The sequence below is a fragment of the Pongo pygmaeus genome, chromosome 9, assembly GCF_028885625.2.
Source record: "Pongo pygmaeus isolate AG05252 chromosome 9, NHGRI_mPonPyg2-v2.0_pri, whole genome shotgun sequence".
Taxonomy (NCBI): domain Eukaryota; kingdom Metazoa; phylum Chordata; class Mammalia; order Primates; family Hominidae; genus Pongo; species Pongo pygmaeus.
The window spans coordinates 9454266-9729303 of NC_072382.2; the positions used below are offsets into that span (position 1 = coordinate 9454266).

Consider the following 275038-nt stretch of genomic DNA (forward strand, 5'->3'; position numbering starts at 1 on the left):
TGCTAGAGCTACAAATGTAGGCAAGAATGCCTGCTATGGAGACATTTTCCTATCAAGGAGGTAAGACACACACACACGGGGGAAAGAGCTTTAATCCTATAAGGCAGAAGAGTATTTACTCTTTCCGGGTGAGTGGAATAGAATGAGTTCTCCACGTTTCTCAAGGATAAGTGGGGCTATTACAGGGACAACCCTTTGGCAGAGATATCACCCTAACCCTGCAAAGACACAGCATTCTCAGGTGGAACAAGAATAAACAGTGATATGATTTGGCTCTGTGTCCCCACCCAAATCTCATGTTGAATTGTAATCCCCAGTGTTGGAGGTGGGGCCTAGTGCAAGGTGCTTGGATACTGGGGATGGTTTCTAATGGTTTAGCACCACCACCCTAGTGCTGTCTCGTGATAAAGAGTTCTCACGAGATCTGGCTGTTGTAAAGTGTGCGGCACCTTCCTCTTCACTTTCTCTCTCTCCTGCCAGCCATGTGAAGATGTGCTTCCTTCCCCTTTGCCTTCTGCAATGATTGTAAGTTTCCTGAAGCCTCCCAGCCATGCTTCCTGTACAATCTGCAGATATGTGAGTCAATTAAACCTCTTTTCCTCATAAATGACCCAGTCTCAGGTAGTTCTTTATAGGAGTGCAAGAATGGACTAATACAGAGACATTTTAAGGGGCAGATTGGGGATGGGAAAGGAAAACAGTCTCTCCTTTGGTCCCTGGGACTGGCTTCTCCTGGCTTTCTATGCATTTCTAATGCAGATTGGCTGTTTCTGATGGGGTTTCCCTCCAAGCAGCCCTGGCTTGTGGGTGGCTCTCTATAGGAGCCATGATGTTTTCAGTGACCTTTCCTCCAGTTCAGCACCAGTGTCCCCAAGGGCTCCTGGGAGAAGCCCTCAGGGGGCCGTCTGGACATCAGCTTAGGTGCTGCTAGCAAGCACCAGGCTCCAGGCAGCTTAGATGGTTTCTTTGAGGGGAGATGCTCTCAGCTGCTGAAGAGAAATTTCTTCACTCTTCTCTTCTACATGTTTCTTGGAAGAGCCTTCTTTGACCCTGTAGAAATGAAAAGGCAGAAGGCAGTGGTGAGGGGCAGGCGGTGTGCATGTCATGGGGAGGGTGGTGCCATATGCATGGGGTGTAGCTCCACCCTCCTGAAGCCAGAAGGGAAGTAGATGCTGCAGTGGCCCCTCCTCCAGATTCTCTCGGGCACCCCGGCAGCCACCCTCCTATTGCCCCTCTAGCTTCCTCGTTGCTCTATCCCTGGGGTCTTGCAGCTGGCAGAGGCTGGCCTGTCTGGAAACAGACTTGGAAGAGCTGCAGGGTCAAGTTCAACAAAGAGTCTTACAGATGAGGACCTAGAGGCTGGACATGTGCCCGAGGTCACTTGGCTGGAGAACAGGGGCCAGCAGACACCCCCAGGGACTGGGCACTATTAGCACCCTTCTTCTCCCACCCCAGGAGGCAGGGAGGGACAAAGATTGGGGCTCTGAGCCACTCCCGCCCTGCCCTGGTTGGCTCTTCAAGAAGTCAGGGGCGGTTGAGGGTAGTGGGGGGCTCGCCTGGACTTTGAGGCCCCCTCAGTCCCAAATAGCCCAAGGCTACCCCACTGGCTTTCTATCATTTGACCAGATCAATTTTGCCTTTTTTGAGGGGGGAGGTAGAAATGGGGGTCTTGCTATGTTGCCCAGGCTGGTCTTGAACTCCTGGGCTCAAGCGATCCTCCCGCCTCAACCTCTCAAAGTGCTGGGATTACAGATATGAGCCACCATTCCTGGCCTATCACCTTAAAAAAGAACCCTCTGGTCTTTGAAATGATTTATGTTCTAATTCCTTCCATTTATTTTCATTTTTGTATTGTGGACACTGATAACTGTTTTCCCACTGAATTATCTTAGTTTTTTTAATCCTCTTTTTTTTTTTTTTTTTTCGTCTGAGATGAAGTCTTGCTCTGTCGCCCAAGCTGGAGTGCAGTGGTGCGATCTTGGCTCACTGCAACCTCTGCCTCTTGGGTTTAAGTGGTTCTCCTGCCTCAGCCTCCTGAGTAGCTGGGACTAAAGGCATACCACCATGCCCGGCTAACTTTTGTATTTTTAGAAGAGACAGGGTTTCACTATGTTGGCCAGGTTGGTCTTGAACTCCTGACCTCATGATCCACCTGCCTCTGCCTCCCAAAGTGCTGGGATTACAGGCGTGAGCCACCGCGCCCAGCCTGTTATCCTCTTGTTTTAATAGTTTCATATCTTGCCCATTTCACCTGTCTACTTTTAGCTGGTTCCATTTTTGGATTTTTTTCAGCATTCATACTGTTTTATCAATGTTTCTATCCTTGCTTTTTAACTCTTCTATTTATAATATTTTAGTGGATTGGCTTAATCTTCCCACTCCCCCACCCCAACCCCGCTGAGACGGAGTCTTGCTCTGCCGCCCAGGCTGGAGTGCAGTGGTATGATCTCGGCTCACTGCAACCTCCACCTCCCAGGTTCAAACGATTCTCCTGCCTCAGCCTCCCAAGTAGCTGGGATTACAGGCACCCACCACCACACCTGGCTAATTTTTGTATTTTTAGTGGAGACAGGGTTTCACCATGTTGGCCAGGCTGGTCTCAAACTCCTGACCTTAAGTGATCCACCCACCTTAGTCTCCCGAAGTGCTCGGATTACAGGTGTGAGCCACTGCATCTGGCCCATGCATGCACTTTAACATTCCGCCTCTCATACCCTCATCCTCTCCAAGCCCCGCTCAGCACGCAGATGAAGCCTGTCCTCCCCCACTTGGCCTGCAGGGAATAAAGTGGACGGGGACAGGGGAGGATATGAGGCTCTCGTAGTTGTCCAGACAAGAGACAATGGTGGCTTGATGTAGGGCCATGGACACAGGGCTGGAGAGAGAATGACAGATTTAAGTCTATTCTGGAGGCAGAAATGATAGGACTTGGGCTGGGCGTGGTGGCTCACGCCTGTAATCCCAGCACTTTGGGAGGCCGAGGCGGGTGGATCACGAGGTCAGGAGTTCAAGACCAGCCTGGCCAAGATGGTGAAACCCCGTCTCTACTAAAAATACAAAAATTAGCTGGGCATGGTGGCACGCACCTGTAATCCCTGCTACTCGGGAGGCTGAGGTAGGAGAATCACTTGAACCCGGGAGGCGGAGGTTGCAGTGAGTCACGATCGCACCACCGCACTCCAGCCTGGGTGACAGAGTGAGACTCCGTCTCAAAAAAAAAAAAAAGAAGAAGAAAAGAAATGATAGGACTTGCCAAAGAATATATCCTTGATCTCTTGCAGTGCAGCCTTGGCCCATGGCTCAGGTTAGAGATGGGATGTTTATGGGAGTTATTTCAGGGTTGCAAACACAGCACCTATACAGGCCATTGGGTACAGATGGCTCCACCTTTGGGATCAAGCTCACCTTCAGCGAGGGTTACAGACGGGCCCTGCTACTGTCCCTGTCACCATTCCCGCAAACTAAGGGTCTTCCCTGAGCCCACTGTTGCTGGGAAATGCCGCAAGAAGCAGCCAGATCAAATCCCTTCTTGAGTTTGTTTTAGAAACATTGTCCAGGGCGTTGCTGTCACCTTAATGACTTTTCTAATGAGACCCACACTTGAAGCCAAGATGATCTTAAAAAAAAAAAAAAGGGGGGGGGGCCAAGAAGTGAAGAGAAACCTCTCCTAGTGCTAAATGCTAAGGAAAGCTTCACTCTCCTGAGGGACTGGTATTCGTTTTCCTTTCCAAGAGCAGCCATGAATGGGGTCTCCCTTTCTGTTGTGAGGAAGCCCAGAACCAAATTTGAAGCCTGCACAGCAACCACGGGGGCCTGTCTTTGCTTCAGTTTCCCCCGCTCTCCTCTCCCCACTTCTCTGCCAGGTCTCACTTCCAACCCATGTGTTTCCTGGTTCACAGTTTATTCTTTTTTACCTTCGTGATTGGGTCTGTTCTTGGGGAAAGCTAAGCCAGTGTAGATGGAGGTGGGGGAGGCATCTCACAGCTCTGGTGCGTCCAGCCAGGATGTTTCCAATGCGCAGGAGTGGGGAGGGCACCCCATTTGCCCCCCAGTTATTTCCTGTAACTTTCGGCCTCTTGGTGCTGGAGGCCCCTCACCTGCTCTCCATGGCCGCGATGGTCTCCACCAGGGGCGCGTTGCGGGTCTCGGTCAGGAAGCAGACGGCCAGCCCTGCAAGGATTGCGGTGGTCCCAAAGCTCACGGGTGGCAGGATGGTGCTGTATTCCCCAAGTGTGGTAACCAGGGGCGCCGCCAGGCCTCCGAGGCGGGCATGGACCGAGGCAAAGCCCATCCCCATCTGCCTGTGGGAGGTGTATGGATGGGTCAGTACAGTGACCTGCACCCCTAGGGGCCCAAGAGGGCCACGCCCTGAGTGTCAGAGGACAGGGCAGGAGGGACCAGGGGTCCTTCCTCGGTGAGCCCAGCAGGTCTCAACCTGCAGCGTCTACCCCCATGCACCCACCTGATCTCCGTGGGGTACAGCTCGCCGGTAAACAGGTACACACAGATGAAGGAGCTGGCCAGGCAGCCTTTGCCCAGCGCTGCCTGGGCTGTGCGCAGGATCTGCATGCCTAGACAGGGGAGTAGGGTGCAGCTGAGGAGGAGGGGAGGAGAGGGAGGCCCAGGGTGTAGTGGAGAGGGGTGGAGTCTCAGGAGGGGATAGGGCGAGGCAGGGGGAAGAGGCAGAGCCCACTCAGAACCCAGAGGAGAACCAGGATTTCCACCACCTCCCCTTCCCAACTGTTCCTAGGACCCAGGAGTCCCCTGACTGCCCTTCTCTGACTTCTCCCTCCTTGCTCCTTTATTTGCATCTGTCACCAAGTCCTGCTGGGTAGGCAGGTGCTTTAGAGTCAGGCCTGGGTTCAAATCGCAGCTCTCATCCCACTGGCTGACCTAGGTCAGTGTTTCTTACCCCCTCTGCACCTCCCTGTCCTCATCTGTAAAATGAGGAAAATAGCAGCACCTGCTTCATGGGGTTGGCGTAAGCTGGACATGATGCAAGCGGTGCAAAGTGCCCATTAAATGTTTGCCATTGCCTTCATTTTCTTTTCTTTTTTTTTTTTTTTGAGACAGAGTCTCTCTGTCACTGAGGCTGGAGTGCAGTGGCACAATCTTGGCTCACTGCAACCTCTGCCTCCTGGGTTCAAGCAATTCTCCTGCCTCAGCCTCCTGAGTAGCTGGGATTACAGGTGCACACCACCATGCTCAGCTAATTTTTGTATTTTTAGTAGAACCTGGCCATGTTGGCCAGGCTGGTCTTGAACTCCTGACCTCAGGTGATCCACCCGCCTTGGCTTCCCAAAGTACTGGGATTACAGGCATGAGCCACTACACCCGGCCCATTGCCCTCATTTTCAATATGCTTCTCCTGCTGTTGTTTATAAATAGCTAAACCCCTATTCAAACATCCAACATTAGGACAGTAGTCAAGGAAATGATGGTGCCTTCTCTGGCTGGGTGGTAGCCCTGGCTGCACACTGGAATCAGGTGGGGAGATTTTATAAAACACTCACACCTGGGTCTTACTCAATACCCACTCTAGCAAGACCTATTGGGGATAGGCTCAAATTTGGGTATTTTTTAAAGGTCCCCAAGAGATTCTATTGTGAAGCCAGAGTTAGAAACACCAATCTAGATGAAATATTATCTAGGCTGGGTGCAGTGGCTCTCGTCTATAACCCCAGCACTTTGGGAGACCAAGGCAGGCAGATCACTTGAGCCCAGGAGTTTGAGACCAGCCTAGGCAACATGGCAAAACCCTGTCTCTACACAAAAATACAAAAAATTAGCCAGGTGTGGTGGAATGCACCTGTAGTCCCAGCTACTCAGGAGGCTAAGGTGGGAGGATTGCTTGAGCCTGGGAGGTCGAGGCTGCAGTGAGCCATGATTGTGCCACTGTACTCCAGCCTGAGCCACAGAGTGAGACTCTGTCTTAGAAAAGAAAGAAAAAGAAAGGAAGGAAGAAAAGGAGGGAGGGAGGAAAGGAGGAAGGGAGGAAGGGAAGAAGGGAGGGAGGGAGGAGGGAAGGAGGGAGGGAGGAGGGAAGAAGGGAGGGAGGGAGGAAGGAAGGGAGGGAGGGAGTGAGGGAGGGAAGGAAGGAAGGAAGAAAGGGAGGGAGGGAGAGAGGAAAGGATCATATAGTAATAAAAAATCAGGTCAATGAGGCCAGGCACAGTGGCTCATGCCTGTAATCCCAGCACTTTAGGAGGCCGAGGTGGGCAGATCACTTGAGGTCACGAGTTTGAGACCACCCTGGCCAAAATGATGAAACCCCATCTCTACTAAAAATACAAAAATTAGCCAGGCATGGTGGCACACATCTCTAATCCCAGCTACTCTGCAGGCTAAGGCAGCGGAATCGCTTGATCTCAAAAAAAAAATAATAATCAGGTCCAGGAAACATTTGTGCTAACATGGAAAAGAATGTGTATGTTTCAACATAAAATGAAATAAGGGCATATTATTATATATATATGTACACATGCACATATATACATATATATGTATGTATCCTATTTACATTTTTGTATGTATAAACATATAAAATATCTCAACTATGCTAAATACAAATCTATAAATAGGAAAAAAGATTGGAATGAAATAGGCCAAGACACCAATAATAACATTTATCCATTTTACAGGTGAAGAACTAAGGCACAGAGAAGTTGGACAACTTGCCCACAGCCAAGGCTGCAGTCACAATGGGCACATGGTTTGGCCCATGCTCTCTGTCGCTGCTATTCAACCCTGGCATCTTGCCGGACTCACTGGACAGTTTGTAAAATATTGAGGGTTGAGTCCCACTCCTTGAGATTCCTAGGGCACTGGCATGGAGCACCTCGGCCCTGGGAGTTTTCAAAGCACTCCAGGTGAACGTCATTTTAGCCAGGTTTGCAAACCACTGTTCCAGGGCCAGTCCAGCTGAGGTTTGAATCCTAACTTCTCAACCCTTGGACATGCTGCCTGCTCAGACTTCGGGGAGCCGCACACACTGCTGGCCACAACAAGCCAGCCCCTGTGCTCTCCAGCTGCTTAGCTGCCCCTGTCTAACCTCCCTGGCCACAAAGTAGAAGCTCTGAGGGCCAAGGCTCAAGGCCTCCACCTGCCACTAATTGCCACTGGGCACTAAGTGCTTAATACAAACTCTAGTAATCAACAGTTGCTTTCTTTTTCTTTCTTTTTTTTTTGTGTGTGTGTGTCTCGCTCTGTCTCCCAGGCTGGAGTGCAGTGGCACGATCTTGGCTCACTGCAACCTCCACCTCCCAGGTTCAAGTGATTCTCCTGCCTCAGCCTCCCAAGTAGCTGGGATTACAGGTGCACACCACTACGCCCAGCTAATTTTTTTGTATTTTTAGTAGAGACGGGGTTTCACCATGTTGGCCAGGCTGGTCTCAAACTCCTAACCTCAGGTGATTCGCCTGCCTTGGCCTCCCAAAGTGCTGGGATTACAGGCGTGAGCCACCGTGCCCAGCCTAACAGTTGCTTTCTTTTCAGATCCAGAGACATACCCCTCAGCCTTGCTGCCATGTGAAATTTGTTGTCTACCAGACCCCAGAGGCTCCCAGTTCTTGGTGTGCAGCAAGGGCAGAAGTGGGTGACTCACCTTCTGGCACAAACATGTTGGCGATCACCATGAGCCCGGCCAGGATGAGGAAGGAGGCCACTGTGGCCCGGCGGCCCACGTAAATCATGGTGGCGGTGGCCACCAGCATGGCCGGGATGTCGACGATTCCAAACAGGGCCTGCACCAGGTATAGGCTGAGCCCAAACTTCTGCAGCTCCATGGCCAGGCCATAGTAAGCCACAGAGTTGGAGAACCTGGGAGAGGCAGTGGAATGGTCCTTGTTCACCCCGTAGTTCACTGTTCTGAGCCCAGGGGAGGGGACACAAAGATGCATGACACAGGATTCCTCTCCTCGGGGAGGTAAAATTCCCTGACTTTCCTTAAACACCCCTTCCCGGTCTCCTAAGTCTCTGTCTTTAGCATTAGAGCTCAGACCCCTCCCTCCACATCCCTTTCCACCACCCACTCCTGGATCCAGTGCATGGGTTCTGGAGTGTGTTTGCTTTTCTCTGCAGTACCCACCTCAGCGCCGAAATTAAGGCAGTACTAAAAAATAAAAAGAGAAGGAGATGGAGGAAGGTCAAAGGACACAGGAGCCAATGTGGAAGAGCTCCCAATGGCCAAAGCTGGAGCAATTTGGGAAATAAGGTAAAGAATGTAGTATCTACTAAATAAAGGAAAAACATTGTTGAATTATAACCCAAAGTATAAACTACATGGTTATACATGGGCCTATATAAATAAATGATTTCATAAATAAGTCTTTCTTGAAGAAGAACTCCAAACAATATGTGTAAATACTCCACTCCTAGGCTGGGCGCGGTGACTCATGCCTGTAATCCAAGCACTTTGGGAGGCCAAGGCGGGTGGATCATGAGGTCAGGAGTTCAAGACCAGCCTGACCAAGATGGTGAAACCTCGTCTCTACTAAAAATACAAAAATTAGCCAGGCACCTGTAATCTCAGCTACTCAGGAGGCTGAGGCAGAGAATTGCTTGAACCCGGGAGGTGGAGGTTGCAGTGAGCCGAGATCGCACCATTGCACTCCAGCCTGGGCAATAGAGGGAGAATCCATCTCAAACAAAACAAAACAAAACAAAACAAAACAAACAAACAAAAAAATCCATTCCTTCAGGAGATGAAACTGTTTCCTTCCCCTTGAGTGTGGACTGGACTCACTTTCAAATAATAGTGTATGGAAAGAGGCTGCTCACGGTGGCTCACACTTTCAATCCCAGCACTTTGGGAGGCTGAGGTGGGTGGATTGCTTCAGCCCAGGAGTTCAAGACTAGCCTTGGCAACATGGTGAAACCCCATTTCTACCAAAAGTACAAAAATTCGCCAGTCTCATAACCTGGTCTCAAAATAAATAAATAGATTAAAATTTAAAAGTAAAACAAGAATATGGAAAGAGAACATTATTAACTTTACAGTGGAGAAACCTGGTAGACACTACCTTAACCAAGGGATTAACTTCAAAATCACCAGTAATCAGTCATGTTGACATCACATATGCCCTCATATGATATGATATGATATGATGAGAAGGTCATATCACCTCCATGTTTCTCCTTTCCTAAATCCACAATCCCAGTTTAGTCATGAGAAAACCATCAGTCAATTCCAAATTGAGGCCAGGCGCAGTGGCTCACGCCTGTAATCCCAGAACTTTGGGAGGCCAGGCCGGTGGATCACCTGAGGTCAGGAGTTCAAAACCAGCCTGACCAACATGGTGAAACCCCATCTCTACTAAAAATGCAAAAATTAGCCAGGTGTGGTGGCATATGCCTGTAATCCCAGCTACTTGGGAGGCTGAGGCAGGAGAATCCCTTGAACCCGGGACGCAGAGGTTGCAGTGAGCCAAGATCATGCCATTGCACTCCAACGTGGGCAAAAAAGAAAAAAACATTCAAATTGAGGGACATTCTACAAAATACCTGACCAATACTTTTCAAAACTATCAAGGTCATGACAAATAAGGATAAGACTAAGAAACAGTCACAGATCAAAGGAGACCAAGAAGACATAATAACTAAATGTAATGGGATATACCAGCTGGTGAAATCCAAATAAATCTCTAGTTTAGTTAATAGTAAATTACCAATCTTAAATTATTACTTTTGACAAATGTACTAAGGTAATTTAAGATGATAATATGAGGGGAAACTGGGTGAAGTGGATACAGGAACTCTCTGTACTATCTTTGCAACTTTTCTATAATTATACATTTATAGAAGAATAAATATACATTTATTCCCAAATTTTATGAAGAAAGATAAGCTAACAGAATATATTTAAGAAAACCAATATCCAGAAAATAAATTTTATCCAGAAAAAAATATATACGTGTTTGTGTGTGTATATATATATATATATAAAATATATATATTTTTTTTTTGAGAAGGAGTCTCACTCTTTTTGCCCAGGCTGGAGTGCAGTGGCACAATCTCGGCTCGCTGCAACCTCTGCCTCCCAGGTTCAAGCAATTCTCCTGTCTCAGCTTTCCGAGCAGCTGGGATTACAGGCGCACACCACCACGCCCAGCTAATTTTGTATTTTTAGTAGAGATGGGGTTTCACTGCATTGACCAGGCTGGTCTCGAACTCCTGACCTCAAGTGATCTGCCCGCCTCGGCCTCCCAAAGTGCTGGGATTACAGAAATGAGCCACCACGCCTGGCCAAGAAAAAAAAAATTCTTATGTAAGGCAATAAGAAAAAAGATAACCCTGTAGAAACATTGGCAGAAGTCTTGGATAAGCATTTCATTAAAAAAAAGCTATCCAAAATACCAATAAGTTCATGCAAATACTTTTACATTCTTTAGACATCAGAGAATTGCAAACTGGAAATCACAGTACAATATCACTACACACTCACTATAATGGCTAAAATTAAATTACAGACAATACCAAGTGTTACTAGGGATGTGGAACAAGTTGAAATCATATGCTTCTGATGAGGGTGTGAATTGGTATAACCACTTTGGAAAACTGCTTGCTTCTATTACAGAGAACCACACCCATACTTTATGATCCAGCAATTCCAATCCTAAGTATGTATCTGACAGAAATGCAAGCGTGGGCCCTGCGCAGTGGCTCACATCTGTAATCCCAGCACTTTGGGAGGCTGAGGTGGGAGGATCGCTTGAGCTTAGGAATTTGAGACCAGCCTGGGCAACATAGTGAGATCCTGTCTCCATATTTAAGAAAGAAAGACAGACAGACAGAAAGAGAGAGAGAGAAAGAAAGAAAAGAAAGAAAGAAAAAGAAAGAAGGAAAGAAAAGAAAGAAAGAGAAAAAGAAAGAAAGAAAAAGAGAAAGAAAGAAAGGAGGGAGGGAGGAAGGAAGGAAGGAAGGAAGGACAGACAAGTGTGTTTTTTCACCAAGAGAAATGTACAAGAATATTTATAGCAGCACTATATGTAACAGCCCAACCTGGGAAAAGCCCAATGTTCTTCAGCAATAAAATAGGTAGGCCAGGCTCAGTGGCTCACGACTGTAATCCCAGCACTTTAGGAGGCCGAGATCTGCGGATCACAAAGTCAGGAGACTAAGACCATCCTGGCGAACACGGTGAAACCCCGTCTCTACTAAAAATACAAAAAATTAGCCGGGTGTGGTGGCACGTGCCTGTAATCCCAGCTACTCAGGAGGCTGAGGCAGAGAATCGCTTGAACTCAGGAGGCGGAGGAGGTTGCAGTGAGCTGAGATGGTGCCACTCCACTCCAGCCTGGGTGACAGGGCAAGACTCCATCTCAAAAAAAAAAAAAATTAGTAAAGTTTCTGTATCAGTTTCCAATTGCTGCTATAACAGATTACCACAAATTTAGTGCCATAAAACAACACAAATGTATTATCTTACACTTCTGGAAGTAAGAAGCCTAACGTGTGTTACTGAGCTAATGTCAGAGTGTGGGCAGGGCTGTGTTCCTTCTGAAGACTCCATGGGAGAATCTGTTTGCTTGCCTTTGCCAGCTTCTAGAGGCTGCCTGCATTCCTTGGCTTGTGGCTCCTTCCTCTGTCTTCAAAGCCAGCAGCATACAGCATCTCCAAAGGTCTCGCTTTCACTCTGACCTTCTTCTTCCACTTGTAGGGACCCTTGTGATTGTACGGGGCCCACGCAGATGATCCAGGGTAATCCTCCATCAAGATCCTAAGTTACATCTGCAAAGTCCCTTTTGCCATAGAAGGTAACACATTTATAGATGCCAGAGATTAGGATGGGGACGAATGTTACTTACTGATTTCTAGTAATATATATGTTATATATAGACATAGATATATTTTCTGGATATGGTTTTTTGTTGAATATTGGTTTCTGCAAGTATCTTATTCTACTGCATACCTTGCTTTTTAAAAATAATTTTTATTTTGTAATAAATATATATTTACAGAAAAGCTATAAAGATTCAGACATCTTTGGGGGTCATTATTCTGTCTACCACAAGTAGTATATTCATACCATGGATTGTTATACATGAAGAAAGAATGAACTAAATTACATATGACAACATGAGTACATCTCACAAACAGTATAAATTACAAAAACTATGTAGCTCAAGTTATATAAAGCTCAAAAACAGGCTAATGTAATCTGTGGCATTAGAAGTAAGGATAGTGATTCCCTTAGGGGAGGGTAATGACTGAAGCAGACATGGGGGGTGGGGTTTCTGGAGGCTGATCATATTCTGTGTCTTGACCAGTATGTCATCAAGCTGAGCCTTGTGCATTTTTGCATGCATGTTATACTGCAATAAAAATTATATGTGGGCTAGGTGCGCTGCCTCATGCCTGTAATCCCAGCATTTTGGGAGGCTGAGGTGGACAGATCCCTTCAGGTCAGGAATTCGAGACCAACCTGGCCCACATAGAGAAAACCCATCTCTACTAAAAATACAAAAATTAGCCAGGCATGGTGGCACACACCTGTAGTCCCAGCTACTCAGGAGGCTGAGGTAGGAGAATTGCTTGAACGCAGGAGACAGAGGTTGCAGTGAGCTGAGATGGCACTACTGCACTCCAGCCTGGGTGACAGAGCAAGACTCTGCCTTGAAAAAAAAAATTAAAAAAATAAAATAAAATAAACCTATATGTGGGAAGAAGAACTCCAAGATGGTCCATCAAATTCCTGGCCCAGGTATACACAAACCTTCTCCCAGTTATTCAAACACAAATCTAGGTGTTGTGAAAGGATTTTGCAGATGTAATTAAGGTCCCAAATCACTTGACTTTAAAACAGAGATTTTTCTGGGAGGGCCTGATCTAATAACATGAGATTTAAATCTGGGTCTAGAAGTCAAAGACTGGGAGTTGGAGATTCAAAGCATGGGAGACATTTGATATGAAGAAGATGTTACTTTGAGATGGAGGAGGCCACTTAGCCAGGAATGTAGATGGCTTCTATGAACAGCCTGTAAGGAAATGGAGACATAAATCCTACAGCTGCAAGCAGTTAAATCAAACCAACAATTGAAATGAACTTGGCTGTGAATTCTTCCCCAGAGCCTCCAGAAAGGAGGCTTCATTTCAGCCTCCTAAGAGCCTGAGCAGAGAACCCAGCGGGCACTTCTGGCCTGCAGAATTGTAAGCTCATAAATGGGTGTTATTTTAAGCCATTAAGTTATGGTGATTTGTTATAAGCAATATAAGACTAAAACATTACACAAAAAATAAAGTGGCCATTGAGAAATTTGAGGGACACTCGGTCAAAAAACCACCAGGTTTACATTCAGTTCTTTGGCTTGTTAACGTGTCTGCTCACCTAGGAGGAAAGAAGGGGGAAAGGCTCCTGAGAATGTGAGCTCTAGAAACAGAGTCTTCCCAGAGACTGGACCACGACCAGCCAGCATCGCCACTCAGGCGAGATTGGCAGTGGCAGGGAGAATGGACCAGACATTCTCTAAGATTCCTTTTCGTCTTATAATTCTATAGCTCACAATATTCTAAAATTCATTCATTCATTCATTCATTGGTTCATTCACTCATCAAATATTTATTGCAAAGCTATCACATGCCAGAAGCTGGTTACATGTAATGTTGTAAAAGTTTTTACAGATGTGATTAAGTTATTAAAAAAACAGAAGCAGAAGAGGTAGAGTATTAATCCTTTTTTTTTTTTTTCTCTTGACACACTCTGTCTCGCTCTGTTGCCCAGGCTGGAGTACAGTGGCAAGATCTTGGTTCACTGCAGCCTCCGTCTCCCAGGTTCAAGTGATTCTCCTGCCTCAGCCTCCTGAGTAGCTGGGACTACAGGTGCGCGCCACCACACCTGGCTAATTTTTATATTTTCAGTAGAGACAGAGTTTCACCATGTTGGACAGGCTGGTCTCGAACTCCTGACTCAGGTGATCCACCCACCTCGGCCTCCCAAAGTGCTGGGATTAGAGGCATGAGCCACCACACCCAGCCCCCATTAAATCCATTTCTATAAGAACATGTGTGTGTGTAAGTATGTGGGTGTCATGTATGTACTAAGATCTACAAGGATACAAATTCACGCCTGACAGAAATGGGAGATGGGGGATGTTCAGAGGTGGAAGGGAGAGTAGGTTGAGACGGACATGCACTTACGTATCTGATAAGAGAAAACAACTCATATTCAGGCACTGTTCTACCTGCTTTACAGACTAATTTTCACAACAGCCTTATGTGGTAGGTTCTATTATGATGCCCATGTTACAAATGGAGAAACTGAGGCACAGAGCGGTTAAGTAACTTGTCAAGGATCACAAAGCCAGTAAGTGGCAGAGCTGAGATTCAAACCAAAGGAGCACGTTCGAGTCCTGCTTCTTAACCAACACACTACACTGCCTGTTTCTGGATTGTTTGGGGGAAAAAATGTTTTTAACAATGTGTATGCATGCTTCTCAGAATTTAGAAAAAAACCACAAGGTGGCTCAAACCTGTTATTCCAGCACTTTGGGAGACCAAGGGGGAGGATCGCTTCAGTCCAGGAGTTCTAGACCAGCCTGGGCGACATTGCAAGACCCCACCCCATCTCTATTTTTAAAAATTAGCCTGGGCTTGGTGGCAGGCACCTGTAGTCCTAGCTACTACAGAGGCTGAGGTGGGAGGATCGTTTGAGCCTGAGGTCGAGGCTGCAGTGAGCTATGATTGTGCCACTGCACTACAGCCTGGGTGCCAGAGCAAGACCTTGTCTTAATCAAGTCAATCAACCAGTAAAGAAAAAAATCCCAGTTAATTGAAGGCATTTACAATAGGGTTTGTGGAAGTTTGTGAAAGTTCACCAGTTCCTAACACTTCCTCTTTCTCCTCCCCCATCCTTTTTCGAACCCCAGGACTCCCCATCCCCACCTCACCCCAGACACACTGGTGAGGAAGGGGTGGGGGGCACGCTCGCCGCCTCCCGCTCCCCAAAGCCAGGACTGTGCAATTGATCCAAGGCGCGAGCCCGGCGCGGCTCCCAGCCGGCAGCGAAGCGAAACATTTGGACATGGCCCCGATTTTCCGGGTGCGGTTGGTAAGTCCCGGTGTGCGCGAACCAAACCTGCGGTGCCCGGGGCAGCTTTGAGCGGGTCGGGTCGGCTCCATGGGAGAATGGCCCCACCTGCAGGCAGAGAGCTCCGGATGGCTGCCGAGTCACTTTCTCAACAAAAACGGGCTTTTGCTTACTCTTTCCAGAAGGATCCAAGAGAGGACTTTCAGCTCTGGAATTTTGAACTCAGGATCTGTTTCTCCCTCGCGGAAAGAGGAAGGTGGACCAAGGGCAAGCCCAGGCCGGCGGGGCTACCGCAGGAAGACGCCCATTCCTGGACTCGGGTTCGCAGGAGACCCCTCACTCTCCAGAGCCAGAACTGCGCTGCCTGCCACCCTGTTGGGGACAGAAGCCCTCACAGCCTCCCAGAGTCGGGGGCCGTCCCATCTTCCCAGTACACAGGGGTCACAGCCCCAAATCCAAACCGGAGGAAAGACTATATCCCAGAGCTTCCCAGGGGGCAACCTGTGGTTTAAGTGCTTTATGTGCCTTAACTGGTTTTTGTTTTTGTTTTTGAGATGGGATCTCGCTCTGTCACCTAGACTGGAGTGCAGTGGTGCAATCACAGAGCACTGCAGCCTCAAACTCCTGGGCTCAAGCAATTCTCCCACCTCAGCATCCCAAGTAGCTGGAACCACAGGTATGCCCCTCCACCCCTGGCTAGTGGGGGGTCTCCCTATGCTGACCAGGCTGGTCTGGAACTCCTGGGCTCAAACAATCCTCCCTCCCGCCTCTGCTTCCCATAGTGCTGGGATTACACACATGAGTCACCCGGGCTGGCCTCATGTCTTAACTCTAGATCCTCACAAGGACCTTACAGAAGTAGGAAAGAGGCCCCAGGAGGCTGGGCTCCCTGACTTGCTCAGGTCACATGGATAGTCTGGCCTCAGAGCCCACCTGATATCTACTAAAAGGGACTCCCCAGTCTGCTACAGAAAACAGATAGTTCCCCATCTCTACTAAAAATACAAAAATTAGCTGGGTTTGGTGGCATGTGCCTGTAGTCCTAGCTACTTGGGAGACTGAGGCAGGAGAATCGCCTGAGCCCGGGAGGCGGAGGTTGCAGTGAGCCGAGATAGCACCATTGCACTCCAGCCTGGAGACAGAGGGAGACTCCGTGGAAAGAAAGGAGAGGACAGGAGAGGAGAGGGGAGGGGAGGGGAGGGGAGGGGGGAAGGAAGGAGAGAAGGAGAGAAGGAAAGAAAGAGAAAGAGAGAGGAAGGAAGGAAGGAAGGAAGGAAGGAAGGAAGGAAGGAGATAGTAATTCATTGCCTGCGCTCCCTGCTTCATAAGTATCAATACCAATTATTTAAATGTGCAGGAAATCCAGTGGAATGAAATCAACACGGTTGTTTTTTATCAGCCCTTCCCCTTAGGATTTGTCAGCTTCCAGTTGGTGGTGCTACTGCACATGGGCTGCCTTTGTATTTTTGTCCATTTCACATCTTCAGGCCTGTGAACCTGTTAGGTATTCCCTCCTGCCCACCTTGCAAACTTGATTAACCATCTTTTTTTTTTTTTTTTTTTTTTTGAGATGGAGTCTCGATCTGTCGCCCAGGCTGGAGTGCAGTGGCATGATCTTGGCTCACTGCAAGCTCTGCCTCCCGGGTTCACGCCATTCTCCTGCCTCAGCCTCCGGAGTAACTGGGAGTACAGGCGCCCGCCACCACGCCCGGCTAATTTTTTGTATTTTTAGTAGAGATGGGGTTTCACCGTGTTAGCCAGGATGGTCTCGATCTCCTGACCTTGTGATCCGCCTGCCTCGGCCTCCCAAAGTGCTGGGATTACAGGCATGAGCCACCGCACCCAGCCAATTAACCATCTTTTAAAACCAGTCTAAATGCTGTCTCCTGCCTGAAGCCCTCAGCAGCCCCAACTAGCAGAAATGCTGTTAGGATACTTGTCTCACTGAATGGAAATTACGATTTTCCTGTCTGTCCCCTTCTGAATCCCGAAGTGTTTTTTCCAGAGTGTGACACTTCCCAGAATTCACTGGAGAGCCAGCCCAAAGGGCATATCAGGATGGGACAAATTACATTCTGGAAAAGCTGCCTTGGTGATTCCAATAGTCCTCCCACCCGGGTGAGACCCACTGCCCAGAAGTGGGGTTCCTGGGTTGGCACGATATCTCATCTGTCACCACATCTCAGCATCCAGCAGAGGCCGAGTGCTGGAAAAAGGGTGTGGGAAGAGATTGAGTTCACACGGCTCACCTGCTCATTGCATTAAGAGTATTTCAGAACAGAGTTTTTCAGTGGGGGCAGAGAGCATGCCCCTGCCTTGGGTGAAAGACTTGGGCATGAGCCTGTCACCTACCAAATCACCATGAGACAGCACGTGACCTTGCGGATGGCCGGGGTTCGGAAGAGGTCCAAGGTTGAGTTGGAGGTGCGGACACTTGCAAACTCGCTTTGGATGTAGGAGCTCACCACCTAGGTGAGAAGAGTCTGCTCAGGGGAAGCGAGGGAGCTCGGACCCCACATCCCTGCTGAGAACCCCTTCATCTGTGTGGAGGAGAGCTGGGGTTGAGGCCTTTGGTGAGGTGGCTGGCCCTTGTCTCCGCTCCATCCAAGGACTGATGGCACTTGAGGGGCTGTTTCCAGGGTGTTGAGAAGCTCCAACACGAACTCCAACACTACTGAGGTTCTGTGGTTCTAGAGGGCCTCCCATCCCATTCCTGGTATAGACTCGGAGATTGAGTCAGATAAGAGCAGGGGTTCCAAGTGGTTCTGCCACTTCCTACTGTGTGTTCTCAGGCAAGTTACCTGACCTGTCCCCACTTCAATTTCCTCTTTGTCAAAAATGAGACATGAAATGAGATTACATACATAAAGCTCTTAGCCTAGTGCCTGGCATGGGGCTTGAGAAATGATGCTTATTGATAATCAATGGTAACTATCTTATAATAAATGGTATTTATAATGGTGCTTTTGTTATTGATTCCCCAGTAATTTTACTGTGTGGTTGCTATTTTAATAATTTTAGTTTATTATTTTATTAAAATTTCAACTGGATGTCAAGGTTAATAGGGTTATTTCCTAATTACAAAGATGGATTGACTGATGAGCAAAGCAGTTAAATTATTTATCCTAAATCACACAACCATTCAATACCTAAACAACATCTTTCGCACATCAGAACTCTGCCTGTCCTGTTTATTCCCAATGTCTACACCTGGATGGCACGTGAGTCCTGGGAAGTTGCTAAATTCTAGTACAACTGGAGGTTGCCAGCAAGACTGAAGACTGTTCCCACCCTCCCTTCCTCCCAGCTCGCTTACCTCCTTGGTCAGCCTTTCCCCTTCCTCCTTCCTCCCGTTCATTGCAGCCACCTTCTGCAGATTCTGTACAGCTAACTGGGACTTGCCATGCAGGAGGAGCCAGCGGGATGACTCTGTAAGCCACCTGGGATCGAGAGAAGGAAGAAGCATCTGGGGCTGGGTAGAGCTCATTATATTCCCCAAACCCAATACCCCCTTGTCCACCTTTTTTCAGACCCAAAAAAGATGACCTGTCCTCCTGTCTGTAGCATCAAGAAGTCTGGGGGCCATGCCAGCTTCCCTTTTTTTGCAGTACATCATACAGAGACTCACTGAACAGTATTTAAAGACTACAGAGGACTTGGCCAGGCACGGTGGCTCACACCTGTAATCTCAGCACTTTGGGAGGCCCAGGAGGGTGGATCACCTGAGGTCAGGAGTTCGAGACCAGCCTGACCAACATAATGAAACCCCGTCTCTACTAAAAATACAAAACAACTAGCCGGGTGTGGTGGTGTGTGCCTGTAATCACAGCTATTCGGGAGGAGGCTGAGACAGGAGAATCGCTTGAACCTGGGAGGTAGAGGTTGCAGAGCCGAGATCGCGCCACTGCACTCCAGCCTGGGCAACAGAGGGAGACTCTGTCTCAAAAAAAAACAAAACAAAAAACAAACAAACAAAAAAACTACAGAGGACTTAGGATTTCAACAGACCCGTGGCTTTTTTTTTTTTTTTTTTTTTTAGACCGAGTCTCACTCTGTCGCCCAGGCTGGAGTACAGTGGCGCAATCTCGGCTCACTGCAACTTCCACCTCCCAGATTCAAGTGATTCGCCTGCCTCAGCCTCCCGAGTAGCTGGGATTACAAGCACCCACCACCATGCCTGGCTAATTTTATTTTATTTATTTAATTTTTTTTTTGTAGAGACGGGGTTTCACCATGTTGGCCAGGCTGGTCTCGAACTCCTGACCTCAAGTGATCTGCCCACCTCAGCCTCCCAAAGTGCTGGGATTACAGATGTGAGCCACCACACCTGTCCCAGACCTGGTTTTGAATCTGGTTCTGACCCCAGCTGTGTGGCCTTGTGTGAGTCATGGGCCCTCTCTGGGCTGTGCTTCATCACCCTCTTTTATATGCCCCAGTTATATTCTTATAACTTTATAAGCACTTAGAGTACTTATGAAGTGTTGAGGGATGCGAAGGAGTTGATGAAGGCAAAAGCTCTTGGGATGTTCCAGGGCCCCACACGAATGCAAGGGATTTTACCAGAGCGTCCCAGTAGCCATTCGTGAGGACCTGAGAGCTTGCAGCCTCCATGAACGCCTGCCATCCTTTGTGTCCCCTGTCAAGTCCAGCAAGCCCCGGTCACTGCACACCCCAACCTCTCACAGGGCCAGGTGAAGACTCGGCCACACAGGTGCACCCTCCCCCACCCCACTCTGTTCAGGACATACCAAGAATAAAGGAAAAAGATCAGGAAAGGAGCAGAGACGGCAAACTGCAGGCACCGCCAGGGGCGAATCAGGTAGGCTACCCCAGCCAGGATGAGCTGGCCCAGGGTGAAGGAATACCCCAGGAAGATACCCGCCACAGTCCGACCCCGGGTGGGCATCCACTCCACAACTGGGGAGAAAACAGTGACATGCAGTGGCATTCAGCTACGCATGTGGTTAATTCACCGCACCCCCCTTATGATTCTGACCGCTTAAACTCATTCCGGAGACCCGCTGAGACACAGGCAAAGGTGTCCCTACTGTACTCCAGATAAATTCTAAGTGGATCAAAGAACTCAATAAACAATAAAACCACAACAATGCCGGAAGAAATCATGGTAGATTATTTTACAATCTTAGAGTAGGGAAAGGCTTTTCCAAGAAAGTCACAAAATCCAGAGGCAATAAAAGGGGAGGTTGACCAACTTGGATTTGTCAAAATAAAAAATGTCTGCATTGGAATAAAACAAAACAAAACACCATAAGTCAAGCCATAACGTCAACAAAAAATGTAAAAATATAGTTGTAACCCAACTAGCAGATAAAGGACTAATTTTGGGCTGGGCGTGGTGGCTCACTCCTGTAAGCCCAGCACGTTGGGAGGCTGAGGCAGGCGGATCACTTGAGGTCAGGTGTTTGAGACAAGCCTGGACAACATAGCAAAACTCCGTCTCTACTAAAAACACAAAAATTAGCCGGGCATTGTGGTGTGTGCCTGCAATCCCAGCTACTCGAGTGGCTGAGGTACGAGAATCGCTTGAACCTGGGAGGCGAAGGTTACAGTGAGCTGAAATTAATTGGACCACTACACTCCAGCCTGGGCGACAGAGCTAGACTCTGTCTCAAGAAATAAAAAAAGAAAGAAAGAAGAAAGAAAGATTAATTTCCCTAATACTGAAAGAGTTTTCACAAATCAATTAGAAAACAGCCAACAAGCTAAAAGGAAAATGGGCAGAGGTGCTCAACCCCATGCAAAGACAGAAAATACTAATTTTCATAAATAGCAAAACTTGTAACAACCTGAATGTCCATCTATAGGGTACTGGTTAAGTAATGATGACACACCCTTACGAGGCAGCTGTAACAAATTAATGAGGAAGCTTCTTCCCAATGGGCAAGAAGCCTGTGCGTCCAGTCCTTCAGCAAATCCTTCAGAATTAAGCCAGAATCGGCCGGGCGCGGTGGCTCAAGCCTGTAATCCCAGCACTTTGGGAGGCCAAGGCGGGCGGATCACAAGGTCAGGAGATCGAGACCATCCTGGCTAACACGGTGAAACCCCATCTCTACTAAAAATATGAAAAATTAGCCGGGTGTGGTGGCGGGCGCCTGTAGTCCCAGCTACTCGGGAGGCTGAGGCAGGAGAATGGCGTGAACCCGGGAGGCGGAGCTTGCAGTGAGCCGAGATCGTGCCACTGCACTCCAGCCTGGGCGACAGAGCAAGACTCTGTCTCAGAAAAAAAAAAAAAAAAAAAAAAAAAAAGAATTAAGCCAGAATCTGAGCTCTCCTCACTGCCTCTGCTGCTGCTACCGTGGCCCGGTTCAACCTGGTCTCTTGCTTGATGACAGCAGCAGCCCCTTAACCAGCCTCCCTGCTTCTGTCCTGGTGTCACATGGCAGCCAGATAGATCTTATCAGATCTCAAACCCTAAATCAGATCGGGTCTGTCCCTGGTCAAAATCCTCCGGTGGCTCTTGTCTCATTCAGAGACAAAGCTGAAGTCCTAGAACGCTGGCCACAAGGTCCTGCAGAACTGACCTCCCCTGACCTCACCTGTTGCCCACCTCCCAACTCTGCTTCAGCCACAGGGCCCTCCTTGCTCTTCGCCCTGGGCACACTTTCCCCTGCAGGGCCTCTGCCTGGCAGTTCCCTCTGCCTGGAATGTTCTGCCCCAGAAACCTGCAGGGCTCATTCCCTCAACTCCTTCCAGTTTTGCTCAAAATGACCCCTTTTCAGTGAGTCTTTCCCAAACCACGCTAATTAAAACTGCAGACCCCTCCCCTCCAACCTGGCCATTCTTTGTGGGATTTTTTGTTTGTTTGTTTTGTTGAGGCAGAGTCTCACTCCGTCACCCAGGCTGGAGTGCAGTGGTGTGATCTCGGCTCACAGCAACCTCCACCTCCCGGGTCAAGCAATTCTCTTGCCTCAGCCTCCCGAGTAGCTAGGATTACAGGCGCCCGCCACCACACCTGGGCTAATTGTTTGTATTTGTAGTAGAGACAGGGTTTCACCATGTTGGCCAGGCTGGTCTCAAACTCCTGACCTCAGGCAATCTGCCCACCTTGGTCTCCCAAAGTGCTGGGATTACAGGCATGAGCCACTGTGCCTGGCCAACCCGGCCATTCTTATCCCCTTTCCAGGCTTCGGTTTTCCTCTGTAGCACTTACTGTCTTCGAACATACTATACAATTCGTTATGCGTGCTGGTGATATCTCCCCTCGCTAGAACATGGACTCCAAGGAGCAGGGCTTTGCTGTATTCACCGCAACTTCTAGAGCCTCTCCTGGCACTAGGAGGCCCTCTATCAGGCAGTGGACCAGTGACAGCTTGGTTAAGTGAAAGAATCAAGATACAGAACAGTGTGCACAGGAACAAACATGAGGGGAGGCATATACATATGGGGGGTCACTACACTTCTGCGGTGTGACCCGAGGCAGGGCATGGCCTGTGGTGGGAGCTCCAGGGCACTCGATGGAATCTCTACAAAGTCGTCTTTACAGGCTGAGATGTCCCAAGACAGTACCCGGCCTCTCCAGCCTCAGGAGGTGTTAAGAGGCTGGGCAGTCTCTGATGCGTGTGTGTGTGTGTCTGTGTGTCTATGTGTGTCTGTATGTGTCTGTGTAGGTGTTAGAGCCCATTCCAGCACGAAGTGGACCTCAGACACCTGTTTCAAGCCACGGCTGGATGCCCACCCTGCAAAGTAAGCTGGGTAGGCTGGGATTGGCTGAGATCCCGCTGTGTGCTGGGAGAGGGAGGGGAGGTCAGGTGTGTCGGCCTGGTGCGTCCTGGTTCTCTGGTCCCAAGATTTCTCCCTGACCCCTGATATAAAAGATCCATCCTGTCTTTGCACATCTGATGGTGGCAGCAGTTTCCGTGCCCAGTGGTGTCCCCAGGAGCAAGCTAAGTAGTTAAAATGAAGCCTAGGTAGGTGGCAGGCCTGTGTCCTGGGTGGGCTTCCTTCTGCCCTGCAATGCTTTCTCCTAGGACCACCCAGGGGCTGCCCAGAACCAGCCTAGAGTGAGGACTGAGCCTGCCACTTATCACTTGGGGGCACAACACTCCAAGCTGGCATCCAGGAGCCAGGTCTCCACCATGAATCTGAGGAATCACCAGCCTTTTTAGAGCCACACAATTTCAGGGCTGGCTGCAGCCCTGGGGACCATCATGGCTCACTCCTCTCCTGTGTCCCAGTGGCCTCTGTGTCCCCACACTAAGCCTGGAGACAATAGGTGCTTAGTAAGTGGTTATTGTTGGCTAATTCACAAATAAAATAAACCTAACCCTCTCAATTTACAGATGAGTACACTAAAGCTCAGACCTGGGAAAGGCCATCCAGGGACTCCCCACCCACAGCCAGCGGGGCCACCGCTACCCGGGAGCCGAGGTCCCCCAAGTCCAGAACTCTGGCGGGAGGCTTTGGGTTCAGGTTGCTGGATGAGAATACCAACAATACAACATGAGAAAAATGTCCAATGACCCTCGACGTTGCATCCCCCTGTCCCCCCGCCCCCGCCCCCGTCCCGCTCTTTCAGGAGCCCCCGCCCTTCCTGGCCTCTCCTCGGCTGGACTCACCCAGGGAGAGGGAGTTGAGGATGATGCCAGAGAAGGTCATGCCCATCAGGAACCGGAAGACGCAGTAGGCACTGAAGGAGCTGAAATACGCTGCGGCGGCCCCCGAAGCTGCCAGCTGCAGGTAGGACCAGACCAGGGGGCCCTTGCGGCCCAGCCTGAGTCCAGAGGACGGGCACAGGCATTAGGGTTTTCGGAGGCAGCAGCAGCATCCCCCAAGGAACAAATGGGCAGCCCACGCCTGTCCCTTCCACCCGAGCAGGGGGGTTATCAAGGCAGTCATGGGGAAGATGGGGTACCCCGCGAAAGCCACCCCTCCAAAACAGAAACTTGAAACTGCTGGGACCCAGGCTTCATGGCAGAGGTTGGTCACAGACAGAGGGACATAGTGTAGAAGGAAGCTGGCGAGGAGATTTAGTCCAGGCTCGAGGAAAGGCAGGGATTCTGCAAAGCCCCAGAGGGGCCTGTGGCAGCTGGGGAGAGGTCACCTGAGCACTGTTCTGGCTGGAGGGAGGCCTTGAACCAGAACTCACAGCGGGTGAGCCCTTGGCCAGTCCCTGGTGTGGGAGCAGGAGCCCGGGTGGAGTCATTACGTGGACTAGAGGGTTGCCATGCCACAGAGGGGCCCAAGGACAGGATGGCAGGGTGATCTGCCCTGTTTGCAAACGAGGGTCCAGGGCCAGAGCGCACAGCCCCAACTTGGCCAGGAGGGAAGCAGGCCAAGAAGGGAGGCAGCTTTTCTTCTCCACACACTCCATGACCCACTCGCTCGCTCGCCCACTCACTCACTCGCCCACCCGCCCGCCCACTCGCCCACCCGCCCACCCACCCACCCACCCACTCACTCACCCACCCGATCACTCTCCCGCCCACCCACTCACCCACTCTCCCGCCCACCCACCCACCCACACACCCACACACCCACCCAATCACTCTCCCGCCCACTCACCTACCCACCCACTCACTCACCCACCCACTCACTCACCCACCCACTCACCCACCCACCCACTCACTCATCCACTCACTCACTGACTCACCCACTCACCCACGCACTCACCCACGCACCCACCCACCCACCCACTCACTCACCCACCCACCCACTCACCCACTCACCCACCCACCCACTCACTCACCCACCCACTCACTCACTCATCCACTCACTCACTGACTCACTCGTTCACTCATCCACTCACTCACCCACCCACTCACTCATCCACTCACTCACTGACTCACCCGCTCACTCGCTCGCCCACCCGCTCACTCGGTCACTCACCCGCTCACTCGCTCAGTCACTCGCTCACTCACTCACTCACTCATCCGCCCACTCGCTCACTCACTCACCCGCCCGCCCACTCACTCGCTCACCCGCTCACTCGCTCGCCCACTCGCTCACTCGCTCAGTCACTCGCTCACTCGCTCACTCACTCATCCGCCCACTCGCTCACTCACTCACCCGCCCGCCCGCCCGCTCACTCGGTCGCTCACCCGCTCACCCGCTCAGTCACTCGCTCACCCGCTCACTCACTCGCTCACCCGCTCACTCACTCGCTCGCCCGCTCACTCACTCGCTCGCCCGCCCACTCACTCCCTTGCTCGCCCACTCCCTCGCTCGCTCACCCACTCCCTCGCTCGCCCACTCACTCGCTCGCTCGCCCACTCACTCGTTTCTTCATGCATCCTTTCATTCACTCATTCACTGTGACACAATGTTCATTGATCATTAATCACCTCTAAGTGACAGGCCTGAGTTGAGGGCTGGTGACAAACAAGACACTCTGGATAAGACACAAGCTCACATGTAGAAGACCAGGATGTATCATGACCCTGTGTGATGAAGGCCTGAGGCGTGTGGCACAGGGAGCCATCTACACTCCAGAGTGTGGGGTGGAGTCCGGGAGGGCCCCCCAAACCTGAACTGAGAGAAGGGCAGAGGAGAAGGGAGAGGGGAGAGGGAGCGAAGAGGAGGAAGGGGAAAGAGGTGCAGAGAGAGAGACGTGGGAGCCAACTTCAGAGCTGGCTGCACATCGCTGTCTGTCAATAGGGGTCAGTTAGGTGCAGTGCTCACACCTGTAATCCCAGCACTTTAGGAGGTAGAGGGAGAGGATTGCTTGAGCCCAGGAGTTCGAGACCAGCCTGGGCAACATAGTGAAACCCCCATCTCTACTAAAAAAAAAAAAAATTTTTTTTTTAATTAGCTGGGTGTGGTGGTGCATGCCTGTAGTCCCAGCTACTGGGGAGGCTGAAGCAGGAGAATCATTTGAGCCCAAAAGGTCGAGGCTGCAGAGAGCTATGTTCGTACCACTGCACTACAGCCTGGGTGACAGAGCGAGACCTCACCTCTAAAAAATAACGGGGAACAAGTTAGGGTTCGTACTGGCTCATTCATACAGTGGGATGTAGTGTAAAGACTAGGAGGAATGGGACAGCTCTTTCTGAAGGAATAGGAGAGGCCTCCAAAGTGAAGAAAAAGCTGGGTGCAGGACCACGTGGGGTGTATGCCAGCATTTGCATAAAAAAAGGATGACCAGGCCTGTCAGCTCAGCTACTTGGGAGACAGAGGCAGGAGAATTGCTTGACCCTAGAAGTTTGAGACCAGCCTGGCCAACATAGTGAGATCTCATCTCAAAGAAAAAAATGGGGGCACATGAAGAAGAAAACAAATACAAAACAGGAAAAGAAAAATGGGGGAATGGAACATATACACCCACTTGGTTGACTGCATAGAATCATAAAATGTCTCTGGTAAAAGGCATAGAAAGCAGGCTACCTCTGGGGATTACTGCAAGGAGGGGCAGAGGCAGGAAAGGGGTGCTCCCCGGCAGGCTTTTCTGTGCCTTTGGGATTTGAAACCATGTGAATGTACTATATGCATTATCTGTTTAAAATGCACAAATCAACTGTAACAAAGAAAAATGAATGCAGAGGCCTAGGCTTTCTGGCCCACACTGGGTGGCTGGGGCCCTTATCCCCATGGGCTCACCTGTCTGCCAGGCTGCCAAACACGGCAGCCCCCACCAGCACCCCGGCCATGTAGACGGACTGCGCCAGGTCTCGGAGAGTGCGGGCCTCACACACCAGATCCCACTGCAGGGAAGACGTGGGCGCTTCAGACTGGGCCTCGGCAACAGCCCCCCCACGCACCCAGCCCCTTCTGACCTCCATCACGATGGTGGATGGGAAAACACTGCGGTTATAAACCCAGCCGTCCTTGCAGCCCTCCGTGTCCGCGCCCGGGACGGAGGAGTTGGGGCTCCCCAGGGCCCACTGAGGCTTGGTGAAGCGCCGGCAGGGCTCAGGGGCCCCAAGCTGGTCCAGAGGTATGGTGGCCCTCAGCCAGGCCCCCGAGTCGTTGGTGGAGGCCTCAGCGTGGTTGGCAGGGCCCCGGCAGTGGTGGGGGGGGACAGCAGCCGTGAAGTTCTGCAGGAAGTCGTGGCAGGCCAGCAGGCCGCAGGGCAGCAGCAGCAGGGCCATGTGGATGAGCTGGAAGCGGCCCATGCCGCCCAGAGCATCCAGCAGGTCTGTGAAGGCCATGGCCCTAGGCCTGACCTGAGGCCCAGCCTGCCCGGCTTTATGTAGAGAGACCGGGAGGGGCCCTGGGACGGGGAGGAACAGGCCGGGGGTGAGGACTGCAGACATCCTGTGCACCCTGTGTTGGAGGGCTCTGGTTACACCCCATAGGAGGGTTCAGGTGTCCCCACATCTGCAGGGCTCCCCTCCCCCATGCCCTTTCTCTAGCTCTCTCCATCTCTCACCCCGAGGACTGAGTCACAGCCTACCACCCATATCTGCAGGTCCAGCCGCCCTGCCCACTGCCCTCACCGGCAGGACCCCAGCAGTGAACAGAGCACCATCACCTTTCCCTGTCCTCCAGAGGACACCGAGGCATGTTCAGGAGCCCTGATTCCCGCCTTGGCACATGGGACACAGTCCGTCACTAGGCTCCAAGTCGCAGCGGGAGCCCTAAGTGCTGAGAGTTCAGAATAATGGGATGCAGTGTTTACAGCTGCTTACCCTTCCCCCACTTCCCGAGAAAGCGGGGACTTGGCTGCACAGGTGACACTTGGGAAAAAGCCCTTTTAAAACGCCCAAATAGGCCAGGTGCAGCGGCTCATGCCTATAATCCCAGCACTTTGGGAGGCCAAGGCAGGCAGATCACCTGAGATCAGGAGTTCTAGACCAGCCTGGCCAACGTGGTGAAACCCTCTCTCTACTAAAAATACAAAAGTTAGCCAGGTGTGGTGGCGGGCACCTGTAATCCCAGCTGCTTGGGAGGCTGAAGCGGGAGACTCGCTTGAACCTGGGAGGCGGAGGTTGCAGTGAGCCAAGATCATGCTACTGCACTCCAGCCTGGGCAACAAGAGAGAAACTCCATCAGAAAGAAAGAAAGAAAGGAAGGAAAGAAAAGAAAGAAAGAAAGATAAAGAAAGAAAGGAAGGAAGGAAGAAAGGAAGGAGAGAGAAAAAGGAAGGAAGGAAGGAAGAAGAAAGAAAGAAAGAAAAGAAAGAAAGAAAGAAAGAAAGAAAGAAAGAAAGAAAGAAAGAAAGAAAGAAAGAAAGAAAGAAAGAAAAAGAAAGAAAGAAAGAGAAAGAAAGAAAGGAAGGAAAGAAACAAAGCAAGAACGCCCAAATAGGGCAGTCAGGAGGAAGCCCTGCTCTTCTCACCCCTCAGTGACTCAGAGTTTATGAGAGGTTAGGGCCCCAGGTCATCCAGACGTGGTGTTCCCATCCCCACATCAAATAAAACCCAATCCAGAGAGCAAGTAACGGTTTGAGCAAGATGGCGCGGCCCTGCAGACCCTCCCGCCCTCCAGCCCCTCACACACCAGCCCAGGCTCCAGGAAGAGCTGAGCCACTGCCCTCACTGCTGAAGACCCTGAGCCCAACAGGACCTGGACTCCCAGTGAGGAGGTGACAAGGGCAAAACACAAGCTCAAGATAGCAGTGTGTGGGCAGCCTTCCCCATGGGGCACACAGGGGCCTCCACCTCCATCTCCGCCCCAATGCTGGGGCCCACAGCAGCTGACAGCAGCCAACCCCCACCCTCCCCCACCTCGGCTTCTGCTCTACATTTGCAGCTTCGCCCCATCCCCTCTTCCTTCCCCCAAACCACTCTTATCTCTGGTAAGAAAATCCCAGATCCCAGAAGGCCCTGGAGGCGCTTATGTAAGTGCAGGTGTCTGGGTCGCAGGGGCTCCCCGCAGAGGGACCTGAAGGCGGCTCTGTGCTCTGGGGAGCTCCCTGGGGGGCCAGGTGTGTGCTAAGTAGAGCTTTGAGTTTCAGCCAGAGCCTCACCTCAACGGGCCGAAGTGTGCAAGAAAGGTAGGGGTCAGGCCTCCTGGGTGGCGGGGAGAGCACGTAGGATCAGCAGAGCCATGTGGGACCTCAGCTGTGTGGCCCTGTCCCTGCAGCTAGAGCCCCTCCTTCCCAACCTCCCAGGGCCTGGGGTGGCCTTGCCCAGATACCCAGTACTCCAGTAGGGGTTCAAGCTTCAGGGTCAAGGGGAAGGAGATGGAGGGGTTGGAGGGGAGGGGTGAGCTGAGGCCACGAGCTGCCCCCATGGGCCGGGGCCTGCAGGTGCCCTCCAGGCAGTAGGCTGGGGAGAAACACATCACAGACAGATGTGGGGCCTTTTCTTTTATTATTTGGGGTTCCTCTATATGGAACACGGGACCGCCCCACCCCAAGCCTAGTGCCTCTGGCACCCCCACAACCAGTACACAAGTCCCTGAAGAGTCCCCTTTAAAATCACTAATACAAAAATGGAGCGAAGGAGGGAAGGCTGACCGCCCACAGGCTGGGCAGCTCCTGGTCGGCAGCAGGGCCAGGGAAGGACAGAGGGGGCGTTGGCTTCGGCGCAGGAAGGCACAGGCGTTCCCAGCCCCGGGGCCTCCCAGAGCCGGGAGGTAGCTCCACACACCTGGACTGCAGACTACGTAGAGCTAGTGGTTATAGTTTATAGTCTGCAGGCAAGGCCAGGCCGGTGGTGCTGAGTGGGTGGCCTCTGAAGTGAGGAGAGGGGACACATCAGGATGCTGGGGAAACCTGGGGCTGTCCCGAGGCAGGAACAAGCGAAAGCTGCCTTCCTGGCTTGGCAATGGGAGGGGCCCAGGGAGTCCATCCCGAGCCCATGGCTGGCGCAGGCAGGGGCCACACAGCTCTGCCCGGAGCAGATGAACGATGGTGGCTGGGAGGAGAGGGGACAGGAGGACGAGGCTGACTCTGCTCCAAGGAAGGCACTTGCAGCTGGGGTGGCCTGGTGTGGTGTGGTAGGAGGCGTGGCTTGGCAGACGAGGAGGGAGGGGAGCACGGCAAGGGGGACCGAGTCCCTGCCTCATGCAAACATGGTCAGCTGCAACCACTGCGGGAGAGCAGGCAGGTCGGCCGGGGCCCCAGAAATGGCTCCCTGGCTTCTTCCCCACACAAACCCCAGGTCCAGCCCCCAACTCCACAACTCAGGAGCCACCTCAGGGACCTCATGGAGGGGTTACTTTCTTACCTCCTCCACCCCCAGGAAACAGGAGTGTTGCTCCCATAGGGGCCTCCAAGGGCCTGGGCCTCCCCTCCTGCTCCTTTCCCAGAATCCAGACACCCCCACCCCAGCCTTTCAGGATTCAGATGGCCCGGCCTTCAGGGTTGGCTCTGAGGCCCAGGCTTATTTCCAGGAAAGGACAGGGAACACTGGCCAGATAAGAAAACTCTATCGCCTGGAACTCTTCCCCCACCATGGGCCCAGGGAGGTTCCCACCTTAAACAAGTCAAAGGTCACGACTCCATCCAGATCTGTGTCCAGAGTTTTGAAAAATCCTGTGTGTTCAAGAAAAGGTGATATAGGGCTGAAAACTCAGTGGGATATTCACACAGGGCCAGGCCTGGCCCCCTTCCTGCCTGGTCCCTCTCTACCTCCCCACAGTACCGCAAGCTGACATCCCTTGAAGCTGGGAAGCTTCACCCCTTCCTGCTGCCTGAGAAGCCACTGTCGACTCCCTCCCTCCCCGACTCTCCTGGCACTCAGCCAGGGCCCTCCAAACCCAGACCCAGGCCTCTCTGGCACACACCCACAGCACTGGCCTGTATCTGCTAATTCACCCATCTGTCATTCCCCCCAGCTCCTGGGGGACGCGTTTGGGACAGAGCTGGAGGGTGGGAGGTGGTTGGGGATACTCACGGAACATGGTCTCTAGCCGCACCAGGCAGCACACGAAATTGTCAAAGTCGACCGCCAGGTCGGGCTCCGAGTAGCGGGTGATGATGAGCTCGTAAAGCTTCTTGTTGAGCTTGAAGCCTGGTCCAAGAGAGTGAGTGAAGGTCAGGGAGGCACAGCCCCTGCCCAACAGGATGTGGGAGGGGTTGGGTCCCCAGGAGGGGGCTGGGGCTAGGCAGGGTGCTACTAACCGTGGGGAAAAGGACAAGATGGCTGTTAGCACATCACCACTAGCACCCCAGGGACAAGGGCCTGGAGCATAGGAGCAGTGGGGCTACCTGTCTCGGGCCCCACAGGTGCCATCAGCTTTGGAGTCTCACCTGCCGACTCAATGGCCATCCGCATCTCGTAGGCACTCATGCTGCCCGACTTGTCCAGGTCAAACTTCCGGAAGATGGACTGGGGTGGGGGCAGAGGGTGAGGGCCAGGCTGAGTCACCCGGCCCTTCCCACCTGCCCGGCCTGCACCTGCGTGACTGAGGTGAGTGGGGACAACCTACCAGGTAATTCCGGATGCGGTTCCACAGGATGTTGAACTCCACCAGGCCCAGCTTCCCATTGCCATCACGCTGGGTGGCCGTTAAGAAGGAAATTCCATCACTTAGACCAGGCATGGGAGAGTGGGCAACTGTGCAGAAGGGGAGACGGCCGAGCCAGCAAGCCGACTTGGGGTTGGGTGAGGAGAAGCAGCAAAAGCCATGTGCAGTCAGCCCACAGCCGGGCTCGCCTCGTTCTCTGAGCTGGGCTGCAGTGGAGTGGGCTGGGGAGGGGTCCGAAACAGCACCAGCCTCAGGGTCAATGGGGACCCAGGTCTTGCTCCGCCTTTCACCTGACACAGGTCTGTGCCTCAGTTTCTCCCTCCCAACCAACAGGAAGATGTCCAGGGAGACATCTGAGCATGGGGCACTGTGTGTCCACACTCCACATGGCTCTGTCCCATTCTCTGCGCTGTCCTGGCACAGTTCTCCCAGCACCGATACCTCCACCCAAAATCCCACTCAGGAGAAAAAAACAAATGGAAGGATACATCCATGAGGTTCACCATGCTGCGGCACGACTCTAGGCTGAAGCCCTTGGTCCGCAGGTCTTTGTCTGCAAGAAAAACCAATTCCAACATCTCCACCTAGCGAGCTTCCTGCACCTGCCCCTGCTGGGAGCACTGGGTGGGGCAGAGTCAAGGACGCACAAATCCTGACGAGTGGGTGCAACATCTGGCAGAGGAAGTGGGCAGGATTGTTTGTATCATCAGGAAGTACAAGTAAAGTATTTTAGCAATCAAGCCAAAGTCCCAACAGCCACAATTAGTCCCAAGTAAAAAGAAATGAGTGTGAAACAGAAGAGCACGAAATTGGGTAGAAAGATGGGGCAGGGCAGGGCTTGCTGCAGGCTAGGAGGGTAAGCAGTGCTTCACTAGCAGAGGAGAGGAGGAAAGAGGCTCTGGTTAAGGAAACCGTGTGGATAGAGGTCAGTGGCAGCAAAGGGGAGGGGAGCGGATGGGATGCCAGCAGTTGTCTGCCCTGGGGAGGGAAGCCAGTCACGTGGTATTCCCCAAGCCACTCAGCCTGGCCCAGGAGGCTTTGGGAGGAAAGGTAGACTTTTCTTTGGCACTAAGGTGCTGCTCCTGCTTTTTTTTTTTGAGACAGGGTCTTGCTCTGCTGCCCAGGCTGGAGTGCACTGATGTGATCACAGCTCACTGCAGCCTCAACCTCCCTGGGCTCAAGCCATCCTCCCAACTCAGCCTCCTGAGTAGCTGGGACTATAGATGCATGCCACCACGCCCGGCTAATTTTTGTACTTTTTTGCAGAGACAGGGTCTCTCCATATCGTCCAGGCTGGTCTTGAACTCCTGGGCTGAAGCGACTCCTGCCTCGGCCTCCCAGAGTGTTGGGACTACAGGTGTGAGCCACTGTGCCTGGCCAGGCTGTGCTTCTAATCCCACAAAGGCACAGCACCCGAGCACAGGGATTATCAGGACGGCAGGTCAGGAGGAGGAGTATGGGATGGAAATGACAGGGAACTGGGCTCAGAAAAACTGGAAGATTCCCCGACTCGTGCAGACCAAGGGATGGGGTTCAGCTCAGTGTGTGAGCAGGAGCCTGGATTCTGATGTGGAAGAAATGGTGGGGTGGTGGAGCAGCCCTGCCGGGACTCACGTTTGCTGATGATCCTGTTGAGGATTGTCCGCAGCTCCTTCACGCTGATCTCCATGTCCTGGGGAGAGAGAGGAGGTGGCATCTGCCCCAGGAGAGGGCTGCCCCTCACAGGCCCCTCCCAACCCGCCATGCCCCAACCTACCTCCCCTGCCAGCTGCCTGAAGAGGGCCTTGAAGTTCTCATCAATCTCCTCTTCTGAGAGCACTTGCTGGACCGAGAAGGGGAGAAAGCAGGTAAGAGAGGCCCCGGCCCTGCCCGTGTGGAGGCAGCTGGAGGGAGGGCTGAGGCTGCATATCTGCTACAAGTCACTTTGCTTCTCTGATCCTCACTTTTATTTTCTTTTTGAAATGGAATCTTGCTCTGTCATCCAGGCTGGAGTGCAGTGGCGCGATCTCAGCTCACTGCAACCTCCGCCTCCCGGGCTCAAGCCATTCTCCCTGCCTCAGCTTCCTGAGTAGCTGGGATTACAGGTGCCCACCACCATGCCCGGCTAATTTTTGTATTTCTAGTAGAGATGGGTTTTTGCCATGTTGGCCAAGCTGGTCTCGAACTCCCAACCTCAGGTGATCTGCCCACCTCAGCCTCTCAAAGTGCTAGGATTACAGGCGTGAGCCACCCGGCTTGAGTCTCACTTCTAACCTGTGAAAAGGGAATCTCGTTCCTGCCCTGCCCTGCCCCACACCCAGGACTCATGTGACCTAAATGAAGGGGGTGCTATTCAGCTCAGTGAGTAAAAGGCAAGAGTTTGGGCCAGGTGCAGTGGCTCATGCCTGTAATCCCAGCACTTTGGGAGGCCGAGGTGGGTGGATCACCTGAGATCAGGAGTTCGAGACCAGCCTGACCAACATGGTGAAACCCTGTCTCTACTAAAAATACAAAAATTAGCCAGGTATGGCAGCATGCACCTGTAATCCCAGCTACTCAGGAGGCTGAGGCTGGAGAATCACCTGAACCTGGGAGACAGAGGTTGCAGTGAGCCGAGATCACACCATTGCACTCCAGTCTGGGTGACAGAGTGAGACTGTCTCAAAAAAAAAAAAAAAAGGCAAGAGTTTGGATCCCTACTGTATGGCCTCAGGCAAGTTCCCTAACCTCTGTGAACCTGAATTTCCGATTCAGAGGAGGTATGGTAACAAGACCCGGACAGGGTTGATGTGGGGAGGAAATGAGGTAACATAGATGAAGTGCTCAGCACAAACCCACCACCAGGTGAGAGCTCAGGGCCTGTGCCATTAGTATCACAGGTCCTCTGCAAACTGTAAAGTGCTGGGCAGATGAGGGATTAGCACTATTCCTATGGCTTCCGCCAGGAGGGGATCTTCCCTGTTAGCAGGAACTCAGAGGACAGGACACCTGGGTCCCCATCACACACCCAGGGGTGAGGAAGAGAGGAGGACGGGGCCTGGTGGGGTGGGACCACGTACCTCGTCGGGGAGATTGGCCTGGATCTGGTCATCTAGCTCCCTGCAGAGAGTGGGGGGGAAAGGAGCCAGTCAGAGGGGGACAGCAGAGGGCCTGAGCGGGGAGGCTGGGAGAGGGGAGAGTGGCAGGGGCCGGTCCATGACTCACGTGGTCCCAGCACTCTTCTCCGAGAAGAAGCGCAGCACGAAGTCGCCCTCCTTGTTGGGCTCGAAGGTGGAGGGCACCACCACATACTCCCCGGGTGGCAGGCGGAAGCGGGTGCTGACCTCTCGCAGATTGATGAACTGCTCTGAGCGCGCCCGAGATGCATTAGCAAGGAAGAAGTCACGCTTCAAGTGCACGGCCGGCTGGCCCGCCAGCTGGTGGGAGGGAGGAGGGAGCAGGGCTGCAGCTGCCCACTCAGCCCACCCTCAGGGGCCGCCCCCAGACCCAGACTCCAGGCTCCTTGTCCTGGCCAAGGGGCTGGAGAGCTGGGGCATGGCTCACTCACAGCCTGTGTGACCCTAACAAGACATTTTGCCTCAGTTTCGTCATCTGTAAAATGTAACAACCCTACTCACTGCAGAGGGTAGAGGAGAGGAGCACCGGACTGCAGACTAGGCATGTGTTTCAATAACACTGTCATTATTATCACTGGGAGCTTTCCCCAGGTCAGGCACTGCAGGGTACTCGGCACCTCATTTGCTGTTCTGCTATTACACCCATTTTACAGACACAAACACAGGCTTGGAGCTTAAGCAACTGCTCAAGGGTACAGAACTCTCAGCCTGTCTAATGTCCTGCTCCTGACATTGCTGGACCGCCCTAGTTGGCACTTACTTGGTGTAGATGGCAAGGCAAGAAGAGCCTCGTATGTACATGTCAGACGGGGGCTCTGAGGACCAGGGCTCAAATCCAGCTCCCTCACTGACTACCTGTGCTGACCCTCAGGAGAGCAATGTTTGCTCTGCCCACTGAACAGGTGGGGAGAAGCATTTTTCAAGCAGTGAAACAAGGTGACTTCTTAGCTCTCCAGGTCAGGGTGGGTTTGCCACTGGGCTGCTCCCCTCTGGCACCATCGGGGTGTGTGACTGCAGGTGGGTCATGGTGCCACACCTACCTCCGGAGGGACCTGCAATAGAGAGACAGGGGAAGTCAGAGATGTGTGTTTGTCCCAGGGCGGGGTCACAGTGCGTGCTGGGCAGAGGTCTTGAGTTCTTAGATGGGACTGATGGGATAAGGAGGCAGAAGGCAGGGCCCTGGGGACCCAGATCTGGTCCCTGCACCACAGCAGGGCCCCAGGAAGGAAGGCTTAGGCAGGGTCCTCTTGGTCCTGGGAATGCCTGCCCTAGGACTCCACTCTGAGTCAGAGGCTCCAGGCCAGCCCCCGGGCTGGCCAACTGCAATGTTCCAAAGCCCAGGGACGGGAAAGGGCCACCGCACGCTGTTGCCAGGGGGTTTGGGTGTGGGCCAAGACTGCGACCAGGGAGGTCCAGAAGTTTCTCTCCCTGTCTTGAGGGCAGTGTGTGAAGCAGGGCAGATATAGGGCAAGAGCAAGGAGTTCTAATCCCAGAGCGACTGGCACAGCCTCACCTTGGCTGACAGGCCCTCCCTATCCCCTGTCTTTCCCCTGCCAGCTTCTGCTCACAGCCTCCAAGACGGAGAGCTCAGTACTCCCAGGCATCAGCTGAGCCAGCTCCCTCCTCCAAGAGCAGCAGGCCGCCCTCTAAGCGTAAGGTGAATCCCAGAATCTCCCTTCCCTGAGCCAACCCCCTTCCTCTCTTTCGGCCAGAGGGCCTCAGCAGGTGCCTCCTGGAGGCTGAGATTTCCCAGCCCTCAGGATGGCGGGGGAGTGGAGAAGAATTTGTGGGGAACGGCATGGCCCCTGGCGCCCCCTGGCGGAAGCCCGCCTGCACTGCGGGTCGGGGGCGCCAGGTCCTCTGCCTGCTCAGTGAGATCCACCGGGGATCCACCCTGCTCACCTCGTAGACCGCGAAGCCGATAGTCTCCATGTCGCGGCCGAAGCGGCGCTCGCGGCGACGGTGCTTCTGCATAAGGGCGAGCACGAAGCTGCAGCCTGACTCGCGGTCCCCGTAGTCGTCCGGGTCATCCGTCTCATCCAGCCGGATCTTGAACTGGGGGTTCACCCAGAAGGTGGCTGCGGGCAGGTGAGGAGGCGGGGATCAGAGGCAGGGCGGGGCAGAGCCAAGTGGCCCCCAAGTCTCCTTAGCACGTCCCTGTGCACGCATTCATTCATTCAACAAATATTACTGAGCACCTGGAACATGCAGGGTGATGGGCAGGCTGGGCCAGGCTCGGTCCATGCCCTCATGGCCTGCATTTGGAAACTAGAGGCTTAAGTCTGAGCAAGTCCGTTAGGTTAGCGAGCAGAGCAAATGCAAAAACAAAGCAAGCAGGAGTAGATCAGAGTAGGGGACCTATGCGCTGAGACCCGAAGGGGCGGCCCTGGGAAGCTGCTGACAAGCAGAAGCCAGGCGGAGGGCACCCCAGAGCAGAGGTGGGGAAGGGCCCCACGCATCTGCGGACAGGGAGCACCTACGGAGGCTCTAGGGAACACGGAGATCCAGGGAGGCCGCAGAGCTCGCAGGAGCCGGCCAGGGGCTACGGCGTGTGGACTGAAGCAAAGGGTAAGGACCCTCCCACAGGTTGCAGCAAGGAGGGGATGTGACTGTATTAGGACTCTAAAAGGTGGCTCGAGTGCTGCGTGGACAACAACTTAGAAGAGGGCAAGAGAAAAAGCAGGGGTCCGACAGGAGGCCACAGCCAGCCAGCAAGGGAAGGCAGGGGCTTGCATTTCTGGCAGTTGGGTGATTTTGCTGCCTAAAGAACCCTCTTGACTAAAACAACCCAGTGCGGGATAGAACGGTAAACTGCAAAACTTATTTTTAAAGGCACTAATAAGCCACTGCATCCCCTGCCCTCCATTGACAACAATAATAATAATAATAATAAAAATAACAACTTGGGTGAGGATGTAGAGGGATGGGAACCTCACAGGATGCTGGCGGGAATGTAAAATGTTGCAGCTGCTCCGAAGAACATTCTGGCAGTTTCTCAAAAGGTTAAACACAGAGCTTCATATGACCCAGAAATTCCTCCGAGCTCTATACCCAAGAGAAATGAAAACGTGTCCATGCAAAGGCTTGTTCATAAGAGTGTGGCAGGGCACGGTGGCTCACACCGGTAATCCCAGCACTTTGGGAGGCCCAGGCAGACGGATCACTTGAGGTCAGGAGTTTTGAGACCAGCCTGGCCAATATGGTGAAATCCCACCTCTACTAAAAATACAAAAATTAGCCGGGCATGGTGGCCCATGCCTGTAGTCCCAGCTACTTGGGAGGCTGAGGCAGGAGAATCGCTTAAACCTGGGAGGCGGAGGTTGCAGTGAGCTGAGATCGTGCCACTGCACTCCAGCCTGGGCAAGACAGCAAGATTCCATTTCAAAAAAAAAGAGAGAGAGAGAGAATGTTAATGGCTGCATTATTTATAACAGCTGAGTGGATGAAACTACCCAATTATCCATCAACTGAAGAGTGAATATACAAAATATAGAGCCAAACAATGGGATATTATTTGGCAACAAAGAGGAACAACATTCTGATCCATGCTACAACATGGAGGAACCTTGCAAACATTACGCTAAGTGAAAAAGGCCAGCTACAAAGGACCATGTATTATATGATCCTGTTCACAGGAAATATTCCAATAGGCAAATCCATAGAGATAAGAAGTAGATTTGTGGTTGCCAGGGCTGCCGGGAGGGCTGGGGAGTCATGGCTAAGGAGTACCTCATTTGTTTTTGGGATAATGAAATGTTCTAAAATTGATGTGGTGATGGTTGCACAACTCTGTGAATATACTTTGAATAGTATATTTAAATTGTATATTTAATAGTATATTTAAATCATAATATATGGCCAGGTGCGGTGGCTCACACCTGTAATCCCAGCACTTTGGGAGGCTAAGGCAGCTGGATCACCTAAGGTCAGGAGTTTGAGACCAGCCTGGCCAACGTGGTGAAACCCCGTCTGTACTAAAAATGCAAAAATTAGGTGGCTGTGGTGGCAGGTGCCTATAATCCCAGCTACCTGGAAGGCTGAGGTAGGAGAAGTGCTCGAACCCAGGAGACAGAGGTTGCAGTGAGCCGAGATCTGGCCACTGCACTCCAGCCTGGGCGACAGAGCAAGACTCCATCTCAATAAACAAACAAATAAATAAATAAATAAAATAAATCGTAATATACCTCAGTATATTTAAATTGTATATTTAATAGTAAATTTAAAGTGTATATTTAATAGTATATTTAAATTGCAACTTTAAATAGGTGACTTGTATGGTATGTGAATTAAATATCAATAAAGATATTTTTTAAAAATAGAAAGTAGGAACCCTGCAAGGTAAATAACGCTACAGGGCTTCTGTAGACCCCTGAACCCCGGGGTACAGAAGCAGATGATAAAGATCTACTTGAGGGAGAGAATCCAACAGGAGGTTCCTGCAATTAAACTGGAACCCCCATCAGGAATGTCAGCAATTAAGTATGAAAGAAAATTAGGCTGGGCGCAGTGGCTCACGCCTGTAATCCCAGCACTGTGGGAGGCCGAGGCGGATGGATCATTTGAGGTCAGGAGTTTGAGACCAGCCTGGCCAACATGGTAAAACCCATTCTCTACTGAAAAAATACAGAAATTAGCCAGGCATGGTGGTGGGCATCTGTAGTCCCACTTACTCGGGAGGATGAGGCAGGAGAATCGCTTGAACCCGGGAGGTGGAGGTTGCAGTGAGCCAAGATCATGCCACTGCACTCCAGCCTGGGCAACAGACCAAGACCGTGTCTCAAAAAAAAAAAAAAAAAAAAAAAAAAAAAAAAGCCGGGCGCGGTGGCTCACGGCTGTAATCCCAGCACTTTGGGAGGCCAAGACAGGTGGATCACGAGGTCAGGAGATCGAGACCATCCTGGCTAACACGGTGAAACCCTGTCTCTACTAAAAATACAAAAAAATTAGCCGGGCGTGGTGGCAGGTGCCTGTAGTCCCAGCTACTCGGGAAGCTGAGGCAGGAGAATGGCGTGAACCTGGGAGGCAGAGGTGCAGTGAGCCGAGATCGCGCCACTGCACTCAAGCCTGGGTGACAGAGCGAGACTCCGTCTCAAAAAAAAAAAAAAAAAAAAGAAAGAAAGAAAATTAAACCTCCCTGGAGGGAAGGAAAAAATAACCTCAAGCCAGCCTTCACATGACCTTTCAGTTTTAATTCACACTGCCTGTGAAACCTTAAGAAGATAATTTAGTTTTAAAAGCGTCCTGCACCAGGCACAGTGGCTGATGGACTGTAATCCCAGCGTTTTGGGAGTCCGAGGTGGGAGGACTGCTTGAGCCCAGGAGTTCAAGACCAGCCTGGGCAACATAGGGAGACTCCATCACTACAAAAAGTAAGAAAATGAGCCAGACGGCCGGGCGCAGTGGCTCACACCTGTAATTCCAGCACTTTGGGAGGCTGAGACGGGCGGATCACGAGATCAGGAGATCAAGACCATCTTGGCTAACACAGTGAAACCCCGTCTCTACTAAAAATAAAAAAATTACCCGGGCGTGGTGGTGGGCACCTGTAGTCCCAGCTACTTGGGAGGCTGAGGCAGGAGAATGGCATGAACCCGGGAGGCGGAGCTTGCAGTGAGCTGAGATTGCGCCACTGCACTCCAGCCTGGGCAACAGAGCCAGACTCCGTCTCAAAAAAAAAAAAAAAAAAAAAAAAAAAAAATGAGCCAGGCATGGTGGCATGGATCTGTAGTCCCAGGTAAATCAGGAGGCTGAGGTGGGAGGATCACTTGAGCCCAGGAGTTCAACACCCGCCTAGGCAACCTAGCAAGACCCCATCTCTACAAAAAATGTAAGAAGTTAGCTGGGCGTGTGGTGTGTGTCTCTATCATAGTCCCAGCTACTTGGGAGGATAGTTTGAGCCCAGAAGGCTGAGGCTGCAGTGAGCTATGATTGCACCACTGCATTCCAACCTGGGTGACAGATTGAGACCCTGTCTCAAAAAAAGAACAAGGCGGCCGGGTGCGGTGGCTCACTCGCAGCACTTTGGGAGACCAAGGTGGGTGGATCACGAGGTCAGGAGTTCAAGACCAGCCTGGCCAAGATGGTGAAACCCCGTTTCTACTAAAAATACAAAAAATTAGCCAGATGTAGTGGCACAGGCACACGCTTGTAATCCCAGCTACTCAGGAGGCTGAGGCAGAGAATTGCTTAAACCTGGGGAGCAGAGGTTGCAGTGAGCGGAGATCACACCACTGCACTCCAGCCTGGGTGACAGAGTGAGACTCCATCTCAAAAAAAGAAAAGAACAAGGCTGGGTGTGGTGACTCAGACTGACGCCTGTAATCCTAGTACTTTGGAAGGCTGAAGCAGACAGATCGCATGAGTCCTGGAGCTCAAAACCAGCCTGGGTGAGGTGGTAAAACCCCATCTCTACAAAAATTAGCTGGGCATGGTGGTGTGTGCCTGTAGTCCCAGCTACTGGGGAGGCTGAGGTGGAAGGATTCCTTAAGCCTGGGAGGTCGAGGCTGAAGTGAGCTGAGATTATGCCATTGCACTCCAGCCAGAGCAAGACTCTGTCTCAAAAAATAAGTAAATAAATAAAAAAGAACGAAAAAGGTGTTCTGGATTGGTGGCATTCCAGGTGACTAGCAGAAACACCCCGGAGCAATTTAACTTTATCTGAGGACTCAAAGAACTCTCTCACATGTGAACTTCTAGGCCAAACAAGGCAGAGATCTCACAAGCAAACAAGGTGTGATAACTGAGCAGCAGCCACAGTGGACAAAAACTGACCACTAAGACCTCAGATATTGACCTTATCAGACACAGAATAAAAGACTATGCTTACTATATTTAAAGAAATAAATGAAAAGTTTGGAAATTTGAGCAAAAATGAACAGATTTGAAAAGATCCATTACATCTTCTAGAAATAAAATTTTTAAAATTGAAATTAAGTTCTTGGAAGAAATAACCAACAGATTTGACAGAGCAAAAAAGAAAATTAGTGAACTGAGAAAGGAGCTGAAGGAACAACCCAGAATGCAATCCAGAGACACTAAGAGATGGGAAATCTAAAAGCAAGGTTAAGAGAAAGAGAGGATTGAGTGAGAAGGTCCAGTTTAGATTTGATTAGAATATACAGAGAGTGGGAAGGAGGTGATATTCTCAAAGATCATGACTACAAATTTTCTAGAATTGTTGAAACTTATCAATTCATAGCCAGGAAGTTCAATACATTCAAGGCAGAATGAAAAGAAATCCATACCTCCACACATCATGGTGAATAGTATAGTATGAAAGAAAAAAAAGATTAAGATTTTTTCCAGAAGGCAAGGTAGACAGACTCCTGGCTCACACGGGATGATGGAAACAGAACAAGGAATAATAGTGTCTTCGAGAGGCTGAAAATAATGTCAAGCCAAAATTCTATATCCAGAGAACTGTCAAGAATGAGCACACTATAAAGGCATTTTAGACAAACACTGAGAAAGTTCATAACCAACAGACCCTTGCTAAAAAAAAAATAAAAATACAAAAAGGGCCAGGTGTGGTACTTCATGCCTGTAATCCCAGCACTTTAAGAGGTGAAGGAAGGAGGATCACCTGCACCCAGGAGTTCAAGACTAACCTGGGGCTGGGTGTGGTGGCTCACGCCTGTAACCCCAGCACTTTGGGAGGCTGAGGAGGGTGGATCACTTGAGGCCAGGTGTTCGAGACTAGCCTGGTCAACATGGTGAAACCCCATCTCTACTAAAAATACAAAAATTAGCTGGGTGTAGTGGTGCACACCTAGAATCCCAGCTACTTGGGAGGCTGAGGCAGAAGAATCGCTTGAACTTGGGAGGCAGAGGTTGCGGTGAGAGGAGATCACGCCATTGCACTCCAGCCTGGGCGACAGAGCGAGACTCTGTCAACTCCCCCCAATCCCCCCACAAAAAAAAATTATCTGGGCACGGTGGCATGTGCCTGTAGTCCTAGCTACTTGAGACGCTGAGGTGGGAGGCTCACCTGAGACCAGGAGATCAAGCTTTCTCAAAAAGAAAACAAAACAAAGGAAATACAAAAGGATATGTTTCGGGTGGATGGAAAATGATCTCAGATGAAAGGTCTGAGAATGCTGAACAAAAATACTGTTATTTTGTGGGTAATCCAAATAACATGGGCTATCTCAAATCATGATGATGTTTAAATTATGGCAGGAAAAAAAACTTTAGAATTAAAATACTAGCCCACCATAGCATAATAAACAAAGGAATGGGGTGATTCAAGCTGAATTTCTAAGGTTTATGCATTGTTCAAGAGGAGGGTAAAGTCATTGATTAGGGCTGGGTACAGTGGCTCACGCCTGTAATCCTAGCACTTTGGGAGGCCGAGGCAGGTGGATGGCTTGAGCTAGGAGTTTGAGACCAGCTTGGGTAACAGAGCAAAACCCCATCTCTATCAAAAAAGTGCAAAAATTAGCCAGGCATGGTGGTGTGCGCCTGTAGTACCACTCAGCTACTCGGGAAGCTCAGGTGGGAGGATGGCTTGAGCCCAGGAGGCAGAGGTTGCAGTGAGCTGAGATCACGCCACCACACTCCAGCCTGGGTGACAGAGCCAGACCCTGTCTCAGAGAAAAAAAAAAGACACTGATTAACTAACTTCAGTAGGTATTAAGCAAACTCTTATGTCTTTCAAACTCACAGAGAAAAAAACTAGTAGAGAGAAAAGTAGGAACTCAATACAAAAGGCAGCATGACAGGAAAGACAAGCAGAAAATAAGTAAACACAGTAAGTCAGCTGAAATAAATACAGCATTAATCACTGTGAGTGTAAATGAACTAAACTCTCTAGTCAAAGGACAAAATATTCCTTTGTCTTTTTTTTTTTTTTTTTCAGATAGAGTTTTGCTCTTTTCACCCAGACTGGAGTACAATGGTGCAATCTTGGCTTACTGCAACCTTCGCCTCCCAGGTTCAAGTGATTCTCCTGCCTCAGTCTCCTGAGTAGCTGGCATTACAGGCACCCACCCACCTTGCCCAGCTAATTTTTGTATTTTTGGTAGAGATGGGGTTTCACCATGTTGGCCAGGCTGGTCTCGAACTCCTGACCTCAGGTGATCCGTCCACCTGGGCCTCCCAAAGTTCTGGGATTACAGGCGTGAGCCACCGTGCCCAGTGTGGACAAAATTTTTCAAACTGGATTACTAAAAAGCTGGCTAGTGCTGTTTACAAGAAAACAAAACATTGGGCTATAGAAAGATTGGACATCAAACAGTATAAAAAGATATATTTTAAAAATTCAACAAAAAAAACCCTGAATTAGCTATAGAAATATTGGCTGAAATAGACTTGAAAGTAAAAATAATTATGAGAGATGAAGGTGGTCACTAGATTTTAAAAAATGTTTAATTCACTAGGTGCTTATAAGAATTCTAAATGTGATGTACCAAATATCATAGCTCAAAATATATAATGAAAAATAATTGATAGAAATACAGAGAGAAATTGGCAAAGCCATTAGGATGTTGTAAGATTTTTATCATCTTTCTTTCTTTCAGTAATTGATAGATTAAGAAGACAAAACAATAAGTTTGATATAATGGACAATTATAGAACAATCCCCCTAGTACTCAGAGAATAGCGTACTGGCTGAGAGAACAGACTTCAGGATCCCTCTGCCTGGGTTCAAATCCCAATTTTGCCACTTCATAGATCAGTGACTTCATCAAGTTGCTTAAATCTTTCTGTGCCTCAGTTTCTTTATTATCCCTAAGATAAGGATAATAATAGTTCCTGCCTCATAGGCTCAGTGTGAGTTAAGCTAATTATCATATTTAAATATGATATTTAAATATCATATTTAAAATACAGTCACAATTTGTTAGCCAGTCTTTTCAAGAACGAAGGAAGCTTTATGAAAATTCATCATACACTGAGCCATAGCACCAGCTTCTGTTCACTTCAAAGCTATGATCTTACGTAGGTCACATTCTTTTACCACAAGAAAATTGTTAGAAATTTTTTTAAGTTTCAAAAACACTCTTCTAAAATAACTAGTTTATCGGAAAGAGATGATAATGGTAATGAGAAATTACATAGCATGGCCATGAAAAATGTACATATATTAAAAGAGAGAGCTATCAAATCAATAACCTAAACTTCCACCTTAAGAAACTAGAAAAGGCAGTTAAATAGAAGGAATAAGTTCTAGTATTTGACAGTAAGGCAGGGAAATTATAGTTAACAATAGTTTATTGTATATTTCAAAATAGCTGGAAGAGAAGAATTGTAATGTCTCCAACACAAAGAAAAGATAAATGTTTGAGGCAATGGATCCCAATTACCCTGATTTGATCATTACACATTGTATACGTTATCAAAATATCACATGTACCCCAAAAATATGTTCCACTATGATATATCAAATAAAAAATTGATTTATTAAATTAAAAAGAAGAAACTAGAAAATGAACATTCACTGGTTCTTGGGATTTAAGAAAAAAGAAAATGGGCAAATTGAACCCAAAGCAAGCAGAAGAAAAGAAATAATAAAGATTAAAGTCCAAATACATGAAATAGAAAATAAACAATAAAGAAAAATCAATAAAACCAATAGTTAGTTCTTTGAAAATCTCAACAAAATTGACAATTCTTTACCTGGCCTAAACAGGAGAAAAGACAGAGGACTCAAATTACTAAAATCAGGAATTAAAGAGGAACATTACTACCAACCTAACAAAAATAAAAAGATTACAAGGAACTACTATGGACAATTATATGATAATAAATTAGATAATATAGACAAAAAGAACAAATTCCTAGAAAGAAACAAACCACCAAAACTGACCTAGGAAAAATAGAAAATCTAAATAGACCTATAATAATAAAAAGGCTGAATCAACAACAACAAAAAACTTCTCACCAAAGAAATGTCCAGGACCAGATGGTTTCAAAATCCCACCAAACATTTAAAGACAAATTAACACCAATCCTCAAACTCTTCTAAATAACTGAAGATGAGTGGACACTTCCTAACTCATCCCAGGACGCCAGCATTACCTTAAAGCCAGATAAAGACACCATAAGAAAAGAAGATTGCAGACCAATATCACTTATGAATATAGATGCAAAAATCCACCCCCTCCCAAAAAAAGCTATGAACCCAACCTGACAGTATATTAAAAGGAATATACACCATGATGAAGTGGGATTTATCCCAGGAATGCAAGGGTAGTTCAACAAAGGAAAATCGATCAATGTAATATACCACATTAATAGAATGAAAGGGAAAAAAACCTCAAACGATCATCTCAATTGATGCACAAAAAGCACATCAGTTCATGATTTTAAAAATTCAGAAAATTGGCCAGGCGCGGTGGCTCACACCTGTAATCCCAGCACTTTGGGAGGCTGACGTGGGCAGATCACGAGGTCAGGAGTTTGAGACCAGCCTGACCAACACGGCTGGTCTGAAGGGTGAAACCCTGTCTCTACTAAAAATACAAAAATTAGCTGGGCGTGGCAGTGTGCACCTGTAGTCCCAGCTAGGGACTAAGGGAGGCTGAGGCAGGAGAATCACTTGAACCTGGGAGGCAGAGGTTGCAGTGAGCTGAGATCGCGCCACTACACTTCAGCCTAGGTGATAGAGCAAGACCGGGTCTCAAAAAAAAAAACCAAAAAACTTCATGATACCACTTCACACCCACTAGGATGGCTATAATCAAAAGAAGAGCAATAACTAGTGTTGAAGAGGATGTGGAGAAATCGGAACCCTCACACATTGTTAGTGGGGATATAAAATGGTGCTGCTGCTTTGGAAAACAATTGGCAGTTCCTCAAAAAATTAAACATGGAATTACCCTATGGCCCAACAATTTCACTCCTAGTTATAGGCCCCAGAGAACTGAAAACATATGTTCAAACGCATGCACATGAATGTTCACAGGAACATTCTTCACATAGCCAAAAACTGGAAATAACACAAATGTCCATCAACTGATGTGGTATATCCATATCATGGAAGGTTAATCTGCCATAAAAAAGAGATGAAGTACTTCTACACCATAAATGAAACTTGAAAACATTATGCTAAAGCAAAAAAGTTCAGAATAGGTAAATTTATAGAGATAAAAAGTAGATTCATGGTTGCTAGGGAGAAAGGGATAGAAAGTGACGGCCAATAGTTACATGATTTTCAGGGGAGGGGGTGAAGAAACGCTCTGGATAACGGTAATGCTTACACAACACTGTGGGTACACTAAAAACCACTAAATTTCACACATTAAAAGTGCAAATTTTCTGGTGTGTGAATTATATTCATTCACAATTTTCAAAAACACTATGTATCAAAATTGTGTAACTTAATGAAGGATGTACTTAAAAGAAAATTTATCACTTTAGTTGCTTAAATTTTAAAAATCTAAATTAACGAAATAAGCATCTAATTTAAGAAGTTATAAAATAAAGTCAAAAAATCAATCCAGGCCGAGCGTGGTGGCTCACGCCTGTAATCCTAGCACTTTGGGAGCCCAGAGCGGGGCGGATCAGTTGAGGTCAGGAGTTCAAGACCAGCCTGGCCAACATGGTGAAACCTGGTATCTACTAAAAATACAAAAAAAAAATTAGTCGGGCATGGTGGCGCATGCTTGTAATTCCAGTTACTTGGGAGGCTGAGGCAAGAGAATCGCTTAAACCCAGGAGGTGGAGGTTTCAGTGAGCCGAGATCACACCACTCCAGCGTAAGTGACAGAGTAAGACTCTGTCTCAAAAAAAAAAAAAAAAAAAACAATCCAAAGAAAATAGAAGGAATGAGATAATAAACAGTAAAGATTAATGATATAGGAAAAAAATACTACCAGGCACTGTGGCACACACGTACAATCCCAGCTACTTGGGAGGCTGAAGTGAGAGGATCACCTGAGCCAGGAATTTAGGCTGCAGTGACCTAGGATCAGAGGACTAGGATTGTGCCACTGCACTCCAGCCTGGGCAATAGAGCAAGACCCCATCTCTAAATAAATAAGTAATTAAAAGTAATAAAAGAAAAAGAAATACTATACAAAGGACCAACAAAGTCAAAAGTCATTTCTTTTTTTTTTTTTTTTTTTTTTGAGATGGAGTCTCGCTCTGTTGCCCAGGCTGGAGTGCAGTGGCACGATCTCGGCTCACTGCAAGCTCCACCTCCCAGGTTCACACCATTCTCCTGCCTCAGCCTGCCGAGCAGCTGGGACCACAGGCACCTGCCACCACACCCGGCTAATTTTTTGTATTTTTAGTAGAGACGGGGTTTCACTGTGTTAGCCAGGATGGTCTCGATCTCCTGAGCGCGCCTGGCCAAAAGTCATTTCTTTGTAAAGATTTATATTGACAAACTTCTTGCAGGATTAATAAAGACAAAAGAGACAATGCAAATGAGCAATCCCATGCATAAAAAGGGGACATTATTATACACGAGACATAAGAGTATATTAAGGGGGGGCTGGGTGCAGTGGCTCACGCCTGTAATCCCAGCACTTTGGGAGGCCAAGGCAGGAGGATCACAAGGTCAGATGATCGAGACCATGGTGAAACCCCGTCTCTACTAAAAATACAAAAAAAAAAAATTAGCCAGGTGTGGTGGTAGACACCTGTAGTCCCAGCTGCTCGGGAGGCTAAGGCAGGAGAATGGCGTGAACCCGGGAGGTGGAGCTTGCAGTGAGCTGAGATGGCACCACTGCACTCCAGCCTGGGCGACAGAGCGAGACTCCATCTCAAAAAAAAAAAAAAAAAAAAAAGAGTATATTAAGGATAACTTTGTGCTAATAACTTTGAAAACATATGCAAAGAATAAATTATTAGAAAATACAACTCAGGGCTGGGCACAGTGGCTCATGCCTGTAATCTCAGCACTTTGGGAGGCCAAGGCGGGAGGATCACTTGAGCCCAGGAATTCGAGATAAGCCTGGGCAACATAGTGAGACCCCCATCTCTATAAAAATAAAAAATTAGCCAATCATAGACGCTCACACCTGTGTAGTCCCAGCTACTCAGGAGGCTGAGGCAGGATTTGAGCTCAGGAGTTCGAGGTTGCAGTGAGTAACCTGTCTCTAAAAAACCCTGTCTGTCTTAAAAAAAAGAAAAAGAAAATACAACTCATCAAAATCGGCTCAAGAAACAGAAAATCTGAACAATTCTATAACCTTTAACTTTCAATACTGAATGTCATTAATCTTCATACAAAGAAAAAAGCAAGCCTGACAGCTTTACAGACAAGTTCTACCAACCATTCAAGCAACAAATCACTCCCATCTTAGGTAAACTCTTCTAGGAAACAGAAAAAGAGAGGCTACTTCCCACCTCACTGTACAGGACGAACATATAGCACTGATACCGGTATGGTCAGTATGAGAAAGGAAAATAACAGGCAAATGTCACTCATGACCATGTTGTTTTTATCTCAAGAATGTAAAGTTGATTTAACATTAGAAAAGCAACAAATACAATTTACCATTTTATTTTTTTTAAACAGGGTCATGTTCTGTTGCCAAGGGTGGAGTGCAGTGGCGCAAACGTGGCTCACTGTAGCTTTTACCGCCCTGGCTCAAATGATCCTCCCTCCTCAGCCTCCTAAGTGGCTGGGACTACAGGCGTGTACCACCATACCAGGCTAATTTTTTAAATTTTTTGTAGAGATGAGGTCTCACTGTATTGCCCAAGCTGTTCACAGACTCCTGGGACCATTTTAATAAATAAAAGAAAAAAGCATACTATCATCATAATATAGACAATTAAAAGTATTTAACAATATTAAACTTCATTAGTCTGATAAAAGGTATCCACAAAAAAACCTAGATTAGAAAGGTACTTAGTGGTGAAAACTTCCCCTTTAAGAGTGAGGCTTAGTTAATAGGGTTGCTCCTAAAAATAAAAATAAAAAAAAGGGAGGAACAAGAGCAGGAAGCTCTACAGTTCTAGGCAGCATATTAGACAAGAAAAAGTAACAAAAGTTGTAAGAATTAGAAAAGAAGAAACAATCTGTCATTATCTATATTCCTAATTAGAAAACCAAAAAGGGCTGGACGCAGTGGCTCACTGTAATCCCAGCACTTTGGGAGGCCAAGGCAGGCAGATCACCTGAGGTCAGGAGTTCGAGACCACCCTGGCCAACATGGTGAAACCCCATCTCTAAATAAAAATACAAAAATTGGCCATGCGTGGTGCCGCACGCCTGTAATCCCAGCTACTTGGGAAGCTGAGGCACGAGAATCACTTGAACCAGGGAAGCAGAAGGTGCAGTGAGCTAAGATTGTGCCAAAAAATACATACAGATGAATCAGTAAGATTAATTAGAGTTTTAAAAAATTTGCTGGATATAAAAAATACATCTAAAAGGTCAAATGCATGTTATCGTATGAGCAACAAGATCACTTAGGAGATGTAATTTTTAAGAACATACTATTTGTAATAGAAACAAAATTATAGTGTACCTAGCATTAAATCTCAAGAGATGTATAAATTCTTTATGATAAAAAATACAACATTCTATTGAAAGACATTAAAGGCCAAAATAAATGAAGAGAAACACCACATCCTTGGATGAGACTTAAAATTATAAAAATGTCAATTCTCCCCAAATTGGTCTGTAGGTTTCATGTAATTCCAAATTAAAATCTCAAAATGGTTTTTCAAAAGACTTGGTAAACTGATTCTAAAATTCATTTGGAAAAACAAAGGACAAGAACAGCTAAGACAGATGCAGTGGCTCACGCCTGTAATCCTAGCAATTTGGGAGGCCAAGCCAGGCGGGTCACTTGAGTTTGAGACCAGCCTGGCCAACATGGTGAAACCCCGTCTCTACTAAAAATACAAACATTAGCTGGCTGTGGTGGCGGGCACCTGTAATCACAGCTACTCAGGAGGCTGAGGCAGAAGAATCATTTGAACTCAGGAGGCGGAGGTTGCAGTGAGCCGAGATCGCGCCACTGCACTCCAGCCTGGGCAACAGAGCAAGACTCCGTCTCAAATAAAAACAAAAACAAAAACAAAACAACAAAAAAAAACAGCTAAGAGACTCTTGAAGAAGGAATTCGCCCTGTCCAACAGCAGGACTTACACATCTATAGTAATGGTTTCAATGTGTTATTGGCAGAGGGATAGACCCAGGGACAGAATGGTGAGTCCAGAAACAGACCAACACATACCTCGGGACTAGGTGAGGGCGCTAGTGCTGCTGGGGAGAGATGAGATGATGTATTTCTCAATAAATGGTACAGGGAACGGTGGTTATCTATTTGGGGAAAGACTGAAATTGGATCCCTACAAGGGAGAAGAATGCTTCAAAACAGAGGGCAGGGAGCCGTGCTGAGGATGCAGCACAGGAGAACAGAGCAGCGGCGGATCTGGCAAGGCCAAAGCTGTAAAAGGGACCTTTGAAAGGGTGGTTTTAGCAGCATAGTAGGGATGAAGCTGGACTGGGAAGGGTTAAGCAATGAAGCAGAAGTGAGAAAGGAAACAGGGAGTATGGCAATTCCTGATAAATTGTGCTTTGAAGGAGGGCGGAGAAATGAACAGGGAAGTGGGGTCGAGAGGGTTGCTTTGTGTTAAGACAGAGGACTCTCCATAATGACACTGGAGAGAGAGGTGACAGATGAAGGAGCAAATGCTTTCAGAGGTGAGGGAGAATGGGATCCGGAGCAGAGATGGGGGTCCCCATGAGCAGGGACTGTTCTGCCACTGTCGCAGGTGGGGAGGCAACGAGGACACAGGCACAGGTGCAGAAGGCTGGGGGATTTGGAGGTGGGAACACAAGGTGTCCTGCAGGATGAAGTCTATCTTTTCAATGAAGTGCAAGGCCAGGCCCGAAGGTGAGAGTAACAGTGGGGAGAAGTCAGGGTGAGAGTGGAAACGTTACTAACCAGTAGTGAAATTGCTGGGGATCCTGGAAAATGCTCATTTGAGATTTGTGGCTATGAATTTACAGGGGAAATATGGCATCGGTTATGTGATTTCTCTCCTGCCACACTCAATGGTTCCCAAGCCAGTGGAGAGCTGGGTTCCACTAGGATGGGTTTTGTGCCAGATGATGGGAGACAGGGGCCAGGGGACTGAAAGTGTTTGTAGGAACAAGATTAAAATGATAGCTCTAACCTAGGTAAGGAGAGAAGGCAAGATGGGAGAGGCAGGATGGTACACAAGTGGTGGGTTCAACAGACTGGCTTGGTCCAGGGGTTGAAGACTAAGGGAGTGGAAAGAGTCGAAGATGGAGGTCAGAGAGCGGGTGTTTGCAAGGCAAGGCAGCTCTGGTGCCCTTATGGTGGCGGGCTGAGCTAAGGTAGAGAAAAAGCATGCTGCAGGTGAGAGTGACAAGGAACTGAGAGGCCAGGCTGTGGCCCCCGTCGGCCACATGGATCTAGAAGCCCAGGGAAAGATGGCAAGAGAAGGCAGAAGGGACCTGGCGCAGTGGCACATGCCTGTAATCCCAGCACTTTGGGAGGCCAAGGTGGTCGGATCACCTGAGGTCAGGAGTTCGAGACCAGCCTGGCCAACATGGAGAAACCCTGCCTTTACTAAAAATACAAAAATTAGCTGAGTGTGGTAGTTGCCTGTAATCCCAGCTACTCGGGAGGCTAAGGCAGGAGAATTGCTTGAATCTGGGAGATGGAGGTTGTAGTGAGCCCAGGTCACTCTACTGCAGTTCAGCCTGGGCGACAGAGTGAGACTCTGTCTGAAAAAAAAAAAGAAGCGAAGGCAGGAGGGAAGGGCCCAGGAAAGGAGTGACAGGCAGGTGGCTGGATTGCCACAAGATCTTCGCCCCTCATGAGCACCCTGGGCTCAGGCCCCAGGACGGTGAGTCAAGCATGCCTCTTTAAAATTTACGAGGACATTTAATATTTTACTCCTCAAAGCAAATTCAAGAGATCAGCCTATATCTCGCAAGTGAGGAAACGGAGGCTCAGTGAGATGACGTGCCTTCAGAGCCCCTAAGCCAGGAAGCAGCAAGACCCAGAGCCCGCCCCTGTGCACCTGGGTAGTTCCGGCAGCCCCCCGCGGTGCTCCCCCGCCGCCAGGTGCCTTCGTAGAGTGTGGTGTTCCATTTGCGGATGGTCCGGCTCTTGAGGGCGTCGGGTGTGAGGTTGCAGATCTCCAGGCGGGTGAACTCCCGCATGAAGTCTCGGAATGACATCCTGAGGGGGGAGGTGCACAAGTGAGGCACAGCCCGTCAGGGCACAGAGCTGATGTGTAGGGGTGGAGAGGTGGGGTAGAAGGGGAAGGGGCGCTCACCAGAACTCCCCGTCCTCCATCTTGACCCGGAGCTGGTCCCGTTCATATGGGTCCACGTTGTTCCACTCTGAGGAGCTGTGAGGAGCAGGGCTCTGCCAGGGCTGGTGGGCACTGACCTGCCTGGCCTCTGTCCCTGGGGCCTGTCTACCCTGGCCTGTCTTCCCCCGGCCCAGCCCAGGTGGCCTCCTCAAGGTCAAGCCCCAAGGTTCCGCTTCTAGGGGGTGGTCTCATCAGGGCCAGTCTGACGCCCTGCACACACCTGACAGCTGGGCACAGGGGCCCGCACGGCCTGAGATTTGTCAGAGCAGTCCCCAAGACCCAGTCGTGTGAAGATGGGCCCCTCTGCTCAATCCTGAGTCCAGCCAGGCCTGGTAGAGCCCCGAGCAGAAATGTCGGGGCACCTAACAGTTTCCCCAAGGCACCCCAGACAGTGCCCACTGCCCCTCACCTGTCACTCCAGGCTCCCGTCCACTCCACCTCGCCCCAGGGGTTCCGCATCCGGATCAGGCTCACCATCTGGCCTCGGTAGTTCACCTATTTGCCAGAGCTCCTGTCAGTGCTAGCTTCCAGCAGGCACTTTTTTTTTTTTTGAGACAGAGTCTTGCTCTGTCACCCAGGCTGGAGTGCAGTGGTGCGATCTCAGCTCACTGCAACCTCCGCCTCCTGGGTTCAAGCAATTCAATTATCTTGCCTCAGCCTCCCAAATAGCTGGAATTACAGGCACCTGCCACCACGCCCTACTAGTTTTTGTATTTTTAGTAGAGACAGAGTTTCACCACGTTGGCCAGGCTGGTCTTGAACTCCTGACCTCAGGTGATCTGCCCACCTCAGCCTCCCAAAGTGTTGAGATTACAGGTGTGAGCCACTGCACCTGGCCCATGCACGCACTTTAACACTCCGCCTCCCATACCCTCATCCTCTCCAAGCCCTGCTCAGCACCCAGATGAAGCCTGTCCTCCTGGAGGCAGGCAGCTGCACACATGAACTAGTCAGTCAGGGCAGGACATGATAGGCATCTCAGATGGGTGTCCCCAGAAGAGAGATAAGGTGCTGCAGGAGGGGAAAGGAGGAGCCAGCACCTTCCACAGCCCTGGTCAGGTGCCAGAGAGGCAAGGACAGGCCAGGGGCAGGAACCGCCCTGCAGGGAAGGCCCCACCCAGGGCAGTACCTGCTTGGCCCCGGTCACAGAGTAGGCGTGGCCCTTCACCAGCTTCTTGAAGGTGATGGCCTCCATGTCTAGAACGCTGGAGATCTGCAGAAAGAGGCACACACTGTGGTCAGTGGCTAGGTCCCCCCACCCTATCAGATGAGCCCCCAGCACTCAGGGTCTTGGATGTTCCCACTTGCACATACAATAGTTGCTAGGAGAAGCAAGCAGGGACCCCGATCCCACCTAGTTCATCACCCGCACCTATAGGCACCCCCACATATAGATGCTGCTCTTTTGGAGAGGGGTAGCCTGGGTACCCCACCAATGCTGCCACTGGGACGGGGGAGCCCAGGCACCCCGCTGACACTGCTACTGGCCAGAGCTGACCAGAACCTGTGCGAACATGCATGTGCATACACACAGCTGTGCACAGCCCACCAGAGCCACACAGCCCTCAGTGGGCCTCATGGAGAAGGACGTGAGGACAGGAGAGTCGGTTAGAAATGGGAATGGGAGCTGGGGTTAGAGCTGCGGATGGCAGTGATACTGGGCTCAAGTCCAGCGTTGAGGAATGGGGAGCGGAGTTCAGTGTGGAAACAGAGGAGCAGGGAAGGGTGGGAATGGAGTGAGTGTGGGATTGAGGCTAGGAATGGGTGGGAACTGAGACCAGGAGATGAAATCTGAGGCTGGTGAACTGGACAGAGGATGGCATGGATCGAGATGACAGGAATGAGGGAAACAGCATGGTAGACGGTCGGGAAAACAAGCACAGGAAAGAGCCGAGGTGTGAAGTTTTGGGGGAGGAGTGGGGAGGTGAGGACAGGAGCGACACCAGGCATGGGGGGGTGGAAGTGATGGATGAGGCCGGGTACACATTCAGAGATGAAGCTTAGGTGCAGGACAGGGGTCTGGAGCGAAGCCCAGGTGGGGATTTTAGAAAATGTGACAGGTCAGGATACCAGGGTTCCAGGGTACCAAAGCATCAGGGCTGGGTGCACTCACGTCTATGGAGCAGCCCAGCAGGGAGCCCCGCTCCAGCGCCTTGAGGATGATCTGGTAGAGGTCACTGGGAGCCTTGCGCAACTCGTACCACTCAGTGACTCCGCCTGTGAAGTCCTCAAAGCCCTCCGAGGTGCTGCCCCCTGACAGGGCCTCGTAGCTGCCATTTACCCTGTGGGCAGCTCCAGGTCAGCACTCTGGCATCAAGCAGGACCCTCTGGGAAGACAGTCAGGAGCCCCCACCCCTAGGGGGAGCTGGAAGCTGCAGTTGTCCCCTCAGCCGCTACTCACTTGGCATAGGCCTTCTCAAGCAGGGCGCTCCAGAACTCGTTGCCTTCGGCAGAGTGCACGAACACTAGCTTCCCGTCCTTGATGGGCAGCAGGTCATCCACGACCACGTCCACCCACTCCCCAAATTGCCACAGCTGTGGGGGAGGGGCACGGTGAGTACCTGCTTTGGAATTCCCCAGGCCTGAGCTCCATCCTTATCTCTACCTTCCCAGATGCAGGATTCTACATCCCAGATACATACTAGATACATGTAGACTAAATCATGTAAATTAGATACATACTAGATGTATACTAGGTCAGGTATACCAGATACATAGTAGATGCATGTATACTAGATCACATATACTAGATACATACTACATGCATGTATACCTCTAGATACATGTATGCTACAGATATACTAGATACATGTATCTAGGTATTGAAGGAAATCAAAGTATTTCACCCCAAAATATACTTCTTCAACATATTTTGAGATAGCTGTTCGGAGGGTCTGCAAACAGAAGTAGCCCTGTAATACTGTCTTTTGTGGAAGAGATTTGCATCTGTAGAGAAAATCTGCATTGATGTAGCCAGGCTTTCTCTAAGGCCTTCCCTTGTCAGACTGAGAGCCTGACACCCTTTAAAGGTCTGAACGAAACAATTACCATCTATTCTCTCTGAGAGCTGCTACCTGTGAGGTTTCATCTACATAACAAGACCGCCTTTGCTACCCAGGCCCCCTTTTCTCCCCCTTCCATAGTCTATCTTGCCACTATAACCTGATTTACCACCAGAACCTGGTTTTGGCCATGTTCGAGCCCCCATTCTTCCTATAACCTCAGGATGGTATATATGCCTCTGTGCCCATTGTGGGGCTGGGGTGACCACTCTGTGGTTCCCGACCCCACGCTGCAGGCTAATCAATTTGTATGCCATTTCTCCTACTAACCTCCTTTTGTGAGCTGATTTTTCAGTGAACCTTCAGAGGGCTAAGGGGATGCTTTCCTTTGCCTGTACAATATATACTAGATACCTGCATATTTGCTGTATACTAATACATGCATACCACATATAGACATGCGTATACTTGATATGTACATGTATGCTCGAGACATACTAGCTACATGATCCTGGGAAAGTTATCGCCTCTGAGCCTCAGTTTCCCTATCCATAAAAAGGAGCAGCGGTGCCTTCTTCACAGAAGACTTAAACAAGAGCACAGGCAAAGCCTTTAGGGAGTCACTGAACAAACAGGGTTCCTCCTCAGGCACGGAGAAGTGGAAAAGCTCTGGGGCCTGGGCTTTCCGGAACTAGCCCCCTTTTAGGCCATGGCCCCCTGGCTCTTCCCTTCCTATTCTAGGGGGTTAGGGGCACCTGTGTCATTGGATGAGCAGTGAAAATGTGGCATCCAGATCCTACAACCACAAGATGGGCAGGACTGGTTCTCACAATCACGGGATTTGTTTCAGAGATGCCACAAGGGGCAGGTTTCCCAGGGCAGGGTCGGGGCCCAAGGCGTCTGGGGTCAGAAGCCACCAAGGACTCCAGGTACCATCTGAGGTGTCGGGGCCAGGACAACGGGGGGCGGGGCGGGGGTGGGGGAGGCGGCCCTAGAAGCCCAGCTTGCGGAGACTGTGGGTGGCAGATACTGAACTGGCCAATCGGAGGCCAGGGAGGAGCGTATTGGAGGAGCAAGGGAAGGGGGCGAGCCTGCGCCCCTGCAGACTAGAGCGGGTGGGTGTGGCGCTGGGCCAAAGTGGATCCTCACTGTGGGTTCCGCACCCTGGGTTCCGAGGGCCACCTCCACCCGTGCAAGGCGGGCAAGGACAGAGTAGGGTAAGGGGCCCTCTAACCAGGCAGAAGGAGGGAACACCCAGGAGTCCTTTAGGCAGGGCTGGGGCCTCCAAGGCTGGAGAGTCTCATCCAGGGTTGCTGGGCATGTCCCTCCCAAAGGCAGCTCTTGAGAACTGATTGGTGTGACTTGAAAAATGGGCCCTGGGCACACCTTCAGGAAAAGCTGGTTTACATAGACTTAATCCCGAGTCTTTCTTTTCTGCTGGGCTCAGTCAGACCTTGCCAAAGCGCAGGAGGAGTTGGGAGATAGGAGGCTTGACAGGTGGAGAAGGCCACACGTGCTGATCTGTTTTCCCCAGTGAACAGTCCTTTCTCAGATGGGGCAACTGAGACCGACCTCCGGGAGGAGCGGAATTTGTCCCACAGGATATAACACAAAAGTCTTTCTGTTCTTTCAAGCACTTTCCACCTGATACATACAATCACCTAGGAAAACTGCCAGCCGAAATACCTGCCCAGCCCAGTCACTTCACACATGACAGACCCGAGATGGCACTGAGAGGTCAAATACCTGCTAGAGGGAGGGCTGGCCCCACAGGGTGTAGCCCTAACGGCAGGTACTATGGGTCATCCTTCCACATCTCCCCCAATGCCTGCTGCCCCTCCTCCCCAGGGGGGCCCTCACCTGGAAATGGAAGATGCCGGCATAGCCATTCTGGAAGCTCTGGCCGTGTGGAACCACTCGGTGCAGGAGGGTGTCGTTGAGAGTGAGGGAGGCGATGGCCGCCAAGAGCCAGCAGTCCCCTGGGGCAGGAGGGATGCACATCAGCCTGCTCTACCAACCTGCCCCGTGGGGAAGTGGGTGCTAGGGAGAATCTGGGGTTCCTTGGCCAGGGTGCCACTTAACTCCCCTCAGCTTGCAGAAAAGACCCAGGAATCTGGGCAAACCAGCCCCATCGCTGATAGCCAGAGCTTGCCTGGGCTTGCAAGAGGGAGGGGTTGGGGCAGAGCCTGAAGGAGCGGGAATGGGGAACTACTGTGGAAAAAATACCCGGGACCCCACGCCCTGGGGGCCTACCCAGTGCTCCCTGGCAGATGTCTGTGCGGGTGGCTCCATCCACGATGAACTGGGGGTTTGACAGCAGCTCCTATGAGAGACCCAGAGTCCTGTTCCTGGGCCAGCACCTCCCAGAAATTGGCACCAGGCCACCCCAGACCCCATTCCCCACCAGGGACATGGAGTCCCATCCCTACTCCTCATCCAGGATCTGGGCTCAGCCGAGTCCCACCCAGGATGGCCCCTCTCACCGTGGGACGCTTCCACTTGATGCCATAGGTCTTGGAGGAATTGGGACCCAGGTCCTTGTAACCCAGGCTCTGGGGCACCGGGGGGAAGGCCTCATCACGGAAGAGGGTCCCACTCTGCAGGCATCGCACCCGCAGCTGCTCATAATCCTGGCCCAGGTACTTGATGGCATTCTCATGGCGGCCCAGGCCCAGCTCCCTGGCCCGCTGCTTCTGCACTTGGGCTGACACTCCGGTGCAGTACACCGGCGTGATGATCTCCTCCGACATCCTGCCGGACAGATGGGCCTGCTCAGAACCCAGGCCTTCCCAAGACTAGAACCTGGGCTCCTGCCTGCAAGCTCTGCTCTCCTGCCCCTGCTTATCCATCCCCAAACCTAGGGTTTCCCTGCCTCACTGCTCCCCTCACAGAAGTAGCGTTCTCAGCCACCTCCCGGTGCTCCCAGTGAATCCAGGAAAGGGGTTTCCCAGTTCCCAGGCGTGCCGGCCACCTCTCCTTTCCCAGATCCCATTGTCAGGGGCTTGCAGCTCTGTAGTGAGCCAGCAGGTCAGGTGGGGGAGGGCGGAGCCTCCAGACAGCACAAGGAACTGGACAGGTGGGACACAGCAGGGAAGGCCTCTTTGATCCTGTTCACGGGCCTGCAACCCCCTCCCCAAACTAACCAAGCTCCTTGTGCACCGGCCCCTTGCCGTGGGCTGAAAACCCCAGACGGTCGGGGTCCCCCTCCTCAGGCCCTCGCAGCAGGCTCGATATCAGAGCTGGTGGGCCCTAGCCCAGCCCCTGGGGACATCCCGCAGCAAGCTCGATATCAGAGCTGGTGGGCCCTAGCCCAGCCCTTGGGGACAGCGGTGAGCCAGGCTGGGACAGGCGCCTGGGCTGTGTAGCTCCGCCAGCCCCCGCCCCTGCCCCAGGCACGCAGAGGCCCCCGAGAAGGGGCCGAGCTGGGGCAGCCCCTCAGCCCAGGAGCAGTGGCCAGGGTCAAGGAATCCCGGCTCGGCTACCCAGCTTCTTACCTGGGGGAGGGGTGTTTGGGGGTCGCTGCGGTCCCTGAGGCTGGCTTCCCGGTGGCAGCTCAGGGCAGGGCCCAACCAGGAAGAGCGCTCCTCCCCGCCCTCCTCCCGCCGCCCCTCCGCCCTTCGCCCTCCCTTTCTCCTTCTCCTCCTCCTCCTCCTCCTGGGGCTCCTACCCCGCTTCCTCTCGGCTCTCCCTTATCTCTCCGGCACGGTTTCTGACTATCTCTTGCTCACGGTGTCTCCCCGCCCTTCCCTCCGCAAGCTGGGGGCCAATTCCGCGACAGGACAAATTAGTAAAAGGCAGAGCAGTCCCCGGGGAGGGACCAGCGCGGGGGGGTGGGGGGGCGCTGGGGCGCGGCGGAAGGCCACCGCGGGGAGCGGAGGGGGAGGGCCGGGCAGGGGGTATTTTTAACCAGGGGCAGCAGCTCGAGTTGCAGGGCCGGACGGCCGCACCCCACGCGCGCCCCGGCGGGCATTCCCGGGCGATCGGGCGGCGGCACCGCCTCCCGCAGCCCCGGGCCCGCCCCGTCCCCAGCTCCCCTCGCTCCGCGCGGCCGCAGCTGCTCCCGCCGCTCCCAGCCCGCCCCGGCGCGGGGCCGAGATTACCTCGGGCTGCGGCAGCTGCTCTGAGGAGGGGCCGGGCTGGCAGCCAGCAGACCCCTGCCGGACACTCAGCAAACGGCAGCCTCACCCCGCAGGGCCGCGCCGCTCCCGCCCCCGCCCCCACCCCACCGCCGCGCCCCGGCTCAGCGCTTCCCGGGGAACGCAGGGGGACCGGGCTCGCAGCGTGACCTTGGGTAAGTCCCTGCCCAGTTCGGCCCGGCTTTCCGCATGCGTGCAGCCTATGAGATGGGGTTGGGCAATTGTGGGAGCCCATCTTTCTCTAACGTTCTGGGGTTTCTTGAACCTGGAAACTTCGAGAGGTGGACATCCCTGTCCTCTCCCCCAGGCTCTCAGCCCACCCACCTGGAAGCGCACATGTGTCACCTTACCCAGGAGAGGGCGGCAGAGGCTGCGAGCAGGACGGCAGCCCCCACTCCCCACCCCCAGGACTCTGAGATCCTGGTTCACGGGCTGCAAGAAATTGGGGGGCCAGGATTCGGCGCGGAGGCCGGGGGTGTGGGTGGGGAGACTGCAGAGACTCCCGAGACTCCCCCAAGTCAGGGCTTTTCGCTGGTCTCGCAGCCCCAGCCCAGCAGCTGCTGCAGCCTTGCAGGTTGTGGATGCAGGCATTTTGCTGAGGAAACTGCATAGCGTTTCCAGGACTCTAGGGCCCACGACCCCTCAAAAGTTAAGAGCCGCTGATCTAATCTAACCCCACTTTCACCGTCAGTTAACAAAAGAGGAAAACTGAGGCCTGAGAGGGTGTGACTTGCCTGAACTCCCTAACCTGGTGAATGATGGGTGGAACCAGCTCCTGGCTTTCTGCGCAGGTGTCCAGGGACAGAGAACGGTGGTTTAAACTAGGGAGGTGGCAGGCAGAAGTAGATGGATTTGATAACTATTTAGGATACACCATCAAAATTTAACTCAAACTGGTTTACACACCTAAATATAAATGGCCAAACCATAAAACTTTTTTTTAAAAAAATGGAGATAATCTTAACAATATTGGGTTTAGAAAAGATTTCTTTTTTATTTTCTAAAGGCAGGGTCTTGCTTTCATTGACCAGGTAGGAGTGCAGTGCCCTGATCACAGCTCACTGTAACCTTAAACTCCTGGGCTCAAGAGATCCTCTCACCTCAGCCTCCTGAGTAGCTGAGACTACAGGCACGTGCCACGACACCCAGCTAATTTTTAAATTTTTTTGTAGAAATGGGGTCCTGCTGTGTTACTCAGGCTGGTCATGAACTCCTGGGCTCAAGCAGTCCTCCTACCTGAGCCTCCCAAAGTGCTGGGATTACAGGTGTGAGTTTTGGCACCTGGCCAGATTTCTTAAATATGACACAGAAAGTGTAAATGATAGAGGAAATCAATAAATTGAACTTCATCAAAATAAAACCCTTTTGTTCCTCAAAATGCACAAAACTATTAAAAATGAAAAGATAAGCCATAGACTAGGACGAATATTTGTAAAAATTCTATCTGATGTAGGACTTGTATAAAGAACTTTTACAATTGAATAAAAATCCAATAAAAATGGACAAAACATTTGTTTGTTTTCTGGTGTTTGTTTTTGTTTTTGAGATGGAGTCCCGCTCCGTCACCCAGGTTGGAGTGCAGTGGCACGATCGTGGCTCACTGCAACCTCCGCCTCCCGGGTTCACGCCATTCTCCTGCCTCAGCCTCTCCAGTAGCTGGGATTACAGGAGCCCGCCACCACGCCAGGCTAATTTTTGTATTTTTAATAGAGACAGGGTTTCACCATGTTAGCCAAGCTGGTCTCAAACTCCCGACTTCAAGTGATCTGCACGCCTCTGCCTCCCAAGGTGCTCGGATTACAGGGTGAGCCACTGTGCCTGTCAAAAAATGGACAAAACATTTGAACAGACACTTCATCCAGAAAGATCTCTGGATGGCAAATGGGCACGTGAAAAAACACTGAGTGCATTACTCTTAGGGAAATGCAAATTAAAGCCACTAGAAGGACTGCTTCTAAAAGAACACCTACTAGAATGGCTAAAATTGAAGATTGACCATACCAAGTGTTGTCATGTTGTCAAGGATATAGAAGAACTGGAGCTCTCATACACCAAGAGAGGGTAAAATGATCACCACCACTTTGGAAGACAGTTTGGCAATTTCTTTAAAATTTAGCGATACAAAGAAATCAGCCATCAAGCTACAAAAAGACATAGCATAACCTTAAATGCATATTGCTAAGTAAAACAGGCCGGTATTAAAAAGCCACATACTGTATGATTCCAATAACTCTATATGACGTTCTAGAAAAGGCAAAACTAGCAATAGTAAAAAGATCAGCAGTTGCCAGGGATTCAGAGGGGTAGGAGAGGAATGGAGCACAGGGCATTTTTAGCACAGCAAAACTATTCTGTATGATACTGTAATGACGGATGCATGACATGCATTTATCCAAACCCGCAGAATGTACAAGACTAAGAGTGAACCTTAATGTAAACTATGGACTTGAATTAATAATATTGTGTTAATATTGGTTCATCAGTGATTACAGATATACCACAGGCTGAGCGCGGTGGCTCACCCCGTAATCCCACCACTTTAGGAGGCTGAGGTGGGTGGATCACATAAGGTCAGGAGTTCGAGAGACAAGCCTGGCCAACATGGTGAAACCCCGTCTCTACTAAAAAATACAAAAATTAGCTGGGCCTGGTGGTGGGCTCCTGTAGTCCCCACTACTAGGGAGGCTGAGGTAGGAGAATCACTTGAACCCAGGAGGTGGAGGCTGCAGTGAGCCAAGATCACACCATTGCACTCCAGCCTGGGCGACAAGAGCAAAACTCCGTCTCAAAAAAAAAAAAAAAATAGAACTTAGTCACTGGTTAGATATGGCTCTTGGACACCAGGAGAGACCAAAGACAACTTCAGACCCTGGATCTGGCTTGAGCACCTGCGTAGATTAAAGAGAAGGGGGAATGCACTAAGCTGGGGGGACAGTATGGGATCAGGGTATGGGGTATCTTTGGGATCCCCCTATCCAAGAGGAGATTCCTAGGGGTGAGGAACAGACCTTGTGCTCAAAATAGAGGTACAAATTTGGGGGTCACTAGCCACCAAAAAGCAGAGGCAAGGGGGCTGACACCTTGGTCTGCATATGAAGATGCTTCATATAGATGTCAATTATCCTTAAATTAATCTCTAAGTGTATCATAATGAAATTTTATCACAATGAAATTTATTTATCACAATGAAAAATTTTAAGAGTTTTCTGGTGAGAAATAAGGAGGGACTAGAAAAGCTGATTTAAAGGTCATATGGCAAATTAAACAAGTAGGAAACTTCTGAAAATAAAAGACATAATGAGTATAGACTAATCCTACCAGATATTAAAACACAACAAATCTATGATTAAAAGGTAATAATTAAAGAGGGTTACTGACACATAGAGATCAATGGAAGACAGAGAAATTTAGAAACAGATTCAAATACAGGCAGGAATGTAGTAGATGATAAAAGTACCATTTCTAATCTGTTGAGAAAAGATGAGTTAATAAAAGACATTAAGAAGAAAAGGGAGCAATCTGGAAAAAAAAGTAAGTTGGATTCATAATTTGTATCTTAGAAAAAATTACAGATGAACTCGATTTATAGGTTTGGAATATGTTGTTCCTAATGAAAAAAACATTTAAAAAGGCTGGGTGTGGTGGCTCACACCTGTAATCCTAGCACTTTGGGAGGTCAAGGTAGATGGATCACCTGAGGTCAGGAGTTCACAACCAGCCTGGCCAATATGGTGAAACCCCGTCTCTACTAAAAATACAAAAAAACAAAACAAAAAAATAGCCGGGCATGGTGGGTGGCAGGCGTTTGTAATCCCAGCTACTCGGGAGGCTGAGGCAGGAGAATTGTTTGAACCCGGGGGGTGGAGGTTGCAGTGAGCCGAGATTGCACCACTTCACTCCAGCCTGAGCAAAAGAGTGAGACTCTGTCTCAAAAAAATAAATAAATAAAAATTTTAAAACAAATTAAAAAATAAAAACTCAAGGTTTGGTGTGGTACCTCACACCACCTGTAATCCCAGCATTTTGGGAGCCTGAGGTGGGAGGCTCTCTTGAGCCTAGGGGTTCGAGGCCTCAGTGAGCTATGATTGCACCACTGCACTCTAGCCTGGGCAACAAAGCAAGACTCCAGCTCTAAAAAAACAATAAAAAATAGGCCAAGCGCGGTGGCTCATGCCTGTAATCCCAGCACTTTGGGAGGCCGAGGCAGGCGGATCACGAGGTCAGGAGTTCGAGACCATCCTGGCTACTAACACGGTGAAACCCTGTCTCTACTAAAAATACAAAAAAAGTTAGCCGGGCGTGGTGGCAGGCGCCTGTAGTCCCAGCTACTCGGGAGGCTGAGGCAGGAGAATGGCGTGAATCCAGGAGGCAGAGTTTGCAGTGAGCCAAGATCGCGCCACTGCACCCCAGCCTGGGCGACAGAGTGAGACTCCGTCTCAAAATAAATAAATAAATAAATAAAAATAAAATAAAATAAATGTTAACCCTCAATATTTAAACGTACAAAAATGAAAACAAAAATACAGCCAGAGGCTGGCTGGGCACGGTGGCTCCTTCCTGTAATCCTAGCACTTTGGGAGGCCGAGGTGGGTGGATCATTTGAGGTCAGGTGTTCAAGACCAGCCTGGCCAGCATCGTGAAACCCTGTTTCTACTAAAAATACAAAAATCAGCTGGGCATGGTGGCACATGCCAGCAATCCCAGCTACTTGGGAGACTGAGGCATGAGAATTGCTTGAACCCGGGAGACGGAGGCGGAGGTTGCGGTGAGCAGAGATCGCACCATTGCACTCCAGCCTGGGCAACAGGAGCAAAACTCCATCTCAAAAAAAAAAAAAAAAAAAAAAATACAGCCAGGAGCTAAAGGAGAAACTTTTTGTATCATCTCAGTGTGGAAACGGTCTTTTTAACTATGACACAAAACCCAAAGGTAATAAAATTGCATTTTTTACTACATTAAAAATCCATACAGTTATGTCAAAATGATGGACTGAAGAAAACATTTACAATTAACATCTTAAAGGAGTATTTTTCTCCATATACATATATAAAAAATCATGGTCTGGGTGTGGTCGCTTATTCCTATAATCCTAACACTTTGGGAGGCCTAAACAGGAGGACTGATTGAGGCTAGGAGTTTGAGACTAGCCTGGACAACATGATGAGACCCCATCTATAAAAAAAATTAGAAAATTAGCCAGGTGTGGTGGTGCATGCCTGTCATCCCAGCTACTCCAGAGGCTGAGATGGGAGGGTGGCTTGAGCCCAGGAGTTGGAGGCTGCAGTGAGCTATGATTGTGCCACTTCTCTCCAGGCTGGGCAACAGAGCAAGATGCTGTCTCTAAGAATAAAATAAAAGTAAATCCCAGCACTTTGGGAGGCCAAAGTGGGTAGATTGCTTAAGCCCAGGAGTTCGAGATCAGCCTGGACAATACGGTGAGACCCTGTCTGTACCAAAAATACAAAAAGTTATCTGGGCATGGTGGCCTGTAGTCCCAGCTATCCCAGAGGTCAAGGCTGCAGTGAGCTGTGATCGCGCCACTGTATTACAGCCTGGATGACAAAGCAAGACCCTGTCTCAAAAAAAAAAAAAAGTTCACAAATAAAAGAAGACAAATAGCTCTTAAACATATGACAAGATGTTGAGCTCACTGAAAAGCAAATATGAATTAAAATTTCACCAAGAGACTGTTTTCCACTTAGCAGTTTGGCAAAGATAAAAATCTGGCACCTCATGGCTGGGCGCGGTGGCTCACACCTGTAATCCCAGCACTCTGGGAGGCCGAGTGGGCAGATCACAAGGTCAGGAGGTCGAGATCAGCCTGACCAACATGATGAAACCCCCTCTCTACTAAAAATACAAAAAAAAATTAATCAGGCGTGGTGACGCGCGTCTGTAATCCCAGCTACTCAGGAGGCTGAGGCAGGAGAATCGCTTGAACCAGAGAGGCGGAGGTTGCTGCAAAGCATGGTGAGGCCCAGTTGAAGATCTGGAGGCGCTCCTATGATGTCCCACCACCTCTGATGGAGCCCGACCATCCTTTCTACAGCAACATCAGTAAGGATCGCAGGCATGCAGACCTCACAGAAGATCAGCTACCCTCCTGTGAGAGTCTGAAGGACACTATTGCCAGAACTCTGCCTTTCTGGAATGAAGAAATAGTTCCCCAGATCAAGGAGGGGAAATGTGTACTGATTGCAGCCCATGGCAACAGCCTCCAGGGCATTGTCAAGCATCTGGAGGGTCTCTCTGAAGAGGCTATCATGGAGCTGAACCTGCCGACTGGTATTCCCATTGTCTATGAATTGGACAAGAACTTGAAGCCTATCAAGCCCATGCAGTTTCTGGGGGATGAAGAGATGGTGCGCAAAGCCATGGAAGCTGTGGCTGCCCAGGGCAAGGCCAAGAAGTGAAGGCCAGCGGGGAGGATACTGTCCCCAGGAGCACCCTCCCTGCCTGTCTTGTCCCTCTGCCCCTCCCACCTGCACATGTCACACTGACCACATCTGTAGACATCTTGAGTTGTACCTGCAGATGGGGACCAGTGACTCCCATTTTCATTTTAGCTATTTGGTCTCCTGCACCCACTCCCTTCATACAATCTAGTCAGAATAGCATTTCTACAGCACAGGTTCTCAGTCCAAGCTGTGGAAAAGCTCCCCTTATCCAACAGAGTTTAAAAGTAGTGACTTGGGTTTTTGCAAGTTGCTTTGTTTACTAAGGACTTGTGGGGAGGAACCATGCTAAGCCATGACCAATGAGGAGAAGCAACAGAGCCTGTCTGTCCCCAGGAGCCAGTCCTCTGCTCTTCTGCAGTCAGGCCACTGCCTGGGGGCTCTAGTCATTCCAGTGGAAGATGAATGTAACCTGCATGGTGATATGACAACTGTTTCCTCCCTGACCCCAGAGGAGCTGGCTCTAGAAGGTTGGGATCAATCCTGAATTTAGTTATGTGTTACATTTAATTTAAAAAGTATAGTATATATAAATAATACAAAACAATAACCCTTCTGGGGTTTTTTGTGGCGGTTGAATAGTCCCACATGTGGTCATCAGAAAATAAGCCATTCCTCATACCCATATAGGATCAGCTCCTTGACCTCTGAGGGGCAGGAGTGCTTCCTGGTGTGTGTATTAGAACCCTTCCTGCCTTGTTTCGTGGCAGTGAAATGCCTCTTGGTCCTGTCCAAGTGTGTCTTTCACTGATTTCTGAATCATGTTCTACTTGCTTGGCCCTGCCACATGGGTCCAATGTTCATCTGAGCATAATTGTACTCAATCCTTTTTCCAGATCAGTATAATAAAGGAGTGATGTGAAAAAAAAAGAAAAGAAAAAAAGAAATTAACCCTTTTGAGTCCTCATGTCTCTTGGGGGAGAGGGGGTTGTTTATTATAATTACAATATTATATTTGACTGAAGCTCAAGGAAGGGATCAAGTCTTATTCCTAAGTAAACCTGGCCCTGAAGGCATTTCTAGACTAAATAAAGAGCTGTTTTCCATTCAAGTTTTGTTTCCCAATATGTTCCTGGCCTTTTTTTTTTTTTTTTTTTTTTTTTTTTTTTTTTTTTTTTTGAGACAGAGTCTCACTCTGTCTTCCAGGCTGGAGTGCAGTGGCATGATCTCAACTCGCTGTAACCTCCGCCTCCGCAGTTCAAGCAATTCTCCCACCTTGGCGTCCCGAGTAGCTGGGATTACAGGCACCTGCCACCATGCCTGGCTAATTTCTGTATTTTTAGTAGCAAAGGGGTTTCACCATGTTGGCCAGGCTGTTTTTGAACTCCTGACCTCAAGTGATCCACCTGGCTCAGCCTCCCAAAGTGCTGGGATTACAGGTGGGAGCCACCACGTTTGGCTCCCTGGCCCTCTTCTAAGGGCTGCAGATACCTCATCTCATTTAATCCCATCTAGACTGTGTAGATCTCATCATCCATGGCATGGATAGCACAGAGAGGAAACTGAGGCTCAGAATAACTAGCCACCAATGGGAAGGGGCCAAGCTGTTACACAGCCTGTGCTCACATGTTGTAACCCTGGTAGATACCCCCTCCCCACCCCAACCCTGGGTCAAGGAACCAGGCCAGGACCTAAGCACAGTTGGTGTCCTGTGGACATGAATTTATTAGAGGGGACCGGGACCAGAGTGGGCACAAGCTGCAGGCTGGGAGGAAGGGGCAGGGGTGGGAGCACAGCCAATGGTGTGTCAGTCAGTGGGCCAGCAGGTGTGCTGTTCTTCACCCTGCAGGGCTTCAGTGCCCAGGGCGTGCCGGAGGCTTTGGGAAGACTGGAGAAAGGAAAGAGTGAGGCTCAGAGAGGAAACCTGCCAAGCTCACACAGGAGGGGCAGCATGTCGATCCCAGGCCCACGGCCCTCTCTCTCATATTGTTGGTCCTCACTCCTGCCTCCCAAGCTCCCACACCAGCCCCCAGCTCCTGTCCCATCCTGCACTCACTGCGGAGGGAGTAGGTGCCTGGTTCCAGTTGCATCTGGGGAGGCAAGACGATGAGAAAGTCCCCACCCCAGGCGTTTTTGATCCTTGAGAGATAATTTTGGGAGGGAGGGCAATGACACTCCGAGGTCAGAGAAGGGCACTTGGATGACACAGGCTTAAGCAGGTGGCTGCTGCAGTGCTGGGGCAAGCCACAGGGGGAACAGTGGGGTGGCGAGAGGCCAGGGCCCCGGGGAAGGCAAACAGGGCCCTGTGGACAGACCCTCTGAACCCCACCATGGTGGGGGCGCCGGTCCCGAGTCCAAGCCCAGTGGAATGGCTCCTTTGCCATGACCTGGGAGGAGCAGAGTGGAGAGTAAGTGGGGTGGGAACCCCAGCCTTCCCCACACCCCAGGTTGCCTCCCAGCCTCACCTCCTCACAGCACTGGCGGCTCACAACAGCCCGGAAACCCATCCGTGCCCAAAGCTCATCCCTCTGGTGCAGGAATTTCCCCACTCGTAAACACCAATCTTTTCCCAGGGCCCATGGAAAAATCTCACATTTGGGTCCCTCCAGGTCCTCCTCCATGTCGTTTGCAAGGTACCTAGCCACAGAGGCACAGGGTCAAGGAGCAGAGGCCACACATCTGCCCTATCCCATCTGACACCTCCAGCAAATGCCTCCACCGCCTGCCCCCGCCACTCACAAGGCCAAGAACAGGCTGCTGTGGGTGTACTCGCTGAGCTTCAGGTGGGCGCGCTGGAAGTAGACCAGCACCATGGCCAGGAGATACTGCAGAGACAGATCGGGGTGGGGGGTTAGTTATTCTCTGAGGAGGAGGGGCTTGCACCCAGGTTCATTTGCACCCAGGGAGGTTTTGCTGTGGGGAAAGAAAGTCAGTAAAATGGTGGGAAGTGGTGTGCAAAGATGAGGGGGTAAGGGTGGAAAGTGAGTGGCTCTCCCTACCAGACCAGGGCACTCAATTCCCACCAACTCAACCTGACCCTCAAGAGACCCCCAGCCTGTACTCCCTCACCTTATCTGAAATCTGGAAGCAGGGGTCTTTGGAGAGGAATTCCTGGACAAAACTGTCCTCTGAGGGTAGAGAAGAGAAGACAGGACGCAGGTTGCCACCGCCTCCGTGGAGAAGAGTGGCATCAGAAGCTCCAAAGCCCAAGCCACCACTGAACCCTCTCTCTCTTTCTCTCTCTTTTTCTCTTTCTCTCTCTCTCTCCTTTCTCAATATAAATAGAGATGGAGTCTCACTATGTTGACCAGGCTGGTCTTGAACTCCTGGCCTGAAGTGATACTCCCATCTCAGCCTCCCAAAGTGTTGGGATTATAGGTATGAGTCACGGTGCCTGGCCCTGAATCCAGTTTCTGAGAGGACCCCCCCTCTCCCACCTGCCTAAGCTGGGATACCTGAGAGGGAGAGGGTCAGAGGCCTCAGATGTCTGTACAGGCAGGTGAGACCCCACACTTCACGTCTGCTTTCACACGCCTCACGGCCCCTCCCGTGCCAGCCCTCCAAACTCACCCAGAAGGCTGAGGAAGGCCTGGACCTCCTGGTGCTGGCGAAAACGGAGGAACCCATTGCCCCCACCTTGCCGGCTGCAGCCCCCCAGCTCTACCTGGGTGGTAACTACAGGGGAAGTGGTGGGGTCTTGGGAGTCACTCATCTCATAGGAGATGGAGATCGGGCAGGGTGACCTGTAGAGAAAGGAGGCTCAGGACTTAGCATGTACCCCTGTGACGCCCACAAATCAAGAGGGTAGTGACAGGGGCTAGGACGGTGAAGGGGTGGGTGCAGAGACTTGGGGGCTCAGAACAGAAGGCAGCCGGGATGCAACAAGAGTGGGGAGGCCAGAAAAGAAGCAAAGAGTTGCTATAGGCTGCGGCACCCTCACCCTCCTCCTGGCACCCCAGGACAGGCCAGAGTAACAGCAGCAACAAGCACCGCTGAGGGCTTCCTAAGTGCCTGGGGCTGTGCTTAAGGGCCTTATCTTATTCCATCCTGGTAAGGAGGTAAGTTTAACTCGGACCCATCTTCAAACGAGGAAACTGAAGCTGAGGCCTAACAGCCGGTTAAAAGTGAAGCCCTTGGTCTCCAAAACCCCAAGAGGTTTTTTAGTTTTTGTTTGTTTGTTTGTTTTAAGACAGAGTCTCTCTCTGTCGCCCAGGCTGGAGTGCAGTGGCGCGATCTCGGCTCACTGCAACTTCCGCCTCCCGGGTTCAAGTGATTCTCCAGCCTGAGCCTCCCGAGTAGCTGGGATTACAGGCATGCGCCATGCCACCACGCCCGGCTAATTTTTTGTATTTTTTGGTAGAGACAGTGTTTCACCGTGTTGGCCAGGCTGGTCTCACACTCCTGACCTCCCAAAGTGCTGGGATTGCAGGCGTGAGCCACTGCGCCTAGCCAAAAAAAAGAAAAAAACCCCAAGAGTTTAACTGCTCCTCCAGGCCCCAACTCACAACCACCTCCGACCCCTCACCAAAGCAGAGTTGAAAGGGCCACTGATCCCTTACACCGAGGGGAAACTGAGGCCCTCAGGGAGGAATGAAATTAGAGAAATACCTGGATTTAGAGCAAGTTGATGGAGCCACTTCAAACATTTCAAGCTCCTGTCCTAAACCCACCCTCATCCCGGAGAGAGAGAAGCCAACCACGGGGCTGAGGAGAACGTGGGGTCGACCACCCCGGGGCCAATCTAGGCCCCTCCATCTAGGCGCCCACAAGCAACCCAGCCTCCTACTGGAGAGAGCCTTACCTGAGCTCAGGAATGGCCCAGAACATAACACCCACGCTGCGAGTGCGCTTATATAGCCTGAGGGCCGCCCTGCCCAACGCAGCCCGTCCACCAATCAGAGCCTTCCTGGGGGGCGGGGCTTGGCCTTCACCGCCTGCCTCTGCCTGTGAGCCCGGTCGGCACCCAGCTGTGGCTCCCCAGGGTTTGAAAGCCTCTCCAAAGCTTCATCAACTACAAGAGGGGTGAAGGCAGGCCAGCTGGACCCCAGGGCCTGAGGCCCCATAGGACGGGCAGGGCGCTAGGATCCCTGTTCCCCTCTTGACAAATGCAGCGCCAAGGTGCTGAGCCGGGATATGAGGCCTGGACTGCGAGGGCCTGGTGGGCGAGTTTTTTTTCACTGATTGTGCCTTGCTGGGGCAGGGTCTCTGGCTCTCTATGGGTGTCTCTGAATCTCCTGGCCTCCCTGAGTCTCTAGGTTTCACTGAGGCCCCCTGAGTCTCTCTTTTGTTTCTTATTTTTCCCCTCTCAACACAGAACAAGCTGCCTGGGTCTCAGTGGGCCTCTGAGTCTCTGTTTCTTGTTGCCTCTTGTGTCTGGATGTCTGTGGATCTCTGGGTCCTTTGTTCTCTCTGATCTCTGGGTCTCTGGTCTATCTGCGTTTCATGGTCTCCCCCAGGCCGCCTCCCAGGGTCCCCGAGGCCGTGAAGGCCTTTCTAGACCAGCTGGTCCGCATCAGGCCACCCTGTTTGTGTGTGTGCACGCATTTGAAGTCGGCCTCCCCTGGAAAGGAAGTAGTGAATGGGGCAGCCTACATAGCCGGTCCCCTAAACACCTACTGCTGCCTACTGAGGAGTCTGTGATGGAATCAGCTCACGTGTTCCTCACAGCAAGCCCATGAAGTTAATGAGAATGATGAAAAGCCTCATTTTATCAATGAACAAACAACTAACACACAGAGTTTGGGTTGCTCACCGACAGTCTGAGTAACTTCCTGCCAGCCACTCAGCTGGTAAGTGGAGATAGAGTTCCGGCCTGGCTGCTGGGCCCACACGCTGGGTAGCCTGGCTGTGTGGTCTACGGCTGTTCCTGGACACAGCCTGCACAGAGAAGGTGTTCCATGAAACCTAATGAATCTCCTAGACCAGCTGTGTTTTCAACTGTTCTCCTCTCCCCCCAGTAATTAAGGTTAGAGATCAGGAAGGGTACCAAAAAAAGCCTGGGAGCGGGCTAGTCACTTTAACCTTGGGAGGGCGTTCAGGCTCATTTCCTTCAGTGCCACCCCTGGAGATCTGACACCGATCTCCCACACTGGGGAGAATATCTGTTTTTAATTTTTTTTTTTTTTTTTTTTTCAGACGGAGTTTCGCTCTGTTGCCCAGGCCGGAGTGCAGTGGCCCAATCCCGGCTCCCTGCAACTTCCGCCTCCAGGGCTCAAGCAATTCTCCTGCCTCAGCCTCCCGAGTAGCTGGGACTACAGGCATGTGCCGCCATGCCTGGCTATTTTTTTGTTTTGTTTTGTTCTCTTGACCTCATGATCCACCCGCCTTGGCCTCCCAGAGTGCTGGGATTACAGGCATGAGCCACCATGCCCAGCCTCTCTCTTTCACTTTTAAGAATCCCGTGATTCATTGGGCTCTTCAATCTGCCCAGATAATCTCCCCATCTCAAGATCCTTAACTTGGCTGGGAGAGGTGGCTCACCCCTGTAATCCCAGCATTGTGGGAGGCAGAGGCGAGCAGATCACCTGAGGTCAGGAGTTCAAGACCAGCCTGGTAAACATGGCAAAACCCCTCCTCTACTAAAAATACAAAAATTAGCGGGGCATGGTGGTGCATGCCTATAATCCTAACTACTCGGGAGGCTGAGGCAGGAGAATTGCTTGAGCCTGGGGGGTGGAGGTTGCAGTGAGCTGAGATCGTGCCATTGCACTCCAGTCTGTGCCATAGAGCAAGACTTGGTCTCAAAAAAGATCCTTAACTTAATCACATCTGCAAAGTCTTTTTTGCCATGTGAAATAACATATTCTCAGGTCTGGGAAGTGAAATGTAGCCATCTTTGGGAGTCCATTATTCTGTCTGCTACAATTATCACAGCAAAATTTATTCTATGCTAACTAATATACTATTTATAAAATGTATATTCATGTAAATGTATAAATAATTTATAAAATCATATATTAACATTGCATGCTATAAAGGATATACATAAAAGGATATAAAAGAATACACATAAAACGTAATAACATACTGCTAGCTCAAAAAAAATATATATGGCGAGGTCCATTGGCTCACGCCTATAATCTCAGCACTTTTTGGAGGCCAAGACAGGAGGATCATTTGAGTTCAGGAGTTAGAGACTAACCTGGGCAATACATCAAGGCCCCATCTCTACCAAAACTAAACTAGCCTGGCGTGGTGGCACGTGCCTGCAGTCCTAACTACTCAAGAGGCTGAGGTGGGAGGATCACTTGAGCCCAGGAGTGCAAGGCTGCAGTGAGCTATTATCATGCCACTCTACCCAGCCTGGGTGACACAGCAAGACCCTGTCTCTAAAACATGAATAAATAAATAAATAAGAATATTAAAAATTTGAAAATATAAAGATAGAAAAAATAATATGCAATTACTAAAAGAAAGCTGGGATAACTACACTAATATATTAAAACAACTTTAGGCCGGGCGCGGTGGCTTATGCCTGTAATCCCAGCACGTTGGGAGGCTGAGGCAGGGAGATCATTTGAGGTCAGGAGTTCAAGACCAGCCTGGCCAACATGGTGAAATCCCATTTCTACTAAAAATACAAAAATTAGGTGGGTGGTAGTGGCGAATGCCTGTAATCCCAGCTACTTGGGAGGCTGTGGCAGGAGAATCGCTTGAGCCTGGAAGGCAGAGGTTGCGGTGAGCCAAGATTGCACCACTGCACTCCAGCCTGGGTGACAGAGTGAGACCTTGTCTCAAAAAAAACAAAAAACAAACAAAACAAAACAAAAAAACCCCACAACTTTGGGCAAAAAGCATAACTAGAGAGAAAGAGAGTTTACGTAGTGATTTTAAAAATATATAGCCAGATGTGGTGGTGTGCACCTGTAGTGCCGGCCTGGACAACATAGGGAGACCCTGTTGGAAAGAAGAGGAGGGGAAGGAGGGGAGGGAAAATAAAGGAAAGGAAAGAGAAAGGAAAAGAAAAATAAAAGGAAAAAGGAAAGGGAAGAAAGAAAGAAGGGAGGGAGGGAAGGAAGGAAGAAAAAAATATGTATATAATTACCTAACCAGAATCCAGGTAAAGAAAAAAATATATGTGTAGTAATATGTTTACTCCTAAAAATAAAGTCAATAAGCAAGAAACCGCGTTTGTGTGTGTCTGTGTGTGTGTGTGTGTAAAATCAACAGAACCACACGGAAAAACAAATCACAATCATAACTAGATCTGATGGCACATCCAAGGCAAAAAAGTTAGCAAAGCAGTAAAAGATATGAAGAATATGATGAACAAATTTGACCTAGTGGACAATAAGGTAGCACTACACCCAACAAAGGCAGAAAAGCACGCACAGAACATCTTCCTAAAAATTAATCAAATGTACCCGGGCGAGGTGGCTCACGCCCATAATCCCAGCACTTTGGGAGGCCGAGGCAGGCGGATCACAAGGTCAGGAGTTAGCGACCAGTCTGGCCAACATAGTGAAACCCCGTTTCTACTAAAAATACAAAAAACCGGGTGTGGTGGCGGGCGCCTGTAGTCCCAACTACTCAGGTGGCTGAGGCAGGAGAATGGCGTGAACCCTGGAGGCGGAGGTTGCAGTGAGCCAAGGTCGCGCCACTGCTCCAGCCTGGGTAACAGAGCAAGACTCCATCTCAAAAAAAAAGAAAGAAAAGGAAAAAGAAAGAAAGAAAATATTGTCTGTCAAAGTTGGAGGACACAACTAGTAATTCTTAGAGAGGAATTTATGACCTCAAACGCGCGTGTTAGAAAATAAGAAAAGCTGTAACGCTGACGAACTGAACTCCATCTTAAAAAGTCACAAGAGAGCCGGGGGGACTTCCGGGTCCTGAGGCACAAGGGGCTGCCTGGGTCCCCATCCGCCAACTTTTGCTCTCCACACAGCTCCAGGCAACAAGAAAAGAAAAATAAAACGCTGCCAAAACCACAGCGTCAGCATAACTTGAAAGCAGAGAAGGTCCAAACTTCAAGATAACTGTAAATAAAAAGAAAGCGACCAAATCCCCGCACGCCGTCGTGCGCTGCCGCGTCTCCCAGGCACGAGGCTTTGTGCCAAGAAAAGCTGGGAAAGGAGGGGAGAAAGGAGTGGCCGGGCTGGGGTTGGTCGAGAGCCACCATCAGAAAGACTGCGACATTCTAAAATCTGAAAATACAAAGAAGACGTCCTGGGAAGTCAGAGCTCAGACCTCAGGGAAGGGGCTTACAAGTATGTGCGATAGGAAGGGGAGGTCGTTAAAGTCCATTGATTCAGCGGGAGGGGTGAAAAAAAAAAAAAAGGCTAAAACGGGCCAGAAGCATCCGTGAGCAATTGAGTAAGTGAAGTGGGAAAATGCAGAAGGGAGAAATTGAGGGTCCGAAGAGAATCAAGCAATGGGAGAACACAAAACCCTACCCACCCCCACACCGAAACAAACAAATAAAAAGCTTCTAAAGCATCTGAACTTTGCTATATTGACCTAACAGTGTGCTATTGAGTTAGGAATCTTGTAAACCATCCAATACCACAAAAACGAATAGAAAGAAGATGAATAGCTCCGTATGGAGCTGATATTTTAAAAAATCTGAAAACAAAATAACACACATCAACTAAGAAAAATTCCCCTGGAAAAAAAAACCCATGTTTCTAAAGAAACAAAATATTTACAAAAAATGATCATATCTTAGGTCACAAAGAAATCATCAGTACATTTTTAAAAAGTAGAAATATACAAACAATATTCTCTGAGCACAGTGTAATAAAATGAGACATCTTTATTAATATTATTATTATTATTTTTGAGACGCAGTCTCTCTCTGTCGCCAGGCTGGAGTGCAGTGGTGCAATCTTGGCTCACTGCAACATCCGCCTCCAGGATTCAAGCGATCCTCCTGCCGCAGCCTCCCGAGTAGCTGGGACTACAGGTGGGTGCCACCACGCCCAGCTAATTTTTTGTATTTTTAGTAGAGATGGGATTTCACCATGTTGGCCAGGATGGTCTCGATCTCTTGACCTTGTGATCCACCTGCCTCGGCCTCCCAAAGTGCTGGCTTTACAGGCGTGAGCCACCATGCCCGGCGAAAATTATTATTATTAACAAAGACAAACACAGCCTGGCACAGTGGCTCACACCTGCAATCCCAGCACTTTGAGATGCCAAGGTCGGAGAATTGTTTGAGCCCAGAAGTTCAAGACCAGCCTAGGCAACATAGAGAGACCCTGTCTCTATAAAACAAAACAAAACACACACACACACACACACACACACACACACACACACACACACACACACCAAAAAACCTAGCTGGGCATGGTGGATCACTTGAGCCTGAGAGGCAGAGGTTGCAGTGAGCCATGTTCGGGACACTGCACTCCAGCCTGGGCAACAGAGCAAGAATCTGTCTTGAAAAAGAAAAAGACAAACCACTAGTTACCTTGTTTCAGGAGGAGAAAAAAGGAGAAAGACAAATACAACAAATACAAGACAAAGGGGAGGGAACCATGGGAACAAGACATTTAAAACAAATTTAATACCAATTTCCAGAATGGTGGTATAAGGAGCTCAGCAGACCCGTTCCCCAACAAAACAAGCATTTAACTAGAAAAATTTATTTGTTTATTTATGTTTGAGACCGAGTCTCGCTCTGTCGCCAGGCTGGAGTGCAATGGCGCAATCTCGGCTCACTGCAACCTCCGACTCCCGGGTTCAAGCGAGTCTCCTGCCTCAGCCTTCGGAGTGGCTGGGATTACAGGCATGTGCCACCACACCCAGCTAATTTTTGTATTTTTTTAGTAGAGACAGGGTTTCACCATACTGGCCAGGCTGGTCTCGAACTCCTGACCTCATGATCCGCCTGCCTCGGCCTCCCAAAGTGCTGGGATTACAGGTGTGAGCCCCCCCGCGCCCGGCCTGAAAAATTTATTTTAAGAACCCAATCATTTCAAATCTGTAAATTATCCTAAAGGCACATACAGCAAATGGGGAAGCATATTCTCTGACTGAACATGAGCAAAAACATAAACTCACTGAAGTGCAGTAGCCAGTCTGCGGGCCACATATGTATCTACTAGTAAAGAGAAAAATCTGGAACTTAAGCACACACTTTGACCAATAAGTGGTTTATGGTCACTTTGACCATAAGTGAGTTGTGCTGACCGGGGGTGACCCCTAGAGAGCGAAGCTAAAATATATATATATTTTTTTTGAGACAGGGTATTGCTATGTCACCCAGGCTGGAGTGCAATGACATGATTATAGCTCTCTGCTACCTTGAACTCTTAGGCTCAAGCTATCCTCCTGCTTCAACCCAAAAAATGCTGGGATTACAAGCATCAGCCACCAGGCCCAGTTGCTAGATTTTTTTTAAAGAAAAAAAATCAGAAAACAGACATTCTAGGCTACACACTGCAAGGAAAATACAATTCACAAAGTTAATTCAGCCAAGTCACTAAACAAAAAAAGAAACAGCCAACCAAACAGTAACAACATTGACTCCTAAGAGAGGGCTGGCATCCAGAGTTTCTACAGTGTATTATCTAAAATGTACATTTTGGCCCGGAGAGGTGGCTCTCGCCTGTAATCCCAGTACTTTGAGAGGCCAAGGGGGGCAGATCACCCAAGGTCAGGAGTTTGAGACCAGTCTGGCCAATATGGTGAAACCCTGTCTCTACTAAAAATACAACAATTAGCTGGGAGTGGTGGTGCACGCCTGTAATCCCAGCTACTTGGGAGGCTCAGGCAGGAGAATCCCTTGACCCCAGGAGGCGGAGGTTGCAGTGAGCCAAGATCATGCCACAGCACTCTAGCCTGGCAACAGAGAGACTCTGTCTCAAAAAACAAACAAACAAAAAAAGTACATTGTAATAAAAACATTAGGTTCATTTAAGTATATGTTTTTAAATGCACTCCCATGTTTATTGCACTACGATTCACAATAGCCAAAATATGGGATCAACCTAAGTGTCCACCAATGGATAAATGGGTAAAGAAAATGTGGTATATATACACAATGGAATATTGTTCAGCCATAAAAGGAACAAAATTCTGTCATTCTCAACAACATGGATGAAACTGGATAAAAGTACACATTATTTGTTTATTTATTTATTTATTTTTTGAGAGGGGGGTCTCATTCTGTTGCCCAGGCTGGAGTGCAGTGGCACGATCTCAGCTCGCTGCAACCTCCGCCTCCCAGGTTCAAGCGATTCTCCTGCCTCAGCCTCCTGAGTAGCTGGGATTACAGGCATGTGCCACCACACCTGGCTAATTTTTTTGTATTTTTACTAGAAACGGGGTTTCACCATGTTTACCAGGCTGGTCTCGAACTCTTGACCTCAGGTGATCCACCTGCCTCGGCCTCCCAAAGTGCTGGGATTACAGGCGTGTGCCACCACGCTCGGCCTAAAAGTACATTTTTTCAACAAAAAGTATGACATGCAAACAAAAAGGAAAGTCTGGTCCATCCACAGGAAAAGAAAAAGCAGCCATAGACATTGCTTTTGAACGGGCCCAGATATTGGACTTAGCACACAATGCCTTCACAGCAGCCATTACAAATATGTTCACAGAAAAGTGACAAGAGGAAATAAGTAAACAAATAAATACATTATTCTAAGAGTTTTATAGTTTTAGTTCTTACATTTTAGGTCTATGATCTATTTTGAGATTGGTTTGGTTGTGTTTTTTGCATTGTGTGAGGTAGGTGGCTAACTTCATTCTTTTGCCTGTGAATATCCAGTTGTCCTACTATTCTTTCCCCATTAAAAGGTCTTGGCACCCTTACAGAAAATCAGTTAACCAGAAATGTATAGGTTTATTTCTGGACTCTCAATTCTATTCTATTCATCTATTTGTCTATCATGCCAGTAGCACATAGTCTTAATTATTGTAGCTTTGTAGTAAGTTTAAAATTGGAGGCCAGGCGTGGTGGCTCACGCCTGTAATTCCAGCACTTTAAGAGACTGAGGCAGGCACTTGAGGTAAGGCATTTGAGCCTGGCCAACACGGTGAAACCCCATCTCTACAAAAAATACAAAAATCAGCTTGGTGTGTTGGCGCACGCCTGTAATCCCTGCTTCTTGGGAGGCTGAGGCAGGAGAATCTCTTGAACCCAGCAGTCAGAGGCTGCAGTGAACGGAGATCATGCCACTGCACTCCAGCCTGGGCGACAGAGTGAGGCTCCATCTCAAATAAAGAAAAAATAAATAAATAAAATAGGGAAACGTGAAGGCTGTCAGACTGAAGACCCTGATGATGTTACAGTTCAAGTTCAAAGGCCTCTGCTGGCAGAATTCTCTCTTGCTTGGAGGAGGTCTTTTTTTTCTTTTCTTTTCTTTTTTTTTTGAGATGGAGTCTCGCTCTGTCACCAGGCTGGAGTGCAGTGGCGTAATCTCGGCTCACGGCAACCCCCGACTCCCAGGTTCAAGAGGTTCTCCTGCCTCAGCCTCTGGAGTAGCTGGGATTACAGGTACGCGCCACCATGCCCAGCTAATTTTTGTATTTTTTTAGTAGAGACGGGTTTCACTATGTTGGCCAGGATGGTCTCAATCTCCTGACCTCATGATCTGCCCGCCTTGGCCTCCCAAAGTGCTGGGATTACAGGCGTGAGCCACCGCACCCAACTGAGGTCAGTCTTTTGTTCTATTCAGAACCTCATCTGATTGAACAAGGTCCTCCAACATTATGGAAGGCAATCTGCTTTACTCAAAGTCACTCTTATCCAAAACCGCCATCACTAAAGCATACAGAATAATGTTTGACCACAAATGTGGGCACTGTGGCCCAGCCAAATAAACACACAAAATTAATCATCAAAATAACTTATGATTTTCACCACTGAATAATATCCTATTGTATGGATATACCACAGTTTTATTATCCACTCTTCTACTGAAGGACATTTTGGTTGCTTCCTGTTTGGGGAGAGTATGAAAAAGCTATTATACATATTTGTGCAGGGATTTGGAGGTAAACATAAGTTTTCAACTCAATTAGATAAATACCTACGAATTTTCAACTCAATTGGGTAAATATCTACGATCTAGCAATTGCTGGATCATATGGTTATAATCTATTTCATGTCGTATGAAGCTGCCAAATCGTCTTGCAAAGTGATTGTACAATTTTGCATTTTCACCAGCAATGAATGAAGGTTGCTGTTGCTCCACATCCTCATCAGCACTTGGTGTTGCCAGTATTTTGCATTTTAACTGTTTTGATAGATGTGCAGTGGTACCTCACTGTTGCTTTAATTTGCAGTTCCCTAATGGCATATAACATTGAGCATCTTCTCATATGCTTTCTCATTTTTATTTGATATTTCTCCAAATATTTCTCTGCCTTCCTCTCTCTCTTCATACCTTCTGTTACTCCAACAGCCAACAGCCATGTAAATGAGCCGCCTGGGAAGGGGATCCTCCAGCCCCACATAAGCCCTCAGAAGACGGTAGCCCTGGCCAGAGACAAAAAGCAAACACCCTGGAAGATTGATCCTGTGTCTCCTTGGATGATGTGGGAACTGTTGATAACATCCAGCCCAGGAGTTTACCTGAGGGCTAAACCAGGTGACGTCTGGCAGATAAAACTCTTGTTTTGTAAACTCGGGAAACTTCTCATTCATACCTTTATTGTTGTGTGGAGTGAAAACATATGAAGATATGAATTTGGAAGAGCTAGAGGATCATGTAGACGAATTTAATGAGGAGAATGAACATGCCATTGAAATGTACAGACAGCAGAGACTGGCTGAGTGGAAAGCAACTAAACTGAATAATAAATTTGGAGAAGTTTTGGTGATCTCAGGAAAGGATTATGTTCAAGAAGTTACCTACTGGCTGGGCACGGTGGCTCACACCTGTAATCCTAGCATTTTAGGAAGCTGAGGCAGGTGGATCACCTGAGGTCGGGAGTTCAAGACTAGCCTGGCCAACATGGCAAAACCCCGTCTCTACTAAAAATACAAAAATTAGACAGGCATGGTGGCGCATGCCTGTAAGCCCAGCTACTCAGGAGGCTGAGGCAGGAGAATCACTTGAAGCTGGGAGGCGGAGGTTGCGGTGAGCTGAGATCACGCCATTGCACTTCAGCCTGGGCAACAAGAGCGAAACTCCGTCTCAAAACAAACAAACAAACAAACAAAAAATTAGCCAGGCGTCGTAGTGCTCGCCTGTAATCCTAGCTACTGGGGAAGCTGAGGCATGAGAATTGCTTGAACCTGGGAGGCGGAGGTTGCAGTGAGCCGAGATTGCACCACTGCACTCCAGCCTGGGCAACAGAGCAAGACTCAGTCAAAAAAAAAAAAAAAAATCCCATTCTGTAATAAAAGGAATCTAGACTCTTTGGAGAAATAGTTCATTTCAGGGCTGGGGCAGAGATAATACGAGATGAGTCTGGAACATCATGTAGTGACAGAAAGTAAGGAAGTACTCACAAAGTCATAGGGACACTTCAAAAGGACACAAGAGTCAACTTGAAGGAGCTCCCAAGGGCCAAATCTGGGATAATTTGAGCAACAAAATAAGTAATGATAGCAATAAATTATTACCCACAGGATAAAATAACTATCCATGAGTTTATACTGATATACGTAAATAACTGAGAGAGAAGTGACAACTCCTCTGTACAGTAGAATTCCAATAAATAAATGTAGGAGAAGTAATGGAAATAGAAAATCACCACTAGTAATGGAAATAGAAAATCACCACTAGACAAACACCGCAGTAATAATTGTTGCAAGCCCCAATCATTCATTGGTGGATGCTAAAATTAGTGGGTGAAAGTATGATGCGAAAGAAGATATTTGCATACACTCAAGGTGCACCTCAAAACGTTTACTAATCACAAAGGGTGCTATGGTTTGAATGTTTATGTTTCTGTCCCCTCCAAAATTCATGTTGAAACTAATTGCCAATGTGATAGTATCAAGATGTGGGGCCTTTTTTTTTTTTTTTTTTTTTTTTTTGAGACAGGGTCTTGCTCTGTCGTCCAGGCTGGAGTGAAGTGGAGCAATCTCGGCTTACTGCAACCTCCGCGTCCTGGGATCAAGAGATCCTCCCATCTCAGCCTCCCAAGTAGCTGGGACCACAGGCGCCTGCCACCATGCACGGCTAATGGGATAAACCTCTTAGAAAAGAGGCTTCATGCGTTGTTCTGCCCCTTTTTTTCGCCCTTCAGTTCCTCTGCTTTGTGAGGACACAGAGTTTGTCCCCTTTGGAGAATGCAGTAACAAGGTGCCATCTTAGAAGCACAGAGCAGCCCTCACCAGAAACCAAACATGCCTCCAGCTTCCAGAACTATGACAAATAAGTTTCTATTGCTGCCGGGCACAGTGGCTCACGCCTGTAATCCCAGCACTTTGGGAGGCCGAAGCAGGCGGATTATGAGGTCAGGAGTTCGAGAGCAGACTGGCCAACACGGTGAAACCCCGTCTCTACTAAAAATACAAAAATTAGCCGGGTGTAGTGGCACGTGCCTGTAATCCCAGCTACTTGGGAGGCTGAGGCAGGAGAATCGCTTGAACCCAGGAAGTGGAGATTGCAGTGAGCTGAGACTGTGCCATTGCACTCCAGCCTGGGCAACAAGAGCAAAACTCCATCTCAAAAAAAAAAAAAAAAAAAAAAAGCTTCTATTGTTTATAAATGACCCAACCTTGGGTATTTTGTTATAGCAGCAGAAACAGACTAAAATAAAGGGGAAAAGAGTAAATTGACAGTGGAGAAGCCTGGGAGACACCACATGATCAAAGTTACTATCACCAGTATTAGAAGGCATGTCAACATCATGTGCCATGTGCTATGAGGCTCTGAGAAGGGCACAATTCACTGCTCTAGTATTCTTGTCGAAAATGAATGACTTCAGACTAAACATTACAAACATCACATAAACACAAAATAATTGAGGGATGTTCCACGAAGTAATTGGCCGGTCCTCTTCAAAAGTGACAAATTCGTGGAAGAAGAAGAAACCAGAGGCCGGGTGCAGGGGCTCACGCCTCTAATCCCAGGATTTTGGGAGGGTGAGGCAGGCGGATCGCTTGAACCCAGGAGTTTGAGACCAGTCTGGACTCCTGGACAACATGGCGAAACCCGATCTCTGCAAAAAATTTAAAAAGTAGCCAAGTGTGGTGGCACGTGCCTGTAGTTCCAGTTACTTGGGAGGCTGAGGTAGGAGGATCGCCTGAGCCCAGGGAGGTTGAGGCTGCAGTGAGCTGTGATCAGGCCACTGCACTCCAGGCTGGGCGACAGAGTGAGACCCTGTCTCAGAAAAAAAGAAAGAAACCTGAGAAGTTGTCCCAGAGTGGAAGAGACTAAGGAGACACGATGCCTGTGGCAGACAGCCTCCAAGGTGGCCCCTGAATCAGCCTGGGGTTCATGTAATTGGGTTGACCTGTACACCAATAGGATATGGTGGAAACGCTGCAGTGTGGTTTCTGAGGCTAGGCCATCAAAAACTTTGCAGCTTCCTTATTTTCTCTGAGAAATCTGTTACGTTCTCTGGGAAAAGCCAGCTTCCTGTCATAAGGCCATTTAAGCAACACTGTGGAGAAGCCCACCTGGCAAGACACTGAAGCTCCTGCTGCTGTGTGGGGAACCATTTTGCCTTCTTTTTTTTTTTTTTTTGAGACAGAGTCTCTGTTGCCGTGGCTGGAGTGCAGTGGCACAATCTCAGCCCACTGTAACCTCCACCTCCCAGGTGCAAGCAATTCTCCTGCCTCAGCCTCCCCAGTAGCTGGGATTACAGGTGTGCACCACCATGCCTGGATAACTTTTGTATTTTTAGCAGAGACAGGGTTTCACAATGTTGGCCAGGCTGATCTCGAACTCCTGGCCTCAAGTGTTCTGCCCACTTAGGCCTCCAGAAGTGCTGGAATTTCAGGCATGAACCACTGCGCCCAGCTTTGGGGCATCATCTTGAAAGCAGATCTAGTCCTAGTGAAGCCTTCAGATGACCCCAGCCTGGCTGGCCTCATGACTGCTACCTAGTCAGAGACCCTGACAGACCCAGCTAAGCAGCTCCCAAATTCCTAACCCACAGAAACCAGAAAATAAGAAATGTTTGTTGTTTGAAGCCGCTACATTTTGGAGTAATTGTTACACAAGAATGAATGACCAATAGAGCAATTACACAAAATCCAGAATCCTGGATTGGAATCTAGACCAGGAAAAGGACATTAGTGGGACCACTGACACAATTAAAATAAGATCTGGGCCAGGCACGGTGGCTCATGCCTGTAATCCCAGCACTTTGGGAGGCTGAGGCGGGTGGATTATCTGAGGTCAGGAGTTCGAGACCAGCCTGACCAATATGGTGAAACCCCATCTCTACTAAACATACAAAAAAATTAGCTGGGCGTGGTGGCATGCGCCTGTAGTCCCAGCAACTTGGGAGGCTGAGACAGGAGAATTCCTTGAACCCGGGAGGCAGAGGTTGCAGTGAGCCGAGATCACGCCACTGCACTCCAGCCTGGGCAACAGAGCAGGACTCTGTCTCAAAATAATAAATAAATAAATAAGGTCTGTAAAGTTAGCTAATAATATTACATCAATTCTTAATTTCCTGGTTTCAATAACTGTCCTATGGTTGTGTAAGACGTTAGCATTAAGAGAAGTGTGGTGGAAACTATACAGGAACTCTGCACTGTTTTTGCAACTCTTTATTAAGCCTAAACTTATTTCAAAATAAATAGCTTTTAAAAAAAGAATGGCAAAATACACCTAATGAAAGTAGAAGGAATTAAGTAATAAAGATGAGAGCAGAAACTGACAAAATTGAAAACACAGTGCAATTAGAAAAGTCAAAATTTGGTTCTTTGATAAAACCAATAAAACTGACAAACCTCTGGCAAGATTGATTCAGAATATTTTTTAAAAGAGAAAGCACAAATTAATAGTAACAAGAATGAAAAAGGATATATAACTCCTTTTTAGATGTTAGATAATAAAAATATGAGGATATCATGAACAACTTTATGCCAACTTTTATTTTTTTTATTTTTTATTTTTTGAGACGGAGTCTCGCTCTGTTGCCCAGGCTGGAATGCAGTGGCGCAATCTCGGCTCACTGCAGGTTCCGCCTCCCGGGTTCACACCATTCTCCTGCCTCAGGCTCCCGCATAGCTGGGACTACAGGTGCACACCACCACACTCAGCAAATTTTTTTGTATTTTATTTTTAGTAGAGACGGGGTTTCACTGTGTTAGCCAGGATGGTCTGGATCTCCTGACCTCATGATCTGCCCACCTCGGCCTCCCAAAGTGCTGGGATTACAAGGGTGAGCCACCACGCCCAGCCTGCCAACTTTTATATTTATATTTTATGTAAGGAATACATATTAATTTAATACAAGTCAAACACCCCTAATCTGAAAATCTAAAATCTAAACTGCTCCAAAATCCAAACTTTTTAAGCACTGACATGACATGTATAAAATTACCTTCAGGCTATGTGTGTGGTGTATATGAAACATAAATGAATTTTGTGTTTAGACTTGGGTTCATTCCCAAGAAATCTCATTATATATGCAAGTATTCAAAAAAAAAGTCTGAAACATATCTGGTCCCAAGCATTTCAGATGAGGGATACTCAACCTGTATATTCAAAAAGTTTGTAGAAAAATTGAATTAGAAGATAAAAATAAAAAAATATAGGCCGGGCCCGGTGGCTCATGCCTGTAATCCCAGCACTTTGGGAAGCCAAGGCGGGTGGATCACACAAGGTCAGGAGTTCAAGACCAGCCTGGCCAAGATGGTGAAACCCTGTCTCTACTAAAAATGTAAAAATTAGCTGGGCACAGTGGCAGGCGCCTGTAATCCCAGCTACTCAGGAGGCTGAGACAGGAGAACCGCTTGAACTCAGAGGACAGAGGTTGCAGTGAGCTGAGATCGCACCACTGCACTCCAGCCTGGGTGACAGTGAGACTCCGTCTCAAAAAAATAAATAAATAAATAAAAATAAAAAAAATAAACTTTGATTCCCAACATAACCTCCAACAAGATTAAGACACTTTTGTAAGCAATGGTATCATTGGGTCCATCTCTTTAGAAATGAGGATCCTGGGAATTTAACCATGTCAACACTTTTTTTATATTAACTAAAGAAAAATGGGTACCCTCGGCTAGGCATGGTTGCTCACACCTGTAATCCCAGCACTTTGGAAGGCTAAGGGGGAGGATCACTTGAGGTCAGGAGTTCAAGACCAGCCTGGCCAACATGGTGAAACCCCATCTCTACTAAAAATACAAAATATTAGCTGGGTGTGGTGGCGTGTGCCTGTAGTCCCAGCTATTCAGAAGGCTGAGGCAGGAGAATCACCTGAACTGGGGAGGCAGAGGTTGCAGTGAGCCAAGATCGTGCCACTGCATTCCAGCATGGGTGACAGAGCGAGACTCCATCTCAGAAAAAAAAAAAAAAAAAAAGAAAAGAAAAATAGATGCCCTTTAAAGATTTTTTTTTTTTTCTGGGCCAGGAGCGATGGCTCACGCCTGTAATCCTAGCACTTTAGGAGGCCAAGGCAGGCAGATCACGAGGTCAGGAGATCGAGACCATCATGGCTAACACGGTGAAACCCTATCTCTACTAAAAAATACAAAAAAATTAGCTGGGCGTGGTGGCAGATGACTGTAGTCCCAGCTACTCGGGAGGCTGAGGCAGGAGAATGGCGTGAACTCAGGAGGCGGAGGTTGCAGTGAGCCGAGATCACGCCACTGCACTCCAGCCTGGGCGACAGAGCGAGACTTTGTCTCAAAAAAAAAAAAAAAAAGAAAAAGAAAAAGAAAAAAAAAGTCATAAGGAGCCAAATCCGGACTATAAGGCAGATGCCTAATGATTTCCTATTGAAACTCTCACAAAATTTACCTTGTTTGGTGAGAGGAATGATCAGGAGCATTGTCACAGTGGAGGACTCTCTGGTGAAGCTTTCCTGGGTGTTTCTCTGAGAAAACTTTGGCTACACCAAACACTCTCGTAATAAGCAGATGTTGTCATTCTTTGGCCACCCAGAAAGTCAACAAGCAGAATGTTTTGAGCATCCCCATAAACTGATGCCATCACCTTTGCTCTTGACTGGTCTGCCTTTGAGTTGACTGGACCACTTCTACCTCTTGGTAGCCATTCCTTTAATTGTGTCTTGTCTTCAGGATCCTACTGCGAAAGCCATGTTTCATCTGTTACAATTCTTCAAAGAAATGTTTCAGGATCTTGATCCCGCTTGTTTAAAATTTCCATTCAAAGCTCTGCTCTTGCCTGCAACTGATTTGAATGCAATGGTTTTGGCATCCATTGAGTGGAAAGTTTGCTTCACTTAAATTTTTCAGTCAGAACTGTATAAGCTGAAGTAATTAAGGTAGCTTAGTGTTGGCTATCATTTCTGCTGTTAATCATTGGTCCTCTTCAGTTAGGGCACCAATAAGATTTTTTCCTCACAAGTTGTTGCGAATGATCTGTTGCTGCACACTTCGTCTTCAACATCATCTTATCCCTTCTTAAAACAAGTTGCCTACTTGTAAACTGTTGATTTCTTTGGAGCATTGTCTCCATAAACTTTTCACAAAGCATCAGTGATCTCTTCATCTTTCCACCCATGGTTCACCATAAATTTCATCTTTGCTCTTGCTTCAATTTTAGCATAATTCATGTTCCTTTCATAGGGACTATTTTAAAACGGATGTCTTATCCTTCTTAGTGTCTCAAACTAGATCCTGTTCAGACATTTAAAATTTTTTTTTATTTTTTATATTTCTTTTTTTTTTTGAGACTGAGTCTTGCTCTGTCACCAGGCTGGAGTGCAGTGGCGTGATCTCGGCTCACTGCAACCTCTGCCTCCCAAGTTCAAATGATTCTCCTGCCTCAGCCTCCTGAGTAGCTGAGACTACAGATGCACGCCACCACGCCCAGCTAATTTTTGTATTTTTAGTAGAGACCGGGTTTCACCATGTTGGCCAGGATGGTCTTGATCTCTTGATCTCGTGATCTGCCTGCCTTGGCCTCCCAAAGTGCTGGGATTACAGGCATGAGCCACCGCGCCTAGCCCTTTTTTTTTTTTGAGATGGAGTCTCACTCTGTTGCCCAGGCTGGAATGCAGTAGTGCGATCTCGACTCACTGTAGCCTGGTCGACAAGAGTGAGACTCCAACTCAAAAAACAAAAACCAAATAACAAAGTACATGATGAGGATTTGGCAGGGTTAGTGGGCAGGCTAGAAGCGGATCATGCAGAAATCCAAATGTCCCCTTAGAAAGGCCTTTGTCAGATTAGCAAGCCCACGCTGGTCATTGAGCATCTGTCCCAGCCTCTTCCCAGCTGGCTGCCTGGACAACAGAGGCTGGAACGGTTAAAAAAAAAAAAAAAAAAAGCATGAGTTCCAGATATTCCTTCCACAGTTTCTTTCTTTCTTTTTTTTTTTTTTTTAAGACGGAGTTTCATCCTTGTTGCCCAGGCTCTGGAGTGCAATGGCACAATCTCAGCTCACAACTTCTGCCTCCCATGTTCAAGTGATTCTTCTGCCTCAGCCTCCTGAGTAGCTGGGATTACAGTCGTGAGCCACCATATCAGGTTAATTTTTGTATTTTTAGTAGAGATAGGGTTTCACCATGTTGGCCAGGCTGGTCTCAAACTCCAGACCTCAGGTGATTCACCCACCTTGGCCCCCCAAACTACTGGGATTACAGGCATGAGCCACTGCACCCGAACCAGACATTAAAAAAAATTTTTTTGGCCAGGCACGGTGGCTCACGCCTGTAATCCCAGCACTTTGGGAGCCCAAGGCAGGCGGATCACGAGGTCAGGAGATCGAGACCATCCTGGCTAACACAGAGAAACCCCGTCTCTACTAAAAATATAAAAAATTAGCCAGATGTGGTGGCAGGTGCCTGTAGTCCCAGCTACTCGGGAGGCTGAGGCAGGAGAATGGTGTGAACCCAGGAGGCGGAGCTTGCAGTGAGCCGAGATTGCGCCACTGCACTCCAGCCTGGGCGACAGAGTGAGACTCCGTCTCAAAAAGAAAAAAGAAATTTTAATTTGTAACAAATAGAGACAGGGTCTCACTTTGTCCACCAGGCTGGTCTTGAGCTCCTGGGTTTAAGTGATCCTTCTACCTTGGCCTCTCAAACTGTTGGGATTACAGGCGTGAGCCACCACACCCGGCCCCAGACATGTTATAACAAGTTAGTATGAGTTTATTTTGGTACCAAAAAATTTTGAAATTCATGCATTGTTTTTTCATAAGATGCATTTTCCATGAACTTTTTGAAGAGCCCTTTTATATTGAGATGTATATAAAAATGAACAAGACCTTACAGAAAAATATAGTGTACCAAAACTAAAATAAATAGAAATAGAAACCCTGATTAGTCCTATAACATTAAATAAATTGAATAAGTAGACAAAGTCTTACCACAAAGAAAACTCCAGGCCTATATGGCTCCACCAGTAAGATTAACCAAACATTGAAAAAACAAATAATTCTATCTTGTATAAATTCTTCCAGAGTATTGAAAAAAAGAGGGACCTCCCCTCCACATGTTGTAAGGGTAGTGTTCTTGACATGAAAACCTAATGGAGACTGCATGAGAAAGAAATACTGCAGGCTCATAAACACAGATGGAAAAATCCTAAGCAAATTATTAGCAAAATGAATCTGGTAATATATAGGAAAAGAACGCACTGTGCCCAAGTTGGATTTATTCTTAAAAGGCAAGGTTAGAGATGAGAAAATTGATGAATCTGATTTGCTCCCTTAACAGATTACAGGAGAAAACTGAACAATCTCAAGGACTGTGGAGAGTACATCTTGCCATGTGCAGTGAACTAGACCCCACAAGTGCATATCACACCATGTAGTAGGGGACTTGAGGCAAGGAGCAGCAGGAGAGGCAGTGGCTGTGCAGAAAGTCTTTTGGGCCAGTTGTTGAGACAGCATCTAGAGTTTGGGAGCCTTATCTGGAATGTGTCAGCTTTGCTCTAAATAAATAAAAATTACCCCACACTTTGTGGTTTAAATGAAAAAAACAATTTATTATCTCACAGTTTCTGTAGATCAGAAATGTGGGAGCATTAACTTGGAGGTTCTGCCTCACAGTCTCTCATGAGGTTTGCAGTCAAGATACTGGCCAGGGCTACCATCTTCTGAGGGTTTGTGTGGGGCTGGAGGATCGCCTTCCCAGGTGGCTCACTTACACGGCTGTTGGCTGGGAGGCCTCAGTTCCTCACCATGTGAACCTGTCTACAGGGCTGCTGAGTGTCTCATGACATGGCAGCTGGCTTCCCCCAGAGCAAGAGATCCAAGAGACAGTGCAGACAGGAAGCCAAAGTGTGTTTGTGCCAGCTCTCCTAGGTCTCTCACCATCACTGTCATTGATTCTATTCTTTAGAAGTGAGTCACTAAGTCCAGTTTACATTCAAGGGAGGGGAGCAAGCCTCCGTGTCTTGAAAGGAAGAGTATCAGGCCAGGCACAGTGGCTCACACCTGTAATCCCAACACTTTGGGAGGCCAAGGCGGGCAGATCATGAGGTCAAGAGTTCAAGACCAGCCTGACCAACATGGTGAAACCCCATCTCTACTAAAAATACAAAAATCAGCCGGGCATGGTGGCATGCACCTGTAATCCTAGCTACTCAGGAGGCTGAGGCAGGAGAATCACTTGAATCCGGGAGGCAGAGGCTGTAGTGAGCCGAGATCGCGCCACTGCACTCCAGCCTGGGCAACAGAGCAAGACTCTGTCTAAAAAAAAAAAAAAAAGAAAGAAAGAAAGGAGGAGCATCTAGAATGCATGGACATTCCTAAAACCACCTCACCTGGGAAACTCAAGCTGTGGTTGAACCATCCATCTACCTACTTGGGGCCTGTACTGGAGGAAGAGGAAATCAGACAGTCAGAGGATTGTTTCACTTTCAACTCAGCTACAAAACTCCGTGGCCATTCATGTTCCCTGGCAATCGCACTGCAGGTGTCTAGAAACTTCTCATTTCCACTTTTTTTCTTACAAAAATGTCATTCAGAATCACAATTCCACTTTCTGAGGTAACTAATCACACCCTCTCCTCTCTCTGCAAAGCTCCAGCATGGCTTCTTTCCCTTTTTCTTTTTCTTTTTTTGCTTTGAGACAGGGTTTCACTGTCACCGAGGCTGTTAGTGCAGTGGCTCGATCTCTGCTCACTGCAACCTCTGCCTCCTGGGCTCAAGCCATCCTCCCACCTCAGCCTCCTGAATAACTTGGACCACAGGTGCGTGCCACCAAGCCCAGCTAATTTTTTGTAGAGACAGGGCTTCGCCATGTTGCCCAGGCTGGACTTGAACTCCGGGCTCAAGCAATCTACTCCCCTTGGCCTCCCAAAATGCTGGGATTACAGGTGTGAGCCACTGCACCCAGCCTCTTTCCCTTTTTCTTCTCTATTTTACCTGAATCTGCACCTGTACACACTTTCTCTGCCTCCTCTTCTACTAGAATGGAACAGCCATCTTTCTCCTCCTTTCTTTTTTATTTTTATTTTTTATACAGACAGGGTCTCACTATGTTGCCCAGGCTGGTCTCAAACTCCTGGGATCAAGTGATCCTCCTGCCTCAGCCTCCCAAAGTGCTAGAATTATAGGCATGAGACACCACGCCCAACCTCTCTCTTCCTTTCAAAGCTTCTGGGTCCTCCTCTTCTGCTCACCTCCTCTCCCTTCTTGATTTCTCAAAGTCATCACTTCTCTACTTGCTTCCTGGTTTATTTTTTGTCTTTAATATTCTGTAAGCTTCATAAGGGAAGGGACTATTTTCTATTTCATTTTCTAATACATTCACGACACTTAGAACAAGACCTGGTTCAAGGTGGGCACTGGATAAATACTTGGGTGAATAATCGAGTGAATGAATGGGAAGAGGGAAACTCCACCCATTCTAGCTGGAAGGAAAAATGAGGAGGCAGGAGGAGCAGGTGTGAGCGGTAGGAGAAGAGGTATGTGCCTTGAATTTCCTGCACTGGGCAGGAGTCTCATGAGGGCAGGTGTCTTTTTGCTCACCCCAGAATCCCAGCACCCAGCCCTGCACCTGGCACATACTGTGTGCTGATTGCCCAACCTGTACCTTAGTGCCCCAGCCCCTTTCTTTGTACTAGTCTTGGGTGATCCATGTTGCCCATGGATCTGTCCCCAGCCTGCCCCTCTATCCTACTTCCCTTTCTCAGATGCTCAGGCCAGCCTGAATTGAGTCCTAATGTGGCCTCACTGTCCGGCTGCCCGTGCCCTGGCAGAGGGAAGAGACATCAGCCTCCTGTCCCTGCTCTGCCCTCCGAGGACACTCAGACTCGAGACAACTGCCTAGGGTGGCAGCCTGCCAAGGGGCCTGAGGTGGCTGTTCCCTGGCTTTGCACAGAAACTGTTGGGAATGACTCAGCCCGGAGACACTGCTTCAATAGGAGGAAGAAGTCACCACAGGCCCTCACTGGAGGTGCAGCACAGTGTCAGGGAAGTAGACAGAGTACCGCCCGGCCACACACCAGCAGGGTGACTCTGGCTGACTTTCTTAGCCTCTCCGAACATCTGTTTTCTTTTCTTATTTTTCTTCCTTTCTGTAACCTCAAGAATATCTGTTTTCTCATTAATAAAATGGCTAGTTGCCATGGGGATGAGAAAATGCACATGTCACAAAGCATGGGGGTTGAGAGAAGGGCCATGAGGCCACCCTGTCTGGGCTTAAGTTTTTTTTTTTTTTTTTTGAGAAGGAATCTCACTCTGTCACCCAGGCTGGAGTGCAGTAGCGCAATCTTGGCTCACTGCAACCTCCGCCTCCCGGGTTCAAGCAATTCTCGTGCCTCAGCCTTCTGAGTAGCTGGGACTACAGGCACCCACCCCCAAAGCCCGGCTAATTTTTGTATTTTTAGTAGAGATGGGATTTCACCATGTTGCCCAGGCTGGTCTCGAACTCCTGACCTCAGGTGATCCACCCCCTTGCCCTCTCAAAGTGCTGGGATTACAGGCGTGAAGCACTGCACCTGACCTGGGCTTAAATCTTGACTTTGTCTTTCCCTATTAGTTGGGCAAACCTCAGGCAAGTTACTTAATCTCTCTGAGCCTCAGTTTCTTCATCTATGAAACCGATATGATAACAGTACCTGACTCAGGATTGACATAAAGGTTAAAACTGTAACTGCCCAACATAAGGGTGTGTGAATTATTCAAACTATCGCAGTGTGTAAGTGGTAGTTATTTTTATTATTCTCAGCCCTGCCCTGAAGGATGTCACAGACAGAAGTGATTACAATGCAGGGTCACAGGGGCTGTGTTCACACAGGGACAAATGCTGTAGGCACCATGTGGTGGGGAGAGACTCACTCAGGTTCATGGCTGATGCTGGAAATGTCTAAGGGTGTGCACTAAGAATTTTCCAGACAAGAAGAAAGGGAAAAGCATGCTACTTTATATAGGTTTGAGCAAAAGTGAAGATAGCTAGGCTGAAGAGGCAAGCAGAGTTTGGGGAATGAGACAAGTTAAGTTTGACCACAATACAAAGTGCATGATGAGGGCCAGGCAAGGTGGCTCACGCCTGTAGTCCCAGCACTTTGGGAGGCCGAGGTGGGTGGATCACCTGAGGTCAGGAGTTCGAGACCAGCCTGGCCAACATATGAAATCCCATCTCTACTAAAAATACAAAAATAAACTGGGCATGGTGGCAGGTGCCTGTAATCCCAACTACTCAGGAGGCTGAGGCAGGAGAATTGCTTAAACCTGGGAGGTGGAAGTTGTAGTGAGTCGAGATCATGCCATTGCACTCTAGCCTGGTCGACAAGAGTGAGACTCCATCTCAAAAATAAATAAATAAATAAATAAATAAATAAATAAATAAATAACAAAGTGCATGATGAGGATTTGGTGGGGTTAGGAGGCAGGCTGGAAGCAGATCATGCAGAAATCCAAATGCCCCCTTAGAAAGGCCCTTGTCAGATTAGCAAGCTCACACTTGTCACTGAGCATCTGTCTCAGCCTTCTCCCAGCTGGCTGCCTGGACCACAGAGGCTGGAACGGTAAAATAAAAAAAAAATAAAAAAAATAAAAAAACAAAAAAAACATGAATTCCAGATATTCCTTCTAGTTTTTTTTCAGACTGAGTGTCACTCTTATTGCCCAGGCTGGAGTGCAGTGGTGTGATCTCGGCTCACCACAATCTCCACCTCCTGGGTTCAAGCGATTCTCCTGCCTCAGCCTCCCAAGTAGCTGGGATTACAGGCATGTGCCACCATGCCTGGCTAATTTTTTATTTTTAGTAAAGATGGAGTTTCTTCATGTTGGTCAGGCTGGTCTTGAACTCCCGACTTCAGGTGATCCGCCCCCTTGGCCTCCCAAAGTGCAGGGATTATAGGTGACAGCCACCGTGCCCAGCCTCCTTCCACAGTTTCAATCACGTGAGACTTAAATTTGGAACCAAGTGCAGTCGAGGGAGACAGGTAGCAGCCCTCGGGCACTCCTTCTGCTGGTGTGGTTCCAGCAAGGATAGTGAGGCTGGGCCCACTGCACTGTGGAGCTTTCCAAATTCTGGGCTTGCAGTTAGTGTCTCACTTGAGCAGCTGAGTATGCACTGCCTGTGACATGCCACTCCAAGTAGATCTGCCAGGGACCCTTCCCAGGAAACTATTTATAACAATTCCAGCAGAGATGGCTTCTCATCCTCCTTGAAGCTGCTGGACTCTGAGTCCCTGATTCTGCCAGAGCTCATCACTCTAGACCTGTCAGGCTTAACACAATTCAATTATCCAACCATTCAATCATCCATCATCCACTTAGCCAATCCAATCTTTTTTTTTTTTTTTTTTTTTTTTGAGACAGAGTCTAACTCTGGCCGCCAGGCTGGAGTGCAGTGGCGCTATCTTGGCTCACTGCAACCTCGACTTCCTGGGTTCAAGCGATTCTTCTGCCTCAGCCTCCTGAGTAACTGGGATTACAGGTGCGCATCACCATACCTGGCTAATTTTTATATTTCTAGTAGAGATGGGGTTTCATCCTGTTGGGCAGGCTGGTCTTGAACTCCTGACCTCACTCAGGTGATCCACCTGCCTCGGCCTCCCAAAGTGCTGGGATTACAGGCGTGAGCCACCACGCTCAGCCCAATCATTTGTTGACTCACTTCTTCAACACTCCCTGAGTTCTTATTCTGTAGCAGGCCCTGGGTCTGGGGCCGAGAACAGGGAGTCAAATTACATTAGGGCTGTGAAACAAGCCACTCTCAAACTAGAGGCTTATGACAATAACAATTATTTATTTTCTTACCATTATGCAATTTGGGCAAGGCCTGGTTGAGACAGCTCTTCTTGTGTTCCAAGGATGGAGCTGGAGGATCCTTCAAGATGGTGCACTCCAATGGCTGGCAAGTTGATGCTGGCTAGAGCTATTTATTTATTTATTTATTTATTTAAATTCCCCCAGCCAATTGGATGGTAGGGCTAGAGCTTTTTATTCCCTTTTTTTTTATTTTTAAACTTTATCTCCCCTTAGGGGTACACTGTTCCTGGAGGTACTGCAATGGTAGGTAAATGTGTGGAGTGGGTGGGGCAAGCTCCTATTCCATCTCTTAGTTCCAAAAATCTATTTAATATAGATTGTGTCCTCGAATAGAGGACATATCAGATATTAAACTGATAAGAAGAGATACTACATTTGATCTTACCCAAAAGGCTGAGAATGGAGCTTTGATTCTCCTCTACATGGGCCTCCCCACAGGACTGCTTGGGCTTCCTCACAGCATGGTGGCTGAATTCCAAGAGAAGAAAACAGAAGCTGCCAGTTCTGTCTTAAAGGGTAAGCCCAGAATTGCCCACAGCATCATTTCTACCATATTCTACTGGTTCAAAGCAAGTCATAGAGCAAGTCCAGAATTAAGGGAGTGGAGAAGTAAACCCCACCTTTCCAGGGATAAGGAATTTATGAGCATGCTGCTTGGATTAAGGAATTGACTGATTGGTTGGATAACTGACTGTTTGGGTTTGATTAACACAAACTAAGGATTATTTCTCATTATATCTGTTTGCGCATGGTGGGCCTTTTCTGGAGTATCTAACACTGCAGAAAAGTGGCCTTGTCCCACTTTCTCTCACTCACCCCTCCCAAGAAGTAGAGAAGAGACTTTTCTTGGTGAAGTTGTTAGAAGCAACTAGGTATGGGACCCAAAGTGAGGTAGGAGGCAGGTCTTGATTTTGGAGGTGGAGCTGGGACACCAGACCAAATTGAGGACTTGCTAAAACGGGGATGGGGTGGAGGCAGTTTTCCATAAGACACACCCACCAGTATGCCATGTCAGTTTACCATTGCCATGGTAACACCTGGAAGTTACTGCCTCTTTCTGTGTTAATGACCAAATGACTCAGAAGTTACCACCCTATTTTTAGAAATTTCTGCATAATCTGCTCCTTAATTTGCATATAATTAAAAGTGGGTATAAATATGACTGCAGAACTGCCTCTGAGCTGCTACTCGGGGTAGCCCTGGTGTGCAAGGAACAGTACATCTGCTAATGCTGTGCACTGCCACTTCACTAAAAGTGTCTGTCTAACAGCACTGGCTCACCCTGGAATTATTTCCTGGACAAAGCCAAGAACCCTCCCAGGCTAAGCCCCAATTTGGGGGCTTACCTACCCTACATCAAAAGAAGGAGAAACCTTTGGGAGCAGAGTGAGTAAGTCTGTGCAACTCTGGGACCGGTACAGGGTCTTCAAATGGCATTTTCTCAACAACTCTATTGGTTACAGAAGTAACATTTTTATCTCTATCATATGTGTCTGTTTTTCAGATGGTACTAAACTTGGGCAGGGAAGGACAGGGTATGTTGTATGCCCTGTAAAAACCCTTGCTCTAAATCTGTCACATACTTGGCACTCAAAAAAAACATGTTAAATGTTAACTAAAAGAATGTTGACATCAGATCAGGTGTGAGAGGTTTTCTTCTTTTCTTTTTTTTTTGAGATGGTGTCTCACTCTGTCGCCCAGGCTGGAGTGCAATGGCACGATCTCGGCTCACTGCAACCTCCGCCTCCCGGGTTCAAGCTATTCTCCTGCCTCAGCCTGCCAAGTAGCTGGGACTACAGGCCCGCGCCACCATGCCCAGTTAATTTTTGTATTTTTAGTGGAGACGGGGTTTCACCATGTTGGCCAGGGTGGTCTCGATCTCCTGACCTCGTGATCCGCCCGCTTCGGCCTCCCAAAGTGCTGGGATTACAGGCATGAGCCACCGCACCCAGCCGGGAGATTCTTCAAGCAGTCACTATATCAACAGACACAGATGTTTCCCTTTCTTCATATGATGAAGCTCAGGGATCCAAACTTATTTGTAAAGCTAAAGAGGCACCATTGGTACCCGTTGGAATAGCAGGTTTTGCAGCACTTGTTACATATGGATTATACAAATTGAAGAGCAGGGGAAATACGCAAATGTCCCCTCATCTGATCCACATGCGTGTGGCAGTCCAAGGCTTTGTTGTAGGAGCAATGACTGTTGGTATGGGCTATTCCATGTATTGAGAATTCTGGGCAAAACCTAAGCCTTAGAAGAAGAGGTGCTGTCTTGGTCTTGTTGGAGGAGCTTGCTATAGTTAGACATCTCATTATTGAAGTTATGTGTTATTGTGGAAAATAAACTATTTGAGTGGGTTTAGATGGTAACACAGCATTTTGAATATTGGCTTCCTTTCTTGCAGGCTTGATTTGCCCGGTGACTGAATTACTAGTGACTAGTTTACTAACTAGGTCATTCAAGGAAATCAAGTTAGCATAAAAGAAACATGTCACCTAAATGCACTAGATGGTGTTGAAATGTCCACCTTCTTCAATTGTGAAGATGAACTTAAGTTCTAAAGGAGATAACAGGCCAACCCTGAAGTACTCCCAGTTTGCTGCAGGATCTCACATGTTTTGGATGTTATATAAGAGTCCTATTTGCCCCAGTTAATTTAACTTTTTTCTGCCTGTCTTGTGGACTAGCTGGCTCTTTCAGAACTCTGTCCAAAAAGTGCATGGAATATAACTTGTAAAGCTTCCCACAACTGACAGTATCTATGTGTGTGTGTTTAAACCAAAACTAGAAAGCTTACATTATAGCTGCATAGTAGTGGTATTTATTAAAGAATCACAGTTGTAAACATGAGAATAACTTATGGATTCTAGTTTAGTTATTTTGTAATTGCAGAATTATATTTTTGCTGCTGTTATATCTGAATAATTTTTAAATGTCATCTTGAGATAGAAATATGTATTTAAGCACTCATGCAAAGGTAAATAAACACTTTTTATTTTTTTATTTTTTTGAGACGAAGTCACGCTCTGTCACCAGGCTGGAGTGCAGTGGTGTGATCTCGGCTCACTGCAACCTCCACCACCCGGGTTGAAGCAATTCTCCTGTCTCAGCCTCCTGAGTAGCTGGGACTACAGGTGCACACCACTATGTCTGGCTGATTTTTATATTTTTAGTAAAGATGGGGTTTCGCCATGTTGGCCAGGATGGTCTCGATCTTGACCTCGTGATCTGCTGGCCTCAGCCTCTCAAAGTGCTGGGATTACAGGCATTAGCCACCGTGCCCAGCCCAATGAACACTTTTTAAATGTGTGCATTGCTTATTTTTTCCATAAGAATTACAAACATTAAACTAATCAAATTATCTATAATGGAATTGATTAATGACTTACGAGCAAGCTGTTTTGGCCAGACAGTATACCCAAACTTTTATAAACTATAGAATGTTATTACATTTGTGAAATTCTCTTGTCTAACCTGAATTTACATTTCATGGTGATAACATGGTATATGTACTGTTGTTAAAGTAAGTGACCATCTCAAAAAAAAAAAAAAAAAAAAAAGAATGTCAACATCAATTCTGACAGGACAGGAATTTGGACAATGTAGCTTTTACTCATTCATTCTTCCACTAATGCATTCATTCAGCAGATAGTCAAATACCCTGCAATTAGCTTGTGGATCTCTCTACCATGAGACTGAAAGCTCCATGAGGTCAGGGAATGTATTTTGTTCTCCACAATGTCCTCAGAACCTGGCCTGGGGCCTGAACACAGTAGGCCCTCAGTAAATGTTTGTTAATTGAAGGAATGAGATCAGAGGCAAGGGAAGTCCAAAGGCAGTCTAGACAGACCAACAGACAGACAAACTGACCTCATGTGTGGTCAGTCCCACATTCAATGCACACTTCTCGGTGGGGGGGGTCATTCAGGGAAAGTTGGAGGGTCTGGCCTTCCAGGCTGGGAGTACCTGGAGAGTTCCACCATGGAACAGAGAGAATCGTTCCTCATTTTCTCTTTCATGGAGGGAGAATGTGAGAATCCAGATGTTGTTGTCAAAAATGTTGAAAAACTTTTAAGCCAAACACAGCAGCTCATGACTGTAATCTCAACACTTTGGAAGGCCAAGGCAGGTGGACTGCGTGAGCCAAGGAGTCTGAGGCCAGCCAGGGTAACATGGCAAAACCCCATATCTACAAAAAATACAAAAATTAGCCAGGCACGGTGGCGCATGCCTGTAGTCCCAGCTACTCTGCAGGGCTGAGGTGGGAAGATCACTTGAACCCAGGAGTTTGAGGCTTCAGTGAGCCCTGATCATGCCACTGCACTCCAGCAGCCTAGGTGATAGAGCAAGACACTGTCTCAAAAAAAAAGCCCAGGTGTGGTGGTTCACACCTGTAATCCCAGCACTTTGGGAGGCCGAGGTGGGTGGATCACGAGGTCAAGAGATGGAGACCATCCTGGCCAACGTGGTGACCATCCTGGCCAACATGGTGAAACCCTGTCTCTACTAAAAATACAAAAAATTAGCCAGGCGTGGTGACGGGCGCCTGTAGTCCCAGCTACTTGGGAGGCTGAGGCAGGAGAATCGCTTGAACCCAGGAGGCAGAGGTTACAGTGAGCCAAGATCACGCCACTGCACTCCAGCTTGGGCGGCAGAGCAAGACTCCATCTCAAAAATAAAATAAAATTAAAAAATACTTATCAATTCATGTTTTCTGTTGTGTCTTAGGTCAGTTTTAGTGCATCTTTTATTTTCTAGGAAATTGTCTATTTCTCCTAAATTTTCAAATTTATTGCCATAAAATTGCACCTACTGCATGCTCATTATTTTTAAATTTCTGCTGTGTCTGTTTATTGCTGTTTTCATTCATTATATTGTTTGCTTGTGCAAACCTTATTTTCTTGACCAGTCTCTCTAGAGATTTTTGTGTCTTATTAGCTTATTCAAAGAGCCAGCTTTCAACTTTGTGTATTCTATTTTAGCTTTATCTATTTTCTTTTTTTTTTTTTAGACAGAGTCTCGCACTGTTGCCCGGGCTGGAGTACAATGGCGCGATCTCAGGTCACTGCAACCTCTGCCTCCCGGATTCAAGTTATTCTCCTGCCTCAGCCTTCCAAGTAGCTGGGATTACAGGTGCCCACCACCACGCCCAGCTAATTTTTTGTATTTTTAGTAGAGACAGGGTTTCACCACGTTGGCCAGGCTGTTCTCAAACTCCTGACCTCATGATTCGCCTGCCTCAGGCTCCTAAAGTGCTGGGATTACAGGCGTGAGCCACTGCGCCTGTCCTCTATTTTCTTAATTTCTATTTTGTCTTTGTTATTTCCTTACCTTTTTTATTGATGTAATTAACATACCACAATTCATTATTTTAAAGTGTACAATTCAGCCAGGTGTGGTGGCTCACATCTGAATCCCAGCATTTTGGGAGGTTGAGGAGGAAGGATCACTTGAGGTCAGGAGTTCAAGACCAGCCTGGGCAACAGAGTGAGACTCTGTCTCTACTAAAAATAAAAAAAAAATTAGCCAGGCATGGTGGCGTGTGCCTGTAGTGTCAGCCACTTGGGAGGCTGAGGTGGCAGGATCACTTGAGCCCAGGAGTTCCAGGCTGCAGTGAGCCATGATCGCGCCACTGCACTCCAGCTTTCGCAACAGAGCGAGACCGTGTCTCAAAATAAATAAAGTGTACAATTCGGTCGTTTTTAGTATACTCACAAAATTGTGCAAGCATAGCCACTATCTCCTCAAGAACATTTTTATCACTCCTCAAATAATAAACCCCATACCAATTAGCAGTCAGGCCCCATTCCTCAGGCCACCAGCCCTTGGCAACCACTAACTACTTCTGTCCGTATGGACTTGTCTATTCTGGATATGTAACATAAGTGCAGTGATATGAATGCTTTTTTCACTGAGCACAGGGTTTTCAAGGTTCATCAATGTTGTAGCATGAAGCAGTACTTCATTCCTGTTTATGGCTAAATCATACTCCATTGTGTGGACACATTAAATTTTGTTTAGCCATTCATGGACATTTGGGTTGTTTGTACTTTTTGGCTATTATGAATAATGCTGCTACGAATGTTCTTGTACAAGTGTTTGTATGACCAGATGTTTTCAGTTCTCTTGAACATATACCTAGAAGTAGAATTTCTGGGTCATATGGTAATTTTATGTTTAATTTACTGAAGAACTGCCAAACTGTTTTCCAAAGCATTTACACTATTTTACATTCCCACCAGAAATACATAAGGGTGCCAATTTCTCCACATCTTGTCAATACTTGTTATTGCTGGTCTTTTTTTTATCACAATGATTTTAGTGGGTATGAAATCATCTCTCTGTGGTTTTGATTTACATCTCCGTAATGACCAGTGATGTTTAACATTTTTTTGTGTGCTTATTAACCATTTTCTTTTTTTTTTCTTTCTTTTAGAGATAGGGTCTGTCTCTGTCACTCCGGCTGGAGTGCAGTGGCATGATCTTAGGATCATAGCTCACTGCAGCCTCGAACTCCTGGGCTTGAGCAATCCTCCCACCACAGCCTCTTGAGTAGCTGAGACTACAGCCACCTGCCACCACACCTGGATAATTTATTTTTTGTAGGAGGGGGGGTCTCACTATGCTGCCGAGGCTGAGAGGATTGCTTGAGCTCAGGAGTTGGAGACCAGCCTGGGCAACATGGCAAGACTCTGTCTCTCTACAAAAAATACAATAAACAAACAAACAGATAAAAATTTAAAAGACAGACCTAACCATTCTCTCCCTAATGGATATGTGGTTCTATTGTCTTGTTTCACTATTTCAAACAATGCTGTGGCAATCATCCTTGGACTTAAAATCTTTGGGGTCATGTACAAGCTCTTCAGCAAGATAGATTCCTGAAGGGGGAAAATCTAGGTCAAAATGTAAGTTTGCTTTCAACAACTTTTATGTCAACTTAACTGAGATATAATTGTATGTTAATACAATAAGATTTGCCAGTTTTAACATACAATAAGATTAGCCACTTACACAATTTGGTGTGCTTTAACAAACATGTATAAGTCAAGTAATTACCACCACTATCACGATATAGAGAATGCTTCCACTATCCAAAAAGTTTGCTTGTGCCGTAGAGCAATCTGTCCTCTCCCCCAGCCTCTCTCCCTGGCAACTACTTGAGATGCTCTCTGTCACTAGTTGTACGAACATATATTTGCATTTATCTTGGGTAACTTAAGAACAGAATTGCTGGGTCATATGGTAAATGTATATTTAACTTTGTAAGAAATTACCAAACCTTTTTTCAACATGGCTATACCATTTTGTATTCCCACCAGCAATCTAAGAGAGTTCTAGGTGTTCCACATCATTACCGCCACTTTGTATGACATCTTTTTAATTGAACTATTCTAGTAGTAATAGTATGACATTGCTTTCAATGAATTTATCTAATAATTGATGGTGTTGAGCACATTTTTATGGGATTATTCTCATCTGAATATCTTTGATTAAATGTCTGCTCAAAAGGTTGGCCCATTTTGTATTAGCTTTTCATTTTTTTATTATTAAGTTATAAGAATATTTTATGTATTCGCAATATGAGTCCTTTGTCAGATATACACTTGGCAAATATTTTCTCCCAATTCTTCTCCCTTTAACTGTCATTTGAACAGCTAAAGTGTTTAGTTAGGATTAAATCCAATTTATCAATTTGTTTCTTTGACAGTTTATGCTATTTGTATCCTATTTAAGACATTTTTGCCTAACCCAACATTACTAAGATTTTTTTATTTTCTTCTAGAGATATTATAGTTTCAGGTTTTACATTTAGACCTACGGTTCATTTCAAGTTAAGTGCTGTATATGATGCAAGGTAGGGAATGAGGTTTTTTGTTTTCATATGGATAGCCAATTATTTCAGCACTTCTGTTGAAAAATCATCTTTTGGCCGGGCACGGTGGCTCAATGCCTGTAATCCCAGCACTTCGGGAGACTGAGGCAGGCGAATCACCTGAGGTCAGGAGTTTGAGACCAGCCTGACAAACATGGTGAAACCCCGTTTCTACTAAAAATACAAAAATTAGCCAGGTGTGGTGACGCGCGCCTGTAATCCCAGCTACTTGGGAGGCTGAGGCAGGAGAAATGCTTGAACCCCAGGAGGTGGAGGTTTCAGTGAGCCAAAATCACACCACTGCACTCCAGCCTGGGTGACAGAGCAAGACTCTGTCTCAAAAAAAAAAAAAAAAAGAAAGAAAGAAAAATCATCTTTCACCATTGAATTGCCTTGTTACCTATATTGAAAATCAATATATTGTGGGGCGCAGTAGCTCACACCTGTAATCCCAGCACTTTGGGAGGCCGAGGCAGGTGGATCACGAGGTCAGGAGATCGAGATCATCCTGGCTAATACGGTGAAACCCCGTCTCTACTAAAAATACAAAAAATTAGCCAGGCGTGGTGGTGGGCGCCTGTAGTCCCAGCTACTCGGGAGGCTGAGGCAGGAGAATGGCGAGAACCCGGGAGGCGGAGCTTGCAGTGAGTGGAGATGGCACCACTGCACTCCAGCCTGGGCAACAGAGTGAGATTCCATCTCAAAAAAAAAAAAAGAAAATCAATATAAATGTTATTCTATTTCTGGACTGTATTCTGTTTCACTAACCTACATGTCTATCTTTACACCAAAAAACACACTGTCTTAATCACTGTAGCTTTATAGTAGTCTTTTTTTTTTTTTTTTTTTTTTGAGACAGAGTCTCATTTTGTCACCCAGGCCGGAGTGCAATGGTGGGATCTTGACTCACTGCAACCTCTGCCCCCAGGTTCAAGTGATTCTCCTGCCTCACCCTCCTGAGTAGCTGGGATTAGAGGTGCGTAGCTGGCATTACAGGCGCGCACCAACACGCCCAGCTAATTTTTGTATTTTTAGTAGAGACAGGGTTTTACCATGTTGGCCAGGCTGGTCTCAAACTCTTGACCTCAGGTGATCTGCCCACATCAGCCTCCCAAAGTGCTGGGATTACAGGCATGAGCCACCATGCCCAGCCTATAATAAGCCTTAAAATCAGGTAGTATAAGTTCTCCAACTTTGTTTATACTTTGCAAGGTTGTCTTAGATGTTATAGGTCTTTTGAATTTTCATATATTTTAGAATCAGCATCAATTTTTTAAAAATGCCTACTGAGATTTTTATTGGAATGGCATTAACCCTATAAATCAATTTGGGGGAAATTGACATCATAGGAGTATGGAGTGCTCTGATCCATGGATATAGTATATCTCTCCGTTTATTGAATCTTTACTTTCAGCAATGTTTTATACTTTTCAGTGTACAGGTCTTGCACATCTTTGATTATATGTTATTACTAAACATTTGCTTTTTTTTTTTTGAGATGGAGTTTCATGCTTTCACCTAGGCTGGAGTGCAGTGGCGCAATCTCAGCTCGCTGCAACCTCTGTCTTCCGGTTTCAAGTGATTCTCCTCCCTCAGCCTCCTGAGTAGCTGGGATTACAGGCGCCTGCCACCATGCCTGGCTAGTTTTTTGTTTGTTTGTTTGTTTGTTTTGAGATGGAGTCTCGCTCTGTCACCCAGGCTGGAGTGTAGTGGCGTGGTCTCGGCCCACTGCCAGCTCTGCCTCCTGGATTCACGCCATTCTCCTGCCTCAGCCTCCCAAGTAGCTGCGACTACAGGCGCCTGCCACCATGCCCGGCTAATTTTTTTTTGTATTTTTAGTAGAGACAGGGTTTCACCATGTTAGCCAGGATGGTCTCAATCTCTTGACCTCGTGATCCTCCCACCTCAGCCTCCCAAAGTGCTGAGATTACAGGGATGAGCCACCACGCCAGGCCACGCCTGGCTAGTTTTTGTATTTTTAGTAGAGACAGGTTTCACCATGTTGGCCAGGCTGGTCTCAAACTCCTGACCTCAAGTGATCTGCCCGCCTCAGCCTCCCAAAGTGCTGGGATTACAGGTGTGAGCCACTGCACCTGGCCAAACATTTGATTATCTGAAGCTATGTAAGTAGTATTTTGAAATTTTCAATTTCTGATTGCTTATTGTTAGTACTTAGAAGTACAACTGCTTCTAATACTTTGGGAGGCCAAGTCGGGAGGATCGCTTGAGCCCAGGAGTTCAAAAGCAGCCTGGGCCTGATAGCAAGACCTTGTAGCTACAAAAAAAAATTTTTTTTAATTAGCCAGCCATGATGGCATGCACTCCACCCAGCCTGAGGAAGTAGGCAAAGCTTTTTGTGATATTTGAGGAGAAAGACGTTCCTGGGAGAAGGAAAGACATATGCAAAAGGTGATGGGCCTGCCTGGGGCATGGTAGGGATGGTACACCTGAGGCCCCACAAACTGGGCATTATGCCTGAAGGGCAGAGTGTGGGAGGGAAGGCAAGATGTGAGCTCAGATGTCAGGAGATCTCTCTGGCCATTGTATGGATAACGGATGAGGAGGAAAGCACAGGAAAGGGGACTGTTGCATTTTCCCAGGCATGAGATGATGATGGTCTGGACTAGGACAGTGGCAGTGAAAATGGCAAGGAAAGAATGAATTCTAGAGACACTCAGGAGGTAGAACCCACAGGACATCCTCTCTTGCCTACTGCACCGCAACAGCCTCCTAACTGGTTTCCCTGCCCCACGCTTGCCTTCCTCTCCACTACAGATTATTCCAACACAGGAGCTGGAGTGACTTCATTTATTTTTTTATTTTTAGTTTTGAGACTGAGTCTCGCTCTGTTGCCCAGGCTGGAGTGCAGTGGCACGATCTCGGCTCACTGCAAGCTCCACCTCCCAGGTTCACGCCATTCTCCTGCCTCAGCCTCCCGAGTAGCTGGGACTACAGGCACCCACCACCATGCTCGGCCAATTTTTGTATTTTTTATTAGAGACGGGGTTTCACCGTGTTAGGCACGATGGTCTCGATCTCCTCACCTCGTGACCCGACCGCCTCGGCATCCCAAAGTGCTGGGATTACAGGGTAAGCCACCACGCCCGGCCTGGAGTGACTTTATTACACCTAAGTCACAGCATGTCACACCTCTGCTCAGCACCCTCCAATGACTTCTCACGTCACTCAGAGGAAAAGCCAAGGTCCCTGTGATGGTCAATGCAATCTTGCCCTGGCCTGTTTCCTATGCACCCTTCACTAGTTCCACTATAGCCACACTCATCTCCTTCAACAAAGCAGCACCGCTCCACCTTTATTGAGCTGTAACTCTTTACCGAGACATGCACGTGGCTCATAACCTCACTTCCTTTAAGTCTCCACCTTTATTGAGCTGTATCTCTTTACTGAGACATGTACTTGGCTCATAACCTCACTTCCTTTCAGTCTCCACCTTTATTGAGCTGTAACTCTTTACCGAGACATCCACTTGGCTCATAACCTCACTTCCTTTAAGTCTTTGCTCAAATGTCACCTTGTCAAGGAAGCTTACCCGATTATCCTCGCTGATACTGCAACCAGATTCAAGTACCCCACCACATCCTGATCCCCTTTATTCTGTTCTACTTTTTTCCTATAGCACTGACCATCTTCCAGCATATTAGATTTTTCACTTATGTCTATGGTTAGCTGTCACATCTACTAGGATAAGCTCCACAAAGGCAGAGATCTTTACTTTGTTCACTGACATCCTAAGTCCCTAGAACAGGAGACACTTGATCCATATTTGTAGACTAACTGAATAAATGACTTAATTACCAGTTTGGATGTGGGGGCAGATAGTAAGCATGATGCCCGTTTCTGGAGCTGGGGTGCAGACAGTGTCTAGGGACACTGAACTGTTTTAAAAGCAGGATAGATACCGGCTGGAGACCAGACACGTAAATCATCAGCACCTGGGTCAGGGGGTGGAATGGAGCAGAGGAAATCATGCAGGAAAAGTAAAGAGAAGGACATCAGGTAAGGAGAAGAGGACACATGCATAACCAGAAAGAAAAGAGGAGCAGAGGCATGTGGATCACAGAAGCTTAGGGAGGAGACTTTCAAGAAGGGGAGAGAAGTTGAGTCAAGCAAGGGCTGAAAGCCAACCATTGGATGCAGTCACTAGAAAGTTACAGATAGGCAAGGTGTTGTGGCTCACGCCTGTAATCCCAACACTTTGTGGGGCTGAGGTGGGAGGATCGCTTGAGCCCGGGAGGTCGAGGCTGCAATGAGCCCTGATGGCGCCAATGCACTCCAGCCTGGGCGACAGAGCGAGACCCTGTCGCAAAAATTAATAAATAAATAAAAAGAAAAGGGGGAAAAAAATTTATACGTGGCCTTACGGGGAAGCCAACTCTGACTGGTTATAAGCTGAAACTGTCAGGTCAACAGGTGGCAGGGAAGATGGCTGAGACCAACAGCACAGAGATTTAGAGGCAGACAGACCTGGCGCCAATCCTACGACAGGTTTTGATAAGCCTTTGAATTTCAATTGCCTCATGTTTCGGGGGAGGGGGTAGCACTCCCTAGCTCATAAACCTTAGTGATTGATGATTAAATGAGATGACGGAGGAAAACGCAAGGCACAAAGTGGATGCATTAGCTCCATTTTGTTAATCAGCAGGCTTAGTTGGCTGCGACCCAGACACGAACTAAAATACAGTGCAGCCCAGGACCAGTGGGGGTCTTGCTTATGGCTCGGAGCTGAACAACACATGGACAGCAAAACCAGACACTGAGATGCGGGCAGGCCTGCGACGCTGAAGAAGTCAATTCCTTTGAACAAACAGAACACTTCCGTCCCAAGATTAGCAGGAATTAATCTCCCAGTCTCGGGTACACCTGGTTGTCCCTCCCTGTCCTGGCGCGGCAAACGTCCCCGGAGGCCAGCCAGGGATCACCCGCCCAAGGACTGAGCTTTCCCTACTCTCGGCCAACTGGAGCGGGACCAGGGCCTAGGCAACGCAGCTGTCCGCCCCTAACAACCACTCACCTGCTCCCCTTTCTATAGGCCAGCAAAGGTACTTTCTTTTTCTTATTGGGCCGCGTAACTTATCGCAACCAATCAGTGGCAGCCACGGGACCCAACTCACTCCCACACAACTCGGGGGGGTGATCATGGAGAAGACAAATTTTTGTTTTCCGCATCCAGTTCTCTCAGAGAGCACCGTATTTGTCAAACTGTTGCGACTCTCCCTAAATGTTTAAGAAAACATTTCATTCCTCTTAGGCTTGTACAGTCTGTCCCTGGTCTACTCCCCCCTCCAGGTGGTACAGCCCGCATGCGGCTCCACCTCCCAGCTGCTCGCGGGGCCGAGTCCCCCAGTCGGCGGAGGCCACTCAGCGCAGGGGCCATACCATCTGTGACTAATAAATAATAGGGGGAACCTCCGACTCCCCCCTTTGCCCTATTACCTTCTGACCACTTCTCGGACCTCTTGCCCAGCCCTTCCCCGTAGATACGGCCCCAGATACGGTGGTGACACCATTGCTATGGACCCACGTAGGGCGCAGTGCGAGCCAGGGCAGGACGCACTTGGTACGACCCACGCCGCGCCCCGCGCCGCCGGAAGTGAGGTGTCTGACCCCCGAAGTTCCGGTTCGCAGGGGGTGGGGAGTGTTGTTAACCGGAGCGGCAGCCGCAGTCGCGCGGATTGAGCGGGCTCGCGGCGCTGGGTTCCTGGTGAGTGGGGCGAAGTCTGGCCCGAGTTGTGGTTGGGGTCAGGACCCGAACCTTCCCCTTGAGGTCTCCGGAGTCGGCGAGCCCCTCAGCCCCGCCGCCCGCTTTCGGCCTGTCAGCTGGCCGGAGACCTCAGACGCCGGTGCGGCCGCTCTGCTCAAGCCTGGGCCCTGCCTGCGACGCCCGCAACTCCTGGTGCTCACAGGTGCGCGGCCGCGAGGGCGACCCGGCTCCTCCCGTCCCGCTGCTGCTCTCTGCCGGTCGGCCGTTCTTGTGGTGCCCTGAGTTGACACTACTCCAGGGATCGGGGGACCCCAGGATTCCAGGCTGACGTTCCCCGCCCGCTCCCGCAGGGCGCACGTCTGAACTGCCCACCCTAACACAGCTGTCACCGGCGCTGTCGCCTGCCCAGTCTGCTACCGTCTGTGCCTTGGCTGCTCTCAGCCCTGGCTGCGCGTTCCCGCCCCTGGAGCAGATTTCTGCTGTTGCCTCCCACCCCATCTCGTCCACCGGAGGGTCAGTGGTGCAGCTCCCCCTCCTCCAACACTGCAGCTTTTCCTCATCGCCTCCCTAGAGGAGGCGGCTTGGCAGGCAGCGTGGAAAGAGCCCTAGATTTGAAGCAAGACTGACCCAGGTTCCAGGCCTTGCGTCAGTGTGATCACTTAACCCCTTCGAGTCTTATTTGTAAAATGGGGTAGCGTTAAGCTATTCTTTGTCTGATGATTTCGAGGGCGAAATGTGATTTCCCCCCCCCCCCACTTTCTCCTATTAATTGAGGCTGTGCTAGGCACCGGGCTATTTTGCACAGCACGAGCATCATATAAGTTATTTTCTTGCCCCATGCAGGTCTCCGGGCCAGGGCAATGTTCCGCACGGCAGTGATGATGGCGGCCAGCCTGGCGCTGACCGGGGCTGTGGTGGCTCACGCCTACTACCTCAAACACCAGTTCTACCCCACTGTGGTGTACCTGACCAAGTCCAGCCCCAGCATGGCAGTGAGTTCAGGGCTCAGGGAGGGAGGAACTCCCTGGGAGGGAAGGAGGAGTCTGCCTGGGCCAGGGGCGGGGCTAGAGGTCAGCTAAGTGGGGAAGTAGCCGCCAGCTGCCTAACTTTGAATAAACTGTGATGAGGATGTGGAGGATCCTGCATGATGAGTCCCAAGCAGAGGAAAGCAGAAAGTGACCTCAAACCATAGCCTCTCCCCACTCCTAGGTCCTGTACATCCAGGCCTTTGTCCTTGTCTTCCTTCTGGGCAAGGTGATGGGCAAGGTGTTCTTTGGGCAACTGAGGGCAGCAGAGATGGAGGTAAGATGTCGGCTGCCCCAAAGGTGAGGGCAGGGTGCTGGGAAAGAATGTTTGGGATCCACATTATTCCCTGCCTGGCCCCCAGCACCTTCTGGAACGTTCTTGGTACGCCGTCACAGAGACTTGTCTGGCCTTCACCGTTTTTCGAGATGACTTCAGCCCCCGCTTTGTTGCACTCTTCACTCTTCTTCTCTTCCTCAAATGTTTCCACTGGCTGGCTGAGGACCGTGTGGACTTTGTGAGTCAAGGCAGGGAGTTCTGGAGCAGGTGGAAGCCAGGGAGTGGCCAGTGGGCAGGCTTAAGGAGCAGGGAGGGCTGGGTTGAGGATGTGGGGTGAGCCCCAGGCTTCCTGACAGGCCTCTTCTGTGCTCTGCCTCAGATGGAACGCAGCCCCAACATCTCCTGGCTCTTTCACTGCCGCATTGTCTGTGAGTGAGATTCAGGGGAGGGGAGGGGAGGACTGGAACGTGAACCGTGGACCTGTACTCCAGAGCACAGGCTACCCCTGACAGCTGTACAGGAAAGATAATTTAGGAAGTTAATTTGCATAGTCTCTGTCCTGTTCCACTCTAGGGCTTCTCAACTGCCTGGGCCTTCAGCCCTTTGCCTTCTCACCTGCAGCCTGGGCAGCCCCAATGACTCCCCTCCCCCAGGAAGTTCCCAGAGGGCCAGGTTCAGTGGAGTGTGCCCACCTGACTAGATCGCTGGGGCCATGGTGGGCTTGAGGGTGGGGCTGTCCTAGAGCATTAAACAGCTGTTGGGCCCTGGGCTGACCCCCCTATCCTGCATGTGTGGGGGTCCCCACAGCTCTTATGTTCCTCCTGGGCATCCTGGACTTCCTCTTCGTCAGCCACGCCTATCACAGCATCCTGACCCGTGGGGCTTCTGTGCAGCTGGTGTTTGGTTTTGAGGTAAAACTGGCTTGGGAGGTTGAGAGGACAAACCCGAGGTGACCCCACATGTGCCTTGAATAACCCAACAGACCCTTCCTCAGCACCTGCTGTGTGGCCAACCTGTGCTGGCCACCAAGGGGCAGTGATCAGATATGGCTGCTGCCCTCCACACACTCACTCCTAGGTGATTGGGGAGGAGCACAAAGAGGCTAGGACAGACGAGGAGCCCCAACCTGGGGCTCAGGAGAGGGTTCCTGGAGGCTCATGCCGGAGCTAGCTGGTAATGGACAGGAGAGGATTAGTTCCATGGACAACTGAAGGCATGTCCCTGGCAGAGGGAGAATGTGTTCAGTGACAACAGCTCATATTTGTTGAGTGCGAATTTCACACCAGGCCCTGTGCTGAGCTCCTGACCTGCATCTCTTATTCAGCAAGACAATACTGTGATAAAGGAACAGTTAATTCTGTCATTTTATAGATGAGTAAACTGAGGTTCACTGAGTTGCCAAAAGTCACAGCTAGTAAGTGGAGGGGCTAGGAGGACCCCGGGTGTGTCTAGAGCCTGTGACTGTACCACTGCACCTGCTGTGCAGAGGCCTGGGGGAGCAGTGTGGGTACAGCAAGGGGGAGCTGTGTGTTTACATCCCCCTCATCCCCCTCTCCCTTCAGTATGCCATCCTGATGACGATGGTGCTCACCATCTTCATCAAGTATGTGCTGCACTCCGTGGACCTCCAGAGTGAGAACCCCTGGGACAACAAGGCTGTGTACATGCTCTACACAGAGCTGTTTACAGGTGAGAGGGGCCTGGGCCTCTCCTGATCTGGACCAGCATCCTCCACACTGCCTCCTGGCCCTGTGACCTGCTGCTTTCTGCATCCCCTCCCCTCAGGCTTCATCAAGGTTCTGCTGTACATGGCCTTCATGACAATCATGATCAAGGTGCACACCTTCCCACTCTTCGCCATCCGGCCCATGTACCTGGCCATGAGGTGAGCCCGGCCCTGTCCCCCGATCCTCCTGACCTGATCCCGTCCCTTCTCCTGCTTTCACTGACTGTCCTTTCAGACAGTTCAAGAAAGCTGTGACAGATGCCATCATGTCTCGCCGAGCCATCCGCAACATGAACACCCTGTAAGTAGGCTTGTCATGGCTGCTGTCCCAAGCTCTGTCCTGGGTCCCTCTGCTTCCAGCTCTGGACCTGATACAGCCCCTGTCATCCTAACCAGGTATCCAGATGCCACCCCAGAGGAGCTCCAGGCAATGGACAATGTCTGCATCATCTGCCGAGAAGAGATGGTGACTGGTGCCAAGAGACTGCCCTGCAACCACATTTTCCATACCAGGTAGGAGGGGCCTTGGGGAGCCTGCACAGCAGGGCACAGGCCCCAGAAGGCAGGCCCCTAGGGACCTGCTGACCTCTGCCTGGCCTTGATCCGCAGCTGCCTGCGCTCCTGGTTCCAGCGGCAGCAGACCTGCCCCACCTGCCGTATGGATGTCCTTCGTGCATCACTGCCAGCCCAGTCACCACCACCCCCGGAGCCTGCGGATCAGGGGCCACCCCCTGCCCCCCACCCACCACCACTCTTGCCTCAGCCCCCCAACTGTGAGTATCCCCTTGTCTGGCCACCCAGCATACCACTGGATACTTGCCCTGGGCTGGATGTGGAAGATGCTGAGAAATTGGAGAGTCCTTGCCCTCCAGAATCTCAGTCTGGGCCAGGGAGGGATGAAAAGATGAGAAATAGATGCTTGCAGTCAGTGTGACCAGTGCTGGGCTGAGGGCCTGTGGGAATAGGACACAGCTCTCAATAACCAGGCCCCTGCCTGGGAGTTGGGTCTGTGTCCATTTGGCCCTTTTCTTACCTCCCTGTCTTCTCTCTGCAGTCCCCCAGGGCCTCCTGCCTCCTTTTCCTCCAGGCATGTTCCCACTGTGGCCCCCCATGGGCCCCTTTCCACCTGTCCCACCTCCCCCCAGCTCAGGAGAGGCTGTGGCCCCTCCTTCCACCAGTGCAGGTGAGCCTTTGGGTACTGTGACAGCCAGGGGGTGGCAGGGATGGAACACTCACTGACTTCTTGTTCCTGCTCTTCAGCAGCCCTTTCTCGGCCCAGTGGAGCAGCTACAACCACAGCTGCTGGCACCAGTGCTGCTGCTGCTTCTGCCACAGCATCTGGCCCAGGCTCTGGCTCTGCCCCAGAGGCTGGCCCTGCCCCTGGTTTCCCCTTCCCTCCTCCCTGGATGGGTATGCCCCTGCCTCCGCCCTTTGGTAAGCTGGGCCACTCTCTGGGTTCTTGGGGGTGAGGTTGGTGTCTGGCCCCAGCAGCCCAGACTGAGCCTCTCTCTCTCCAGCCTTCCCCCCAATGCCTGTGCCACCTGCGGGCTTTGCGGGGCTGACCCCAGAGGAGCTACGAGCTCTGGAGGGCCATGAGCGGCAGCACCTGGAGGCCCGGCTGCAGAGCCTGCGTAACATCCACACACTGCTGGACGCCGCCATGCTGCAGATCAACCAGTACCTCACCGTGCTGGCCTCCTTGGGGTGTGTCTGTACAGGGGAAGCAGAGTGGGTTTGGTGGGTCAGGAGTGGAGCTGCCAAGAGGTCCCCAGCAGTGGTTCTTGGCCTTTGACACCTGCCAATTCAGGCTGCCCTACCTACAGGCCCACCAAGGGTCTCCAGGAGTTCTTGGTAACTCCTGGTGCCTGTATTTCCTACTCCAGAAAGCACGTCTGGATCTAAGTAGGAGTGATGTTTATTCGAGAGCTGACTTTAGATCTTACTCGTTTTTATTTTTCTAAAGTCAAATTATTCAGAATTTGCAGTGCTTTAGTTCATCACATGATATCCTCCTGAGGTGTGGTGACACTTAGATTGGCAATTGCTGCCCCCAAACTGAGGGGGAGCGAATAATAGGAAGTCACTTGGAGCCATCCTGGCCCAAGTTCAAGCGCTGGTCCCATCACTCGTTTTTGACCTCTTGTTATTTGAATAAAGAGGTCTTAATTCATATTCATAAGTGATGTGTACGGCCAGATACACACCTATAATCAGCACTTTGGAAGGCTGAGGCAGGAGGATGTTTGAGCCTAGGAGTTTGAGGGTGCAGTGAGCTATGATTGTGCCACTAAATTCCAGCTTTGGTGACAGAGCCGAGACCCTGTCTTTTAAAAAAGTGACATGTACATAATGCCTGGCATCTAGCAGTGACAGCACAGGCTTGGAGAGGAACTTGAGTCCAAGGCTTGAGCACTGTGGCTTATTGAGTGAGTGCCCTGTAAGGTGCCTGACTCCCCAGGGTGGAGACTGCAGGGTAAGAGTGAACAGGTCAACAGTCCCTGCCTGCAAGCACCTTACAGCTAAGGGATAGAATCTCTTGGCCCTTGAGTTGAGTCACCCTGTCTGAGTTCATTCAGCATGTTCACTTGTGTTTGCCAGGCACTGGGGCCACAAGGGCACATCATTCTATACTCTGTTCTGCAAGGCTCACCAAGGGCAGGACAATCTGCCCAACCTAGGATGCCAAGGCCAGGCCCGCCTCTCGTCCCTTCTCTTCCCAGGCCCCCCCGGCCTGCCACTTCAGTCAGCTCCGCTGAGGAGACTGCCACTACAGTTGTTGCTGCTGCCTCCTCCACCAGCATCCCTAGCTCAGAGGCCACGACCCCAACCCCAGGAGCCTCCCCACCAGCCCCTGAAACGGAAAGGCCTCCAGGTAGGTGTGATTGACCTCCAGCTGGGGGAGCAGGGAACTTCTCTAGGTTCCACTTCCAGTCTCTCTGTCCCCAGCTCCTGAGTCAGTGGGCACAGAGGAGATGCCCGAGGATGGAGAGCCTGATGCAGCAGAGCTCCGCCGGCGCCGCCTGCAGAAGCTGGAGTCTCCTGTTGCCCACTGACACTGCCCCAGCCCAGCCCCAACCCCTGCTCTTTTGAGCAGCCCTCGCTGGAACATGTCCTGCCACCAAGTGCCAGCTCCCTCTCTGTCTGCACCAGGGAGTAGTACCCCCAGCTCTGAGAAAGAGGCAGCATCCCCTAGGCCAAGTGGAAAGAGGCTGGGGTTCCCATTTGTCTCCAGTCCCAGGCAGCCATGGGGATCTCGGGTCAGTTCCAGCCTTCCTTTCCAACTCTTCAGCCCTGTGTTCTGCTGGGGCCGTGAAGGCAGAAGGTTCAGCCTCTGAGAAGCCCTCTTCTTCCCCCACCCCTTTCCGGGAGAAGGGGCAGCCCCTCCAAGCCCTACTTGTATGTGCGGAGTCACATTGCAGAGTGCCGAACAGTATTAGCTCCCGTTCCCAAGTGTGGACTCCAGAGGGGCTGGAGGCAAGCTATGAACTTGCTCCCTGGCCCACCCCTGAGACTGGTACCCATTTCCTTTTCTTACCCTGATATCCCCAGAAGCCTCGCGTGGTGGTGGCTGTGCCCCCTATGCCCTGTGGCATTTCTGCGTCTTACTGGCAACCACACAACTCAGGGAAAGGAATGCCTGGGAGTGGGGGTGCAGGCGGGCAGCACCGAGGGACCCTGCCCCGCCCCTCCCCCCAGGCCCCTTTCCCCTGCAGCTTCTCAAGTGAGACTGACCTGGCTCACCCAGCAGCCACTGCCCAGCCGCACTCCAGGCAAGGGCCAGTGCGCCTGCTCCTGACCACTGCAATCCCAGCACCCAAGGAAGGCCACTTCTCAACTGACAGAACTTCCGAAGTTTAGAATTGGAATTACTTCCTTACTAGTGTCTTTTGGCTTAAATTTTGTCTTTTGAAGTTGAATGCTTAATCCCGGGAAAGAGGAACAGAGTGCCAGACTCCTGGTCTTTCCAGTTTAGAAAAGGCTCTGTGCCAAGGAGGGACCACAGGAGCTGGGACCTGCCTGCCCCTGTCTTTTCCCCTTGGTTTTGTGTTACAAGAGTTGTTGGAGACAGTTTCAGATGATTATTTAATTTGTAAATATTGTACAAATTTTAATAGCTTAAATTGTATATACAGCCAAATAAAAACTTGCATTAACAATTGGTGGGGTTTGTGTCACACAATCAATCAAATCAGTGTCAGGCTCCTTGCTGTGGCTGTACACTTGAGAATGGAATGGAATCTCCAGGAGTGAGGGTTTCCATGGGAGCCAGCACTATCCTTGGGGACACCATTGACCATTAACTGATTAGGAAGATGTGCCCATTTTACACATAGAGAAGCAGCCCAGAGTTCAGTGCCCTGCCTCAGGGCAGAGACCAAGTTGGGGAGCCAGGAACTGAAAGCTGTCTTAGCCAGTTTGGGGGTAGGGTGGGGTCTCAGGCCTTTGGCCCCTGTGACTCTTAAGTATGAGGCACATGTGAAGGCTAGTGAGCTGGGGTTGGGATGGGATGGCAGGGTGAAAGGTCAGCATATTCCTGCCTGCAAACCCCTCCCCAGCCTTGATTCCAGGTCAGGAGGCTGGGGCGGATGGCCCTATGCTGGCTGTGAGTTCCCAGCCACTCCCTTGTGGTCAGGCCAGCAAGTCTGGTCTGCAATGGAACAGTGACCAAGAATGTGCCTCCTACCTCTCTATCAGCCCGGGGCTAACGTGGGCACTCTGTGCCCCAGTGCCAGCACTGTACTTTGAACAGAAGATCTCCAAGACCCATGCCCGAGTCATCTGTGTTCTCCATAACCTGTACCAAACAAGATCTGGCCTAGAGCAAAGGCCTGGGGATGTTTGCAACAGTGAGCTTTGGAGGGCCAAGGAAACAAAGTGCCCAGTGGCTCTGCCCTGTGCTACTTTCCCCTAAACTGGGGTTGGGCTACTGCTTCCACCAAATAACAACTAGAATTTGAATTGCTGAGCCCAAGGAAAGGAAAACGAAACAGGCCAAGGTGCACCAGGCACATGGCTCATGCCTATGATCCCAGCACTTTGGGAGGCCAAGGTGGGCGGATCACTTCGAGTTGGGAGTTTGAGACCAGCCTGGCCAACATGGTGAAACCCCATCTCTACTAAAAATACAAAAATTACCAGGCTGTGGTGGTGGGCGCCTGTAATCCCAGCTACTCAGGAGGCTGAGGCAGGAGAATCACTTGATCCCAGAGGTGGAAGTTGCAGTGAGCCAAGATCATGCCACTGCACTCCACCCTGGGCAAGAGAGTGAGGCTCCGTCTCAAAAAACAAAAAAGAACAGGCCAAGATAGGAGGGAGAGAAAGCTGCTGATGCCCCCCATTAGCCTGGTTATTCCTATTTGGTCTCCCACATTAGGCACTCTCCCCCAGCATGTACATAGAGTCGTTTTCTCCTTTATGCAAACAAGGCCTGACCCCAAAGTCCTTTAGCCCTAGTTTCTGTATCCCGTCTCAGGGGCTCCAACACCCACCTCCCTCCTCCTGAGGCCCCCTAGACTTGATCCACAGGGCATGCTGACATGCAGGCTGCTCAGCTGGGCCTCAGAAGCCTTTCTCCAAGAGCCAGGCTTTAAGCTCCTGGTCAAAGTAGCCCTTGATCCGTAGGGTACCTGTCACCTCATTGACCTGGGTGACGGGTGTCTTCCCCAGCAGCGGGCTCAGAAAATCTTCCACATCTTTCTGCAGGGCCTGGGGAAAGATGACAAATCAGGTCAGGCCAAGAGTCCCTTCCCTTGAAAAGACTCCTGTCCCTTCAGCCCTGAAAGGGTCAGGCCCAGTCCCAGACCCACCCACCCACTTACCCAGATGTCCCCTTCCACTTTCCGGATCACAGTCATCTGCCGGTTGCCATGCGTGATGTCCTTGTAGACAGGGATGTTGTGCATCCGAGAGCGTCGTACAAAGTAGGGCAGGTTGGGTGGGGGGTCTGCAACAGGGAAAGACACTGTTAAATCAACTCTTCCTACATGCCATCCCACCTCAGCCAAGGCCCTTGCTCTCAGTCTGCAGAGGGCCAGTGCACCCAGCTGGACCAAGCCACCTCCAGACTTTAAGTCAGGGGGTCTCCTCTTTCCTTCAGCTTGGAGTCAGGACCAAATTGTTCACCCTGGTACCCTAAGGCCCCACACAAGGCCTGGCACTAAGTAGGTGCTCAAGAAAAAATGAAGTCAGGGGCATGCCTCCCTGGATCTTTGGGTCCCCCTCTAGGCCAACCCTTGCCCTCCTCCACTGGGTCAGGGAGGCTGAAATCAATCTCTGGAACAAAGAGATTGGGATTTACAAGCACTGAGCACCTACCATATGCTGGGCTCTGCACTAAGGGCTCTGTGTACTGAGCAAATTATCTCCATTTTGCTAAAACAGGTTGGGTCAAGCTAAGTGACTAATTCAAGATAACATCAACAGTAAATAAAGCCAAATTCAAACCCAGAACTGCCTGACTCCAAGCTGTGTTCTTAATTACAGTACATAGTCTGCTGGGGGGAAAGAAGGTCCAAGCTCTTGAGTTTTCTCTCTGTTGTTTACTTTCCCCCATATGGGGAAGACCTGATCTCAATAGTGTGGATGGATGAGTACCAGTGAACAACAGAAGGCTCCACTCCTCGGCTCTTCCTTGGGCATGAGACAGATGTAACCCAGAGGGATTGCAAAACAAGTCCTGAACCCACTGGAGAGTCCAGAGCCTCATGGGGGAGGCCAACCTCTGGGGAGGAGGTGATGCTCCGTGAAGCTTTCAAATCATCCCTAACCACCCAGCTCACCTCTGGGAGGCTGCCAGCCACTAGGGGTAGGATAATGTTCATGCTTTGGGGGATCTGGGATCCTGGTAGCCGGTAACAGGCGCTCCACAAACTGATATTCATCCACAGACTCCACAAAGCTGGGGTAATCTGGAGGGCCCTGGGTATGGCTCTGAAGCAAAACAAAAATCCCATTTCTCCATTAGCCTACCCAACACAGGATGGCATAACTTCAGTAAGTAGAGAATGGAAACATTACAGGCAGAGAGAATGACATAAATAAAAGGCTGGGCGACGGTGTGAAAGCTATCAGAATCAAAATGGAGTGAGTCACTTGGGTTAAAAATCCCAACAAACAGAGCTAGGGAGGGCCACGAAGAGAGAGTTCTTGTGCACAAATACTTAATAACAAGAACTATCACAAAAGACAGCAAAAAACACAGCCTTGCACAAAGGCCACTGCAACCTTACACAAAAAAATATTTCTGGCTGGGCAAGGTGGCTCACGCCTGTAATCCCAGCACTTTGGAGGCTGAGGCAGGAGGATCACCTAAGGTCAGGAGTTCAACACCAGCCTGGCCAACATGGCGAAACCCCGTCTCTACTGAAAATACAAAAATTAGCCGGGCATGGTAGTGCATGCCTGTAATCCCAGCTACTTGGGAGGCTGAGGCAGGAGAATTGCTTGAACCCAGGGGGTGGAGGTTGCAGTGAGCTGAGATCGCGCCATTGCACTCCAGCCTGGGTGACAGAGCGACGAGACTCTCTCAAAAAAAAAACAAAAACAAAAAAAAATTTCTGCAAGGCCATCTGTCCAACAACTGCTTGTCCGATCTTGAACTGGCACCACCCATGTTATTCATCCTTGTAGCCAAGGATAACTATCTCAAAACAATTATGTAATACTCATTTTTCCTTTCCTTTATTTCTTTTTATTATTTTTTTTTTGAGATGGAGTCTCACTCTGTCACCTAGGCTGGAGTGCAGTGGCGTGATCTCAGCTCACTGCAACCTCCGCCTCCTAAGTTCAAGCAAGTCTCCTACCTCAGCCTCTCAAGTAGCTGGGACTACAGGCACACGCCATCACACCCGGCTAATTTTTGTATTTTTTGCAGAGACGGGTTTCACCATGTTGTCCAGGCTTGTCTCAAACTCCTGACTCCAGGTGATCTACGCGCCTTAGCCTCCCAAAGTGCTGGGATTACAGGCATGAGCCACCGTGCCTGGTCCATTTTTCTGTTAAAAATCTCTGTCTTCTTTTACCTCCCTGATAAGCACATAGTCTATACCCATTCCCGAATAAATATCCTTTTCTTTTAGAGTCTGTTATTTAGGTTGACATAAGATAGCACCAGTCTTTGGTTTTCCATGGTGCAGGGTACAGACGGGATGGAAAGGAAGCTCAGGTACTCTGAATGGTCTGCCTCTCTTAGGATTTCTGTGGGATTCAAAAGAGTACGTGTACACTTCTGAAAAGTCAATCAAGCCTTTAGAAATTTAAAGCTTAACTTTCTGTCTCGGTTTTAGAAATAGATATTATTACATTGGCAGCGTGGTCTTGTTTGTGCCTCCATGATTGCCTGGCTGGCCTTGCTAACCTAATCACATCTGTGATAGGATATAGTGGTATTTAATCTTATGATTGCCTTAAGAATTAAGGCAATCAGCCGGGCAAGGTGGCTCACGCCTGTAATCCCAGCACTTTGGGAGGCCGAGGCGGTCAAATCACGAGGTCAGGAGATCGAGACCATCCTGGCTAACAAGGTGAAACCCCGTCTCTACTAAAAATACAAAAAATTAGACGGGCGTGGTGGCAGGCGCCTGTAGTCCCAGCTATTCGGGAGGCTGAGGCAGGAGGATGGCGTGAATCCGGGAGGCGGAGCTTGCAGTGAGCCGAGATGGCGCTACTGCACTCCACCCTGGGCGACAGAGCGAGACTCCGTCTCAAAAAAAAAAAAAAAAGAATTGAGGCAATCATAATTCCCCACGCACACTCATATGCTAGGACCCCGCCCCTTATCTGAAACGTTGTGGATTATACAGACACTGCCAGGCACTGTGTTAAGTGCTCCCAAAGAGCACCCCAGTCTACCATTTTCCCTCTCGATTCTGTATCTACACTCGAGACCAAGTTCTCCTGATCGAAAACGGCAAAACTAAGGCCCCAAGTAGGAATGCCTTAGTTTTCGGGGTTAACAATGATTAATACTGAGCCTCACACCCACGCGATGCCCTCAGCTTCTCGCTCAGCGCTCTCACCAACAGCCGTAGCCCGCAGCCCCGCTGGACACCGGTTCTCCATCCCCGCAGCGTAGCCCGGAACATGGTAGCTGCCATCTTTACCTGCTACGCCAGCCTTCTGTGCGCGCAACTGTCTGGTCCCGCCCCGTCCTGCGCGAGCTGCCTGCCCAGGCAGGTTCGCCTGTGCGAGCGTAAAGGGGCGGAGCTAGGACCGCCTTGGGCGGTACAAATAGCAGGGAACCGCGCGGTCGCTCAGCAGTGACGTGACACGCAGCCCACGGTCTGTACGGACGCGTCCTCGCTTCTTCCTCTTTCTCGACTCCATCTTCGCGGTAGCGGCAGCCGGGACCGCGGTTCAGGTAAGAATGGGGCCTTGGTTGGATCCGAAGGGCTTGTAGCAGGTTGGCTGCGGGGTCAGAAGGCGCGGGGGGAACTGAAGAACGGGGCCTGCTCTGTGGCCCTGCTCCAGTCCCTATGTGAACTCCTTGGGAGGCCTGGCCTTCCCCACGTGAGCCGCCGCGACCACCTCCATCCCGTCGCGATCGTTTCTGGACCGCTTTTCCTTCCCAAACCTCCTTTGTCCCAGAGCATTTCTTGGCTTCTCTTACAAGTCGTCTTTCTTTCCTCAGTCGCCAATATGCAGCTCTTTGTCCGCGCCCAGAAGCTACACACCCTCGAGGTGACCGGCCAGGAAACGGTCGCCCAAATCAAGGTAAGGCTGCTTGGTGCGCCCTGGGTTCCATTTTCTTGTGCTCTTCACTTTCGCGGCCCGAGGGAACGCTTACGAGCCTTATGTTTCCCTGTAGGCTCATGTAGCCTCACTGGAGGGCATTGCCCCGGAAGATCAAGTCGTGCTCCTGGCAGGCGCGCCCCTGGAGGATGAGGCCACTCTGGGCCAGTGCGGGGTGGAGGCCCTGACTACCCTGGAAGTAGCAGGCCGCATGCTTGGAGGTGAGTGAGAGAGGAATGTTCTTTGAACTACCGATAAGCGTCTAGTGGGTGTGGGGTGCATAGTCCTGACAGCTGAGTGTCACACCTATGGTAATAGAGTACTTCTCACTGTCCTCAGTTCAGAGTGATTCTTCCTGTTTACATCCCTCATGTTGAACACAGACGTCCATGGGAGACTGAGCCAGAGTGTAGTTGTATTTCAGTCACATCACGAGATCCTAGTCTGGTTATCAGCTTCCACACTAAAATTAGGTCAGACCAGGGCCCCCAAAGTGCTCTATAAAGTTAGAAGCTGGAAGATCCTGAAATGAAACTTAAGATTTCAGGGTCAAATATCTGCAACTTTGTTCTCATTACCTATTGGGCCCAGCTTCTCTTTAAAGGCATGAATTGAGAAAAGAGGGGTTCTGCTGGGTGGCACCTTCTTGCTCTTACCTTCTGGTGCTTTCCTTTCCCACTACAGGTAAAGTCCATGGTTCCCTGGCCCGTGCTGGAAAAGTGAGAGGTCAGACCCCTAAGGTGAGTGAGAGTATTAGTGGTCATGGTGTTTGGACTTTGTCTTTTCCTGTCACAGCTAAACCAAGTCCCTGGGCTCTTACTCGGTTTGCCTTCTCCCTCCCTGGAGATGAGCTTGAGGGAAGGGATGCTGGGTGTGGAAGATATGAACCAGGGCCTGATTAACCCTCCTTTCTCCAGGTGGCCAAACAGGAGAAGAAGAAGAAGAAGACAGGTCGGGCTAAGCGGCGGATGCAGTACAACCGGCGCTTTGTCAACGTTGTGCCCACCTTTGGCAAGAAGAAGGGCCCCAATGCCAACTCTTAAGTCCTTTGTAATTCTGGCTTTCTCTAATAAAAAAGCCACTTAGTTCAGTCATCGCATTGTTTCATCTTTATTTGCAAGGCCTCAGGGAGAGGTGTGGCTTCTCGGGTTGGTGGTATGTCCCCTAGGAGAACAGTGAGGCAGAAAAGGCAGAAGCCCTTGGTATGGGGGGAAGAAATGGTAAACTACAAGAGAAATTTCCTGTGAAGCAACAGTAGCTACAGATCCTGGGGCTTCAGATGTAAAATTGGGGCTATTCCCTATCCTAAGTAACTTGATCAGTCCCCCCAAGTCATTCTTTTTCATCTTCTAAACAGAGAAGGTAGCAGGAATCACTGTGGTGAGAGGTTTGTTATGGAGGCAGCAATAGAAGGGATGGGTGGGGGAAGAGGTTTGTATGGAAGGTGAACCTAGCCATTCCCTGAACTTGGTACCAGCTGTGGCCTTAGAGTCCAGGGCAGGAATCTGGTCTGCCTCGGTTTTAGAAATAAATACTATGTTGGGAGCATGGCCTCGTTTGTACCTCTGTGATTGCCTGGCTGGACTTGGTAACCTAATCACATCTGTGGTTGGATATAGTGAGGTTTCAGTGTTCTCAAAAGTTGGATTACCTCTGGGGCTGATTCAGGGTTCCCTTCTAGCAACTGAGCCTCCCAGCACTTCTGAACCCCACTTATTCATTCAGCTAAAGTTTCTGGACCTGCCACTTCTTGAGAAATAGCATCCAAAAGGGTAAAGCCCTTGGGCTGTGGACTTTGACTGCCTGAGTTTGGACCTTCTTTTTCTTCCTACTCCATTTACTGGGTGGCTGGCCTTTGAACTAACTATTAATTTAATCTCTGCCATCTCCAGAGCTGCTGTGAGGGTTAAAGGATGTAGATCAACATCTGGCTTACAGTAAGTGTGTGAATCTTGGCTATTTTTATCTTTGTGGTGGTAAAGACATGCTTTCTGCCTTCTAGCAGTTTAGAAAGGGGGAGGATGTGGACAGATACAATAGCATCCCAGAGAGGGCCTCTTTTTTTGTTTTTCTTTTTTCTTTATTTCATTTTATTTTATTGAGACAGTCTCGCACTGTCGCCAGGCTGGAGTGCAGTGGCGCAATCCCAGCTCACTGCAACCTCAGCCTCCCGAGTTCACGCCATTCTCCTGCCTCAGCCCCCTGAGTAGCTGGGACTACAGGCATGTGCCACCACGCCCAGCTAATTTTTGTATTTTTAGTAGACATGGGGTTTCCCCATGTTAGCCAGGATGGTCTTAATTTCTTGACCTCGTGATCGCCCACCACAGCCTCCCAAAGTGCTGGGATTACAGGTATGAGCCACAGTGCTGGGCCTTTTCTTTTTTCTTTTTGAGACAAGGTCTCTCTGTCATCCAGGCTGGAGTGCAGTTGCACAATCATGGCTCACTGCAGCCGCCAACTCCTGGGCCCAGGTGATCCTACTCAGCCTCCCAAGTAGCTGAGGACTATAGGCATGCACCACCACACCTGGCTAATTTTTTGTACTTTTTTGTAGAGACAGGGTTTTGCTATGTTGCCCAGGCTGGTCTTGAACTGGGCTAAAGTGATCCGCCCACCTTGGCCTCCCAAAGTGCTGAGATTACAGGCGTCAGCCACTGTGCCCAGCCGAGAGGGCCTGTTTAAATGACGTGTGAGACCTGAGATGAACCAGGCAAGTGATCAGGTAGGGGAATATTTCAAGCCAAGAGGACTGTATGAAGATGGGGAAGAGGTGATGTCTAGGGATGGGGGCAGATCCTGGAAGGCCTTGTCAGCCATGGAGAGGAGTTTGGGTTTGAGTCCAAGTGCAATGGAGGGTTGCACAAGGGTTTTGAGTAAGAGATGGATCTCATCTGACTTGTAATCCAATTTCTCTGGCAGGTTTTTCTAGAGGGCTGGCAAAAAAGTTAGGAAAAACACTTAATATGTTGTCATCCACATGAGGGGTCAGGAGCTTAGACCACCAGTAGTAGCAGGGATGCAAAGAACACTCACAGTTTGGTTCATCACACCCCCCACTCCACCACAAGAGTGAGCTCTATTAGGACAAGGGACCTCCGGCTCCCTTTGATGTGCATTGTGTTCTTGGCACCTAGAATGGGGCCTGCACTTAATAAGATGGATGAATAGTGGTATTTAATGAGAAGATATTTAATGAAGAGGCAGTTTTAGAGGAAAAAAATCAAATAGGAGCTCAGTTATTTCTTAAATGCTGCTTTCTATTTATCTTTTTGAGGTGGAGTTTCTCTCTGTGGCCCAGGCTTCCAGGCTGGAGAACGGCGGCGCGATCTTGGCTCACTGCAACCTCCACCTCCCGGGTTCAAGCGATTCCCCTGCCTCAGCCTCCGGAGTAGCTGGGACTACAAGCACCCGTCCCCCACGCCCAGCTAATTTTGTATTCTTAGTAGAGACGGGGTTTCTCCATGTTGGTCAGGCTGGTCTCAAACTCCTGACCTCAGGTCATCTGCCCGCCTCGGCCTCCCAGAATGCTGGGATTACCGGCGTGAGCCACCGTACCTGGCCCTAACTGTCCTTTTATTTGTCTGTGTCCCCTAGTGCATTTTATTTGTGTCCAGCGCAGGGATGCATCGCCTCCCGTAGGCTTGGCACAATTAGTGGCCCAGGGTAGGTGCCTAGTAAAGATGGATTTCTGCCGCAGCACGTTATAGTGCTAAAGAGAGTTTTCTCTTTAGATGATCGGGCCACGTTTTGGTGTGACCACTAGGGGGAGACGTGGCACCGGCGGAGCGCTCGCCAGACCCATTTTTCCGCTCCTTGCGTCATCGCACAGGGCGGGGCTCGTACCTTACGCCCGGCTTCCGGGCCTGCTCTCGCCCTACTAGGGAAAGGGGTGGGGCTCGGCTTTCGGGCGTGGGCGGAAATTGCCGAGAATCCTCGGGAGCTTTGCGAAAAGGCAGCGCGCCGTCGGCCCCGCGGCGAACCGGAAGTAATCGAAGAAGCCCCGGAAATTTCGAACTACCACCGGCGTGCGTTCGCAGGTAGATCGCGGTGCCAGTTGCCATGGAGCCGGCGGGGCCCTGTGGCTTCTGCCCGGCGGCGGAGGCCCAGCCAGCGCGTTACACCTGCCCTCGCTGTAATGCGCCCTACTGCTCGCTGCGCTGCTACCGGACGCATGGCACCTGCGCAGAAAACTTCTACCGTGACCAGGTGCTGGGAGAGCTCCGCGGTCGCAGCGCCTCGCCTAGCCGCCTAGCAAGCGCCCTACGCCGGCTGCGTCAGCAACGCGAGACCGAGGACGAGCCTGGGGAAGCAGGTCTCAGCCCCGGCCCGGCGCCCGGCGGCCTCTCGGGACTCTGGGAGCGGCTGGCGCCGGGCGAAAAAGCTGCCTTCGAGCGGCTGCTGAGCCGCGGTGAGGCCGGGCGGCTGCTGCCTCCATGGCGGCCGTGGTGGTGGAACCGCGGAGCCGGACCGCGGCTTCTGGAGGAGCTGGATAATGCCCCGGGTAGTGACGCCACGGAGTTGGAGCCCGCCCCTGCGAGGACCCCGCCGGAATCTGTGAAAGATGCCTCCGCCGCGGAGCCCGCGGCCGCCGAGCGGGTTCTTGGAGATGTCCCGAGGGCCTGCACGCCCGTCGTACCCACCCGCATCCCCGCGCTAGTCAGCCTGAGCCGCGGCCCAGTCTCGCCGCTCGTGCGCTTCCAGCTGCCCAATGTGCTGTTCGCCTACGCGCATACTCTCGCCCTGTATCACGGCGGTGACGACGCGCTGCTCTCTGACTTCTGTGCCACACTGCTCGGCGTTTCCGGAGCCCTGGGTGCCCAGCAAGTCTTCGCCTCTGCGGAAGAAGCCCTGCAGGCCGCAGCCCACGTGCTGGAAGCAGGCGAGCACCCGCCAGGGCCCCTGGGCACACGAGGGGCTATGCACGAGGTCGCCCGCATCCTGCTGGGCGAGGGCCCGACCAACCAGAAAGGCTACACGCTGGCAGCACTGGGGGACCTGGCACAGACCCTGGGCCGTGCCCGGAAACAGGCCGTGGCTAGAGAAGAGCGAGATCATCTTTACCGGGCCCGGAAAAAGTGCCAGTTCCTCCTGGCCTGGACCAACGAAAATGAGGCGGCCCTCACACCCCTGGCTCTAGACTGCGCCAGGGCTCACCAAGCCCATGCTGTGGCAGCCGAGGAGGTGGCCGTCCTCACTGGGGAGCTGGAGCGGCTTTGGGGAGGCCCCGTGCCACCTGCCCCAAGGACTCTGATTGAGGAGCTCTCTGGCTGAACGGGGTTACCCTGGTCATTAATAAAGCTGTGACTGGTCAACCCTGTTGCCTGTTTCTGAGGGATAACTATTGTCCCACCAGACCCCAGATTCCTGGGTCCACAAGCCACTGCTCAGCTTCTCCCTGATCAGTGCTGACCCAGCCAGTCCTAGGGGAGAGAAGTGCATCAAGGGTTCCCAATGTTTATCCAAAGGAGGAAGAGCATCTCCGATTTTGGTCACTGGTTTCATTTTTTTCCTTGCTCTAAACCACCTCTTCTTTGAGGCTGTTCATGCTCAGGGCTGGGTGGGGTGCAAGCCCTTGAGTCCCAAGTGTGTCCAGGCTCCTGGTCCTGGGTGTGCTGGTGGATGAGTGGGCACATGCCCCCACCTGGGGTGGTGGAGCCGCTTCAGTAGATGTAGGGCATGATGCGGTAAGGCACGCGCCGGCAGTACTCCTGCCAGGCCAGGCCGTACTTCTGCAGGCACTGCCGCTCATCCCGGGCCTCACGGTGCACCAGCAGCGCGGTGAAGTAGAGGAGGTAGAAGTAGGGCAGCAGGTGTGACACCCCTGTAGAGAAAGAGGCTCTGTGACCACCCTGCCAGCCCCCTCCCCCTCTCAGTTCACAAACGTTTCCACACCTCATGGCTCATGTGGGCATCAGGGCTCAGCAGCAAAAGCTCCAGGGTCTGCAGCAAAGCACACGGTACTAGGTTGGCACAGAGGTGTGCCCCAGCCACACACTGGGTCCATCCCCAGCTCTCTGACTACTCTCACGGGTGCATACCCAAAGTAGGCATCCTGTGGTCGCTGAGCCACCTCTTCTCCTCACATGTCCCTACCCATGTCCACATGGGCCACTCACCGCAGGGCAAGGACCAAGCCAGAGCCATGATGAGGTCTCCAAGGTAGTTGGGATGGCGGACCATACCCCACCACCCAGACACCAGCAGTTTCCGCCCTGTGGCTGTAGAGATGGTCTCAAGCCCTGGGGAAAGATAGCAGAGTGGGGAGTTAAGGAAGCCCAGCTGCCCCACCTCACCCATGGCCCTAGAGACCCAGCTTACCAGCCACTCTGGGGTCAGAAGGATTCTTTCGGAAAGTGTTTTTCTGGGAATTCGCCCCACGGAAGATGTAGTAACCAATAGCTGGTGAGAGAGTGTGAACCGGTGGTCAAGGTCAAGGGTTGCAGCCTCCTGCCTGACCCCGACCATCTGCCCAACTTGTCTGCAGCCCAGACTCTGCCTGGACACCCAGGACCCTGCCCTGGCTTTAGAGAACCTGGGGGTTAGCACCTATGTGGTGGTGTGTGTAAACAGAGCATGAATCAAAGGGAGAGGGGGAAGATGGACCTAGCCTGCTGCCCCTTCCTGACTGACCATTGATGAGGCAGATGACGGAGGCCATGGGCAATCCCAGGGACTGCGGGTGGTGCAGCAGGAACTGGGCCTGCAGGCTGTAGGTGAAGGGCACCCAGGCTATGTCCCCAAACGCCAGCATGAAGCCAAACCCGTCATGTGTGATATCCATGGTGGTGAGGATGGCCTCCTGCAGGGACAAGACCCAGACGCACTGGCTTAGTCCCCATGCAGCCCTCAGACACCCACTCTCGTCCAGTCCAGCCTCACCTCATGCCAGAGGGCATCACCCACGTAGAGTAACTGGAAGCCATTGACCAGCCACATGGCCAGTGAGGGACTGCCCCGAAGCTCTGCCTCCTTCATCAACAGGGCCATGTTGATGAGGACCTGGGGGAGGGGGAACAAGGCAATAGTCTCCACAGAAGTGGCAGCCCTGGGCAGAGCAGTGGCCAGCCTCTGCCCTTCTCAACTGTCAGTTACACTCCAGCTCTTTGTTAAGTGGATCCAGGCCCTGGACCCAAGGACAGAGACTGTGTACAGGGGAGGTGCCTGCAGCCTGTTTCTTCTTGCCTTGTCTGTCCTAAGCCCTTTTGGGCTGAGGCTTCAGAGCTCAAACAGACCTGTTTTCAAATCTCAGCATCATCACTTGGGCAGGTTGCTTGCCCTCTCCACAGCCTACTTTCCCCCACCCCTGTGTTAAACATGGGGATAATCATGGGCCTGTCATGACTCAATGGCATCATCGTGTTTGAAGCCCTCCATAGCGTCCCTGGCAAGTGGTACGTGCTCAGTGGTGGCTAGCCGGAGCAAGCCTGTGCTGGGCGCCTGCATTTGACACTGAGCTCTGTTCTATCATGAAGATTACCTCTTCTAATCTTCCCAGTAATCTTAGGAGAAAGCTTTAATTTTATCCCATTTCATAGATGAGGAAGTGGCCTCAGATGTGCCTGTCATCAGGCCAGGACCCAGATCTAGGGTGGGCACCTAGCACTCCTGCCTCGGGTAAGATAATTTCCAGGGCGACAGGAGAGGCCTTGCCCAAGAGTTTCTTTGGGTAATCTTGGCCACAGAACCAGAGATCACAGTTGGAATGTTGTCAAGGCCACTAGTGACGGGTTAAGTTGCTAAACCCAGCGATCAATTTCAGGTTCTGCACTGCCTTGACCATCAAGCAGCATGCGGTCACTCCCTGAAAATAGATTCTGTGTTTGACTGCTGTTGAGAATTGCACGTGCTCTCCTAACGTCATCCCTGACATGCTGTATATATTTTATTTTTTGTCTCTTTCCCACCAGAATGTAGGCTGTCTGTGGCAAAGATGTTTTTCTTGCCTCTAACTTTATTTTTGTCTCCCAGTACCTAGAGCAGTGCCTAGGGCACAGGTGGATTTAACAAATGTTTGTGGAATATGAATGATTAATGATTCGCATCTGCGCAGTTCTGGCCCTCACCTGCCCAAGCGCTGCTCACCCACCCTAACCCTCCCCCTGGCCTGAGGCCAGCTCAGTCAAGCCCAACATACCCAGCCGATGAGGCCAGGTCGCAGTTCACAGAAATATTTGAAGTCGAAGAAACAGATACGAGGGTTGAGCTCCCGTCCCAGAAAAAAGTCGTAAATCGGATTGCCTGGAGAATATTGGAGAGTGAATGTACAGGCAGACTCCCCGATCTGCCTCCATCTCCACCCCGGGACCCCTCTCACCTGAGTTGCCCCCAGGTGCCAGGGCCGAAACTGGGGCTACCTGCGCCTTCATGTAGAGAAAGAGGCTGAAGATGAAAGCGGTGAGGGTGGCGACAAACGCCAAGGGCAGGAGCATTTCCGGGAGCGCCCCCAGAGGCAGCCCCGCTGACATCCCCAGCCCCACCAACAGGGCTGTCAGCACCAGGGCCTGGAAGCCTGAACCACAGCGCACAGTGAGCCCTGGGGCTGCGCGCCTCCACATCCCCACCCCGCAAACACACACAGAGCCCAAAACTCAGGGGGGCCACAGACCCTGCCCCAAGCATTAGGCTGCCACCCTGGCCTTCAGAGGATCACCCCAGCCACTGCTGTGGTGCACAGAGTAGCAGTAAATGGGGTAAGGGTGTGGGGACGAGGGGCTTAGGGAGAGCCCCCGGCGTCTGTCCTGGGCGTAACAGAGGCACACAAAGGAGCCTGGGGTGGAGGCCAATCTCCGTGGACCTCCCCGCAAGGCCTGGAGCTCCACCCCCGGCCGCTAAACTCCAGCGCGAGGGCCCGTCCCCTAGGCACCGTTAATAGGATAGCGCAGGCGACTCTCGTCCTTCAATTCCTGCCCCTCGGCCACCTGCGGGTCCAAGGGGGCTCTGATAAGGCCTGGGGCGTCCTCTCCCTCGCCGAGCCACTTCGCTTCCCTCCCCCGAGCGTCCGCGAGCGGGGCCCGCACCTTGCGCGCCGGCAGTAGGTAGAGCGCCGCCTGCAGGCCGAGCCAGGCGAGCCACAGCAGCAGCGCCCGTGGGCTCCACAGCGCCTCCAGTCCAGGCAGGTACGCGGGTGGACCCAGCAGGCGCGCGGGGCCCGAACGGGCCGCCAGGAGCAGGTGGAACATGGTGGCGGGCAGCAGCAGCAGCAGAGCCGCGGCGCCTGCGGGAAGGGCCATCACGTCGGGCGTCCGCCCCTAGCCCCCCAGCTCCCCGCCGGCCCCCACGGGCGCCCTGACGTTTCTGCGGGACCCTCTCGGCATTTTCAGAGTGCGCCTCCGCACCCCGTCCTCAGCCCTCGGCCCCCAGGCACCCCGCTGCCTCCCAGTTCCCTTCCCAGGCGTCCATCTTGGTCCCCCGCCCCCAGGCCCCCTCGAAGACCCTCCTCCTGCTTCCAGTTGACACCATAAATCCCCGTTCTGCAGCCCCCAGAACCGGCCCCTCCTCAGCTCTCCCTCTCCAGCTACCCTTCGCTGCAAACCCCCAGGTCCCTCTGCCTCCGACACCCCCAAAGCCTTCCATCCTCAGATCTCGCCCCCGCTCTTAGTTCACCCGCTCCAGCTCTCCTTCGCTCAGCCTTTGCCCGCGGTCCCCTCTCACTGCCCCATTACCCAGGGGCCCTCCGAATTCCAGCGGGGCCCGCGGGCCCTGAGTGGGGGCCATGGTCTCCGCTCCGCCGGAGAGACAGGGAGTTCACAATAGTCGGTCAAGGAAACACAGTCCACCCCATTTCCCAGGAGATGGACTCGGCTGCGCGGAGGATCCGGCCCCGCGGCACCCGCACCTGCCTGGACACCGAACGCAGACAAGGACCGCTCTTGTCCCAGGGTTTTTAAGTGGAACCGCCCCCTGCCCATGCTGGGCCCAGCACACCAGCCAATCGGCGCTCGGGGGCGGACCCGACGCGCGCGCCTCAGAAGCTTCAGCTTCAAAACCCCGCCCCCGGAAAGGCCCGCCCAGCAAGCGAGAGGGGGAGGCCACACATGTTTATTAGGCGGGTCCTGACACCTGCCTGCGGGGAAGGACCACCGAGACCAGAGCCTGGGTGCCATGGGGTGCCGGGACAGGCCGGTGCATAGCAGCGGCTGCGCCTAGCCGCGCTCGCAGATGACCTCGACCACACTAGGCTCCATGGGCACAGGGTCTGGGCAGCGCAGGGCAGCCGAGGCCACCACTTCGTCTAGCAGCAAGTGCACGAGTTCTTCGTCGGCCACAAAACGCCACAGGTAGAGCTGCAGAAAGTGGCAGTCCACTTGCACCTGCTGCAGCCCGAAGCGCCCAAAGGTGCGCAGCCGCACACACTCCAGCAGCGTCTTCAGGCTGATCTTGATGATGCCAGTCAGCACCGACACCTGCACGCAGGGACACAGGGATGCAGCTTGGGGACAGCAGGTGTTGGGGGGGGCACCCAAGTTCCAAGCAGGGGCCCGGGAGACATACGATGGAAATAGCTGGGATGAGGCAGAAAGTCTCCGGGGCAGATAAGAGGGGAGGGATACAATGTTAGCGCCGTCATCTGGAGGGCAGGGGACAGGTAGGGCCCAGCAATCAGAGGCATCCCTGAGCTTGGGGTGAGGTGGGGCAGGGACCATGGGTGAACAGAAAACCCTGGGGAGGACCCAAGACCACTGTGGTGATAAGGACAAGGGCAAAGAGTAATCCCAGGTCAGCACCCAGACTCAGGCTGGGCACACACCAAGCCTGGGACAAGAGCTGTGGGATTTGGGGGCAGGGCACTCTGTACTACCTAAAAACAGCCCTAGAGACAGAGACTGGAGGGTCAAGGTCACCCCCAGTTGGTCACAGAGTCCTGGGGCTCCTTGGGCAGGTGTGGGGCTGCTCCAACCAACCCTCCCCGGGCTCCCTGGAAGTCTGAGTCACGTTGGAAGTCGGACCTTGTTGAACTCCACAGGGCTGAACACATCAATACGTTCAGAGAATAGCTTCTGGATATTGCTCAAGAGGTTGGTGTCCATCGGGGCACTGGATTGGGGAAGACAAGGAATCAGAGCCCGCCCTGCACCTTCGCCCTCTTTTGTCCCTTCCCCCTGGGGCTCCCCTGACCAGCCAGACCTGGGGGTATAGCTGGGGGCGTAGCGGCCCTGCTGCCGAGAGCTGCTGTACACGGAGAAGGTCCTCTTGCTGGAGTCGCTGCTCTGGGCCTTGCGAACACCCTCTTCGTACAGGAGCCCCACCTGGTGGTAAAAAGAGGTACTGCAAGGAGGCCCGAGTCAGGGGAAACCACCAGCCCATCGGTGCTGAGGACGCCCTAAGTCAGCTACTCAAGCATTACAAGGATCACAGGGTAATCACCGCGGGGCCTGCTATTTAGTAGGTACATGGTCGCTATTTATAGAACCAGTGGAGTGGGGCAAAGGCAGGATACAAGAGTTGGTCTGAGGCCTAATCTTCAGCACCCTGCCCTGACTTCCTGGGTAACCCTGAGCCTCTGCTTCTCCACAGGTAAGATAGGGGCGAAAATGTCATAATCCTGGGCTGAGGAGGAACAAGACCGTGGACATAGGCACTGCCCAGCCCCTTTCGTCTTCATCCTTGGAGACTTGTTCCCTTGGGGTTCCCTCACAGATGCCCTGGCTACAGAACTGGCCCTGTGAGAAGCCCAGATACACATGTCCCCTCCTCCAGGCAGGGACTGCTAGTGATCCTCTGCTGCCCCAGCCCCTCTTGAAGGGACAGCACCCCCAGCCTGCGTCAGGGCTCCCCCGGCCAGCCTGGGCAGCACCTGCACGTCGATGGCGGTGGTATCCTCCACCACCCGCTTCATGACAGCCCGCACATTCCGGGGCTCCAGAGTGCTGAGCCAGTCGCGAGTTTCCACGCTTTTGCGCAGCATCTGTGATATGACCAGGCCCTGCACCTTCACGTAGTGGGTCAGCAGTCGCCGCGCCGTTTCCCTGGCCTCTGCACACAGTGTGCTCACGGGCGTCACTGGGAACTGATCCTGAGCCAAGGAGGCAGAGGACAGAGGGAGTGGGTATGGGGGGCAGCTCAGGGGCCACTGCCAACCAGGAGCTGGGCACAGATTGGGCAAGGTGGAGGCTGGGGTACACACAGGCAGCTGGTCTGAGGTCTGGCCATGAGGACACTGTCCAGCCACCTACATTCCCAGCAACACCATTCCCTGCCCCGCTAGGAGCTAGTGCTTCACCTGCACCAGAAACTGTTCATCAGTGAGAGTGAGGATGTAGGAGATGGTGGCCGTCTCGTAGTCCAGGCAGAGGCGGGAGAGCAGCAGGAGCAAGGCAGGTGGTGTGGCACCCCCCTTCTCCCCAGGGCTGTCGCAGAAGCTCTGAGCCGTCTGGCACATAGAGCGGATGAAGCCCACGATGAGGCCCTCATGGACACCCTGACTGCAGAACTCACCCTGCAAGGAGAAGGTGCCCAGGTCCACAGCAGGTCCCCTCTTCCAGGTAGGGCTGTTAATGACCCTCTGCTGGGGCTCTAAGTGCCCCAGCCCCCTCTGCAAGGGACAGCATCATCCTGCATTCTAAGTACCCCGGAGCAACTTCCCTGAGTGGGGGCAGAGAAAGCCAACACTGGGGACCCCACCAAGCCCTGCTTCTCAGCCCAGCTGCAGATGCCCCGAGCCTTCCCCACCCCCCAGACCATGCATAAGAACCTGAAACCACACCCAGAGTGCCTGGTTTCCCCAGTTTCCCAAGCACTGGTATAAAAGGTTTTGGAGGGTCAACCAGCAGGTTGAACAAGGAACACCCAAGAGGAGGCGTACCCGGAAGTAGGGCTTGTTGGAGAAGGACACCTCTTTGGCGGTGAAAAGGTGCACTGCTGCCAGAGAGGCCTTAATGTGGCTCAGGATGGAGCTGGCCACGTTAGCCAGCAACTCGGCCAGGCCAGGGCCCTCCTTCCCAGCCACGCGAGGCGCTGCCAGCGCCTGGCGGACGTCAGTCAGGCAGCCCAGGAAGGCCGCCCGGAGACCCTGCAGGTGGTGGCCCAGGCGCTCGCGGGCCACTCGTTCCACGATCTCCGTGGCAGCGTCTGCGAGCCCGGCAGCGGCCAACAGGGCCCCAGGAGCCCGCAAGCGCCGGTGGAAGCGGTCCAGCGCCCGCACCAGCAGTGAGTTGTCACCACCACCCTGCTCCTGCGCCAGCCGCCGCTCCACCAGCGCAAAATAGCGGCTGCCCAGCTCCCGGGCGAAGGCCGCCAGCTTCTCGGCACCTGCTGGGCCCTGGGCCGCAAACAGCTCCTGGTAGGCCGCCGCCACCTGGCAGAGGCCGCCCACGAAGCCACTGCCTCCACGGTCGGTGAACTCTAACACGTCGGGAGCCGGAGGCGAGGGCCCCAGCTCGGCCTCCAGGCTTCTCAGCTCCTTCTCCAGCCGGCCGCGGGCGTGCGCCAGGAACTCCTCGCACAGCTCCTCCGCAGGCTCGCCCAGGGCCAGCAGCAGCTCCACGCACTCTGCCTGCTCCGGGGCGCCTGAGCCGCCCTCCCTGCACGAGGGAGAGGTAGTGAAGGGCAGGGCCGGGGCTGCCGGTGGATGGGGCAGGAGCAGGAAAGCAAAGCACACACAGGGCTGGGCGACAGCTCCAGGAGGGCCCAGGAGCCGGGCACAGATGGGGCTCGGGGCTGGCGGGAGCGCTGGGGTCAGGGCAGAGGGGCCACACCTGAAGCGCTGCCGCAGCTGCTGGGCCAGACGGGCCGTAATGACCTGGCAGTCGTCCTGGATGGCGCGGAACGAGGGCAGGTGTTGGTACTGCTGCAGCACGGCCTGCGCGCGGCCCTGGTAGCGCACCGCCTGCCCGTAGGCGCCCAGTTCCACGCACTTGGTGAGGCGCGAGGGCAGCTCAAAGAGGAACTGCAGCTTCCGCAGCAGCGCATGGACCCCTAGGGGATGGAGGGTGACGTTAGCCCCAGAGCCCCAGGAAAGGCCCACTGCAGGCCCTGCCCGGCGGCGCCCACCTGCCAGCTTGGTGATGCGCTCGTGGCGGTCCTGCAGCGTGGCGCTGATGCGAGCGCTGAAGTCGGTGATCACTGCCATGTTGGTGGCCAGCCGGTCCATCTCATCCTCCATCTTCCGGAAATCGTTCTTCATCTTCCGGATGGTGTCTAGGAGGGCAGGGGCGGGGAAAAGGGGAGAGCAGGTGACTGCAGGGCGGGCGCAACCTCAGCTCGTTCTCACTCACCCCTTCACAGACGCCCCAGCTTGCTCCAGGGGCGCATGAATGATTCGAGAGAAAGGACTGCGAGGGCGCGGGTCACAGCGCACATGGGGGCGGGGGAGGGGGTTTATGTTCCCAAAGCAGGCGTCACTCACATACCCCCCGTGACCCCCTAGCCCTGGTGCCCAGGAGAGCCAGCCCTCAGACTTAGTCCAGATCCGAAGCAGGCCGCAGGTGCTTAGCCAGCTGCCACCACTGTGCTACACTGTGTTCCATCAGACCATAAGCAGCCAAGGCAGGGACCGCTGGCTCCCAGGCGCATCTGCGTGCCCAGCGCACTGCCCGGAGGAGGCAATACATTCTTGTTCACCCTCATCTCCTTTCCAGATCTCCCAAAGCCTTTCACGTGCTTTCCGGAACATGGGCTGTCTTCTCTGAATGGCCCTTTCCCTTTGGTCCTGATAGAATCCTGCCTAGGGAGGCTGTTCTTCTTTTCATACACCAGGTGCCTGGGAGTCTGGTCCCTTCATGCTTCTAAATCATGCCTAGACCTCCTCTCTTCAAAACCCCGGCTTCTCGGAAGACCATGCCATCAAGCCACAACCCTCCTCTTTGCTGTCTCTACTGTCCTCTGACACTCCTCTCAGTTCCCGATCACTGCCTCCTCTTGTCCTCCTCCTGTCACCTCCTTGTGCACATCCACATGGATGAGCCTTCCAACGTTCCTGACTGTTCACTGACCGCCTCAATTCCACCTATTCTTTTTTTTTTTTGAGACTGAGTCTTGCTCTGTCACCCAGGCTGGAGTGCAGTGGCGCCATCTCGGCTCACTGCAAGCTCCGCCTCCCGGATTCACACCATTCTCCTGCCTCAGCCTCCTGAGTAGCTGGGACTACAGGCGCCTGCCACCACGCCTGGCTAATTTTTTGTATTTTTAGTAGAGACGGGATTTCACCATGTTAGCCAGGATGGTCTCGATCTCCTGACCTCGTAATCCGCCCGCCTCGGCCTCCCAAAGTGCTGGGATTACAGGCGTGAGCCACCGTGCACGGCCAATTCCACCTATTCTTGCATTTTCCTTTTCTGATCCACCCTCTCCTTGCCATCACCAAGAACTGCCCCCTCTAAAATCTCAGCCTCAAGCCACGCTGCCTTTGTAATTCGGGCCACTCACCCTTTCTGCCCTCTCTGACAATCCGTTGGTCTCTGCAGGAAGTCTGGACACACTGACCCCAGCACCTGGTCCCTGTTCACAATGCCCCTCCTGGCTTCACTTCCTTCCCCCTCACTCCTCTCAGAATTTGGGGTCCTCCATCAGCATCATCACACGTTCGCAAGCCCCCTTGCCTCTCTTGCCCCACCCGCCTCCATTACTTGTCAGACAAAACCCTAGTGCAGGTTAAGCCCAATGAGCCACTTACCCCTGGCACCTGAACCAATCACCCCAACTGGTCTCCCTTTAAACTTTATGACCTCAAGTCCCAAAGTGGCACTCCACACTGCCCAGCCATCCTTCCAAACCTTCTAGTGGGTCTATTTTCCCATTTTCCAAAGTAACATTTTCTCCTCAGCCCTCAAAACTCCAATACAAGGCTGGGCTCATTGGCTTATGCCTGTAATCCCAGCACTTTGAGAGGCCGAGGCAGGTGGATCACTTGAGGTCAGGAGTTTGAGACCAGCCTGGCCAACATGGCGAAACCCCAGCTCTACTAAAAATAAAAAAATTAGCCAGGCATCATGGTGTACCTGTAATCCCAGCTACTCGGGTGGCTGAGGCAAGAGAATCACTCGAACCTGGGAGGCGGAAGTTGCAGTGAGCTGAGATCGTCCCACTGCACTCCAGCCTGGACAACAGAGCGAGACTCTATCTCAAAAACAAACAAAAAACAACAAAACTTCCAATACATGCTCACTACCTCTCAACTGGGACCCTGCTTCATACACGTACTTCATGGAGAAAATAAAAGCAAACATCAACTCCCTCTAAATCTGCAAAGCAAACAGACTTCTGTGCACAGTCTACGACTTCTGCTCTCCCTCTCCTGAGAAGTCTCATCCAATCCTGCAGCTGTGGTGACTGAGACACTTCTGACTCTTGTCCTGACCAGAGCGCTGCCTAATGACCTATTTAACAGCTTGATGGGGACAGTGCACAAAGAGCTTACACGTAACACCTCCAAAACAAAACTCTTGGCCTTTCGGAAGTCATCTTTGATTCTTACCTGTCTTTCACCTAGTGATATGGTTAATCTTTGTGTCCCAACCAAATTTCATCTTGAATTGTAATCCCATAATCCCCACGTGTCAAGGGAGAGAGCAGGTAATTGAATCACGGGGGCGGCTCCCCCATGCTGTTCTCGTGATAGTGAGTTCTCACCAGCTCTGATAGTTTTTTTTTTTTTTTTTTTTTTTTTGAGACAGAGTCTCGCTCTGTCGCCCAGGCTGGAGTGCAGTGGCGCGATCTCTGTTCACTGCAAGCTCCGCCTCCCAGGTTCACACCATTCTCCTGCCTCAGCCTCCCAAGTAGCTGGGACTACAGGCACCCACCACCACACCCAGCTAATTTTTTGTATTTTTAGTAGAGATGGGGTTTCACCATGTTAGCCAGGATGGTCTCGATCTCCTGACCTCATGATCCGCCCACCGTGGCCTCCCAAAGTGCTGGGATTACAGGTGTGAACCACCGCACCCGGCGAGATCTGATGGTTTTATTAGGGGCTCTCCCTGCTTCACTTGGCACTTCTCCTTCCTGCTGCCTTGTGAAGAAGACACCTTGCTTCTCTTTCACCTTCTGCCATGATTGTAAGTTTCCCGAGGCCTCCCCAGCCATGCTGTGAACTGTGTCAATTAAACCTCTTTCCTTTATAAGTTACCCAGTCTTGGGCAGTTCTTTATAGCAGTATGAACCCGGATTAATACACCTAGTAATCAATCCATTACCAAGTCATGGAAGGTCTACCTGCAACATTTTCTTTCTAAGCCACTATCATCTCTTGTCCAACAATTGCCAACATTTCCCAACTAATTTCCCTAATTCCATTGAACATACCAACAATGCTCATAAAGAAAGGCGAAGAGGATAAGACAGAAATGTGTATCTGTAACAGGAGATATTTTTGTTTTGTTTTGTTTGAGAAAGAGTCTCACTCTGTCGCCCAGGCTGGAGTGCAGTGGCGCGATCTCAGCTCTGGAGGCTCTTGGAGGGTGGCACACCCGGGGAGGGTATGGAAACTCCACGCTCCTTCTCCTACACCTCGCCCTATGCACCTCTTCATCTGTACCCTTTGTAACATCCTTTGTAATAAACTGGCAAATGTGCTATCCTAAGCTCTGTGAGCCGCTCCAGCAAACTGAGCCCAAAGAAGGAGTAATGGAAACCCCTACCTGGAGCCAGTTGGTCAGAAATTCTGGAGGCCTGAGGCCCCGACCTGCAGCTAGTGTCTGAAAGCGGGCAGGCAGACTTGGGACTGAACTAGTGCCTGAAGGGAAGCAGACCTGGGGACTCAGCCCTCAACTCATGGAATCTGATGCTATCTCTGGGTAAATAGTGTTGGAATTAAATCAGAGGACACCAGCGGGTGTCTGCTGCTTGGTGTGTGGGGAAGAAACCCAACACATTTGGTCACAGAACTCTCCTGTGGTCATGATTGTGGTGATGTGAGAGCATAGGAAGCACACAGTTTGCATTTTTCCCAAACAATGTCATAAAATATATACAAACCTTTCCATATGGTAGGTCACAAAGAAAAAAATCTCATTCTTTTTTTTTTTGAGACAGGGTCTCCCTCTGTCGCCCAAGCTGCAGTGCAGTGGCGCGATCTCAGCTCACTGCAACCTCCATCTCCTGGGTTCAAGCGATTCTCCTGCCTCAGCCCTAAGTAGCTGGGATTACAGGCACGTGCCACCATGCCTGGCTAATTTTTGTACTTTTAGTAGAGAGGGTTTCCCCATGTTGGCCAGACTGGTCTCTGACCTCAAGTGATCCACCCGCCTTGGCCTCCCAAAGTGCTGGGATTACAGGCGCGAGCCGTGCCCAGCCGAAAAAACCTCATTGTTAACCAATTATGAGGTCAGAAAAGGAAATCAAAACTGAAATTGCAGCATGGGTAAAATACCAAGAAAACACTAAATTGGTAAGGGCTTGGTGAATTCTATGGATGAAATGGATGATTTGCTACAAAAATAGGATTTACCAAAATGGATTGCAAAAAACAAGAAAACAGAAACAGAAAAAATAGAGAATGTTGTGAAAGAAAGGTCCTCCTCCCCTTTCCCCTCCACACAAAGGCATCTGGCCCAGATGTCCAGGGGTGTGGCGGCGGCTTGAAGGACAGTGCCTTCCAATTCTCTGTGTAAACACTGCCCCAGCAGAGAAACAAGAACAGCTCTCACACAAACTTGATGGAACAAACATAACACTGTTATGAAAACATAACAGAAATACTTCACATATACACATTCATATCTCTTACAAATAGAGATGCAAGGATGAATTAAATAAACAAATGGAGATGCACAGATAAATAAGCAAAATCCAGCAGCATATTAAAATACTAATTGATAAACACAAAAGGGTTTTTGTTTCATGAATGCCAGGATGACTCAAAATTAGAGGATCTCATAATAATTTGCCATGTTAATAGATGAGATATTTCAACATCTATTCTTGATTTTTAAAAAACTCTCAATAACATATGAGCAGCTAAATATTTCCCTAACCTCCAAAACTCAGTATCATGTTTACCGAGGCAGTGCTAGAAGCACTCCAATTAAAGTCAAAACATGGCAAGGACAACCTTGATTGCCAATGTTATCTACATTGTTCTGGGGCATTAGCCAACTCAGCTAGAGTCACGAGATATATTATGGAGATACACAAATTGGAAAGGAGGGAAAAGTATCACTATTTGCAGATGATATAATCAAATAAATAGGCCAGCCGCGGTGGCTCATGCCTGTAATTCCAGCACCTTGGGAGGCCGAGGCAGGCAGATTACTTGAGGTCAGGAGTTTGAGACCAGCCTGGCCAACATGGTAAAACCTGTCTTTACCAAAAATACAAAAAGTAGTTGGGCGTGGTGGCAGGTGCCTGTAATCCTAGCTACTGGGAAGGCTGAGGCAGGAGAATCGCTTGAACCCTGGAGGCAGAAGTTGCAGTGAGCCGAGATTGTGCCACTGCACTCTAACCTGGGTGATAAAGCAAGACTCTGTCTCAAATAATAATAATTGAATAAATAGAAAGCCCTAAAAAAAAAAAAAAAACCTGTAAACGTTACTATAAACAATAAGAGATACCACTTTTCACTTCTTAGACTGTCAAAGATTGAAAGAGGTATTCTTTTCTTTGCTGGTGGTTATGCAAACTGATCAGCATTTATAAAGAAGAATCTGGAAATATCTAACTGCAATCACTTGTGAGCCTTCACACACCCACACCTGCTCTGTGTGTGGCTCTGGGACTGTGGGAATGTTCTCCAAGCAACGCTGGGAATCTACCCCACTTGGGGAGACAGCTGGAAGGGTGAGTAAGGGGAAAAGCATTGATGTCAATTTGACAAGGAACAAACAGACACAAAAAATGCAGGAAAAAAATACTAGAGAAAATCCAAGAGAAAGAACTGCCTGAGACAAAGAATCTACAGGGCTCACATCTGTAGAGCTATTAAGGGATTTTTTTTTTTAAATTACATGGAAAGGTAGATCACGTATCAGCAACATGGACTTTTCATTTTAACAACACAGTCCACAGGAAAGGATCATTTAGCCCTCTTAGAGATGATTTCATAAAAAGGAAGGTTACTAAGGAATAAAATCACATGATATGAAACATCTATATTACTTTTGGGACCATAGGGACCATTGCCTGCATTTTGTTGGGAAAATCATAATTTTTTGGGGTTTCTTTGCTTGAGATAGGGTCTTGCTCTGTCTACAGGCATGGTGGTGCACACTTATAATCCCAGCTACTCAGGAGGCTAAGGCAGGAGAATCACCTGAACTGGGGAGGCGGAGGTTACAGTGAGCCAAGATGGCATACAGTGGTGCAAACACAGCTTACTGCAGCCTTGAACTCTGGGGCTCAAGTGATCCTCCTACCTTAGCTTCTGAAGTAGCTGGGACTACACACAAGCGCCATCACACCCGGCTAATTTTTTAATTTTTGTTTAAATTTTGTGTAGAGATGGGGTCTCTCTATGTTGCCCAGGCTGGTCTCAAACTTCTGGGCTCAAGCAATGCTCCCACTTCAGCCTCCCAAAGTGCTGGGAGCACAGGAGTGAGCCACTGTGCCTGGCAGGAAAATTTTTCTTGCCAATTCATAGATGATGAACTAAAGGACATAGCAAAGGCAGCGCTATGCAGTGAAAAACAATAAAAGCAGAGCCGAGGCTGAGGTTCGTAAAGGGATCATGGGCTACTGATCTAAGGGAGACAGACAGAGGCTTGGCAGTTGATGAGGCATTTGGTCTTCACCCAGTGAATTACTGGTTTTGTTTACAGGCCATGTGACACAATCTCCTTCCAGGTCTGCCAAAAGCTACCATGAAAAGAGCAGACTCTTTTGGTAGTGGGTGTTTGAGCCCATGACACTTAGGGGATACCTCAAGAAGGAAACTTGAATCCAACTTCTAAAGGGTAAAATCCAAACACTGAGTTGTTAGGAAAAGAGAGTAAAAGAAAACCCAACACTGCTGTGTGCTGTCATTGTCGCTGCCTTCCTAGCCATGGAGCCATTAAACTGGAGATAAAAGTTGTACCATATCCAAAAACAACAGTGAAAAGCATCCGTACCATTCAGTCATAAAGACTACACTGTTTATCTTTGCATTTCAAGCTTGTTAAGAAAAGCAGGCCGGGCACAGTGGCTCACGCCTGTAACCCCAGCACTTTGGGAGGCCAAGGCAGGTGGATCACCTGAGGTCACCAGCCTGGCCAACATGGTGAAATTCCGTCTCTACTAAAAATACAATAATTAGCTAAGTGTGGTGGCAGGTGCCTGTAATCCCAGGTACTTGGGAGCCTAAGACAGGAGAATCACTTGAACCCTGGAGGCAGAGGTTGCAGTGAGCCGAGACTGGGCCACTGCACTCCAGCCTGGGTGACAGAGCAAGACTCTGTCTCAAAAAAAAAAAAGCTTGTTAAGAAAAGCAGTTTGCAACCAGGGAACCAGGGAGAGTGAAAGCCATCTGGATGCAAGAATGTTGGCTGCCTTGGGAGGGGACTGGGTGGTAACTGGTAGGAGGCTCAGGGGGCTTTGCTGGTTATGCTGTTTCCCGACCTGGATGCTGATTATGTGACTGTGTTCCCTTTGTGAAATCCATGGAGCTGTCCACTTGTGTGCACTTTTCTGTATGTCTGTTAATTTTCTTTTTTTTTGAGACAGGGTCTGGCTCTGTCACCCAGGCTGGAGTGCAGTGACACTATCTTGGCTCACTGCAACCTCTGCCTCCCAGGTACAAGCCTTCCACCTCAGCTTCCTGAGCAGCTGGGACTACAGGGACATGACACCACACTCAGCTAATTTTTGTATTTTTTGTAGAGACGGGTATAACCTGTTGGCCAGGATGGTCTCAAACTCCTGAGCTCAAGCAATCTGCCTGCCTCTGCCTCACAAAGTGTTGGGATTACAGGCGTGAGCCACCACACCTGGCCTCTGTTAATTTTCAGTGAAATGTACTGTCAAAGACTGCTTTGTCTTTGCCTGGAGAAAAGAATTAGAAGAGGCTTTTCCCTGTATAATGTTTGAGATCTTTCTAATTTTGACACAAGTAAATGCATTATTACATAATGAAACTCAATGTCTAGGTGAGAGGTTGGCAAACTACAGCCTGCGGGCCAAATCTGGCTCGATGCCTGGTTTTCTTTTTAATTGGGATATAATTGACATACCAATTCAGTGGTTTTTAATATGTTTAATATATTCACAAGGTTGTACAAACAACCTCACTATGTAATTCCAGAACATTTCATCATCCCCTAAAGAAACCCTGTAACCCTCGGCAGTCATTCCTTATTCCCCCACTCCTAGAACTTGGCAACCATTAATCTAGTTTCTGTCTCTATGGATTTGTTTATTCTCTACAGAATACATTTAACAGAAATGGAATCATAGGCATAGGAAACATTAGCATGTTTCCAAGGTTAATCTATGTTGTAGCCTGTGTCAGTATATCTATTTTTATGGCTGAATAATATTCCACTGTGTGGATATTTGTTTATATTCATTCATCAATTGATGGCCATTTGGATTGCTTCCACTTTGTGACTATTATAAAAAGTGCTGCTATTGGCCACGCATGGTGGCTCATGCCTGTAATCCCAGTACTTTTGGAGGCCGAGGCAAGCGGATCACTTGAGGTCAGGAGTTCAAGACCAGCCTGGCCAACAAGGTGAAATCCCGTCTCTAGTAAATATACAAAAAAAAAAAAAAAATTAGGCGGGTGCGGAGGTGCACACCTATAATCCCAGCTACTCAGGAGGCTGAGGCAGGAGAATCGCTTGAACTGGGGAGGCGGAGGTTACAGTTAGCCAAGATGGCACCACTGTACTCTAGCCTGGGTGACAGAGCTAGACTCCATCTCAAAAAAAAAAAAAAAAAACCAAAAAAACGCTGCTATGAACACTTGTGTACATGTTTTTGTGTGAACATATGTTTTCAATTCTCTTTGGTATATTCCTAGGAGTAAAACTGCCAGATTACATGGTAACCTTGTGTGTGGTTTTGAAGAATGGTCAAACTGTCTTCCACACTGGGTGCAGCATTTTGTGGTTTGGATTTGCATTTCCCTGACCTAATGATGTTGAGCATATTTATATGTGCTTTTTGGCCACTTGTATGTTTTCTCTGGAGAAGTGTCTATTCAAATCCTTTGCCCATTTTAAATTAGGGTTATTTGTCTTTTTAGCCCTGAGCTAAAAAACGTTCTTTGTATGTTCTGAACACTAGATTTTTATTAGATAACTTTCAAATATTTTCTCCCATTCTGTGGGCTGTCCTTTTATTTTTATTTTATTATTACTATTATTTTTGAGACGGAGTCTTGCTCTGTTGCCCAGGCTGGAGTGCAGTGGCGCAATCTCGACTCACTGCAACCTCCGCCTCCTGGGTTCAAGCGATTCTCCTGCCTCAGCCTCCTGAGTAGCTGGGACTACAGGTGCCTGCCACCACGCCTGACTAATTTTTGTATTTTTACTAGAGATGGGGTTTCACTATATTGGCCAGGCTGGTCTTGAACTCCTGACCTCAGGTGATCTGCCCACCTCAGGCTCCCAAAGTGCTGGGATTACAGGCATGAGCCACCGGGCCCAGCCTTATTTTTTTTATTGTTATTTTTTGAAATAGGGTCTCTCTCTGCCACTCAGGCTGGAGTGCAGTGGCACTATCTCAGTTCACTGCAGCATCAACCTCCTGGGCTCAAGTAATCTTCCCACCTCAGCCTCCCAAGTAGCTGGGACTACAGGTGTACACCACGATCTGTGGCTATTTTTTGTATTTTTGGTAGAGACGAGGTTTTGCCATGTTGCCCAGGATCCTTTTACTTTCTTGATAGCGTCCTTACAGCACAAGATTTAAATTTTGATGAAGTCCAATATATCTATTTTTATCTTTGGTTATTTGTACTTTGGGTGTCATCCCTAAGAAACTGCTGCATAATCCAAGGTCATAAAAATTTATACCTATGTTTTCTTCTAAGAGTTGTATAGGCCAGGTGCGGTGGCTCACGCCTGTAATCCCAGCACTTTGGGAGGCCAAGGAGGGCGGATCACTTGAGTTCGGGAGTTCGAGACCAGCCTGACCAACATGGAGAAACTCTGTCTCTACTAAAAATACAAAATTAGCCAGGCGTGGTGGTGCATGCCTGTAATCCTAGCTACTCAGGAGGCTAAGGAAGGAGAATTGCTTGAACCCAGGAGGTTGCGGTGAGCAGAGATCACGCCATTGCACTTAAGCCTGGGCAACAAGAGTGAAACTCCATCTCAAAAAAAAAAAAAAAAAGTTTTATAATTTTAGCTCTTATGTGTAGGTCTATGATTCATTTTGAATTAATTTTTGTAAGTGATGTGAGGTAGGGATCCAACTTCACTCTTATTTTTTTGTTTTTGTGGTTTGTTTGCTTGAGACAGAGTTTTGCTCTCTCACCCAGGCTGTAATGCAGCTGCAGCCTTAACCTCTTGGGTTCAAGCAGTCCTCCCACCTCAGTCACTGGAGTAGATGGGACTACAGGGCTAACTTTTTTTAAAAATTGTTTGTAGAGACTGAGGATTCACTACGTTGCCCAGGCTGGTCTTGAACTCCCTGAACTCAAGTGATCCTCTCACCTCGGCCTCCCAAAGCACTGGGATTACAAGCATGAGCCTCTGTACCCCGCCTTCAACTTCATTCTTTTGTCTGGGGATATCCAGTTGTCCCAGCACTCCACCATGTGTTGAAAAGATTATTCTCCCCATTCAATGACCTTGGCATCCTTATCAAAAATCAGTTGACCTTAAGGATGAGCTTGCAGGAAAAAAAATCAGTTGACTACAGATACATGGGTTTGTTCTGGACTCTCAATTCCATTCAGCTGATCTGGATATCTATCCTATGCCAATATTACACCACCTTAGTTATTGTAGATTTATACTAAGTTTTAAAGCTTGGAAGTGTGCTAGGTACAGTGGCTCACACCTATAATCCCAGCACTTTGGGAAACCAAAGCAGGAGGATCACCTGAGCCCAGGAGTTCAAGACCAACCTGGGCAACAAAGGGAGATCCTGTCTCTACAAATTTTTTTTTTTTTTTTTTTTTTGAGACATAGTCTCACTCCATCACCCAGGCTGGAGTGCAGTGGCACGATCTCGGCTAACTGCAAACTCTGCCTCCCTGGTTCAAGCGATTCTCATGCCTCAGCCTCCCAAGTAGCTGGAATTACAGGCGTGCGCCATGACACCCAGCTAATTTTTGTATTTTTAGTAGAGATGAGGTTTCGCCATGTTGGCAAGGCTGGTCCCGAACTCCTGACCTCAAGTGATCCACCCACCTCAGCCTCCCAAAATGCTGGGATTACAGGAATGAGCCACCACGCCTAGCCCAAAAAAAATTTTTTTAATTAGTCAGGTGTGGTGGCACACACCTGAGGTCCCAGCTATTCAGGAGGCTGAGGTGGGAGGATCATGAGCCTGGGAGGCCAAGATTACAGTGAACTGCGATCATGCCACTGCATTCTAGCCTGGGCCACAAAATGAGAACAAACTCCGTCTCCAAAAAAAACAAAAAACAAAAAACTTGGAAGTGTGAGTCTTCCAACTTTGTTCTTCTTTTACAAGGTTATTTGGGAAATTCTGGGTCTCCTGCAATTCCTCATACAATTTTATGCTGTTTGTCAATTTCTGCAAAAAAAAAAAAAAAAAAAAAGTCAGTTGGAAAAGTGATAGGGAAGACACTGAATCAATTTGGGAAGTATTGCCATCTTAAATAGTAAGTTAAAACATAAAGTTCTCTGATCAATGAACATGGAATGTCTTAATTTATTTAGGTCTCCTTTAACTTCTTTTTTTTTTTTTTTTTTTTTTTTTTTGAGACGGAGTCTTGCTCTGTCGCCTAAGCTGGAGGGCAGTGGCGCGATCTCAGCTCATTGCAAGCTCCGCCTCCCGGGTTCGCGCCATTCTCCTGCCTCAGCCTCCTGAGTAGCTGGGACTACAGGTGCCCACCATGACACCTGGCTAATTTTTTGTATTTTTAGTAGAGACTGGTTTTCACCATGTTAGCCAGGATGGTCTCAATCTCCTGACCTGGTGATCCGCCTGCCTTGGCCTCCCAAGTGCTGGGATTACAGGCGTGAGCCACCACGCTCAGCCTCCTTTAACTTCTTTCAGTAATGTTTTATAGTTTTCAGTATACAAAATACCGAAAATACCTTCACTTCTTTTATTAAATATATTCCTAAATATTTTATTCTTGATATTACTGTAAATGGAACTGTTCTCTTAGTTTCTTTTTTTTTTTTTTTTTTTTGAGACGGGGTCTCACTCTGTCACCCAGGCTGGAGTGCAGTAGCACGATCATATCTCATAGCAATCTAACCTCCTGGACTCAAGCAAGCAATCCTCCCACCTCAGCCTCCTAGATAGCTAGGACCACAGGTGCATGCCACCACACAGCTAATTTTTAAAGTTTTTTTTTCGTAGAGGCCAGGCGCAGTGGCTCACACCTATAATCCCAGCACTTTGGGAGGTTAAGGTGGGCAGATCACTTGAGATCAGGAGTTCAAGACCAGCCTGGCCAAACATGGTGAAATCCCATCTCTACTAAAAATACAAAAATTAGCTGATCCTGGTAGCACATACCTATAGTCCCAGCTACTCGGGAGGCTGAGCTGGGAGAATCGCTTGAGCCAGGGAGGCAGATGTTGCAGTGTGCAGAGATCGCGCCTGGGCAACAGAGCAAGACCCTGTCTCAAAAAACAAAAAAAAAGATTTTTTGTAGAGATGGGAGTCTTATTATGTTACCCAGGCTGGTCTTGAACTCCTGGGCTCAAGCGGTCCTCCCACTTCAGCCTCCCAAAATGCTGGGATTACACGCATGAGCCACTGTGCCTGGCCTCATTTAGTTCTTTAGACATCGTTTCCTTTAGCTCTGTGAACATACTTAAAAAACAGATTTAAGCCTTTGAGTAGTAAACCCAATTCTATTGATTACTGGGGTATTTTTCCTGTGAATGGACCATGCTTTCTTGTCTCTTTGCATGTCTCATCAATTTTTGTTCAAAACTAACCATATAAAATATATTGGCTGGGTACCGTGGCTCACACCTGTAATCCCACCACTTTGGGAGGCTGAGGCAGGCAGATCACAAGGTCAGCAGTTTGAGACCAGCCTGGCCAACAGAGTGAAACCCCATCTCTACTAAAACTACGAAAAAAAAAAATTAGCCAGATGTGGTTGTGGGTGCCTATAATCCTAGCTACTTGGGAGGCTGAGGCAGGAAAATCACTTGAACCTGGGAGGTGGAGGTTGCAGTGAGCCAAAATCGTGCCACTGCACACCAGCCCAGGCAACAGTGCAAGACTACATCTCAAAAAAATAAATAAAATAAAATAAAAAATAAAATACTATATTATGGAAACTCTGGAAATCAGATTATCTTCCCTCCTCGGGTTCATTGTTGCTGCTTGCTGTAGTTGCTGTTTGTTTGTTTACTGAGTTTTCTGAGTTACTAAGCCTGAACTAATTAGTTGCTGAGCAAATACTATATAGTTTGTGTTCTTTTTTTTTGAGACGGAGACTCGTTCTGTCGTCCAAGCTGGAGCGCAGTAGCGCAATTTCCGCTCACTGCAAGCTCTGCCTCCCTGGTTCAGGCCGTTCTCCTGCCTCAGCCACCCGAGTAGCTGGGACTACAGGCACCCGCCACTACGCCCGGCTAATTTTTTGTATTTTTAGTAGAGACGGGGTTTCACCCTGTTAGCCAGGATGGTCTCGATCTCCTGACCTTGTGATCCGCCCGACTAGGCCTCCCAAAGTGCTGGGATTACAGGCATGAGCCACCGCACCTGGCTATAGTTTGTGTTCTTTGTTGTATATAGTCACTAAAATCTTTACTTAGCCAGCTTGGTGGTCAGCTAATAATTGAACAGCAATTTCCTTAAATGCCTGGAACCGGCCAGGTATGGTGGCAGGCACCTGTAATCTTAGGTTTACACAGCTACTTAGGAGGCTGAGGCAGGAGAATCACGTGAACCCGGGAGGCAGAGGTTGCAGTGAGCCGAGATCGCACCACTGCACTCCAGCCTGGACGACAAGAGCAAAACTCCGTCTCAAAAATAAATAAATTAATTAAAATAAAAAATTAAATGCCTGGAACCAATAAATCTCTCTGTCTTTGCTGAGGGGCTCTGTGTGCGTGTTTTGGCACACCTAAAACACTCAGCCAGACAGTTTCTAACTTGGCCTTAGCCTTCACTTCCTGCCTGTGCAGAAATGCCTCAAGATGAGCCAGGCATGAGAGCTTAGGGCATTCTCAGGTCTTTCCTGAGCAAACATACAGCCCTACAAAAGCATGTGGCCTTCAGGCTTCCCGGGAATATGTCAGAGCTTGTCAGAGCCGCTGTGGGTATCTCATTCCTCGGCTTTGCATTAAGGCTTTTTGGTTAGTCTACATCTGTACCAACTATTATCCAGCAACTGGGCAGTCACAACATTGGCCTATAATTATTTTGACAATTAAAAAGCCCTGGTGGCCAGGCATGGTGGCTCACACCTATAATCCCAGCACTTTGGGAGGCTGAGGTGGGAGAACTGCTTGAGCCCAGGAGTTCAAGACCAGCCTGAGCAACATAGTGAGACTTCTTCTCTAAAAATAAACAAACAAAATTAGCCGGGCATGGTGGCGTGCCCCTGTGGTCCCAGCTACTCAGGAGGCTGAGGTGGGGGGATGGCTTGAGCCCAGAAGGTTGAGCCTGCAGTGACCCATGATCGCAGCACTGCACTCCAGCCTGGGTGACAGACCAAGACCCTGTGTCAAAAACAAACAAAAAGCCCCCATGAAAGGCTTTTAGCATAGGGTATCCTCTAAGTCAGTCAAATAAAGACAAGTCTGTGGTGTGGAATCTCTCAAAAAACCACTGGATAGGTCAAATGATGAACGTCTTTGGGCATGAGGCTTTGAAAGAGCCCTTGCTCCGCTCTATTCCACCTAGTACCAGCAATATGTGCTGTGTTTGTTTGTTTGATTTTTGAGATGGAGTCTCGCTCTGTCGCCCAGGCTGGAGTGCAGTGGTGCGATCTCGGCTCACTGCAACCTTTGCCTCCTGGGTTCAAGCAATTCTTTGCCTCAGCCTCCCGAGTAGCTGGGATTACAGGCGCCCACCACCACGCCCGACTAATTTTTGTATTTTTAGTAGAGACAGGGTTTCACCATGTTACCCAGGCCGGTCTCGAACTCCTGACCTCAAGTGATCTGCCCGACTCGGCCTCCCAAAGTGCTGGGATTACAAGGCATGAGCCACCGCACCCAGCCATGAGCTGCTATTTTATTTATTTATTTATTTATTTTTACTGAGACGGAGTCTCGCTCTGTCGCCCAGGCTGGGGGGCAGTGGTGTGATCTCGGCTCACTGCAACCTCTGCCTCCTGGGTTCAAGCAATTATCCTGCCTCAGCCTCCTGAGTAGTTGGGGTTACAGGCGCCTGCCACCACGCCCAACTAATTTCTGTATTTTTAGTAGAGACGGGGGTTTCACCATGTTGGTCAGGCTGGTCTCAAACTGCTGACCTCATGATCTGCCCGCCTTGGCCTCCCAAAGTGCTGGGATTACAGGCATGAGCCACCACACCTGGCCTGAGCTGTTATTTTTTAAAGGCTACAGCTGAGTTGGAGAGCAAGCAGTGGGGCTAGGGTAAGTTCAAACTCCACAGTGTTCCCTATTCTTACCAAGATTCAGCTGTTTTTCTTAAATAAATATTCCCTGGATTGCTTGCTGCAAACCTTGGTTAATTTCCAGAATTCGGAAAAAGTTGTTTCTGACTATTCTGGCTAGATTTTTCATGGTTTTTTTTTTTTTTTTGAGAATGAGTCTTATTCTGTCACCCAGGCTGGAGGACAATGGTGTGATCTTGGTTCACTGCAATCTCCACCTCCTGGGTTCAAGCAATTCTCTCCTGCCTCAGTCTCCCGAGTAGCTGGGATTACAGGTGCCCGCCACCACAACTGGCTATTTTTTTATTTTTTGTTTTTGAGATGGAGTCACCCTCTGTCCCCCAGGCTGGAGTGTAGTGGCTCGATCTTGGCTCACTGTAACCTCTGCTTCCCAGGTTCAAGCGATTCTCCTGCCTCAGCCTCCCTGAGTACCTGGGATTACAGGCACCTGCCACCATGCCTGGCTAATTTTTGTATTTTTAGTAGAGATGGGTTTTCACCTTGTTGGCCAGGCTGGTCTTGAACTCCTGACCTCAGGTGATCCACCGCCTCGGCCTCCCAAAGTGCTAGGATTACAGGTGTGAGCCACTGCCCCCAGCCTAATTTTTTTCATTGCTTTTATGGAGGATAAAAATATTTAATGTATTTACTCCAGCATTTTTGCTGATGTCACTCCAGAACCTCACCGCCCACATTTGTAAATGAAATCTTACTGGAATACAGCCATGTTCTTTCATTTGCATACTGGCTATGATGCTTTCAGGCTACAATGGCAAAGTCGAGTAGCTGCAAGAGACCAGATAGTCCGTAAAGCCTAAAATACTTTTTGGTCCTTTTCAGAAAAAAAGTTTGACAACCCCTGGTTTGTGGTCTAGCCCTGCTCGCTTCATTCCCAACGTTCTTCCTGCACAGGAGAGCTTTCCCAGGGCCTCGGCATAGGTTGTTTCATGAGTCTGTTTATTAACCGTCTCTTTCTCTAGAATGTATGTTCTGTGACAGCTTAATATTGTCTTGTTTGCTGCTATATCCACCATTCAGTGCTTAAGCTGAAAGCCAGGGGTCATTCTTTACATCCAGAGTTCCTCAATACCAGAGCTGTCCACACCCCAGTCTGCTTATCACTGTTCAATTTCACCATTACCATCTTGGTGTCAGATCTCAGAATCTCTGGCCCAACTATTGATATGATGGCCTCGCTTCTGCCACCTCTCCAACCCATTCCTTTTTTTTTTTTGAGACAGTGTCTCGCTCTGTCACCCAGGTTGGAGCGCAGTGGCCCGATCTTGGCTCACTGCAAGCTCCGCCTCCCAGTTTCACGCCATTCTCCTGCCTCAGCCTCCTGGGTAGCTGGGACTACAGGCGCCTGCCACCACGCCCAGCTAATTTTTTGTATTTTTAGTAGAGACAAGGTTTCACCATGTTAGCCAGGAGGGTCTCGATCTCCTGACCTCGTGATCCACCCACCTCGGCCTCCCAAAGTGCTGGGATTACAGGCGTGAGCCACCGCCCCCAGCCCCCCACCCCCTTTTTTTTTTTTTTTTTTGAGATGTAATTTCACTCTTGTTGGCCAGGCTGGAGTGCAATGGCACAATCTCGGCTCACTGCAACCTCCGCCCCCTGGGTTCAAGCAATTCTCCTGCCTCAGCCTCCCAAGTAGCTGGGATTACAGCTGTCCGCCACTACACCTGGCTAATTTGTTGTATTTTTAGTAGAGATGGGGTTTCACCATGTTGGCCAGCCTGGTCTCAAATGCCTGATCCACCCATCTCGGCCTCCCAGAGTGCTAGGATTATAGGCATGAGCCACCACACCTGGCTTTTTTTTTTTTTTTTTTTTTGAGACTAGGTCTTGCTCTGTCACCCAGGCTAGAGTGCAATGGTGAGATTATAGCTCACTGCAATCTCCAACTCCTGGGCTCATGTGATCTACCCACCTTAGCCTCCCCAAGTAGCTGGGTTTAATCTAACAAGTGTGTGCCACCATACCCGGCTATTTTTTTTTTCTAGATATCGGGTCTCACCATGTTGCCCAGGCTGGTCTCAAACTCCTGGGCTCAAGTGATCCTCCCACCTCAGCCTTCCAAAGTGCAAGGATTACAGGCATGAGCCATTGTGCTCAGCCCCATCCATTCCTGCCAGTGCAGCTGGAGGAATCTATTCAAACCAGAAATCTGAGCACATCACTCATTTGTTTTAGCTCTCTGTGGATAAAAGCCAAATCCCTAACCCATTCTGGAAGGTTTCTAGTTAAACTGCACATCTACTACCTACCTGTCTCTGCCCACATCCTGCTTCCCCTCCTGCTACCATAGATGAGCTCCCGGCCCTTTGCTAAGGCCGACGCCTCCATCCCTGCTCTGTTCCACCCCCCTCATTCCTGAGACCTAGTTCCTTTCTCATTTTTCTCTCTCTCTCTTGCCCAGTCAACACACACTCCATGCTACATTACTTTCCTGAGTGTCTCGCCCAAGTCTATCAAATCCATGTCTTGAAACACCTTCCTCACGCAACCTCCACCTCCTGGGTTCAAGCGATTCTCCTGCCTCAGCCTCATGAGTAGCTTGGACTACAGGCATGCGCCACCTTGCTCAGCTAATTTTTGTATTTTTAGTAGAGACAGGGTTTCACCATGTTGGCCAGGCTGGTCTTGAACTCCTAGCCTCAAGTGATCCACCCGCCTCAGCCTCCCAAAGTGCTGGGATCATGGGTGAGAACCCCATGACCGGCCCCTCACTTAAGCTTCTAAGACATCAATGCTCCTGGTTATCCTCGCACTTTTCCAAATGTTTGTTCCTTTTGTGGGATGTACAAAAAGAGCTAAGTCTCAAAATATTATCATACACATTCCAACAAATGGAAAATGTAATCTTACTAAATTCCTGTGAGAAATATCTCAGCACAGAAACTATGATTTCTTGCCATTTTGATGCTGGTATTAGCTAACAGAAAGGTGCCTACTCATGGAATCTGCTTCAAATCAAATAAAAGAACAATGTGTATAGGTTACCACACCCACCACTGTGACACGAGAGTAACAGACATCAGAATGCAACCCCAGAGATGCTCCCAGAACTTTCCACAGGCTGCAGGTAAACCCTTCAGATCTGGCTCCTGGACTTACTACACGTGGGTGTACAATTACTACAAAAGTCTGAGTAGTACATCTCCTCAAAACAGCACAGAAGCTAGTGTGGAAAATAGTGGAACACTGTCTGGCACTAGAGAATAAAGAGGACAGAAGGAAAAAAAAGCCTCGACATGATCTTTGTGTCCCTTAATATCATGCATCTTCTCTCTTTGCTTAGTTAAGGAGGGAAGGAAGGGAGAAAGAAAGAAAGAGAGGGTCAAGACCACCTTTTCTTCTCTGGAGCAGAAAAGAAAGCTATCAATAATGAGAGAAACTACACCTTACCGAGGTTTCCTTGGTGTCAGAGATTCTTCTTCTTCTTATTATTTTTTTTTTCAGACAGAATCTTGCTCTGCTGCCTAGGCTGGAGTGCAGTGACGTGATCTTGGCTCACTGCAGCCTCCGCCTCCCAGGTTCAAGTGATTCTCTCACCTCAGCCTCCCGAGTAGCTGGGATTACAGGCGCCTGCCACCACACCCAGCTAATTTTTTTATTTTTAGTAGAGACGGGGTTTCACCATATTGGCCAGGCTGGTCTCGAACTCCTGACCTCAGGTGATCCACCTGCCTCGGCCTCCCAAAGTGCTAGGATTACAGGCATGAGCCACTGTGCCCAGCCCAGTGTCAGGGATCCTTCTTCAGATAGATATTTTCTTTTTTTTGAGACAGGGTCTTGCTCTGTTGCCCAAGTTGAAGTGACGTGGTACAAGCACAGCTCACTGCAGCCTCCACCTCCCAGGCTCATGTGATCCTCCCTCCTCAGTCTCCTGAGTAGCTGGGACTACAGGCATACGCCATCTTGTCTGGCTAATTTTTATTTTTTATTTTTTTGTAGAGATGGAGTCCCACTATATTTCCCAGGTCAATCTTAAACTCTTAGGCTCGAGTGATCCTCCCACTTCAGCCTCCCGAAGTGCTGGGATTACAGGCATGAGCCACCATGCCTGGCCTTTTAAGTGCTTCAGATAAATACATTTCATTTTAAAATTTTATTTTGGGCTGGGCCAGGGACTCACACCTGTAATCCCAGTGCTTTGGGAGGATCCAGAAGGATCACATGAGCCTGGGATGTCGAGGCTGCAGTGAAGCATGATCATGCTACTGCCCTCCAGCCTGGGAGACAGAACAAGACATTGTCTCTAAAAAATAAACAAATAATCTCCTTTTGTCTTTTCTCTCCTTTGGTACTTAAGACAACCCTCTGAGAGCAGCTATTATCTCTATAGTAGTCTGACAACGAAGGCTCAAAGGAAAGGAGGTGAGAATGGAATAATGTCAGAACAAGACTGGAATCTGAGTCTCCCCCCTCTAAATCCCTTGCTGGTTTTCCCAACACAGGTGGGAGAATGGGGGCTGTGAGACTTTGGAGGGTGTGTCCCCGTGGGGATCACCTGTGGCTGAGATGAACTTGTTGTAGTTCTCATAGACCAGGGTCTGCATGTCGCTGTCTAGAGCCCGGATCTGCCGCACCATGTCCGTCTCACTGTCCATCAGCTGGGCCAGAGGGCACTCTCTACGCAGCTGAAGAAGTTGGGTGGTTAGTGTTCGGGTCAGGAGGCATTCATGTCCCCCAGCCTTGCCTGCAGCTGATAGGCTTTCAGTGCAAGAAATCTCTGATCCCCACCCACCCCGCAAACCCGCGCCGGCTGTCAGGAATCCCAGGCATAGGGCCCTAAGTGGCCTAGCTCAGGGGTTACTAGGTTCAACCCTGTTTGGTGTTTGTCAGCATTTGAAATCCTGGGGCTCAGCCTAAGCCCAGCCCCGCGCCTGTCAACGCTTGGGCCACGCCCCCAATCCCGGGCCTATCACATCAGCCCAGGAGACCTCAGATGCCGCATCACCTTAGGCCAGTCCAGTCCTACTCACATCCCCTCAGAAGCCTGAGCTGCTCGTACTCCCTGGCCGAGGCTCGTCCTCTTATGAACCCCTGCTCCCCTCAACCTCACAAAATGTCGGAGGCATGATCTGGGGGAGCAACATAGCAGGTGCCTGGTTCCCTTCCCCCCTCCCCACACCCCCCACCCCCCGCACACACACCTTGTCTAGGTAAACTTCCGGGTCGAAGTGCGCCCCGTTCAGATCAGTCGGGTCCAGGGGGTCGGGCCCCGCGGGGCGTCCCGCTGCCTCCCCTTCCGAGAGGCCGTAGTAAAGCTTCAGCATCCCGTGCGCCTTCCGCCGACGCTCCGGGGCCTCCCCCTCGGGCCCTTCTGGGGAGTCTCCAGGTCCAGACCCCGGGCTAGGCCCGGCGGCAGCTGCCGCCGCCATCGTTCCAACTGCAGCCCACGGGCGTGAGGCTGGAAAGGAAGGGGACGGGGAAGAGGCACTTCCGGGAGCCATAAAGTTGTTGTTGAAACGAGGCAGTCCTTCAGGTGAAACGTCCCCCTGCAGCCCTAGGTCCTTCGAGACTAGAGTTCCCCCGCACCTGTCTTCCCCGGGTGCAAAGGTTCCGGGAGAGCCCTGAATTCCCCCCGTTTCCTGGGTGGAAGCATTTTGCGGAACTGCCTGGGGTTGCTGCTCTCCCAGAAGGGGGACGGGTAGTGGCTCCTCAACCTGCACTCCCGCAGGCAAGCAGCCCACGGAATATGTGCCCAGATGCAATGGACAAATGCGGGACGTGAGGCCAGAGTAGAGTGTTCCTGGGATCCTGCCACTGTCTGGAGACCTGGGCAGTGGCTCAGTTTATCCCATTCCTAAAATTGGGGTATATACTTCACAGGTGGGCTACGAAGATTAAATGCATGTACACTATTCTGTACCATGCCTCTAGCGTAGTTCTTCTTAGGGCCTGGTCCTCTGACGTGCATCAGAATTGCCTTCAGGACTATCGGTAGCGCATTATAAGTCTCTGCGCTGAGCTGCGCCGGGCACTCCCGTAATCCCAGCACTGGGGAGGCCGAGGCGGGTGGATCGCTTGAGCCCAGGAGTTGGAGACCAGCCTGGGCAAAATGGCGAAACTCCGTCTCTATAAAAAAAAAATACAGGCCGGGCGCGGTGGCACACGCCTGTAATCCCAGCACTTAGGGAGGCCAGGGGGGGGCGGGTGGATCACAAGGTCAGGAGTTCGAGACCAGCCTGGCCAATATGGTGACACCCCCTTCTCTATTAAAAATACAAAAATTAGCTGGGTGTGGTGGCGCGCGCCTGTAGTCTCAGCTACTCGGAGACTGAGGCAGAAGAATCGCTTGAACCCGGTAGGCAGAGGTTGCAGTGTGCCTAGATCTTGCCACTGCACTCCAGCCTGGATGACAGAGTGAGACTCTGTCTCAAAAAAACAAAACAAAAATTAGGCAGGATGATGGCGCACGCCTGTGGTCCCAGCTACTCGGGAGGCTGAGATGGGAGAATTGCTTGAGCTGTGATGGTGCCACTGCGCTCCAGCCTGGGCGACAGAGCAAGAAAAAAAAAAGACTGGGATTCTCCCAGATCTAGCTTCTTTTTAGAAAGTTCCCAAGTAGTTCTGATACACACTCACATTTAAGAACCCCTAAGGCCGGGCACAGTGGCTCATGCCTGTAATCCCAGCACTTTGGAAGGCAGAGGTGGGAGAATTGATTGAGCCCAGGAGGTCAATACTGGCCTGGACAACGTAGTGAGACGTGCCCCCTCTCTATTATTGAAAAAAAAAAAAAGAACAGACTCAGCAGAGCTTAAGTGACTGATGGAATGTGCTGAGTGAAGGGTTGGGTGGAAATGTGGAGGATAACTCTCAGGGTTCTCTTTTCCTTTTTTTTTTTTTTTTTTTTTTGAGTCGGGGTTTTGCTCTGTCATCCAGGCTGGAGTGCAGTGGTACTATCTTTGGCTCACTCCAGCCTTGACCTCCCCTCCCACCTCAGCCTCCTGAGCTGCTCTCCCAGGGTTCTGACTTGGACAAAAGTGCAGCTGTGCACAAAGGTGAAGAGCTCGTGAAGACAGAGAACGATCTGGAGTTCAGATTAGGACACAGAGTTGGAATGGAGGAAAAAGAGAAAAAGACTTTCTTCATCAAAGTGGCCCTTGAAACATTATGTATGAAGGGCTGTTGGAGGAAGGTTGGAATGGAAAAACTCACTGGTTTACTTGTTCTTTGCCAGGGATCCTGCAGGCCAAACACAGCTCACCACCTGTTTTCATATGGCCTGTGAGCTAGAATGGTTTTCTCATTTGTAAATGGTTGGGAAAAAAAATAACATTTCATGACACCTGAAAATCATATGCAGTTCATATCCCATTTTCCGTAACTCTTATTGGAACACAGTCACGCCCATTTTTTAACATATGATCTATGGCTGCTTTTGCTCTATAAGAGCAGAGTTGAGGCTAGGCACGGTGGCTCATGCCTGTAATCCCAGCACTTTGGGAGGCCAAAGCAGGCAGATCACCTGAGGTCAGGAGTTCAAGACCAGCCTGGCTAACATGGTGAAATCCCATCTCTACTAAAAATACAAAAACTTAGCCGGGCGTGGTGGTGGGTGCCTGTAGTCCCAGCTACTTGGGAGGCTGAGGCGGGAGAATCGCTTGAACCCAGGAGGTTGCAGTGAGTCGAGATCACACCATTGCACTCCAGCCTGGGCGACAAGAGCAAAACTCCATCTCAAAAAAAAAAACAAAAAAAAACCCCCAAACAACAACAACAAAAAACACAGAGCAGAGTTGAGTAGCTACGACAGAGACTGCATGGTCCTCCAAACCTAAAATATTTACTATTTTACAGAAAAAGTTTGCTGACCTCTGAATCAATGGGATATCTAGAAACCATTTAAAATACTTGATTTCAGCCTATGAAGCTATAATCTTAAGAAAATGAAAAAGGGTATAGATTGAGGTCTACTTCAAGAAGTCTATAAACATTTTTAAAAGTTGGAGAATAGTGTTAAGAAAAATCATCCAGGTAGGGCATGGTGGCTCACGCCTATAATCTCAGCAATTTGGGAGGCCGAGGTGGGCATATCACCTGAGGTTGGGAGTTCGACACCAGCCTGACCAACGTGGAGAAACCCAGTCTCTACTAAAAATACAAAATTAGGCTGGGCGCAGTGGCTCACGCCTGTAATCCCAGCACTTTGGGAGGCCAAGGTGGGCGGATCACCTGAGGTTGGGGGTTCGAGACCAGCCTGACCAACATGGAGAAACCCCGGCTCTACTAAAAATACAAGATTAGCTGGGCTTGGTGGTGCATGCCTGTAATCCCAGCTATTCAGGAGGCTGAGACAGGAGAATCGCTTGAACCCGGGAGGCTGAGGTTGCGGTGAGCTGAGATTGCACCATTGCACTCCAGCCTGGGCAACAAGAGCAAAACTCTGTCTCAAAAAAAAAAAAAAAAAGGAAAAATCCAAAAATTGGAAGTCCAAGAGTGTAGTGTGTCCTTTCATTGTCACACTGGGGCATCGTTTCAGAAGCCCTCCCAGGGATTATTTACCCACAAGAATACACAGTTGTTTGATTTTGCTATTCACTAGTAAGGTATATAGACTGAAATTACAAGGAGATATTGTCCAGGAGAGATGAAAAACAAGTAAATCCAGTAGAAAAACTAACCTCAAAGGGTATAATTTTTTTCATGTAGGACATCCATTGCATTTTGCATCTAACCTAGTAATCGTATGCTACCATTCTTCTTTATTTTATTTTATTTGAGACTTGCTCTGTCACCCAGGCTGAAATACAATGGTGCGATCTCAAGCTCACTGCAACCTCTGCCTCCCAGGTTCAAGTGATTCTCCTGCCTCAGCCTCCTGAGTAGCTGAGATTACAGGTGCATACCACCATGCCCAGCTAGTTTTTTTGTATTTTTAGTAGAGACAGGGTTTCACTATGTTAGCCAGGCTGGTCTCGAACTCCTGACCTCAGGTGATCCACCCACCTCGGCCTCCCAAAGTGCTAGGATTACAGGGATAAGCCACCGCGCCTGGCCTAACATTCCTCTTTAAATGCTTGTCCTGTGCAGCTCCTCATGTGCATTACCACCTTACCAAGTGGAAATCCCCTCACTGATGAGTTAAAGATTTTTTTTTTTTTTTTCGAGACAAGGTCTCACTATGCCCCCAGGCCGGACTGCAATGATGCAAGCAGGGCTCGAATTCCTGGGCTCAAATGACCTTCCCGCCTCAGCCTCCCAAGTAGGGGGTACTATAGGCACGGGCCACCACAACCAGCTAATTTTATTTTTTTAAATTTTTAGTAGAGAGGAGGTCTCACTAGGTTGCCCAGGCTGGTCTCAAACTCCTGAGGTCAAGTGATCCTCTCACCTCAGCTTCCCAAAGTGCTGGGATTACAGGCGTGAGCCACCGCACCCGGCCTAATAAATCTTAGTTACGTGTTCATTCTATATTTAGACGTAGGTTTTAACTTTTTGAAAAGTACACTTCGACAAAACATATGATTTTTAAAAATGCTTTAAACTTATGCATGTATATGTACATCTAGATGTATGAAGTTACCATTACACAAAGAAGGGACCTAAAAGATGCCAAGTCACCAAACTGAGGAAGGGGGCAGTTCAGTGGTGGGGATGCAGCAGGGAGACTGTTACATTTTCCTCTGCATGCTCGTGTATTATGCAAATATTTTACAAGAACATATTCATATATACATATATGTGTATATATATATTTTTTTTTCTTGAGATGGAGTTTTGCTCTTGTTGCCCAGGCTGGAGTGCAATGGTGCAATCTTGGCTCACTGCAACCTCCACCTCCTAGGTTCAAGCGATTCTCCTGCCTCAGCCTCCCGAGTAGCTGGGATTACAGGCATGCGCCTCCATGCCCAGCTAATTTTGTTTTTGTTTTTGTTTTTTTGAGACAGAGTCTCGGTCTGTCGCCCAGGCTGGAGTGCAGTGGCTCAATCTCAGCTCAGTGCAACCTCTGCCTCCTGGGTTCAAGTGATTCACCTGTCTCAGCCTCCCAAGTAGCTGGGATTACAGGCATGCACCACCATACCCAGCTAATTTTTGTATTTTAGTAGAGACGGGGTTTCACCATGTTGGTCAGGCTGGTCTTGAACTCCCAACCTCGTGAACCGCCAGCCTCAGCCTCCCAAAGTGCTGGGATTACAGGTGTGAGCCACTGTGCCCAGCTTAATTTTGTATCTTTAGTAGAGACAGGGTTTCTCCATGTTGTTCAGACTGGTCTCAAACTCCCGTCCTCAGGTCATTTGCCCGCTTCAGCCTCCCAAAGTGCTGGGATTACAGGTGTGAGCCACCGCGCCCGGCCCATATTCATATATTACATGTATATAATTTTTTAAAATTAGGAGCTAGGGGTGGGCACAGTGGCTCACACCTCCAAACCCAGTACTTTGGGAGGCCAAAGGGAGTGGATCACCTGAGGTCAGGAGTTCAAGAAGAGCCTGGCCAACATAGTGAAATACTGTCTCTACTGAAAATACAAAAATTAGCTGGGTGTGGTGGTGGGTGCCTGTAATCCCGGCTACTTGGGAGACTAAGGCATGAGAATCACTTGAACCCGGGAGGCGGAGGTTGCAGTGAGCCAAGATCATGCCACTGCACTCCAGTCTGCGCGATAGAGTGAGACTGTGTCTCAAAAATAAAATAAAATTAGGAGCTAGGAACTTTAATCTATAAAAGTTCATTTGTTTTCAAGTGAGAACTGAGGTCCAAACAATTGTTTCAACCGTGGGACCACAGCTGGGCCTTGGGGCATCAACCCTTTCATGTGGTTAGGATGGGGCTCTGAAGAACTATTGTGCTTGTCTGGAGACTGGGCAGCAAGCACAGACGGTGGGTGCAGGCTCTAATCCCACTGCTGGGAGACAGCCTGTGGGTCTTGGGCTGACCTGGGACCTAACTTTCGGGGCAAACAGTTGGGCAGGAGGCAGTGGGGTGGCTGAGTTCGAAATCAAGTCCTCTCCTCCTCCCTCTTCTCCTGCTTCAATCCCTGGGAGCTTTCATGTCACTCTACACCATTTCTGGCTGTTTTATTGGCATATTTTATTGACGGCCCTGGAGTTCTCACCTTTTTCTTTTCTTTTCTTTTTTTCTCTGTCACCCAGGTTGGAGTAAAGTGGAATGATCGTAGTTCACTGCAGCCTGGGACTCCTGGGGTCCAGCAATCCTCCCATCTCAGCCTCCTGAGTAGCTGGGACTAAAGGCACACACCACTACACTCAGCAATTTTTTTTTTTTTTTTTTAGCAATGGGGTCTTGCTGGCCAGAAGCGGTGGCTCACGCCTGTAATCCCAGCACTTTGGGAGGCCAAGGCAGGCGGATCACCTGAGGTTGGGAGTTCAAGACCAGCCTGACCAACATGGAGAAACCCTGTCTCTACTAAAAATACAAAATTAGCTGGGCGTGGTGGCACATGCCTGTAATCCTACTTGGGAGGCTGAGGCAGGAGAATCGCTTGAATCCAGAAGGCGGAGGTTGCGGTGAGCCGAGATCACGCCATCGCACTCCAGCCTGGGCAACAAGAGTGAAACTCCATCTCAAAAAAGAGAGAGATGGGGTCTTGCTGTCTCCCAAGCTGGTCTTGAACTCCTGGCCCAAGACAGTCCTCCCACCTGGGCCTCTGAAAGTGCTGGGGTTGCAGGTGGGAGCTACCACACCCAGCCTAGTTCTCATCTCTCATACGCACGGAGGAAATTTCTTCCTCCTGGCTCGCATTTGACCCTGGTCACTCAGCACAGCCTCGGGTAGCATCGGATCTTCATTTCACTACTGACTCCCTCCCTCGTTGGCTACAACAGCTTGAGGAAGACCATCCTCCCTCTGCCTCAGACTCAAGTGTCAAATACGACTTATGCCACCAGCCCCAGCTGTCTCATGGGACTCTTGGACTGACGGAGGTGAAAATGCTCCAAGCACCTGAAGGTGGCGGAGCGGAAAGCTGACCAGCATCAGGTCCTGTAAGAACATCTGGGGAGAGAATGGAAAAGCCAGGTGCCCTCTGGGCCACACTTGGGAAGGGCACGGGGAAGGTCCTGGGACAGCTCTGAAGAATCTGTTGATCCTTCCCTTCTCGTAATTCCTCTCCACCAGAGGGTAGAGCAAATACTTGGAACCTGGGATCCATCCCGGGCCTCCCCTCACCTGGGAATGCCTTCTAGCTATGCAGCTGGGTCCTAATCTCTCATCTGCCTAAGACTTGCTGTAAATCTAGACCATGCCCCTCAACTTTTCTGAGCCCCAGTTCTTCATCTGTAGACTGTGTTCACACTGCCTCCATTGTGGGAAAATTGAGACGTGTACAAAAGCGTCTAGAGTGAGTATGGGATAACTAGGGCTGCTGCCCCTTCGCCATTGCCACGGGTCCCTACTGATCTCACAATTCAAAGCACCCCTACCACCCATGAGGCACTCCTGTGTTGGCTGGAATCAGCCTGTGTTCTAGAATCTTGTCCCCCTCCCCCCCACTGTCCTCCTGGTTCTAGAATCCCACTGCTATTCCATACCAGGCACTCTAGAACCAGAGACTCTGCTGCTTTTCCTGGGCAGGGCCTGCTTGCTCCAGCTCTCAAGTCTGACTTGCATCTACGCTGTGGGCAAGATGCGGCTGCGAGACCGCATCGCCACGTTCTTCTTCCCAAAAGGCATGATGCTCACCACGGCTGCACTGATGCTCTTCTTCTTACACCTGGGAATCTTCATCAACGACTTGCACAACTTCTGCGTCACCTACCACTATGACCACATGAGCTTTCGCTACACGGTCGTCCTGATGGTAGGCTCAGGGCAGGCACGTAAGGGCTGGCTGCGGGAGACCTGAGGGGCTGATGGAAACCCCACTGTTGTGTGAGGGGGCCACTCTCCCACTGGATGGGCCTACAGTTCTCCCAGGTGATCAGCATCTGCTGGGCCGCCATGGGGTCACTCTACGCTGAGATGACAGAAAACAAGTACATCCGTTGCTCTGCCCTGACCATCCTGAGTGAGTGGCGGGAGGGGGAGGGTGTAAGAGGGAGCGGGGAGCTTTGGAACCCTGAGATGTGGCAAGGAGTAGCCAGGGAAGGGTACTGGGACTCATGGGGGGCTCTCTCCCCTGCCCAGTGCTCAACGGAGCCATGTTCTTCAACCGCCTGTCCTTGGAGTTTCTGGCCATCGAGTACCGGGAGGAGTTCCACTGAGGCCTGGGGAGTCAGAACAGGGCTGAGGAGGGGGAAGGAAAAGGCTGCCTCGGGTGTTTTAATAAAGTTGTTGTTTATTTCCACCTGCCAGCTCCTTCATGGGGTGAGGGGTCGGAGGCTGGAGACCCAGGAGGAAAGCAAGTCAAGACAAATGCTTGACCCACAGGGACTCCAGGCCTGGCCTGCAGCCACTCTGGTGAACTTGGCTTTGGGTCTGGGGTCTTAGTGTCTTAGGCTTGAGGGAGAGGGGCAGTGAAGAGGTGCCCTCAGCCTCCCCATTACCCCGCCTCTCCTCCACAGGACCCAAGTCCTAGGCTGGCCTAGCCACAAGCAAAGGGGCTCAGGAGGGGCCCACGCGGATGTGAGGGTTCATGAGTGGGTCCAGGTTGGGATCGCTGTCAGCTGCGGCCCGGCCTAGGCGAGACATGAGGGCAAGGAGGGCCAGGAAGCCCAGCAGTCCCAAGAGTAGCAGCAGCCCCGCCCGCTGGAGCAGGGTCAGCGGCCGCTTCCGAGACCCAGGCCGGCTCCTGGGGGGATGAGGGGAAAATCAGGTCAGGCCCCAGTCCCTGGTGGCCCCCACGGCTGGAGAGAAGCCCTGGTCACCACCCATTCCTGAGCCTCCATCTCCTCGTCTGTGCCTCAGGGATGATCACTCCTGCTCCTGCCACCACCATAGGGCATTATTGTGCAGCTCAAACCAGCTGAGGCGCATGACTGTATTCTGGAAACCACAGTGTGTCAGGTGTCGGGGAGAGTTACAAAGATTAGGGGGTGTCAGATCGGGAAAGGGCCTCAAAGAGCCTGAGTCCAAACCTCCTGTGTAGGAGGCACAGAGACAACCCCAGAGAGAAGCAAAACACAGCTTCTGCTGCACAGCCAAGGCCTCTCTGCACAGCCCCAGCACCAGGTACTGTTACTCCCCAGAACAAGCCCCTTTTGTCATGAAACCGTCCCTCCCAGGGCCTCTGGCTCCCACTCCCTCTCCACCCCTTCCTGGCATTCCGCCCTGCCTGACCCTGTGTACCTTAGCAGCTGGGCCAGCCAACCCAAGGCAGGCCGACGTCGGTACTTGTCATCGTCACAGTCTCCATGGAGGCCTGGTGTCCGGTCATCGTCCCGCGTATCATACACCTTCCTAGGGGCTACAGGGTGGGGCCACTAGCATCAATAGACCCAGGAAAACTGGCCGCTTTGGGGAGGGCTAGGGGGATCACCTGCTCTTCTCAGTCTGACAGAACATCTCAGAATTGTGAGGAGATAATGGCTGTGCCTGGATTAAGGAAAGGTTCCTCCAGGTGGGTCTCTGGATCCTCAAGCTCCCCCTACACGAACCACTCCACCCTCTTTCTATCCTTCTGTGGCCTGGATAACTCCCAGGCTCACCGTGAGTCAAGGGCTCAGGATTGCCCATGTGGATCACTGTGTGCTGCTCAGGCCGGCCTGGGGAAGTCGGGGGCCGGGGGGCCTGGCTGTAGAAGGCTGGGGCAGCAGAGGCACTGTCTACCTCCTCTGGTCCAGGGGTACTGCTGGCTGTGGGCGGAAAGAGAGCCGTCAGCAGAAGCAGTGGGTAGAGCTCAGGGGTAGAGCATGTGACTGCAGACCACGGGAGCTGTCAGCAGAGCAGGGAGGCTAAAGCCCAAACAGTCGGTGGAAGACACCACTTACCATTAAAGCTAGACCAGTCAGAGAAGTCAGACGTGTTGAGGGGCTCGGGCTCTGGGCTCACCACCTCATCGATCTGGAGGAAGGAATCTGGGTCACCAGGTTGCCTAGTACTGTCCCCACCCACCCATCTGGCTCAGGTGGGGCCCAGGGCAGATGGATGGTCAGACAGAGGGACTCTCACCAGAGGGAGGCCCAGTCCTGCCCGGGCCCAGTTGACTGTGGCCAGCTTCTCTCTCAGTGCAGAGGCCACGGGGCCAGCCAGGTTGGTTGGGGGGAAGATGGGGCCATTACAGCTGGGGCACTGGTAGCCGGCAGGTGCCGTGTTTCGGGGTAGCTGGGCAGCACGTTCATTGAGGCAGGCCCAGTGAAAGAGATCTTAGAGCCCATGAGACAGGGGAGAAGAGACATGAGGAAGAAGACACTTAGGGCTCCTAGCCTGGCAATAGCCCCCAGACCATGGCAGGACATATGGACACATGTGTGTGTGCCAGAGCCTTCTCCTCCCCGTCCTGTTCCCTAAAACGTCAGTCTTCTTGGCTACCACCATCTAAGTCCAGGCAGGTGCTACCAAGCTGTCCAGCTCACAGGGGTAAGTTTGGGTAGGAAGAAAACGCCACCTTCCCTTTCAGTGAGTCCTCTCTGGGCCTGCACTCATCATACTCTTTGGGCTAATGGCTAATAATGAACAGTTTCAGAAAAGGTTCCTCGATATACACACAGGCACACGTATGCATGTACACATCCCTGGGCACAAATGTACATGTGCTTATAAGCACATAATCAAACACAAGTGGCATTCCCTATATCTACACTATGGGCACAGGAGCCCTCACACATACACATCTACATGCTCACAGGTTTGCTAACAGGCACCCTCAACCATGCATTCTCTTGCACTCCCACAACACACCTGTGTTCATATGTTCACGTACATACATTTACCCATTCATTCACCCCAAGTACTAATCAACACACTAACACTCATTTAAACACACAATGTACATTAAGTGCCTGCAAGTACACACACGCACTCACAAGGAGAAACACATATGGAGTTGCCTCTTGCATGAGCTCCTTCAAAAACTGGAGCTAAGGCTCTTACCCCAGATTCAGGTCAAAGTCATGACACATATGTCTGCTGACTTCTTTTAGCTAACTTTAATGTGGGACACTCACTTCCTCTCTGTTTAGCCTTGGAATCAGTGGTGGATCCTGAATATCTGAAAGCGACATGCCGGTCTGGCTAGCTAATAGTCACAGCCACCAGCATACCCGTAAGCTTGACTGGTTCTCGCTCAAACCTCCAGATTGGCAGGGCTTAATTTTTAGGAGAGGAACTAGGAGCTTTAATTTTTAGGAAAGACAGGCCTAGAAAGGAAGAATAACTTGCCTGAACTTACACAGCAGGTAAGGAACTTTAACAGGACTAGAATCTGGGCTCTGAGACTTGGGGGACTCACTGTCCTGCTGCTTGAGGAGGGCCTGGAAATCAGTCACCAAGCTGGCCCCTGAGGCTGGCCTGATCCCCCCGAGATGCCAAGGCCTCACCATAGCAGACAAGGCGGGTCGTCTCTCGGCTGGCCAGGGGTATGTTGCACAGGCGGCAATTGGGGTTGTAGTCGCTATCTTGGAGCCATTGCAGGTAGGACTGGACGATGCACTGGAGTGGGAGAGAGATGTCACAACTGGTGCTGGGGCTGCTCAGCCTATCACCCCAAGGTCCGACTGTCTCTTTTTCTCTAGTCACAGAGGAGACTCATCCTTTCGTTTGTTCAATCAATAAATATTTATTGAGCACATACTGTGCGCCAGACTCTCTCTTGGGGGCGGGGGATATATCAGTGAACAAAATAAATCAAGTCCTTGCCCTTGTGGGGCTTACATTCTAGCGCGGGGCCCCTCATGGATTTGGAGGAAGCCAATACCGCCTTGCCCACCCAATGCCCTGCTCAGTCGCTCCCCTGAAGGCCCCACCTTGGCGTGATTGGCTACCAGGCAGTGCTCGCAGACGTTGACCCGATGTTCGAAGCAGAACAGGTTGGTCACCTTTCTCTTGGGGCACTTACAAAGCCCCATGATCGATCCTGGGAAAGGGGCCTGAGTTGGTAGGAAGTCAGGTTCTGGTGGCCACCACTACGCTCTCACCAGCCCAGTTTCCACTCTTAACTCCCCCAGACACCTCTCATATTCGCTCGATCCCAGATTCCTGCCCACTGTCCCTCCTTACGCGGAGAAACACCCCCTGCATAAATCCCGCCTCCGGCGACCCCTCAATCCTTCTGGATCCCGCCCCCGGCCAGGCCCCTCCATCAGAGGCTCCCCGATACCACCGGCCCCGCCCCCAAGACCTCTCCTGAGCCCCACCTCCTTCAAGCCCCGCCCCTTCTCTACAGACCCCAGTCTCTGTGTTTACTGATCGGCTGCTGCACCGGTTCCGAAGGGCGGTAGCGATGGTTCGAGGCGCGGAAGGGCAGGGACCACGCTCCCCAGGGCTCCTGCTCCGCTCACTTCAGCCCCGGCCACCCCGATTATCCATCCGCTGCCACGTCTCTTCCGGGTGCGGCGCGCGCTGATGACGCCATCGCGCCCCTGGGCCACGCCTCCGCTGCCGCCAGACGTGAAGACGGGTGGAAAAGACTTGGGGGTCCGAGCGCCGCGGACCTCTAGCCTTACGTCACTTCCGCTTCCTTTCCCACAGGGCGGGTAATTCGAACGTTTTTTGCTGCGAGTGGCCTTCTCGGTTGGCGCGCGCCCGGGGCGGCGGCGCTGGAGGAGCTCGAGACGGAGCCTAGTTATGTCTGGGAGGCGAACGCGGTCCGGAGGAGCCGCTCAGCGCTCCGGTGAGCGGAGGGCGCGCGGGAGACGTGAGGTCGAGCCGTTTGGGGGACGCAGTCCCGTGAAAGATGGCCCTTCCCTCCCGCTGCCGCCGCCGGAGGAGGCACCCTTAAAAGGGCTTGTTTGGGAATCTTCTCGCTGTCTCTAGAATCTGTTCTCTGGACTCTAAGGTCTAGAGTCCTCCTCTACCACTTAACTTTTTTCTCTTTCCAGGGCCAAGGGCCCCATCTCCCACTAAGCCTCTGCGGAGGTCCCAGCGGAAATCAGGCTCTGAACTCCCAAGCATCCTCCCTGAAATCTGGCCGAAGGTGAGCCCCAGATTTCTCACTTCCTCCCCTTGTGGCCCCTCACCTAATTTGAGCTCACGTTCATCCCTCTTCTCCAGACACCCAGTGCGGCTGCAATCAGAAAGCCCATCGTCTTAAAGAGGATCGTGGCCCATGCTGTAGAGGTAAAGGCTAAGGAGAGTGTTGTGGGTGGGTAGGTGGGCAAAACTGGGGACCAGCTATGTGATCAATTGGTATTGTCCCCCGCAGGTCCCAGCTGTCCAATCACCTCGCAGGAGCCCTAGGGTGAGTTCACTTTCATCTACTTAATTAAGTAGAATCTGGGTCACTCTAGAGCTGGACAGCACACATTGGCTGCTCACATCTGCCCAGGGAGCTGTTTTGCAGTACTGCAAAAACAGTTTGCCTGTGGGCACCTGCATGCATTGCCAGTCTTGATTACTCCCTGAAGACTTAATACACTCAACTTTTTATGCCTTGTGTACTTCTACCATTTTCCTGGAACTTCCTTTAAAAGCTGAGCTGTGTCTTAACTCCACGTACTGCCTTTCTAATCCATTTTGCCTTTCATTTATAGGTGTTCTGAGATAAATCATGTCTATGACATTTTTACAGTTTTAGCAGAAGTTATTATCAAAGGATGTTTCATTAATAGACAATTTGAAGACATACTGACTGAGAAATGTGAACTCCTTTGAGAGCTGATAGGGCTTAGAGTCAATTGGGGAGAAAGACCAATGACAAGTGATGACAACGTTGTGTACTGGGACTGCAATAAGGAATACTAGATGCTATGATGGTAGCTAACTCAGACCATGTGGTTCAGGGAATGTTTCATGGAAGAAGAAACATTTAAACTGAGTCTTTAAAGACAAGTAGAGGCCAGGTGCAGTGGCTCACGCTTGTAATCCTAGCATTTTGGGAGGCTGAGGCGGGCAGATCACTTGTGGTCAAGAGTTTAAGACCAGCCTGGCCAACATGGTGAAACCTTGTCTCTACTAAAAATACAAAAATTAGCCAGGCATGGTGGCCCATGCCTATAGTCCCGGCTACTCAGGAGGCTGAGGCAGGAGAATCGCTTAAACCCAGGAGGCAGAGGTTGCAGTGGGCCAAGATCACGCCCCGGCACTCCAGCCTGGGTGACAAAGCGAGACTCCATCTCAAAAAAAAAAAAGACAAGTAGGGGTGTTCCAGGCCAAAGAAGCCATGTTTGCAGAGATTGGGAATTTAAAGAAAAATCACAAGGTTCGAGGAATAGCAATTTGTTTAGTGTCTGCCGCAGACCTCAGCAGACGAGGGAGCACCCTAAGGCAGACCAGATCCTGATGAGGCACAAAAGCCACACTCATGGCTTGGGCATCATTCTTGGGTCTGTGGGCAGCCTTTGGAGAGTTCTGGGTAAGGTAGTGACTGAGTCAAGTTTGAGCGTTTTAAGAAAGACCCCTCTGGGGGCTGTGGGGAGAACGGTTTTGAGAAGGGCTACTCTGGGGCTCCAAGACCAGTGGAATGACGTGAAGTCTGGGAATTCTGAAGCATGAAGCCAAGGGCGTGAGCTAAAGCCAGGATGATACACAGTACGGGGTTCAGAGGGAATCGCCCCCCAGAGGCCTTCCCTAACCACCCTTACCCTATTGCTGTCACATTTCTCTATGTAATTCTCTTAGGCCTTACCAGTTCTAAAGACAGGGTCTTGTTCTGCCACCCAGGCTGGAGCACAGTGGCGAGATTTTGGCTCACTGCAGATCCTCCCTCTTCAGCCTCTCAAGTAGCTGGGACTACAGTCTCATGCCACTATGCCTGGCTAATTTTTTTATGTTTTCTCTAATTTTTTTTTATAGAGATGAGGGTTCACTATATTGCCCAGGCTGGTCTTGAACTTCTGGGCTCAAGTGATCCTCTCACCTTGGCCTCCTAAAGTGTTGGGATTACAGGTATGAGCCACTGTGCCTGATCCTTATCAGTTCTTATACTGTATTTTCTTGCATGTTTGATGTCTTTCTCTCTCCTCTAAGAACATAGGCACCTTGAGGGTAGGGACTTCTGCCTTTCCTAGTAGCCACTCATTCTTGTTGATTGACTGAGATTCATGGTACATCGAGCAGGATAAAGTTGCCAGGACCTGGGTGACTGCTTGACTATAGAGGATGAGGAAGTGGTAGTCAGCGGTGACCACCAACAATTTGTTCAGCTTCCCTGTTTTTTGTTTTTTTGTTTTTTTGTTTTTTTGTTTTTTTGAGATGGAGTCTCGCACTGTCACCCAGGCTGGAGTGCAATGGCACAATCTCGGCTCACTGCATCCTCCGCCTCCCAGGTTTAACCGATTCTCCTGCCTCAGCCTCCCGAGTAGCTGGGCTTACAGGCACCTGCCACCACACCTGGCTAATTTTTTTTGTATTTTCAGTAGAGACGGGGTTTCACTATGTTGGCCAGGCTGGTCTCAAACTCCTGACCTCAGGTGATCCACCCACCTCAGCCTCCCAAAGTGCTGGAATTATAGGCGCGAACCACCATGTCTGGCCACCCATTATCTCTTGAACTTCATCTTCAGTTTCTTCCTCTTTCCTTCACTTCAGCCACACTGGCCTCCTTGTTGTTTGACCCTGACTAGTACGCTGTGGCCTCAGGGTTTTTGCACCTTCTGTTCCCACTGCCTAGAACACTTGGCCATGAGTCACTCCCACACCTCCTTCAAGTTGAAGCTTGAATGTCACCTCAGTGAGGCGTGTATTGACCTTTATCTTTTTGCAATTCTAACCTGCCCCAAGCACTCTCTCCTGTTCTGTGTTTTCCTGTAGTGCTTGAAACTGCTAACATAATATTGAATTTTCTTATCTGTTTTTCTCTTAGAATGGGGCAGGGGTTTTCTCTGTTTTATTCCCTGCTGTGTTCCCAGTGCCTGGCACAGGACAGGTGACTGATAAATACTTATGGACTGAGTGGACATTTAGGACAATCTTCATCAGCTGTGTGGCAGATGGACCACAGCAGGCAAGGGCAGAAATGGGGAGAGAAATCAGAAGGTTGCTGGGACCAGCCTGGGCAACATAGGGAGACCCCCCGACTCTACAAAGAAACTAAAAAAAAATCAGCCAGACAGAGTGGGATATGCCTGTAGTCCTGGCTACTCAGAGGCTGAGGTAGGAGGATTGTATGAGCCCTGGAGGCTGAGGCTGCAGTGAGCCATGATTGTGCCACTGCACTCCAGCCTGGGCATCAGAGTTGAGACCCTATATCCGGAAACAAAACAAAACAAAAAAGTTGCTGAGTTGGTCTAGAAGACACCTAGTGAGGGCTTGAGTTGGTCGGAGGGGAGGCTGGATGCTGGGCACATTTTGGAAACAAGCGACAGCACCAGCAGATGGGGGCAAGTCCACTTATGCCACAAAAGCAGACTCCTCGGAAGCAATGGTGGGTTGTTTTTTTCTCCCCATGTCTCTTTCAGGGTCTGATTTGTCTCTTCCTTAAAAAAAGTGTGTGTCCTGGGGCTGGGCATGGTGGCTCACGCCTGTAATCCCAGCACTTTGGGAGGCCAAGGCGGGCGGATCAAGAGGTCAGGAGATCCAGACCATCCTGCCTAACACGGTGAAACCCCATCTCTACTAAAAATACAAAAAATTAGCCGGGCGTGGTGGCGGGCGCCTGTAGTCCCAGCTACTCGGGAGGCTGAGGCAGGAGAATGGCGTGAACCCTGGAGGCGGAGCTTGCAGTGAGCTGAGATCGCGCCACTGCACTCCACCCTGGGTAACAGTGCAAGACAACGTCTCAAAAAAAAAAAAAAAAAAAAGTGTGTGTCCTGTGGGTCTTTCTTTCCACCCTGAATCTTCTCGGGCTTTTCTGGAAGTAAGCAGTCCAGCTAAGTATTGAGGGCCTCCTCTCTTCTGTCCTGGTGCAGATTGCCTTTTTCTTGGAGAAAGAAAACGAGCCCCCTGGCAGGGAGCTTACTAAGGAGGACCTTTTCAAGACACACAGCGTCCCTGCCACCCCCACCAGCACTCCTGTGCCGAACCCTGAGGCCGAGTCCAGCTCCAAGGAAGAAGAGCTGGATGCCAGAGACTTGGAAATGTCTAAGAAAGTCAGGCGTTCCTACAGCCGGCTAGAGACCCTGGGCTCTGCCTCTACCTCCACCCCAGGCCGCCGGTCCTTCTTTGGCTTCGAGGGGCTGCTGGGGGCAGAAGACTTGTCCGGAGTCTCGCCAGTGGTGTGCTCCAAATTCACCGAGGTCCCCAGGGTCTGTGCAAAGCCCTGGGCCCCAGACATGACTCTCCCTGGAATCTCCCCACCACCCGAGAAACAGAAACGTAAGAAGAAGAAGATGCCGGAGATCTTGGTGAGTGAGAGGCAGGGGTTTTGCTCTGCCGTGTGCTCCGGCACACGTGCAGGGCTGGGGCTCTGGCTCTTTTGGGGGATAGGCAGCACCTGCAGGGTGTGGATGAGATGCTCCAGCCACCATGTTCCCTTCTCACTCACCTGCTCCCCATTTCTCTTCCCTCAGAAAACGGAGCTGGATGAGTGGGCTGCGGCCATGAATGCCGAGTTTGAAGCTGCTGAGCAGTTTGATCTCCTGGTTGAATGAGATGCAGTAGGGGGTGCACCCGGCCAGACTCTCCCTCCTGTCCTGTACATAGCCCCTCTCTGTGGAGAGGACACTTAGGTTCCCCTCCCCTGGTCTTGTTACCTGTGTGTGTGCTGGTGCTGCACATGAGGCCTGTCTGCCTTTGAGGGCTTGGGCAGCAGCAGCAGCCATCTTGGTTTTAGGAAATGGGGCCGCCTGGCCCAGCCACTCGCTGATGTCCTGTCTCTTGTCGTCCTGTCCTTCCTATCTCCCCAAAGTACCGCAGCCAGTTTCCAGATGGGCCGCAGACTGGGGAGGAGAATCAGTGGCCCAGCCAGAAGTTAAAGGGCTGAGGTTTGAGATGAGGGGTACCTCTGCTCTTGTTGGGAGGGGTGGCTGCTTGGAAATAGGCCCAGGGGCTCTGCCAGCCTCGGCCTCTCCCTCGTGAGTTGGCTTCTGTTGGTGGCTTTCTTCCTGAACCCACCTGTGCAAAGAGGTTTTCGGTTTCATGGGTTTCCCCTTCGATTCTGTAAATAGTCCCAGAGAGAATTCGTGGGCTGAGGGCAATTCTGTCTTGGAGGAAGAAGCTGGACATTCAGCCTGTAGAGTCTGAGTTTTGAAGGATGTGGGGAGCCTTAGTTGGGTCTCAGACCATAAGTGTGTACTACACAGAAGCTGTGTTTTCTAGTTCTGGTCTGCTGTTGAGATGTTTGGTAAATGCCAGGTTGACAGGGCGCTGGCTGCTTGGAGCAAAGGGTGCATTTCAGGGTGTGACCACCAGGTGCGGTGGGTTTCTGTGGCACACGGCCTCTGGGCTGGTCCCTTGCACAGGGCCCACGCTGGAGTCTTACCACTCTGCTGCAGGAGTGGAAGGTGGCCCCTCTTGTCACCCACACCCATTTCTTATAAAATAAGTTACACAGAGTCTACTTGGCCCTAGAAGAAAAAGTTGAAGAGTCCCAGTCCTACCAGCGTTTTGCGACTATGCTTGTAAAGTCCTCGGAAAGTTTCCTCGCGTACCAGACAGCGGCGGGGGCTGATAGCAATTTTAGTTTTTGGCGTCACTATCCTCTCTCGTGAGAACACTGCCTCGATGCATCTCATGGTCTCTGGAGGATTTCCCCATCTTTCTCTTCTTTCAATCCTGTGGATGCAATAGTGTGGATTTGAAGGCTGCCCTGCCCCCGACTCTCCTGCCGCACCCCTGGCCGTTGTACCTTTTGATGTTTAGAAGTTCGTGGAAGTAGACGCTGAGGTGTGCAGAGGAGCTGGTGGATAACACAGAATGCCAGGGAAGATGAGTGCTGGGTCAGGGTACTTGGATGAAATGGTGCAGGCCAGGCGGGCCCTAATAAAACCCTCTGCCAGGCCTGGGAGTCCCAGGCCATCTGCTCAACGCTCTGTGCTTGGTCAGACCTGCAAGCAAGCCCCCTTGCCAGGGAAGCCTAGGTGTCCTTGAGCTGGACCGCACTGAAGAACTCTTGTCCTCACTGGCTGATGCAGCAGAACTCTTGGGAAATGTCTTAGTCCTGCAGAATCAGGGGTCACCAGATGATGCGGAGTTGAGATCATCATTGCAAACTTCTCTGTTCCTGAGGAACTAAATTTAAGGAAAAAATGAGATTTTGTTTTAGAGTTGGAAAAAAGCCTGATTAAAGAGTTTCTGCCTGTTCATGGACTGTTTCTTTTATTGAGTCACAGGCAGAGCCGAAGGTACGGCCAGGCCTCCGGTGGGCTGCATCTCTGGGGTTGTCCCTTTGTCCAGGCACTCCCAGCCCTGCTTCCCCCATTCGCCCCATGGTAGATCACTGTGCCCCACACACTTTTTTCTTTCTTTGAGACGGAGTCTAGCTCTGTTGCCCAGGCTGGAGTCCAGTGGCGTGATCTCAGCTCACTGCAACCTCTGCCTCCCGCGTTCAAGCGATTCTCCTGCCTCGGCCTCCCAAGTAGCTGGGGTTACAGGTGCCCACCACCACGCCTGGCTAATTTTTATATTTTTATTAGAGACGAGGTTTCACCATGTTGGCCAGGCTGGTCTCGAACTCTGACCTCAAGTGATTTGCCCTCCTCCGCCTCCCAAAGTGCTGGGATTACAGATGTGAGCCACTGCGCCTGGCCTGTCCTGCCCCGTGTCTTGTTTATTTCTGTCCAGTCCCCAATCTCCTCTTCCAGGAGGAAGAAAGTTGGGTCTGGGGTGAGAGTGCTAAGAGCTCCCCCAGTGCCCACGGGAGATGCCTGGGAAGCAAACACCCTCCCGAGTCCAGCCCTCATTCCCCATTCCCTTTCAGGCTCCTTTGAAGGAGCCCAAGTTGCTTACTCCATGGTCCAGACTGGACGCTGTGTAGCAGCAGGTGCTGTGGGACCCCTGGGAAGCTGATCAAAGATGCTGATGCCTGGAAATTCTCCCACTTGGCCTTAGGTAAGGCTAGGACCCTACAGGCGGGTGGCACAGACCAGCCTTCCATCCCATCCTCCACACTTGTACTTGCCTCCTAGTCATCCAAACAAATCAAAGCCAGTAAGTTCTCCACAGACTTAATCCACTTTGACCTCCTTCCCCCACCCAGAGGAGATGGGTCCCCTCTTCAAGGCTAGGCTTTCCACTTTGGTTTTTGATCCAATTATCTTGTCTCTGAAACCTTCCTCCTCTTTTTCTTCCAAGTCCTAAATGGCTATTATTTGCTTTGTTGTTAACAAACGACAACCAGGCTGGGCACAGTGGCTGACACCTGTAATCCTAGCACTTTGGGAAGCTGAGGCAGGAGGATCACTTGAGCTCAGGAGTTCAAGACCAGCCTGGGCAACATAGGGAGACCCTGACTCTACAAAAAATGTAAAAAAATAAATGGGTGTGGTGGCACATATCTGTAGTTCAGCTACTCAGGAGGCTGAGGTGGGAGGATCACCTGAGCCTGGGAGGTCAGGGCTACAGTGAGCCATGGTGACGCCATTGCACTCCAGTCTGGGCGACAGAGTAAAGACCCTGTCTCAAAAGACAACCAGAAGTCGACCAGCATCTGTCGTTAGCTACCACCATTACTCCCTCCTTTTAAGCTTGAAGGAATGTTCCAAGTTGCCGTTTACTTCCTTTGAATTTATTCCCAATGCCCTCATTGCTCTTTTTAACAGCTCAGACAAAGGTAACCAGTGATGTCCTAATGTCCAACATACTAAGCTCGGGCCTCTGCCAGGACACCCTCTTTGGGGCTATGGCACTGCTAGCTCCTTTTTCTTGGCTTTTCCTGAAATGTCTGCATACCAGGCCTCAGTCCTGGACCCTCTTTCCCACCTGCCTGCTCTTGCCGGGTAGCCTCGCTCTGTGGACTGCCTCCTTGCTCAAGACTTGTCCATCTTTATCTCCAACCTAAAACTGTCCTAAGCTACAAATCAGTATCTAGAACTGCCTTTCAGGAAGTCATCTGAAGCTCTGCTCATCCAGCAGCTTGCCTGTTCCTGTGTTCTCTGTGCCATTAGTAGAGCCACAAGCTGACACAGTCACACTGGCCAGGAACCCAGGACCAGCTCCTTCTTTCACCCCATGTGGCCAGCCCCATCCCCCTCAACATCCCCCCACCCCACAGCCACTAGACAATTGCACTAGCCTCCTGTGGGTCATTCCCTTGGGCTGCTGTGTCTCCACACTGTCCGCACTGCAGCTAGAACACATTTCCTAAAACACACAATATGATCCCGTTTCTCCCCTCCTTAATTTTTTATTTTTATTTTTGAGATGGAGTTTCGCTTTTGTTGCCCAGGCTGGAGTGCAGTGGCTCAATCTCGGCTCACTGCAACCTCCACCTCCTGGGTTCAAGCGATTCTCCTGCCTCAGCCTCCCGAGTAGCTAGGATTACAGGTGCCCGCCACCATGCCCAGCTAATTTTTCTATTTTTAGTAGAGACGGGATTTCATTATGTTGGCCAGGCTGGTCTTGAACTCCTGACCTCAGGTGATCCGCCCAACTCGGCCTCCCAAAGTGCTGGGGTTATAGATGTGAATCACCGTGGCTGGCGCGCTGGGCCTTTCTCCCCTCCTTAAAACCCTTTTTTTTTTTTGAGACGGAGTTTCACTCTTGTCACCCAGACTGGAGTGCAATGGCATGATCTCGGCTCACCACAAACTCCGCCTCCCGAGTTCAAGTGATTCTCCTGCCTCAGCCTCCTGAGTAGCTGGGATTACAGGCATGCGCCACCATGCCCAGCTAATTTTGTATTTTTAATGGAGACGGGGTTTCTCCATGTTGGTAAGACTGGTCTTGAACTCCCGACCTCAGGTGATCCACCCTCCTCGGCCTCCTAAAGTGCTAGGATTAGAAGTGTGAGCCACCGTGTCCAGCCAAAACCCCTGCCTTTTTTTTTTTTTTTTTTTTTTTTGAGACAAGGTCTGGCTCCGTCGCCCAGGTTGGACTGCAGCATTGTGATCTGGGCTCACTGCAACCTCAACTTCCCAGACTCAAGCCATCCTTCCACCTCAGCCGCCCAAGTAGATGAGACTACAGGCATGTGTCACCATGCCTGGCCTTTAAAACCTTTTAATACAATTTCACATCTGAGTGTAATAAGACCAGAGAAAGTTGAAAGCAGGCATTGGAATAGATTTGTACACCATGTTCCTAGCAGCATTATTCAACAATAACCAAAAAGCTGGAAACAACACAAATGTCTACCAGCAGCTGAATGGATAAAGTGTGACCTATGAATACAGTGGAATATTATTCAGCCTTAAAAAGGAGGAAATTGGGCCAGGCGCAGTGGCTCATACCTGTTATCCCAGCATTTTGGAAGGCCAAGGTTGGTGGATCACTTGAGGTCAGGAGTTGAAGACCAGCCTGGCCAACATGGTGAAACCCCGTCTCTACTAACAATAGAAAAATTAGTTGGGCGTGGTGGCGGGTACCTGTAATCCTAGCTACTTGAGTGGCTGAGGCAGGAGAATGGCTTGAACCCAGGAGGTGAAAGTTGCGGTGAGCCGATATTGTGCCACTGCACTCCAGCCAAAACAGAAACCTCTGCTGACTTCCCATGCTCCATGCAGCAGCGGAATGGATGGTCGCTGGTGTCTGGCTGCCCAGCAGCGTCTCAGCCTCCAGGGATGCGCTGTCTGCAGGACCCCAGCCACTCGGTGGGAGTGAATATCCCAGATGCTTGCTCTCCCTGATCCCGGCAACCAGGACTTAAACTGATCAGATTCTCCACCCTGAGTGATGGATGTGAGGAGGGATGAAAGCACCGCCTGTCCAGCAGTGTCTGGTGTGGGGAATGTGTGTTTGTCTGTCTGCAGGCCCTCCCCTGTCCTAGTTCTGGCAGTCGGCGCCCTACAGTGCCTGCCCTTTGAAGTCTCTTCTTCCCGTGAGTTCTGTGACTCCCCAGCATCCTCCCAATAAACTCCTTTTGCTCAAATCAGCCAGCATTGTTTCCTGTTTGCACCCCAGAACCCTGGCTGGTCTAGGAGGCTCCTGACACCTTAGTGGGGCTCATGAGGACTCCAGGCCAAGGCTGATGTCCAGGCTTCAGCCCACAGACCCACCGCAGGCCGCGAGCTGCTTGGAGGTCCCTGCCTCTGAACCTTTGCTCTCTGCCTCTTGTGTCTTTCCCCGCTCCTGCGTCACCTGGGGAGCCCCGCGTCATTAAGTCTGGCTCACGTGTCACCCCTGCTCAGCCTTTCCTCCCCACCTGCCCCACCCTGGTGAAAGCAAAGAGCACAGGTTCTGCAATCCAACCGGGTTTGAATCCTGGCTCTGCCAGCTTCTAGCTTTATGACCCCAGGCAAATGATAATAATTAGACTCTGCTGTGCCTCAGTTTCCTTAACAGTAAAATGAGGACAATAATAATACCTATGCCACAGTGTTTAAAAATGAGCCAGCCGGGCGCGGTGGCTCACACCTGTAATCCCAGCACTTTGGGAGGCCGAGGTGGTTGGATCGCTTGAGGTCAGGAGTTCAAGACCAGCCTGGCCAAGATGGTGAAACCTCGTCTCTACTAAAAAATACAAAAATTAGCCGGGCATGGTGGCGGGCACCTGTAATCCCAGCTACTCGGGAGGCTGAGGCAGGAGAATCACTTGAACCCTGGCGGGTGGAGGTTGCAGTGAGCCAAGATCATGCCGCTTCACTCCAGCCTGGGTGAAAGAGAGAAACTCCATCTCAAAAAAAAAAAAAGAAAAAAAAAAAATGAGATAATATAAGTAAAGCACTTAGTGCATGGTAAGTACTCAATGAACAATTTTCAAGTAGAACTGACCATTCCCTCCCTTTTTAAGTCCCAGAAGTCCACACAGACCTCCATCATAGCACCTTCAAGCTCCATTCTGTCTGCTCTGCACACACGTTTACACAGTAGCTGTGTAAACTCCAGCTCAGGCTGGAGGCAAGGTCGTATTTGTCTCTGTCCCCCAGTGTCCAGGCACATCATGGAGTAAGTGGATATGGTGGTTTCCTACCAGCCTGGGCAGGTGTGCCCCTCCAGTGGGGGCTGGGGACAGGGGCTTCAGAGAGCCTCTGAGTGCCTGGTAGGAGGGGCACAGGTGGAGTCAGGAGTGATGGCACCTGGCACCCCGCCTCAGTCATGAGCCTCCCACAGCACAAATTCTAGTCCCACCAGTGTGCATGTGAGGTCTGAAGCCAGCCCCATGGCTCACACCTGTCCCCATTTCTTGGAGGGTGGACTTCACCCCCCCTCTCCACAGGGCAGTTCCCCACACAGCCTACGGACCCCTGCCTCCTCACCTGGGTCCTCAGCCCGGTGGCTCACCACCCCTTCAGATGAGGCTTTGGCTCAGGCCTGGTGGTTCTCTCAACACGTGGGCCTAGACCAGGCTGCCTTCCCCTCTCCACAGTGTGGCTGACAGGTTGGCAGGCTCCCTGACAGCCACCTACTTGGGGATCAGTCCACCCACATCTGAGACTCTTCTCGAGCCATGGTTTTCTCTTCTGAAAAGTGAGGCCAATTCCATCTCTCTCACGGAGTTGGTCAGGAGTTTGATGTCATATGCAAAGCAGCCAGCAGAGTTCCTCATCACTGATGGGTAGTAGCATTTTACCCAGCCTGTGATTAACCCCTCAAAGGAGGAGATTCATTTTTGTACCTTCTCAACATTCAGGGAAGGGCCTTTAACAAAGTTAGGGCTCAATCAATATTTGTGGAGTTGAATACCCATTTCACAGGCTAGGAAGCTGAGCCCGAGTTCCTGCAGCTGCCCCACCTATGAGCAGCAGAGCAGGACTGAAATCCGGGTCCTGAGCTATCTTCTGTCCAAGTCTGAATTAAGCATCTGTCTGTGCTTGGCTGGTGGGACCCTGAGAGGACCCCAGTCCTGTCTGTCTGTCTATCTGCTCATCCTCCTCACGTACCAACTGGTAACCATGGAGCTTTTCATGCCTCCCAGTGTCCTCTGATGGGCACCGACATGTGGCCATAGTGTTAGAGTTGCTAGATTTAGCAAAAAATACAAGATGCTCACTTAAACCTGAATCTTAGATAAACAACACAATTTTTTAAGAGTTAAGAGTGCCCCTGCCTGCAATCCCAGCACTTTGGGAGGCCGAGGCAGGCAGATCACGAGGTCAGGAGTTCGAGACCAGCCTGACCAACATGGTGAAACCCCGTCTCTACTAAAAATACAAAAATTAGCTACTCAGGAGGCTGAGGCAGGAGAATCGCTTGAACCCGGAAGGCAGAGGTTGCAGTGAGCCAAGATCGCGCCACTACACTCCACCCTGGGCAACAAAGCGAGACTGTCCCCAGGAAAAAAAAAAGAATAAGCATTTCCCAAATCAGAGAAATAATAGATAGTTTTCTAGTACAAGTATGTTCCATACCACATATGGGGTATGCATATGTGGGTTGAAAATCCAAAATCCCGGCCGAGCACGGTGGCTCACGCCTATAATCTGAGCACTTTGGGAGGCCAAGGCAGGCGGATCATGATGTCAGGAGATTGAGACCATCCTGGCTAACACGGTGAAACCCCATCTCTACTAAAAAATACAAAAAATTAGCCGGGCGTGGTGGCGGGCGCCTGTAGTCCCAGCTACTCGGGAGGCTGAGGCAGGAGAATGGCGTGAACCTGGGAGGCAGAGCTTGCAGTGAGCCAAGATTGCACCACTGCACTCCAGCCTGGGCAACAGAGCGAGACTCTGTATCAGAAAAAAAAAAAAAGAAAAGAAAATCCGAAATCCCAAACTGTGAGCACTGCCCTGACATTCACTGTAGCATTTTGGATTCTGGATTTTCAGATAATGCTAATATTCCAAAATCCTAAGAAATCTGAAATCCAAAACACTTCTAGATAGGCATTTTGGAGAAGAAATTCTCAACCTGGCTGGGTGCAGTGGCTTGTGCCTATAATCCCAGCACTTTGGGAGGCCAAGGCAGGAGGATCGCTTGAGCCCAGGAGTTCGAGACCAGTCTGGGCAACATGGTGAAACCCTGTCTCTACAAAAAATACACAAATTAGCTGGGTGTGGTGCCGGGCCTGCAGTTGTAGCTACTCAGGAGGCTGAGGTGGGAGAATCATCTGAGCCTGGGAAGTCGAGGCTGCAGTGAGCCATGAGGGTGCCACTGCACTCCAGCCTGGGCGACAAAGTGAGACCCTGTCTCAAAAGTAAATAATAAAGTCTCAAAAAAAAAAAATTCATCGTTTATCTGAGATCCCAATTTAACCTGGCATTCTGTGTTTTATTTGGCAACCCTATGTGGGTACACTGGTACCCAGCCCATACCACCATTAAGACCCACTTTTGTGGTGTGACAGGGTCTCATGCACACCTTCTCCAGGATTAACAGAGTTTAGACACTTGTCACATGCAGCAGTTGGTGGCTTGCCTCTCTTCACTTTCAAGGCCCTTGGCATCCCGCCCCCAGTGTCTACTCCTTCCACCTACCCTCTGAACTATGGCCAAACAGCCCACATAACAGACACACAAAGATCCCCATGCCTCCTCGTCCCCTGTGGGCTACAGCCCAGGCCCTGTCATGGGCCCTTCGCAGGACCCCACGGCTCTTGCTTACACTGTTCCCTCTTCCGGTTTCCCCTGCCTCCTTGTTTGAGACCCGGCGGCACATCCTGTGTGCAGTCTTTCTGGAGCTCCAAAGCAGAGTGCATGGCTCCCTCCTCTTGCAGCCAGGGCTCTGTACAAACCTCTGTGTGGCTCATCTCCCTGCACTGTGGTCAGCTGCAAACCTGAGGCCTCCCTCATCCTCCGGGAACTTCTGGGCAGAACCAGGTTGTGTCCATCTATATGTTCCCAAGGCCTGTGCCACAGGCAATGTTTACAGGGACCAGTAAGCCCATGAGTGAATTCTATCCTACCGTGTGAAGAAGTCTTTGTTTCCTTACCACTTCTTATATTTGGGCCTTTTAGGCCCCTTCCAGTTTTTCTTCATGGTGTAAATCAGCTACTGTGGTTGTCCACGTGAATTACTTTTATTTGGAGTTGTTTCTTTAAGCCATTTCCAAAGTGAGGTTCTCAGAGGCACGACTCTCCATCGTTCTGTGGATCTTGTTATATGCAGCCAGACTCCCCTGGTGACAGAGCTGCCTATTCTCCAGCAGCCATACCACGCTGGAGCTCAGGGACTTTCCAGGGTTACGGGGCCCTCTGCAGAGCTGTCGGTTTATGTCACGTGGTCAGGAATTGTGTAATTTTAGGCTGCCTAGAGAGGTACAATATAACACAGCCACAAGCCCATGCCACAAGCCCCCCTGCCACAAGTCCATGGGGATCTAGAGGTGCAGGTGGACTCAGTGTGAAGAAGGACCATGTCTGTGGTTACTTGGCCAGTAGATGCACAAGATTCTGAAAAATACCGGGGTGAAAAATAGCCACAATTCTATTAACTTCAGCTTTTTTTTTTTTTTTTTGAGAGTCTCGCTCTGAAGCCCAGGCTGGAATGCAGTGATGCAAACACACCTGAGTGTAGCCTCGATCTCCCAGGCTCAAGTGATTCTCCCACCTCAGCCTCCCAAGTAGCTGACACTACAGGCGCACGCCACCATGCCCAGCCAATTTTTTAATTTTTTGCAGAGATGGGGTCTTGCTATGTTGCCCAGGTTGGTCTCTAACTCCTGGGCTCAAGTGATCCTCCCGCCTTGGCCTCCGAAAGTGCTGGGATTACAGGCATGAGCCACTGCACTCAGCCTCAAAATATTTTTAGCATGTAGTTTGGTAGGACTGCCAGATAAAATACAGGACACCTAGTTAAATTTGAATTTCAAATGAACAGTGAATCGTTTTTTAGTGTAAGTATATCCCAAACATTGTGTGAGACAGATACTGAAAAAGTATCCATTTTCAGCTGAAATTCAGATTTCACTGGGGAGCCTATGTTGTTTACTAAATCTGGCAACTTTCACTTTGAGGGGGTCTGGCTTGCTGGACAGAGCTGGTGATAGACGCTCGCCAGGCTGGAAGCCGCCCCCCAAAAACCAGACCAGGCTAGAAAGGGTGTGGGGGGGGATGGTAGATGTGGGTGACTAGCAGGCTTCTGTCTCTCTCAGTCTCTTAGGGGCAGACAAAGAGCCCACTCCAAGCTGGCCAACAAGCCAGTGGTGCAGCCTGTTGAGGAGCAAGAACCCAAGGGCCCTCAGGCTTCCAAGGAGCGGAACTTGGAGGTGACGGGAAACCCCAGGGCCTCCCAAGGCAGCCGGCAGGGGAGGCAGGAGAGCTAGAGAAATTCTTCCTGTATCTGAATGGAGGCCTGAACCCCCGTCGTCACACCCAGCCTCCAGCTGTCAGGGCGTCCAGGCCCAGCTCCTGGGTTCAGGACTGAGGAATGGGTGCAGGGGAGTTCAGCGCTGGAGGGCCTCCTAGACGGGTCCCATTCATACTTCCTACCAGGCCTTCCCTACAGGGTGGGGGATACAGACGATGAGGCCCCTGAAAGACAGGGAGATGGCAAGGATAGGGGGTGTGGGAGAACCCAGGCTCTTGGGCGAGCAGCCTCGACCCTCTGCAGTCACCTTGGCACTTTCTCTGCAAAGCCACCTTCCTCAGAACAACTGGAACCCACCGTCACATTCCTGTTTACACTCCTGAACACCTCTGAGCCCACGGAGCCAAAAGACCCTGAATCGTAAGGCTGCATTAGAGAGAGAGAGAGAGAGCACGTGCAGGCACGCGCAAAATTGGGGGAGGTGGATGGTGTTTCTCCCCACCCCACACCCAGAAACATTCAAACCTGGGCCAGGACTCAGCCCTGGCCTGTGCAGAGAGGAGGCCCAGAGAGGCCTGCTGGAGCCGGGGCCTTTGGCTGGGCACCCCCATACCACCCACCCACCTGCCTCATCCCCTAGACCCTCTGGCCTGACCTTCACTACCCACTTGCTCCAGGGACTCGGAGATCCAGGAGTACCAGTTCTTAGATCAGGAAGACTGGGGCCCCCAGCGGACCTCAAAGGAGATCAGGCAGTTGCAGAATGACTGCATGAGGTGAGCTGGGCAGGCAGATGGGAGCAGGTAGGGTGACAGGGCTTCCCCCAACCAAGGCCAGGCCTGGCTTTCAGTCAGGGCCCACGTGCCTGGTGAACGGGCATTCAGGAACCCCCACCTTTAATCGTCCAAGAACTTGAGGAGTGTTCAGTATGGGGGAGGGGCTTGTTCTCTGGATGTCGGGCTCTGGAGCTGGGGTCCACACAATCCCATGGCCGCTCACCCCTCTCAGGTAATGCTGGGGTCAGAGCCCCGTCTGTCAGCAAAGGTCCTGAGGTGGGGGCAGGGCATGACGGAGGCTTCCAGGCCATAGACCTGAGTGATCAGCTCTCCCATTCATACACAGCTGACCTGGAGCGCCTAGGCAGGGCTGGTTCCAGCACTGACCCTGTCACTGGCCTGGAGCCACAGAGAATCCTGTTGCAACCCTGCCTACAGCCCAAAGGAGTGGCTAGCCCTCTACCACCCACCCCTTCCAAGGGGAGCCTCAGAGGGTTTCTAGCCCACCCATAGAAGCAGCCTGCCCTGCTCTCGCAAAGGAAGACAAAAAGCATAATTAGTCTCTCTCTCGGTCCCCTGCTACCAATCACTCAGGGAGAACAATTCCCGTCCCACCTGTGGTTTTGCCAGAACAGGAAGACTGGGCTTTTACTGAAACACTGGTCCCAGGTGGCTATAGGACCAGGTGGCTGATGCAGGAGGTCAGGGTGGGGTGGGGAGTGCTGCCTGGAACAAAAGCCTGGCTGAGGTGGGAGGGGTCTGTTTTTCAACCCTAGGCTTCGGGAGTCACTGAACATCACCCAAGTGCACAACCTGGCCCTGGGGGAGAAGCTGCAGAACCTGGTAAGACCCTGAGCCAGGACCCCCTTTCTTTGTCTTGCCTCCTCCCTGCCTCCCAGCCCAGCTCTCCTAGAGGGGCCTCAGGTTGTCCTGCACGGCTGGCTACCCACCTCGGGCCCTGCAACCCTTTGTCCAGCCCACCTTGTTGTATAAGAGCCTGAAGGAGGGAGCCCAGGCCATCCAGGAGGAGGCCCAGGCCATCCAGGATGAAGTGAAGGCCCTGCAGGAGGAAAGCCAGGCCCTGCCGGAGGTGGCTCTGCTCAGGTGTGAGGGCAGCCATGGCGGCGGGGAGGGAAGAGGCGGCTGCCCCACACTGCTCACTCGAGCTGTCTCTGCCTGCAGTGACCCAAACCCCCAGAAGGCAGGTCTCCTCTTCATGCTGCCTGACCTGCCCCACGACCACAGAGAGCAGGGTCAGACCTGGCCGGGCCCCAGGCCATAAGTTGGACACCTCCTCGGGAGGCCGCTCCATCAGCCAGCTCCTCCCTAGATCCCGGAAATAAACTTGGAAGCTAAGCTTCAGCTCCACCAAGTGTCTGTGGGCCCTGGGCTCAGGTGGGGAGCAGGAGGTCAACAGGTCCACACTGAGCTCAGCCCCTCAGCCACCCTCTGACATCACCCCCACTCCCTCAGTTCACCCATTCTGGATCTACCCATCCCCGACATGGCCCTGCCCTCCCCCCACCCCTCACAGAAGGTTCCAGGCCTGGTTGGTGTCAGCCTGGAGATGAGAGCTCAAGGGCGATGTTCCCAAGATAAGCACTGGGGTGGGGCTGGAAAGGGGCCGCAGTCCCTCCCCGGAGGATCTGGGTACCTGCTCTAACTCCAAAGTACAGAAGGATACTAGGGTGTGGGTGGGGGAGGGATAGGGGAAGAGCCACTAACCATCTGGTGGCCTTGGAAAAGTCCCTTCCCCTTCGTAAGTCATGGGGTTGGGGGACAGAGAAAGGTGGTGGCAACTCCCCAAGGGCCCGCATCCTACACCCCTCAGGCCTGGCCTGGAGATACATATCGATTTTGAGTTTCACCCCCAACCCAGGAGCCCTCTGGCCCAGGGCCTCCTGGGAGCCCCCAACCCCCCTCCACCAATGGGGTTGCAAAAAAGAATACAAAAAACTGACACATACATAGTCAAGGGGGAGAAAGGAAGGAATCCTTATAGAAGATTGCTAAATTACATACAAAATTGGTTAATATTCTAAAGGGCATTTATTTTTAAAATCCCATAACCCGGGCTGGGCATAGTGGCTCACACCTGTAATTCCAGCACTTTGGGAACCCGAGATGGGCGGATCAGCTGAGGTCAGGAGTTTGAGACCAGTGTGGCCAACATGGAAAAACCCGGTCTCTACTAAAAATACAAAAAGTAGCCAGGTGTGGTGGTGCGTGCCTGTAATCCCAGCTACTTGGGAGGCTGAGGCATGAGAATCACTTGAATCTGGGAGGCTGAGGCACGAGAATCACTTGAATCTGGGAGGCTGAGTTTTCAGCCCACCAAGGTGGCACCACTGTACTCCAGCCTGGACGACAGAGCAAGACACTGTCTCAAAAAAAAAATTTTTTTTTTAAATTTAAAATAAAATAAAAAGTTCCATAACCCTAAGGCTTGTATTATTCACTGGGCAGAAATTATTTGCATCTTAATCAGTTTTCTGTAAAGTAACCTCTAACTTTACAGCATCTAGGCCTAATTGATGGTAGAAGATCCACCAAGCAGAATTCCTTCGTTAATCCTCGTGTGACACAGAACGGGCTGGGGATGATCATTTTGCCTTATGTTCACTGTAGGGAGACAACAGCCAAGAGGATGGAAATTCAGGTTTGTGGCTCCTCCCCAGGCCTGGTTTGACTTAAACCAGACTCCTAGGGATCAGGCCTGGGCAAAGTAACAGACGAAGTGCTTGATTAGTGACGGTTTGATTCTGCCCCAGCTTCAGGCTGAATTGAGCTGAGCTAACATCTCTTTTCTTCATATTTTTAAATTTTATTTTTATAAATAGAGACAGGGTCTTGCTATATTACTCAGGCTGGTCTCAAACTCCTGGGCTCAAGCAATCCTCCCGCCTCAGCCTGCCAAAGTGCTGGGATTACAGGCGTTAGCCTCCGCTCCTGGACTAACATCTCTGATTTAGCAGCCCACCCCTTCTGAGACTCCACCCCCCTAACCTGATGGCTGTAGGGATCCCAGACCTCCCCAACCCCCTACTTCTTGACCTGTCCTTGACCAGGAGTCCTGCTGTACAAATAGCTGTCTCGCCATTTTCCCAAAGGGAATCATAGGGTACTGAGGTTGATGATAGTTGGATCAACAGCTAAATCAATTACCCATTTAAGGACTTATGTCAATAAGATGCAGTCATCAGCATGGTCCCATTTGATGTTTCCTTTAAAAGGACCCAGAGAGAGACTAATTATGCTTTTATTTAACTATGTCTCAGCCTGGGACAGCGCTCGAATAAGGTTACGTGAATACTGCTGCAGGAAATGGAGTCTATTACGGAGCCCCCTCCCCAAACAGCTCCAAACCACAGAAGTGCTTATAGATTCTAATGCATCCTGGCCATGGTTCTGCAGCTCAGGGCCCCTTCACTGGCTGTCCTGAGGTCAGTCCCTGCAGCCACTCCTGTTGACACTGCATCCAAGCAGTCCCAGCCCAGCCCAGAGGTTCCTGTCAAGGCGGGTCCCACAGCAAAGCTGCGTGAGCCCCAGGGTGTTACCGGGTCCTTTCATTCACACACATTTCTCCCAGGCAAAGGAGGCTACCATGTGAGTCACAAGCTGTGCCCACACCTCCTGGGCCTCTGTCATCAAGGCACTGGGCTTGGGTTAGCAAATCAGCCTCCTCTGTCTGGCTGGCACCATTTCTCTAGTGAGGGGCAGAATGGGATGCCTCTCTCCTGCCTAGTGACGGCAGGTGGGATAGCTTTGTGAACGTGCAGGTGCTGCATTCTACTCTCAGCTCCACCCCTTGCTGTCTAGTGTGACCTTGACTGAGTGTCTGGACACATGTCTTCATCTGTAACATGGGGTTCCACTGTGTCCACCTCGGAGGATGAATGATTTAGTGTGGACTTGGTGCGTTCCATGTGTTGGCAACTGTTATCTGATCTCCAGTGGATCTACCCTGGCCCCCAAACTGGCTTTGCAGGCCCAGTGGGAGCAGCTATGAGTACTGGTGCTCCCAGCAGGCTCCCTGCCCCACTAAAGGGCCTGGTATTCCTGCCCAAGAGGGTGGCCAGACCCTGCAGCCTGGCAGGGCCTTCCTCCATCCTGCAACATCATCCTTTGAGAACATCCAGTGCTGAAGGTCTGTTAGACCCTGTCCCCATCTTGTGAGGGCACCTGCGCCTGTTACGCAGGTGTCCTATGCATGGCTGCCTTGGCAATCTGGTGGGGCTTACCCAGAGGGGGTCTGCTTCCCAGGGGTCTCATGCCCACCTTTTACATCTCTTATTGCTCTGAACACCCCTTGGACAGAAGACAGCTGGAGCAGGAGTGTTGAGTTGCTGTGCTGGCATAGGTCCGCTTTGCCTCCAATCTACAGATACTTGTTGAGTGCCTCATAGGTGCCAGGCACTGCTCTGGACTCTGGGGCTTCGGCAGTGAATAAAACAAAGATGCCTGCCCTGGTAGAACTTACGCTGTGGGAGGGGCGGCAAGAAATAATGAACAAGTAACATGAGGATAGATGCAATGGAGAAAAATGAAGCTACAGAGGAAATGGAAGCCTGAGGGAGGGGGAGGAATGCAATTTTATTTTATTTATGTATTTTTAAACATGGATTCTCACTATGTTGCCTAGGCTGGTCTTGAACTTCTGGACTCAAGCGATCTTCCTGCCTCAGCCTCCCAAACTGTTGGGATTATAGGTATGAGCCACTGCACCCAGCCAGGAATGCAATTTCAGATAGAGTGGTCAGGGAAGATCTCGTTGAGAAGTGACATTTGAGCACAGACACAAAGGACCTGAGGGAAGGAGCCCTGTGGACAGCTGGGGAGCAGGGTTCTAGGGAGTGGGAGCTGCCAACACGAAGGCACTGAGTCAGAAGTGTGCCTGGTAGGCTCAGGGGACAGCAGCAGGCCAGAGCTACAGGAGCCATGAGTGAGGAGGACAGGGAGGGGACCAGGCTGAGACATGAAGGGCTCTATGGCCACTGTCATGACTGTTACTCTGAGTGTAAAGGGAGACTTAGAGGGCTGTGAGCACGGTCGTGACATGGCCGACCTGGGTTTCACAAAGATGAGTCTGACTGCTATGTAGAGAAAAAAACTAGAGGGGACAAGAATACAATCAGAGAGGCCAGTTAAGAGGCCACTGCAGGCTGCGCACGATGGCTCATGCCTGTAATCCCAGCACTTTGGGAGGCCAAGGCGGGCGGATCACCTGAGGTTGGGAGTTCGAGACCAGCCTGACCAACATGGAGAAACCCCATCTTTACTAAAAACACAAAATTAGCTGGGCATGGTGGCACATGCCTGTAATCCCAGCTACTCAGGAGGCTGAGGCAGGAGAATCACTTGAACCTGGGAGGTGGAGGTTGCGGTGAGCTGAGATCGCGCCATTGCACTCCAGCCTGGGCAACAAAAGCAAAACTCTCTCTCAAAAAAAAAAAAAAAAATTAGGCAGCTGGAAATATAAGAGTTCAGGGGATAAGTTAGACTGGAGACATATACTTGCGAGTTTCTGGTCTATATTTGGTCATTTGTATTGGTTCTCTATTTTGCTGTTTTTTTTTTTTTTTTTTTTTTTTTTCTTGAGATGGAGTCTCGCTCTATCGCCCAGGCTGGAGTGCAGTGCCACGATCTCGGCTCACTGCAAGCTCTGCCTCCCAGGTTCACGCCATTCTCCTGCCTCAGCCTCCCGAGTAGCTGGGACTATATGTGCCCACCACCACGCCCGGCTAATTTTTTTATATTTTGAGTAAAGACGGGGTTTCACCACATTAGCCAGGATGGTCTCGATCTCCTGACCTCGTGATCCGCACGTCTCCGCCTCCCAAAGTGCTGGGATTACAGGCGTGAGCCACCACGCCCGGCCTATTTTGCTGTGTTATAAATCACTCCAAAACCTAGTAGCCCAAAACCATAAACATGTATTATCTCACACAGTGTCCACAGGTTAAGAATTTGAAAGTGGCTTGGTTGGGTGGTACTGGCTGAGGGACTCTCATGAGGCTGCAGTCAAGATTCCAGCAGGGGCTGCCGTATTCTGATGGCTTGGCTGGTGCTGGAGAACCCATTTCCAAGTCGGCTTATTCACAGGGCTGGCAAGTTATTGCTGAGTGTTGGCAGGAGGCTTTAGCGCCTCACTATGAGGCCTGTCCACAGGGCTGCTTGAGTGTCCTCACAACATGGCATCCGGGAGGCCACGTGACTCTGCAGGCACATCCAGGGGCAAGGGTGCAGGCACAGAAGCAGCAGAGAGTGAGTCAGAAGTAACCAGAATGGGGTTTTCCCAGTGGATGTGACCAAAGCAGAGAGGATTGGGGGTTGAGAGGGCTTCCAGGGCCTCAAACTGGGCAAGGTGAGTACACGTGGGAGGTGAAGGAGGGTGGGACAAGGCGAGTGTGTGGGGCAGGTGGAGAGTAGGGAGGGAGCCAGCAGCAGTGCATTGCTGGTCCTGGAGGATTGAAGACCCCTTGGAGCCAGAGCCATTGGGAGAATGAGGCAGGAAAATAAAAGGTGTTCATGTGCCGTTACTACCTTATTTCCAGGAACTCCCACAATCCAGAATGTTCTGGGAGGGGCTGTACCACCCACCCAGCAAAGATGGAGGGAAGAAAATTGACCAAGTTAATGTCTGGTGCCTGCAGCCATGTAGACACCAGTGGAGTCCAACAGCCTGAGTGGATCTCTTGGGTGTCACACACACAACTGTTTACACATTCTCCAACACAAACCACACTCCCAGGTGTCATCACTCAGATGTCACACACTCTTGTCCAGGCGTCCTGTTTGTGACTTCACATGATCGAGGGGTTAAATCCTTCCAGGAGTGAGTAGGGTAGGACCATGGGGCTGCTGCCTCAGTCCCTCAACTTAGCTGACCTTGGCGTCCCACTCCCCACCTGGTGGTGACTGTCCTGTGTCCTCATAAGGAAGGTGTATGCTCCCTGCAGTGATGGGCTTCTGATAAGATCCAAGGTCATATTCTGGGCATCGATAATCACGTTGCCAACAACTGTGGCTTCCTGGTGCACCTCCCTGAAGTCACTGATCACATGACATCCCTTCCCAGCCACCCCTAGTCCTCCCATGCTGACCCTCCTCACCAGCAGCACAAGAGATGGTGGTGCCGGCAAAATGGGATTGTGAGCAGGAAGGAGGCTGCTCTGAGAGGGGTCTGTGACATCTCACACACACACATGCACGTGCACACACACACACACACACACACACACACACACACACACTGCCCTGATCCAGCCCCCAAGCTCTGCAGGCATCTTTGAGCCCATCCATGGGCTGCAACCTGCGAGGCAGAGTCAAAGCAGGTTACACCATGGGAGGCTGGGAGAAGTCCCAGCTCAAGTCCCTAGAGACCCCCCAGCCCCGCCTGGCTCTCCGTGAGGTCTGGAAGAGGGTCAGTATGTGTCCGGCATACTTGGGGTCTCACTTCCCTCTCAGCCCTTGCACATGCTGGAACACCTTTTCAGCCTTGGAGGACCCCCTCAGATGTTCCCTCCTAGACAGAACTCCTCACTCTCTCACTGGGAGCATGGTGATCCTCCCTCTACAGGGCACTTACCACATGGCTGACCCCAAAGCCTGTCTGCCTCGCCTGCTGGACTTTGCTTCCCCACAGCCTTGCGTGGCTCTAGTATAGCACAGAATGAACAGAGCTTGCATGTATAAAGGAAAGAACGAATAAGTGAATGGAGGGATGGGTGGATGGATAAATAGGAGGGTGGATGACGGAGTCCAGGCAGAACCAGGGGATAGAAGAGGAAGTCACCTCACCAGGGAGGCACGGGCTTCCCCTGCTGCGTCCTCTGGGACAGCCTCCCTTCCCAGGACTCCCACTCCTCGTATCGCTGGGCTCCCTTCAGGATAGATGCAGAGAGTTCTTCTGGGTCCTCCTTCTTCCTTTAGCTCTAGGCCTTACATTTTCCGGGTCAGATGAGGGATGAGTAGTTAAAATTAATGAGCGCCCACTACATGTCAGACACTGCACTAGCTATTTCTACAGATGCCATATTGTTTAATGAAAATGACACCATAGCCAGGCACGGTGACTCACTCCTGTCATTCCAGCACTTTGGGAGGCCGAGGCGGGTGATCACCTGAGATCAGGAGTTTGAGACCAGCCTGCCCAACATGGTGAAACCCCGTCTCTACTAAAAATACAAAAATTAGCTGGACATGGTGGTGCACACCCGTAATCCCAGCTACTCGGGAGGCCGATGCGGAAGAATCGCTTGAGCCCGGGAGGTGGAGGTTGCAGTGAGCTGAGATCGTGCCACTGGACTCCAGCCTGGGTGACAGTGGAAGACACAGTCTAGAAAAAAAAAAAAAAGAAAAGAAAACAGGTGTAGAGAAGCTGAGTGAATTGCCCAAGGTCACACAGCTTACATCCAGCAAGAAGGGGGATCTCAACTCAAAATTTGCTCAGGCAGGCAGGGCTGGGTATGCTGTAGATCAGCTGCCTTGGAGGGAGGCAGAGGCAGTGAGGGTGGGCAGTGGGCATGGCCCTGCTGTGAACAGAGGAGCTCTGAGTTCCAGCCCTGGCTTGGCCTCTGTTTTCCTGGGATACCCTGGATGAGACCCTTCCCTCTTGGCCTCAGTGTCCCTCGGTGACCTTGCTGCCCTTGGAGAGCCATTCCAGGCAAATGGTGCAGGATGTGGTGGATGTGGATTGCTCCTGGCTCTCACTGCGGGATGTTCCCTCACTCTCCCTGCCAGCTGGGGATCAAAGGGCAGTGCCACCCATGGGGTAATGTTTAACCAGGCATGACACCCCCTTTATAGGGAATAACCTATAGACCAGTACCACCCCAGCTGGCCAAGAGTCCGCAGGATGCAGTGGACGAAGGTGTTGGGGCTGGGGCTGGGGGCTGCTGCCCTCTTGGGGCTGGGGATCATCCTGGGCCACTTTGCCATCCCCAAAAAAGCCAACTCACCGGCCCCCCAGGACCTGGACCTGGCGATCCTGGAGACAGTCATGGGGCAGCTGGATGCCCACAGGATCCGGGAGAACCTCAGGTGAGAGGTGGGGCCATCTGCTCCTCTGTTTGCCAGAGGCCCCCTCCCTGATGCTGGCCCTGCCCCTCCCTCTGTCCACCCCGCAGAGAACTCTCCAGGGAGCCACACCTGGCCTCCAGCCCTCGGGATGAGGACCTGGTGCAGCTGCTGCTGCAGCGCTGGAAGGACCCAGGGTCAGGCCTGGACTCGGCCGAGGCCTCCACATACGAGGTGCTGCTGTCCTTCCCTAGCCAGGAGCAGCCCAACGTCGTGGACGTCGGTGAGGTCCTGCCCAGCCTTGGGAATGCCCAGAGGGGGAGCTGCTGGGCCCAGCCATGACACTGCCACCCCCTCTAACAGTGGGCCCCACTGGGGACATCATCCACTCCTGCCACCGGACTGAGGAGAACGTGACCGGGGAGCAAGGGGGGCCAGATGTGGTACAACCCTATGCCGCCTATGCTCCTTCTGGAACCCCACAGGTGGGCCCAGAACCCCCCCTACTGCCCTGGCCCAGCTCCCTTGGTTCCACCCAAGGTTCTCCCCACCCTGACCCAGGGAATGTGCCTCAACTGGGGCACACCGCCCCCTCCCGAATTTACTCACCTGGACACTCCATCGCTGCTCCTTTCCTCCATCAGTCATTCAACAAACACTAGTGGCTCTGCTCAAGGCCAGGTCTGTTACAGGGCACCCAGACATGGAGGAAACCAGGGGTGACTGTCCTTGGGGAGCTTACAAGCTCTGGGTGAGATGGGGGAACAGAATCTAAATTCTCCCTCCTGCCATGCAGCCTTCCACCCCCCCTTCCCCACCCGCCCTTCGCTGGGCCCAGCTCTAAGGATCACCCCCTCTTGGGACTAGGGCCTCCTCGTCTATGCCAACCGGGGTGCGGAAGAAGACTTTAAGGAGCTACAGACTCAGGGCATCAAACTCGAAGGCACCATTGCCCTGACTCGCTATGGGGGTGTAGGGCGTGGGGCCAAGGTAAGTGGCAGCCCCCCAGTGCAGGATGCCTTGGTGAGGAAGGGGCCGGGCAGTGGACTGGAGGAAGTGAGGGGAAGGGGAAGGAGAAGAGACAGTGTTGAGTGGGGAACCAAGCCCAGGGGTGGGGCAGGAAAGGTGAGGTGTTTTCGGGTTGTCCCACCAATGGGCTGTGTGGCCTCGGATGCCTCCCTGACCCTCTCTGAGCTGTAGGAAATAAAGGGGTTGAGTACAATTATCAGGTTTGGTATTCTGGAAGTCTAAGTCCTCCTGTGAAGTAGTTCTGAATATTCAACTTAAGTCCCTCCTGTTGGTCCTCTCCCTGCCATTTCTTTTCCAACAAAAATTCTGACTAGGGGCCGGGCACAGTGGCTCACGCCTACAATCCCAGCACTTTGGGAGGTCAAAGTGGGCAGATCACCTGAGGTCAGGAGATCAAGACCAGCCTGGCCAACATGGTGAAACTCCATCTCTACTCAAAATACAAAATTAGCCACACATGGTGGTGCATGCCTGTAATCCCAGCTACTGGGGAGGGAGGCTCTGGCAGGTGAGCTGCTTGAACCTGGGCGGCAGAGATGGTAGTGAGCTGAGATTGCACCACTGCACTCTGAGACTCCGATTAAAAAAAAAAAAAAAAAAAAAAAAAGAAACGGCTGGGCGTGGGCGTGGGCATGGTGGCTCACGGTGGCTCACGCTTGTAATCCTAGCACTTTGGGGGGCCAAGGCAGGCGGATTGCCTGAGCTCAGGAGTTCGAGACCAGCCTGGGCAACACGGTGAAACCCCATCTCTACTAAAATATAAAAAAAAAATTAGCCGGGCGTGGCAGCGTGCACCTGTAGTCCTAGCTACTCAGGAGGCTGAGGCAGGAGAATTGCTTGAACCCGGGAGGTGGAGGTTGCAGTGAGCCAAGATTGTGCCACTGCACTCCAGCCTGGGTGACAGAGCCAGACTCCATCTCTAAAAAAAAAAAAAAAAAAATATATATATATATATATATATATATATATATATGTATGTATAAAGAGTAGAATCAGAGAGGAAAAGGGAGAGTTGGTATTTAATGGGTTTAATGGGGACCAAGTTTCGGATTTGTCAGATGAAAAGAGTTCTGGAGATGAATGGTGGTGATGTTGCACAATATGGATGTACTTAATGCCACTGAACTGCACACTCCACATGCTAAGTTTATGTTATGTGTATTTTACCACAATTTTTTAAAAAGTGGGCTGGGTGCAGTGGCTCATGCCTGTAATCCCAGCACTTTGGGAGGCCAAGGCAGGCGGATTAACTGAAGTCAGGAGTTCGAGACCAGCCTGGCCAACATGGTGAAACCCTGTCTCTACTAAAAATACAAAAATTAGCCGCTCATGGTGGCGGGCGCCTGTAATCCCAGCTACTCAGAGGTTGAGGTGGAGAATCACTTGAACCCAGGAGGCAGAGGTTGCAGTGAGCCAAGATTGCGCCATTGCACTCCAGCCTGGGGGACAAGAGCAAGACTTCGTCTCAAAAAAAAAAAAAAAGTGTCCATAATAAGAGCTGGGAAAAGAGAAAGAAAGAAGGAAGGTGGGGAGAAAGGAAGGAAGAAAAGAAAGGGAAAAAAGGAAAAGAAAAAGAAAGGGGAACAAGCAGTGTAGAAATACACAGATTATTAACTAACCATCACCACTACCCATTTCCAGAAACTTTTCATCATTTCAGACAGAAACTTTATTTAAACGATAACTCCCCAGGTCCCTGCCCCAGCCCCTATTCTATTTTCTGTAACCTCAATTCTACTTTCTGTCTCTATGAATTTGCCTATTCTAGGTACCTCGCATAAGTGAAAGTATAAGATATTTGTCTTTTTATGTCTGGCTTATTTCACTTAACATAACATCTTCAAGGCTCATTGATGTATCAGAATTTTATTTCTTTTTAGGCTGAATAATATTCCATTGTTTTTTGTTTGTTTGTTTGTTTGTTGGTTGGTTGGGGTTTTTTTGAGACAGTCTTGCTCTGTCACCCAGGCTGGAGTGCAGTGGCATGATCTCAGCTCACTGCAACCTCTGCCTCCCGGGTTCAGGTGATTCTCGTGCCTCAGCCTCCCAAGTAGCTGGGACTACAGGTGGGTACCACCACACCTGGCTAATTTTTGTATTTGTAGTAGAGACAATGTTTCACCATGTTGGCCAGGCTGGTCTTGACCTCAGGTGATCGGCCCGCTGGTCTTGACCTCAAGTGATCCGACCTCAGGTGATCTGCCTGCTTCGGCCTCTCAAAGTGTTGGGATTACAGGCGTGAGTCACCACACCCGTCCTCCACTGTATGTTACAGCCCACATTTGGTTTAGCCATTCATCTGTTGATGGACACTTGGGCTATTTCCTCCTTTTGGCGGTTGAGGATAACGCTGCTGTGGACATGAGTACACAACCGTGTTATTTTATGCAGCTTCATGGTATTCCACTGTAGGATGCCCCTGTTATTCAACCAAACTCCACTTATAGGCACTGGCTTGGCTGTGCCGAACTGGCCTTTACTGTTGCAAGAGGCACTGCCATAAATGACTTGTGCAAACATCATCTTGCCTGTAGGAAGATTGGTCTATCCTGGCTTCCACAGTCGAGGAAGGAGGAAGAGGAACAGGACATATCCGGTCCCAGTCCCTCCCTTACACACAGCCTCCTCTGCCCGCTGCAGGCTGTGAACGCTGCCAAGCATGGGGTAGCCGGGGTGCTGGTGTACACAGACCCTGCCGACATCAACGATGGGCTGAGCTCACCCAATGAAACCTTTCCCAACTCCTGGTACCTGCCCCCCTCAGGAGTGGAGCGAGGCTCCTACTATGAGTATTTTGGGGACCCTCTGACTCCCTACCTTCCAGCCGTCCCCTCTTCCTTCCGCGTGGACCTTGCCAATGTCTCTGGATTTCCCCCAATTCCTACACAGCCCATTGGCTTCCAGGATGCAAGAGACCTGCTCTGGTGAGTTTGTGCCCCGGGGTGTCCTGCCCAGCTCCCAGTGGCCTCCAGACTTCAAGCCCCACACTCACACTTACCCTGAAGGGCCTCTTCCTCCTCCCCAGTAACCTCAACGGAACTTTGGCCCCAGCCACCTGGCAGGGAGCACTGGGCTGCCGCTACAGGTTGGGTCCCGGCTTCCGGCCTGACGGAGACTTCCCAGCAGACAGGTGAGATGCAGACAGACCAGTTCTCCCTCAGTTATCCTCTCCCCCAACTCACCTCTCCCCTTCCCTTGTGATTATGTTCCCTCTTTCCACTTCAAAGCCTGACCTTTTTCCCTTTCTTCTCTCTCCCAGACCCTCTCCTGACCCCAAAATATCTGTCTTGTTTTTGGGGAAGCCCGTGAAACAGCTGCTGCTGTTTCCTGCGGGGATTCCCCTGCCCCTCCCGCCTCATCTCGACGTCTGCACCCCACAACTCCCTCTCTTGAAGATGCCAAGCTCCTTCCCAAACCAGGGCCCCTGCCACTCCCGACCTGCACCAACCTCCCTCCCTGCAGCACCCCCTGGCCTCCAGGTGCCCTCTGCTCCTTCACCCAGCTGTTCCTGTCCTCGTGGTCTGTCTCACTCGGGAGAGGGAGGCCCCACGAGCACCAGGTCCACATCTGTCGCTGTCATTGCCCAGAGCCTAGTCAGGGACTAAGTACCCAATAAGTACCTACCTAGCGAGTGGGCAGGAGAGCGTGGCTCCAGCCTTGCTGCTGCTCTTGGTACTTCAGGGCCAATGAATGACCTTGCCACGTCACTTTCCAGCTCCGGGCCTCAGTGTCTCCCGCATTGGGTGGGGGACAGTTGGCAAGGCCAAGAGTCTTCTTACACCCTTCACCCTCCCCAGCCAGGTGAGTGTGAGCGTTTACAACCGGCTGGAGCTGAGGAACTCTTCCAACGTCCTGGGCATCATCCGCGGGGCTGTGGAGCCTGGTGAGCCCTCCTCTTGCTGCCTGCACCCCAGACCCCTGCTCTGCTCTGGATGCTGCTGCCACTGTGTCCTCATCTAGCCCTGCCCTTGCCACCACCCAGCCCAGCTCCCCCTGCCCACCTCTCCCTCTCTTCTGGTTCTCTGCCCCTTTTCCTCTGGCCAGATCGCTACGTGCTATATGGGAACCACCGAGACAGCTGGGTGCACGGGGCTGTGGACCCCAGCAGTGGCACCGCCGTCCTCCTGGAGCTCTCCCGTGTCCTGGGGACCCTGCTGAAGAAGGGTGAGGCAGCCCCCTCCCCTGGACCAGGGACCCTCGCCCCCGGAGGTCCCCTTCCTGTTCCACCTCCTCTCCCTCATACTGCAGTGCTCCTTGTGCCATGCCTGAGGGCCCTGGGGGCAGAAATGCATGACACCAGCCTTGGCCTGCAGCAGCCCAGTGTGGTACAGGGAATAGACTGTGGGTTGATTCATGTGCAGCTTCCAAGTGCCTCCCGTGTGCCTGGATGGAGCGAGGCCCGATGCTGCCGTGAAGCAGGCAGCGCCCAGGCTCTGACCTCCAGGAACTTTAGCTCAGCTGGGTCAGGGACGGCAGCCAGACAGATTTGGGTTCAATTTTTTTTTTTTTTTTTTGAGACGGAGTCTCGCTTTGTCGCCCAGGCTGGAGTGCAGTGGCGCAATCTCGGCTTACTGCAAGCTCCGCCTCCCAGGTTCACGCCATTCTCCTGCCTCAGCCTCCCGAGTAGCTGGGACTACAGGCGCCCACCACTGTGCCTGGCTAATTTTTTGTATTTTTAGTAGACACGGGGTTTCACTGTGTTAGCCAGGATGGTCTCGATCTCCTGACCTCATGATCCGCCTGCCTCGGCCTCCCAAAGTGCTGGGATTACAGGCTTGAGCCACCGCGCCCGGCCAAGCAGCCAATTGTTAACTCTGATGTCTCTAATATCTCATGTGCCTTTGATGTGCCGGGCCAGGTTGGGACAAGTCTCTCAGTGGAGGCAGCACTTCAGCGTTTCAGTGCTTCAGGGAAGGGGAGGAGGGCAAGGAGGTGGCAGCCAGAAAGGAGGCAGGCAGGGCTGGGCGAGGTGGCAGAGCAGGCAGGGCCAGGCCAGGCTGAGGAGTTTGGAGTTCAGTCCAAGGGTTGTGGGAAGCTGGTGAAGGATTTCACGCAGGAGAGGGATATGATAGAGTCCTCATGTTAAACGGCTCCTGGCCAAGCACAGTGGCTCACGCCTGTAATCCCTGCACTCTGGGAGGCCGAGGCAGGCGGATCACAAGGTCAGGAGTTCGAGACCAGCCTGGCCAACATGGTGAAACCCCGTCTGTACTAAAAATACAAAAATTAGCAGGGCATGGTGGTGTGCGCCCGTAGTCCCTGCTACTCGGGAGGCTGAGGCAGGAGAATAACTTGAACCTAGGAGGCAGAAGTTGCAGTAAGCTGAGATTGTGCCACTGCACTCCAGCCTGGGGAATGGAGCAAGACCCTGTCTAAAAAAAAGGCGGGGAGCAGGGAAGGGCATGCCACGTAGGGGGGCCAGGTAGATTCTTGTCATTCCAGGGCTGGAGATGCAGATGCTGTGGGGCTTGGACCAGGATGGAGGGCAGTGGGGCAGGGACAGGCTGCTGGGCCCGGGTCTGCTGGCTCCAGGGGCAAGAGGGAGGACAAGTCGAGGGCTCTGGTCTAAGCGACTCAACATTAGCGCCATTTAAGAAAAACAACTGGGCGGATCGAGGACAGATCTAGAAGGAAGACGTGAATCTGGGTCTTCCCATATTGATTTCTTGTTTTAGTTTTAGTTATTTATTTTTACAGAGACGGGGTCTCACTGTGTTGCCTAAGCTGGTCTTGAACTCCAGGACTCAGGTGATCCACAGGCGTTGAGTTCCCATGCCAGGCCCTCTTTCGTTAGTTTTAAAAATTCATGGTAAAATATACATAACAAAACTGACCAGTTTTACATTGGTAAGTATTTGATTCAGTGGCATTAAGTACATTTCTAATGTGCAACCATCACCGCCATCGGCTCCAGACCTTCCTCATCTTCCCTTACATATAATATCCCGGAGTGCTAAGCATGGCATTTGAACCGATACCCACTCAACTGTAATTGCACACGAACACGCCACTGCTGTCAAACTCCGTCCCCACCTTGTATGATATGATGTCACAGTTCAGAAATGAGACCTGAAGTCTGACCACAGTGGTTCATGCCGGTTATCCCTGCACTTTGGGAGGCTGAGGTGGGCAGACTGCTTGAGCCCAGGAGTTCGAGAGCAACCTGGGCAACATAGTGAGACCTTGTCTTTACAAAAAATAAACATAAAAAAATAGCCAGGTGTGGTGGCATGTGACTGTGGTCCCAGCTACTTCGGAGGCTGTGTGGGAGGAACGCTTGAGCCTGGGAGGTTGAGGCTGCAGTAAGCCGTGATCACGCTACTGCACTCCAGCCTGGGCAACAGAAAAAGACCGTGTCTCAAAAAAAAAAAGAAAGAAAGGAGAGAGAGACTTGAGAGATGACTTGGGGAGTTGGTAGCAAAATAGTCTGTGAAACCACAGGTGTTGCTGAGATAGCTCAGAAGCCAGGGGTGGAGGGAGTGGACAAGCTTGTGGAGAGAGGCTGGTCTTTCGACTTTACCCTTATGGGTAGCGCAGAAATTCCCGCATATTTTTGTTTGTCGAAGTGTTCTATGTTGAAATAATTTCAGACTTACAGAGATGTAAAAATAGTACAAAGAAGACTCTTATACAGACACTCCTAATATTAATGTTTCACCACGTTTGCTTTCTATCTCTGTATAATATATGGGCCAGGCACGGTGACTCATGCCAATAATCCCAGCATGTTGGGAGGCAGAGGCAGGAGGATCGCTTGAGTCCAAGAGTTTAAGACCAGCCTGGGGAACATACTGAGACCCCTGTCTCTACAAAAAATAGGGGGAAAAAAGCCTTGGCTATTTATAATATAACTATATATGTTTTTGTCTGAAGTATTATTATTATTATTATTTTGAGACACTGTCTTGCTCTGTGACCCAGGCTGGAGGGCAGTGGCGCAATCCGGCTCACTGCAACCTCTGCCCCCCAGGTTCAAGCCATTCTCCTGCCTCAGCCTCCCGAGTAGCTGGGATTACAGGCGTGCTCCACCACGCCTGGCTAATTTTTGTATTTTCAGTAGAGATGGGGTTTTACCGTGTTGGCCAGGCTGGTGTCAAACTCCTGACCTCAGGTGATCCACCCGCTCCGGCCTTCCAAAGTGCTGGGATTACAGGTGTGAGCCAATGTGCCCAGCCAATTTTCCACAACTTTTTTTTTTTTAGACAGAGTCTCGCTCTGTCGCTCAGACTGGAGTGCAGTGGCGCGATCTTGGCTCACTGCAAGCTCCACCTCCCAGGTTTGCGCCATTCTCCTGCCTCAGCCTCCCGAGTAGCTGGGACTACAGGCACCTGCCACCACGCCTGGCTAATTTTTTGTATTTTTAGTAGAGATGGGGTTTCACCGTGTTAGCCAGGATGGTCTCGATCTCCTGACCTCGTGATCCGCCCACCTCAGCCTCCCAAAGTGCTGGGATTACAGGCGTGAGTCACCGCGCCAGCCCCCACAACTTTTAAATACTTCCAGCAAGGCGTGGTGGCTCACGCCTGTAATCCCAGCACTTTGGAAGGCCGGGGTGGGTGGATCACCTGAGGTCAGGAGTTCGACACCAGCCTGGCCAACATGGTAAAACCCCATCTCTACTGAAAATACAAAAAATTAGCCAGGCGTGGTGGCAGGTGCCTATAATCCCAGCTACTTGGGAGGCTGAGGCAGGAGAATCGCTTGAACCTGGGAGCAGAGGTTGCAGTGAGCTGATTGCGCCATTGCACTCCAGACTGGTTGATGAGACTCCGTCTCAAAAAAAAGAAAAAAATTTTTTTGAGACAGGGTCTCACTCTGTTGCCCAGCCTGGAGTGCAGTGGTGCAATCACAGCTCACTGCACCCTCGACCTCCTGGGCTCAAGGGATCCTCCTGCCTCAGCTTCCTGATTAGCTGGGACTACAGGTGTGCGCCACCAAGCCCTGATACTTTTTTACTTTTTGTAGAGACAAGGTCTTGCTGTGTTACTCAGGCTGTTCTCGAACTCTTGGGCTTAAGTGATCCTCCTCGCCTCAGCCTCCCAAAGTGTTGGGATTACAGGCGTGAGCCACTGTGCCCAGTGATAATGACCTTGATAGCAAAATAAATTTTTTGGCCCAAGCTCCAATCCAGGATCACACTAGTGATCTGGTTACTAGTTTCCTTTAATCTATAATAATTGTTTAGCTGTTCTTTGTCTTTCATGATCTTGCTATTATTATCCTATTATTTTGTCAAATAACCCTCAATTTGGGTTCATCTCATTTGATTTCGATTATATATTTTTGGCAGAAAAAAGTGTAAAAATGTGTCATTGCAAGCATGTAATCACATCACACTAAAAAATTCTTCATTTGCTGGTTGCTGCGGTGGCTCACACCTGTAATCCCAGCACTTTGGGAGGCTGAAGTGGGTGGATCGCTTGAGCTCAGGAGTTCAAGACTGGCCTGGGCAACCTGGAGAAACCCCATCTCTACCAAAAATACAGTAATCAGCCAGGTGCGGTGGTGTGTGCCTGTGGTCCCAGCTACTTGGGAGGTCGAGGTGAGAGGATCGCTGGACCCCAGGAAGTTGAGGGTGCGGGGAGCTGAGATCGCACCACTACACTCCAACCTGGGCCACAGAGTGAGACTCGGTCCCCCAGGCTGGATGCAGTGGCACGATCTCAGCTCACTGCAACCTCTATCTCCCAGGCTCAAGCGATTCTCCTGCCTGAACCCGGGAGGCGGAGCATCCTGCAGCCTGGCTTCCACCTCCAGTCCCTACACCCACAGTGTGGAGCCAAATATCTGGATTTGAAACTGGCTCTGCTGCCTACCAGCCGTGTGACCCTGGGAAAGTCATTTAGCTTCTCTCAGTTTCTTCAGCTGTGAAATGGAAATAATAATAGTATCTCCCTCAAGGCATTGTTGTAGGGATTGGTTCAATGTGGATAACGCCCTAACAGGAAACGTTCATGTGTTACCACCAAGTGAAGATGGCTATGGAGTTTGGCCTGGAGGCGGGGGTTGAGGGTGGAGAGTCGCAAGTCTTCCCAGAGCATGCCCACAGAGAGAGAGGGGCAGTAGGCATTCTGGTAGAAGGGACCACCCGACCCTTCAGGGGGCTTGGAGTTGGGGTCAGTGTTTGGTGCGGGAGCCTCCTGGAAGGCCTGGCTGCGGGGTGCCAGGACCTCCTGTCACCAGCTGCCCCGCCTTTTCCCGCTCTCCCCTACTCCTCACGTCAGCAGCCTTTCTCCTAAGGCACCCTAGGATCAGGAGGACTCTGTCCTCCAACCCTCTATCCCCCATTCCTAGGCACCTGGCGTCCTCGCAGATCAATCGTGTTTGCGAGCTGGGGGGCTGAGGAGTTTGGGCTCATTGGCTCCACGGAATTCACAGAAGTGAGTGGCCCTACTGGGTAGGGGATCGAAAAGGGTTCCCAGGGCAGAACGGCGCGGCGCTGACGTCGCCCCTCGCACCCGCAGGAGTTCTTCAACAAGCTGCAGGAGCGCACGGTGGCCTACATCAACGTGGACATCTCGGTGTTTGGTATGCTGGTGGCGGGTCAGCAAAGGGGAGGAGACGGTGGGACGACGGGATGGGTAAAAGAAGGGGCTGGGGCCCAAATAGTCTTTCTCCCCTCCTCCCACAGCCAACGCTACCCTTAGGGTGCAGGGGACGCCCCCTGTCCAGAGTGTCGTCTTCTCTGCAACCAAAGAGGTGGAAGGGGGCAGGCCGGGCGGGGCTGAACTAGCGGGGGCGGGGCAGTGCGGTGGGCGGGGCCACACGGGTGGGCGGGGCAGTGCGGTGGGCGGGCCGTGTGCGGCGGGCGGGGCCGCACAGGTGGGCGGGGCTGGGGAGTGGTACTCTCTAGATCTGCTGGGGTGGACTGAGGCTGGGGCGAGCCTCGTAAGGACTGGACCATGGGTGGGCAGGAGACCGGTGGAGAACCCGCCCTGTTGTTGGGGCTGGGGAGGGCCCCGCACCGAGACTAAATTCTCCTTCCGGCCAGATCCGCTCACCAGGACCTGGCGACCTGAGCATCTACGACAACTGGATCCGGTACTTCAACCGCAGCAGCCCGGTGTACGGCCTCGTCCCCAGGTAAGCCCAGGGACAGAAGGGGGCCCGGAGCGAGGCGGTCCGGCCCAGCGCCTTTTATCCCGGCACGCTTCCTTCCCGCAGCTTGGGTTCTCTGGGTGCTGGCAGCGACTATGCACCCTTCATTCACTTCCTGGGCATCTCCTCCATGGACATCGCCTATACCTATGACCGGGTGAGCAGGCGCCCCTCCGTCCCTGCCTCGGTACCTTGCTGCATGCGCCCCCTCCTCTCCTTGTGGCTGTTCTCATACAGACTGAACGCTGCGCCTTTACTCATTGCTACCTCTGCCAAGTTTCTTAAAAAAATACACACACACACAGAAACACACACACACGTTTTATATAGACGAAGTCCTGCTTTGTTGCCAGGCTGGTCTCGAACTCCTGGGCTCAAACCATCCTCCCGCCTCAGCCTCCTAAAGTGCTGGGATTACGGGTGTGAGCCTTGGCGCCCGGCCTCTGCCAAGTTTAACCTTTTCAAGCACCTCTTTATGCTCATCTATGTTATTTTATCAAATGTAAGATACTACTGATTATAAGATGCGCCATTATGTTATGCAATATTCAGGAAGGGAAAAAAAACCACCACTTTCAACCAGTTGTAAGATGACATTGCCTGTAAGAAGCATTCTGTTTCCAAAGATCTTAAAATGTAGGGGCCGGTGGCGGGGGGAAGGTTAATCTCAGCATTGATTAACTCAGATCATTGGCATGAGCGTTGGCATGAAGGTAAAAACAAGACAAGGGGTGCAGAGTGCCCAGCTGGCACCTCCCTGTTTGATGCTCCAAAACGTATGTTCTCCACCTCACAGCCACAGCGATTCTTGGTAGTAGAGCTGGGATTTGAATCTCTCTGACTCCAAAGCCCCAGGTTCTTCTCTTTCCTGTGAAACTGGAAACTGGCACCAGACCCAGCTCTTCCACTAATTAGCTGTGTGATGTCAGCAGGTTAACCTCTCTGAGCTTCAGTTTCCTTTTCTGTGGGAATTCTAGAACCCACCTCACAGACATGGCCAAGATTCAGTGGAGATAATGCCCACATTTTGCAGCTCACTGGAGGTACACCTCCCACTTCCCATCCCAAGCCTGTCACCTCTGGGCTTTGTTCCCCCAGAGCAAGACTTCAGCCAGGATCTACCCCACCTACCACACAGCCTTTGACACCTTTGACTATATGGACAAGTTTTTGGACCCAGGTGAGGAGGGAGACAAGGGGCATCCTGAGACCAGGACAGGAGAGGCTGAAGATTGAGCCCTGGCCTTGTGACTTTGCCGCAGGCTTCAGCAGCCATCAGGCTGTGGCCCGGACAGCGGGGAGTGTGATTCTCCGGCTCAGTGACAGCTTCTTCCTGCCCCTCAAAGTCAGTGACTACAGTGAGACACTCCGCAGCTTCCTGCAGGCAGCCGAGCAAGACCTCGGGGCTCTGCTGGAGCAGCACAGCATCAGCCTGGGTATGCATAGCCCTGACCCTGAGGCATGGGGAGCCCTGCACCCCCAGGACTAAGCCACTGCTTGTTCCTCACAGGGCCTCTGGTGACTGCAGTGGAGAAGTTTGAGGCAGAAGCTTCAGCCTTGGGCCAACGCATATCAACACTGCAGAAGGGCAGCCCTGAGTGAGCAAGGGCAGCGGGCAGGGGCTGGGAGGGCAGCATCCAGGGCAGGATACCAGGCTGGTAGCTGGGCTGCTGGCTCCAGGGTGACTGGTAGGTGCTGCCTCCACCAGCCCCCTGCAGGTCCGGATGCTCAATGACCAGTTGATGCTCTTGGAACGGACCTTTCTGAACCCTAGAGCCTTCCCAGAGGAACGCTACTACAGGTGAGTCTGTCCCAGAGTCCTGGGAGGTGCCTCCAGGTGGGGCCGGGCAATGGCCCCCCACCTGAGATGAGGTGGTCAGCTTCTCTGCCCTTTAGAGTGCAACCCAGCCCCTGAAGAAGGTGGGAATGTAAGGCTCAGGGAGGGGAGGAAAGTTGCTTGAGGGTCCCTCTGGGAGCTAGAACTGGAATCCACATTTCCTCTCCCCACCGCCACTGCTGTAAGAGCCCCCTGGCCTTCAGAGACAGGTGGAGGGGGGTGCTTTTCTGCCTTGCTGCGTACAGGAGCTGAGCCAGTTCTAGGCCCAGGCTTCTCTTTCCTGGCTCCTGACTGACCGTGATCCTGTCCCATTTCTCTTGTCAGCCATGTGCTCTGGGCACCTCGCACGGGCTCTGTAGCCACATTCCCGGGCCTATCCAATGCCTGCTCCAGGGCCAGGGACACAGCTTCTGGATCTGAAGCTTGGGCTGAGGTCCAGAGACAGCTCAGCATTGTGGTGACAGCCCTGGAGGGTGCAGCAGCCACCCTGAGGCCTGTGGCTGACCTCTGACCCCAGCCCTCTTTCTTCAACCCTCTCTTTACCCCAACCCTCTCCTGCCTGCTTTCCTGAGATGTCCTGGTCTTCCTTGGTGCCAAGAGAGGGCACTACCACAGGACCCTCTCAAGCTTCTCAGGCAACAGCTTGGGGTCCCTGAGGGGAGTGGCAAGCCCTAATGCAACTCACCCTCATCCTGGTGCTTAGGTGGCAGAGGGTAGGCAGCAGGGGACAGGGATGGGATGGCAAAACCACCAAATGCCCTTGGTGGCGGGTGGGTGGAGATGGGATGCATAATGCCAACCTCAGATGCCAACTCAGGTCATCAAGGCCAAGGACCAGTGGCGAAAGTGAGGCATGGGGTGCCTTAAGCCTTGCCTAGTCCGCGTTCCTCTCCCTGCATGCTGTGTATCCTAACTCCCTACAACAGCCCCCTCAAATAAATCACATCTAGTAACTGGTACCAACAAAACAAGTTCCTTTTATTATCTGGGAACCATGGAAAAAGAAACCTAAGTGCTCTGGCCCAGTCCTGGGGCTCTGGGAGGCTCACGCTCCCTCCTCAGGCTGGGGACCCAGGTCTGTCCGCGCCCTCATCTTCCTCCTCTGCCATGACCACCTCCTCCAGGGTACGTCCTCGAAGTTTGTTCTCCACTAACACCTTGCACGTACCGGCAGGCGGTAGCCCTTCCTCCATGTAGCGACCCCTCAGGAACACAACTCTCTCCTCTCCGTCCAAGGGCAGCCCGTGGGCCTGGCACAGGTCCCGTGCTTCCCTGAGTCCATCCAGGGCCAGGAGGTTGACCATGAAACCCAGGGGCAAGGTCTGGCCCTTGGGGGTGCTAAAGGCACGAGCGAGGCGGGCCAGGGCTTCCCGGCGGGCATGGCCCACATGGCACTGCACAGCGCAACTTGGCAGGTAGGGCAGGGTCTGGAGCAGACGGAACAGGCGGGCAGCATTGCCCTCTCGGAAGGCAGCATCTACCGCCAAGGCCTTGCGGACGGGTGGGCAGGTGCGCAGAGCAGCAGGCAGCTGTAGAACCTCCCGCAGGGCTTCCACCGAGCCTGTGAGAGCGGGAAGCCAGAATGAGGACGCCTGGTCCTTACAGGATCAGGCTCATCTCCCCTCCCAACACCCTATCCTTCCTCTCTCCTCAACCACGCCCCTTCTCTAGGCCTAGCTCAACTTCTCTCTCCCCTCTAAGGGCCAGCCTTTGGCTCCTTTCCTGACCTATATTTGAATGAGTTGCCTCAGGCTCTTGACTTCCTGCAGTCAAGATCCTTCCTTACAACACTGAAGTGGGCAGGGTTTACAGATTTGGGAAGCTGGCCCAGATAATTTAATGATTTGCCTGAGAGTGTCCTAGGGTGGGTATGTAGTTGAGCCTGACCCCAGTCCAAGTTTTCTGACTTGCATTTCCCACTACCCTAGCTTCCCTACACCCACAGTTTTGGGAGCCAACTCTGCCCCACTTTCCCCTGACCACCTGGGAAGGCCCCTTCCTTCAGGAGACTCTCCCCTGCTTCCCTTCCGGAAGAGTCTCAGACACTGGAACCTTGGGCCTCATTTGTAAACTGGGGCTTCTGACCAATAAGTAGGTTGTGAAATCAACAGCATTTTGTTAAAATTGTATAAGGCAGGGCCTTTTTTTTTTTTTTTTTTTTGAGACAGACTTGCTTCGTCACCCAGGCTGAAGTATAGTGGCTCTCGGTCACTGCAACCTCCACTACCTCCCAGGTTCAAGTGATTCTCCTGCATCAGCCTCCTGAGTAGCTGGGATTACGGGTATGCGCCACCACACCCAGCTAATTTCTGCATTTTTAGTAGAGAGAGCCCAGCCAGAACAGAGCTTATTTGGGCACAGTGGCTCATGCCTATAATCCCAGCACTTTGGGAGGCCAACGCAGTAGGATCACTTTAGCCCAGGAGTTTGAGACCAGCCTGGTCAACATGGCAAGACTCCAATCCCTATATAAAAATAAATTTTAAAAAATTAAAAGAAAAGAAAATCATGGTCCTGCCACTGCTGTTAACCAGTGCTGTGTCAACAGGCAAGTCACCTCACCACCCTGGGCTTCGATTTCTTCCCCCACTAGACCAGGGATAATTACCATGCCTTCTTCACAGGAGCAGTGTGGACAAAAATAAACCATTAACTGGGCATGATGGCAGGCACCCGGCTACTTGGGAGGCTGGGGCAGGAGGATCACTTGAGCCCAGGAATTCGAGTGGCAACATGCGAGACCCCATCTACAAAAAAATTTTTTTTTAAGTTAGCCGGGTGTGATTGCACACATCTGTGGTCCCAGCTACTCGGAAAGTTGAGGCAGAAGGATCCCTTGAGCCCACGAGGTTGAGGCTGCAGTGAACTATAATCAAGCCACTGTACTCCAGCCTGGGCAACAGAATGAGACCCTGTCTCAAAAAACACAAACAGGCCGGGTGCGGTGGCTCAAGCCTGTAATCCCAGCACTTTGGGAGGCAGAGGTGAGCTGATCATTTGAGGTCAGGAGTTCGAGACCAGCATGGCAAACATGGTGTTGGCCTGTCTCTCCTAAATATCCAAAACCTAGCCGGGCGTGGTGGCGCGTGCCTGTAGTCCCAGCTCTTTGGGAGGCTGACACAGGCGAATAGCTTGAACCCGGGAGGCGGAGGTTGCAGTGAGCCAAGATCATGCCACCGCACTCCGGCCTGGGCGACAGAGCTAGACGCTGTCTCAAAAACAAAGAAAGAAACAAATAATAGAGTTTATTGGAATGCATCACCCATAGAAAGTATCTCTAATGCCTTAAACTTCTGTCTCAGTTATATTCGTGGGCATATGTGTTCTTGTTGGCTTTGTAACCCTGACTGGGCGGGAGGTTAAAAGAGTTTGAAAATCAGCCGGGCGCGGTGGCTCACGCCTGTAATCCCAGCACTTTCTGAGGCCAAGGTGGGCGGATCACGAGGTCAGGAGTTCGAGACCAGCCAGACCAACATGGTGAAACCCCCGTCTCTACTAAATACAAAAATTAGCCGGGTGTGGTGGCGCGCGCCTGTGATCCCAGCTACTCAGGAGGCTGAGGCAGGAGAATCGCTTGAACCAGGGAGGCGGAGGTTGCAGTGAGCCGAGATCGCGCCACTGCACTCCAGCCTGGGCGACAGAGCGAGACTCTAAAAAAAAAAAAAATTTGAAAATCACTATTTAGACCAACTCTCCCGTTCCACCCTTGCCCCCTCCACTTTTATTCCTGAGACAACTAAGACCGAGAGATGGGCCCGAGGTCCCACGTCGGGGCTCGGTGGATCTTGTGCTGTCCTGGGAGGGGGCTAATGGTGAGATGTTAAAGCTAATCCTTCCTTTCCCTACCTCCACAGTCATAGTGAGCTCCTGTCCCCACGCTCTGCCCAGCCGCCAGGATCCTGACTCACCCAGGTTATAGAGCAGAAAGAGGCCCTGGAAGGCGGGCTGGCGGGGGTGCGGCCCGGCGCCCCGCGCGTAGCAGCGCCGCAGCGAGCCGAAGCCCTCCTGCACCTGGGCCTGCAGCAGCACCGGGTCCGCGGGTCCCCGCGCCGCGTCGGGCCCGAGCCGCGCCACCACGGCCAGCAGCGTGGCCAGCGCCGCCTCCAGCACCACCGCTGCCTCGGCGTCGCCCGCGCCCTGCAGGGCCAGGTCCAGGCGTACAGCTCGCAAGCGGTCTGCCACGAAGCTGGCCACCTCGGCGCGGGCGACGTCGGCGCTCTCCGCCACCTCACCGGCTAGGTAGCGCACGGTGGCCAGCAGCACCGAGGGCGGACGCAACTGGCTGGGCGGGGGCCGGGGCTTGCCGGCGGCGGGTCGGCTGTACTCCTTCACCGCGCGCTGCGGATCGGCGCGGGGCGGGTCCTGGCGGCACCCCGGCAGCACCTCCAAGCGGTGCAGGCGGCGCTCCCTTTCGCGCTGGGCGCGCTCGGCGGCCGGGCACATGTCCGGGCAGGTGCCCACGGGCAGCTCGCAGCCGGGCATGAGGGGGCTGCGGGGAGACGGTGGGCGCTCAGCATCCCGGGGACGGCGGTGCTGCGGGAAGGCACGCGAGGCCGGCCGGGAGCGGGGAGCGGCGGGGCGGGGCTGAACCTGGCTGGGCCCGCCTGCCCGCCATGATCCCCGGCCTTCGGGCGGCCCATCGAGCCACCTCTGTCCTCTCACCCCGTCCAGTCGAGTTGGCCTCCCGAGATGCACTGCGTTGTAGTCCAGCTACGCCTCTGCGGCTCCGCGCGCTCTGGGGCGGCTAACGGCCCCCATCGAGCGCCAAGTTCAGCTTCGCGCGCTCCCCTTAGTGTTTTCAACGTCTAGCCCGGGCCGCTCCCATGATACACCGCTGTAGTCCCGGCCGCAACCAACCGCTTTGTGGTGAGGCGGGGCGGGGCTGAGGCCACGCCTTCCAGCCCGCTGAGCAATCAGGATTTGGCTTTGGGGCCTCGGAGACAGGTACCCGGGCTTTGGGTTCCTCTCCTTCGTCCCTTCCACCCAATAAACCGGCTCCATCGGCTTGTCCTCTATTTCCCTGGAGACAATGCTCCCTATTTTCTAGCTCAGGGGCCAGCAAATGTTTTCTGCAAAGGGCCAGGTTGTAAATGTTTTGGGATTTGCAGGCGGCAGACTCAACTCTGCAACTGTTCAACTGCCAGTGTAGCGCGAAAGCAGCCATCACAATACTAAATGAATTAGCCTGGTTGTGTTCCAACAAATTTTATTTATAGACTCTTAAATTACATATAATTTTCACTTGTCACATATAAATTTCACCTGTCATTGTCACAGAATATTATTTTGATTTTTTTAATCATTAAAAAAATGTAAAAACCACTCTCACAGGCCTTACATTAAAAAGGAAGTGGGCCAGATTCGGCTGCACGTGGGAGTTTGCAGACCCCAGTTCTAAAGGGGTAAACTAATGGTTTAATGACCACAGCTGCTGCTCACACATCAAGACAGACAGACATGGGCCGGGCGTAGTGACTCATGCCTGTAATCTCAGCACTTTGGGAGGCTGAGGCGGGTGGATCACTTGAGGTCAGGAGTTCGAGACCAGCCTGGCCAACATGGTGTAACCCCTTCCCTACTAAAAATACAAAATATTAGCTGGGTGTGGTGGCGTGTGCCTGCAATCCCAGCTACTGGGTGAGGCTGAGACAGGAGAATTGCTTGAACCTGGGAGGTGGAGGTTGCAGTGAGCCGCGATCGCACCACTGCGCTCCAGCCTGGGCGACACAGCGAGACTCCAACTCAAAAAAAAATCAAAAAGACAGGCAGGGTCAGAAGTGTGAGTCCTTGATTCCAAGGTGGCAGGTGTAATCAGGGAGCTGAGAATTCATTATTTTTCTCATTCTTGGTCCAGTTACCTACAGAAATGGCCCCTGTAATTACAAGACCAGGAGGTAGGGCCAGGCCCTGGGGAGAGGAGAAGGGGCTGGCAGTGCAGGAGCGAGAGTCCCAGGGAAGGGCCCACTCCCTGTTAGGGTGGGAGTTGAGAAAGGTGCAGGCGCAGGATCTCCTCTGCCCGCTTCAGGTACTCAGCTGCCTTCTTCTTAACACCTTCCTGGCGGGCAGGCAACGGGTCACCTGTGGAGACAGAATGCTCAGCTGAGGCACCTGGGCACCACTGGTCTGGTCAGAACCCCTGGTCTGGTCCTTTACAATTCACAGAGCATCACCATGTGCTTTTCCCTCCTCTCTGGGGCCCAGCATCCATTCTCCCCATTCTACAGATAAGAAAACCGAGGCCATGCCGGGCGCAGTGGCTCACGCCTGTAATCCCAGCACTTTGGGAGGCCGAGGTGGGTGGATCACGAGGTCAGGGGTTCAAGACCAGCCTGACCAACATGGTGAAAACCCATCTCTACTAAAAATACAAAAATTAGCTGGGCGTGGTGGCACGTGCCTGTAATCCCAGCTATTCAGGAGGCTGAGGCAGGAGAATTGCTTGAACCTGGGAGGTGGAGGTTGCAGTGAGCCGAGATCGTGCTACTGCACTCCAGCCTGGGCAACAGAGCGAGACTCTGTCTCAAAAAATAACAAAATAAAATAAAATAAAATAAAAATAAATAAAAAATAAAAATTCAAAAATTAGCCAGGCATGGTGGTGGGCGCCTGTAATCCCAGCTAGTCAGGAGGCTGAGGCAGGAGAATCACTTGAATCTGGGGGGCGGAAGTTGCAGTGAGCCGAGATTGTGCACTCCAGCCTGCGACAAGAGCAAGACTCTGTCTCAAAAAAAAAAAAAAAAAAGAAAAGAAAGAAAAGAGAAAAGAAAACTGAGCCCACAAGAGGTTAAAAATAACAACAAAAACAACAGAAACAAAAATCTGCCCAGGTTACACAGCTGGTCAGTGAGGAGTAAAAGGGCTCTTGATCCGTGAATTGCTTGTTTTTATGCTCCCTTCGTCACTGCCCCACCTGGGACCCAGGCCTGACCCTCCACCCTCAGTCCCTACTCACTGGGGACTCCCTGAAGCAAGACGTGCACACCGTCTCGGTAGCCCTGGAGCGCGGCAGCGTAAGCGCCTGCCTTCTCATCACGCAAGGCCTGGGTGATGAGTTCTGTGGCCTGGCTTAGGTAGGCAGGGGTGGGCCCTCCTTCCCCGTCCTCTTCCTCGTCCTGCCCTCCTGGCTCCCAGGGTTCCTGGTCCAGCCTTGCCGACTCCACCTCCATCGCTGCCAGCTCAGCCACATGGGTGGGGCTGGGGGCTGCACCTTCTGCAATTAGAAAGGGAGGACTCGGACCAGACTGGCCCTTCCTTTCCCAGGCCCTCTGCCCAACCCCAAGACCTCTTTTGTCCATCAGGGTATCAGCCTGTCCCCAGTAGAAGGGACCAATGCCAGAGCAATCCAGAAGTCGTCTGTGGATCAAAAACTAGCCATGATCTATTTGATTGACAGGGTTCATGTGCTTCTGTAAAAACAGCCTTACCTTCCTAATTATTTCTTTAGGTGCACACTCTAGTTTGTAAGCGCTGGGTCACTGGTCCTATTTCCCTCTTGACTACAGTTGACCTAGAAATCCACAAATCCCCTCCAGAAAGTTCCCCTGAAGGATGCTAGGCCACCACCAGGCTGAGGGTAGAAACGCTCCAAGACTTGGGATAATCTTAGAATAGGAGACTCAGAGAATCTCAGGGGTTTCCTGAAGCCTTGCAGTTTCAGCTGAGGCCCCCAAATGTAAAGACAGTGAGTGACAGGTGTCCTCACATTTCCCAGGGAAAGGCTCATTATATCCCCCTGGACTGGCTAAAAGGGGGTCGGACATCCTCCCTGCAGCTTACACACGAGGCAGATGGAGATCTGGCGCACCTTTGGTGAAAAGGCCTCTGAGGGGAAGGTGCGGGGGCAGGGAGCATCATGATACCCTATCATCCTGGAGAGGGAAAAAGTGGGCGCCTCTCTAACCCCATCCCTGTGAGTTCCATGAGAGCCCTGAGAAGTCCGGGCCTCCTGTAGGAGGGAGAAGGCACCTCCTGGCTGGGCCTACAGCCCTCTGTGTATTGCTCAGGGAGCAGAGAGCAGAAGAGTGCCTGGGACACCTGCACACTCGAGTTCAGGAGTTTGCTGTGAAGAAGGCAGACACAGGTGCCCGCTCCTTGCCTCAAGAATTCTGGTGGTGAGAGGCTCGTTGGAGGTGCCCACCACGGCAGGGCAGGGAAATAAGGCAGTGTCTGAGCACAATGCAGTTCCAGGCTTTGGGGACTTTTCCCATAGGCTGAGTGAAGGTCTCACTGGAGCTGTCTATGAAGGGTCTTGAAAAGATCCTGGCTGGACACAGTTGCTCATGCCTATAATCTAGCGCTTCAGGAGGCCAAGGTGGGAGGACTACTTGAGTCCAGGAGCTTGAGACCAGCCTGGGCAACATAGTGAGATCTCATCTCTACAAAAAATATCAAAAACTTAGCTGGGCGTGATGGTGCATGCCTGTGGTCCTGTCCCAGCTATTTGGGAGGCTGAGGTGGGAGGATCGCTTGAGCCTAGGAGGTGGAGGCTGCAGTGAGCCGTGATCGCACCACTGCCCTCTAGCCTGGTGACACAGCCAGACTCTATCTCAAAAAAAAAAAAAGGAAAGGAAAAAAAGAGAAAATAGAAAAGCTCCTGCCCAGGCAGCTAGCTGCCCAGCAGGGACTCAGCTGGCACAAGGACAGAGCACTTGGATGCCTGCCACCCACAGGCCAGGCATAAGCCCTGTGACACCAACACTGCCTTTCCCTCCCATTCCTTCTTCCCACTCCCCAATGCTGGAGAGGCAGGAGCAGGAACGGGAGGAAGCAGAACAAGAAAAGTGAAAGAGGCAGGGCACTTTGGCTCACACCTGTAATCTCAGCACTCTGGGAGGCCGAGGCGGGTGGATCACTTGAAGGTCAGGAGTTTGAGACCAGCCTGACCAAAATGGTGAGACCCTGTCTCTACTCAAACTACAAAAATTAGCCAGGCGTGGTGGTGCGTGCCTGTAGTCCCAGCTACTTGGGAGGCTGAGGCAGAAGAACCGCTTGAATCCAGGAGGCGGAGGTGGGAGTGAGCCAAGATCATGCCACTGCACTCCAGCCTGGGCAACAGAGCAAGACTCGATCTCACAAAAAAAAAAAGGGCCGAGCGCGGTGGCTCACATCCGGAATCCCAGCACTTTCAGAGGCTGAGGCGGGCACATTACCTGAGGTCGGGAGTTTGAGACCAGCCTGACCAACATGGAGAAATCCCATCTCAACTAAAAATACAAAATTAGCCAGGCACTGTGGTGCGCACCTGTAGTCCCAGCTACTCGGGAGGCTGAGGCAGGAGAATCGCTTGAACCCGGGAGGTTGCAGTGAGCAAAGATTGCACCACTGTACTCCAGACTGGGCGACAGAGTGAGACTCCGTCTCAAAAAAAGAAAAAGAATAACAGACATGGGCTCTCGATATAGAGAGCCCAGGCTGGTCTTGAATTCCTGGGCTCAAGCAATCTTCCTGCCTCAGCCTCCCAAAGTGTTGAGATTACAGGTGTGAGCCAATGTGCCAGGCGTTGGCAAATTTTAGAATGAAAAACTCCAATGTCTCAGAGCTTGGGACTGTTGAGTCCCAGGATCTCACAGCAAGAAGGTGCTCAGGACCCTGACCTCCATCGGGGGCGGGCCCTTCTACCTCCAGCATCCTCAAATGCCAGTGGCTCCAAGCCCCCAGAGGGATTTCCCTTCGCAGCTGCTCTTTGAGCTGAGAACTCACTCCCATTGACCAGCAGGCCTCTTGCCTTCAGGATCTGCAGCCAGACCCTGGCCAGTCAGGAAATCCCACCACGTACTTGCAGGGAAGCAACTAAAATGTCCCAGAGCAGTGTGACCCGGCTCTTTCCAAAGCCTTCTCAGTGAGATGGCCCCAACGTGGGAAGTGCGTCCTTTCCTTCCCCGTGGCTACTTGTTGCACAGGTGCATCCAGCACACCACACCACGTGCCCTGGCACCGAGCTTCTAATTCTCATTGAAGCTGCTATTGGCCCACAGGGCAGCACTGCTGAGGGGACGTCTTTCCCCGATCTGCGCAGGCACTGAGCAGGCTAGTGGGGCTCTGCCCTCCTCCCTGTCCCAAGGACGTCCTGCCCTGGCTCCTTCCCGGCTGTCCCAGCTCATTACCTTCCTTGGAGAAGGGGTCGAAGAGGGCAAGCTCAGCCTCGGTGAGGGGCCCTCGGGCAGGAGAACTGGACGCCTCCTCGGTGCTCTCACAGTTAAAGAGGAGATCCAGGGCCTCCTGGGCAGGGCTGGATGGTGGGGGGTCCACTGAGGAAGAGATAATTGGGGTCATGAATACCTGTGTTTATTTCTCAGCTTTCTTTCAAAATGGAATTACTCTCTCCTTAAACCCTTGCAGCAACCACGGGCATAGACAAGCCTGTTATTAGGGTTTGTGCCCATTTTACAGACTAAGAAACTGTAGCACAGAGAAGGAAAAGGACCTGCCCAAAGTTCCTCAGCCAGTAAGTGATGGACCTGGGACACACACACATTTCTCAGTAAGATCACTGAGGAGGGAGTGTAGCCCCCCTCCCCACTCTGAACCCTCCAGCCCTGGTTCCCTCCTCCCAACCCGATGTACCTGGCACCTCCAATTCCTCAAGGCCCCTCCTTTCTGCAGGGAGCAGCTGGGGTAGCCGGGGGTCATCAGGGGGCGGGGTGGGGATCAGAGGGGGTGGCAGGATGTGCAGGTCCCTGGACACCTCCAAGGGTCGGGTCACCTCCCCACCCTGCAGGACAGACAGATCAGACATGGGGAGTCACGGGGTGCAAGCTGGTGGGTGGGTAAGTGGCTCCAGTTCTGGGAAGGTGGAAGGTGCACATACCCGGAAGAACTCCTTGAGCTGGGGGCTGTTGTTGAGCGCAGGTATGTGCACAGTGAAGCGAAGCAGGTCCTCTGCCCCCTTTCGCCGCTCCTCGATCACTGAGGCTTCGAACCGGCCTACAGCCCCCAGGACAAGGAACAGGGGAGAGTGGCGGTGACCCACAGGGGCTTCTGCCCCAAGGCCACTTTTCCTGGTCCTGCCTGAGATGCTCTGAGCAACTCACTGCCCTTCTACCCATTCTGCCAGCAATCTTCCCTGGCTCCTCCTGGGGTGAGGTAGGGGCTTCCAGGAGGGATCAATTTCCCTATTCATTCATTTGCCAGATGTTTATTGAGCACCTACTATATGCTAGACTCGGAAGGTGAACAGGGGAGGAACCAGTCTCTGCCCTTGTGAATATCATATCCTACACAGGGGGAGCTAGGCAGTTAACAAGAAACAAAAGCATTTCTGATGGCTTTGATCTAATGAGGAGAAAAGTAAGGCTCAGAGAGGGAAAGTGACTTGCCCAAGGTCACAAAGCAAGGAGCCCCCCTGTTTATTTTTTGAGAAAAGGACTGGCTCTGTTACCTAGGCTGGTGTGCAGTGGCATGATCTCAGCTCACTGCAACCTCTGCCTCCTGGGATCAAGCCGCCCTCCCGCCTCAGCCTCCCAAGTAGCTGGGACTATAGGTGCACACCATCATGCCTGGCTAATTTTTGTATTTTTTGTAGAGATGGGGTTTTACCATGTTGCCCAGGCTGGTCTTGAACTCCTGAGCTCAAGTGATTACCTTGCCTTGGCTTCCCAAAGCGCTGAGATTACAGGTGCGAGCCACAGTTTCACTGCTCTGTCCTAGGTATTTTGCAGAGCAGGCTAACTCTGGTCCAGTTACTGTGCGGCCAGTCTGTGGTACTTCCCCACTGGCCTGGCATAACCTGACAGCAGCAATCCTTTACCTTGCTTCAAAAACATCTCGGCCAGGCGCGGTAGCTCACACCTATAATCCCAGCATTCTGGGAGGCCGAGGCAGGTGGATCACTTGAGGTTAGGAGTTCAAGACCAGCCTGGCCAACATGGTGAAACCCTGTCTCTACTAAAAATAAAAAAAATTAGGTGTGGTGGCGCACACTACTTGGGAGGCTACTTGGCTATTTGGGAGGCTGAGGCAGGAGAATTGCTCAAACGTGGGAGGCAGAGTTTGCATTGAGCTGATATCATGCCACTGGACTCCAGCCTGGGCGACAGAGTGAGACTCTGACTCAAAAAACAAAAACAAAAACCAACAACAAAAAAGAACATCTCACGTGAGTACGCAGACCCAAGCAACTGGTCAGCACTGTCTAATACAGATATGAGCTACATACGCAATTTTAAATTTTCTAGCAGCTACATTAAATAAAAGGAAAAAAGCAACAATTTTTTTTTTTTTTTTGAGACCGAGTCTCACTCTGTCGCCCGGGCTGGAGTGCAATGGCACAATCTTGGCTCACTGCAACCTCTGCCTCCCAGGTTCAAGCGATTCTCCTGCCTCAGCCTCCTGAGTAGCTGATATTACAAGCACCCGCCACTACACTCAGCTAATTATTTGTATTTTTAGTAGTGACGGGGTTTCACCAAGTTGGCCAGGCTGGTCTCAAACTCCTGATCTCGTGATTCGCTTGCCTCGGTCTCCCAAAGTGCTGGGATTACAGGTGTGAGCCATCACACCTAGCCGCAAGTTAATTTTAATATTTTATTTAACCCAATATATCCCAAATACTCTCATTGCAGCATGTAATCAATATACCAAGTATTGAGATGGGCCGGGCGCAGTGTCTCACACCTGTAATTCCAGCACTTTGGGAGGCCGAAGTGGGCGGGTCAGCTGAGGTCAGGAGTTCAAGACCAGCCTGGCCAATGTGATGAAACTCTGTCTCTACTAAAAATACAAAAATTAGCCAGGCGTGGTGGTGCACACCTGTAATCCCAGCTACTGGGGAGACTGATGCAGGAGAATCCCTTGAACCTGGAAGGTGGAGGTTGCAGTGAGCCAAGATAGTGCCACTGTACTCCAGCCTGGGTGACAAAGTGAGGCTGTCAACAATAACAAAAAAGAAAAAGGAAAATAAAATGGAGCTTATAAAGAGGATTTTTTTTTTTGAGTTGGAGTTTTGCCTCAGCTTCCCAAAGTGCTAGGATTACAGGGGTGAGCCACCACGCCCGGCCCAACAGGAATGTTAAAAGGTGCAATACACAGTAAGGGTTAGGCTGCTCTGAGCCTCAGTTTCCCCATCTGTCAAATGAGGTCATCTCTAAGGGCCCTTCCAAACATGTCTCTGCCCAGGGTTTCAGGCCCTCTCTGTCCAGCCCCAACTGGCAGAGGTCCCCTTTTGCCCAATGTTCCCTCCGTCTTTGGCCCGAGTGCCCCACTCTAACACTCACCAAACACCTGGGCCCGGGGGAAAGCAGGGAACTCCTCCAGGCGGCGGAAGAGGTTGCGGTGGGTGTAGGCCAGGTCTCCATGCAGCTTGCGGAAGTCGCTGTACCGCTTCCAGACCACCACCTACGAGGGACACGAGACTTGCCCAGAACCAGCAATGGTGGGAGGGAGCTGCCCCCATGCCCAGCCTGCCCCCAGGGGGTGTGAGGATCAGGATGCAGCTGCAGCAGCCCCTTGCCCAGGGACAGGGAGGAAGGAGGGCCGATGTCCAAGCAGAGTTACCAGCTGCCCCTTGACAGTTTCCAGATCTGGAACTGCAGAACAGTCCCTCTTCCTCCCAGGAGCCTCACCTCTTTGACATCCTCTGGGTCCTTCTTTGAGATGAACTGAGAAAGAAAGGCAAGAGCTGGTTGAGACCAGAGACTGCCATCTGACACCCTCTCACCCTGTAATGCCCCAGGTGCCTCCTAGTCCTCCTCATGGGGCAGTGGCCTTTGGCCATTGGCCTCTGGCGTCAAGGCACCCTGGCTTTGAGCCTTCGCGTGTAATTTTAGCAACTTTTCCTACTATGTACCTCAGTTTCTCCATCTATCAAATAGGAAGACCCCTAAAGACCCATTTGGACTGCTCCAACCTCAGCCCAACTTTTTTTTTTTTTTTTTTTGAGATGGAGTCTCGCTGTGTCGCCCAGGCTGGAGTGCAGTGGCGCACTCTCTTGGCTCACTACCACCTCTGCCTTCAGGGTTCAAGCGATTCTCCTACCTCAGCCTCCCAAGAAGCTGGGACTATAGACATGCACCATCACGCCTGCTAATGTTTGTATTTTTAGTAGAGATGGGGTTTCACCATGTTGGCCGAGCTGGTCTGGAACTCGTGACCTCAAGTGATCCACCCGCCTCAGCCTCCCAAAGTGCTGGGATTATAGGCGTGAGCACCCGGCCATCAGCCCAATTTTTATCCCAGTTCCTTGAACAGGCCAAGTCCCTCCATCTCCTTCTGAAAGCAAAGAACCCCAAGTTTCCAAAGAAGGGAGGTTCTGCCTCAGGAAACTCCTTCCCTGAGGGAGAACGTCCTGCGCTTCAGCGCCCTGGACATAGAAGAAACCATCACTGGAGCTGAAGTCCCTGGAAGGCCAGACTTGAGTCTGAGGTGAAAACAAGATTCAGTTTTTTCATGTTATGTTCATAATAACTTTAAAATAATGTCCTATGGTTTGGGGTACTTGACAGTTTAATAACATCTCCTATGCCAGGCATGGTGGCTCACGCCTGTAATGCCAGCACTTTAGGGGGCCCAGGTGGGCAGATCACTTGAGTCCAGGAGTTTGAGGCCAGCCTGGGCAACATAGCGACACCCAGTATCTGCAAAAAATACAAAAAATTAGCTGGGTGTGGTGGCGTAGCAAACCTGTAGTCCAGCTACTTAGAAGGCTGAGGTGGGAGGATCACTTGAGCATGGGAAGCAGAGGTTGCAGTGAACTCAGATTGCACCACTGCACTCCAGCCTGGAGAGAGTGAGACCCTGTCTCTCACACACTAAATAAATAAATAAAAACATCTATTCCTTATCCTATATCCCACTGAGGAAGACATAATTAACATGCCCACTTAAGAGATGAGGAAATGGAGGCTCTGAGAGGTGTGGCCATAGAAGATCACACACTAAGTAAGAAAGAGGGCTGGGACTAAAACCCGGGACTTGGCTTTTGACAACAGAGACTTGCCTAAAATATTCTGGTAAAAGAAACCATTTAAAAACCACTGAGTGGCCAGGTGTGGTGGCTCACGCCTATAATCCCAGCACTTTGGGAGGCCGAGGTGGGAGAATCACTTGAGGTCAGGAGTTCAAGACCAGCCTGGCCAACATGGTGAAATCCTGTCTCTACTAAAAATACAAAAATTAGCCAGGTGTGGTGGCACGCGCCTGTAGTCCCAGCTACTCATGAGGCTGAGGCAGGAGAATCACTTGAACCCGGGAGACAGAGGTTGCAGTGGACTGAGATCACGCCACTGCACTCCAGCCTGGCAACACAGTGAGACTCCATCTCAAAAAAAAAAAAAAAAAAAAAAATTATAGGCCAGCTATGGTGGGTCATAGTGGCCTGTAATCCTAACACTTTGGAAGGCCAAAATGGGAGGACTGCTTGAGGCCAGGAGTTTGAGACCAGCCTGGGCAACATGGCAAAACTCTGTCTCTACAAAAAAATTTTTTTTTTTTTTTTTTTGAGACGGAGTCTCACTCTGTCGCCAGGTTGGAGTGTAGTGGTGCGATCTCGGCTCACTGCAACCTCTGCCTCCCGGGTTTAAGCAATTCTCCTGCCTCAGCCTCCCGAGTAGCTGGTACTACAGGCGAGTGCCACCATGCCCAGCTACATTTTGTACTTTTAGTAGAGACGGGGTTTCACCATGTTGGCCAGAATGGTCTCAATCTCTTGACCTCGTGATCTGCCCGCCTTGTCCTCCCAAAGTGCTGGGATTACAGGAGTGAGCCACCGCGTCCGGCCTCTTCAAAAAATTTAAAAATTAAGCTAGGCATGGTGGCACATGCCTGTAGTCCCAGCTACTCAGGAGGCTGAGGCAGGACGATGGATTGAATCCAGGAACTTGAGGCTGCAGTAAGACGTGAATCATGCCACTGCACACCAGCCTGGGTGACAGAGCAAGACCCTGTCGCAAATAAAATAAAATAAAATAAAAATATAGACCGGGCGTGGTGGCTCACACCTGTAATTCCAGCACTTGGGGAGGCCAAGGTGGGAGGATAACTTGAGGTCAGGAGTTCGAGACCAGCCTGGCCAACACAGTGAAATCCCATCTCTACTAAAAACACAAAAAGTAGCCGGGTGTGGTGGCACACGCCTATAATCTAGCTACTCAGGAAGCTGAAGCAGGAGAACTGCATGAACCCAGGAGATGGAGGCTGCAGTGAGCTGTGATCGCACCACTGTACTCCAGCCTGGATGACAGAGCAAGACTCCGTCTCAAAAAATATATACATATATATATTTATATATTATGTGCTTTATATTTTATATATATTTATTATATATAATACATTATATTATATAATATGTATAAAAATATATCAAAGTAATGCATGTTGCTTGGTTTAAAAAGCCAATGGGAGGCCGGGCGTGGTGGCTCACACCTGTAATCCCAGCACTTTGGGAGGCTGAGGCTGGTGGATCACTTGAGGTCAGGAGTTCCAGACCAGCCTGGCTAACATGGTGAAACCCCATCTCTGCCCAAAAATACGAATATTAGCTGGGCATGGTGACGCATGCCTGTAGTCTCAGCTACCTGGGAGGTTGAGGTGGGAGAATCTGATCCTGGGCAACAGAAGTTTGCAGTGAGCTGAGATCGAGTCACTTCACTCCAGCCTGGGCGACAGTGAGACTCTGTCTCAAAAACAAAATAAAACAACGACACAAAAAAAGCCACTGGGAAGACTTATTTTTATTTATTTATTTATTTAATAAATACATATGTATGTATTTATTTATTTATTTATTTATATTTTTGAGACGGAGTCTCACTCCCAGGCTGGAGTGCAGTGGCAGAATCTCGGCTCACTGCAAGCTCCGCCTCCCGGGTTCACTCCATTCTTCTGCCTCAGCCTCCCGAGTAGCCGGGACTACAGGCGCACGCTGCCACGCCCGGCTAATTTTTTGTATTTTTAGTAGAGATGGGGTTTCACCATGTTAGCCAGGATGGTCTCAATCTCCTGACCTCGTGATCCGCCCACCTCGGCCTCCCAAAGTGCTGGGATTACAGGCGTGAGCCACCGCGCCCGGCCGCCACTGGGAAGACTTATAAAAAAAGGTTACAGTTCCTTGCCACATCCTTCCCACCCCAACCCCAGCTCCAGTCTATCTTCCCAGGGACAATCTATTTATTTGCTTTTTTTTCAAAGTTGTGTGTGTGTGTGTATTTTAATATTGAGCCGAGGTCTCACTATGTTGCCCAGGCTCGTCTTGAACTCCTGAGCTCAAGCAATCTGCTGCCTCAGCCTCCCAAAGTGCTGGGATTTACAGGCATGAGCCACTGAGCCCGGCCTTATTTGCATTATTTTTAGGCATGGAAAAGACATAAACGATTTGGGGAAAGCATACTTTAAATAGCTAAGATTCTGCACTTAGATGACTTTGGAAGTGTCCTTATGTGCCTGCTTTGCTTTTATAGTTAACTAATGCACGAGCTTAATAGTCGCCTAGCTGAAAATTCTAAAAGTACAAAAAATTTACAGTAAAAAGTCTTCCCCCAACTCCTGTCCCCAGTCACACAGTTCCTCTCCCTGGGGACCTTCCTTGTTACCAGTTCTTGTATATCATTCTACAGGTGTCCTGTTTCACTGTTTTATTTTTAATTATTTTCATGGTTTCCTCCATGTCTCTCTATAAATTGTGCTTACGATGTTGTTATCGCTTCATATATCAACTCTAGCCTATCTATCTTCCTGCTGTGACCTTGATATGGCGACTTACTCCTTAACTCCTTCTGAACTGCATGAATTTTTTTCAACCATTGACCAGTATTATTTTTTGAAAAATTAAAAATGGTTAAACTCGTTAAAGGGAGTTTATGTAACATCAAACAAACCAATAAACAAAACTTACTCTACGAGAATGGAGTACTAACATTTGGATTAAACCAGAGTGTTCATGTTAATTTAGAGAAATTCACAGCCTGATGCCCAGACACTACACGCCGGGCGTGGGCATACACGCCTTGCCTGTCCGGGAACGGCCGTCAACGCCCTTTTAAAAAAGACAGCGCCCATCCAGGGCCCCGCCCCCTGGTTGTTAAAGATGTAAACGAAGCCTCGTACTGCAACCTCCCTTTAAAGGGGAAACCCATTTCTGTCGTCTAAAAAGGGAGCAATGGCGCACCGCCTTTCCTTAAGGTAAAACTCGGCGCCCCTCTAGTTAAAAGGGTAAAGTACGCACTGGGCCCCACCCACCTGCGCGGTTACTTTGTACTCGGTGTAGCCCTTGGGGTGCGTCCTGGGGTCCGACACTGTGTAGTGCCGCAAGAAGTCATCCTTCGCCTGGCGGGACATGAAACCGAGCTGGAGCGGAGCGGAGCGCCGGCCTCCACCTCCTCGCCGTCCCCACCCCTCCGACCCGGCCTCCGCCCGCCGCCGCCTCGCCCGGGCCTGCGCTCTTCTTCCTCTGGCCTAGGGATTTTGTCGCAAGTAACAGCGCTGTTCCGATCCCGGGTGCGCGGCCAAGGGAGCGTCTGAAAAGTTCCTTCTCTGTGGTGAAGCGTAAACCCAGGTCATTGGAAAGATTTGTTGGGGGGGCTGTGATCACTCGTCTCATTTCTGCCGGGTGATCAAGCCCACCCTATCCAAGCGTAAACCCTTGTCACAGACCTCCAAACGACTTCTCCCCTGCTTCCCAAATCCCTTTCATTCATCCACCCAACTCTTATTGTGTCCAGTATGTACAACGACGTCAAATTATTTCCCTGTCTCCCTCCACAGGATTCCCTAATTCATGTTTTCTGGAAAGTAGAGAAAGCAAAGAACGCTGGAGAAGCAGGATGGTGTCATGGGCTCTGAGTCACGACTCTTACTAGCTGTAGGAGTTTCCCTTAACTACTCAGCCTCAGTTTCTCATCTGTAGAATGGAGATATTTATAATAGAATCTGTGTAGGGCAGTGGAGCTTTTTTGCGATGGGTTTGCTGCCAGAGCACAGGTGTCGTGAAAACCACCGTTAAATCAAAGCCAAAATGGGGGTTTGGCGCTGTGGTTGACGCCTGTAATCCCAGCATTTTGGGCAGTGGAGGCAGGCGGATCACTTGAGGTCAGGAGTTCAAGACCAGCCTGGCCAACATGGTGAAACATCGTTTCTACTAAAAATACAAAAATTAGCTGGGCGTGGTGGCGCACGCCTGTAATTCCAGCTACTCCAGAGGCTGAGCTGGCTGATGGCTTCAGCCCAGGAGGTTGAGGCTGCAATGAGCTGCAATCACACCACTGCACTCCAGCCTGGGCAACAGAGTGAGACTCCATCTCAAAAGAAAGGGAGCAGGGGAAGAAAAAGACTCAGCTCAACATTGTCATCTGATTTGGGCAAATCCAGCACTACTGGCCATCTGATCTACAAGTGCGGTGGGATCCACAAAAGAACCATCGACAATTTTGAGGAAGCTGCTGAGATGGGAAAGGGCTCCTTCAAGCATACCTGGGTCTTGGGTAAGCTGAAAGTTGAACGTGAGAGTGGTATCACCACTGATACCTCCCTGCTGGCAATTGAGACCAGCAAGTACTATGTGACCATCATCAATGGCCCAGGATGCAGAGACTTTATCAAAAACCTGATTACAGGCACATCTCAGGCTAATTGTGCTGTCCTGATTGTTGCTGCTGGTGTTGATGAATTTGAAGCTGGTAATTCCAAGAATGGGCAGACGCGTGAGCACACCCTTCTGGCTTACACGCTTGGGTGTGAAACTAATTGTTGGTGTTAACAAAATGGATCTCAATGAGCCACCCTAAAGAGGAGAGAAGGGGGCCGGGCGAGGTGGCTCACTCCTGTAATCCCAGCAGTTTGGGAGGCGGAGGTGGGTGGATTACGAAGTCAGGAGTTCAAGACCAGCCTGACCAAGATGGTGAAACCCCGTTTCTACTAAAAATACAAAAATTAGCTGGGCATGATGGTGGGCGCCTGTAATCCCAGCTACTTGGGAGGCTGAGGCAGAGAATTGCTTGAAACCGGGAGGTAGAGGTTGCAGTGAGCTGAGATCGTGCCACTGCACTCCAGCCTGGGCGACAGAGGACAGAATGAGACTCCGTCTCAAAAAAAAAAAAAAAAAAAAAAAGGAGAGACGGGGGAAATCATTAAGGGAATCAGCACCTACATTAAGAAATTGGCTACAACCCTGACATAGTAGTATTTGTGCCAATATCTGGTTGGAGTGGTGACAACAGGGAGGAGCCAAGAGCTCACATGCCTTGGCTCAAGGGATGGAAAGTCACCTGTAAAGATGGTGATGCTGTGGAACCACGCTGCTCAGAAGCTCTAGATTGCATCCTACCACCAACTCACAAGCTCTTGGTTCTGCCCCTCCAGACGTCCACAAAATTGGTGGTTATTGGTACTGTCAGTGTGGGCCACATGGAGACTGGTGTTCCCAAACCCGGCATGGGTTTTGAGACCTTTGCTCCAGTCAGTGTTAGAATTGAAGCAAAAATCTGTTGAAACGCAGCATGAAGTTGGGAGGCTTAAATACAATACATAGTATTTAGTGCAGAGGAAGCATTGTGAATAGCCACTCTTGTTCCTGGAATTCAGGTGTACAGGTGCGATGCCTTGGTCTTCAGAAAGAAGCAAAGCATGGCATGGGGCTCATGCCTGTAATCCTAGCACTTTGGGAGGCCAAGGCGGGAGGATCACTTGAGGCCAGGAGTTCGAGACCAGCCTAGGCAACAGGCTGCCCCCGATTTCATGAGAAATTTAAAAATTAGCTGGGGGCCGCGTGCAGGGGCTCATGCCTGTAATCCCAGCACTTTGGGAGGCCAAGTCGGGTGGATTACTTGATGCCAGGAGTTCAAGGCCAGCCTGGCCAACATGGTGAAACCCCATCTCTACTAAAAATGCAAAAATTAGCCAGGTATGGTGACGGGCGCCTATAATCCCAGCTACTTGGGAGAATGGGGCAGGAGAGTCGCTTGAACCCAGGAGGCAGAAATTGCACTTAACCTCCTGGAGGAAATGTCATCCAGGAGCCAGTCGATGCCAGGCAGCGGGTTCTCCCCAGCAATGGGGTTGCAGCCCTTGATGTACCAGTGGTGGCTGCGGAGAGTCCAGCTCCAGGGCCTGGGAGAACAAAGGTGCTGGTGGTGGCCAGTGACCACATACCCTGCCTCCCTTCAGCCCCTTCCCTCCCTGCTCAAGGGTCAGCCCATCCAGGAAGCCTCCCCTGGCCCCTGGGAGAGCTTATCTATTCCCCGGAGCACCTGAGCTCTCTGTACAGTGCCACGCCAGTGCCGCCCCTTAGTGTCCCATATAAAAGAGGATCCTGATAGGTGGCACTTGTTAGGGCTGTCCCTAACTGCATTGCTGAATGGAATGGGTAGTACTTAGAACAGTGTAGGCAAAAGAAAGAGAGATCAGAGAATCAGACTGTTACTGTGTCTATGTAGAAAGGGAAGATATAAGAAATTTCATTTTGACCTGTACCCTGAACAATTGCTTTGCCCTGAGATGCTGTTAATCTGTAACTTTGCCCCAGCCACTTTGCCCCAACTTCTTTGCCCCAACCTTGAGCTCACAAAAACATGTGTTGTATGGAAGGAAGGTGTTTTGTTTTGTTTTTTTTTTTTGAGATGGAGTCTCGCTCTGTCGCCCAGTCTGGAGTGCAGTGGCGCCATCTCGGCTCACTGCAAGCTCCGCCTCCCGGGTTCACGCCATTCTCCTGCCTCAGCCTCCCGAGTAGCTGGGACTATAGACGCCTGCCACCACACCCGGCTAATTTTTTGTATTTTTAGTAGAGATGGGGTTTCACTGTGTTAGCCAGGATGGTCTCGATCTCCTGACCTCGTGATCCACCTGCCTCGGCCTCCCAAAGTGCTGAGATTACAGGCGTGAGCCACCGCGCCCAGCCTTGGAATCAAGGTTTAAGGGATCTAGGGCTGTGCAGGATGTGCCTTGTTAACAAAATGTTTACAAGCAGTATCCTTGGTAAGAGTCATCGCCATTCTCTAGTCTCAATAAACCAGGGGCACAATGCACTACGGAAAGCCGCAGGGTCCTCTGCCCTGGAAAGCCAGATATTGTCCAAGGTTTCTCCCCATGTGGTAGTCTGAAATATGGCCTCATGGGATGAGAAAGACCTGACCGTCCCCCAACCCGACACCCGTAAAGGGTCTGTGCTGAGGTGGATTAGTAAAAGAGGAAAGCCTCTTGCAGTTGAGATAGAGGAAGGCCACTGTCTCCTGCCTGCCCCTGGGAACTGAATGTCTCGGTATAAAACCCGATTGAACATTTGTTCAATTCTGAGATAGGAGAAAAACTGCCCTATGGCGGGAGGCGAGACATGTTGGCAGCAATGCTGCCTTGTTAGTCTTTACTCCACTGAGATGTTTCGGCGGAGAGAAACATAAATCTGGCCTACGTGCACATCCAGGCATAGTACCTCCCCTTGAACTTCATTATGACACAGATTCTTTTGCTCACGTTTTTTTGCTGACCTTCTCCCTATTATCACCCTGCTCTCCTACTGCATTCTTCTTGCTGAGATAGTGAAAATAATAATCAATAAAAACTGAAGAAACTGAGAGACCGGTCCCAGTGCAGGTCCTTGAACCGGTCCCCTGGGCCCACTTTTCTTTCTCTATACTTTGTGTCATATTTCTTTTCTCAGTCTCTCGTCCCACCTGACGAGATATACCCACAGGTTTGGAGGGACAGGCCACCCCTTCACACAGAGCCCTGCAGAGTAAGCAGCTGCTAGGACCCTGTGCCATGAAAACATCCGCCAGTCTTGCCACTTGGATTGGACCCCTGGGGTGGCCTCATTTCCTATCCTTTCCCAGCCTGGCACTGCTTCAGAGTTCCTGTAGCCTTCAGGGAAGGCCTCAGCTACCCCTGCCTGATGTGGCCCCCCTCCCGCCCTCTGACTGCACTCCCTCCTACACATGACTCTATGTACCTCCCCATTTCCCAAGAGCCCTTGCTCTTCATGCCTGTCCTGTGATCCCCTCTGCCTGAACCTGTGCTGGCCTTGTACAGCTGTTCAGGTTGTCCACTGCACATGGGTTCCTGGCTGCGACAGAGAATTGGGAGCTGAATTTCAGCCCATGTTCCATGCAAAAAGTTGGAGCCCTGGTCAGGAGCTGTGCCCCTTTTTCTAATTCATACCTATGAGAGTTGGAGATCCCCTGGTGAACTGTCTTCCCCTTCCTCTACCTAGAAAACTACTCACGCTTTACTCCCAGCTTTAATGTGACCTCCTCTAGGAAGCCTGCCTTGACTCCTCCAGATGGAATCAGTTGCACCGTGTCCCATGCTTCTATAACTTTTTCTGCATCCCTTTGACATTGCTGCAGTTCACCATCGACTGCAATGATCTGTTCCTTTCTGTCCCCTGCTGGATTATGGGCCCCAGGTGGTCTCTAACGCTGCTGAATCAACAAATGACTCAGCCAGGAATCGGGCAAGGAGCGGTTTATTTCGCAGCTAAGTGAAGGATGAGGCCCACAGCCTCGGTAGCAGCAGTAGCAGCTCCTCCCCGCCCAGCCCTCTCTTCTTGGTATGGTAGCCAAAGGCCAGGTCAGGAGCCAGGGAGACAGCCAGGGCACAGCCCTCCCGCCACGGGAGCCGGGTGGCCACAGAGCAGCAGCAGGCAGCAGCAGCAGGTTGGGGTGGAGGAAGGGGAGTGTTAGTTTGGCTGGCTGACTCCCATCCCCCCATGGGTAGTGTTTGGTGAAGGTTGGGGGACCTGGACTGCTAGGTGGGGGGTATCTGGAGTGGTTCAGTCAGCTGTGAAGATGCGGCTGGAAATGTCATCCAGGAGCCAGTCGATGCCCGGCAGCAGGTTCTCCCCAGTGACGGCGCTGCAGCCCTGGATGCACCAGTGGTGGCTGCGGATGGAGTCCAGCTCCAGGGCCTGGGAGGACAAAGGTGCTGATGGTGGTGGCCAGTGACTGCAGACCCTGCCTGCCGTCAGCCCCTTCCCTCCCCAGCCCAGAGGAACCCCACGCCTCCCTCAAGGCCCTGCTCCAGGTCATCCCATCCAGGAAGCCCCGCCAGTCCCAGGGAGAGTTTGTCAGCCCCCAGGGGCACCTGGGCTTCTCTGTCCAGTACCACGCCAGTGCTGCCCCTTAGTGATGTAAATGCAGCGTGGGCTCCTGAGCATCCACCAGAATCCGGGCATCGTGCTAGGAGCCCCACACGTCCTCTCTCACTCATTCTCCTCAAGCCCTCATGAGTCAGGGATCGTGTCGACCATTTCACCAAGGAGGAAACCAAAGTTCAGAGAGGTTAAGCAACCTGCCTAGGGGAACATAGCTCACAAGCGGCAGAGCCAAGATTTTAACCCTGCTGTTTCTCACTGTGGTGCTTGAGTACTAGAATCATGGTTAAAACGTGGGCTCTGGGGTCAGACAGGCTTCCTGTCTATTTAGTGGCTGTGTGACCTGGGACAAGTTACCTAATCTCTGTGAGCCTGCTTCACCATCTGTAAAATAATAGTTCTCACCTCATGAGGTTGTTGTGAGAATGAAATGAGTTAATCCATGTAAGGAGCAGAGCATACTGAAAGCACTATGTGCTGGCTACTGTTAGCCTGTGAACAACACATGCGCAGCTCTGCCTTCCCCAGGCTGTGGGCCACCCCATGCCTTATTAATCACTGGATCCCCAGTGCCCTGCATAGGTCCTGCCACCTAGCAGGGGCTAATAAATGCTTTTCTTATTTTCCTTTTTTTTTGAGACAAAGTCTCACTCTTTTCCCACAGGCTGGAGTACAATGGCGTGATCTTGGCTCACTGCAACCTCCACCTCCTGGGTTCAAGCGATTCTCCTGTCTCAGCCTCCTGAGTAGCTGGGATTACAGGCGCACGCCATTGCACCTGGCTAATTTTTGTATTTTTAGTATAGACGGGGTTTCATCACGTTGGTCAGGCTGATCTCGAACTCCTGACCTCAGGTGATCCACTCGCCTTGGCCTCCCAAAGTGCTGGTATTACAGGTGTGAGCCACTGCACCCAGCCTTTTTGGTTATTTTTAATAAATGCTTTTAAAATAAATAAATGTGTGCCCCTTTCCCTCAGCGAGCCTGTCTTGGGGCCTGGACTCACCTCGCGGATGGCGTTAGAGGACAGTGCTCCAGGCAGGTCCTGCTTGTTAGCAAAGATGAGGAGGGTTGCTCCGGCCAGGCGCTGGGGGAGAGAAGATAGAGGGGTGGCGTGGGGACTCAGAGGACAGCCTGACCCCTCCTCTAATGGCCCAGAGCATCTGGGGTGAAGGATCGACCTGGAAGATCAAGGTGAGGCCCCGTGGTGGTGGGAGAGGCCCAGGAGTAAGTTTGTGGACACAGCCATCAAGGCTGGCCCACATGGGCAGAGCAGCCCTGGGCCAGGATTCTGGTTCCAGCCAACCACCACCCAGGGGACACCGCTGTCCCCATGCTCCAGCTTCCTCTTCCATAAACAGGGAGGGGTGTTGGATAAGATGATCCCTGAGCTCTCTGTGGTTCTAGACTGCTCCAATCTGATGACCAGACATGCACAGAGGATGTGACCTCTCCCTCTTCTGGGTTCACACAGCCCTTTAACCATTCCACTCCCAACAGGCCTCACTGTCCACCTCTGATTCTAGTTGTTTCCACACAGATGTCCGTGATTGGGAGAGATGTGTGTGGACAGGTCTAACCCTTGGGCCTTGACCTGCCTTGACCAGCATTTGACGGCCCTGATCTCGTTTGACCTGCTCCACCCACACAGGAGATGTGTGCGGTGTGCCCAGGACAGTCCCCACTCCGCCTGCAGAATCCCCCCTTTCACTCTCAAAGTGTCCTCATTTTCAACTAAACGCAATGTTGTAGCCTGAATCAAACATTGGAACACAAAAAGTGTATTAGTGGAAAAACTGGTGAAATTCAAATAAAATCTGTAATTAAGATAATAGTAATTCACCAGTGTTGATTTATTAGTTTGGACAGGCCATGGTTAGGTAAGATGGGGAAGCAAGGTAAAGGGTATATGGGGGACCTCTGACCTCTGTACTATCTTTGCAAGTGTCCTTTTTTTCCTGTACTATCTTTGCAAGTGTCTTTTTTTTTTTTTTTTTTTTTTTGAGATGGAGTCTCACTCTGTTGCCCAGGCTGGAGTACAGTGACACAATCGCAGCTCACTGCAAGCTCCGCCTCCCAGGTTCACACCATTCTCCTGCCTCAGCCTCCTGAGTAGCTGGGACTATAGGCGCCTGCCACCACGCCCGGCTAATTTTTTGTATTTTTAGTAGACACAGGGTTTCACCGTGTTAGCCAGGATGGTCTCAATCTCCTGACCTCGTGATCCACCCGCCTCGGCCTCCCAAAGTGCTGGGATTACAGGCGTGAGCCACCGTGCCCGGCCCCTTCCTTTTTTTTTTGAGACAGGGTCTTGCTCTGTCGCCCAGGAGGCTGGAATGCAGTGGCACGATCACAGCTCACTGCAGCCTCGACCTCCTAGGCTCAACTCATCCTCCTGTCTGAGCCTCCAGAGTAGCTAGGACTACAGGTGCGTGCCACCACCCCCGGCTGAGGTCACACCGCGAAGAGTCAGACTCTTGAGCCAGGCTCCATGGCCTCTTGAAGCTTCATACTGGCCTTGGGTCATCCTCCCTAAAGCCCAGTGACGTGGGTGTCATCATCACCATTTCAAGGCACAGAAACTGATGCTCAGGGTAGTGACGCAGTAACACCACAGGGACGTTAACTCAATCTCAGTCCACAGCATGTGTCCTGCCTCTGGCACCATGGGCCTCCCATGGTGGGGGCCCAGTGAAGGAAGGGATCCTGCCTCTAGTTTCCCTCTGGGGCCACGGGCCCCTCTGGGCATCTGCTGAGAAGGCGGCCACACGTCCATACATGTACACAAAGGGTAGGAGCTGCCCACCTCCTCCACCAGCAGGCTCTGGAGCTCCCGCTGGCAGTCCTGCATGCGCTGGCGGTCCGCGCTGTCCACTACCCAGATGAGGCCATCAGTGCTCTCAAAGTAGTTCCGCCAGTAGGACCGCAGGGACTTTTGGCCACCCACATCCCAGATGTTCAGCTTGAATCTGGGCAAGAAGCGGGTGACAGGAGGGTCAGCTGGGCCCCTCTCCCACCTTCCCTGCCCTGCTCTGGGCTGGCCCACCCACGGGGCCCCTGCTCACCCTCGGTGCTCCAGGGTCTTGATGTTGAAGCCCAGCGTTGGGGAGATGGTGTCAATGTCCTCCCCATTGAACTTCTTCAGGATGGTTGTCTTTCCAGCATTGTCCAGGCCACTGGGGCACAGCAGGTTAAGGAGAAGTCCCTGTTCTCTGCCAGGTGGTGACATCGCCACAGAGCCCCTTAGGGGACTCATTATTTCATTTCCCACCATGTATCAAACTGAGTTGAGCACACGCCTGACCATAATCGGCCCACAATAAATATGAAAGTATCAAATTATAAATATCATCTCTACTGAACAAAAGCTCCTCAATTTGTCGAACACCTACTATGTGCCAGACTCTCTTCTGGGTGCTAGAGGACAAAGCCCTGCCCTTAGGAAGCTTACACTCTAGTGGGAAGACAGTCAATAAAGTACAAACAAATGAGAAAAGAAGGCCCTGCCAGATCCTGGCTAGCGCCATCAACACAATAGAGAGGCTTTCCAACAAGGCCATCGGAGGAGGCTCTTTCAGCTCGGGTGCCGGGGAAGGCCTCTCTGAGGTGTCTGGAGCTGAGACTCAAAATACAAGGAGCAAGCTTTTTGAAGAACTAAGGTAAGAACAAACATCTGGAGGCAGCCACCCTCATTTGTTTCTGGAATATTCCAGACCTGCTACTGCACAGTGCAAATTAATGGGTGTGCTTATGTGCTTACCTGTGGAGGGAACCACCCTCCTCTATCCTCCCAACACTGCAGCTCAGTTGGGCATGGTGGGGTGGGAAGGTCCTGGACTCGACCACCTTTCCCTGCTCATCACAGCTGGGGCGAATGACCCAGGCCCAGGAGAGGGGTGAGGAGGGCACTTCCCCTGAGGCCCAGCCTTAGCCCCTGGAACCTGGCCGCTGATGACCCCCTGTCCCCAACCCATCATCCATGTTTCCTTCCCCTCTTGATCATCCCCACTGGCTGATGAGCTTGCTGTTCTTTCTCCCACCTTAAAAAGAGCAAATAGGCCGGGCGCAGTGGCTCACACCTGTAATCCCAGCACTTTGGGAGGCCAAGGTGGGTGGATCACCTGAGGTCAGGAGTTCGAGACCAGCCTGACCAACAAGATGAAACCCCATCTCTACTAAAACTACAAAAATTAGCCAGGCGTGGTGGCAGGCGTCTGTAGTTCCAGCTACTCGGGAGGCTGAGACAGGAGAATTGCTTGAACCCGGGAGGCAGAGGTTGCAATGAGCCAAGATCACACCACTGTACTCCAGCCTGGGCGACTCAGTGAGACCCCGTCTCATTTAAAAAAAAAAAAAAAAAAAAGAGCAAACAAAGCCCTTGATCCCTCTGCCCCATCTAGTTATTCATTTATATCTTTCCTTTTACAGGAAATCTCAGAATAGTTGTTTGTGCTCACCCCCATTTCTGCCTTCTTGCTCTTCCAAGAACACACTCCCATCAGGCTTTTGCTGCCACTGTGGCCAAAACTGCTCTTACCAAGGTCAGTCCCCAAAGACCTCCCTGTGGCCCTCTAGTGCTGGGACAGTGCTCAGTCATCTTCTGTTCCCCACTCAGCACCTGATGGAGTGGCTCGCCCTCCTCCCCAGCACATGCGCTGCCCTTGGCACTGGGACACACCCTCACCTGGTTCTCGTCCTCACCTGACTTCATCCTGGTACAACCGGGTTCTCTTCTCTGGCCACGCTCATCCCTGGGTGACCTCATCCAGGATCACAGCTTCAAATACCATCTCTATCCTGATAACACCCAAATGTGTACCTCCCACACACTGGACCTCAGTGCCTGCATCCAGCTGCCTGCCTGACACTTCCGGGCTAACTCAGAGGCATCTCACATGGCACACACAGGCACACACAGGGTTCTCATCTCCACCCTGAACCTGCTCCTCCCCCAGTCCTCTCCATCTCAGCAAATGGTTCCTCACCCTTCTAATTGCTCAGGCCAGAAACTTCCATGACCTCACCACTTCCATTCTGGTCCAAGCCACCATCCTATCTCACCTGGCATCACTGCAGTGGCCTAACTGGTCTCCGATTCCTTCTCGCCACTGCACTTCTCACTGAAAGGGAAAACCAAAAACCAAAAGGCCCTAGGTGAGGTGGTTCCCAGTCAACGCTCCTCCCCACTCCAGCCATACTGCCCTCCTCGCCAGTCCTCTGAACACACCAGTTAGTCCTCCCAGGGCCTCTGACTTGCTGTTCCCTTTGCTTTAAAGTTTCCCCCGATTGCTATATGATTCAACTCTCACCTCCCTCATGTACTCAATTGTCACTTTTTTTTTTTTGAGACAGAGTTTCACTGGTCACCCAGGCTGGAGTGCAATGACACGATCTCAGCTCACTGCAATCTCTGCCTCCCACATTCTAGCAAATCTCTTGCCTCAGCCTCCTGGGTAGCTGGGATTAAAGGTGTCCACCACCACACCCAGCTAATTTTTGTATTTTCAGTAGAGACAGGATTTCACCATGTTGGCCAGGCTGGTCTCAAACTCCTGACCTCAAGTGATCCATCCGCCTCAGCCTTTCAAAGGGCTGGGATTACAGGCATGAGCCACCGCACCCTGCCATCATACAGTGGACTTCTTTGACCACCCTAAATTGCATTGTTCTCCATACATATGTATGTAGTGGGAGTTCATCCTGGAGCAGTAAAAGGCCCTGTTCCCCAGAAGCATGGTCCAAAGCATGGCCCATATATATATAGTATGTATGGAGAATATATATATGTATAAATAGAGACGGGGTCTCACTATGTTGCCCAGGCTGGTCTCAAACACCTGGGCTCAAGCAAGCCTCCCACCTCAGCCTCCCAAAGTGCTAGGGTTACCACGTGTGTGCCACTGCACCCAGCCTCTATTACATATTTTACTTACTTCCTATGTTATTGTCTTTCTACCCCCCGCGAATTACAGAATTTCCATGAAGGTAAGATTTTTTTGTTTTATTAGCCTGGCCTCTAGGACAGTGTCTAGCACATATTAGGCACTCAATATTTATCAAATGGGTGAACTGTATGCTTTTCTCAAAGTTCTTTAAAACAGACATGGGGCCGGGCGCGGTGGCTCACGCCTGTAATCCCAACACTTTGGGAGGCGAAGGCGGGTGGATCACTTGAGCTCAGGAATTCGAGACCAGCCTGACCAACAAAGTGAAACCCCGTCTCTACTAGAAATATATTTTAAAAAATAGCCGGGCGTGGTGGCGGGCACCTGTAATCCCAGCTACTTGGGAGGCTGAGGCAGGGGAATAGCTTGAACCCAGGAGGCGGAGGTTGCAGTGAGCCGAGATTGCGCCACTGCACTCCAGCCTGGGCAACAAGAACGAAACTCCGTCTCAAATAAAATAAAATAAAATAAAACAGACATGGGCCGGACTCCGTGGCTCATGCCTATATTCCCAGAGTTTTGGGAGGCTGAGGCGGGAGGATCACTTGAGCCTAGAAGCTGGAGGCTGCAGTGAGCCTTGATTGCGCCACTGCACTCCAGCCAGGGCAACAGAGCAAGACCCTGTCTCAAAAAATAAAACAGTCATGATGTGATTATTAAGTTATATGTGCATGTAAGCGTCTTATCTCCCCTGCCATTCCCCCGCGGGGCCCAGCGCAGAGCAGGGGGAACAGGTGCGGGCGCCTAACTGGACTCAGAAGGCGCACAGGGCGCACGGGGCACTCGGGCCCACACACACATCCGCAGCCACAGGGACAACCACGGGCCGCGTAGCACCAAAAAGACGGACTGTTGGATCCACGCTCGAAAGGATCCGCGGAGCCCACACCCGCCACCCACCACCCCGCACGCCCCCGGGATTCGGAGCTCGAGGGCGGGGCCGGGGCCTGGAACCCTCGGGCCCGGGGGAGGAGATCAGAGCCGGGAGGGCAGCGGCCCCACGCTTGGGCCAGGCCGCCGGGTGGTGGCGTCCGAATCATCTCCGGGACCCACCGCCCCTGACATTCGGGCCGCCCAGCCCTGCCGCTGAGCCTGCAGGCCCGCTTCTGCGGCCCTCGGAGCTGGCCCCTGCCCCAGTCCGGGGGTGCGGCTCCTCCCGGCCCGCCGGGGCGATTGGTGGGGCCCGCGTGGTGACGCCAGGGGCAGTTGGGACGCGCCGGCCGCCGCGTTCGGCTCCCGACAGGGGGCGCCCGGCACCGCCCGCCCGGCGGGGCCCCGCTACCCTCGCGGCTCCGGCGTCCGGGAGGATACAGCATGAGCAGTCGCAGCTCCCGCTCTTTCTGCTTCATCTTCTTCAGAATGGTCAGGAGCCCCATGGTCCCCGGAGCCCCCTCCCGGTCGCCGTTTCTTCCCAGTCCCGGGACCCCGCTCCCGGTTCCTATTGGCTATCACGCTCGCCGACGCCATAGCCGATTGGCCGGACGCTCGTTTGGTCCCGCCCCCACGACACGTGACCGCGAGGTCGCCTGCGACGCGGCTGCGAGGGTCCCTCTAGCGGCGCAGGGGGTTTCTGTGCTGCCGCCCGCCCTGACGGTGCGCCTCGAGGGCTGAGGCTGGGGGAGCAAGGGCGACTCCCCCACCCTTTCCCCTGCCGGACCGGGGCTCTCGGCCGGAGCGGAAACCTTGAAGTTCTTGAGTTGCATCTTGGCTGCGTCTGACCTGAGAGTCAGAACCCAGGGCCCCCAGGTACGGACGAACTCATCCTGGGGCCAGTGTAGGCCCCTGTTCCCAGCAGCACGGTCCAAATCCTGCTCATCTGGGCCCTCCGCATCGTCCTCTGACAGAGCAGAAAGTTGGACCTCCCGCTACCCGGCTCCGGTGGCTCTCAATTCAGGGCGGCGGTGCCCCCTGGAGGCCGTTCGGAAACATGCGGGGCGTCCCTGGGTTCCAATGACGGAATTGTAGTCCCGCCCCAAAGGCTGCCCCCACCCAGAGGCCCAGCGTTTCCCTGTTGAGAAGCACAGTTCCTACTTTTGCGGATGGAAAAACTGAGGCCCAGATGATGCTTAGCACAGTGGCTGGCATGCAGTAGGTGCTCAATAAATACTTGTTGTTGAATGAATGGCTTTGTCCAAGAGTTTCATTCTTTACCTTAGCGCTCAAGAAGTCCAGAAGAAGTGAGGAAATAGGTCAAGGACCAAGCCCTTTCGTAAACTCTGGAGAGAGCCTTATTGTCTTAATTCGGGCCCCAGCCGGCTGCAGGGTAAGTGTGAATAGGCAGCACGGAAGAGCCTGTCTCATGCTTGGGAAAGAGCTGTCAGCACCAGCTGAAGACAATGGCTAACTCCTGTGTAACTGCAACGCACTCCACGTGTTCACCTTCATTCCCTGCAACCCTGAGAGGTTTATATTGTTTTCATAGCTACGATAATGGAATCCAGAGTGTTTAAGGAGCATGGGTGAGATTCAAACTCAGGTCTAGTAAATGGTAAAGCACGATGTCTTCATGCCTCCATGAAGTTTGCCTAGAGAGAGGTCTGGAAGAAGCTGGAGCTAACCATCTTGCAGAAAGGGGCTTGTGGTCAGAGGAGGGCTGAACAGATAGGCTGCCTGAGTGGGACCCTTCGGTCAGCACCATTTACCCTCCATCACACACACACAAAGGAAGAAAGTGAGCATAGCGCCTACCCAGAGGCTTTGAAACGCAGCTAAGATCAAAATGGGAAATGCTGGCTGGGCGCCATGGCTCACGCCTGTAATCCCAGCGCTTTGGGAGGCCGAGGCGGGTGGATCACGAGGTCAGGAGTTCAAGACCAGCCTGGCCAACATGGTGAAACCCCGTCTCTACTAAGAATACAAAAAATTAGCTGGGCGTGGTGGCGGCACCTGTAATCCCAGCTATTCAGGAGGCTGAGGCAGAGAATTGCTTGAACCCAGGAGGTGGAGGTGGCAGTGAGCCGAGATTGTGCCACTGCACTCCAGCCTGGGCGACAGAGTGAGACTCCGTCTCAAAAAAAAAAAAAAAAAAAAAATGTCTAGAGGTAGGAGCCTGCCATCCTGCTTCTAGGAGCCTGCACCACAGACATTCTGGCACTGCACAGGAACATTTATGACAACGAAGTTCACTGTGGCATGGTTTGGAACAGCAAGAAATTGGAAAAAACCTAAGTGCCTCCAGTGAGGGCAGGTTACCTGAGGCGGGGTAGGTGCATGTGGATTCCACGAAGCCCTTAAAACAGTGAAGTGGGCCAGGCGCAGTGGCTCATGTCTAATCCCAGCACTTTGGAAGGCAGAGGTGAGTGGATTGCTTGAGCCCAGGAGTTCAAGACCAGCCTGGCCAACTTAGGGATACTCCCATCTCTATAAAAAATAGAAAAATTAGCCAGACGTGCTCACTTGAACCCAAGAGGCGAAGGTTGCAGTGAGCTGAAATTGTGCCACTGCACTCCAGCCTGGGTGAAAGAGTCTGTCTCAAAAAAAAAAAAAAAAAAAAAATTAGGTGTGGTGGTGCACATCTGTAGTCCCAGCTACTTAGAAGGCTGAGGTGGGAGCCCAGGAGGACGAGGCTGCAGTGAGCCGTGATCATGCCACACTGCACTCTAGCTTTCATGACAGAGTTAGACCCTGTCTCAAAGAAACAGAAAACAGTGAGGTGGAGCTGTAAGATACCAGTGTGGAAAGATGTCCGCGCCGTATTAAATGAAAAACAGAAACAAAAACAAATTCAGTCCTGTTTTAGTTTTAAAAATAACATTAACTGGAAATATGCCCACTTAGCAATGTTTTTTAATCTATGAGATGCATTCCATTAAGGAAGTGGATTGTAAAATCAGTGTCACAAATAAGTTGAACTGTATGAAATTGCCCATATTTGACAGTTTTGATACACAGATGTATTTCAAATGGTTCAACCTAGTAGCATTAACAAAAATGAAATAGAATGAACAGAACTGAAAACATTACTACCTTTAGCCGTGTAGTAAAGGTAAGTAGTGTTTGGTGACACATTTGTTTCAGATATTTATACAGATATGTGTACTTCTCACTGTGAGTCACAATCACAAAAGTTTGAAAATCAGTGCAACGCAGCTGTTAACTGGGGAGTAAGTTTGGGAAAACATAAAATTATTGCCTTGGGCGTTTCTGTATTTTCTTTTTTTCTTTGAGACAGAGTCTGGCTCTATCACCCAGGCTGGAGTGCAGTGGCACAATCCCGGCTCACTGCAACCTCCGCCTCCCGGGTTCAAGCGATTCTCCTGCCTCAGCCTCCCAAGTAACTGGGATTACAGGCATGAGCCACCATGCCTGGCTAATTTTTATATTTTCAGTAAAGACCGGGTTTCACCATGTTGGCCAGCTGGTCACAAACTCCTGGCCTCAAGAGATTTGCCTTCCTCAGCCTCCCAAAGGGCTGGGATTACAGGTGTGAGCCACCGCACCCAGCCTTGGATTGTTTTATTTCCTACCAGTAGCGTTGAAAGAACTTGTTCAAATATCTGGCTCAAAGTCTTGCCTGTCCATGCTGATAGTAGAATTTCAGTGAATAGAAATTAGAAAAAAAAAAAACAACAACATCCAAGCTCTGTGAAAAATGGGGAGTTCAGGAAGTATGTGTAAGTTTTGTTGTTGTTGTTGTTGTTGTTTTTTGAGATGGAGTCTTGCTCTGTCACCCAGGCTGGAGTGCAGTGGCACAATCTCAGCTCACTGCAAGCTCTGCCTCATGGGTTCACGCCATTCTCCTGCCTCAGCCTCCCGAGTAGCTGGGACTAAAGGTGCCCGCCACTACGCCTGGCTAATTTTTTGTATTTTTAGTAGAGACAGGGTTTCACTGCATTAGCCAGGATGGTCTCGATCTCCTGACCTCTTGATCCTCCCGCCTTGGCCTCCCAAAGTGCTGGGATTACAGGCGTGAGCCACCGCACCCGGCCAACTATGTTTAACTTTTTAAACATATTTTAGAGACAGGGTCTCACTCCGTCACCCAGGCTGGAGTGCAGTGGCACAATCATGGCTCACTGCAGCCTCAAGCAGTCCTCCCACATCAGTCTCCTGAGTAGCTGGGACTACAGGTGCATGCCATCAAGCCCAGCTAATTTTTAAAATTTTTTTGTAGAGACAAGGGTCTCGCTGTGTTACCCAGGCTGGTCTTGAATTCCTGTGCTTAGGTGATCCTCTCACCTCAGCCTTCCAAAGTGCTGGGATTACAGGCATGAGCCACCCCACTTGGCCTGTGTTTAACTTTTGAAGAACTGACTGTAGCTAGAAATTGGGTGGAGAGGTGTTTAAAGACAAGTAAGGGGCCTCATTACAAGCTGTGTTTTCATTTGCCTCATGGAAAGGAGGAAAGAGAGCTCTTTTTCTTTTCCTTTTTTTTCTTTTTTGAGACGAAGTTTTGCTCTTGTTGCCCAGGTTGGAGTGCAATGGCAAAATCTCGGCTCACTGCAACCTCCGTCTCCCAGGTTCAAGCGATTCTCCTGCCTCAGCCTCCCAAGTAACTGGGATTACAGGCGTGCACCACCACGCCTGGCTAATTGTGTATTTTTAGTAGAGACGGGGGTTTCACCATGTTGGTCAGGCTGGTCTCGAACTCCTGACCTCAAGTCACCCACCTCGGCCTCCCAAAGTGCTGGGATTACAGGCGTGAGCCAATGCACCTGGCTTTTTTTCTTTCTTTTTTTTTTCTTTCAAGCAGAGGAACAGAAGAGAGGTCTCAAATAAAATCTTTGGGAAATACCTTTGGAAGAAAACTAGGAAAGAAGATGTATAGAGCTGTAGTTATATATAACTGTGAATATGAATATATATATATATTTTTTTTTTCACAAGAAAGAATCATGAAATTAAAATACCCAAATCGTGACATCTGTGAAACCTGCTTTTGAAGGGGAAACTTCTTACGGCCGAGTAAGTGGCTTGTAACTTGAGGATAGAGATCCACAGCCTTTTAACAAGGCATGTTTACCCAACGTCTAGAAAGAAAAATTTGGCATGATTATTATTTTTAAGACAGTGTCTCACATTATTATTATTATTATTATTATTATTTTTGAGACAGGGTGCAGGCTGAAGTGCAGTGGCACAATCATGAATTACTGCGGCCTTGATTTCCCTGGACTCAGGTGATCCTCCCATCTCAGCCATCTGAGTAGCTGGGACTAAAGTTCTGTGCCACCACACGCAGCTAATTTTTGTATTTTTTGTAGAGACTGGGTTTTGCCATGTTGCCCAGACTGATCTCGAACTCTGGGCCCCAAGCAATCCTCCCATCTTGACCTCCCAAAGTTCTGGGATTACAGGCGTGACCCACTGTGCCGGGCGTGAGAATTTGGCATTATAGTTTTAATTTTAAAAAGTAAATCGTTTTAATCAGCCATTATATTTCATGGACTACCTTTATAATAATAAGAAAAGTAACAAAACTCTATATTCTGGAACCAGAAGAAAAAAAGGCTGGGGGAGAAGACTCTGCTTAAATTAGAATTGCTGACCATTAAGCATTAGCAAGGAGTATACCCAAGTATTTTATTTATTTATTTATTTGTTTATATATCTAAATATTTATTTTTAAGTTTGCTCTAGACACACAGTTTCTGTTTCTTTTTTTTTTTTTTTTTTTTTTTTTTTTTGAGACAGGGTCTTGTTCTGTCATCCAGGCTGAAGTGCAGTAGCATGATCACAGCTCACTGCAGCCTCATCCTCCCAGGCTCACATGATCCTCCCACCTCAGCATCCCAAGTAGTTGGGACCACAGGCACGTGCCACCATGCCCAGCTATTTTTTTTATTTTTAAATTTTTTTTTCTTAAATAATCATGAGGCTGGGCACGGTGGCTCACACCTGTAATCTCAGTACTTTGGGAGGCCGAGCTGGGTGGATCACTTGAGGCCAAGAGTTTGAGACCAGCCTGGCCAACATGGCAAAACCTCGTCTCTACTAAAAATACAAAAAATTGGCCGGGTGTGGTCACGCGCACCTGTAGTCCCAGCTGCTTGGGAGGCTGAGGCACGAGAATCACTTGAACCCCGGGGGTGGTGGGCGGCAGCGGAGGTTGCAGTGAGCCGAGATTGCGCCACTGCACTCCAGCCAGTATGAGACAGAATGAGACTGTCTCAAAAGAAAATTAAAAAAAAAGAAGGGGCAAGTTATGATTGTGTTCATGTGTGAGAAGCAGCACTTATATCTGGTGTAAATTGCTCCAGATTTCTTATGCTTATAAAGGAGTCTCACGAAGAGATGGGAAACTGGGTTCTCTGGATTCTTAGTTTTCCCTGTTTAACCCTTCACTGTCATTTGTTGCCCTCTGTGGACTTGCCTTATTTTTCTGCAGTGTTGCAGCAAGTGAAGTATTCTCCGTGCAGCTGCTCATGAAACCTTCACCGGGAGGCGGCAGATATCTGTGTTAGAGGAATCTCTTTCCCTTATAGATGATCTAAGTTAAATTACTATCAAGTCTAGAGTGCACCAGCTTCAGACATGAGGCCCAAACGATGTCATTGGGAGTCAGACTCTTACTCTATCTGCTGTCCTCGGGGCTGGCTACATTCTCAGGCAGAGCCCGCTCATGGCAGGAGGATGGCCACCAAAAACACCAGCTTAGTATCACCCCATGGGGGCACATCCCCAGCCCCTGCCACTTTCCCAATAACTCCAACAAAAGTCCCAGGCCTGGCCTTTCTTGGTCTGGCTTGGGTCATGTGCCTATTCCTGACATCAATCACCGTGACCAGGTGAGATTGGCAAGGCCAGGGCCCCAGGCCCATGCTGGAGCGCAGGGTTGGGGTCACCTTGTTGCCCAGGCTAACCTCAAAATCCTAGGCTCAAGTGATCTCCCCACCTTGGCTTCCCAAAGCGTTGGGATTACAGGCGTGAGCCACCATGTCCGGCCTATTTAATTCTTTTAAACTACATTGTTTATATTAGATTGTTTATAATAAAGTCACAGTTTCAATGAGAAGACAGAAAACCTGTTTTCCCTCTCTGATAAGACAATCTAAGATGCCAGTCTTATTTTTTGGACCACATGCCTGTGACAGAGGCACCAACCAGCACGTGCTGGCAGCTTACCCAAGTGTAGGTTTTGTCCTACTAATTAATAAGTAAAGAACTGGAAGCACAGAGATGGCAACTGCATACAGACCATAGTTCTGCCTTCCCACCGCTAATCTTCCTGTAGGTTTTGTTTTGTTTTGTTTTTTGTTTTTGTTTTTTTTAGACAGTCTCGCTCTGTCACCCAGGCTGGAGTGCAGTGGTGCAATCTTGGCTCACTGTAACCTCCACCTACTGGGTTCAAGTGATTCTCCTGCCTCAGCCTCCCGAGTAGCTGGGATTACAGGCATGCACCACCACGCCTGGCTGATTTTTGTATTTTTAGTAGAGATGGAGTTTCACCATGTTGGCCAGGCTGGTCTTGAACTCCTGGGTTCGAGTGATCCACCCACCTCGGCCTCCCAAAGTGCTGGGATTACAGGCGTGAGCTGCTGTGCTCAGTCTCTGTAGGTTTTACACATCCAAAGGCAGCCAGGTCCCCAGTGCTGGTCAGTGATGATTCAGTGGCTGTGTACATCCTGCATGCCGCTGCTGCATGCCTTGTAAGACAAGTCAGAGTGTTCAAGCATCTGCATTACAGGTCTTAGCCCAGCTGCCTGTGTGGGAGGCAGCAGAGGCATCCTCTCCAACTTCCAGATGACAAAAGGAGGTGTTACTCACCACGCAAAGGCACATGACATCTGCAAGCTTTTCCAGAACCTTAGGAGGTAGAAAGGACTTGAAAATCTGAGATCTTCCAACAGCCACGTGCTCGTACACCTCAGCTGTTGCCTGTGGCCCCTCGGGAGCAAAGCTGTGCTAGATGCTTCTTGCCTCCATGGGGCCAGGCCTGGTGAATGAACGCAGGAGCAGCTGCTGTCCCTGGTTGCCCATGTTCTGCTGTGGCCTCACTCCGGAACCTAAGAGGCAGGTACCACTCTTCTCTCCGCATGACAGACCACCCCCCACTCACCTGGATCGCTGCAGCAGCCTCCTGACCGGCTTCCCTGCTCCCCTGCTCCAAGGCACAGGGACCCTTTTTTATTTATTTATTTATTTATTTATTTATTGAGACAGAGTCTCACTCTGTCACCCAGGCTGGAGTGCAGTGACGTGATCTTGGCTCACTGCAACCTCCGCCTCCCGGGTTCTAATGATTCTTGTGTCGCAGCTTCCAGAGCAGCTGGGACTACAGGCATGAGCCACCATGTCTGGCTAATTTTTGTATTTTTAGTAGAGATGGGGTTTCATCATGTTGGCCAGGCTGGTCTCGAATTCCTGACCGCAGGTGATCCACCTACCTCGGCCTCCCAAAGTGCTAGGATTACAGGCATGAGCCACTGCGCCCGGCGAACCCTTTTATTTTTTATCTTTATTTATTATCATTATTATTATTATTTTGAGATGGAATCTCACTCTGTCACCTAGGCTGGAGTGCAGTGGCATGATCTCGACTCACTGCAACCTCTGCCTTCTGGGTTCAAGCGATTCTCCTGCCTCAGCCTCCCGAGTAGCTGGGATTACAGGCATCCACCACCATACCCAGCTAATTTTTGTGTTTTTAGTAGAGACAGGGTTTCGCCATGTTGGCCAGGCTGGTCTCGAACTCCTGACCTCTGGTGATCTGCCCACATCTGCCTCCCAAAGTGCTGGGATTACAAGTGTGAGCTACCGTGCCTGGCCTGTTTATTTATTTTGAGACGGAGTCTTGCTCAGTGGTGCAATCTCGGCTCACTGCAGCCACTACCTCCTGGGTTCAAGTGATCCTCCCACCTCAGCCTTCCAAGCATGCGCCACTACGTCCAGCTAATTTTTGCATTTTTAACAGAGGTGGGTTTTCATCATGTTGGCCAGGCTGGTCTCGAACTCCTGACCTCAAGTGATACTTCTGCCTCGGCCTCCCAAAGTGCTGGGATTACAGGTGTGAGCCACCATGCCCGACCAGGGACCCTTTTAACCTATGCGTCAGATCACATTCTCCTCTGCTCAGAGCTCTCTGGTGCTCTCTGTATCTTTCAGAGTAAAAGCCCAAGGTTCTCACTGGCCTGTGAGCCCCTGCATGAATGGCCCGTGGCCTCCACCCCAATCTCTTGCTCCCCGGACCCTGCCAGTCCCAGGAGTCCACTACACCACTCTGCCCCCGACCCCAGCTGGGACCTCACTGTCATGGTTCTCTCCTCTTCAATTCTTTGCTCAAATGTCCAATGTCAAAAACAATTTTTTTTTGTTCAAATGTCTCAACGAGGCTCAGTCTGACCCCACTATTTACATGTGAAATCCCCCACCCCACACTCCCCACGGCCCTTACCTAGCTCTCTTTTCCCCGTGGTACCTGTGGACTCCCGCCAGACTAGATAATTCGCTTAAGGTAATTATCATCTCCCTGCTCCTCCCTAGGATGGAAATTTCACAAGGGCAGGATTTGGATCTTTTTTTTAAAAAAACAGATGTCTCCCAGCACCTAGAGCAGGGCCTGCCACATAGGAGATGCTCAGGAAATAGTTGCTGCATGACAGAAATAGGGATAGAGGTTTGTGAATTGCTTTCTAGCTGCTCACACAGACAGGAAGCAGCAGGGCTTCACCAGCCTTGTTCTCACCATCAGGTTTCTCAGCCCCCCAAACCGAGGCAGATCCGGCTCCCACTCTCTGGGATCCCCACAGATTCCAACTCCCACACCAGGCCCAAATCAAAAAGGGCGTCTTGGCTGGGCACAGTGGCTCACGCCTGTAATCCCAGCACTTTGGGAAGCTGAGGCAGGTGGATTACCTGAGGTCAGGAGTTCGAGACCACCCTGGCCAACATGGCGAAACCCCATCTCTACTAAAAATACAAAAACTAGCTGGGTGTGGTGCTGGGCATGGTGCTGGGCACCTGTAATCCTAGCTACTCGGGAGGCTGAGGCAGAAGAATTGCTTGAACTCGGGAGACAGAGGTTACAGTGAGCTGAGATTGCGCCACTGCACTCCAGCCTCGGTGACAGAGCAAGACTCCGTCTCAAAAAAAAGGGCATCTCATAGGTACCCCCTCCCGCCGGGTGCCGGGAAGGGAAGACTGAGTCCCGTAGTGGAAGACAGATGGCAGTGCTGGGGGAGGCACCCAGGTCTCTGTCTGCAGCACCAGCCTCGGTTCATTGCTAGTCCCTTGTTTAGAAAAAGGCCTCCCAAGAGGCACAGGCAGGCCCTGGCCTCCAGCACAGCAAGAAGGACGCTGAGAAGTCATTGTCAAGTTCCTTCATTTTATTTTAGTTATTTTGAGACAGAGTCTCGCTCTGTCGCCCAGGCTGGAGTGCAGTGATGTGATCTCAGTTCATTGCAACCTCTGCCTCCCAGGCTCAAGTGATCCTCCCACTTCAGCCTCCTGAGTAGCTGGTACTACAGGCTCATGCCACCATGCCCAGCTAATTTTTGTTTTCGTTTTTGGGTTTTTTTGTTTGTTGGTTTGTTTGTTTGTTTTGGTAGAGATGGGGTCTTGCCGTGTTGCCCAGGTTGGTCTCAAACTCCTGGGCTCAAGTAATCCTCCTGCCTTGGCTTCCCAAAGTGCTGGGATTATAGGTGTAAGCCACGGCGCCTGGTTAAGTTCCTTCATTTTACACATGAGGAAACAGGTCCAGAGAGGGCACAAGGCTGTCTGAGACCTCGAAGCTTGGTGAACGTGTGCTGCAGGTGAACTCAGTTCTCCAGAGGACCCGATCCCCAGACTTTCTTCTGGATGGGGCCCCCTTTCCAGCTCCTGGGACCCTGGTCTGGGGCCTCTGGGAATCAGTCCTGCTCCTGCAGACCAACAACAGGTACAAATGTTCCCTGCCCTCTAAGGGTGTCCTGTGCCCCTGTTATTTCCACTCCAGGCCCTGAGATGTTTGCTGGATCAGCGAGGAATAAGATGAGAAGAGCATGTGGAGGCTGCAGCAGAACCTGGGTCTGCCTGTTTCTGCTGCCTCCTTGTACTTGGCCAGTTCCCCTCTTCTTGCCAGGCCTCAGTTTCCCCAGTTGCAAAACAAAGAAACTGGAGAATCTCTGGAGTCCTCTGGCCATGACTGACTGCTGACCTGCATGGCCAAAGCTCTCCTGCACCCTTGGTGCTATCCTTGGTGCTGGTTCTGCCAAGGGCAGCACTGTCTTGTCTGTTGCATTTCGAGTCGCTAGCTAGTCTGGGTTGGGCTTCATTTCCCACCCCACTGCACCCCAGCCAGCCCTCCAGTCCCTTGCTCCGTGAGCTCGGCTGGCCACTCCCCAGCACCAGCCTCCACATGAGGCCCTCCCATCTTTAGGGGTAGCTAGGACAAGAGCAAGGGACTCATCCTTTCTGAGGTCACTGGTGACCACTTTCCATACTTTGTTTCAGTCATCATGACAGTCCTGGCAAAGTGAGGGAATTTTCACCACTTTACAGACAAGGACAATGAGAACCCAGAGAAACCAAGGGCCTTGTCCAAGCTCACACAGTAGCAGGACACAGCGAGGATTTGAACCCTGGTCTTTCTGGGGCTTGAACCGCCTGGGAAAATCTAGGAGCTATGGTCGCAACTGCCATTTGCAAACAAACAAAGCCCTGGGATGCGCTCAGACTCTTCAGAGCTCAGCTGTTTATAATTTATACTGCCTGCCCATTTCCAGAAGTTCCAGACCGCTTCCCAGAAAGATGTGTAAGTACATTAAAGGAATGGCAGAGACTCAGAAGCACAAGGCACTGGAGGTGGCAAAGGGCCAGCAGGACTGGGGGTTGGGGAGGGGAGTGAGCGTGGGAAGGTGCACTGAGGACCGGGCAGTGAAGAGCCCCGTAGAGCCTAGGGGAAGTCACTTAGTTACTGGGAGGCCCAGCTATTTGCAGACTCCATCTTTTTTCATTTTTATTTTTTGACACAGGGTCTCTCTCTGTTGTCCAGGCTGGAGTGCAGTGGCGCAATCTCGGCTCACTGCAACTTCCGCCTCCCGGGTTCAAGCGACTCTCCTGCCTCAACCTCCCGAGTAGCTGGGAATACAGGCGTGTGCCACCATGCCTGGCTAATTTTTGTATTTTTAGTAGAGACAGGGTTTCATCAGGTTGGCCAGGCTGGTCTCCAACTCTTAATTTGCCAACCTCAGCCTCCTGAAGTCCTGGGATTACAGGTGTGAGCCACTGTGCCCCGCCCAGACTCCATCTTTAATGAGCGCTGAAATGTGCTATGCACAATGTGCTGAAAGCAAAAGTCTGTTCTTCTCTCCCCACGCCCTGGGGAGTCTCCATGTTGTGGCTTCCCCTGTCCCTGCCCAGCACTCAGTATGTCTGGAATCATCCTTTGGCAAGCCCTTGCTTTCCTGTCCACGGGTCCTTGACTGCTGGGACCTTCCTCCGCATCTTGGGCAGTGTGAAATAATGGACAGGAAGAGTGCCGGGCTTGGTATCAGAGACACGGGGGGATTGGAGTCCATCTACCTGGGGAGGTGACCAGAGCCCGGGACGTGCTGCTGAGTGGCAGCTTCCTCATGTCAGAAGCTGAGCTGAGGTTGTGGGATCAGCTGGCATCTACTCATCCTTCTTTTGCCAACAGTACCCCAATGCCCTGGGGAACTGCCCCTTCTTCACCCCTAGTCCTTATGGTTTAGATGGGGCTAACCCCAACCCTGGGCTCCAGGATGGGCTTGAGGCCCTGGCCTTGCCAATCTCACCTGGTCACAGTGATTGATGTCAGGAATACGCACATGACCCAAGCCAGACCAAGGAAGGCCAGGCCTGGGACTTTTGTTGGAGCTACTGGGAAAGTGGGAGGGGCTGGGGATGTGCCTGCCCCGGGTTGCTGTGAAGCTGGTGTTTCTGGTGGCCATCCTACTCCGATGAGCGGGCTCTGCCTGAGAACGTAGCCAGCCTGGAGGACAGCAAATAGAGTAAGAGTCTGACTCCCGATGACATCGTTTGGGCCTCATGTCTGAAGCTGGTGCACTCTAGACTTGGTAGTAACTTAACTTAGATCATCTAATAAGGGAGAGAGACTCCTCTAACACAGATATCTGCTGCCTCCCAGTGAAGTTTTCATGAGCAGCTGCAAGGAGAATACTTCACTTACGGCCGGGTGCAGTGGCTGATGCATGTAATCCCAGCATTTTGGGAGGCTGAGGCGGGAGGATCATGATCAAGACCAGCCTGGCCAACATGGTGAAACCCCATCTCTACTAAAAATACAAAAATTAGCTGGGCATGGTGTTGCACATCTGTAATCCCAGCTACTCAGGAGGCTGAGGCAGGATAATTGCTTGAACCCAGGAGGCGGAGTTTGCAGTGAGGCAAGATCGCGACACTGTACTCCAGCCTGGGTGACTAGAGCAAAATCCTGTCTCAAAAAAAAAAAAAAAAAAAGGCTGGGTGTGGTGGGGCTTATGCCTGTAAGTGCTGGGAAGCACTTTGGGAGGCCGAGGCAGGTGGATCACTTGAGGCCAGGAGTTTGAGACTAGCCTGGCCAACGTGGCAAAACCCCATCTCTACTAAAAATACAAAAATTTTGCTGGGCGTGGTGGTGTGTGCCTATAGTCCCAGCTACTTAGTAGCTGAGCCAGGAGAATCGCTTGAACCCAGGAGGCAGAGGTTGCAGTGAGCTGAGATCCCGCCACTGCACTTTAGCCTGGGGACAGAGCAAGACTCCATCAAAAGAAAGAAAGAAAGAAAGAGAGACAGACAGAGAGAAAGAAAGGAGGGAGGGAGGGAAACACAAGCCTGTTGTTACATGAATAAAAATTAATCAGATATGTGTTGAGTGCCTTTGTTAAGTTTAACAGATGTTTATGTGACCTAACTGTGAGCTGTGCACTGTTCTAAGCCCTTTACATAAATTACTTAAATCCTTCTATTATTATCCCCATTGGCCAGGCGCGGTGGCTCATGCCTATAATCCCAGCACTTTGGGAGGCCAAGGCTGGTGGATCACCTAAGGTCAGGAGTTCGAGACCAGCCAGGCCAACATGGTGAAACCCCCATCTCTACTAAAAATACAAAAATTAGCTGGGCATGGTGGCACGCACCTGTAATCCCAGCTACTTGGGAGGCTGAGGCAGGAGAATTGCTTGAACCTGGGAGGCGGAGGTTGCAGTGAGCCAAGATCGCGCCACTGCACTCCAGCCTGGGAGACAGAGCAAGACTCCGTCTCAAAAACAAAAACAAAAAAACAGGCCGGGCGCGGTGGCTCATGCCTGTAATCCCAGCACTTTGGGAGGCCGAGGTGGGCAGATCACTTGAGGTCAGGAGTTTGAGATCAGCCTGGCCAACATGGTGAAACCCCATCTCTACTAAAAATACAAAAAATTAGCTGGGTGTGGTGGCGCACACCTGTAATTCCAGCTATTCGGGAGGCTGAGGCAGGTGAATCACTGGAACCATGGAGACAGAGGTTGCAGTGAGCCAAGATTGTGCCACTGTACTGTAGCCTGGGTGACAGAGTGGGACTCCGTCTCAAAAAAAAAAAAAAAAAGGGACAGGGCTTCAGGGCATTCTGGCTTCTCCCAAAACAGTGGTGTGACTTTCTCTTCCCTATAATTCAGTTTCTTCATTGGTAAAATGACGAAGTTGGTTGGGGGGAGCCCACCAGGAACCCAGGGCAGGTCCTATGGGAATAAGTGAAAAGTTTCTTTCCTCAGGAAAGTTTTGGGGTTCCTGGGTGGCAAACTGCCTGCTGGACTTTAATTCATTAATTCATTAATTGAGCATCTATTATGTGAAGGCAGTGTTTGAAGCACTGGGGATCCTTCAAAGAACCAGTCCTGCCATGTAGGAGCTCATTGGTAGCTGTGGTATTTGGGAGGCCTCCAACCCTCCACCCACTGGGGCTGCTGGCTTTGGACTAATGGACCAGGTCTTTCCAAGCAGGGTGTGGAGCAGGACTGAGGCCTAGAAGAGAGAGGTTGTGTTCTCCCTGCAGCTCTGCCCCTCCCGTGGAGTGACCTTGCCCCTCTGGGCATTAGTTTCCTCACCCTCTTTTATGAACTGAAAGTTTGTGTTCCCCCCCAAACTCACACACTGAAGTGCCAACCCTTGGTAAGATGGTATTTGGAGGTGGGGCCTTCAGGAGGTAATTAGGCTTAGATAAGGTCGTGAGGGTGGGACCGTACAATGGGATGAGTGTCTTTATAAGAAGGCAGAGAGACCACGTGAGAACACGGCAAGAGGGCCACCATCTACCAGCCAGGAAGAGGCCTTGCCAGGAGCCAAACCTACCAGCACCTTGTTCTTGGATTTCTCAGCCCTCAGAACTGCAAGAAATAAAAGGCTGTCATTAAGCCACCCAGTTTCTGGTATTGCATTATAGCAGCCTGAGCTGACTGAGACACCGTCTAAGGCGAGGTCAGATTGGATGGTCCCACCGGCCTGGGAGAAGTCTTCCACAGCCATTCCTAGTTAAACATTACCCACCCTGCCTCCCTCCCTCCCTGCCACTCCCTCTCCCAGCCACTTCCTCAGGAAGCCATAAACGCTGCCTTCTTTGGTCTTCTCCCAGGGCTGTGGTGTTCTGGGAAGAGCTACACCTGCTGTCTCACCTCTGCCAGAAGCCAGGGTCTGGAGAAGAAAGACCAGGGGTCTGAGGCGGGGCCTGGGATCTGGAGTGGGACACTCAGGCCCTAGCCCCTCCACACACACACACACAAGCACACACAGGTGTTTCTTCATAGTCACATCATGCACAAGGTGCCTGCAGATCCTCCCAGGGGAGCTCATGGGCTGGCTTAATGAGCCCTTCAGGTGCCTGCCTCAGGCAAGATGTCCCAGCCTTCCTGGTTTCCAGGAAACAATAACTCAGAGAAACAGGGATGGCCTCACTGCGTGGGGCATCTCACTTCTGCCTCTGCTCCCAGGCCCCTCAGAAGCTAGGAGGGCAAGGCCCAGCTGTTATGCCCAATCCCACTCACCCAGGCATTTTAAATTAGGATCCTGCATTAATAATCTTAGAATCCAGAATATGACACCACAAATCTCAGGAGGGGGAATCCTTGCCACATAGTACTTTACAATATCCCAAGAGCTTTCTTCTCATCTCATTCTTTCCCATCTTCAAAACAACTGTGAAATAGGTGTCATTTCTTTGTGATCACCAGCATATATTTGAAGACACTGAGGCTCCAGGTGATAAACTGGGTGAGTGGAGTGCCAGGATGGAGAGTCAAGTCTTTTGTCTCTGAAACCCAGACTTGTTTTATGCCTGGTTCTAGGGATAGCAGGGGACTGCACTCTCCACACCTCTGCCCATGACAGGCATCACTAATCGATCATGGTGTGGCAGACATTGCTAATCAACTGCAGTACTCTTTTTTACTAAGCTCAGAGGTGTCCATGAACTCTTTAAAACAACATTCCAGCCGCCATCACCTATCAGAAGATCATATCTGTATTTGCCATTCTTGTGATATCACGTCATCAGCCATGAGCCCTCAGATCTCAGGTGCAACCCCAAGATGCTCTAGTCACCAGACCATAGGACTCTACATACTGCATGCATGCTATTCTTGGACAGGAATTACTGGCCCCTCTGGCCCCCAAACAGATGCCCCATCCAAGTGTGGTCCCTCTTAGAGATACAACAACCATGCAGATATGCCCGGGGCTTCAGGGTTTGCTAGGTCTTTATTTTTTAATTTTTAATTAATTAATTTTTTTGAAACAAGGTCTTGCTCTATTGCCCATGCTGGAGTGCAGTGGCAAGATTATAGCTCACTGCAGCCTTGAACTCCTGGGCTCAAGTGATCCTCTCATCTCAGCCTCCTGAGTAACTGGGAATACAGGTGAGTGCCACCATGCCCAGTTTTTTTTTTATTTTATTTTTAGTAGAGATAAAGTCTTGCTATGTTGCCCAGGCTGGTCTCAAACTCCTGAGCTCAAGTAATCCTCCTGCCTTGGCCTCCCAGAGTACTTGGATTACAGGCATGAACCACTGCATCTGGCCTAACAAAATTGTTTTTATCCCCACTTTACAGATTTGGAAACAGAAACACAGATGAAATTATGAACTCAAGTCACATAGCTTGGAAGCTGGGCTCCTAACCACTGGACATCAATCTTTCCACTGCTACGTGGTCTGTTGTATGAAAACAGTAATGTATCCATCTGTTCTATCCAACAGCCATTGCTTATTTTTGCAGACATGCTTCCATAGTGGTCTCAGAAGGTTTGGGGGTGGTTGTATTATCTGGCTTAGTTCCTGCAATGAGCCTGGGAGTGGGTAGTTGTACCATCCTCCAGCCCATACCCTTACAGATGAGAAAACTAGGGCTCAGAGAAGGAGAGTCACTTTCTGAAAGCTGGACAGCTCCAATGTGTGCTGTGATCCAGAGTTCCCCCAATTCCAGAGCTCAAGGGCTCTCTCTACCCCACATGAACATCGGTCCCCACTGGCTTCTTCTCTCATCTCAGTCCCTGGCTGCCTGTCCTCCCTCCCCTGGAACACCCTCCTCATACCTGGCCTTTGGTCTTCCCTCCTCTCCACCCTCCACCATCCTCTTTCCAGAGAAGGGGCCCAACCGGAAGGCCAGTTCATGTTAGGAAATTCTAGCCACATGAGCAAGCCTGAGCCAGGGATTCTGAGCAGCTGGTAGCTTTAGGAGAAACTGAAACTTGGCCCTCTGGGGGCGGAGTGGCCACTGGGGATTTAAAGAGCTGCCACTTCCTTAGGCCTCCAGAGGGCACTGGGAAGTCACAGCTGCTGAGGGACGACTCTGCTCCCCCGCCTAAGCCATGCACCTCTGTGGGGGCAATGGGCTGCTGACCCGGACAGTGAGTACAGGGGATTGGGTATCGGGGATGAGAAGGGGAGCTGGGATTCCAAGGGTCCTCAGTGCCCAGGCAGTGAGGGCTGCAGTCGGGAGCTCCTAGTCCCAGCTCTATACTCTGAGCAGTGTGACAGAGGGCTCTGCATGCCCCTCTCTGGGTCTCGCTTTCCTCCCCTGAAGTCAGGGTTGGAATGAGTTGTTTCCAGCTCTCACATTGCAGATCCAGCCTTCGGTTTAGAACTTGGCCTCTGTGTACTTGCTTTCTCCTAATGTACCTGGTCCCCCGCCACTACACTCACAGCAGCCTTTCCTTCCTTCTCCAAATAACCCAGGCCGGCCCACGCCTGTAATCCCAGCCCCTTGGGAGTCTGAGGCCAGCAGATAACATGAGGTCAGGAGTTCAAGATCAGCCTGGCCAACATGGCGAAACTCCGTCTCTACTAAAAATACAAAAATTAGCCAGGTGTGGCAGGGCACGTCTGTAGTCTCAGCTACTCGAGAGGCTGAGGCAGGAAAGTTGCTTGAACCCGGGAGATGGAGTTTGCAGTAAGCTGAGCTCATGCCACTGCACTCCAGCCTGGCAGACAGAGAGAGACTCTGTCTCAATAACATAAAATAGGCCGGGCTCGGTGGCTCCCACCTGTAATCCCAGCACTTTGGGAGGCTGAGGCGGGCAGATCACCTGAGGTCAGGAGATGGAGACCATACTGGCCAACATGGTGAAACCCCGTCTCTACTAAAAATACAAAAATTAGCTGGGCGTGGTGGCAGCGCATGCCTGTAGTCCCAGCTACTCAGGAGGCTGAGGCAGGAGAATCACTTGAACCTGGGAGGCGGAGGTTGCAGTGAGCCAAGATCACGCCACTGCACTCCAGCCTGGGCGACAGAGAGAGACTCTGTCTCAATAAAATAAAATAAAATAAAATAAAATAAAATAAAATAAAATAAAATAATAAATAAATTCCCTGGGCCATGGTTTCCCTTGGAGGCTCTGCTCATCTCACAGGAGCCCCCTTCACTCACCGTGGGTCCTGTCTCAGCCTTTAGTCTCTTGGTGCCCCAGTGTCTACAGTGAGCCCGCTGTGGACATGGCCCCAGGGAGCATATGGCCAGGGTGGAGCTGTGGCAGGAGCCTAGGAGCATTCAGAATCTGCAGCCAGGGTGGCCAGGGCCTTGCCTGAGGTCCTTACCCTCAAAACACGTACCCCAGAGAGACTTGGGGGAGGGGGCTTGGCTGTGAGCTCTCCAACAGTCCCTCTTGCTCTGACTTTGCAGAGCTCTGGACATTTGGGTAAAATATTTTATCTAAGTTTCATTGATCCCAGGGTACAGGGTGGTCACAACTGTCAACCTTTGAGTTCACCCTTCCATGGAATAAACCCTTCATTCATTCATCCTTCGCTACCACCCCACTACAATGTGAGCAATTTGAGGGCAGGGATTTGCGTGTATTTTGTTTGCTATTGTGTCCCGCTAGCTTACTGCCTGGAACACAGTAGGTGCTTATACATGTTTGTTGAGTAAGTGAATATCTGCTTTGGGCTTGAGCTGGGCATGAGCACAGAGAACCACATCTGCCCTCATGGAGCTCACAGTTAGGAAAGTTCACACCTTGGTGTGGAAATCATGGCAATGAGAAGAATGGAAGCTGAGCTTTATGGCATGCCGGCTCTGGGCTGCCTGCCGCATGGGCTTTAACCCTCTGCTGTGGTGCTTCCATTGCAGGGATGGGACGATTGGGTTCAAGAATATGGGGCTTGGCTGGGCGCGGTGGCTCACACCTGTAATCCCAGCACTTTGGGAGGCCGAGGCTGGTGAATCACCTGAGGTCAGGAGTTCAAGACCAGTTTGAGATGAGCCTGGCCAACATGACGAAACCCTATCTCTACTAAAAATACAAAAATTGGCCAGGAGTGGTGGCAGGTGCCTGTAGTCCCAGCTACTTGGGAGGCTGAGGCAGGAGAATTGCTTGAACCCAGGAGTCAGAGTTTTCAGTGAGCCAAGATAGCGCCGCTGCACTACTCCAGCCAGGGCAACAGAGTGAGACTCTGTCTCAAAAAAAAAAAAGGAAAAAAGAATGTGGGGTTTGAAGTCAGCTCTGTCTGAGTTTGAATCTCAGGCTTCCCATCTTCCCTGCTTGCCCTCCCACCCTCCACATGAGCGGTGAGCAGGACACAGGGGTGAGGCTGGCATTCCAACAACGTGTGCAGCACCTGCTATAGGGTGTGTGGGTGCCAAGGGAGCTTCTGGGAGAACAAAGACCCTTGGGAACTTGACTCAAGGGGAAAAACTTGGCTTTACAAATGGTGGGCCAGGACGGAGGGCACAAGGCCTGGCTGGGCCCCCTGAGTCCTCTGCCTCGTGCCCCATAGGACCCCAAGGAGCAACAAAGGCAGCTGAAGAAGCAGAAGAACCGGGCAGCCGCCCAGCGAAGCCGGCAGAAGCACACAGACAAGGCAGACGCCCTGCACCAGGTGCGGATAACCCTTAACCCCTTTCCTTGTCTCTGGCTCCACTTACTGGTCCAGCCACCTCTTCTCCATCCCACCTTTGAGCAGACCTCCCCCAAACTCCTGTATTTTTCTAGGTCACCTGAGTTTGGGATGAGGAAAGGGTCCTGTGGCTGAGATTTGGAAAGTTCTGGGTGTTGAGTACAAACCATGTGCCAGGTACACACCAGGCTCCAGGGACACAAAGGGTTATCCTCAGCCCAGCCGTGTCCTAAGGTGTCCGCAGTCTAGGGGAAGGAAGACAGGAAGTGGAGGCAAATAGGGAGATCCCAACACAATGGCCAGCTGAGACACTAGTTAAAATGCAGATTCCAGGCTGGGCACAGTGGCTCACACCTGTAATCTTAGCACTTTGGGAGGCTGAGGCTGGAGGATTGTTTGAGCCCAGGAGTTCAAGACCAGCCTGGGCAATATAGCGAGACTCTGTCTCTACAAAAATTAAAAAATAGTTAGCTGGGCATGATGGTGCACACCTGTAGTCCCAGCTACTCAGGAAACTGAGGCAGGAGGATCGCTTGAGCCCAGAAGTTCAAGGCTGCAGTGAGCCATGATTGCACCACTGCATCCAACCTGGGCGACAGATTGAGACCCTGTCTATAGAAAGAAAAAAAAAAGTGGATTATTCTTCCTCTGCCAGGTCCCACCTCATGAGGCCAGGTGGGCCCAGGGACCTGCACGGTGATCTGTGATTAATCACCCGGGGGTCAGAGTTCAGGAGGTGGCTAAGACCATACTGTGAGAACTCTGGTTCAGGGTTAAAATGGGCAGGGTTTCCAGTCCCAGTTGCAAGTTGCTTCCTTTACTGAGCTTCATGTTCATCTGAAAATACCATAGACAGTGGCTTAAACAACAGACATTTATTTCTCACAGTTTTGGAGGCTGGGAAGTCCAAGATCAAGGTGCCAGCCAATTCGGTTCCAGATGAGGGTGCTCTTCCTGACTTGTAAGCGGCTGCCTTCTCGCTGTGTGCTCATGGCCTCTCAGTGCACGTGAGAGGACAGAGTGATCTCTTTCCCTTCCTCTCCTTTTTGGGATTTTTGTTGTTGTTGTTGTCATTTTTGAGACAGAGTCTCGCTCTGTTGCCCAGACTGGAGTGCAGTGGCGCCACTTGGCTCACTACAACCTCTGCCTCCTGGGTTCAAGTGATTCTCCTGCTTCAGCCTCCTGAGTAGCTAGGATTACGGGCATGCGCCACTACGCCCAGCTAATTTTTGTATTTTTAGCAGAGACGGGGTTTCACCATGTTGGCCAGGCTGGTCTCAAACTCCTGGCTTTAAGTGATCTGCCCGCCTCGGCCTCCCAAAGTGCTGGGATTACAGGCGTGAACCACCGCACCTGGCCCCCTCCTTTTTGTTTTAATTTTTTATTCATATATTATTTATTTATTCTTTCTTTTTTATTTCTTCATATTCTTTATTTTTTAATAGAGATGGGGGTCTTGCTATGTTGCCCAGGCTGGGCTTGAACTCCTGGGCTCAAGCAATCCTCCCACCTCCACATCCCAAAGTGCTGGGATTACAGGCACGAGCCACCGTGCCTGGCCCCTTCCTCTTTTTTTTTTTTTTTTGAGAGGGTCTTGCTCTGTTGTCCAGGCTGGAGTGCAGTCCACGATCTTGTCTCACTGCAACCTCAGCTTCCCAGGCTCAAGCGATCCTCCCCACCTCAGTCTCCTGAGTAGCTGGGACTACAGGCATGCACCATCACACTTGGCTAACTTTTGTATTTTTTGTAGAGGCAGAGTTTCTCCATGTAGCCCAGGCTGGTCTTGAACTCCTGGACTCAACTGATACACCTACCTTGGCCTCCCAAAGTGCTGGGATTACAGGCTTGAGCCACCGCTCCCAGTCTCCCTCCCTCTTCTTATAAGGCCACCAATCCTATCAGATTAGAACCCTATCCTCTATCTGAGGACCTCATTTAATCTAAATTACCTTCTAAGAGCCTTATCTCTAAATGCAGTCACATTGGGGGTTATGGCTTCAACATATAAATTTTGGAGGGAACACAATAGAGTCCATAGCACATAGGTAGTGGCATTGAGTGGTCTAAAGAGGAGATGAGCCAGGCAAGGTGGCTCATGCCTGTAATCCCAGCACCTTGGGAGGCTGAGGTGGGTGGATTACTTGAGGCCAGGAGTTCGATACCAGCCTGGCCAATATGGTAAAACCCCATCTCTACTAAAAATACAAAAATTAGCCAAGCATGGTAGCTAATTAGGCAGCCCCAGTAGCTGGGATTACAGGGACGTAGTAGCTAATTAGCCAATCCCAGTAGCTGAGGCAGGAGAATTGCTTGAACCTGGGAGGCGGAGGTTGCAGTGAGCTGAGGTCGTGCCACTGCACTTCAGCCTGGGAGACAGAGAGAGACTCTGTCTCAAAAACAACAACAACAACAACAACAAAAGAGATGAAGCCTGAGCTTAAGGACAAATGGGCTTTTTCCCAGAGGATGAAGGTAAGAAAACGCATTGAGGACAAATGGCACAGTGCTGGCACAGGCGTGGGGAGCAGCATCCTGTAGACCAGGTGAGAGTGAGGACTGGTGCTCAGAATGGTGCCTAGGAGACCCACGCATCCGTTTATTCCTTCCTTCTGGAAATGCCTATTGAGCGTCTCCCGTGTGCCAGGCACATTTCTAAGCACTGGATATAGAGCTGTAGACACAGTAGATAAAGGCCCACCCCAGCCCCACCCACAGGGCTCATATTCTTGTGGGGAAGCCAGACCCACAAACAAAAAGTCCCTAGAGTGGTGAGGGTGTCAGACGGTGTTAAATCCTCTTGGAAAAACTAAAGCAGGGAAGAGGGAAGGGACAAAATTGAAATTGTCACTCCTTGAGCCTCTTGAAGGTGGCAAACGAATGAATAAATGAATGAGTGAGTGACTCAGTTCCTGGAGGTGAGTTGAAGCCTTTGGAGAATTTAGGTGAAGGGTGACCTAATGATACATTTTAGAAATGTCCATCATTCCAGCCAGGCACGGTGGCTCACGCCTGTAATCCCAGTACTTTGGGAGGCCGAAGCTAGCGGATCACGAGGTCAGGAGTTCGAGACCAGCCTGACCAACATGGTGAAACCCCATCTCTACTAAAAATACAAAAATTAGCTGGGCATGGTTGTGCGCACCTGATTCCCAGCTACTCGGGAGTCTGAGACAGGAGAATCGTTTGAACCCAGGAGGCGGAGGTTGCAGTGAGCCGAGATTGCGCCATTGCACTCCAGCCTGGGCGACAGAGCAAAACTCCGTCTCAAAAAAAAAAAAAAATTCATCATTCCACGTGCAGAAACCAGTGTGGGAATGGGGCTGGTGGCTTTCAGGCTGAGTCCAGGGCCAGGTGCGTTGGCTCACACCTATAATCCCAGAACTTTGGGAGGCCGAGGCGGGCGGATCACGAGGTCAGGAGATCGAGACCATCCTGGCTAACATGGTGAAACCCCATCTCTACTAAAAATACAAAAAATTAGCCAGGCGTGGTGGTGGGCGCCTGTGGTCCCAACTACTCGGGACGCTGAGGCAGGAGAATGGTGTGAACCTGGGAGGTTGAGCGTGCAGTGAGCTGAGATTGAACCACTGCACTCCAGTCTGGGCGACAGAGCCAGACTCCGTCTCAAAAAAAAGAACTTTGAGTCCAGGGCCAAAACCACATTTTTATGCAAAACACCTTTGCAACTTCTTCTTTCAAAGTGTCCAGAAAAGGGGGTGGGGGGACTGAAGGAAGGCGTTCAATTTTTTCAGCCCTGTGAGATGTGGTTATAAAATTCTTTCTGCATTTTTACCATTATTGTCATCCTAAATGGTTATTTAGAACTGCACATTGATTGTGTCTCAGGGGTTCTCAGAACTGGCGTTCAGCAGACCAGAACTTAATAAATGCTGATTCAGGGATGCAGTATCGAACACACTCATGCTGTCAACCTGTAAAACAATCCCCTGAATCCTCCCACAGTGCTCGTAGGGGTGAGTTCTGGGCCCTCAAAAGGTCTGGCAGTGGCAATAAGCAATCTAGGACAGAATGACATCAAAGTTGCCACGGGAAGGCCCTGTTGGGATTTGCACAGGGAAGGGCGGCGGAAGGGTGTCCAGGCAGAGGAAACAGGAAATGTGGCCGGGAAGCAGAGTTCATGTGAGGGTCAGAAAGAGGGGGGAGCAAGAAAGAAGGTAGGAGAGAGGAGACCGGAGGTTTGAGCTGCGGCCACCACACAGGCCTGGAATTCTACCACAAGGAATCTGGTGGGCGCCTCTAAAGGGCTTTAACCTGCAATTAATGACATGGTTGCCGAACGGCTCCTGTGGGCAAGGGAATAGGTGGTTTGGGGGGCACATAGGTTGGAGGCCCCTGGAGATCCCAGGTAAGTAACGGCACCGGCTCAGGGCACTAGCGGTGGGATGAGAGCAGGCGAATCTGAGCCCCCTCAGGGGGTGGGACAGGGGAGACTTGGCAGGTGGTTATGAAGGGCTGGCCAGAGAGTGGCCAAGAGACCCCACTTGGCTATTCCAATGGTGGTGGCATCTTTCTCCTGAAGTTGAGGACCCTGGAAGGGGCTAAGGCTCATGCAGGGTCCCTGACACTGGCTGAGGTTCCCCTCCCCGCCCATCTGCTTCTCTGCAGCAGCACGAGTTTCTGGAAAAAGACAACCTCGCCCTGCAGAAGGAGATCCAGGCCCTGCAGGCCGAGCTGGCGTGGTGGAGCCGGACCCTGCACGTGCATGAGCGCCTGTGCCCAATGGCTTGTGCCTCCTGCTCAGCTCCAGGGCTCCCGGGTTGCTGGGACCAGGCTGAGGGGCTCCTGAGCCCCAGCCCACAGGGACAACACGGCTGCCGGGAGCAGTTGGAGCTGTTCCAGACCCCGGGTTCCTGTTCCCCAGCTCAGCCGCTCTCTCCAGGTCCACAGCCTCATGATTCCCCCAGCCTCCTCCAGTCCCCTCTGCCCTCACTGTCCCTTGGCCCCGCTGTGGTTGCTGAACCTCCTGTCCAACTGTCCCCCAGCCCTCTCCTGTTTGCCTCACACACTGGTTCCAGCCTGCCGGGGTCTTCCTTTAAGCTCAGTGCCCTCCAGCCCAGCCTCACGGCCCAAATTGCCCCTCCACAGCCCCTCGAGCTGGAGCATCCCACCAGAGGGAAGCTGGGGTCCTCCCCCGACAACCCTTCCTCTGCCCTGGGGCTTGCATGTCTGCAGAGCAGGGAGCACAAACCTGCTCTCTCAGCAGCCACTTGGCAAGGGCTGGGTGTGGATCCCAGCTCTCACCCTCTCCTGGCCTTTCCTCTACTCTCCTCTGCTCAAGTCCACTTCTAACCTGGTCTCCGGAGCTGGGTTGGCCCCTTCTTTGGGCTCAGGAAGCAGCCTTAGCACAAGGGCCTCTCCTCCCTCGCTACTGGGTTCTGCCCTGCGTGGCTGACCAGCTGGCCCAGGATTTCACAGTGGAAAAGGAAGCCACCACTGATGCCTCCCACTGTGACAGCCCCTGTCACCACCAATATCTTATTTCAACCTCACAGTTGACCTGAGAAATCGAGATTATCACTCCACCTTTTCAGACAAGGAAACTGAGGCTCAGGGAAGCCACGTGACAAGTACAAGTTCACGAAGCCTTTCTTGGAGCCTGAAACACCACCCTCCGCTCCTCCTTCTCCTGTCCTGGCCCAGGCATTCTAGAGGCTGAAATCCTGGAAACCGTGGGCTGGTGTGAGAAGGTTTGCATGCTCAGAGCAGAGAAGGGCTCTCCCCGCTGCTTCGTGATTCCAGGGCCAGAGCCCTGCAGTCCCAGAAACCCCAACCTAGCTGGGGCAGGTCCAGAGTCCAAGCCCTGGTGGGAAGAGGCCAAGCAGAAGCCCTGAAGTGGACTCTTGCTTCCCCTAGGAGTGTTTTCAGTGCTAAGAAGCTGAACCTGTGGGCTGGAGTTGAGGAGAGGCCTGGAAGAGGACCATGTGGGATTTCTACAGCCCGGGTACCCATAGCCACACCAAGGCTTCTGGGAGATTCTGCAGGGTCAGCTTTCCAGGCTGTTTCCAAATAGCTCCCTGCCTCCCCACTGCCCCTAAAGCCACAGCAGAAGAGCCATTCATCTCATAAACAAAAAGCAAGAGGAAAGAATGAGGAAGGACCCTGTGCAAGGTTATTTTCAGGCAGGGATGGGCTTGCATCTGACAGCACCTACCCCTGTGTGGCCCCCAGGCCCCCATCACCCTCAGACCCCTCCTAAGCAGTTCCCTCATTGCTCTTTGGCCTGGGCTGACAGCAGGAAGAGCAGGGCCCAGGAACCGGAGGAAGTTCAGTGTTGGTGTCTGCTTCAAGAGGGGGTTTTACACTCTGATTCCAGGACAAGAACTCTAAGGCGGGTTGGGGAGAGAAACCCTGGCTCTTCACCCAGGTTTCACACACACGTAAATGAAACACTATGTTAGTATCTAACACACTCCTGGATACAGAACACAAGTCTTGGCACATATGTGATGGAAATAAAGTGTTTTGCAATCTTTTCTGCTTTGCCTAGTTGCTTAAACCACTGTTTGTAACCTATAGAGTCTTTGAAAGAAGAGAGAATAATAGAGATGGGCAACCCCTCATGACCCGACTAATTAATCTCCCTCCAATACTACAGATGAGGAAACTGAAGCTCAGAGATGAGATGGACTTGCCCAGGTGTATTAGTCAGTATTCTCTAGAGAAATAGAACCAATAGAGAGAGAGAGAGAGAGAGTGTGTGTGTGTGTGTGTATGTGTGTGTGTGTGTGTGTGTGTGAAGAGAGACAGAGAGTTTTTTTTATGTTTTTTTTTTTTTTTTTTGAGATGGAGTTTCACTCTTGTCACCCAGGCTGGAGTGCAATGGTGCAATCTCGGCTCACTACAACCTCCGCCTCCTGGGTTCAAGTGATTCTCCCACCTCAGCCTATCAAGTAGCTGGGATTACAGGTGCCCACCACCATGCTCAGCTAATTTTTTCTTTTTTTTGAGACAGAGTCTCGCTCTGTCACCCAGGCTGGAGTGCAGTGGCGCAATCTCGGCTCACTGCAAGCTCCGCCTCCCAGGTTCATGCCATTCTCCTGCCTCAGCCTCCCGAGTAGCTGGGACTACAGGCACCTGCCACCATGCCCGGCTATTTTTTTTTTTTTTTTTTTTTTTTTTGTATTTTTAGTAGAGACAGGGTTTCACCGTGTTAGGCAGGATGGTCTCGATCTCCTGACGTCATGATCCGCCCACCTCGGCCTCCCAAAGTGCTGGGATTACAGGCATGAGCCACCACGCCCAGCCTCACACCCGGCTAATTTTTGTATTTTTAGTAGAGATGGGGTTCCACCATGTTGGCCAGGCTGGTCTCGAACTCCTGACCTCAAATGATCTGCCCGCCTTGTCCTCCCAAAGTGCTGGGATTACAGGTGTGAGCCACCATGCCCTGCCGAGAGAGACTTATTGTAAGAAATTGGCTCATGTGATTATGGAGGTTGGCAAGTCCAAATTCTTCAGGGTGAACTGTCAGGCTGGAGCCCCAGGAAAGTGCTGCTGTTGCAGTTCAAGTGCAAAGGCCACCAGCTGCAGAACTTACTCTGGCTTGGAAAAGGTTAGTCTTTTTGTTCTATTCAGGCCTTCAGTAGATTGGATGAGGCCCACCTACATTATGGAGGGAAACCTGCTTTATTCAAAGCCCACCAATTTCAATGTTGATCTCGTCCAAAAACACATTCACAGAAACATTCAGAATAATGTTTGACCACATATCTGGGCACTGTGGCCCAGCCGAGAGGACACATGCAAGTAACCATTGTGCCAGGTTCACATAGCAAAGGGAAGTCACAGGGCTGTGGATGGCAGCAGAGCCATGGTCACCAGCGATTCAGGGAAAGCAAACAGGGGGAAGGGAAGCCAAGGTGCTGTTGGTTGGAGGTGGGCTGGAGTCTGGGACAGGATTCAACATACTCTGGGCACGAGGACTCAGTGGGGGATGAGGACACCATGGTCGTGCTGTATCTGTATACCCTAAAGTATAGCAGGCTGTGTGCTGTTTTACTTGGATTAACTCAATGATGCCTCTAGTAACTCTGTGACGTATGCTTCTCAACCCCACTGTTCAGAAGAGGAAACTGTCTTTGAGCTAGAGCTGTAAGAAAGAGAGAGAAAGGGAAACTGAGGCCCAGAGGTAGTAAGTAATAAGTCCAACGTCACATAGCTAGGAAACTATATAGACTTGGTTCAACAATCAGGAGCCCTTAGCTGCAGGCAACCCAGCCTTCAACCTTCCTGGATTCTCATTGCAGGCCCTGACTTCAGGGGCAGCACATGCTAATAGAAATGACCCAAGAAGGTAAAACTCTACCCCACCCTCAAACAAATAGATGGGAGTGATTCAATTAATGCTGGTACACTCATATGATGGGCTACTGAAAAGCTGAATAAAAAATGCTTGGCCAGGCGCAGTGGCTCAAGCCTATAATCCCAGCACTTTGGAAGGCCAAGGCAGGCGATCACGAGGTCAGGAGTTCAAGACCAGCCTGGCCAACATGGCGAAACCCCGTCTCTCATAAAAATACAAAAATTAGCTGGGCATTGTGGCGGGTGCCTGTAATCCCAGCTACTCGGGAGGCTGAGGCAAGAGAATTGCTTGAACCCGGGAGGCAGAGGTTGCAGTAAGCCGAGATCACACCACTGCACTCCAGCCTGGGCGATGGAGCAACACTCCGCCTTGGGCAGAAAAAAAAGTTACCTGGGTGGCTGAGGTGGGAGGATTGCTTGAGCCAGGGAGGTCGAGGCTGCAGTGAACCATGATTGAGCCACTGCACTCCAGTCTGGGTGACAGAGTGAGATCCTGCCTCAAAAAAAAAAAAAAAAAAAAAAGGAGAGAGAGAGAGAATTCAAGGGAAGGGTCTCTCAGGAGGTGTCACTCAGGATGAGACCTGACAAGATGAGAATAACAAGAGAGAGTTAGCCATGGAAAGATCTAGGGAAAGAACATGCCAGGCAGAGGCAATAGCATGTGTAAAAACTCCGGGTCTGGAAAAAGCGCTAAATGTAAGCTGGGCACGGTGGCTCACGCCTGTAATCCAAGCACTTTGGGAGGCCGAGGTGGGCAGATCAAGAGGTCAGGAGATTGAGACCATCCTGGCTAACACGGTGAAACCCCGTCTCTACTAAAAATACAAAAAATTAGCCGGGCGTGGTGGCGGGTGCCTGTAGTCCCAGCAGGAAGCTGAGGCAGGAGAATGGCGTGAACCTGGGAGGCGGAGCTTGCAGTGAGCCGAGATTGCGCCACTGCACTCCAGCCTGGGCAACAGAGTGAGACTCTGTCTCAAAAAAAAAAAAAAAAAGCGCGCTAAACATGTTGGAGGAATAGAAACGAGGAGGCCAGCTGGGCACGGTGGTGCACACCAGTAATCCCAGCACTTTGGGAGGCCGAGGTGGCTTGAGCCCATGAGTTTGAGACCAGCCTGGGCAACAAAGCAAGACCTTGTCTCTACTAAAAATTCAAAGAATTAGCCGGGCATGGTGGCATGCACCTGTAGTCCCAGCTATTCGAGAGGCTGTGATGGGAGAATTGCTTGAGCCCAGGAAGTCAAGGCTACAGTGAGCCATGATCATGCCCCTGCACACTGGGTGACAGAGCAAGGCCTGTCTCAAAAAAAAAAAAAGAAGAAGAAGAGAAAAGAAAGGAGGAGGAGAATCAGGGAGGAGAAAAGGAAAGATGAAATCTGGGAAGAGGCCAGAAAAATTGTGTAAGCCATGAGAAGGATGTGAGATTCTTCCTATGTGAGTGGGAGAATTTGTTTTTTTTTTTTTGAAATGGAGTCTCGCTCTGTCGCCCAGGCTGGAGTGCAGTGGTGCGATCTTGGCTCACTGCAAGCTCTGCCTCCCAGGTTCACTCCATTCTCCTGCCTCAGCCTCCCTAGTAGCTGGGACTACAGGCGCCTGCCACCATGCATAGCTAATGTTTTGTATTTTTAGTAGAGACAGGGTTTCACTGTGTTAGCCAGGATGGTCTCGATCTCCTGACCTCGTGATCCCCCCGCCTTGGCCTCCCAAAGTGCTGAGATTATAGGCTTGAGCCACCATGCCCAGCCATGAGTAGGAGAATTTTAAACAGAGATGTACACTGATTTTTTTGTTTTTTTGAGACAGAGTCTTGCTCTGTTGCCCAGGCTGGAGTGCAGTGCACGATATTGGCTCACTGCAATCTCCACCTCCCGGGTTCAAGCAATTCTCCTGCCTCAGCCTCCTGAGTAGCTGAGATTACAGGTGCCCGCCACCACGCACAGCTAATTTTTTATATTTTTCGTAGGGACAGGGTTTCACCATGTTGGCCAGGCTGGTCTCAAACTCCTGATCTCAACTGATCCAGCCACCTCAGCCTCCCAAAGTGCTGGGATTACAGGTGTGAGCCACCGTGCCCAGCCTCTGATTTTTAAATTCATTTAAAATATATTCAGCTCCTCTTTTCAAACACTATCCTAGGCATTTGGGATAAAGAAGAGAACAAAACAGACAAAAATGCTTATATTTAATAGGGAAGCTGGGTCAAGAGGGGTAAGACAAGAAAAGAGGAATCCAGAGGGTCAGGGTGGAGAAGGTACAATTTAAAATAGGGTGGTCGCCCAGGCACGGTGGCTCATGCCTGTAATCCCAGCACTTTGGGAGGCTGAGGTGGGAGGATCACTTGAGGTCAGGAGTTCGAGACTAGCCTAGCCAACATGGCAAAACACTGTCTCTACTAAAAATACAAAAATTAGCCAGGCGTGGTGGCAGGCACCTGTGATCCCAGCTACTAAAGAGGATGAGGCACAAGAATCACTTGAACCTGGGAGGTGGAGGTTGCAGTGAGCTGAGATCGCGCCACTGCACTCCAGCCTGGGTGATAGAATGAGACTCAGTCTCAAAAAAATAAATAAAATAAAATAAAATAAAATAGGGTGGTCAACGTCAGTTCAATAGGAAGAGAGTATTTGAAGCCAGGTGTAGTGGCTTCAAATCCCAGCACTTTGGGAGGCTGAGGTGGTCAGATCACTAGAGGCCAGGAGTTCAAGAACAGCCTGGCCAACATGGCAAAACTCAAACTCCTTCTCTACTAAAAATACACACACAAAAAAAAGAAAATTAGCAGCTGGGCACAGAGGCTCACGCCTGTAATCCCAGCACTTTGGGAGGCCAAGGTGGGTGGATCACCTGAGGTCAGGCATTCCAGACCAGACTGGCCAACATGAAACCCCATCTCTACTAAAAATACAAAAAAATTAGCCGGTCATGGTGGAACATGCCTGTAATCCCAGCTACTTGGGAGGCTGAAGCAGGAGAATTGCTTGAACCCAGGAGGCGGAGGTTGCGGTGAGCTGAGATCACGCTATTGCACTCCAGCCTGGGCAACAGAGCAAGACTCCATCTCAAAAAAAAAAAAAAAGAAAGAAAAGAAAAAAGAAAATTAGCAGGGCATGGTGGTGCATGCCTGTAGTCCCCACTACTTGGGAGGCTGAGGCACAAGCATCTCTGGAACCCAGAAGGTGGAGGTTGCAGTGAGCAGAGATCACGCCACTGCACTCCACCCTGGGTGACAGAGTGAGACTCCATCTCAAAAAAAAAAAAAAAAAAAAAAAAAAAAAAGGCGGAGGACATTCAAGCAAGGTCTTGAAGAAGGCACTGAATTATCCAGGTGGAGATGAGTTCTAGGCAGAGGAAATAGCCAGTGCTGAGGCCTGGGGGCAGGTGTGAGCCTGGAACATTTGAGCCAGGAGGCTGGTGTGGCTGGAGGGAATGAAGGAGGGTCAGAGATGGTCAGTTGGTCAGGGATAAGGTCAGAGAGGTAACCAAGGGCCAGATCATACAGACCACTGCAAGGGTGTTGCCTTTTTTCCATGAATCAGGGAGCCTGACATTTTAAAAAGATCAGATTGTTCAGGGGTGAGAGTGGAAGCAGTGAGGTGGTAAGAAGAGGTCAGCCCATCTGACAAGGGATTAATAACCAGAATATATAAGGAGCTCAAACAACTCTATAGGAAATGATCTAGTAATCTTTTTTAAAAATTGTTTCTTCCTATTTTCTTGAAAGAAACCTAATAATCTGATTTAAAAATGGGCAAAAATTCTGGGCACAGTGGCTCACGCCTGTAATCTCAGAACTTTGGGACGCTGAGGCGGGCAGATCACTTGAAGTCAGGAATTTGAGACCAGTCTGGCCAACATGGCGAAACCCTGTCTTTACTAAAAATACAAAAATTAGCCAGGTGTGGTGATGGCTGCCTGTAATCCCAGCACTTTGAGAGGCATGTGCCTATAATCCCAGCTATTCGGGAGGCTGAGGCACAAGAATTGCGTGAACCCAGGAGGCGGAGGTTGCAGTGAGCTCAGATCATGCCACTGCACTCCAGCCTGGGTGACAGAGCAAGACTTCATCTCAAAAAATAAAAATAAAAATAAAAAAAAGGAGGGGGGAGGCAAAAGATTCCAGTAGACATTTCCCAAAAGCAGATATACAAATGGCAAATAGACATACGAAAATGTGCTAACACCATTAATCATCAGAGTAATGCTAAGGAAAACTACGATGAGATATCATCTCACTCCAGTTCAAATGGCTTATACCCAAAAACAGTCAATAACAAATGCTGATGAGGATGTGGAAGAAAGGGAACCCTTGAACACTGTTGGTGGGAATGTAAATTAGTACAACCGCTATGGAGAACACTTTGGAGGTTCCCCAAAAAACTAAAAATAGAGCTACCATATGATCCAGCACTCCCACTGCTGGGTATAGATCCAAAAGAAAGGAAATCAGTATATCGAAGAAATATCTGCACTCCCATGTTGCAGCACTGTTCACAATAGCCAAGATGCGGAACCAACCTAAGTGTTCATCAACAGAAGAATGGATAAGGAAAATGTGGTACATATACACAATGGAGTACTATTCAGCTATAAAAAGAATGAGATTCTGTCATTTGCAACACGGGTGGAACTGAAGATCATTATGTTAAGTGAAATAAGCCAGGCACAGAAAGACAAATATCACATGTTTTCACTTATTTGTGGGATCTAAAATTCAAAATAATTGAACTAATGGAGATAGAGAGTAGAAGGATGATTACCAGAGGCTAGGAAGAGGATTGGGGGTGGGTGGGGGGAGGTGGGGATGATTAAGAGATACAAAAAAAAAAAAAAAAAGAAAGAATGAATAAGACCTACTATTTGATGGCATATAATAGGGTGACTATAGTCAATAATCATTTAATTGTACACTTGGAAATAATTAAAAGAGTGTAATTGTATTGTTTGTAACACCAAGGATAAACGCTTAAGGGGTGGATACCTCATTCTCCATGATGTGATTATTGTGCATTGCATGCTTGTATCAAAACATCTCATGCATGCCTACTGTGTATTCACAAAACTTAAAAACTGACAAAAAAGAAGTGGTCGGATTCAGGGTGTGCTTTACACCCTGATAGAGTTGATGGGATATGTTCATGGATTGAGTGTGGTGAAAGGGAGGAAGGAAGGATGACTCTGAGATTTGGGACCTGAGCAATTGATGGTTGGTGGTGCCAAAAACCAAGAAAGGCTGGAAGAAGGGCAGTTTGGGGTTTGGTGTTGGGGATTAGGAGCACTGTTTTGGCCATGTTAAATTTGGGATACCTATTTGACATCCAACTGGTTTGAATAAGAGTCTGGAGTCTGGCAAATGTCAGGACTGGATAAATAAATTTGGAAGCCATCAGTAGGTTGGTAGACAATGAGAGATGGGCAAGATGACCTCTGAGGGCCTTTGCAGCCTGTGTTTTCTTGTGCACCCAGAGCTCTCAGCCTAATAGTCTTTCCCTTATCACTCCTTCATGCCCAGAATTTGCCCCCATCCTTCCTTTTTTTTTTTTTTTTTTTGTTTGAGACAGAGTCTCACTGTCTCCCAGGCTGGAGTGCGGTGGCGTGATCTCGGCTCACTGCAGGCTCCGCCCCCCGGGGTTCACGCCATTCTCCTGCCTCAGCCTCCTGAGTAGCTGGGACTACAGGCACCTGCCACCTCGCCCGGCTAATTTTTTGTATTTTTAGTAGAGACGGGGTTTCACCGTGTTAGCCAGGATGGTCTTGATCTCCTGACCTCGTGTTCCGCCCTCCTCGGCCTCCCAAAGTGCTGGGATTACAGGCGTGAGCCACCGCGCCCGGCCCCATCCTTCCTTTTCAAATGCTCCTTCCTCCAGGAAGTCTCCTGTAATCTTCCAAGATAAAAGTGAGCTGCAGGCCCGGCATGTTGGCTCATGCCTGTAATCCCAGCACTTTGGGGGGCCAAAGCGGGCGGATCATCTGAGGTTGGGAGTTCAAGACCAGCCTGACCAACATGGAGAAACCCCGTCTCTACTAACAATACAAAATTAGCCGGGCATGGTGATGCATGCCTGTAATCCCAGCTACTCGGGAGGTTGAGGCAGGAGAATCACTTGAACCCAGGAGGCAGAGGTTGTGGTGAGCCAAGACCTGCCATTGCACTCCAGCCTGGGCAACAAGAGCAAAAATCCATCTCAAAAAAAAAAAAAAAAAGTGACCTGCTTTCCTCACCATGCCCTATCTGTGCTTTTCTATCATCTTCCTTTTTGTGTGACTGTGTCTTGCTACCCTCTTCCCTCCCTCAATGACAGCAACCAGTGTGGCACATAATGATTATGATTATTATTATTACTGAGACAGGGAGGCCCAGGCTGGAGTGTAATGGCACAAACACAACTCACTGCAGCCTTGACCTCCCAGGCTCAAGTGATTCTCCCTTCTCGGCCTCCCAAGGTGCCAGATTTTCAGGCGTGAGTCACCACACCTGGCCGACACATAATGAATATGTTTATTTTTTAATTTTTTACTTTTTAAAATTTTTGTTAGAGATGGGGTCTTGCTATGTTGACCAGGCTGGTCTCGAGCTCCTGGCCTCAAATGATTTTCCCATCTCGGCCTCCCAAAGTTCTGTGGTTACAGCCATGAGCCACTGTGTCTGGCCAATGAGTACTTTTAAAAAGCCTATGGTGGCCGGGCGCAGTGGCTCACGCCTGTAATCCCAGCACTTTGGGAGGCCGAGGCGGGCGGATCACGAGGTCAGGAGATCGAGACCATCCTGGCTAACATGGTGAAACCCCGTCTCTACTAAAAATACAAAAAAAATTAGCCGGGCGAGGTGGCCGACGCCTGTAGTCCCAGCTACTCAGGAGGCTGAGGCAAGAGAATGGTGTGAACCCCAGGGGATGGAGCCTGCAGTGAGCCGAGATCGTGCCACTGCACTCCAGCCTGGGCAACAGCGAGACTCTGTCTCAAAAAAAAAAAAAAGCCTATGCTTTTGGAGGCAGTGGAGCATCATAATGGTTAGTGGTGAGACAGCTTAGGCTCCAGGGCCAGATACAATTAGGTTCAAATCCCAGCCCTATTATTTCCTCATTCAACTTCAAGACTCAGCTTTCTCATCTGGAAAATGGAGATTTAAAAAGGTACCCACCTACAGTCCACCCAACATATATGTGTGTGTGTATATACACAAATATATGAATGTATAATGTAGATAGGTGATATGGTTTTGTTGTGTCCCCACCCAAATCTCAACTTGAATTGTAACTCCCAGAATTCCCGCGTGTTGTGGGAGGGACCCAGGGAAAGGTAATTCAATCATGGGGGTCTGTCTTTCCTGTGCTATTCTCGTGATAGCAAGTCTCACAAGATCTGATGGGTTTATCAGGGGTTTCTTCTTTTGTTTCTTCCTCATTTTTCTCTTGCCGCTGTCATGTAAGAAGTGTCTTTTGCCTCCCGCCATGCTGAGGCCTCCTCAGCCATGTGGAACTGTAAGTCCAATTAAACCTCTTTCTTTTCCCAGTTTCAGGTATGTCTTTGTCAGCAGTGTGAAAACGAACTAATACAATAGGTATAATAGAAAAGTATATGTTCAGCCAGGCATGGTGGCTCACACTTGTAATCCCAACACTTTGGGAAGCCAGGTGAGAGGATGGCTTGAGCCCAAGAGTTCAAGACCAGCCTGGGTGACAGAGCGAGACTCTGTCTCAAAAAAGAAAAAGAAAATTCACTGAGCTACACATTTATGATCTGTGGTGGGTTTTTGTTTTGTTTTGTTTTGTGTTTTGAGACAGAATCTGGCTCTGTTGCCCAGGCTGGAGCGTAGCAGTGGGATCTCGGCTCACTGCAAGCTCCGCCTCCCGGGTTCACGCCATTCTCCTGCCTCAGCCTCCCGAGTAGCTGGGACTACAAGCGCCCGCCACTACGCCCGGCTAATTTTTTGTATTTTTAGTAGAGATGGGGTTTCACCGTGTTAGCCAGGATGGTCTCGATCTCCTGACCTTGTGATCTGCCCGCCTCGGCCTCCCAAAGTGCTGGGATTACAGGCGTGAGCCACTGTGCCCAGCCTGACCTGTGGTTTTTTCTACTATGTCTGGTTACTTTGGAAAAAGGGGGTTGCGTGTAAGGAGTAGCTCACAGTCCCTGGCATATAGTAAGTGTTCAGTAAATGTTAGCTACTCCAAATGAATGAAAAAACTCATGACTTGCCCGCCCCCAAG

General features: G+C 50.8%; 18 protein-coding genes, 1 long non-coding RNA gene, 1 other non-coding gene and 1 pseudogene across 42 annotated transcripts; 9 read left to right on the forward strand and 12 right to left on the reverse strand.

The window, feature by feature from the left end:
- Window positions 1–942: 942 nt before the first annotated feature.
- LOC129008483 (solute carrier family 22 member 20) lies at window positions 943–27126 on the reverse strand. Its single transcript, XM_054440787.2, has 10 exons — window positions 26752–27126; window positions 26576–26679; window positions 23599–23753; window positions 19771–19939; window positions 18339–18462; window positions 17375–17490; window positions 7604–7818; window positions 4463–4571; window positions 4098–4301; window positions 943–1050 (listed from the first exon to the last, which is right to left on the reverse strand). The coding sequence occupies exons 1-10, from the start codon at window positions 27124–27126 to the stop codon at window positions 954–956; spliced, it is 1668 nt and encodes a 555-aa protein (XP_054296762.2). The 3' UTR covers window positions 943–953.
- A 2089-nt stretch (window positions 27127–29215) lies between these two features.
- On the reverse strand, window positions 29216–59904 carry CAPN1 (calpain 1). Of its 3 annotated transcripts, none has more exons than XM_054439781.2 (22): window positions 59789–59904; window positions 58172–58439; window positions 57942–58011; window positions 57549–57667; window positions 55088–55221; window positions 54800–54968; window positions 53816–53899; window positions 53096–53181; window positions 52648–52722; window positions 52390–52550; window positions 36331–36506; window positions 35469–35480; window positions 34517–34728; window positions 34372–34411; window positions 33090–33155; window positions 32948–33005; window positions 31822–31886; window positions 31295–31363; window positions 31116–31194; window positions 30760–30876; window positions 30340–30398; window positions 29216–29952 (listed from the first exon to the last, which is right to left on the reverse strand). In XM_054439781.2, exons 2-22 carry the CDS (start codon window positions 58436–58438, stop codon window positions 29926–29928), a joined length of 2145 nt encoding a protein of 714 aa, XP_054295756.2. In that variant the 5' UTR covers window position 58439; window positions 59789–59904; the 3' UTR covers window positions 29216–29925. The 3 variants fall into 3 exon arrangements, with proteins under 3 accessions (XP_054295756.2, XP_054295755.2, XP_054295754.2); XM_054439780.2 differs by lacking the exon at window positions 59789–59904 and adding an exon at window positions 59356–59634; XM_054439779.2 differs by lacking the exon at window positions 59789–59904 and adding an exon at window positions 59183–59339.
- On the forward strand, window positions 59710–67167 carry LOC129008055 (phosphoglycerate mutase 1-like). Its single transcript, XM_054439784.2, has 2 exons — window positions 59710–59979; window positions 65730–67167. Exon 2 carries the CDS (start codon window positions 65848–65850, stop codon window positions 66235–66237), a length of 390 nt encoding a protein of 129 aa, XP_054295759.1. The 5' UTR covers window positions 59710–59979; window positions 65730–65847; the 3' UTR covers window positions 66238–67167.
- A 748-nt stretch (window positions 67168–67915) lies between these two features.
- On the reverse strand, window positions 67916–108872 carry SPDYC (speedy/RINGO cell cycle regulator family member C). 2 transcript variants are annotated; one of them, XM_054437522.2, is made up of 8 exons: window positions 108779–108872; window positions 71972–72096; window positions 69790–69962; window positions 69289–69347; window positions 68959–69044; window positions 68685–68856; window positions 68276–68606; window positions 67916–68107 (listed from the first exon to the last, which is right to left on the reverse strand). In XM_054437522.2, the coding sequence occupies exons 3-8, from the start codon at window positions 69929–69931 to the stop codon at window positions 68073–68075; spliced, it is 825 nt and encodes a 274-aa protein (XP_054293497.1). In that variant the 5' UTR covers window positions 69932–69962; window positions 71972–72096; window positions 108779–108872; the 3' UTR covers window positions 67916–68072. The 2 variants fall into 2 exon arrangements, with proteins under 2 accessions (XP_054293497.1, XP_054293496.2); XM_054437521.2 differs by lacking the exons at window positions 71972–72096; window positions 108779–108872 and adding an exon at window positions 71021–71049.
- On the reverse strand, window positions 95655–95849 carry LOC129009202 (U2 spliceosomal RNA). Its single transcript, XR_008492724.1, has one exon. It is a non-coding gene; the product is annotated as a U2 spliceosomal RNA (small nuclear RNA).
- Window positions 96319–97703, forward strand: LOC129007669 (HIG1 domain family member 1A, mitochondrial-like; annotated as a pseudogene).
- A 27-nt stretch (window positions 108873–108899) lies between the features above and the next one.
- Window positions 108900–116231, forward strand: SYVN1 (synoviolin 1). Of its 7 annotated transcripts, XM_054437504.2 has the most exons (17): window positions 108951–109046; window positions 109397–109559; window positions 109890–110038; window positions 110256–110348; window positions 110434–110586; window positions 110728–110776; window positions 111156–111259; window positions 111911–112037; window positions 112134–112233; window positions 112310–112375; window positions 112471–112587; window positions 112684–112847; window positions 113129–113257; window positions 113335–113508; window positions 113592–113778; window positions 114673–114946; window positions 115021–116231. In XM_054437504.2, the coding sequence occupies exons 3-17, from the start codon at window positions 109907–109909 to the stop codon at window positions 115162–115164; spliced, it is 2013 nt and encodes a 670-aa protein (XP_054293479.1). In that variant the 5' UTR covers window positions 108951–109046; window positions 109397–109559; window positions 109890–109906; the 3' UTR covers window positions 115165–116231. The 7 variants fall into 7 exon arrangements, with proteins under 7 accessions (XP_054293485.1, XP_063527797.1, XP_054293479.1 ...); XM_054437510.2 differs by lacking the exon at window positions 109397–109559 and having other exon boundaries at window positions 108900–109046; XM_063671727.1 differs by lacking the exon at window positions 109397–109559 and having other exon boundaries at window positions 108900–109046; window positions 113338–113508.
- Window positions 116162–121277, reverse strand: MRPL49 (mitochondrial ribosomal protein L49). 2 transcript variants are annotated; one of them, XM_054437528.2, is made up of 4 exons: window positions 121092–121277; window positions 118854–119004; window positions 117894–118018; window positions 116162–117780 (listed from the first exon to the last, which is right to left on the reverse strand). In XM_054437528.2, the coding sequence occupies exons 1-4, from the start codon at window positions 121167–121169 to the stop codon at window positions 117634–117636; spliced, it is 501 nt and encodes a 166-aa protein (XP_054293503.1). In that variant the 5' UTR covers window positions 121170–121277; the 3' UTR covers window positions 116162–117633. The 2 variants fall into 2 exon arrangements, with proteins under 2 accessions (XP_054293503.1, XP_054293504.1); XM_054437529.2 differs by lacking the exon at window positions 118854–119004 and having other exon boundaries at window positions 121052–121229.
- Window positions 121278–121283: 6 nt separating this feature from the next.
- Window positions 121284–122897, forward strand: FAU (FAU ubiquitin like and ribosomal protein S30 fusion). The gene is made up of 5 exons (XM_054437533.2): window positions 121284–121432; window positions 121703–121785; window positions 121880–122024; window positions 122488–122543; window positions 122721–122897. Exons 2-5 carry the CDS (start codon window positions 121711–121713, stop codon window positions 122844–122846), a joined length of 402 nt encoding a protein of 133 aa, XP_054293508.1. The 5' UTR covers window positions 121284–121432; window positions 121703–121710; the 3' UTR covers window positions 122847–122897.
- A 2968-nt stretch (window positions 122898–125865) lies between these two features.
- Window positions 125866–127118, forward strand: ZNHIT2 (zinc finger HIT-type containing 2). Its single transcript, XM_054437518.1, has one exon. The coding sequence runs from the start codon at window positions 125866–125868 to the stop codon at window positions 127075–127077; it is 1212 nt and encodes a 403-aa protein (XP_054293493.1). The 3' UTR covers window positions 127078–127118.
- A 171-nt stretch (window positions 127119–127289) lies between these two features.
- On the reverse strand, window positions 127290–131909 carry TM7SF2 (transmembrane 7 superfamily member 2). Of its 2 annotated transcripts, none has more exons than XM_054437516.2 (10): window positions 131642–131909; window positions 130824–131020; window positions 130670–130724; window positions 130121–130315; window positions 129941–130044; window positions 128686–128805; window positions 128437–128605; window positions 128125–128205; window positions 127923–128045; window positions 127290–127627 (listed from the first exon to the last, which is right to left on the reverse strand). In XM_054437516.2, exons 1-10 carry the CDS (start codon window positions 131907–131909, stop codon window positions 127467–127469), a joined length of 1473 nt encoding a protein of 490 aa, XP_054293491.1. In that variant the 3' UTR covers window positions 127290–127466. The 2 variants fall into 2 exon arrangements, with proteins under 2 accessions (XP_054293491.1, XP_054293490.1); XM_054437515.2 differs by having other exon boundaries at window positions 131469–131703.
- Window positions 131829–156943, reverse strand: VPS51 (VPS51 subunit of GARP complex). Of its 4 annotated transcripts, none has more exons than XM_054437501.2 (10): window positions 156550–156943; window positions 155904–156033; window positions 135796–135942; window positions 135501–135720; window positions 134609–135326; window positions 134027–134242; window positions 133601–133819; window positions 132931–133052; window positions 132753–132840; window positions 131829–132209 (listed from the first exon to the last, which is right to left on the reverse strand). In XM_054437501.2, the coding sequence occupies exons 1-10, from the start codon at window positions 156847–156849 to the stop codon at window positions 131949–131951; spliced, it is 2421 nt and encodes an 806-aa protein (XP_054293476.1). In that variant the 5' UTR covers window positions 156850–156943; the 3' UTR covers window positions 131829–131948. The 4 variants fall into 4 exon arrangements, with proteins under 4 accessions (XP_054293476.1, XP_063527794.1, XP_063527796.1 ...); XM_063671724.1 differs by having other exon boundaries at window positions 131829–132327; window positions 156550–156913; XM_063671726.1 differs by lacking the exon at window positions 133601–133819 and having other exon boundaries at window positions 156550–156873.
- Window positions 156944–163856: 6913 nt separating this feature from the next.
- Window positions 163857–164647, forward strand: TMEM262 (transmembrane protein 262). 2 transcript variants are annotated; one of them, XM_054437531.1, is made up of 3 exons: window positions 163857–164165; window positions 164273–164372; window positions 164492–164647. In XM_054437531.1, the coding sequence occupies exons 1-3, from the start codon at window positions 163992–163994 to the stop codon at window positions 164566–164568; spliced, it is 351 nt and encodes a 116-aa protein (XP_054293506.1). In that variant the 5' UTR covers window positions 163857–163991; the 3' UTR covers window positions 164569–164647. The 2 variants fall into 2 exon arrangements, with proteins under 2 accessions (XP_054293506.1, XP_054293507.1); XM_054437532.1 differs by having other exon boundaries at window positions 163946–164165; window positions 164273–164340; window positions 164492–164594.
- Window positions 164625–168311, reverse strand: ZFPL1 (zinc finger protein like 1). Its single transcript, XM_054437523.2, has 7 exons — window positions 168208–168311; window positions 167782–167893; window positions 166415–166608; window positions 166234–166306; window positions 165952–166098; window positions 165593–165710; window positions 164625–165095 (listed from the first exon to the last, which is right to left on the reverse strand). The coding sequence occupies exons 1-7, from the start codon at window positions 168307–168309 to the stop codon at window positions 164909–164911; spliced, it is 933 nt and encodes a 310-aa protein (XP_054293498.1). The 5' UTR covers window positions 168310–168311; the 3' UTR covers window positions 164625–164908.
- A 575-nt stretch (window positions 168312–168886) lies between these two features.
- Window positions 168887–187775, forward strand: CDCA5 (cell division cycle associated 5). Of its 3 annotated transcripts, XM_054437513.2 has the most exons (11): window positions 168887–169073; window positions 169282–169376; window positions 169454–169519; window positions 169605–169640; window positions 173248–173682; window positions 184404–184517; window positions 184887–184978; window positions 185236–185334; window positions 186111–186177; window positions 186311–186438; window positions 186517–187775. In XM_054437513.2, the coding sequence occupies exons 1-11, from the start codon at window positions 169028–169030 to the stop codon at window positions 186614–186616; spliced, it is 1278 nt and encodes a 425-aa protein (XP_054293488.2). In that variant the 5' UTR covers window positions 168887–169027; the 3' UTR covers window positions 186617–187775. The 3 variants fall into 3 exon arrangements, with proteins under 3 accessions (XP_054293488.2, XP_054293487.2, XP_054293489.1); XM_054437512.2 differs by having other exon boundaries at window positions 186311–186701; XM_054437514.2 differs by lacking the exons at window positions 184404–184517; window positions 184887–184978; window positions 185236–185334; ... (1 more) ...; window positions 186311–186438; window positions 186517–187775 and adding an exon at window positions 173848–175581 and having other exon boundaries at window positions 168939–169073.
- On the reverse strand, window positions 175401–181190 carry LOC134740314 (uncharacterized). The gene is made up of 2 exons (XR_010127688.1): window positions 180631–181190; window positions 175401–175507 (listed from the first exon to the last, which is right to left on the reverse strand). It is a non-coding gene; the product is annotated as an uncharacterized LOC134740314 (long non-coding RNA).
- Window positions 187776–194191: 6416 nt separating the features above from the next.
- Window positions 194192–208284, forward strand: NAALADL1 (N-acetylated alpha-linked acidic dipeptidase like 1). The gene is made up of 18 exons (XM_054437534.2): window positions 194192–194376; window positions 194463–194635; window positions 194716–194837; window positions 195220–195342; window positions 198022–198305; window positions 198407–198511; window positions 199179–199264; window positions 199426–199545; window positions 204676–204761; window positions 204846–204909; window positions 205013–205080; window positions 205373–205464; window positions 205546–205636; window positions 206578–206659; window positions 206742–206915; window positions 206990–207077; window positions 207188–207280; window positions 207641–208284. The coding sequence occupies exons 1-18, from the start codon at window positions 194192–194194 to the stop codon at window positions 207825–207827; spliced, it is 2223 nt and encodes a 740-aa protein (XP_054293509.1). The 3' UTR covers window positions 207828–208284.
- Window positions 208274–212155, reverse strand: SAC3D1 (SAC3 domain containing 1). Of its 3 annotated transcripts, none has more exons than XM_054437536.2 (3): window positions 211979–212155; window positions 211225–211805; window positions 208274–208877 (listed from the first exon to the last, which is right to left on the reverse strand). In XM_054437536.2, exons 2-3 carry the CDS (start codon window positions 211796–211798, stop codon window positions 208375–208377), a joined length of 1077 nt encoding a protein of 358 aa, XP_054293511.1. In that variant the 5' UTR covers window positions 211799–211805; window positions 211979–212155; the 3' UTR covers window positions 208274–208374. The 3 variants fall into 3 exon arrangements, with proteins under 3 accessions (XP_054293511.1, XP_063527800.1, XP_063527801.1); XM_063671730.1 differs by adding an exon at window positions 209925–210063 and having other exon boundaries at window positions 208742–208877; window positions 211163–212155; XM_063671731.1 differs by having other exon boundaries at window positions 208794–208877; window positions 211163–212155.
- Window positions 212156–212505: 350 nt separating this feature from the next.
- On the reverse strand, window positions 212506–225690 carry SNX15 (sorting nexin 15). Its single transcript, XM_054437537.2, has 8 exons — window positions 225485–225690; window positions 220876–220911; window positions 220528–220648; window positions 218124–218239; window positions 217880–218027; window positions 217420–217563; window positions 214269–214526; window positions 212506–213394 (listed from the first exon to the last, which is right to left on the reverse strand). The coding sequence occupies exons 1-8, from the start codon at window positions 225581–225583 to the stop codon at window positions 213288–213290; spliced, it is 1029 nt and encodes a 342-aa protein (XP_054293512.1). The 5' UTR covers window positions 225584–225690; the 3' UTR covers window positions 212506–213287.
- A 4993-nt stretch (window positions 225691–230683) lies between these two features.
- On the reverse strand, window positions 230684–239227 carry ARL2 (ADP ribosylation factor like GTPase 2). Of its 3 annotated transcripts, XM_054437539.2 has the most exons (5): window positions 238583–239227; window positions 234392–234502; window positions 234133–234295; window positions 232333–232413; window positions 230684–231140 (listed from the first exon to the last, which is right to left on the reverse strand). In XM_054437539.2, exons 1-5 carry the CDS (start codon window positions 238645–238647, stop codon window positions 231006–231008), a joined length of 555 nt encoding a protein of 184 aa, XP_054293514.1. In that variant the 5' UTR covers window positions 238648–239227; the 3' UTR covers window positions 230684–231005. The 3 variants fall into 3 exon arrangements, with proteins under 3 accessions (XP_054293514.1, XP_063527803.1, XP_054293513.1); XM_063671733.1 differs by having other exon boundaries at window positions 230684–232413; XM_054437538.2 differs by lacking the exons at window positions 230684–231140; window positions 232333–232413 and having other exon boundaries at window positions 233335–234295; window positions 238583–239153.
- Window positions 239228–249686: 10459 nt separating this feature from the next.
- Window positions 249687–265006, forward strand: BATF2 (basic leucine zipper ATF-like transcription factor 2). 2 transcript variants are annotated; one of them, XM_054437540.2, is made up of 3 exons: window positions 249687–249941; window positions 258393–258494; window positions 263139–265006. In XM_054437540.2, the coding sequence occupies exons 1-3, from the start codon at window positions 249813–249815 to the stop codon at window positions 263820–263822; spliced, it is 915 nt and encodes a 304-aa protein (XP_054293515.2). In that variant the 5' UTR covers window positions 249687–249812; the 3' UTR covers window positions 263823–265006. The 2 variants fall into 2 exon arrangements, with proteins under 2 accessions (XP_054293515.2, XP_054293516.2); XM_054437541.2 differs by lacking the exon at window positions 249687–249941 and adding an exon at window positions 255929–256024.
- Window positions 265007–275038: the final 10032 nt, after the last annotated feature.

Bases quoted from the DNA above. Each gene is read 5' to 3' on its own strand.
- SYVN1 (XM_054437510.2), top strand. From the start codon at position 109,907: ATGTTCCGCACGGCAGTGATGATGGCGGCCAGCCTGGCGCTGACCGGG. The intron at 112,376-112,470 runs GTAAGTAGGCTT...CATCCTAACCAG, and splicing joins ATCCGCAACATGAACACCCT to GTATCCAGATGCCACCCCAG. The intron at 114,947-115,020 runs GTAGGTGTGATT...CTCTGTCCCCAG, and splicing joins TGAAACGGAAAGGCCTCCAG to CTCCTGAGTCAGTGGGCACA.
- ARL2 (XM_063671733.1), bottom strand. From the start codon at position 238,647: ATGGGGCTCCTGACCATTCTGAAGAAGATGAAGCAGAAAGAGCGGGAG. The intron at 234,503-238,582 runs GTATCCTCCCGG...GCTGTGCCCCAG, and splicing joins GAGCTGCGACTGCTCATGCT to TGGCCTGGACAATGCTGGAA. The intron at 232,414-234,132 runs GTGGGCAGCTCC...TCTCTCCCCCAG, and splicing joins AGAGCCTGCTGGTGGAGGAG to CGCCTGGCCGGAGCAACCCT.
- LOC129008055 (XM_054439784.2), top strand. From the start codon at position 65,848: ATGGAGCCCGACCATCCTTTCTACAGCAACATCAGTAAGGATCGCAGG.
- MRPL49 (XM_054437528.2), bottom strand. From the start codon at position 121,169: ATGGCAGCTACCATGTTCCGGGCTACGCTGCGGGGATGGAGAACCGGT. The intron at 119,005-121,091 runs GTGAGAGCGCTG...GTTTTGCTTCAG, and splicing joins GCTGCGGGCTACGGCTGTTG to AGCCATACCCAGGGCCCTCC. The intron at 118,019-118,853 runs GTGAGCTGGGTG...TCCCTGTTGCAG, and splicing joins TGGCTGGCAGCCTCCCAGAG to ACCCCCCACCCAACCTGCCC.
- ZNHIT2 (XM_054437518.1), top strand. From the start codon at position 125,866: ATGGAGCCGGCGGGGCCCTGTGGCTTCTGCCCGGCGGCGGAGGCCCAG.
- SNX15 (XM_054437537.2), bottom strand. From the start codon at position 225,583: ATGTCCCGCCAGGCGAAGGATGACTTCTTGCGGCACTACACAGTGTCG. The intron at 220,912-225,484 runs GTGGGTGGGGCC...TTTCTTTCTCAG, and splicing joins AGTACAAAGTAACCGCGCAG to TTCATCTCAAAGAAGGACCC. The intron at 213,395-214,268 runs GTGAGTAGGGAC...CTGTCTCCACAG, and splicing joins CTTGCTTCAGGGAGTCCCCA to GTGACCCGTTGCCTGCCCGC.
- NAALADL1 (XM_054437534.2), top strand. From the start codon at position 194,192: ATGCAGTGGACGAAGGTGTTGGGGCTGGGGCTGGGGGCTGCTGCCCTC. The intron at 205,465-205,545 runs GTAAGCCCAGGG...TCCTTCCCGCAG, and splicing joins GTGTACGGCCTCGTCCCCAG to CTTGGGTTCTCTGGGTGCTG. The intron at 206,916-206,989 runs GTATGCATAGCC...TGTTCCTCACAG, and splicing joins GCAGCACAGCATCAGCCTGG to GGCCTCTGGTGACTGCAGTG.
- FAU (XM_054437533.2), top strand. From the start codon at position 121,711: ATGCAGCTCTTTGTCCGCGCCCAGAAGCTACACACCCTCGAGGTGACC. The intron at 121,786-121,879 runs GTAAGGCTGCTT...GTTTCCCTGTAG, and splicing joins AAACGGTCGCCCAAATCAAG to GCTCATGTAGCCTCACTGGA. The intron at 122,544-122,720 runs GTGAGTGAGAGT...TCCTTTCTCCAG, and splicing joins TGAGAGGTCAGACCCCTAAG to GTGGCCAAACAGGAGAAGAA.
- CDCA5 (XM_054437512.2), top strand. From the start codon at position 169,028: ATGTCTGGGAGGCGAACGCGGTCCGGAGGAGCCGCTCAGCGCTCCG. The intron at 169,074-169,281 runs GTGAGCGGAGGG...TTCTCTTTCCAG, and splicing joins AGGAGCCGCTCAGCGCTCCG to GGCCAAGGGCCCCATCTCCC. The intron at 185,335-186,110 runs GTGAGCTGGGCA...TTTCAACCCTAG, and splicing joins TTGCAGAATGACTGCATGAG to GCTTCGGGAGTCACTGAACA.
- TMEM262 (XM_054437531.1), top strand. From the start codon at position 163,992: ATGCGGCTGCGAGACCGCATCGCCACGTTCTTCTTCCCAAAAGGCATG. The intron at 164,166-164,272 runs GTAGGCTCAGGG...ATGGGCCTACAG, and splicing joins GCTACACGGTCGTCCTGATG to TTCTCCCAGGTGATCAGCAT. The intron at 164,373-164,491 runs GTGAGTGGCGGG...TCCCCTGCCCAG, and splicing joins CTCTGCCCTGACCATCCTGA to TGCTCAACGGAGCCATGTTC.
- ZFPL1 (XM_054437523.2), bottom strand. From the start codon at position 168,309: ATGGGGCTTTGTAAGTGCCCCAAGAGAAAGGTGACCAACCTGTTCTGC. The intron at 167,894-168,207 runs GTGGGGCCTTCA...CTCCCACTCCAG, and splicing joins TGGTAGCCAATCACGCCAAG to TGCATCGTCCAGTCCTACCT. The intron at 166,609-167,781 runs GTGAGGCCTTGG...ATGGGCTCTAAG, and splicing joins GACCCGCCTTGTCTGCTATG to ATCTCTTTCACTGGGCCTGC.
- LOC129008483 (XM_054440787.2), bottom strand. From the start codon at position 27,126: ATGGCCTTCACAGACCTGCTGGATGCTCTGGGCGGCATGGGCCGCTTC. The intron at 23,754-26,575 runs GTGAGCCCATGG...CTCTGGACTCAG, and splicing joins TTTGGCAGCCTGGCAGACAG to GCTGGGCCGCAAGGGCCCCC. The intron at 17,491-18,338 runs GTAAGCGAGCTG...CTTCTCACCTAG, and splicing joins GGGAAAGGCTGACCAAGGAG to GTGGTGAGCTCCTACATCCA.
- CAPN1 (XM_054439781.2), bottom strand. From the start codon at position 58,438: ATGTCGGAGGAGATCATCACGCCGGTGTACTGCACCGGAGTGTCAGCC. The intron at 53,900-54,799 runs GTGAGTGCACCC...CTCTTTCTGCAG, and splicing joins TGCTGGGCTGCTCCATAGAC to ATCTCCAGCGTTCTAGACAT. The intron at 31,887-32,947 runs GTGAGTCCCGGC...TTTTTCTTGCAG, and splicing joins CAACAGGATCATCAGCAAAC to ACAAAGACCTGCGGACCAAG.
- BATF2 (XM_054437540.2), top strand. From the start codon at position 249,813: ATGGTCGCAACTGCCATTTGCAAACAAACAAAGCCCTGGGATGCGCTC. The intron at 249,942-258,392 runs GTAAGTACATTA...CGTGCCCCATAG, and splicing joins ACCGCTTCCCAGAAAGATGT to GACCCCAAGGAGCAACAAAG. The intron at 258,495-263,138 runs GTGCGGATAACC...GCTTCTCTGCAG, and splicing joins AGGCAGACGCCCTGCACCAG to CAGCACGAGTTTCTGGAAAA.
- VPS51 (XM_063671724.1), bottom strand. From the start codon at position 156,849: ATGGCTCCCGGAAGTGCCTCTTCCCCGTCCCCTTCCTTTCCAGCCTCA. The intron at 156,034-156,549 runs GTGTGTGTGCGG...CAACTTCTTCAG, and splicing joins CGGAAGTTTACCTAGACAAG to CTGCGTAGAGAGTGCCCTCT. The intron at 134,243-134,608 runs GTACGCCTCCTC...TTCTCCTTGCAG, and splicing joins CCAACAAGCCCTACTTCCGG to GGTGAGTTCTGCAGTCAGGG.
- TM7SF2 (XM_054437516.2), bottom strand. From the start codon at position 131,909: ATGGCACCCAGGCTCTGGTCTCGGTGGTCCTTCCCCGCAGGCAGGTGT. The intron at 130,725-130,823 runs GTGCGGGCCCCG...TTGGACCCGCAG, and splicing joins ACCTACTGCCGGCGCGCAAG to GTGGCCGAGGGGCAGGAATT. The intron at 130,316-130,669 runs GTGCCTAGGGGA...GCTGTGGTTCAG, and splicing joins CCTGCGCTATCCTATTAACG to GCTTCCAGGCCCTGGTGCTG.
- SPDYC (XM_054437521.2), bottom strand. From the start codon at position 71,046: ATGTTCTGGGCCATTCCTGAGCTCAG. The intron at 69,348-69,789 runs GTGAGTTTGGAG...CTCTACCCTCAG, and splicing joins GGCCTTCCTCAGCCTTCTGG to AGGACAGTTTTGTCCAGGAA. The intron at 69,045-69,288 runs GTGAGGGAGTAC...CTGTCTCTGCAG, and splicing joins GCTTCCAGATTTCAGATAAG to TATCTCCTGGCCATGGTGCT.
- SAC3D1 (XM_054437536.2), bottom strand. From the start codon at position 211,798: ATGCCCGGCTGCGAGCTGCCCGTGGGCACCTGCCCGGACATGTGCCCG. The intron at 208,878-211,224 runs GTGAGTCAGGAT...CCGCTCTCACAG, and splicing joins CTTTCTGCTCTATAACCTGG to GCTCGGTGGAAGCCCTGCGG.